The 287,193-nt window shown below is 34.4% G+C and overlaps 22 protein-coding genes and 1 long non-coding RNA gene across 37 annotated transcripts; 12 read left to right on the forward strand and 11 right to left on the reverse strand.

The window, feature by feature from the left end:
• The first annotated feature begins 5,517 nt into the window (after positions 1-5,517).
• On the forward strand, positions 5,518-22,620 carry LOC129804751 (RNA-binding protein spenito). 4 transcript variants are annotated; one of them, XM_055852326.1, is made up of 4 exons: positions 5,518-5,652; positions 10,505-11,124; positions 15,939-17,834; positions 21,044-22,620. In XM_055852326.1, the coding sequence occupies exons 2-3, from the start codon at positions 10,721-10,723 to the stop codon at positions 17,794-17,796; spliced, it is 2,262 nt and encodes a 753-aa protein (XP_055708301.1). In that variant the 5' UTR covers positions 5,518-5,652; positions 10,505-10,720; the 3' UTR covers positions 17,797-17,834; positions 21,044-22,620. The 4 variants fall into 4 exon arrangements, with proteins under 4 accessions (XP_055708301.1, XP_055708302.1, XP_055708304.1 ...); XM_055852327.1 differs by having other exon boundaries at positions 5,523-6,518; XM_055852329.1 differs by having other exon boundaries at positions 5,548-5,607.
• A 1,927-nt stretch (positions 22,621-24,547) lies between these two features.
• On the forward strand, positions 24,548-39,211 carry LOC129804771 (uncharacterized). 2 transcript variants are annotated; one of them, XM_055852368.1, is made up of 6 exons: positions 24,548-25,682; positions 32,238-32,512; positions 34,811-34,939; positions 35,005-35,100; positions 35,164-35,692; positions 38,899-39,211. In XM_055852368.1, exons 2-6 carry the CDS (start codon positions 32,244-32,246, stop codon positions 39,001-39,003), a joined length of 1,128 nt encoding a protein of 375 aa, XP_055708343.1. In that variant the 5' UTR covers positions 24,548-25,682; positions 32,238-32,243; the 3' UTR covers positions 39,004-39,211. The 2 variants fall into 2 exon arrangements, with proteins under 2 accessions (XP_055708343.1, XP_055708342.1); XM_055852367.1 differs by lacking the exon at positions 24,548-25,682 and adding an exon at positions 28,341-28,546.
• A 49-nt stretch (positions 39,212-39,260) lies between these two features.
• Positions 39,261-39,972, reverse strand: LOC129804795 (adrenodoxin-like protein 1, mitochondrial). The gene is made up of 3 exons (XM_055852401.1): positions 39,876-39,972; positions 39,758-39,809; positions 39,261-39,688 (listed from the first exon to the last, which is right to left on the reverse strand). The coding sequence occupies exons 1-3, from the start codon at positions 39,964-39,966 to the stop codon at positions 39,337-39,339; spliced, it is 495 nt and encodes a 164-aa protein (XP_055708376.1). The 5' UTR covers positions 39,967-39,972; the 3' UTR covers positions 39,261-39,336.
• Positions 39,973-41,778: 1,806 nt separating this feature from the next.
• Positions 41,779-51,064, reverse strand: LOC129804804 (uncharacterized). Its single transcript, XR_008752021.1, has 3 exons — positions 50,111-51,064; positions 49,921-50,033; positions 41,779-42,228 (listed from the first exon to the last, which is right to left on the reverse strand). It is a non-coding gene; the product is annotated as an uncharacterized LOC129804804 (long non-coding RNA).
• Positions 51,065-51,461: 397 nt separating this feature from the next.
• Positions 51,462-127,311, forward strand: LOC129804753 (uncharacterized). Of its 5 annotated transcripts, none has more exons than XM_055852337.1 (9): positions 51,462-51,557; positions 70,491-70,681; positions 90,232-91,380; positions 99,674-99,854; positions 104,221-104,350; positions 112,029-112,169; positions 112,345-112,563; positions 116,544-116,739; positions 116,832-117,302. In XM_055852337.1, the coding sequence occupies exons 3-9, from the start codon at positions 90,260-90,262 to the stop codon at positions 116,956-116,958; spliced, it is 2,115 nt and encodes a 704-aa protein (XP_055708312.1). In that variant the 5' UTR covers positions 51,462-51,557; positions 70,491-70,681; positions 90,232-90,259; the 3' UTR covers positions 116,959-117,302. The 5 variants fall into 5 exon arrangements, with proteins under 5 accessions (XP_055708312.1, XP_055708317.1, XP_055708315.1 ...); XM_055852340.1 differs by having other exon boundaries at positions 51,482-51,557; positions 112,348-112,563; XM_055852342.1 differs by lacking the exons at positions 116,544-116,739; positions 116,832-117,302 and adding an exon at positions 127,199-127,311.
• LOC129804749 (microtubule-associated protein futsch-like) lies at positions 51,540-66,372 on the reverse strand. 6 transcript variants are annotated; one of them, XM_055852320.1, is made up of 5 exons: positions 66,169-66,372; positions 59,720-59,836; positions 59,553-59,605; positions 53,897-55,524; positions 51,540-52,434 (listed from the first exon to the last, which is right to left on the reverse strand). In XM_055852320.1, the coding sequence occupies exons 2-5, from the start codon at positions 59,804-59,806 to the stop codon at positions 51,635-51,637; spliced, it is 2,568 nt and encodes an 855-aa protein (XP_055708295.1). In that variant the 5' UTR covers positions 59,807-59,836; positions 66,169-66,372; the 3' UTR covers positions 51,540-51,634. The 6 variants fall into 6 exon arrangements, with proteins under 6 accessions (XP_055708295.1, XP_055708294.1, XP_055708292.1 ...); XM_055852319.1 differs by having other exon boundaries at positions 65,922-66,372; XM_055852317.1 differs by having other exon boundaries at positions 65,917-66,372.
• LOC129804770 (dnaJ homolog subfamily C member 22) lies at positions 117,243-127,355 on the reverse strand. Its single transcript, XM_055852366.1, has 3 exons — positions 127,290-127,355; positions 123,322-123,666; positions 117,243-118,092 (listed from the first exon to the last, which is right to left on the reverse strand). The coding sequence occupies exons 1-3, from the start codon at positions 127,353-127,355 to the stop codon at positions 117,319-117,321; spliced, it is 1,185 nt and encodes a 394-aa protein (XP_055708341.1). The 3' UTR covers positions 117,243-117,318.
• Positions 127,356-130,123: 2,768 nt separating this feature from the next.
• LOC129804768 (uncharacterized) lies at positions 130,124-134,007 on the forward strand. Its single transcript, XM_055852362.1, has 5 exons — positions 130,124-130,259; positions 132,456-132,593; positions 132,655-132,926; positions 132,985-133,144; positions 133,211-134,007. The coding sequence occupies exons 2-5, from the start codon at positions 132,480-132,482 to the stop codon at positions 133,913-133,915; spliced, it is 1,251 nt and encodes a 416-aa protein (XP_055708337.1). The 5' UTR covers positions 130,124-130,259; positions 132,456-132,479; the 3' UTR covers positions 133,916-134,007.
• A 3,362-nt stretch (positions 134,008-137,369) lies between these two features.
• On the reverse strand, positions 137,370-150,854 carry LOC129804788 (ras-related protein Rab-8A). The gene is made up of 5 exons (XM_055852387.1): positions 150,368-150,854; positions 141,364-141,563; positions 141,190-141,282; positions 140,851-140,964; positions 137,370-140,789 (listed from the first exon to the last, which is right to left on the reverse strand). Exons 1-5 carry the CDS (start codon positions 150,489-150,491, stop codon positions 140,676-140,678), a joined length of 645 nt encoding a protein of 214 aa, XP_055708362.1. The 5' UTR covers positions 150,492-150,854; the 3' UTR covers positions 137,370-140,675.
• A 219-nt stretch (positions 150,855-151,073) lies between these two features.
• LOC129804801 (complex III assembly factor LYRM7) lies at positions 151,074-151,581 on the reverse strand. Its single transcript, XM_055852409.1, has 3 exons — positions 151,482-151,581; positions 151,281-151,424; positions 151,074-151,219 (listed from the first exon to the last, which is right to left on the reverse strand). Exons 1-3 carry the CDS (start codon positions 151,500-151,502, stop codon positions 151,148-151,150), a joined length of 237 nt encoding a protein of 78 aa, XP_055708384.1. The 5' UTR covers positions 151,503-151,581; the 3' UTR covers positions 151,074-151,147.
• A 75-nt stretch (positions 151,582-151,656) lies between these two features.
• LOC129804763 (protein Lilipod) lies at positions 151,657-187,573 on the forward strand. 2 transcript variants are annotated; one of them, XM_055852357.1, is made up of 7 exons: positions 151,657-152,083; positions 162,716-162,840; positions 166,447-166,817; positions 171,185-171,253; positions 181,796-182,476; positions 186,602-186,758; positions 187,323-187,573. In XM_055852357.1, exons 1-7 carry the CDS (start codon positions 152,000-152,002, stop codon positions 187,345-187,347), a joined length of 1,512 nt encoding a protein of 503 aa, XP_055708332.1. In that variant the 5' UTR covers positions 151,657-151,999; the 3' UTR covers positions 187,348-187,573. The 2 variants fall into 2 exon arrangements, with proteins under 2 accessions (XP_055708332.1, XP_055708331.1); XM_055852356.1 differs by lacking the exon at positions 187,323-187,573 and having other exon boundaries at positions 151,660-152,083; positions 186,602-187,135.
• LOC129804787 (tetratricopeptide repeat protein 12) lies at positions 171,123-177,895 on the reverse strand. Its single transcript, XM_055852385.1, has 4 exons — positions 177,439-177,895; positions 172,055-172,154; positions 171,737-171,978; positions 171,123-171,506 (listed from the first exon to the last, which is right to left on the reverse strand). Exons 1-4 carry the CDS (start codon positions 177,567-177,569, stop codon positions 171,278-171,280), a joined length of 702 nt encoding a protein of 233 aa, XP_055708360.1. The 5' UTR covers positions 177,570-177,895; the 3' UTR covers positions 171,123-171,277.
• LOC129804741 (E3 ubiquitin-protein ligase listerin) lies at positions 187,105-217,278 on the reverse strand. Its single transcript, XM_055852303.1, has 4 exons — positions 217,099-217,278; positions 213,143-217,010; positions 195,122-195,751; positions 187,105-188,220 (listed from the first exon to the last, which is right to left on the reverse strand). The coding sequence occupies exons 1-4, from the start codon at positions 217,144-217,146 to the stop codon at positions 187,592-187,594; spliced, it is 5,175 nt and encodes a 1,724-aa protein (XP_055708278.1). The 5' UTR covers positions 217,147-217,278; the 3' UTR covers positions 187,105-187,591.
• Positions 203,240-204,376, forward strand: LOC129804779 (chymotrypsin-1-like). The gene is made up of 2 exons (XM_055852378.1): positions 203,240-203,649; positions 203,840-204,376. The coding sequence occupies exons 1-2, from the start codon at positions 203,333-203,335 to the stop codon at positions 204,285-204,287; spliced, it is 765 nt and encodes a 254-aa protein (XP_055708353.1). The 5' UTR covers positions 203,240-203,332; the 3' UTR covers positions 204,288-204,376.
• Positions 205,487-208,740, forward strand: LOC129804780 (chymotrypsin-1-like). The gene is made up of 2 exons (XM_055852379.1): positions 205,487-208,000; positions 208,175-208,740. The coding sequence occupies exons 1-2, from the start codon at positions 207,684-207,686 to the stop codon at positions 208,617-208,619; spliced, it is 762 nt and encodes a 253-aa protein (XP_055708354.1). The 5' UTR covers positions 205,487-207,683; the 3' UTR covers positions 208,620-208,740.
• Positions 217,279-219,617: 2,339 nt separating the features above from the next.
• Positions 219,618-220,796, reverse strand: LOC129804773 (protein NASP homolog). Its single transcript, XM_055852370.1, has one exon. It carries the CDS (start codon positions 220,756-220,758, stop codon positions 219,685-219,687), a length of 1,074 nt encoding a protein of 357 aa, XP_055708345.1. The 5' UTR covers positions 220,759-220,796; the 3' UTR covers positions 219,618-219,684.
• Positions 220,797-226,457: 5,661 nt separating this feature from the next.
• LOC129804800 (death-associated protein 1) lies at positions 226,458-228,952 on the forward strand. The gene is made up of 3 exons (XM_055852408.1): positions 226,458-228,233; positions 228,535-228,626; positions 228,698-228,952. Exons 1-3 carry the CDS (start codon positions 228,188-228,190, stop codon positions 228,854-228,856), a joined length of 297 nt encoding a protein of 98 aa, XP_055708383.1. The 5' UTR covers positions 226,458-228,187; the 3' UTR covers positions 228,857-228,952.
• LOC129804799 (mitochondrial import inner membrane translocase subunit Tim16) lies at positions 228,888-229,476 on the reverse strand. Its single transcript, XM_055852407.1, has 2 exons — positions 229,262-229,476; positions 228,888-229,197 (listed from the first exon to the last, which is right to left on the reverse strand). Exons 1-2 carry the CDS (start codon positions 229,431-229,433, stop codon positions 229,001-229,003), a joined length of 369 nt encoding a protein of 122 aa, XP_055708382.1. The 5' UTR covers positions 229,434-229,476; the 3' UTR covers positions 228,888-229,000.
• A 43-nt stretch (positions 229,477-229,519) lies between these two features.
• On the forward strand, positions 229,520-248,250 carry LOC129804754 (receptor-type tyrosine-protein phosphatase kappa). Its single transcript, XM_055852343.1, has 12 exons — positions 229,520-229,679; positions 230,253-230,330; positions 230,403-230,835; positions 234,201-234,335; positions 234,423-234,560; positions 234,688-234,854; positions 237,341-237,649; positions 237,719-237,795; positions 237,935-238,011; positions 243,196-243,647; positions 247,207-247,342; positions 247,413-248,250. The coding sequence occupies exons 2-12, from the start codon at positions 230,266-230,268 to the stop codon at positions 247,527-247,529; spliced, it is 2,106 nt and encodes a 701-aa protein (XP_055708318.1). The 5' UTR covers positions 229,520-229,679; positions 230,253-230,265; the 3' UTR covers positions 247,530-248,250.
• Positions 248,251-250,430: 2,180 nt separating this feature from the next.
• LOC129804744 (protein patched) lies at positions 250,431-270,963 on the forward strand. The gene is made up of 10 exons (XM_055852310.1): positions 250,431-250,932; positions 251,282-251,563; positions 251,706-251,898; positions 257,850-258,207; positions 258,329-258,536; positions 261,881-262,153; positions 262,221-263,570; positions 266,575-266,785; positions 266,856-267,127; positions 270,035-270,963. Exons 2-10 carry the CDS (start codon positions 251,441-251,443, stop codon positions 270,755-270,757), a joined length of 3,711 nt encoding a protein of 1,236 aa, XP_055708285.1. The 5' UTR covers positions 250,431-250,932; positions 251,282-251,440; the 3' UTR covers positions 270,758-270,963.
• Positions 270,964-278,713: 7,750 nt separating this feature from the next.
• On the forward strand, positions 278,714-279,580 carry LOC129804797 (40S ribosomal protein S16). Its single transcript, XM_055852405.1, has 5 exons — positions 278,714-278,813; positions 278,877-278,918; positions 278,997-279,128; positions 279,193-279,307; positions 279,372-279,580. Exons 1-5 carry the CDS (start codon positions 278,805-278,807, stop codon positions 279,515-279,517), a joined length of 444 nt encoding a protein of 147 aa, XP_055708380.1. The 5' UTR covers positions 278,714-278,804; the 3' UTR covers positions 279,518-279,580.
• On the reverse strand, positions 279,521-281,153 carry LOC129804766 (sulfide:quinone oxidoreductase, mitochondrial). The gene is made up of 3 exons (XM_055852360.1): positions 280,842-281,153; positions 280,147-280,782; positions 279,521-280,090 (listed from the first exon to the last, which is right to left on the reverse strand). The coding sequence occupies exons 1-3, from the start codon at positions 281,049-281,051 to the stop codon at positions 279,584-279,586; spliced, it is 1,353 nt and encodes a 450-aa protein (XP_055708335.1). The 5' UTR covers positions 281,052-281,153; the 3' UTR covers positions 279,521-279,583.
• Positions 281,154-285,495: 4,342 nt separating this feature from the next.
• On the forward strand, positions 285,496-286,669 carry LOC129804775 (leucine carboxyl methyltransferase 1). The gene has a single exon (XM_055852373.1). It carries the CDS (start codon positions 285,642-285,644, stop codon positions 286,623-286,625), a length of 984 nt encoding a protein of 327 aa, XP_055708348.1. The 5' UTR covers positions 285,496-285,641; the 3' UTR covers positions 286,626-286,669.
• Positions 286,670-287,193: the final 524 nt, after the last annotated feature.

The raw sequence follows: 287,193 nt of genomic DNA on the forward strand, positions 1-287,193 counted from the left end.
AAACTATCACTATTAGATGTGGTTCAAATTATGACCCAAAGTTGGTACATCTTTGATATTCACAAATGAACTTTTGTGGATACAATTTGAGAAGGTAAGTTCAGGTAACTGTATTATACTTAGAAGATTTTTTTAACATGTCTATTTTAAGCAATCTATACAGTGTTGTATAATAAGCTCATTTTTTGGCGATTTTTAATGGTATGTGAGTTGATCCTCAAGTGAACAACCCTTAAAGCAGTAGAAAGAGGTCCGAAGGTCTTGCCTTCTTCAGCCGCCGCTCCTCCTCACCAGTTGTTATGGCCAAATCCCCAGCTATGGCACTCGGATGCACCAACAGTCTGTTGAAATATCTCTCGGAATAGTGACTAATTTCTTCTTCAATGGTTGACATCTCCACATCTCGGTATAGAATAAACTCTAGGACGTACCAGGGTGCATCTAGGACAAGTCTAAGCATTTTATTTTGAAACCTTTGAAGCATACTCATGTGACTTTTGGCCGCTGTTCCCCAAATCTGGATTCCATAAGACCAGATAGGCTTTATAATGGTTTTATAGATCAGGAGCTTGTTATATGTTGATAGTCCTGATCCATTGCGGAACATCCAGAAAAGACTTCTAAGTTTCAGGCTCAACTGCTTTCTTTTGGACAATATGTGAGTCCTCCAAGTGAGACGCCTGTCTAGATGAAATCCTAAATATTTGGCAACGTCACTTTGGGGGATCACGGTGCTATTGAGCCGAACTGGAGGACAGTTACCACGTCTTAGTGTGAAGGTAACATGCACAGACTTCGTTTCATTTGCTTTGATCCGCCACATAGAGAACCACTTTTCTAGTTGTGTGATTGCTTCCTGTAGGATTTGTGACGCTATCTCCGCTGTGTCTCCAGCTGACATGAGGACCGTATCGTCCGCACAGATGCCTACGAAGACGGAATCCGGCGTTGGGAGGTCCGCAGTGTATAGCAGATACAACAGTGGCCCCAATATACTGCCCTGTGGAACCCCGGAGGACACAGGAAGCAAATCTGATTGAGCACTACCATGTCTGACGTAGAAAGTTTTATCTTGTATGAAAGATATCAGGATTGAAGCATAGCCTTCTGGAAGTGTTTTTTTTTTCAGTTTGTATGATAGATCTTCAAACCAGACTTTGTCAAAGGCTTGACTAATATCAACAAAGGTCGTGGAGCAGTATTGTCGTCTCTGAAAGCCCTGATGTATTTCATTTACAAGTATGTGCACCTGCTCAATAGTTCCATGTCCCTCACGAAATCCGAATTGATATAGTGGAATCAGATTCCTCTCTAGAACTAGCGGGCGAAGTCTTCGCATTAGGAGCTTCTCAAATACTTTTGAAGGAGTTGGGAGAAGGCTTATTGGTCGATTAGATGTCACCAGCTCAGGATTTTTTCCAGGTTTTGGCACCAGAACAATCTGTGCGACCTTCCACTACACTGGATAGTATCTCAATTTCAACGTTGCATTGAAAATTGATAGGAGGAAGGCACAACATTTGGCGATAATCTCTTTGAGGACTCTGCCTGTTATTAGGTCGTATCTTGGAGCTTTGTTTGGGTTGATTTCTTTCATGATCACATCAACCAACTCTCCGAGCATAAACCGTTTCACCGGTACATCACAAAGTGGTTCCACTGGCGGGAAATCAGTAGGGATATCAGATGGCCAAGGCTGGAAAACCTTCGCTCAGCAAAAAGATTTGCCTTTTCATGATCACTCCTGGCCCAGCTGCCATCATCTTTCCTAATCGGAGTGTGCGTAACCTGTGGTCCACCTATCCTCTTCGTTGCCCTCCACAGACTGTGGTCGGACCCAGACGCAGGCGACAAATTGGAGAGATAGTTCTCCACTGAAGAATTCCTGACCTACTCCAAGAGCGCTTTCAACTCTTTTGCTGCCCTATTGTATTTTCTTTTATCCTCAGGATGCTTAGTAGTTTGCCATCTTTTACGAAGAACTCTCTTTTCACGGACTTTCTCAGAGACACTCCTGCTTGAATGAAATGAGGGATCGTCATGCACAATCATTAGTGTTGACTCCAACGCAGCTTCTTGTATGGCATGAGTTATTTCTTCCACGGCTGCATCAACCTCCTCAGAAGAGGTAATTTTTCGAGGACTCCCCAATTTCTCATCCAGGGCAACCCGGAAGGCATTCCAGTCTGTTTCTGAGTTGTACAATGTACAAGGTCTAGGTATTTTTGTCACCTCTGTGAAAAGATCAATAATCACAGGCGTGTGATCGGAGGTGAGGTCCAAAGAGGACGAGGCTCTACAAAGATTTGTATTAATACAACAGGTCACCCCGAAGTCCAGTAGATCAGGATGCTTCTTGGGATCGGACGGCCAATATGTGGGCTCTCCAGTGGATATATATCCATAAGACTTCACACGCATCAACTCATAGAGCTCCCTGCCTCTGGGATTTACCAGCCGAGAACCCCAAAGCATGTGTTTGGCATTATAATCTCCACAGGCCAAAAATTTGGGACCCAACTTCATAACTGCAAGTGGGATGAGTTTACAAACTTTTGAATGAGGAACTCTTGGAGGAACTTCTATGGTGTGAGGTATGGTGATAATAATGAGAGCACAACTGTGATAAAGATACACTCTATTGCGCATCAATTCTCAACAAAGTACCTGTGATAAAATCAGAACACGCCTGATAAAATCCCTTTCAAGACAATCTGTGATACTACAATGTACCTGCAAATAGATATTAAACCGTGAGCCTTATTCCGTTCGAACGGCGAAAATCCAACGACGATAGGAATGCACAATTCCTCCAGATAATTTTCCATACGGAGAGGTAATTCGATGACCCAACATTGGGCCAGAATTTTCAAGATTAGCGGAACAAAAGTAAAACGCGTCTTTACAGAAGGCAGCTTTAAGCTTTAACTCAAAAGAGCTTTTTCACTACAGGGTTGCCAGAAGGCAGCAAATTCGAACAATTTTATCGCAGTGTTGCCTGAAGGGCAAATTACAAATGGCGGTGTCCCAAAGTGGGACACGACTGGTGAATTCAACTGGTAACTCGAACTTAAACAATACAAATCCAAAATGGCTCTATGGATCTGAGTGAGTCCGACAGCCTAAACGTAAAACAGAAGAAGACAAATCCAAAAGACTTCCCCACGTTATGGAAAGGACTCAAGAAATTGGCAGTGAAAAATCATAGGAGCACCTAATAAACTAAACCGTGTCCCGGATTTAAATTCTAAGTTTTCGACATGAAGTTAGTCACAATAGGAATAAAGTTTTGTTTTGATTTTTTTTTTAAATTTTCAAGAGAATTTCCTCAGCTTTTCATTTCTGAAAAAAAAATATTGAAAAAGGTTGTGTTTTGGCTGAGAAAAGTGATAAAAATGGAGAACCTGCGCAAATTGATCGTGGACACGTACCTAAAGAATCCAAAAGCGTGCTATTCTGAAATCGGAAGGATCACCGGAAAGTGTCCATCCACGGTGCGAAGGGTTATATTACGCTTCAAGAAACTTAAGACTGTTGTTCGAAGGCCAGGATTCAGGGCTTTGAGCTAGAAATCATATATGGGGAGCCAGATATCATGGCCACCATCAGAGCACGCCAAATCAGCTGGATGGGACACATCCACCGAATGCCTGTTGAAAGAATGCCCAGAAAGCTACTAAACAGCGAGCCTGAAGAGACAAAGACAAAAATGAGAGAATGCCCCAGAAAACGATGGAAGGAAGTAAAGGCCAGTGTCATTAAACACTGCGGCTGGGAGTGCTGAGGTGTTGAAAGGAACTGGCGGTTGCATTAAAGGAACGTATAGCCACCTAAGTAAGTGTCTAGTCTAGACAAAAATGTTCTCCATCGCTTGACATGAAGTCAGTCGCATCAGTAGACTTTCGGTTTTATTTTTATTGTCGTTTCAAGAAAATTTAATTAGCTTTCTTTTGGTGGAGTTCATGTAAAAAATATTAATTTTTGACCGAGTAATTGCAAAAGATGGGAAGCATTCGAAGATTAAAATTTGAAACTCATCTCAAGAGTTATGCTGACATCGTTAATTTTGCCGGGAAGCACCACTCTATCAGCTGGAAGATTATTTCGTCTCAAGGAACTCAAAAATATTGCTCAGAAGTCAGAAAGCGGCTAAAAGTCTGGGATTGAAAACAAAAGGATGGAAAACAAAGTGCTAAAGTTTTCAACAAGCAACACAATTTTTCTGTGCGCGATAAAGGCAGAAAGATGGGAATACTTCGGAGCTTGGTCCACAAAATCAAGAAGAGGAATGATGTAGTAACCTGCAAGCTCAGGCTGTCCCCATCGGATCAACTGACAAACAGCCTCAAAGTGCTAAGACAAGGCCGAAGAAACTTAACGATCATCATTTACTTACTTAACCGGCTTATAACTCAATTATGACCGCGGTGTCACATATAAGATTAATATTAAGAAAAGCCGGAGAGAGAGGTATATAGTATGCAAAATTTCAAATGGAATATCACGTGTGTTAGAGAGAGTACACTCTTGTGGAGTAATACGATGAGTAAGATATTACTGTTCATATTAATTGCTTTCTGAATCTTATTACAGGCAATTCGAGGAATTTTCCATGCGTACCAACTGTGATTCGGTCAGTTTTCGACCGAAACACAAGAGAGAGGCAAGATAAAACACTTGCTATCCTTTGTTGGCATTCTCGCAGTTCAAAAAGTATTAATCTTATATGTGATATGGTGGATATGGTCATGAAATGGTTCAATATCTTTGTATATCTTTCAATGTGCAATTTGAAAGATATACAACCCTCCCTGTATCCGGGAAGTATTAGGACGATTGAGAAGTATTAGGAAATTTTGAAGACCAATTTCAGGACTAATGGTTCACCTAGCTATAGACTTGTCGGATATTTCAGAGGAAATGCGAGAAAGCCGTCCGAGACCTGGAGTCGAGCTTGTAAGTCCCTAATGAAGGGATTTAACGAAAAAGGTGCGAGAATTCCGCCAGCAGAAGTCATTGGAATAAAAAAATCAGAAATTCCAATAAAAATATCTTTCTAAAAATATATTTGTTTTTTTAATGTGTAATTCTGTATTTATAGAGAGCTATTTTTCAAATAGGAAATATTTTTATCTACACGTTTTTACTAATTTCTGTGATTTTTTTTTTAAATTAAGAATTGTGCATGAAGCGTTACAATAATTTTGTCGAACACTGTATGTTCAGTGATTCTCCTTAAAATGTCAAAGTTTCTAAGCTAAAAATTAACCTTTTCCTCCTGTTGCTGCGTATGCACACTTACTAACAGATATTCAGGCCATTCTTGTGATGGAATATTTTATTATTATATTATTATCTTTATTGCCAACGGGGCTATTTTATTATTTTGCTATTTTTAACCATGCAAGTATAAATCTCTGGTATGCATTCGCCGCTTAGGCGCACAGCCCGTGCAATTTAATGTGACAGCATGGGGAAAAAACACAGCATTTTATTTTAGTACAGCCACACTGCCGTACCGACTGTCAAGTGACGTCACTCCTTTTCTGGTGAAGTGACACGCATCTGTGCTGTAGTTTTTTTCTGGAGGATTTTTGGACGCCCAAAGTGTGTAAAAATAAGCTAAAAAGACTCATTGAGCTTTGCTAAACGGTGAGAGTTTTGGTTGGTAAAATGAAATATCTGTTGAGTGAAAGTTAAACGGGTGAAAAAGTGCAATTTTCCTTCAATGATTCTCGTGTGGGGGAATCCATCTTGTTTCTTTTGTGCTTCAAGCGTCCTTTTCCCAATCAAAGAGAGAATAAAAACACGCCCCATAATGCCAAGGGTTGTCTTCCGGGAACAAAAGATGGGGGCACATCACAATGGGAATGTCTTCCTATGCAAAAAGTGGCTGTGGGAGTGGTTTTTTGGGGAATTTTCTATCCCTGTTAAAAAGAAAAAATTCCGGGTGTGATTATCTTTATGCCGGTGATTTCACAATGGCGGCTGTTTCGAAGCGCCCCCATTACAAAGAAAAATGTGCTCAAAGTTCTCTTCTGGGTGCAAGTTTATCCATGATTTTTCCAGGGAAATGTGTTTTGTTTATAGTTTTCTGTGCCTTCTACAATTTACCAAAAAAAAAAGAAAGGAAAAAGAAGAGAAGAAAATCCTCCGGAAAAGTTCAAGTGTGTGTTTGTGGGTGATGAATGTTTGGTGCTTTTATTCTATTTCTTGCCATAAATATTTATGTTTTGCGTCTTTTTGGGCAGAAATATCACGCAAAGTGGTGGGAAGATCAATTTGTTCAGGAAAACAATAATTCCAAAGAAAAAAATGTGATAGTAAATATGTTTTAAGTTGTTTTTTTTTATTTAATTTTTCGAGAAGAATTTTCTCAGTATTTTTAATTGATAAGAGTTCAAAAGAAGCATAAAAATGGTGCATGATAATAGTGTGGGTTAAGTATTGTTTTAAGTTTTAGTTTTATGTGGCTACGAACTGGATTTTGGAGCTGCTCTCATGCGTATAAATTTGAAGTATTTTCCTCTATTTAGGGCCCTTTTCCAAGAAAACTCACTCAAAAAAGCTAAAGACAATGGGATGAGAATAAGTACAAGTCGCACGAAGAGGTTTTATCAATTGTAAATAGTCTTAGCCCAAAAGTTTGCTATGAGATCATTTTTTATCTCTGAAGCCTCTTAAGCCATTATCAGAAGAAACAGGTATCTTAAGGTCCAGTAGGGGAATTCTGTAACGATATGACAATGTCATATGACAAAGTTTCACGGTAAATTCGAGAACAGAGTGACACTAAAGAGCTGTGAGCGTTTAATGGTTATTGCAAGGGACTCTATGAAGCTAGTTAGTAACTGACATTAACTGACATCCGAATTAACCATTTAAAAACTTTTAAATTTGTCATATGACATTGTCATTCTGTTACAGAATTCCCCTACAGGACAAATTTTTAGACTTTTCTGGAATTTGCAAAAAAATGCTTTTTTGTTTATTATCAAAGTATGCATCAGACATTTGTAAGGTTTTACTTTCTGAAATTAAAACGTTTCTAATGAATATAATTAGTAGAAAGTTGCATAAAACAAGACATATACCTTTCGAAACGCAAAATATTTTAAATTATTATTTAAAATAATAATTTATTTATTTTATTGATAAAAAATTAAAAAAAAAACAAAATATTTTAAAAAATTATTGTTTTAAAAAGTTTTGGTTCTGAATATTTTTCAAGTTAGCTCCTAATATTTGGTAAAAGTCTCTGTGTCTCAATAATTCTGAGTCCTTAACCTCTCCGAAAATATCGTAATATAACATCATACGCAAATTAGACCATTTACGATTATTCATTTCTGCGCAATTGATATCCGGATTGTTACCGGAAAGCATTTTTAATTACTCTAATCCTCCAATAATCCGAGAAAAATACCCCAAGAGAAGAGATATATTTTGTTTTTTTTTCACGCTTCATAAATTGTTTTTTGACATCGCATCGATTTTGGTAAAATTTTCCTTTAATTTCATTTCTGGTTTGAATTCTGGGTGACAGATTCTTTTCTTAAACAGTTACGCAACATAAATAAATGATGTTTGAAATGAATTAATATATAGAATTTAAAATCAAGGACGGGTGTTTGATAACAATATTCTATCTGAAGTATTTCTATGACTGGGAATATCGCCATTTTGAATTTGGTTAAATTTTGAGTTTTTAGAAAGGTATTGAAATTTCAAACCCGGCTATATCAGTCTCAATTGGTAATAAATTGATCACGAAATTGCAGTTGATTAATTTTTCTCGATTATCTCTTGTTTGAAAATTAGAAAATAGAAACTAAAAAACTCAGTTTTGTGATTAATTTCAATATATTTATTAATATTTAAACTTTCAAAAAATTTTTAAGAAACGCAAAAATTTTTGTAGTTTCGTCTTGGTAATTTTAAAATCATTAAAACTGAACAACTCATTAAAAATGTAACGTCATTAAAGAGTCAATTAACTGGTGGTTAATTTTTTTAAATTATACACTGAGAAAAAAAGAGTGCGATTAACATTTTTTCCTCATAACTTTAACACTTCTCATGTGTAAAAATATATCAACATTTTTTAATGTTAATTTTACACCTTTTTAAGAGTAAAATTAACATGAAAAAGGGTAACTTTAACCCCTAATACACCTAAAAAGGGTAATATTTACACCAATTTCGGATCAATACTGCAGGGTAAAATTAACATTTCCGGAATGTTCTTTTAACTTTTTCGGATTTCTCTCAGTGTAAGAGGAAACCACGCTACCTCCAGACGACTCAAGCTTCGAATAAATCATTTTTTTCAATATGTTTTTAAAGAATTTGACCCATTTTAATATTACTTCCTCCGTTCCGAAAAAAGTCTTAAGGTGTCTACATATTATAAGAAATTTCTATCAAAAATGAGCTTCAAGAAGTGTTCTTCAAGAAAATTGCCTACACATTGGTGAGAATTTTTGACAAAAAGATGGATTTTTGAAGAAAATTTGTGTAATGTGTAGACAAATTTCTTCAAAAATCATATCCAATTGAAGGTAATTTCCATCAAGAATTTTTGAAAGAAATTACCCGCTACACATTGGAATAGAATTCATCAAAGTCATTCTTGACAGAATTCTTGACGGAAACCATCACGATTCAAGATTGTTTTTCACGAAAATTTGTTATTTTCTGCTGGAAAAAGTGAGAAAAACGTTTGGTGAAGTTCCTTGGGATAGTATTTAGTGAATTTCTGAAGAAAATCTTCTAAATATGCAAGGGAATAGTGTTTTTCTGGAGATGTCGTTCCTGGTGGAATCCAACCCAGCCTTTGAAGGAACATTTCCTGTGATTTTCCTCCAGAAATTGCCGGAAGTTAATCCATCTGTGTATTCTTGAGGTGTTCCACAGTACAGTAGCCTCGTACTCCATGGATTGCAAGACGGATGGAAAGGAGAAAATTTACGGGCAGTTTGGAATCTCTATATGCCTTGATTACCAAGGTTTTAAGGATTTTACTTTAGATTTTTTTTTATTTCTCACCACCTTTTCATGCACTACTACTCAAACTGGGAGTCCCACGGAGGAATCGAAGACCTGTGGCTATCCAGTTCTGGTGTTCCCGAAAGGAAGCAATCCCACATAGTTGCTAGTGGTTGAGAAAGTGAATGATATAAAAGATCATTCTGATGTTCTTCTGGGGGTTCAAGTGATGGCTTCTGGTAGCTCCGGACAGTTCTCGTTTGCATTGAGATCTCCTCGGTGTTAGTTCTGGTTAGCTCTTGTTTTAATTGGTAACCAAGGCATATAGAGATTCCAAAGTGCCCGTAAATTTTCTCCTTTCCATCCATCTTGCAATCCATGGAGTACGAGGCTACTGTACTGTGGAACACCTCAAGAATACACAGATGGATTAACTTCCGGCAATTTCTGGAGGAAAATCACAGGAAATGTTCCTTCAAAGGCTGGGTTGGATTCCACCAGGAACGACATTTCCAGAAAAACACTATTCCCTTGCATATTTAGAAGATTTTCTTCAGAAATTCACTAAATACTATCCCAAGGAACTTCACCAAACGCTTTTCTCACTTTTTCCAGCAGTGAAACAACAAATTTTCGTGAAAAACAGTCAGAAGAGCAAGATACTTGGAATCTGTCAAAAAATTTTTTGATGGAAAATAAAAAACCCAGTGTGGAGGCATTTTTCTTCAAAAATTCCTTCAAAAATATGAATTTTTCTTTAACAAATTCTTGAAATAATTCTTGATGAAATCAGCTCCAATGTGTAGACACCTTTACGTTCGCTAGTACATTTTAATAGTTGGTCCAATAATGCCTTAAATTTTCTAAAAAGAGCCATGAGTCAAATCCATTAGGAAGCAAGAAAAAAAATTATTTGTCCGAAGTCCGAAGCTTGAGTCGTACGAAGTCCGAAGCTTGAGTCGTCCAAAGGTAGTGCGTTTTCCCTTACGCATTTTTATTTCTTCTTATTTCCGGTGTTCCGAATTTTACAAAATCATGATTTCTTTAGTAAAATTTACTAACTTAATAAAGAAAAATTAAATTAAAAAGATTAGAAAAATTAAATAATTTTGACATTAAATGTTCTTTCAACTGAATCTTTGTAATCTTGTTTATCTCCGTATTAAGGGGTATAAGAAGCGTCCACAATGATTAATAAATACAATTTATAATGTATTTTTAAAGCATTGAGCAATTGGTAATCAGAACATTTAAAAAAAAATTATTTTTGGTGAAATTTCCGATTTCCTGTGGAAATTATTTTGAAAACAAATCATTGGGCAGATTAAACAATTTTAGAATTACTGTAAACAGTCTCAAGAACATTTGTTTCTTTATTTCTCAAATTTCTTCAATCTTAGAATTTGAAAAATTGCTGATGTTTTCTTGGAAATTGAGCCTTCCAAAATACCTTTTCGTTGAAAAATGTGTTGGTATTTTTGTTGAGCACAATCCTTATTAGCTGTTTTCTCCACAGGGTATTTTATTGCACGTTTCAGTATTCATCAACAAGTAGAGAGTGAACTTAACAAAGTTGATTAGTAGGCAAGTAACTGGCCTTACACACACTTTCCGTTTGTCCTTTGTGGAATTTTATCGGAAAACCCAGAGAAGGAAAAAAGAAATACTGGAATTTGAACTGGAAAAGCGAAAAAGCAAAGAGAGAGACTAATTGGGCAAAAGGCTTACTCTCATGAGTGGCGTAAGACCCAACGATCGAATTACTGTAAAGATTCATAATATGAAACGTAGTGCATCTCGTGATTCGCCACCACGATCAAAGAGACGCACCAGCATGGGACGCTACGATGATAGTTCAGATGAGAGAATGACGCCTGAGCGCGTGAGACGTCGTATGGCACGTTCTCCGAGCCCCAGGCCTCGCTATATCTCTCCGCATCGGGATGAGTACATCAGGACCAGGGAGATACCGCCCGAGAGGTATTCCTACAAGGTGCTCTGCGTGAGTGCCCTGCATCCCAAGGCATCGGATGAATTCATCAAGGAAACCTTGTACAGGGAGTACAAGAAATTTGGGGATTTTTCCATCAGGATTTCGCATGATCTGGAGGAGAGAGTGGCCTACGTCTGTTTCAGGTTAGTACAAGAAAAAAATCCCATTTAACTTGATATTTCAGGAAGGATTTGTCCCCGAGATAAAATTAATTGAAAAAGGTTTTAAAAAGATTTTGGAAAAATTTTCTTCAAACAAAGTTGAACTTCAGTTAAAAATTTTTGACAAAGCGGTATTAAAAATTATTATTTAACTCGACAAACATTGTATTCTCTATTCTAATGTCCACTTTTGGCCACCGGGGCCGTATCTTCGAGATGTGAGAGTTTGATTTTGTGGGAAAAGCCAGCTCTCCGTGTGGAACTCGCCTATTTAGTATCCACGAAATTTTCGATTGGAAATTTTCTCATAAAAAACCGGGGAGAATTCTCGACTGGTATTCCCTGTGAGAGTTTGATTAATTTACATAGAAAATAAGCAAATAAATTAAAATATCGCATTTTTTTAAGTTTTAAATGGTTTTTAAATGATTATATCACTTAGTAAATACAAATTTCGTATATTTATTATAAATTTCAATGAAATTTCTTTCTTAATAAACTGTGCAGGAATTTCGAACTTTATTCTTATTATTTTTCTAATTTTTTGAGTTTGATGCCAATCATTTTCAAAATTGTTTATTATTTTAATATTATTTTCTTTCAACTCTCGTAAATAAGAAAACGGTTGTGGCCATTTAATAATTAGATACTTGATTAACCTATTTATATTTTTAATATATACGAAATTGAACAGATTTTTAGCAGTTTACTAGGCCGTGAACTCTTTAAAACTCTTAATTTTGGTTTTAACTAAAACCGGAGAAAAAAGATCGCATAATTTATCGGGAAAAGGTTCTTTTTTTAGTAAGTTGAAATTGTAAGATCTCAAGAAACAACAAAACAATTATTTTAAGCATAAAAATAATACCACTTATTATAAAATTAATAAATGGATAATAATTGAACAAATATTTAAAAATCGTGTAGTTACGTGTTCTTCCTTAAATTAAAAAAAAAAAAAATAAGTGAGATTTTTGATATTCAATGTAAGAAAAATTGTAACTTCACTATTGAAAAACTATTTACAGTGCTTGAAACGCTTTTCTTTAGATTAATAAAGTTTTTATTTGAGAAAATTCCTTCAAATACTCCACGTCATATAGAAAAGAAAACGGATAATATCTACACTGAGAAAAAAAAGAGGGTGCGATTAACTTTTTTTTCTCGTAACTTTAACACTTTTTAGGTGTAAAAACATACAGTAGAGTCTTCGATATCCGGCTGACTGGGGGACAAAATGACATTTAGGTTTTTTGAATGAACAACGGTTTTTCTATTTTGTGCAGTGTGAATTTATTTTCTGTCTGACAAAGAAAAAGAGAATTTTCTTCATGGTGTGCTTATGTTTCATTTTTTATCACAATTATGTATTAAAAACTTCGATACAATGTTAATAATACTTTAATTTACTCTGGACAAACTTCATGTTTTGTGAAAATAATTTTGAATACATCAACCGCCTGTGTTTGGCAGCTGTCACCCGGATATCGAAGTGCCGGATAACGAAGAGTTGAGTGTATCAACATTTTTTAATGTTAATTTAACACCTTTTTAAGTGTAAAATTACATGAAAAAGGATATCTTTAACCCATAATACACCTAAAAAGCATAATATTTACACCGATTTCGGATCAATAATGCAGGGTAAAATTAACATTTCCGGAATGTTATTTTAACTTTTTCGGATTTCTCTCTCAGTGTAGTATTTTCCCCGAAAAACATATCAATTTTGAATTTTACTCTTGAGTGATTGTATTTATATTAGTATATCTTCTAAATTTAAAATTTTCAGCGATCTTTGTATTTTTGTTAAACTGACTATAGTTTTTTTTATGTGTTCTTATAGAGATAAAACCGTATTCTGAAAGGGAATAAAATTCTATCTATATCTAATTCTGTAATAATCGAAAAATCAAAAAATCCTCAAACTGTCATTAAAATAGTGGAAGTGTTAATTGTTTATCAAGCATTGCGAAAATATCATGAATATTATATTTGTTACGGTTCTCAAGTATTACAAAAACGTTACAAAAATACTTGTCAAATCCGAAAACAATACCAAATTAGCGACTAAGAAAACTTTTTTTGACGAAAACTGGTAACCTCTTAACATTTAATATACCTCGTCGCTTGAAAATTGGTTCGAAAAATCACAGAAAAATACAAGAAAATGTGAAAATATTGAAAAAAATAATAAGAATTGTTGCAGAAGAATATTGCAGAAAAAATAAGGTGAAAATTAACTTTAAAATTATAAAAGAGAATTTTTAAATTTTACAGGAAAATATATATTGATATGAATCCAATATAATCCTTCTCAAATTGCTAAAAAAAGATAAATTTATTGGAAACTTTAGCATTATTTGACAATTTTTAGAAAATTTATATAAAACCACGAGAAAATGAGAAAATCTTTATACTTATAAATACTTATTTATAATTTAAATTGGTACAAATGCAAAGGGTCTTTTTTTAGGTGTTTTACTGTAGTAAAAGAGACAGATAATCCTAACCGGCTTATGTAGGTGAGATTCTTAACGTGAGCTAACTCGGAGTGCATGCAAATTCGATTTAGAGCTGAAATTGTGAGTCGCCATTCAGTTATCTTGAATCAAATTCGTGAAATTATACAAATTTTGTATTTAAACCAAAATATCAAGGATTTGGATGAACTGACAGAAAAGTGATATATGGGTGAAATGTAGACCAGAATGTTCTTTATAATTTTCCCATAGAACATGATCTCATCGATTACTCAGAAGTCAAGATAAGCGAGGTTTTTTGTTTCTTAACTTGTTTTTTCATCCAGAGTGCCCCAAGTAGTCATTTGTTGAACTTCAACTATATCAAAGAATTGTTGTATTTTGTGGGACTTTCCATTTAAAACCCTATTTTAAGTGTCTTGGTGGAGTAGAGGCAGTCAAATTGGCATCTGAGTGATTTCAAAGCGTTATTATTGGAAAAATCAATTTTTTCACACTTAAACGGCAAAATCGGAGTGATAGCGTAGTCTGAGTGGAAAATGATGTATGGACGAAATGTAGAGACAAATGTCCTCTACAATTATGTCGAAGTAATCATCAAAATCGGTTCAGCGACAGTCGAGATAATTGAGGTTATGTGATATTGAAATTGGTTTTTCGACTATGGCGCCCCTGGTGTTGGTCCCACGAAGTTCAAATATTTTAGAAAGTTGTATTATTTGGTGAGATCTTTCGTTTAAGCCCTCATTCATCAAAATAGGTCACATAGAACCGAAGATATGATTTTTTGAATTTTGTGAACTTTGACTCCTCATATCTCCGGTTCTGTTTTAACCACAGCGCACATTTGCACCATTTTGGAAACGTCTTAGACTGGACTACAACATACTAAAATTTCAAAAAAATGGCGGAAGTAGGGGTGGGGGGTGGGGGGTCAATGCACCAAGTTGCAATTTTCACCCGATATATAACCTTTGCCGAAAACCGCAAGTCGATATCTCTTTTAGTTTAGGAGCTATTAAGCTCCAAAGAGCGGCCGGCCGGCCGGGAACGTAAATTAGCCACATATATATTCGTGATCAGGAAGTGGCGAAACACATTTTGGCCAAGTTTGAGGTCGATCGGACGACATGAAATTTTGTTAGGATTATAGTAGGTGAGATTGTTAAGAATCTCACCTAATACAAAAAAGAGAAATTGGGCATGAAATGCCGTTGCAGTCATTTAAGTGTTAAGAGGAGTTGCGATGAATAATGCCCAGCGCACAATAACTTTTGTTTTGTAAACATGTTTTTGATATTTTAATAAGAGCAAATGAAACCGAGATCTAGTTATCTTGCTCTCGCTCATAGGGAATTTTGAAAACATGTTTACAAACAAAAGTTATTGTGCGTTGGGCATAAATCAAACCTTATAACAATGTTATTTATTTATATTCATTCATTGAATTTATAATTACTCCAGTATTCAGTTTTTTTTTGCACCAAAAACAGCGCGAAATGTCGAAAAGCGATTCCATAAACAGTTCCACACGAAAATATCGCCTGATTCTCTCCGATATTCGTGGATACGGAGAGAAGGCATATGGGAAAACTAGGCGAAAATGTCACGGAGAGAAGCTCGCCTAAAATCTTCTCTCACAAAGTGGAGGATACGGGCCCAGGGGGGGAGAATTCTGTAACTCTGTGAAGTGATCATCTGTCAAAATTGGTGAACACTTCAATAAAGTGATAGCAAAAGAGATTCTGTAGCTTTTGCGATAGCTTCTCGTGAAAGGATCACTGTGAGGTTATGTGTTTCACTTGTCATTTTTTTGGTGAAAATGATGCTATCACTCGGTGAAGCCAGTGAAATTTTTTTCCATATTAAGCTTGAAAAACAACACCACATCATTTCTAATATTCAATTCTAGTGTTTTTCACAGTTATTTAGTTCAAATACTCATTATAATCTTAAATTTAATAAAAATTTCAACACACTTCCTCTGTCTGCTTCACGCAAAGTTACAAAATAACTTTTCTAGCAGTCGTAAAGGGAAGCTCGTGAACCTTTCACTGGTGAATCGTTCACTAGTGAAGCGTTTATAGAGTAAGAGAATTCCTAACCAGATGTCACTACAATCGTCAAAGAGTCCTTAATTAAGGACTTAATAAGTACTTACTAAGAGCACGGTCAATGCCATTAATAATAGCAGTGCATTAGTAACAACTTGCTTTGTGTTAGCCGGGGTTTTTTTTATGGAAAATTTTGCATTTTACTCTTAGCAAATGTTTTTGCAAAATTTTTCAAAAATGCCATTTTTGTTCAAAACAGGACTTCTGAGGATGCCCGAGAGGCAAAGCACGCCAAGCCTCGAATCATTCTCTATGACAAAGTGGCCATCGTTGAGCCAGTTTACGAATCGACTCGTCATGAGTATCGTGTCAGACCGCGCAGTATCACTCCCGAATACGATAGACACTACTATTCGCGTTCTCCGGGACCTGAAAGGCGTCGCCCAATTGATCCTTATGAACGCTATGGACCTCCGCCGGTGGTCATGCATCATCCCAGGGAATTTGCTCCCATGGGACATCATGAGTACATGCCCAGAGGGCCCCCAATGCACCATGTACCCATTCATCCGGGACCACCACATCATCCAAGACACTATGTCCCGAGACACATGGTGCCCCGTCCCCATGTTCCCTTTGAGAAGCCGGAAAACAAAAAGGACAAATTCCCGAATTACTTGCATCACATCCAACCGGAAGATGATCCATTGAGTACGAGAACACTATTTGCGGGAAATCTGGAGATTAATATCAGTGATGAGGAATTGAGGAGGATTTTCGGGAAGTATGGGATTGTTGAGGATATTGATATCAAGAGACCTCCTCCGGGTACTGGAAATGCTTTTGCCTTTGTACGATATCAGAATCTCGATATGGCACATTTGGCAAAAGTTGAGCTGTCTGGGCAGTACATTGGGAAGTTCCAGTGCAAAATTGGGTATGGAAAGGCTACACCGACAACGAGGATTTGGGTAGGTGGATTGGGTACGTGGACATCAGTGACGCAACTTGAGAGGGAATTTGATCGATTTGGAGCTATAAAGAAGATTGAGTATCAAAAGGGTGATACATCCGCTTACATTCTGTATGAGTCCATTGAAGCTGCCCAGGCAGCAGTGAAGGAAATGAGGGGTTTCCCATTGGGTGGTCCAGAGAGACGTTTGAGATTGGACTTTGCAGATGTTGCTGGATCAGTTCCGTTCAGGCCAAAACCACCGGGTCCGGGATATGAAGGGGCCGAAGGGACGGATTTCAGGCGTGTACCAACGGAGTATCCGGACATGGGATATGAAGATGGGGCTTCCGGAGGGTATCCGTACAGTGGCAGAGGTGGATATAGGGGTAGAGGGGGGAGTATGTACAGAGGCAGGGGAGGATATCGAGGTGGGTATCACAATGATGGTCACAGAAGTGGCGGAGCTGATGGGGAGGAATGGCGAAGGGCACCAGCTGATCTCGAATATGATTCCCATCGGGCAAGACGTTCAATCTCCCGTGAACCTGGAGTTGATCGGTCAAGATCACGTTCACCACGACGACGGAGTCCAGATTCCGATTCGGATTCATCTTCCCGCAGAGCTGGAATGCTCTGTTCAGCCAGAACACTACCCGAAGTGGCCAGAAAGTGCACGACACTGTGGCAGGGAGCTCTGATTCTCAAATCTTCCCTCTTCCCGGCTAAATTTCACCTGACCGATGGGGATACGGATATTGTGGAGGGTCTGATGAAGGATGAAGATGGAAAGCATCATTTGCGCATAACACAGCGCCTGAGATTGGATCAGCCGAAATTGGAGGATGTTCAGAAGAGAATTTCAACCTCGTCATCTCATGCCATCTTCCTGGGTATGCCGGGATCGACGTCTTCGGTGACAAATGACGATGCTGGAGTTCAGACGAGACCACTGAGGAATCTCGTGTCGTATTTGAAGCAGAAGGAAGCAGCGGGAGTGATTTCGTTGTTGAATAAAGAGACAGAGGCCACAGGGGTTCTCTATGCTTTCCCGCCGTGTGACTTCTCGTCCGAACTCATCAAGCGCACATGCCACAATGTCACGGAGGAGGGACTGAAGGAGGATCATCTGGTTATTGTGGTGGTTCGTGGAGGAACTGCATAAGCACAACAGGCTTCATTGTTTTTTTTTTACTAATCAAGGTAAGTTTTTAAAAAATCTTTATTTATTTTAGATAATTTCCGTACTATTAACCCATTCCTTACCATGGTATTATACATCATACGCAAATTGAGTGATTTTTGATGATTTATTTCTGTACAATCGATATTAGAATTTCTGCCGGGAATGGATTTTTAGTTACTTTAGTCCTCCTTCAATTACTTGGAAAAAATAGCCCAACAGAGATGGAAATACATTTTGTTGTTCTTTTCTCGCTTCGCGAAAAGTCATGCAAAATTTTTGCTCAAAATAGCGGACGGAAAATACATCCCGACGAATTTGTTAAAATTGGCCTTTTACCTCTTTCCTGATTTGAATTCTAGTTGTCAAATTGTTTTCTTGGATAGTTACTCTATCAAAATCAACAGATTTTGTAAAGATTTAATGTACAGAATTTATATTCAGTGACCATTAAGACGTGTGTTTGACAGCGGCTAACCGCGCCCCCGTAGTAGATAAAAAAATTTCTTTTCAGAAAAATCAATATTTATTAATCTGTAGGAAACTAATTCCAAAATATGAACATTATATCTCAAGTATTTCTAGTACATTGACTGAATGGGTGCTGGGGCTGAATTGAGGTGATTTTTGAAGTCTTTGAAAGTTGTACAATTCGAAATTTTCAAAAAGTAAAAAAAAAATCAAAACAAAGTCTAACTATTAATTAGACCTAAAATGTAGTACCCCTTCAGAGTAATAAACGCTTTGCAGCCAATAAAAAGTCAGATCCCCTATTCCTGGAAAACTCGTAAAGTATGAGATGTACGTTGACAGTTTTGAAGATTACTTTCTCTTCGGGGAAGTCATAAATTAGAGCTCGCGCTAAAAGTAATAAAACCTTGACAAGAAATAGGGACAAGGATTGCAAACGATCAAGAAGGTGTACGATCTTCAGCCGTTCTAATTTATGCACAACCTTTCCCAAGGATTTGGAAAGTGTTGTTAATGAAAAAGGGAAAATTTCTAGAAATAGTGAATGTTGGATATTTATATGGGCACTTAACGATCGTCTTCAGACAGTCGTTATCTTGAAGTTCGTCCTGAATTACTAATGAGCAATTCTTGGAATTGGACATTCAAGAGTTTGGTTCAGTCCGTTCAGTCACAGTGTAAATGTATGTAGCTCAGGTCACTGGATAGTGTGCCTTTCTCCAAAAACAGTTTAGTAGTCCAAAAAAGAGTGTATAATTGAGGAAAAAAAAATCATCTGGATCCGGAGACAACTAGAACTAGACAGCCCTATAAGCTGATCAGAGAGCAAGCTGGATACCGATTTGGGAAATCCAGCTATGGTCAAGTACTGAACCTCATTCAAAACATTGAGGATGGGTTTGAGCGAGGAAGGCAAAATCACAGATGTTGCCTTTGTTGAGCTCTCAGCAGCCTATGACACAGTAAACCACAGAATTCTCCTTTCCAAGATTTACAATCTTAGAAATGACTACGGCCTCACAAGGACGATTGGGGTTCTCTTATGCCCTAGACACACTTACGACTTAAGCCGAGAAACGTCTTATACGGGCTTCAGACCTAAGACTTAGCTATATGGCTTAACTTCTCGAATTTCTTCTTAATCATGATTTTTTGGAAATTATTATCACTTAAGATTGGTCAACATGGGCAAATGCTGTATTAAATTTTGAAAAACCAATAAAATTGATTGCTTTTTTGAATTTCGAGACCATCGGGAACTGAGATAAACCTTAGGTCTGAAGTCGGCCTTAGTGAAAAATAATGAAAATGTAGTTTAACCATTATTTCTAATATAATTACATTAAGCCGTCTCTCGGCCAATCCTCAGGTCTATCAAGGCCCTTAGAGAACTACAGATTCCTTGTTGAGTTCTGTGGTCAGAAAAGCAGATGGAAATTGCAAAAAATGGCCTACCGCAATGTAGTGTCTTGGCACCAATTATGTTTAATATCTACACAAATCATCAGCCATTGGCGTCTCCATCCAAGGCATTCTTGTATGCGGATGACTTGACTCTAGCTGTTAAGGCAAACACGTTTCAAGACGTGGAGTCGCAGCTTGAAACTTACCTTGTGGAATTTTCCAAATTCTACGATCAGAACCAACTAAAGACAAATCAAAATTACAAAAATTATTTTACCCTTTTTATAGCTTAAAGAGTTAAACAGAGTAAATATTCAAAAATAAACAAAATATTCATTTTGCACAAATAGGGTAAATTAAGCTAATTCAAAACTTGATTTAAATGGAAATTTTTCGCTACTCCAAATGGAAACGTCACTGTCTTCATGATAAATACAGTACTAAATTACTATATTTATGTATTTTCTATACCTCAGTTTCATTATTTAGTTAATTTTGATCTAAATAAAGCGAAAATCAATTCATATTCAGAAATGTTAATTTGTTAATTTCTCAGAAAATTAAAAGTGTACCTTTCACCATCGAATTTTTCATCGATCGACCATGTTTTCCAATGAAAACACAATAAAGTGACTGTTGTTTATTCGTTTTGTTTAACATTTATGTCATATTTCTGGCTAATTTGAGTTAAATTAAGTGCTAATCTTGATTGGTAATGGTACGTGAAGTTTTCAAATGAAATAATTACTTATTTCGTGAACAAAAAGGGTTTTTCTGAAGTGTCTGCAAATGCTTCAATAGGAAACCCCGGAAATATGATTTTTTTTGGAGATATTTTCTTATTGTTTTAGATGGGAAAGGAGAAAAGACCAGGAATAAGAACAAATCGTGCACTCAGAAGCAACTCAACAAGGTTTTGGAAGCCTTTCGTCGCGGTTTCACTTATACACTGTTTGTCTCCAATTAGAAACTTTCCCTTGTCTCCATTTGGATTAATTTGTTTGAAATAGAAACATTTTACACTCGCGTATTTTTCTTGTATTTAATAAGTTTTCAAATTATATCTGAAGAATTTTCACTAAACAGTCATTCTAGAAGAGTCAAGGAGCAAATTTATGTAATTCTCTTCAGAAAAAATATGAACTTAATGCGTTGAATCATCTGTCAAAGTTAAAGCGTCTGGAAACGGTTTTGAATTAGGACATTTACCCTAAATAAAATAAGAAATTTTGTAAAATGTAAATCATTCAAAAACTTAACGATTTTTTCGGATTTTTAGTTATATTCTTTTCATATTCAAATTATACCGATCCCTTGTTCATGAATTCTTTTTGTGCAAATCCTTTCTTTGCAGATTCCTTTTCAGCACGTGTAGTGGGTGTTTGCAGAGATTTTGCAGTGAAGTGGCGATAAAATTGTTCGCGAATTCCTCAATATTATGATGAATTAAGTTTTGTTCTTATCAATGATAAAGTGTCGCCAATAACATTCGCGTGTATAAGTTTCTATTTTAATCACAAAATATTATTAATCCTGCAAGTAATTTGAAAATTGTAATTTCAAGTTTGAGACGAGAAAAAAGCAAACAAAAATTATGCAATTGTGAATAATTTGAGAAAAAAAAGAAGACAGAAAAAATATCAAAATGAATGGAAAACAGTTTAAGTTCAAATGAGTTTTTAGTTTTAAATTCTGAAATTGTTTAATTTCTACTTTTTTTTTAGTTTTTTTTTTGAAAGAAGTTTCTGACAAAGCAAGTGTCCTAAAGTGGCGTTTTCGAGAGAGGGAAAAAAGAAATAATTGGTGAATTGAGAGTTGAAGTTTATCTTTTTTTTTTTTAGTTTTGTGATGACAAAATTTTTTGAAGTTTAGTTTTCTTTGGGTGCAAAAATAGTTTTTGAACGAGAGATAAACAGTTTCAATGGCAGGAGAAAAGGTTAGATGAATAGAGGGTTTGATAAAAAAAAACATTATCTTGTGCTATTGGTGTGTTTTAGTTTAAGAAAAGTTCTTGAAAAATTAAACACAATTATTGATAATGGCAACACTGAAGTTTATAGTTTATAGTGGATTTAATTGAGTAAAAGTAATATTAGATGTCTTGCTAGATTTTCAAATGATTAAAAAAAGAAAAAAAGTGGAAGGAAAATTTATTTTTTTAATAATTTTCCTTCCAAAATAATTAAACATTTAAATAAAAAAAAATATCCATATACGCATTATGAAAAAGTTCTAGAAGTTTAAAAAAAATCATATAATATCATTCTATGTGGCTATAAAAAAAAGTAAGTTTGTATCCGGGGGACTTGGAAGTTTTTCACTCCAAAAGAGAAGCATTGAAGTTTACACTGAAAAAAATGTGTTGAGAAAAAGCGCAGACAAAGTAAATGATGAAAATGAAGAGTGGCAGGTGATTTGTGTCTTGAGGAAAGTTTTAATTAGCACCTTTTGAAGTTTTTTTTAGTTGGTGTGTGTTCGTAAATTACAAGTTTTTACTGTGCAGCAACAAAAGAACAAAAGTTATTTTTGCAGAGTTTTTAAAAAAATTGAGAAAGTTCTTTTCAAATCTGTGACCGTTTTTGAAGTTTCTGCTTAAACGAAAAAGAAAAATAGAAAAAAATCCTGAACGATATAGAAATATAATGTAGATTTTGCTGAAAATGTCTCACAATGTGGAAAATGTTTTGCAAAATGCTACAGAATATTGAAATATCGTTGTCTAAACACAAATTTACGAACACTCCAAAAATGAAAAAGTTGGTGAATGACTAAGAAAAAATGCAAATTAAAAGTAGATATTGCAAATGTTACTCTAAGTTTGTGTTTAATCTTTCTTTTTTTTTCAAACAAAAATAGTGTAAATTGAATTGTTCAATTGTGCTTTGAGTGATCAATTAAAAGGTTTTTCCTGGACCAAGGATACAAAAATAATACTGTGAGTTTTTTTTCTCTGTGTTTTCTTATTGTCTTCTGACCGAGGGGTAACTCATTGTAGAAGCACAAACCATTTGGTCAAGAAACGTTTCTAGAACCGCGGAAACGCATCCAAGAAGTACTGAAAGGTTCCTGGAATGGCATCAATGCATCTAGAAAACACGAAAACAATTTTAGAATCTCGGAAACGCATACAAGGCACACGGAAACGTTCCTGGATCGCAGAAACTCATATAGAACACACGAAAACTTTTCTAAAATCGTAGAAACATATCCGAAAGAACGACTAAAAGATTCTTGGGGTAGCACAAGCGCATTTCAAAAACACAAACCTGTTTCTACAATAACGAGAACGTTTCCAATAAAAACGAAAACGTTTCTAAAATCGCGAAAACGCATTCAAGAAACATGGAAAATTTCCTAGGATGGCACCAACGCATTTGGTGAATACGAAAACGTTTTTGAATAACAGGAACGTTTCGAAGAAAAAGGGAAACGTTTCTATAATCGCGAGACGCATCTAAGAGACGTAGAAAACGGTCTTGAATTGCAAAAAGCATCTAGAAAGCACGAAAACTTCTTCAAGAATCGCGAGACGCATTTAAGAGACATAGAAAACGTTCCTGTATCGCAGAAAAACGTCTAGAAAGCACGAAAACTTCTCTAAGAATCGCGAGACGCATTTAAGAAACATAGAAAACGGTCTTGAATCGCAAAAAAAGCATTAGAAAGCAAGAAAACTTCTCTAAAAATCGCGAGACGCATTTAAAAGACGTAGAAAACGATCTTGAATCGCAAAAAAAAAAACATCTAGAAAGCACGAAAACTTCTCTAAGAATCACAAGACGCATTCAAAAGACGCAGTAAACGTTCCTGGATCGCAGAAAAGCGTCTAAAGGGCACGAAAACTTTTCTAAGAATCGTGGATACAATTCCAATACACACTAAAAGATTCCTGGGGTAGCACAAACGCATCTAAAAAGTACGAAAAGTTTCTAGAATAATGGGTACGCTTCCAAGAAAAACGGAAACCTTTCTATAATCGCAGAAACGCACTCAAGAAACAAGGAAGACGTTCTAGGATCACAGAAAAGCGTCCAGAAAGCATGAAAATACATCGAAGAAATAATAAACAGTTCTTGAATTGTAGGAACGCATTCGAGGAAAGCGAAAACGTTTCTAGACTCATGGAAATGCTTCCAAAAAATATGGGAAGGTTTCTAGAATCACGATAACGCATCTAAAGAACAATGGGCCGTTTCTAATATCGCGTAAATGCATCCAATAAACACAGAAAGGTTTCACAAGTCGCAAAAACGTATCTAGAAAACATGGAAGCGTTTCTAAAATCGCACAAATGCAACCAAGCTCGGTAGGGCATCCATAAGATACGAAAACGTTTCTGCAAAACACAGAAGGTGGAGTTATAGAAACAGCATCAAGAAAACATGTAAAATTTTTCTAAAATCGCGAAATCGCTTCTAAGAAACACAGAAAGGATCTAGGAGTCGTGGATAAGTATCTAGAATCTAGAAAAAGCGAAAACGTTTCTTAAATCGCGGAAATGCATTCAAGAATCGTGCATGTGAAGCCAAAAACACGTATAAAATACTTGGGATCGCAGAATTGATTCGTTAGAAACGTTCTTAGCATTGTGAAAACGCATTAAAAAAAACATGAAAAGGCACTTGGAGTCTCAAAAAAATGAATACGAAAATATGAATCGTAAAAAAAACGCTTCGAAGAAGGACAAAAAAGTTTCTAGAACCGTCTCCTTGAAATACGGTAAAATTCCCAGAACACAGAAACGCATTTATAAAATACGAAAAGATTATTAGAAGCGTAAAAACAGATCCAATAACATGAAAAAAATCCTAGAGTCTCGGAAACGCATCCAGAATCGTAAAAACTCAGGGACGAAAATGTTCCTAAAATCGCGAAAAACGCTCCGAAGAAACACGGAATGGTTACTAGACATGCTTCCTTGACCACGGAAAATTTTTAGTGTCAGAAACGCATCGATAAAGCACGAAAAGGTTTCTGAAATGGTGGAAATGCACTCAAGAATCACAAAAACATTTTTGGAAAATTGCGTGAATCAAACTAAGAAACGCGGAAACGTATCCAGGGAACACGAAAACGTTTTTAGAGTCGCCAAACCTCAGCCAAGGGAGCATGGAAAGATTCTGGAGATTGATAAACGCATCTTGAATATATGTACGTAAATGATTTTAGTATCTTAAACACGAATCCAAAAGGCACTGAAAGATTTCAGATTCATAAAAACGAAACCAAACACGGAAATGTTTATAGAATTGCAGAAACGTAATTATTAAAAAGTAGAGAAACATTCTAGAATCGTAAAATGGCAATTTTCATCAAATATTAGAATCTAAAATAAAGAGAAAATACCATATTTCCAGGAACGGGTATTAAATGATGTTTTTTTTTCGTTTTATGAGTTACCCCTCAATTCTGATTTTGAATATTTCTCTCGGAAATTCAAAGTCAAAAGCATCGATTTTCGAGAGCAATTTCTGTGGTAATTTGGTGAAGAATATATTCTGGGATTTCTTCGTATGCGCTCTAATTGGCCATTCCCGTTATCATGTTTCGCAGCAGTGATTCTGGAATATGGAAAAGAAGCATCTCCCCAAGATAATTTTTGAGGCGATCAAGTGTGAAGGAGCAACTGTTGAAGAGATGCTGCAGAAAAGGCCAAAGAAAATATAACTTCGATTCCGGGACAATGGTAAAATATCTACGCAATTGAGCTCATAATCTCAATTTTATTGGAAAAACATTGGTGCTTGTGATGATTTTCACTTCTTTGATTAGAAGGTGAACGATATAATTTTTATTCCCGCAAATGAGATTTAGGGAAGGAGCACAGAAGAATTCCAGAGGCTTATTTCTGTACTGAATCGAGTGCGTCTGGCATCGTCTTTGAATCACACAAACCTCCATCGACATTTAATTAGACTCATATATCTCTCTTTCTCGTTGAGGGGCTCTTCATTGAGGAAAATAGAAGACATTGTAGGATGATCCGCTGAGGGGTAAGTTTGAAGCATGCTAAAACTAGAAATTATCCACGTACAAGCATTTCAAGTATTTTAAGGTATAGGTGTTGTATGATTGTGATCAGTTTTTCAGAAAATTACCGTAGCAAAAATAAAATTTTATCAAGTGCCTAAAAGAATGCATTGTTGGTTTTGGTCAAAATCGGAAATGCAAAACACTCTAGTTTTATAAATAAAAAAAACTTAACTTTTCACTTTCCAAAAATATATTCAAAATTTCCGGCAAATCCGAGATTAATACTATTAATAAAAAACATCAAGTTTTCAAATTTTTCAAAGATTCAGGAAAACAAAGAAAATTTCCCTATTCAAAAAAATCTTCATTTCACAATTTTAGGTTTCCTTCATGTCTACGAAACATATATTTTAAACTTTTACAGAGTACTTGAAGTTCAATATGTGAAGATTCTGAAAAACAATATAAAGCGTTCCAAATGTGGAATGTTGAACTATTGACTTTAATGATATGTTCATAAAGAATAAGTTGTGTTTTAATTTAGTTGAAAATTGTTTGAAGATTATAAATTATAAAATGAGAAAAAAATAATTATATAAAATTTGAGCTTTCTGCTTTTATAAAAACTAGAAACATTTTTAAAAAGGTTTTTGAGATATTTCTAATCCTCGAAGTAATTTTGATATGCGCTTTCTAGGATGACTTTGAGCTCTTCCGGCGATGTGTTATCATTTTTTTTTTACAAATTTTTATTAAATATTTTATCATTTTTACGGGCCTTTCAATTCTTGAAACAGGAAATAGTCCCAGAAGGCCAATTTCAGTAAAAACGGTGATGAACAAGGAATAGTATTAACAAGAATATGTGAATAAACTTTTGGAGCAGAATGCGCTGCAATAGATTTTCTGCTCAAAATAACCTAAAATAATTGTACGGCATTAGCAAACCGATAAACCAGATAAACAAATGACGGACAGAATCTTTCTTAATGATTCAACAATTCTTCAGACAGAAATTTTCTGCAATGCTTCAACATTTTCATTGGTTTTTGACGTCCAGTGCGAGACATGTTATAGGATAGGCCTTTTATGAAGAGCCTATACTACTTATAAATATACTTTTTGCTTAAAATACACTCCCTATATACTACAAAACAGGTCGAAACAGGTTTAACATTTGTATCTATGACAGATTAACTAAAATTTCAAGAGGGCTGATCTTGCCAACATTATGCCCTAGACACACTTACGACTTAAGCCGAGAGACGACTTAGTGGAAAATGATGGAAATGCAGTTTAACCATTATTTCTAATGTAATTACGCTAAGCCGTCTCTAGGTTAATCCTCAGGTCTGTCAAGGCCCTTATATTGGGGGCATGTTTACCAAGATATATGATGAAAAGTCAACCTACTTTTTGGGCGCTCTGCGTATAATCAGTTTTTTTTTCAATTTGTCTTTGTTCTGGAGCTTAAACAGTAAAAAATATTGACTTCTGGTCTTCAGTGGTCCCCCCTAAAAAACATCCTCTGAAACCTTTAACTGAAATCACCCCGCAAACTCTCCAATGTTTTTTGGCATATCGTCGGTTGCGTCTACCTCTGTCGTATTTGCATTTTTTTGTGTCAGCATTTTACGCAAGAGGAAACGTCTGTATTGTAGCTTTCACCGAATGCAGATACAAAACAAATGCAGATACGACAGAGGTAGACGCAACCGGCGATATATCTTGGCTTCTAGGACTTGGCATAGTTCACAATTAAGTGCCATTAAGTTTCAATGGTTCAACCAGCAATGGATTATATTCCTGGATGAACGAGAAGTATTTCTGGCTTTCTGGATCCCGTTCAATGCTGAAGTATCAGATCACCCAAAATTTGTTATATCGCTTTTTTCTATCAGGGGACCTTGTCCCAAATCGTTTACAGCTCAGCTAGAGCTAGCCATTTTTAACCTCTTAGAATGCTCCATAGCAGTGCAGTTTCAACAGAGAAGAATATTCTGTTTTTATTTTTGTTCTTTTATTGGGATTTTGTGTATTCAAAAAATTCGAACATGTTCTTACATAACTAGCATAGACAACCTGAGAAAGAGCTTTTCCACCGTTTTGCTCTGGAGGTTGGACACCAACGCTAAGACGGCGATAGACGCTGAAAACTACACGGGATCTCATGTAAACGAAAGTGTACTTCGAAAGCTTTGTTGATGAATAAATTTATCTACTGCTATAAATTTATCTGCTTTTTTCCAAGACAAACTTTTTGAATATCCTACCTTACCGCGGTTTGTCATTTAACCGAAAAACGACCAAAAAGAGTCGGTAGGTTTAGTGTTATTAAGTCTGACCTATCTAAGGCAATATTTTTTAATAGCTAGCCTTTTGTCACACATTTTATGAAAAAATAATAATAATAATAATAATTTTATTACACTTAAGCACACACAATTGATACAAAATCCATAAAGCAATAAGGCATTAATCTTCTTGTTTGGAAATTTCTGAATTCATTTCTAACGCTTTAAAATTCTTTTAAAGTACATATCCATTATCCAAAATATTTATCATTTAATCATCATAAAACGGCCCAAATTAGTCTAATCTCATGGCATATAGAATAAGTAATGAATTAAAATTAATTAAAATGGTATCTATTGCTTCATAATGAGCTACCCCTTCTTGCCCACTCTTGAGCTGGCTTTTCCTCAGCGGGAGCATCGGTCGTCTCATGCGCGAGATTCTTCAGTCTATTGAGAATCGTTGGCCAAGACAGTTCGTTGTGAGCCACCTTGAGTTCTTACTGGTTCACTTCTGTGCATTTAATTGAGATCATTGTGATTAACAGAGTGATTCGTGGGATTTACTAATGGATTTCAGGGTGTTTCTGGTAAGAAATGTCGGTTTAATTTGTGGGGAGAAGATAATTTTCTTGGGTCTAGGGGCTCATGACCTCTGTCAATCCCTTGCCCTTGTTCGTCTTTTGTTGTGTGGGACTTGGAAGTGTACAGAGAGAAGAAAAAGAGACGAAAAGTGGCTGAGAAATGAGGAAATTATTCCAGTGACCCATTAACTGGGTTTCACGCTTCTTCAGCGTATTGGTAATTTTGTATTCTTGCTCCACAGCGCCGGATAAGTAAATTCTCTCTCGCCAGTGGTCCCCGTTAGCTCAAGAGAGTGATATAAGGCATTTGGTGCTATTGAAATCCATCCGCGATCCGTTCTTGGATCGCTTCGAGCACACCAAGAGCTATACTTTGGCGTTCGATTCTTTAACGGGAATCCAACTGGCGATGGATTCTTGGTGGTTCAGTTTGCATACCATGGCGAGTTGTCTAAGCGCGAGATGGTGCATTTTAATTGATTTGACACGGTATTGAGTGGGGAATTGTGCGGTTCGTCGCTTCATGGCGCATTTAAGTCTTTCGTTGGGGAGCAGTAAAAGTTACACACATCAGTTTTCTTCACACTCAATTCATCTCAATTGCATCTCGAGACCGCCTCGAGGAATTTCTCGACACGGAAAGGCGAGGTGGAAAAAAACAGATCACGGTGATGTAACCTTGAACTTGAGTAAACCCCAAAGACTGGGGCAAGAGACCAATGTCCAAAATTCAACGTCTTTCCTCGGGCATTCCTCATGTCATCTTCCCTAATTGATGATTTCCTCATTGTCTCACTTACTGGTTCTCTTCAGAACAATCCACTCAAGAACCAGAAAGTCTTTTTTTTGTTAATTAAAAACTTTTTTTTAAATGAGGTTCTTCTGGTATACGAAAAATTTTTATTACCTTACAACACGTTGCAACAGTTGCCTGACCTAATTTGGTCAATTGTGGAAGGCAGTTTCCAGAATAAATTTGCCACTGTAAAATTAATTAAATTGCCCTGCACTTGATTAATATACAAAACATTTTTTGCTAACAGTTTTTTTTCTTCCTGTACTAATTGTGGAACAAAATTATGAAATTATTTTACATTACTTAGCATCAATAAAGATTATGGAAGAGCATTTCTTCCATTCATAACAAGAGGTTTTTAATTCTCCACGAGAAATTAATTTTCAGCTTGAAATTAATTAAACGTGTTAACTGTCGATTATCATTTGCTTTAAATATTTAATGATCCATTTAATTCAAGATTCAAATTGACTTGAAACACGAAAATACAAACAGATCAAATGTTTATTATATATAGAGTTTATAGGGCTTAATTTTCTTAGATAAGAAGTTTGGTTAGTAATTTTAGGTTATATTGAACATAACCTTCAAATTTCTTATGGAATAAACTGCAAAAATCATGGCAAATATCTACAAAACATATACTGATCTTAGAACGACATCTATTGTATTCTAAGTTATGTTTGCAATAAAATCTTTCATTACTACCCAACCTAATTCGGGAAGAATTAACCTATAAATTTTACCCAACTCTCCAAATTTTGTCCTAGAAGAGATAAGAAAAAATTCCTGGCTCCGCTCAGGCTTGAACTGGAAGCCTTTTGCTGTCTAAGTGAATGTTCTAACCATTGAGCTATGGGGGCACCAGATCTTATTGGCTTTGGCACAGATCTGCACCAATTGCTGTGTGCACTTCGCACTCGTTTGTACTTATTTAGAGTTTAAGGAATGGTATCGTGCGTACAATTCAATCGTCATTCCATATTTTCCATGGAGAATTATTATTATTATTTTTTATTATGAGTGAGTCCCCATAGCTCAGTGGTTAGTGCAGTCACCTAGACAGCGAAAGGCCCCCAGTTCAAGTCTAGATGGAAGCAGGAGTTCTTTTCTGTCTCTAATTGGATGAAATTTGGACAGTTGGGTATAATTCGTTCTGATTGTCGCCTCTCTGTCCAAGAACAGAAGAAAAGCTCTTGGGCTTACGTATCAAGCGAGCAGTAGTCTTTAAAAACTCATAAAAAAATTTTAGGTTAGCTTAGACATAACCTTAAAAATTCACGAAATTTTTATGGTTATCATTAAAATTTTTAAATTTCTGAAAATCTTTAAATAGGCCTTTTGATGAATTATTGATTATTCAGTGATTCGTTAGTAATCTAGAATAGACGCATCTTGGATCAGCAATTGTTGTAACTTCATCGTAACCTATATGAACAATTTTTTTTAATACCGAAATCCTCATATCCCAAGATCTTTGTCAAAATGTTGCCATCTACGACCCTTGTGCCCTATAGCAATTCTCGTATAGTCTCTTCTTGAATAATATTGCTGATGGTGATGATGTTACGACAGTTTCTAATAAAAACTACTCTGAAAATAGTTTTATTAAGCGGACAAATAGACCCCTTGTTAAAAATGTGTCAAGAGGATATTGTTCGCTAAATTGACCAAATTTTTTCTCACATTTTATATGGAGAAACATTCTTTTGACAAACTTTTCTTGTTAATTTGACAAAACTTTTAATTTTAATACGAAACAAATTGTTTCGTATTAAATGTCTTTATGTTGTATTTAACCTAATAAATCAACCAATATTTTGGTATATTAGAGACATTAACTTTTGTGTCTTTAAAGTATTTTTTTGTCAAATTGAGTAGAAGATTGAGACTTTAAACATGACTTTTATTTAAAAACTGTATCAAGTTTAGAAATTTAAATAATTCGAACTCCTGAAAGTTTTTTTAGGTTATTAGGTAATACAGTTTAAAATGCAAGAAGGATTTTGAAATCGCTATTAAAGAAAACTAATGAGCAAAAAGCAAGAACTTTGATTTCTTTGGCATATCATATACAAGTATTTATTTTAGGTTAGGCTCAACATAACCGCAATTTCGACAATATTATGACCAAATGAGATTATCAAGCCCTATATAGTTTTAATTAATCGGAGAGTTACTGATGTAAGTTATTTTGAAAATCTTTGAATATTTTTTTTATATTGCTAAAAAATTTCAAAATTTGAGGTTATGACGGGCATAACCTAAAAATAAATTAGTTTTTTGAGTGGAAAACGACTAAATGACAAAGCAATTTATTATTTTCTTGGACATTTAAGTCCTTTTCTCTGCGTAAAACACACAATACGTTGTTCTTAGAAATATAATCAAGGAAGGAAATTTTAAGGTTATGCACAATAGGTTAGGAAGGATAAAATAGTTTCTCAGTTTTTCGATATCACTACAGTGTTCCTAATTTTTGTGCATTATAAATAATGTTAATACCCTCATAAATATCTGAATATCGTGAAATTCATTCAATCCCACGTACGAAACAATTCATACAAGAAAATATTCTCTTTTCAAACACTAAAAATCAGACCAAAATAGCTGAAGAATAGAAATTTCTCTGACCTTTCCCATCAATGTAAGAAAGCACTTCCTCTTCGCTCCCGCGTGTCTTGTAATTCTCTTGCGATGATGTCACGAAATTGTGTGTTTGCATGCGACAATTTCCAGTAAAACACCAACGAGGCTCTGTGTGCTAAAAAATGTACCGTATTTTCATATTTTTCTGACACCATTTCAACAAAAAAAAACCATCTCTTCCCCACGGCATTCCTTGGGTGTCGTTGACTCCCTTGTTGATTCGCAATGACGAAACTCTTGTTGGGCCACTAGGTCGCCATGTGCTTGCTGGTGGCGCGAAAAGTACTGGCACAGCAGGAGGACAGTGAGGAGCCCCCACCTGAGGGATACTACGCCTTTGTGGAAGCTCCCTCGGCAATTCCACCAAGGGTCAGGCCTCCGCCCTACACCCATGTCAATGTGGACTGCAAGGATTTTGTCAACAGTAAGCCCTACGTCTCCGTCCACAATATCTGTGGTGATCTCAACAAAGGCCAAATACCCAGGAATCCCATGAGACAGAATATTCTCGGAGAACCATATCCATTGTAAGTTAATTCTTTAAGATATTTTTTTTTGGTTTAATAGTCATCCGCAATTATTTATGATTATGACTAATCTTAAAAATTATTTGTTTGTATGTTCTTTATCAAAAGTAGCTTTCACTGAAAGGTGTTTCTGTACAGTGTTTGTTAAAAATTAAAAAAAAATCCTCCGTCGATTTGAGCAAAGTTTTTCTCATTTTTGACAAACTTTTAACAAATATACCATTGGAAATCTCTTAACAAAAGTTATAGGACTATATTTAACTTAATAATGAGAACTTTAGATTTATAAAATGTGTTAAGAAACATTGGAAATAATGCAGATGATTTTTTGAGTTAACATTTTTTGAGGTTATGTTTTTTCTAACCTTACATTTATTTAATATTTCAATATTAGAAAATGAACTTAAATAGTCTAGTCATATATTTTCGAATGATAAATTGTTCAAACAATTGCTTATCTGTGATTAAATTTCAAATGAAAAAAAATTCAGATTGAGTGTAAATACTAGAAAATTAAACAAAGAACTAAATTCATAAATTTCGTTAGTTGCAAGGTTAAGATCAGATATCTTTTAAAATAAAATTATGTAGACTTTAAATTTAAAACATTCAAAATTGCATTTTTACTTATATTCACGGAATTTTTAAGTTTGTTTCATTGTAAATTTGAATAACGTTTGAAGGTTACATTTAGCATAACCTCACCTTTCAATTATCCTTTAGTAGACCTCTAAAATAATGCTTTTTAATAAAATTCAAAAAATATGTTACTTACGTAGTCTTTTGAAATCAGATCTAAAGAATTTTTAAAACTCAAGAAAGTAATGTCTAAAATCGATGGAAAAGTAGAATTTATGTCTCTTTTTTGTTTCACTGTCTCGACGTGTCGGAGAATAATTATAGAGCTTTCAATGTCTTTTCTTGAAATTATAATTAACTTTTAACTTATTTTTTTGGTTGCATAGAAATTTATTATACCTTTAATAGGTTAAAATTGTCTCATAACCACACTTTTAAAAATAACCTTTTGGTAAAACTGAACAATTAATAGAAATATTATTTGAGCATACTTAAAAAATAATCGAAGTGCCTCATTTTCTCAATCGGCTAAAAGATAAATTAATTTGTTTTTCAAAATTCACGAAGCTTTATTGTATAGCAAATTCCCTTAGAACTTACATCCGAATGTAATTTATATAATTAATTTAGTCCAAAAGAAGAGAATACCTAACAAAAAAGTTTTTAAGAGTAAAGATTATTTAAGTTTCGGTGGTTAGGAATAAATTCAAGTGATTTTATAATTCCATTTTAAATTACACTTCTCAGAATTCTCAACGTAGAAAACAGAGAACTTATTGTTTTACCTATTTTTCATATTTTAAAATAAGTAGCAAAATTGTATTTAGACTTTGAAGTAGACTCTATGGATTACATTCTTCTTGTTTGACGAAGAAGTTATTCTAGAATTTGGGGTTATGTACGACCTAACCTTGTAAAAGAAGGAATATCAATTCATAAGATGCATAGGATCTTTTTTTTTATATGTAGCTAAGAAACTATAATTAGTAATATTAGGTTATTCTGCATATAACCTTCAAATTTTGAATTATATTAACCTCAAAGATTCTCCAGACAGTTCATGCGATAATTTCCCGTATAATAGAATGTTTTTACTTACGGATCATTTACGTTTTTGAGGTTAGAATTACGTACAATAAAAATGAAGAGAAATTTTTAGTTTAGTCTTTTTCTTTGTGTCTAAATTATGTCTTAAAAAAATCCATTACACACGTTTTTAAGGTTATACTTAACATAACCTAAATTTCGCTTAACAACACCTGAAACTATTGGAATTAACCTATTGCCCTTACAAGAAAATTAGGCCATGTTCTTGGGTAATTGGATTATAATTTAAAAAAATCGACTTTACATAACTAAAAACGTAATGATTTTTTCATATTTAAATTCGATGATTTTTTATTCAAATCACATTATTTTAATCAATTATATTGAAAATTCATTGAATTATCGTTCAGTTATTCTTTACTATTTAGCTATGCAAATTTCCAAACAATAGTAGAAAAGAATTCCTTTCAAATCTATCTGGGACTAACAGTAGATTATTAAACAATAAAACTATCCAATAATCTTCTATCCTGAACCCAATTCAGTAAAAGAAATGCCCAAAATAGTCAGACAATACTCGCATTTTCAAAATGTAAAATGAGATCGCTTTGTGGATTCTTGGAGAATTGGGTCAAATGATAATTTCTCTGGTATTTTTCTTTTTTTTTTCAGTGAATTGATCCGGAATCAAACACTGAAATTCCTCTCAAAGACACTCCCAGTTCTCAAGGCGGATGACACACTTCCCAAGGTGACTCAAGTATTTCCAGATGAAATTGTCGAGACCATCGATAACAATGCGTGAGTGTCTTGGAATATCTTGATTTCTTTTGCCACAATCTCTAGCTTCTTCTTTTGTGCTCCAGAATTGGTCGTCGAATGGGACGAATGAAGAGAGAAGCCAACACGAAGAAGCCAGAGGATGTACGAGCAGCAAGGAAATTCTGTGACGGTGGCGGAATGTAAGTTCTAGGGATATTGCCGACAAATAGAAAAATAATTGAGTCTTCCTGAAACCTCTACAGCTTCTGCACACTTTACCGCGCCCTCCAAGGAGACCCAATTGTCTCCCAAGTAGCTGAACGTCGAGAGGAGAGTGGAGGCGCTGCAGTGCCTCGCTACGAAGGACCCCCGACTCCCTGCCCTGCTAAAGTGGAATATGCAACGCCTGTCTTTGCTAAGAACTACCAAGGCTCTTGGAGATATGTCGTACAGATCCCCTACGAGGGCTACTTCACCCAAACCGTCGAAGTGACCAGATGCCTTCAAGCACGCTGCCACTATTTGGATGGAGGCTGCCTCTCCTCACCGCGCTGGGTTAGCCTACTCGTGGTTGAAATTTTCTATCCCAACAGCGAGGATTATACAAGCACCACGACTTCCACAACAGCGCCTCCTGTTCAAGACTTCCAGGCCTACCAACAGTATCTGCAGAAGAGAGCGGGACTCTCAACTGCAACTGACGGATCGAACTTTGAGCCAACAGGAGGCTCAGGAAGCGGATCAGGGAAACTTCCACATTGCGATGGACACGATGAGATTGGATGCTTCCAGGTAAAATACCCAGAATATCAAAAATTGCTTCTCTATGACCATTCCTGATCAAAATTTTATCCTGCTCGCTCGCATAGACGAAATTTTTAACAATTATTGGCATAAATTAGGAAATGCTTTCGGAATTTTTTAAGGTTATAATTCGTAAGGCTTTTTTTGGTTAGAATGAAATAACCTTGATGGTTTTTAATCTTTTTTTCAAAGTTTTTATATAAATACCTAAAAATATTTGGCATGGAAATAATTATTTAATTGTTTTTAAGCTCATTCCAAAATCTTTAGGCCTCAGCAAAAATTACTCTGAAGATTTATAGGTTATGTTAGACCTAACCTGCCTTTTCAATATTTAACTCTTCCAACTTTTGAAACAAAAATAAAAAAAAAACTTTTGGGGAAATATGGATGTTTTGAAGAAAATACATTTTGAATTTGGATTATTATGGCTCCGGCACACCTTTTAGATCAGGAAAATTTCATGAAGTCGAAATTGGAATCCCTTTCTTTCTCACATGCTTTGCATATCTACCTCATTTTCTCGCACTCTTCTTCCTTTAAACATTACACCAAATTCTATATTATCTCAATCGAATTTGGTATGCGAAAGAATAAGATAGTCATATGCAAAACATGTGAGAAAGAAAGGGATGCGAATTTCGACTTCATTAAATTTTCCCTATCTAAAAGATGTGCCGGAGCCATTAGGATCGATAAAAATCGATTTTTGTGAATAATTACAAACTACAGGAAGTATAAAATCTAGGATATTTTTTGTAGGAACTCTATTAATTTCTGTATTATTTCTGATAAGATATTTATGATAATAAATCGTGAAATTGGCTTGCAGCAATATGCTGTAGTCCAGCAAGAGTAACCATAAAAAACAGACCTATAAGTTCTTTCAATTTCAAGTGAATTAAACTCTGATTTTAAAAAATGCAAGAGAAGAAATTCTGTAGTACTTGTTAAATTCGGGAAAACAAAATTGAAAGCTTTTGAAGAACCTTAATTTTTATTTTAGAATCCTAACCTAACCTTAACCTAAAAAAAATCAGAAAATATATTGTAAAACAGAAGCGCTTAAGAAACCTATTAGATATTTTTGATAATTTTTGAGAAAAGAATGCGTGTTTCAGAATGATTTGCATTTCAAAACTTTGTTAAAATTTTAAATAAAAAAATATAACCTAAAAAATTTCTTAGGTTATCAACGACCTAATGCAAACGTAAGAAAATATTTGACGTCGCAAACAAAATCAGAAACAGTGGAACTTCTGGCTTAAAATAAGATTCTGCTTGAGTATCTAGACTAGACAATTTGTAGGAAATATTTTAGGTTAGGTCTAAGTCTAACAGTCACATTATCCATAATATATGGAAAATTATCAGCGTCAATTTTAACTTGACGCTTTTCGGACAATCTTCACTTGATCAGTATTAATCAAGTTTAATTTACTTGATTAGTATTAATAAGTATTAGAGTTAGTATTTGCAGGTCAGAATAATTCATAATAAAGAGGATTGATAGTAAATGGTCTAAAAATGTCCAAAATAATCAGGATTCTTTACGTTTGTTGTTTATTTTCAAAGACCCATTGCTCAATCCAATAGGAATATTTCGAGTTTATACAAGTACCTGATTTAAACAAGGTTATTTTAAAATGTAGGGTTATGTTAGGTTTGACACAAAAAAATAAATCATGATATATTTTTGGGCAGCTAAAGCTTCGAAGTTGATATGTTTTTAAAGTAATTTTTGAACAATTGAAAACGAAACCAAAAAGGAAAAAACTAGCCCTGAAAACTAATTAACTCCTTGAAGCTCTAACTTAACCCTTTAAGGACGATAGGAACACCGATGTCCCATAAAGAAAATAATTTGTCCTGACTACCTAAAGTTATTTTTTTCTTACGTCTGTACATAATTGTAAAGTAGAAGGTTGAAGGAATCTGGAATATTTTTTGCAAGTCTCTAGCTATTTTCTATGTAGTAAATATTTAAGCTCAAAAATGGCGAATTTTTAAATACTCAATTTCGTAATTGATTTTATTTATATTTTATACTTCCATTTTTTTTTTAAACAAAACCCTTTTGGCAATAAAAACTGCAATATACTCATACGTAATATTTTTCACTAGAGTGAAAAATATTATTCTTTGGTATTGTAAGAAAAACTACTTAATTTTTTGAGCTATTTTTGTCCCTATCGTCCATAGAAGCACAAAATACACCGAATCAGACTCTATTGGACTTTCCAAGGTTAGATGTAAGACTTATCATTGATTATATTTCTCAGTTTAATTTTTATTGTTGAGTTTCAGTCCGTAAAAAGTGTCTCGTCTTTAAAGGGTTAACCTAGAATACGATATTCTGAGGTTATATTTTGAAAAATTGAAAAAAATGGTAAAACAATCTTCAAGAGTGCATTAAAAATTGTAGAGTACTTCGGGTAACTAGTGAAAAACTTCATTTTATTTATGTTTTAACTGGCATAACCTCAAAACTTTAAAAATCCTAACCTAATTGAGAGAATGAGGTTATTAAAATAAAGTACCATTTTTTTAAGATATCCATACCTCGCCTGAATTGAATCAAGGGGTAACTGATAAGTAATCAGAATGGCTCGAGTTCTCGGTTCCTTGAAAAGATATTGTAGGTTCCCAAAGTTCCCCGTGGGTTCCCTAAAGAAGTTTATGGATGCCCCGGGCTACCTAAAAGATGGATTCCCCATGAGTTCCCTGGCCAGATTGGCTCCCGAAATGAATTATCCATTGAATTGAATGATTTTTTAAAGATTTGGGTTTACGATTAATCCTCTTTATCATGCCTTACTTTATGAAGAACTTAAATACAGTAGACTCTCTCTCAATCAGCTCGTTTTCAATCGACCGCAAAATTTTGTAGACAATTTTCACGTTTAATTATGAAGCTAATTCGCTCAAATTCGCTGTCGTTCCTCTTGTTTTATCGTGATTCTTTATATTTGAGCGCTTTTTGTGGAATTTACAATGACTTTGATGCCCGAATCTCTCGATATTTTGGATGACATTTTGCCCCATATGCCCGATTGAGAGAGAGTCTACTGTACTCTCTATCTACTTGAAGGTATTTAAAGAAAAAAAAAACAAATTTCCGAAATTTCTGGATTGTGTTAAAGAGATTAAAATGAAAAAAATAAATTAATTTATTCATATTTCTCTATTTTCAGGTTCGCTTATACTACGATTGGTTCCTGATTCCAGGATCCTGCAAATGCTGGCGACCTGACTACTTTGCAAAGTACGTCCGGAGGAAACCCACGACGGATCTCTAGACGTTCGTGCGTTTCTCTCTTCGCACTCCCACTAATCGCTAATCCCACTTGAACGTAACAGACTGATTTCCCAAGGAGCCCTCCTGGGGCCCCTCCCACTCGGTGGCGGGCTTTAGAGTAACTTCCGGGGACTAATCTTACTCTATTCTGTAAATATTATCAAAGAATCGTGTAATTTATGATGTGTCTAATAAAAACTTCCGAAGAATCACGTGGCTTTTTAGTGGAATGAGTCAGCGATGCTGAAAATCTTCTGATCTTTCTGGATAATACATTTTATTGGGCTATAAAAATGATCTTAAAACAAACCTGGTGCATCTGGAAGAGGTCTGATCAATGCGGTTTCGGCTTGTGACCATCCACATAGAAATTCCTTGTGGCTTTGGGGAGCTTCAGCTCGATACCCTCGAGATCTTTTGTGAGAACTATTTGACATCCCAAGCGAGAATTTTCTTTGAGAAATGGCGCCATGTCCAACAAATCATCTTCCTTCTCTGTGGATTCTGGGAGGATGGGCAAGTATTCGTCTTTTACGTAGACATGGCACGTTGTGCAGGCCAGAGAAGCCTCACATGCCCCCTCCATTTCAATGCCATACCGGTGAGCCAGGTAGAGAACATTATCACCAACTTTTCCTCGCACAGCCATCCGTTTTCCATCCTTATCGATGTATGTGATATTGACCCTGAAGATTGAGAAGATTTTCCATTAGATATATGTGAATACGGGGGCGCTATTTCATGCTAAAACGTACACTTCGTCTTCTGACTTGGGATCCTGCCACTCAAATTCTCCATGCCGATAAACTGAAAAATATCCAACAATTCTTTAGTATCTCTGTGAATTTTGTATCTTGATAAGTTGAGGATTACCTTGTGATGCGTGAATGTTGCGAGCAATTGCATATTTTATCACATTTTTGAGGGTATTTCTTGTAAAATTTGCGCAACACGCGAGAGGCATCTTTGTTTACACCAAACATGAGCAAGAATTCGTCGTATTTGAACAAAAGTCAAAATGTCATTCTAAGATGGCGGGAGGTACACTGAAAAAAATGTGATGTCATTGCGCGCGAAAGTGACATAACCTCAATAGCGCGTGTTGTGTTTATTTTCATTTTTCCGTGAAAAAAATCAATTTTGTGCAGTTTTAACCAATTATACCTGAATAATATTGATAAGATGAGTGAGAAAACACATAAAATGATAACTGAGGAACCATCTGATGAAGAAAGCAGCAAGAATGATTCCTATGATTGGCAAGTAAACAGAGATGAAGGAGGGCCCAGTATTTGCTGGAATGGAAACTGGTGTCCGGGCAGACTGTCACTTCCTCCATAAATTTGCCCGGCTGTTCGAAGAACATCGGCACATGATGATATGTACCCGTATGATGGAAATTATCAAGAATATATTGAGGAAGTGGAAATATCAACAATTCACACGATCCTGGACCAGAAAATTCTCAATGTGGACAGTGAATTATCTGTACTCTCTGTACTTTGCCCTTAATGGGTACAGTGAGAAGCACACAGCCCAGGGGGAGAGCTCTAGCTTCAGAATCACCTTCCGGAGGATCTGCAATTGTGCGCACTTGTGACATCCGGGAAGAACTCAAGAAAATTCGTTTTCTCACCCTCTCTGCAATTTGCTGTAGGTCCAGTGAGGTTAACTTCCCTTATCCACACAGAAGCATTTGCCATCCTAATGAGCATCTCCAATTCCAATTTTCTCTGCGCAAATGCCTGAAAGGCCTGAAAGCTTCACCAGTTGTGTCTCGCGGATTCAGAATGTTGTGTGTGATGGGTCAGAATCCCCCAATAGGATCATGCCTCGGAATAGTCCAATGGTGGATGAGGTGCACGATGTCAGGAACATGATGGACTCTTAGAGAATTTACTATGTACGTTCAATCAGACAGTAGACAGACAATCCCAATACTAAAGTCCTGTACTGCTCCGTTGGCTCCGTTAATAGATGCATCTCTATTACGGGTGGCTAGATCCCTACTCAAGTCCTGGGCGAGTCCAATATTCACCATCACGGATGTCTCTCCGAGAGGTACTCAAAACTCCTCTATGCCCATCTCCTGGACAGCCGCGGATCCCGGCTCATCTGCAGGTACAATGTTCGCTTCGACAGCATGCTGGAGATCTCTTTCGACCGGCCAGTTTTCACTCACTCAGTGCTACAAACGCAGAAAGTCTGTTTGGGATGGCCTCATATGGGTCATTGTCTTAACTTTCACCAGGGAGGATATATAGGGTAAAGTGGTACAAGTTAGACAATGGTACAATTTGGACAGGGCTTTTTGTGTTGATAAATTTAGTACTTCATTTTTATTTGTATATTTTTAATGCTTTAGTTTTATAATTTGGTTCCTTGTGCTTCAAAACAAATTTTGTACTGTATTTATCAAGAAAAAAGCCATGTCCAACTTGTACTTGCGAATTGTCCAACTTGTAACACTAATTCCAAATTATACACTTTACCCTAGAAGAGATTTTTCCGTCATTACATGAATACTAATTTTTAGAGAAACTTCAAATGCTGGATTTTTGTGTGAAGTGAAATACATAAAAATTGTAGAAATATTACTCAAAATTTTAAATAAATATTTATGAACTTTAGCGAAAATTGTAAAAGTCTGCTCCGTGCGACTTCTTTTTGATAAGAAAGGAGTAAAATAATATTCTCAAAGAAAATTTTACTTAATTGGCGAAAGAATTTTGGAAATGATAATAAATTGTGGTTTTAAATAAAAAAAAAAAATTGGTAGATTTAGTAGTTTTATTATATTTGTACACAGTAGAATAGTATCCATTTTTAGTTGAAAGCAACGATTAAATGTTTTAGTAAATTTAAAAATATATTAAAAATTTTAATAAAACTTTATTCAAAATAATCTGAGAAATCGAATCTATTTTTTTTTTAATTTTCTACTTGAATACAATAGTTTTTTTTGCTATGAAATGAATTTGCATATATTAATTTGTATAATTTTAAAAATAATATTTTTCCATAACAGGACACAATTACTAACATTTATCAAGAAAAATCTTATTTATTTTTTTATTGATTGAATGTTGTTCTATTCGACGTGCGGAAGTTCCAATCGTTGTAACATTTTAATTCGGGATACTAGTATATGTGATGTATTTTGTTCTGCGGGGTGAGTGCAGAGGAATTATACTCAATCCCAAAATCAAAAACTCACAGGAAATACCTAAAAAAACAAAAAAAAATATTTAAAAAAAAATGATTAATCAACGCAGTAAGAAAACATAATGAATGCAAATGCTTGGAAAATAATGTAAAAATCAATTATCTTTTTTTTATTTCCATCTCTATCTTATCTTTCTATACTTACAGTGTGGTGGAAATAAATATAACTCCATTCCATAATTCTAAATGGACCTTAACAAAAAAAAAGGAAGTCAAGACTGAAAAATCAAAATGTCGATTTTTTATATTGGCATGGAGGAACATTTTGAGACTTTTTTGTTAAGTTCATTTAACTCTTTCGTCTCTTTTGGGACTGTAGTACCCAAAGAAGCATATGCATTTTCCATGAAAAACAATGTTTTTAATTATTCAGAACTGATAAAAATCCTATTCTTGTGGATGATTACAAACTATAAGGATGTCCAAATGTAAGATATTTTTTGTAGGACTTCAATTAATTCTTGAGCTTAGATATTTTTGATTAAAAAATGGTAAAATTGTCTTGCAGCATATGCTGCAAGCAGGAATTAACCCTTTAACTCTTTCGTCTCTTTTGGGACTGTAGTACCCAAAGAAGCATATGCATCTTCTATCAAAAACAATGTTTTTTTAATTATTCAGAACTGATAAAAATCCGATTCTTGTGGATGATTACAAACTATAAGGATGTCCAAATGTAAGATATTTTTTGTAGGACCTCAATTAATTCTTGAGCTTAGATATTTTTGATTAAAAATTGTGAAATTGGCTTGCAGCATATGCTGCGGTCCGGAAAGAGTTAAGAGAAAATTAGCGGGTTTTTTTTTTAATACAGTGGTGAAAATAAGTATAATTCCATCCCATAATCCTTAAAAGAACTCAAAAAACTTGAACTCGTGATTTATATGCTATACTAGATCTCGACTCGAGTACTATAATTGTAATTTGAATTTCATGAATTTTTAAATAATATTGTGTACAATACAATATTTTAATACTTAATACTATATTTTTTAATGTTTCTAAAATATTTAAATTTTCTTATTTATTTTAAACTTACTTAATATTTCTAAAGTATTTTTATTTCATTTTTTCTTTTTCATAAATGCTCAAAAAACTAAATTAACGTTAATACTAATTAAAGAAATAAATAATAATAAAAAAACTTTTTCCATGGACACGGTATTGAGAAATTCTCAATTTGCATATACTTGTCAAAAAAATTTCTCTCATTATTGTGAATTTAATAATAATAATAATAATAATATTTGTAAATTAACTTTGCCAAAGATCGTTTTGCTATATCTTGAGTGAAAATATCTTCTTATGTTAGGAAATTTATATTCCCCAAAAAAATCTACTTTGAGTTGTCTTTATATAGGACTCCTATACTAAAACAAATTTAAAGATTTTCACACTTTCTTGTGTGTCATATTTTCCCAACAAAACGCCAATTTCAAAATGAGCGTTAGCAAGCGTTCTAGTATTCATAGCAAAAAATAAATTCTTGAACAAAAATCTTCAAATTGTCATGCACAATTTAAATTTATTTTATAAAATAAATTTGAAAATGCTAAAACAGATTTTATAAGGCATGACCATTTAAAATAAATTTGAATTAAAATGTTAATTTGTTTAAATGCATTTTTTTGTATTATTTTGAAATAAGTATAGTTTATAAACTTATATTTTAATACATAATATAGCGTCTGTCATTTGATTGTTAAAAAAATCTTGGATTGATATAAAGACTCACTAAAATTCATCAAGAATATTATTCGAATTGAATGTAAGATTCTCACAGCTTCAGCATAAAATCCCATCTGACCAGATAAGCGTGAATTATAGCCTGAGTTAACCCCTATCTTTCACACCTTACTTTTAAGAAGCTCCCATACAAAATACCCCTTACTAAATATATGTGAAGGACACTGTTTTGCGTTCATGGTGGCGAGCAGCGGAACTATGAAATTTATGTTGCCGGCCGTGTTGCTCAGTTGACAGTGACAATATGGAATATTTTCTAAATAATTTTATTTGTTTTTAAATTGATTCAAAGTTTCTCAGTGATTTTGCGCGATTTCAGTGATTTTATTAATAATATTAAATATGCGATACTGTGTTTCGTGTAGAGAAAAATGTAGTGATAACATTAAACAAATTAGAACCCTAAAATACGTGTTTTTATTTCTTTTTCGTGAGTATTTTTAGTAGACAATTTTTTATGCAATTATTTTTCCTTTTCTAAAATGTTAAATCGTGACCACCAGTTTAGTCAAACAGATCATTATCCTTATAGCTTTTGTGGTTTGCATAATATTCGGAAGTGAAATCAGGAGGTGCATTTGACAGTTCCATTCACCCGCCATTGATATACGTGGCAAAATCCAGTCCTTAACTCGGGCCTACCACTCAAGATCTATGCGATGAGGCATGAAAAAGTGCCTAAAGCTGGGGTGTGAATTAATGGCTCAACGCTGGGCCCCCTTACCCTGTGTCAGACGGGATAGTTCAAATTGTGTAAAAATAAACCGCATATTCTAAGCCAGAGGAGTGCAAGAACGGTTTGAAACCGAAAAAACGTCAAATGAAACTTGTACGTCAATGGTCAAAACGCTACTTGAACAAACTTATTTTGACGTTTATTCGGTTTCAAACGGTTCTTGCACACCTCTGTTCTAAGCATTAAATGGTTACGTATGTGCATAAAACCCGCACAACTTTATCATAAAGCGGGTAGGATTCTCTTTAACTCACAAACCTCAAGAATAAAACATTCTAAGACAGTACTCCCAAGAAAAAAATAAATAAAACGGTTAATGCGCTTAAAGTCACGCACAGCTGAAACATAAAACGGTCAAGATTGCGCTTAAAATCACGCTCAGCTTAATCATAAAACGATTATTGTGCTTAAAATCACGAACAGCTCAATCACAAAACGGTAAATGAGCTTAAAATTACGCGCAGCTCAATCATAAAACGCTTAATGCGCTTAAAATCACGCACAGCACAATCATAAAACGATTAATGCGCTTAAATTCCGGAGCAGTTCAATCATAAAACGGATAATGCGCTTAAATTCACGCATGGCTTAATCATAAAACGGTTCATGAGCTTAAAATCACGAACAGCTCAATCATAAAACGGTTATTGCGCTCAAAATCACGCATAGCGCGTTTTTCAGCGAAATTTTAACCGCTTTATAATTCAGTTGTGTGTGATTTTAAGTGCATTAAGCCTTTTATGATTAATACGTGCCTGATTTTAAGCGTATTTGCCGTTTTATGATTGAGCTGTTCGTGATTTTAAGCTCATAAACCGTTTTATGATTAAGCCATGCGTGAATTTAAGCGCATTATCCGTTTTATGTTTGAACTGCTCCGGAATTTAAGCGCATTAACCGTTTTATGATTATGCTGTGCGTTATTTTAAGCGCATTAAATGTTTTATGATTGAGCGGCGCGTAATTTTAAGCTCATTAACCGTTTTATGATTGTGCTGTGCGTGTTTTCAGCGCAATCTTGACCGTTTTGTGGTTGAACTTTGCGTGTTTTTTAATCAGAGCTTTGACCGTTTTATTATACAGGTTTTCGATTTTTAAGCTCCGTCTCAACCTCTTGCTAATTGAGCAGCGCGTGATTTCAGCACTATTTTAACCGTTTTATTATGCACAAATTTATCAACAGGTTTAAACACAATTTTAAATTTTAACCGTTTTTGCTGAAGCTGCGTGAGCTGCGTGAGGGTCTTACACCCAATTTAAATAATTTTTTATGATAAATGTTAGCGGGTTTTCTACTTATCCCAAGATATATCTTTTGGCATTTTAAAGTGCCAAACGCTATTAGGTATGTAAATACAAGTTTATGAACTTCATAATTATTTCCAAAAAGTAAAAAAAAAATTTATATTGAAGCTTTTTAATAACTTATAATTCATAATTATTTTTTAATGCTTCTGCGTTGTATAATCTATATTGGGGCCTATCCATCTCAAGATGATCATAAGGGTCCCTTCATGGTGTCAGAAGTTTTTGAATTTTACATATGTTAAAATACGTTATAAAATAATAAACTGATAATAAAATAATAAGTTTTTTTACCCAAAAAAATCCTGACCGGAGATACATGCCGTCAAAGATGACGTCTTGAGCTGTCATTCCTCATTTGCGATTTTTGGTAAATATTTTAAAATGCACTATCTCGGGAACGGGCTGTGATATCTTCTATTCTTTTATTATTTGAAAGATAATTTTACTCTTAAAATAATATACTCGATTTTGACTTATCTGCTCCATTTTTTGTGGCGGTTTCCTGAATCTTTTTTAAAAAGAAATTAAAAATTATTTTTTCCCAAAAACCCCATTCTCAAAATTTTTGATTTTTTTATTATTGACTAGTAACATTGAGTACTACATTCCCTGAAAAAGTGAGGTTCCACTTTTGCATTACTTGGGTAAGTGTGCCAAATTCCGGCCAGCTTGCAATTTCGGCCACATTTTTTGTTCCTCGTATTTCCATGAATTTTTAGTTTTTACATACTCAAGAGATTATACAATGCAAAAGAATAACAGAAAAAGTAAGCTTCGACAAACAAGATGGCATGAAAAAGATATTGGAAGAATTTCCGAAGGGCAAGGAACTATGAGAATGAAGGTGGCCGAAATAGGGCACCAAAGCTATGTCTACATTTTTATTCTTTTTAAAATGTATTAAGAATAATTTTAAAGTAAATAAAGACGATAAACTGTCTACAAGGTTCCAAGCAACACTCCTTAAGTAGAAGGAATGAAAAAAATCAATTTCTATTAAAGATATTATATTTCAAACTTGAGACTTTGGCGTTTGCATGCAACTATGCCGAAATTTGGCACACTTATCCTTGATTTTAGATATATGTTCAATTTTTTTCATATTTAGGATTTGTTTTTTTGAAAAATCAAAAACTTTTTTTTTCTCGAAAAGCCACTCTCAAAATTTTTGTTTTCTTTTACTGTTGATCAGAACATTGGGTACTACATTCCATAAAAAGAAGGGCTTCCACTTTTGTGTTTAACTTGTTTTTTTTTTTAATAAATAAGATTTATTTACAAACATTTATTATACATTTATTTAAACATTTTTAAAATTACATGAAACCAATTAAACTTAAAATTGGAAGTTCAACTTTTCAGGGAATATATTACTCCATAGTACTTACGAACTGTTAAAAAAACAAAATTTTTGGAACTCGCAATTTCGATTGTTTTTTTTTTAATTTTTCAATGAATATAAAAAAAGTTAACCCCCTCCCCTTTTATGGCCTCCCGACTTATCTGTAATGGGTCAAAAATTTAATTTTGAATCAATTGGTGAAATTGGCTTGCAGAATTTTTTAATCAAAAATATCTAAGCTTAGGAATTAATTGAGGTCCTACAAAAAATATCTTACATTTGAACATCCTTATAGTTTGTAATCGTCCAAAAAAATCGAATTTTATCAGTTCTGAATAATTAAAAAAAAGGCTGCGACTTTTTGGTCAGTTAAACATAAAATACTTACTGACCGTAAAATTAAATATAGTCAGTAAAAATCAAATTTTATATTTTTTAGATATCAGTAGCGCCTGTTGAGACAAAGGGAAATTTTTCGTGCTTTGGGAAGTCATTTGTACCGCCTGTTGATGCAAAGGGAAATTTTCTGTGTTTTTAGACTGACTTTTTACTGACCAAATTTAATTTTTTCCGATTTTTTAAAAAGTTTTTTACTGACCATATTTAATTTTTTACTGACCGAATTTGTCTTTGTACCGACCAAATTTAATTTTTTACTGATTTTTTAAAAGTTTTTTACTGACCATATTTTATTTTTTACTAACCGAATTTGATTTTTTACTGACCAATATTTTATTTTTTAATGACCAGTTTGAATTTTTTTACTGACCTAAAAGATTTTAAAACATTGTTTTTCATACAAGATTCATATGCTGCTTTTGGTATTCAGAGACCCAAAAGGGATGAAATATAGACTTTTTATATTGATAGAAAAAGGGCATTATGTTGTTCGTAGTTTTTTTTTTTGAGACTAGGCTTGTTAAGTTCTTTAAAGTATTATGATTATCGGGTGGAATTGTAATTCTTCCCTCCACTGTTTACGTATTCGGTGGCAGTAAGATTATTACCAAAAGAAAACCCTATCTAAAGATAAATTCAGTTGTTTTTTGTTGTAACTCGGAAAATTTGCATTGTTCTTTTTGCCTATAAAAAGTTGTTATCTTACTTTTTAACTCTTTCGTCTCTTTTGGGACTCTGAGTACCCAAAGCAGCATATGAATGTTCTGTGAAAAACAATGTTTTTTTTTTAATTATTCAGTATCAGAACTGATAAAAATCCTATTCCTGTGGATGAATCCAAACTATAAGGATGTCCAAATGTAAGATATTTTTGTAGGGCCTCAATTAACCCTTTAAGGACGATTGGAACACCGGTGTCCCATAAAGAAAATAATTTTTCCTGACTACCTAAAGTTCTTTTTTTCTTATGTTTGTACATAATTGTAAAGTAGAAGGTTGAGGGAATTTGGGATATTTTTTGCAAGTCTCCAGATATTTGCTATACAGTAAAAATTTAAGCTCAAAAATGGCGAATTTTTTAAATTCTCATATTGCAAAATGATTTTAATTCTTTTATACTTCCAATCTTTTTTAAGCAAAATCGTTTTGGAAAAAGAATCTAAAATACTCAAACATAAAATTTTTTAATATAGTGAAAATTATCATTCACTAGTATTGTCATATAGTTGATGTACATTTTTGGACTATTTTTGTCCCTGTCGCTCGTAGAGATAAAATATGCACTGAATCAGAATCTCTTGGACTTTTGAAGGTTAGATGTAACACGTTTCACTGATTTGGTTTATCGGTTAGATTTTTGGTCCGTAAAAAGTGGCTCGTCGTTAACTTTTTCCGGAACGCAGCATATGCTGCAAGACAATTTCACAATTTTTAATCAAAAATATCTAAGCTCAGGAATTAATAGAAGTCCTACAAAAAATATCTTACATTTGGACATCCTTATAGTTTGTAATCATCCACAAGAATCTGATTTTTATCAGTTCTGAATAATTAAAAAACATTGTTTTTGATAGAAGATGCATATGCTTCTTTGGGTACTACAGTCCCAAAAGAGACGAAAGAGTTAAAGGGTTAATTCCTGCTTGCAGCATATGCTGCAAGACAATTTTACCATTTTTTAATCAAAAATATCTAAGCTCAGGAATTAATTGAGGCCCTACAAAAAATATCTTACATTTGGACATCCTTATAATTTGTAATCATCCACAAGAATATGATTTTTATCAGTTCTGAACAATTAAAAAAAAACTTTGTTTTTCACAGAACATTCATATTCTTCTTTGGATACTCAGAGTCCCAAAAGGGACGAAAGAGTTAACTCTTTCCGGACCGCAGCATATGCTGCAAGCCAATTTCACAATTTTTAATCAAAAATATCTAAGCTCAAGAATTAATTGAGGTCCTACAAAAAATATGTCACATTTGGACATCCTTATGGTTTGTAATCATCCACAAAAATAAGATTTTTATCAGTTCTGAATACTTAAAAAACATTGTTTTTCACAGAACATTCATATGCTGCTTTGGGTACTCTCGTCCCAAAAGAGACGAAAGAGTTAAATGCTGAATTCACTTTTAGATTAAATTAGGAAAATACTTACTGCGATCCTTCATTTGTCTGTACAGGCCATTAGATAAGGCAGCAGCCCAACCGGGGAGGCAAACTATGGTATGACCTCAAAGATACTGTTTACCATCTTAGCCAGAATTAATGCTGAGGATTGAAAATATTCATATTCATTGATTAGTAATTTTATGGACTAGGAAGCATAACCTTCATGCAAAACATACCTGATCTAATCAAATCCAAAAGACATTCGTCAAACTTTTATCTTGGAGGTTCTGTTCTACGAGACGTACATCCATGAGAAGTCTCTTCGAGTGAGAAGTCCAACAAGAAATACATCACGTTTGATGACGCTTACGTGATCAAGAGTGGAGGGTACAAATTTTCCAAAATCCTCCAAAAATTGAAGACAATCAGTCGCCTCCTTCTCACCGGAACATCCCTGCAGAATAATTTCCACGAATTCAGACACTTCTGTGCTGAATTTCCTCCTTCCGGACGTCTTCAACGGCGACGATGATTTCGACTCCTGTGGTACTAACGCGACTAAACCAGAGTCACCGTTACTTCTTTCCTGTCTTGTTAATTTAATGGGAACATCTTCTGTGGCCTATCTGAAATTTCCTCCGTCTCTGGCTCTTTATAAAAACTCCTTCCGGAAGCTCATTTCAGTATCAAATTTGAAGCTCTCCGGACTGTATTTGCACTTGGATGAGCATTCAAAATTAACCAACAATATGTCCAGGAGCTTTCAAATAGTATATTTTCACTTAATACTCTTTTTGTTAGTTTCGCGGACGTACTTTATTGATGTATTCTGGTGATTTTTGTCCAAAAACTCTGTCCAGAAATCATCATCAAAACACTTTTACACACATCACAGGGCACTTGATTTCATTCGTTTTTAACTAAATCTTGCCCTGTGATAACTTTTCACCACAAATATTTTAATAAATATCACTAATAATTCTGAAAACGGCTATTTTAGCTGATATTTTTACAACAAAACAATTTCTTGAAATGTAAACAATGAAACATAACCTCACAATGACATGCTTTGTGTCCGGGAGGGAAAAATTGTTCTTTATTTCTCATTTTCACTATTTCACGCACTACTCGTGAAGTTTTTAATTAAAAAACTTAAGAATAATGAATAAATAGTTAAATTTTATCATATTTATACATTTTTTCTGCAAACTTGTGTATTTATTTGTCCCGAACGAATTACAGTGTAAAAACGGTCGTTTCGAATTGGGAAAAAATATCATTTGACGTTTGTTCAAATACGACGAATTCTTGCTCATGTTTGGTTTACACACTGACAGTACTTGTCGAAAATGCCGGAAAACTCGTCGAATTTAAAATGCTCCCAACGACTAAAAACTGAAAAAAATCAGCAATTTCTCAACTGAGAAGAACTTTATGATTTTTACCATTTTTACTACACTTTTAGGATGGGATGAGCATGTAAACTTTCTCATACATGCAGTAAAATTCTCTATTTTCCACAAAATTCATACAACCCCCCGCAGTGAGTCATTCGCTTTCCGGAATTCTTAGTGTGAATCTCAGTGCGCGCCATTACGCCATGTTGAAATTGTTTGTGAAAAAGTGCCGCAGAAAATTGTGAAAAACCACGGAAAAAATGCAGAATTCAAGGATAAAATAAAGGTAATTTTATTATTAAAGCACTGCATCATCTAACAGAAATGGTAAATTTGCTGTACAAGTGGGCAGGGGTTAGAAAACTAGGGTCGATCGTTGGGCACTGAATTTGCCCTTTCGGAATGAGCTGCTTCGCTTTTCAAGAATTTTAGTAGATTCGAGTGATCTTCCTCAGAAGCCTCGACTTTATCCCTTCCTACATTCTCTGCACTCTTTGACAAATGGATCTTCTCGAAGAATTCTTCAGATTCCGATCCATGACGCTTTGTCGGATGGCTTCCAAAGGGGTAGAGAGTTGTGGTGTCGTAGCCGACCGAAAAATCTGATCCTCTGCGTCCCTTCCGGGCTTCCTGAAGGAGGTTCTGGATCTTGGGACTCACAAGAGGTTGATCAATATGGTTTTCAAACCAATTGTTGACATCATCAATACTTTCCCGGCGTCCACGTTCGTTGGCCAAAGCGAGGAGGGTTTTGTTGGTAACATTCTCTTTCGGGGTATCCTTGATCAGATTCGAGTAGTTATCATCACTGATACTTCCGTCAGACGAGGCTGATTCCTTCCTCTCCCGTTCCACGTTGATTTCTGGCACATTCTGGGGTTTCGCTTGAACTTTTTCCTCCTTTGCTGGTTCACTGTTCAGCTTGCCAATCCCAAAATCCTCGAGACTGTCTGCTTCATTCTCCAGAAAGGCCTGGAAGTCCTCCAAGATGGTCTTGTTATTGGCGTAGATATCTTCCAAGACATTTGATATGGCTTTTACATCGAAATCCGGATCCTGAAGGATTTTCTCAATGTTATCTTCAGCTTTCTGACGACTGATTTGGCTGAAGACGCTTTCCTCGGCCGGGGGATGGGTCACATCCTTCTTGGTGGGGCTGGAAACTGTTAAAAGAAAAAATTTTATGGTTTGAGATTTCAATGATTTCTGACAGGCTGTCTATACACTAGGAAAAAATTTCATCAATATTTGCAATCAATATCTAATATGGATGAAAATCGCCTACACATTATGGCCTCTACACACTAGAGAAATTTATGTCCATATTGAAGGGTTTTTAATAGACAGGCGTGGGGAATTTGCTTCAATATGTACATAAATTTCTCTAGTGTGTAGAGGCCATTAGTAAAATATATGGACATAAATTTGGATTATTGAAGGAAATTTGTCTAGTGTGTAGTAGGGTGTTTCAACAAGGAAAATTTTTTTTTGGCACTATTCTCAGGATACTGTATTTGATGAGACAAGAAAGTTTTTCTTCTACGACCATATGATCAGACGCTGTTTAGAGGTGGCTGAACGACCCTCTAGAACAAATTTCTGATTTTACCGGATTTTACACTACAGAGAGGGTCGTTCAGCCACCTCTAAACAGCGTCTGATCATATGGTCGTAGAAGAAAAACTTTCTTATCTCATCAAATACAGCACCGTGAGAATAGTGCCAAAAAATTTTTTCCTAGTTGAAACGCCCTAGTGTGTGGGCAATTTCTTCAATATTCTTTTCAATATGGATGGTTTTTCATCCATATTGTTTTTCAATATTGTTTACCTCTACACACTGAAGCCCTCTACACACTAAAGTAGTTTATGTCCATATTGAAGGGTTTTTACCACACAAACGTAGGTAATTTTCTTCAATATGGACATAAATTTCTCTAGTGTGTAGAAGACATGAGACAAAAATCATCAATATAACTCTCAAGTTCATTAGATATTTTTTTCAATAAATTCATTTTCGCTTTCACACAAATTCGATAATTTTTTGCTGCGGAACATTTGGAAATTACTTTTTGAAGTCTATTGGGATGTATTTAGTGGATTTTGGTGCAAGTTAAAAAAAAATGAGGAGAAAAGGTATACGTTTCAGGAGATGTGGTTTCCTACTGGAATCCAAACTAATTTTGTTTGAAGTTCTTGTTTGGATGTAATTACTCTTAATTTGAGCATCTGGACATGGATTGAGGCTTCTGACCGAAGGCAGATCTCAATCCTAGAATCCAGCTGGAAAAGAGATCAAGGCAGAAGATCTCAAAAGGAAAGGAAAATCTCTAAGAGATTTTCTCAAGCAGACACTGGGAGGCACGATTTCACTATTCCAATGAACTTCAACAAACCCCTTTCCAAACTTTTTCAGGAGCAAAACGATAAATTTTCGCGAAAAAGAATGTCGAGCCGCAAGAAGACTCGAGAAATCAAAGTGTCAATATTGAAACGAATTAGTTCCTGTGTGTAGGCATTTTCTTCAATAATTCTCTTCAATAATTGAAGTTTTTTATCAATAGTATTATTGAAGGGCCACTCATCCATATTTTTCCTAGTGTATAGACAGCTTTAAGGGACTTACCATGTGTCTCAGAGAATGGGGATGCTTCTTTGAATTCCTTGGGTTTTTCTAGATCAGGCTTCTCCACTATGGTCTCAATGGGTTTCTCAGGAAGCATGTCAGAAACACTTTTGTAGAATTCCGGAGATCCTCTGGGTTCCTTGGACATTTCTTTGACTTCCTCTGTGATCTTGACTTCGGTGTTGCCAATTGAGAATTTCGTCCTTGTGGCTTCGTCATCGGGAATGGGATCAAGATCAACTGAACTGGCATTGCTGGTCTTCTTGCTCACGGACACCTTGCGTTTCTCGAGCTTTGATTGTGGTCTCACAAGGTCTGATCCATCGGTCTGATGGCTGTGATCTTCAGGCAAATACTCCTGACTCACCTGAAATTCATACACTCTCCTCTTGATCTCACTCATGAGATCCTCCGGGACAAGAGCTCCAGAACTCTGACACTTTTGCAGTTGCGATCGTTTTGATTCTTTGGCCTTGTCCACTGTGGATAGGACGAGATTATTTGGCATGGAAGGGATCTTCTTCATGGGCTTGGGTTTTGGGGATATTGGAGGAGGTTCGGTACTTTGATAGCCAACTTCGACAATTGTGACATTTTCAGGAGCTTTATCAGGACGAGGTGGCGGACTTGGAAGATTTTCTCTGCTCAAACTCTTCTTCTTTCTGACTGGTTTCTCCACTTCCGTCGTCGTTGATGCTCCCTCGAGATTTTCAACTGATCTGCGGTATCTAGCTAGATCTCTCTCGGGTTTCTTCGGACCCAATTCTCCAGGCAGGGACTTTAAAGTGTCTGATTTCTTTTCCTGGTTCTCCCGATCATCCTGCTTTTCATGCTTATGGAAATGATGATGCATGTGATCATCATCATCACAGATGTGTTTGGTTTGTTTCCGTTTGGGCACAATGATGGGTTCTTCAACTGGAATCCTTCCAGCATACAGAGCTTCATCATCAACATATCCGTCCAGCATTGCCATGAGAAATTCAGCTTTCTTGTCCAGGCTGTTTGTCTTTGTCACCTTTTCCTTTTCTGGAGGTTTTTCCGCCTCTGCTGGAGCAATGTTCTGTTCCACAAACTTCTCAATGGCATCTTTGGGAGGTTCAGGAGGTTCCTTCTTGGTACTCTCAGATTTCTGATCATCACTCACGTACTCATCCGAAAGGCAATCCGAGAGATTCTCTCCGAAGAATTTGTCTGATTTCTTATTCCCAACTCGTGGCAGGATTTTTCTATCCAGGTCATTTGTTGGTGACTGTTCTCGGCTGAAATCAGCAAATCCTACACTGTCGAAATCATAGCTCTGACTCTGCTTCAGCGGCACTTCCACATCCACTCCCAATTCCCTTGGTCGAGCTGCATTGTCCACACTGTCGCAGGAGAATCTTCTGGGTGTGTCACTCCCGAAGACGTCTTTGAAGCCATTTTTCACTTTACGTCCTTCGTGGCTCAGCATTGAGGGACGTTTCTTTCGCGGAGGAGCGACAGGAGGGACTGGATCTATGGGATCCATTTCTGGATTCACGGAAACTTTGTTATTCGGCTGTGGTGTACTATCTTCGAGCTTTAGCGTTGAGTTCCTGAATGCGTCAAATTTTGTTGGCTGTGTCTGATGGGGGCGCGTCTCATATCTGAAAAAATTGAAGTAGTTTGTTTTCTTCATGCTGATTTTCTACTTGACCTTTAACACGATTATCGCGTTCAAAATTTGAATTGAAATGTGCGATAAAAGGCACCAAAATAATTTTTGTATGAATGGCTAAATGGGCTAAATTAATTATCTTATCAGCGTGCATTCAACCTTCATTGCTTCATTAATAAAAATTTTGGAAATAAAATGTTCTAGCATTGTTGAAAATTTCTTGGAGAGAGAATCATAAATTGAGCGGGATTCACATCTCTAAAAATTTAGTATTCTAAGCTCAAATGGTAAAAGAAAAAGTATCAACCAATATTCAAAGCTGTATTATTAGATCGCTTTTTTTTAAGAAAGTTTTTCCAGTTCTAAAAGACGGAAAACAATTAGTTTGTCTTGACTTTGACTATTTCTCCCATTTATTGGAAGATATCTTCCTTCTCTGAGAAAAGTTTTATCAAATTAACAAGAAAATTTTGTCAAAATGATGTTGTCAATACAGAATATGGAAAAGTTTTGTCAAATCGGCGGGCGGCCAATTGGATTTTGTTGAAAGTTTGTCAAAAGGATGTTTTTCCATACAAATTGTAAGAAAAAGTTTTGTCAAATTGGTAAATAACATTTGTCCATACTTTTTTTCAGATTGCTTTAAATTTAATAAATAATAATAAACTGGTAATTTTATAGATATAATAATATTTTCAACGTTTTAGATTAGATGATCATATAAAATTTTGTACTGTTGGAAAGGTCGTACAATTTTCTACTTGTCTATTCATTATTTTTTTTTAAATATATACATAAATATATATTTTAATCATAGAAAAATCGTCGTTCTCGTGTGCTTTTGGCATATTGTTTAAAAAATCGAATTTATAATATATATTTTTCATTTTTTAATTAGAAATATCTAAAATAAAATATAACATTAAAAAAATGTATATACGATAAGGTAGGTGATAACGACGAATGTTAGGAACTCTTAGGGGGAAGTTAGATACCTTTAAATTGGGGCAGCTTTAAAAATGGGCTGTTTTCTCCCATTTTTAAATAAAACTGGTGGACCTAACCGTGATATCATTTGGATTTATAAACCCATTGTGAAGCTAAATCACATTATGATAAGTCTTAATTCCTTTTAAAAATTGAAGAAAAAAAGTTCATTTTCAAAATTGCCCGACTTTCCCTTACGTTTGAAATTGGGTTTTTTTTCTTATTTTTAAATAAAGGACCTTAGCGTAATAAAATTACCTCCATAATAAGCCCATTGCGAAGCTAAATTACGTTATGATAGAGCTTACTTCCTATTAAAACTAGGAGATAAAAGCCCAACTTCAAAGGCACCGCAATTCTAAAGTGCCCCATTCACTCGTAGAGAATTATTTTACCGTAACAGCAAGCTTTTTCTGATCCGATAAATATTTGAAAAGTTTTTGAGATTTTTACATTTTCTTTTAATATTTGAACATTTTAAAACCTACGGATCAATGCTTTATTTACAATAAATACAGATACAAAAGAAATGCATATAGCCCAGTTTCTATATTAAATTTAATTACGAAAACTCCTAAAATTCCTCAAAAATTAATAAGAAATTATGTTTCTTAATATTATGTATATCGTAATAGAAAAGTAAAATAAAAAATACTACGAATATCAGTTTTTTAATATATTTTTGTTATTTATCAAACGTGACATTAGGCCAAAGTTTTAGATTGTGGATTACTTATAAACTGACTTAATGGATATTTTACAATAAGCCGACTTAAAAATTTTCAACTAAAGTTAATTAAAAAAAATATTCTTGATAAACAAAAAATGTGTTCAAATTTGAAATAAAGAAATCTCAAAGACCTGATTTAAATATTTAATATGAAAATTAAAGACCTTAGGGCCTTGACAGACTTAAGGATTAGCCGAAAGACGGCTTAGCGTAATTATATTAGAAATAATGGTTAAACTTCATTTCCATAATTTTCCACTAAGTCGTCTCTCGGCTTAAGTCGTAAATGTGTCTAGGGCAATCTGTATAGGGCATTATTCTGAAAGGCAAACGAGCTTTCATGAATTATAAGATCAGCTTATAATATTTACTATTTAAAAGGTTAAAAGTTTTTCGCGGTTGGCTTCAATATTAAAAAAAAATTAATATTTTACATTTTAACTGCTCGAACTCCGCAGGGAGAGAAATATATAGAAGCCTTCGATTTTTGCACCCTTAAAAAATTTCCACTTTCTACCCCCCGGGGACCACTTTTCTCAAGAAATCTTCGCGTTTCAGGTTGTTATCACGTCTAGAGCCCAAACTCAAACGGTAGCAGATAGAGACTTGGGACTTTCGGGGGACCCCTCCATAAATAGACCTAAGGATCGTTAACATCTCCCTCATTCTCCGCCACCCCTCCCTATCTTCTCCAAAACCATATATATTTGGGATTACACGAAAACGCATTGTGCAATTTTTTCATGTTTGGATGTGTTTTAGAGATTATTCAGGCGGACATTTCGTCCTTATACGAAAACATTGTTGAATCACTCCTAATAACGGTTTTTTAAGGTCATTTAGAGAGCGCATTGTCATGCCATGTTTAGGGCTCGTTGGAAAAATCTTGAAATTTCCGATAAAACTGAATCGGTTTGAATCGGTTCTGAACTGGTTCTTAACCAATAACTATTTTTTTTTCTAAATTCTGTTCCTGAGGCGTATTTTGGGCCACGTTTTGACTGAATTATAAATCTGTTCAAATCGGTTGTAAACCGGTTATGAACTGGTTATGAACCGATAAGTAATTTTCGTTCGAAAATCAATTTTTATACTCTTAAAACCTTGAGGGATCTTTTGAGTGATTTTTGGTATAGACTCAAATCGACTGAGAGCCGGTAAATGGTAAAATACGCATACATACTTTTAAGGTAGCATCTATTTTACGAGTTTGAGGTTTGAGCATTTCGCAATTTTAAACTAAAGTTTTAAAGTTTAATGCTTAAGTTTTGTCTCAAAATCTAAGGGTTGTTTTCGACTAATAAAAGCGATCAGTCAATTGATAAGGATGATTTTAAAATATGATATGCTATTGGTTGATAAGTTTTCTTTTAAAAAAGAATAATAATCAGGAGAGGTTAAGAAAATTTCAAGCAACACTATTTGCAATATTATTTCGCAGTATTAATTTGCGAAAAGCGCAAATTGATATTAGGTTATCTTAGTCCTAGATATTTAATTGATAATCTTACAATAATGTATTTTCAAAACTCATGCATACGTCAAACTGCCCTACCCTCCAATAAACAATTTTGACAAAAAGATAATTACAATTTTGTTTCCTGAACTCATTATGTGTTTGCAAGCCGCTTAGTCAATGTGAAATGATGAATAAATGTTGTTAAAGAAAATAAAGCAAAAGAAGAGTGTTTAAGTTTATATTTCTGTTGGTAAAAAATAGTTTCAAGGTGGGTCAATTGAATGATAAATTAGAAATTCTCTTTTTGGGAAACTTAATAGACTCCTTGGCGCATTAAAATAACATTTGAATAATTTGCACAAAAAAATACGTGGGAGAATTTCTAAATCTCGATTTATCTTAATTTACAATCTGGGTCTTAACCAAAGTACTGTAAATAAATTACTTGATTTGATTGCAAAGCAAAATGCCCAATGTGCAACTTTGTAGCATTTTAATGTGTTCATGGTTTTTACTATACAAAGTAAAGTAACATCTGCTTCTAAATAAGAACATAATTAATTGGTTATTTGCGAATTTCATTAAAATTATATCAACAAAGCTCTTTTTAGCGGTATAACTTTTGAGTTTAAAAGAGAAATAAAATATACCAGAATGTTTATCAATGTTTAGTGAACTTTCTCTCTAATAAACGCTTGCAAAACATTCAAGTAACAACCAATTTGTGAGAATAACCAAGTGGGTAAATTTGGAAAATTGATCAAAAACCGAAAATCAATGAAGTTGTGTTATAATTAGTTGAACGCACCTCGCATGTTGAAAATAATGAGTATGATCTTACATGTGTTTATTCCAGGACTCTCCGTTCTTTCTGTTCATGGCATTTGGACAGAGCTAAAATTAGCAAAGAAGAATCAATTATTTGGAGTGACGTGGGTTTTCATATTGGGGCTTTTTTTTGAGGGGCATCTTACTCTATAAATAGAGGAATAATTTGTAGATATTTACTTGAGCACATCGTCCAATAACTCTGTCAATGGGACTTTTTGAATCGCTCGCTCGATCGACGCGTTCCTTGCAGAGAACATTGCCCATCTTCTGTGCTTTGCGGAGAGATCACTTGATCTGCAAAAGATGGGTGAAAGTTCACTGTGAAGGTGCATTTAAACGAGGATATTTTGGATAGAAATGTTCTTTTTAGAAACCATTACACTTTGTATTTTAGCCGAGACACAAATAGGGAGATTATAACAGACAGCAGAAGATTTTATCTTAGGAATGAACCAATAGGGGAAATTTTTGAAGATTCATAGAATATTTGGCTAGAAATCTTTCTTTGAGAAACCATCACGCTTTCTATTTTAGCCGAGACACAAATAGGGAGATTATAAAAGACAGTAGGAGATTTTTATTGCAGGAACGAACCAGTAGGGGAGTTTTGCCAAGATTCATAGAATAGTTAAAATGGGGCTTGAGGGTTGAATTTCGTGATGAAAAAATTAGGCACGAGAAAATTGAATGACGAGGGGAGGTTTAGGGGGGAAAAAGTGATGAGCAGAACAATCAGAAACAAGCTCTTGGAGCATTAAAATTTTCACCTACAGTCGCGAAGATTTAATTATTATCCATAGTCTAATTTTATTCATCCACTTGTGCTTATTTACTCATCAATTCATCGTCAATATGGAAGGAAAAAAAGTCTTGTTCATATTTTTCTCTAAATGGATTCTCGCAGAAACCAAATTGTAATATTGAAAATAAGAGTCTAGTCGGAATATAATTTTCACAATAGAAATTATTTAGAGAAAAAGAGGCATAAAAGACACATGTTGACTAAAGTTAATATTTCTCAAGAGAGAAGGAAAAAGCAATATTTGATCACACCTTTTTCGTGAATAACATTCGTGACCTTCGCGCATTATTTGATGTGTTTTTAGTGACTTTTTAGCATTTTCCATGTAATACTGTCTGTACAGAGAAGATAATTTTATTTACTTCTATTCTCTTCAGTTCACAAATTGCCTCACTGCACAGGCTTTTTTATTTGTAACTTCGCACTGTGTCACTATATTAGCAATGATATGCTGAAAATTACTCCTGGACTCTGCGGTAATAAAAGAATTATTATTCCTACTTGACTTTGTTGTAATTTGGAATTCGCTTCAAGAATGTCTAATGAACGTGCTTATAAGATAAATATCATATGAGTGCATAATTTATATTTTATCGTTCGGATGGTTTTAGAGATCGTAAACATTTAGAATTCTGGGATTACATTTTATTCTTTGAGCTAGTTAAAATTGTTTAATTGTGAGATGGAACTCTTTTAAAGCAATTCATCAAATAATTCTAATTATTTAAAACTTTATTTTTGTAATGGAACAATAATGCGAACTAAATTGTGAGTAACAGAGATCGATAGCTTTCAAGGATACACCAGACTCCAGATTATTAATACCAACAGAAACTAAGTTTCAGTTGGTAATAATAATTCTGTTATTAATTTCGGTAGCAATTTGAATCAATTTAGAACACTCTTTTAAATCGTGGAGTCTTTAACAAGAAGCTGATTTATTTTTCTTCTTCTTGTGTTATTCCTGAAAATTTATCATCCTCTTTTGCTGCATAGGTTTTTCCTATAGGGAAATTCTGTAGCACGAAGGACGTAAGGCTTAAGCATATGGCTTATTTGATGTTTTTTTTTTCTTAATAGGGTAAGTGTGCCAAATTCCGGCCAGCTTGCAATTTCGGCCACCTTTTTTGTTCCTCGAATTTATATGAATTTTTATTTTTTACATACTCTAAAGATTATAAAATTCAAAAGAATAACAAAAAATGTAGCTTCGACAAAAGAGATGACGTGAAAAAGGCATTGGAAGAATTCCTGAAGGGCAAGGAATCATGAGAATGAAGGTGGCCGAAATAGGGCACGAAAGCTATGTCTACATTTTTATTCATTTTAAAATGTATTAAGAATGATTTTAGAGTAAATAAAGACGATAAACTGTCTACAAGGTTCTAAGCAACACTCCTTAAGTAGAAGGAATAAAAAAATCAATTTCTATTAAAGATATTACATTTCAAACTTGAGACTTTGGCGCTTGCATGCAACTATGCCGAAATTTGGCACACTTACCATATAGGCAATATTTTTGAGGATTTTTTTTTACTTATTATAGAAAGGCTATCAGGCTTCACACTTTCTCTAGCTTCGAACACTGTATTTTTCCCATATTCCTGAAAAAAAGTTCAGATTCTTTAAAAGGAACGTGAAAAAGATATGAAGTGCTTGAAAAAGAGTATGTGCGAAACCTAAAGGCCTTTCCCTATTGGATATTTATGGCATTTAACTAAATATATCTTGAAAAACGACTGCATTTGTTTCTTGTTTAGAAAATCCAGACTTTTGGGAACTGGGTCTAACATCTAGTCTGAAGACCGCTTCAGCTACCGGTTTGCGAAATACAATTCGTATCAATCACTGAGAGGACTGAGAAATACATTAAGGTTAATATTGAATTGAATTTATTGTCATTTCTGTTTTTTGATATACCTCTTCCCCTCCCATGCGGCCATCGCCGTCTTATCGTCAATTTCAACCTCCGGGATAACGAAGAAAAATGCCTTCATTGGTTGTATATTTCAGGACCGTGAAGCTGTGATACTGTGAAATGAATGGTTTTTTATCCTATCACGGAAATCTAGCTCGATTTCGGATTCCTTGATATAGACTTTTATAGACTCCATCTTGACAAGTTTCAGAGATAAAGTGAATTGAACGTAGATTATCCAAAAATATACAATAGAGTCTTAAAATCGTAAATAGCAACCAAAAGTAGTTTTACAGAATTTAATAAATCATTTGCCTTTAATAATTCAATTATAAGTCATAATTTTCCAAAAAAAATTTGAATGACAAGAAATTACAGATGTTAAGCCATATAGCTAAGTCTTAGATCTGAAGTCTGCATAGCCCTATCTTATATGAACACGCAATGAGTCAACTCTCCCCTTGATTATCTTAGATTTTCTAGTATTATAGATACTTGAATTTTATTTAATGAGCTTTACTGCACTTAATTCCAAAAGTCTTGATACTGATAACCCTGTCCCTGTTTAAGAAAAATAATTATATTGAATGTTTAGAAGTGTCTCTTGCGAAAAGAAAACAAAACTTGTTCACTTGGAATGTCTTTTATCTAGTTTTAAATTTTGCCCTTAACTTCCTCAAACATAATTCTCAGCCATATCTCTTATAGTGAACGATCTACTGATATATCAATTTATCAATTTATAGACACTATAGGGGTTGTGTGCAGAATTTCGGACAGTTTGCAATATCGGACACTTATTTTACAAACTTTCCATAATTTTTAGTTTTCTTTCTTCAATTTCTAAAGATTGCAAAATTCCGTACAAACAAAAAATTGTAGGGGGAAGTCGGCAGCTTTGAAATCCGAATTTTTCACTTTTTTTTTTAAATAAAATTGAGCCCTATCATGATATAAATTAGTTGCACAAATAGATTAGGAAGCAAAATTGCATTATGATATGGCTCAGTTCCACCGAAACATTGGAGAAAAATCCCAATTTCAGAGCTGCCCCACTTTCAAAGGTGCCCCACTGCCCCCTAGCATTTATGAACGGGATACTATTAAAAAATAAGCTTTCGTAAAAAGCTTCGAGATGCTTTGTGTCCGATATTTAACACTAACAATATCTATTTTTCTATTCAATTTTAAATGTATTGAGAATAATTTTAGAGAACACAAATGTGCTAAACTTTTAAAAATCAATTTGTATGAAAATATTATTAAATTTGAACTTTGAGATTTATGTGCAAAATGTCCGAAATTTGGCACAGTTGCCTTATCTCTACTGTGGGAACTTTCGGTCTAGACTTTTATATCCTAGATAGATTTACGGCTTAAACCGAGAGACTCTTATCATTGCATTGGAAAATTGATGGGAATGTATAGTTTAATAATTATTTTATTTATAATTATGGTAAGCCGTTTCTCAGCTTAAGACGTAGATGTGTCCACGTCCAGCACATTATTCTGCTAGAAAAGTTTAGTTTCAAAACTAAGGTTTATCTAATAATGCTGGCACAACATTCCATGAAGGAACTAGGCCTTCCCGCAAGGGAATTTCTAGACATACATTTACTATTTTTTTCTTGTACGGGATGAGGTTGTCAGTCCCATACCCCGTGGAATTTAGTGCAGTTAAGCTCACTGAATGAAATCTGAAGATCTTTAACGCCAGAAAAAATCCTGGTGACCTACAGGGAGATTCGAATGCTCCACAACTTGACCCATTAAATGCCCGATTTATATACACTGAGAAAAATAAAAGGGTTCAATTAACCCTTTCGTGATCCTTTTGGGAAGTTAAATAAATATGATCCACCCAATAGAAATGGTTCATTTCAATCTTTCCTTGAAAGATCAAATTGATTTTTTACAAAAGTGTAAAATTTTGATCCATGAAAGGTTGAATTTGAGGAGCCTTTTCAAAAGGATTACCAACTGAAAACTTTCAAAATACATCAAATTTAATAGATTTTTATTAGTATTTTTCAATAGATTTCATTGGAAAACAGCTGGTCTTTTTCTTCCATTTTCCCATTTGACATCCCATTTGATAGTGTTAGAGTAGGCCTTCTTTATTTTGAATTTTATGAGTTAATGTTTCAAATTGGGAGTGTTTTAATTTTTGTGGGCGTGGTTTCTATTCAAATTACTGGGTTGACTTGGTTAAAGGATGTTACTATATTTCTCAGTCCTTCTTGATCTTTTTTGTATACTTAAGATGAAGACCAATAAGTAAAGTTTGTTGAAAGGAACTTCAATATTTAACAAAACAAATATATAAACCAAACCGATAAAATAATTGCACTCATCTGATATTACTTCCCAACACATTTGTAAAGTTCAATTAAACTTAATTGAGTGACTATATGTTCATTGATTGAAAAATAGTTAAATGATTCTTGGTATTTTTATGTGTATTTTCTCAATTTTCTACTTGCAAAATAAAGTAATGTATGTTCATTTACGCGTAATAAAATTCATCATATGCGAAAGATGATGCAGTGAAAAATTTTATCGTAAATTTTTTAGTGTTGGAAAACAATGTGGGTTTGATAATACCTTTTTACAATCACCCGGTTATTTAACCTATTTTCGTATTTCTCACATTTATTTGTATAGAGACTCTCTTGATAGAAGATCTCCCTCGTGCGCATATTTTCTTCCTTTCCAACAGACGAAAAGTCAAGAAAATATATTTATACAGAAGTTTTCTGTTGTGGAAAAATATAAAAGCTTCTTCTGTAAGAAACTTCTCAGTTGGAGAATGAACAATGAGAATACATCAGCGTAAAATATGTAAATACTACAGACGGTTCAAGAATTTTCATCGACAGAGATGACATCACTTTATTTTATTCCTGAGATTTACATTTTCTTTACCGTATATATACGTATTCTCTCAATGGACATAAAATAAAAATATTCTCTTGGCAGAAGCTCTGTTGTTATTTGGATAGAAAAATGCGGATGATTTTTTTTCGGGTGGATTTATCAACAAGTGAAATAAAATAAGAAACAGTTTTACTGAATGGTGTGGAAAGAATTTACAGCTGGGAAGGAGATTGTTGTGCAAATTAATTCAGTATATTAACATTTCTATATAAAAAAAAGTACCCCATGAAGATTGACCTCAGAGAGATCGGAAAAGTTGACCGTCAAATTTAATCAATTAAAGCCGGACTGTTTAATTGTGGATGCTGTCTCTTATATCATGCAATATTATTGTGTCTGTATTTCTTCTCGTCTCGTCAATCACAGACTCTGCAAATAAGATTATGTCATGATGATGATCACATAGAAATTGTGTTTTAACATCAAAATACGATTTTTTCCTTTAATTTATTTATTACGCAGAAAAAAAGCATTCTTTCACGTCACTTGTTAGAAAAATTTTTATTTTATTTTATTTTTTTTTTTGAGTAAAAGGCAGCGTAATTTCACATTTTAAGCACTGTTATTAAAATGAACAATTTCTGCCATGTGATCATCATTCAGTGTTTCATGACAAAATCCATGAAGCGTGATGATGAGACAAAAAGGAAGGGGAGGGGGGGGGAAGAAACAATAATAAATTTTAACAAGCAAAATATACGAGCCACAGAAACTCACTGAACTTGAAAATTAAATAGCAATTCGATGAATGTCCTCGGGTCAAGAATTTTCAATTTGTCACCACAAGCAAATTGGCCCAAACTAATTTTCAAGCATTATACTTTTGCATACAAAAGTTCACTTTGTTTTGCGCATGCACTAACTATCTTTTACGCGCGAAAATGGAAGAAAATTGACTAATCCAGATCGATTTAATTTATGCAAGTTGATTGCACTATAATGAAGATTAGCCTCATTAGAGTTTAATACCTAATGTGCAATTTTGTGCGTTATTTTGCTGTTGGATGTTGAATAAGACGTTAAATAGTTTTTTCTTGTAAAATGTGTGCTCAGAAAATCTTTTTTTTTTTTCACTGAAGTTGAGAGAAAAATCACGAGATATAAGTCTCAACTTCATACGTAGAGCAACTTCACTCGCTGGAGTCACAACAAATACTGGCGATTCCCTCTAGGCTGGAGTCTCAATTGTTTTGGGTGTGTATTGGGGGGAATTCGTGCCTACAGAATATGAGAGATCTCTCATGAGGAATATGGTCGTAACACTGGACTTCTCAATACATTAGCTACCGCTGAATTTATCATACACATCTCCCAGCTGTCAGAGTTGAATATATGTTACGTCATAGATATGAGAACTGAAAGTCATAAACAAGCCAAATTGAGTTTTTTAGAAGATCAAGAAGTTTTCATTGATAATTTCATGCAAAAATAGGTTTTATTGAAGATACTTTTGAGAAGAAAAAACTGGGCTATTATACCATAAGTAAAGCGGTTCATGTTATTATAAAGAACAAAGAGTTTTCATATTAGGGGAAACCGGGGCACCATCAAACACGGGGCAGCACCAAACACTGCGATATTTTAATCAGATAATCGACTTCAAAGGACAAGGCTTATAAAAATTTAAAGAAGCTGTAGGGATACTTGTCCACTGAAGAAATGGTCGGAATAATCCAAGTAGTTTAAGAATAAAAATTAGTGTTTGGTGCTACCCCGTGTTTGGTGGTGCCCCAGTTTCCCCTAACTGAATTTAATACATAGGAAGCGACTAATGTTACTCGAGAATTTATAATCACATTACGATGTCATTTATAGTGTGATAACCTTATACTATATGTAAATGTATATTTAACTTAAGTCAAATACTTTAATTTCCCTCTTAACGAGGAAAATTAGGATAATTCATAAAATAATACGAAATATCTATATTTTAAAATAATAAAATAGTGCTTTGTGTTTGGAAATACACTTGTCTGCTAAGCTAAATTGTTGCATAATGTGACGAATGGTGATCTTAAAAGAGACATTCTAAAATTTGAACATGATAATAAAGCAATTATAAAACAGGCAAAGTCAAAGGGTAGATAACTGTGCCGTTCACAGTTGGCTTGATCTCAGATTTGTCGATCTTCCACAAAGATCGTGTCGATCTACCGATCGTTGACACAAGATCGTCTCTAATTTATCGATCTGATCACCTTTCATTTTAAAAGACGGGGCTATCATCTTATAGATCGTGCAATAATAAAAAAATATCAAGACTTTTATTTTCACGGATTATCTTAATTTTTTTATATGAAAAGTCTATATTGACTTGTTTTAAAAAATCATCCTTTAACTCTTTCCGGACCGCAGCATATGCTGCAAGCCAATTTCACCATTTTTTAATCAAGAATATCTAAGCTCAGGAATTAATTGAGGTCCTACAAAAAATATCTTACATTTGGACATCCTTATAGTTTATAATCATCCACAAGAATAGGATTTTTATCAGTTCTGAATAATTAAAAAACATTGTTTTCACAGAACATTCATATGCTGCTTTGGGTACTCAGAGTCCCAAAAGAGACGAAAGAGTTAATTTGTGCTTAATTTCCTTCACTTTGTCATACACTGAGAAAAAAATGGGGGTGCGATTAACTTTTTTCCTCATAATTTTAACACTTTTTAGGTGCAAAAATATATAAACATTTTTTAATGTTAATTTTACACCTTTTTAAGGGTAAAATTAACATAAAAAAAGGTAACTTTAACCCATAATACACCCAAAAAGCATAATATTTACTTGATTTCGGATCAATACTGCAGGTTAAAAACAACATTTCCGGAATGTTATTTTAACTTTTTCGGATTTCTCTCAGTGTACGAACGTGTCAGTTTTAACGAGGTTATCAAAAATCAGTGCTCAAAGAAAAGTCACAGTAATCTTTAAGTTAGGTGAATTCTCTTCTCACAGAAGTCCCTGAGGTCTCTTACATCCTTGCTCAGAGTAGAGCCCTGATTTCGATCATGTCATGTGACGAAATAGATGGAGATGATTGAGTTAAATAATCCCTCATGCGAAGCTTAAGCGGCGTGATTTACATTTAGCACAGTTCCAAGTCAAACTTGTCTTCTGTAGCCCCGTTAGATCCTCTTTTTCTTTAATCTCCATAGAATTGTCATGACAGGAAACCTGGGATACAGGAGACCTTAGCTACTGTCCTTCGGTTTTGCCCAGGGTTTCTTACGCGTATAGTTTAAGAACAAAGGACGGCTAAATAGATTAAAGATCGTTCTGTCATGTAAAATGTTAAAATTCTTGCAAAAGTGGATGAATAAAAAAAAGTAAGATGTCCAAAAAAAAGTTTCTTCCACAAATTGTACCTTTTGAGTTCCTCTAACAAACCGTCCTTGTGCGAGAAAAGTGGATCACTGCTGGTCCCAGCAGTAGATGGCCAAAAAAGACGTTGCAAAATGTGTCTTCTTCGACATAAATGGTTCTGGATGACCATAGTTTATCCATAGCAGATTAAGTATACCAGATTCTAAAAGCTAATGAACCAAGCTTTCCAACAATAGTTCACTCATCCAATTATATTCATCAGGAGCTGAGATATACCACTCCAAACTTTCAACCTCTTCTACTGACAGAATATATGTGCTCATATAATATTTACACCGATTTCGGATCAATAATGCAGGGTAAAATTAACATTTCCGGAATGTTATTTTAACTTTTTCGGATTTCTCTCAGTGTAGGATGTAGGTATAATTTAACAAGATAATGTCAGGGAAGGAAAAGTATCAGAGATACATTAGCGATTGATTTTGAAAACCATTATAAGAGAGTACCCAGAGCTATTGCTAAATATATTAAAGACTGTGATATTAGAATTTAAGATTTGTTCAAGATTCTGTACCAATGATGTGATCAGGAGATTGTGTGCCGGGGTAATCGGCTTTGAATGCTTGCGTTGGGACTTGGGAGTCTCTCGTCTCTCTTTACCTCCAATATGTAAAATGCGGGCATTCAAAAGACCGAATGGGATATGTCGTGGCGGGATTTGACCTTATGTGCGTAGCCCGTCATCGCGTTGTCGATACTGAAGCTCGGAAGAACACATGTGTTATTGATTGTTATTTATTTATTCACTATTTTTTTTTTTTGTGATTTACTGTCAAGTGCACAATGATTAAAATGTTCCGTTTCTAGATAAGTTCAATGAGCTTGGGACCTGGAGGTGAAGAATCAGGAAAAATCCATGGAATTGCGTAGAACACCCATTACATTTGATCTTAAGAGAATCTATCTCGATCTCTTATTTGTACTCATCTCACTCACCACAATTCATGACTAACAAAGAATACAATTTTATATGAAACAGAAAAACACGAAACCTATACTGTGCATAAACACAGCAGAGGTTTTTTTTCGATGAGCGATCAGACCACATTCAAATCTATTCTTTAAATCTAGTATTTAGTACTCATATATGTGTCTTTAAACCTTTAAAGGCTTATTGGTACTCTGAGAAAAAAATCTTTACTTTTTTTTTAATTCTAAATTTATTTTATTTATTTATTATTTTATCTAAATTTATTATATCTATTTTATTTGAATCTTTTTATAGTAAAAATTCTAAGATGAAATTGTGAATATCGAAACTTTCCAATCCCTAATTTAAAATTATAAGTCTTTAAGTTTGTAGAAAGCCAGAACTACTGATTGGAATTGGTTCGAAACGACAATATCACAGGCAAATGTGTTTCTCGCATAAATTATAACCTAAGGTGTAAAATGTAGCGTTATTTATATTTACAAATGTTTTGAATTATTTCTGCAGAGCTAGTTTTTTAAAATATTTGATTATTAAATGAAACATTTGATTAGTGATATAGTTATTTTTTTAATTTATTAGATAATTTATATGTTTTACGAATTTTTAAGTACATTACAGTTATCAACGTTATTAAAAACTGAATTCTACCATTGCAAAACCTTAACTTCATCTACAAATCGATTTCTAATCGCCCACCTCAGCTCTAACTCTGACAAATAACTTCCCATTCTCACTAGCACAATCTTGTAGTAGAGTAAGAAAAAAATGCCGACGATGTTTCCAATTATCATAAATTTATAAGTTTTAGTATATTTTCAATCGAGATATTGTTTTCATCATTGTGGTTGAAATTTTGAAAGAGAAAAAAAAGTGTGTTTACTCAGACAAACACGCGCAAAAAGTTAATTGTCTATTAACTCTTGATTTCAATAAGTTCATTGTTGCATCTTACATCAATTTTTCTTGCAGATGGCACTTACATTGTTTGTCTGCAACTACGCCAAAGAAAAAAAAATCATGACACCAATTATGGCCAGAGATGATGGTATAGAAGGTGTGAAAAACGCAAGAGATGAAAAGTCTGGAGGCGAAAACTGATGATGAGAGTGACTTGAGCTGGTTTTGTTGGAAATCTTTCAATCTTCCCGAAATGGATTGAGGTGGGTGGTTTTCTCGTTATTTCTTTTATTACAATTGAATCTTCTCTCTCCAAAAAGTTCTTTTTCTTGCACAATAATTTTGCTGAATTTGGGATAAACTCACTTTTTCTTCCTTTCACCTTCAACTCTTTTTGAGACTGTGCAAGAGAGTGAGAAAATTTTTGCTTGGATGAGAGTGTGTCAACAAAGCATTTCAGCCAATTTTTATCTTTCTGTTGTTCTACACGGATTCTCGGGTGAAGAGATAAGACAATGTTGGATATTTTTTGAATGGAAAAGAACAAAAGTGTTATTCGCGATAGAATCTCAATTGTCATCACTGTATAACTTTTTCATATTATACTGGCATATAGAAGGTCATTTGTGAGAAAATCGTGATTTACTCTTCATATCGTAATTGCATTCTTCTTCCTCCCTGCAATTAGGTGATTGTATAAAGCAACCTTTTGCCACTTAACATCTGCTCTATGCAGGTTCCTATTTCTATGAAAATTACTGCATTTAATAGAAACTTCTTTCTTGGAAATGCACATTTTTTTATCAAAAAACAAAAACGATAAAAATGTTATTAAATATATTGAATTTCCCTATTTGACTTCTTTGGAAATTTAAAAAATAAAAGAAAAACATGTTTGCAAATACCTCGTTCAATGATGAATAATCCGACCTTAAAGCTATAAAACTGTTTTTCTTTTGCTGAATGAATCACACATTTACTAGTTCACTTTATTTATTTTTGGTGAAACAGGTATTCTGTAAATATGATAATGTGATTTTGTTTGGGAAGCCTGTGTCTATTTAGTTTTTTTTCAGTTAATCTTTTAATAAAATGCGAAAATTTAATAAATGTGATTTTGTGGTTCAGCACTGAAAGAGTCAGTTCCCTGTATAGATAGAATTCATGAAAATTCATTATTTTTGTTCAACATCCATTGCAGATTTGTTTTTATATAGTTGAAGTGTAATTTTCTTCAATTTGAAGTTCATACAATGGTTTTTAGGCCACGCATTCGAATAGAACCTTTTAATCTACGTTATGAGCTTACGTTATAGTAAAATTTCAGAAATTTCACAGCAGTCGCCACCTACTTTAGGCGGAAATTCATGAAATTTCTTGAAATTTACCAACTCTAGTTAGTTACATGGGTCTCTCAGGTCAAGAAATAGGCCTTTTTTCTGATAATAATTTATTGTGTAGAAAATATTTTGGAAATTCTAACTTTTGGGATACAAAAGAGTAACTTTAGAACAAAATTTAAAAATAAAATTGAAAAATTTTGAAAATTCGACCGTTGTAGCTGATTTTTGGACCCATTCCTCAAAAAACAGACTTTGCGGTAGGCAAGATTTCTCCCAGTAGGTCCATCTGAAATCAAAAAACCAAATATAATCTGTTAGAGGATTAGTTGGACCCCTGGATGAACGAAGGATTTGTGAAAAAAACAAAATTTGGATTTTTATCAAGTATTTGTAAAAAAAAAGTATCAATTTTACCTATTTTTAAACACATTTTGTATTGTAAAAATGATTCTGATTAAAGGAAGAAGTGCAAATCTTTCGTTCAAACAGTAGATAATACTTCTCAAAACAAACAAAATTTGCAAAATTTGCAAAATTTCAGAAAGATCGGTTCAGTAGACTCTAAGTAATCTTGACTACCGCATTGTAAAACGGTGCTTTGAGAAAAACGCGTTTAAAGTCTTACAACAATATACGCGCGCGGGCGGAATGCATAACTAAAACTGCTCTACCTCCGAGAGTTTTACTCCGATTGACTTGAAATTTTCAGAAAATATTTTTTTTGTCTTGAGGGTCTTGAGAGACCCATATAACCCCTTAAATTAATTCTTAAATTATTTATTGGTGTATTATAAAATGAAAGTTGGCTGTTTGTTTACTGATAAGCACTTTGGAAATTACTACAACTCGGATTACATTGAAAAGTAGTTCGAAAAAAAAAATTTTTTTTTGAAGTTTTCTTTGTGAGATCATAAGTTTCTAATATGGCTATCACATAGAACAGGAAGACTTCCAGGCTTCGCACACACTCTGGCTTTGAATACTTCATATTTTAGTGAAATTGACCTATGGCAATAGGGAAAAGCTTCGGACAACTCAATTTCTTTATGTTCCTAATGGATATGACCCATGGCTCTTTTCAAGAAATTTTAAGTATCATACCCTTTTTATCAAAAAAGTCGCACCTTTGGGTAAAAATTGAGAATTGAATCCATGTTCAGTGCTAATATTAATGTGCTGCCGCGATGGTAAGTTGAGGAACAAATTTGTTAAAGTTGTCTTTTTCTGCATTTTCTTTAGAGAGCTCCGGTAGATAGTTAATTATTGAAAATTGAACTGCAATTAACTTTATGGTCTAGGATTTGTTCTAAACTTTTAAGAGTGCAAAAGGGGAAATCAATAGTTAATTCCGTTATGCCATTTTTATTGCCCAAACTTTGCAGAAAAAATAGTTTAACATTGCAAATCCGGTTGAAGAAGTGACATTACGTTGTTGGTGTATATGGACGAAATGTTCATCTGGACAATATCTAAGCCGTATCCAAAAATAAAAGAGATCCTTTAAGCCGTTTTGAATATATACCAAAAAGAATTTGTTTTTAGAAAAGAACTGGAGGAGTGGCTGAAAAATAATGGACTTGTGAATTATCAGAGAGTTTGCACATGTATGGATCCTTCGAACATTACAAGTTGCTATCTTTCATAGTTAAACATTTAAATCATATGGAATATAAAACATGGAAAATGAGAAATTTCTAAAACTTGCCCCTCAATTTACCATCGCGGATGAACCCCAATATTAGCACTGAACGTTGACAATATTTCATACAATAGATATCTTGTAGTATACAAAACATTTACCTTAAGACTGTCCCTAAATCTCAATTCAAATTCATTGAAAATCGGTTCAGCAGAACCGGAGATTCAAATACTTAAGTATCAAAAAACGGCAGAAACCGATTTGCCTAGATTTCAGGCGCAAAAACAAAATAAAATCCACATAATAAATGTTTTCGTAAAACATTTGATATTATCATACTTTTTCTATAATTTGATTAAACAAAAACGATAATTTCTGTCAGTGGAGTAATTTAGTACCTAGCTCCTTTGCATGTGCTTCTGTGATGTGATAGCACTATAATTCACCTAATTAATTAGGTTTTCTACAAAATATTTAGCAAACCGTTGAATAAATTTCCAGGAAAGTTATTTTAAAAACGACAATATGAAGATTTTTATGTGACTTCTTGCAAATAGTAAAATATCAAATGATTTAACATGTGCTAAAAGCATTTCCGGCTTGTATTTGTTTTCTAAAAATGATTTCTTGCATACTGAAGAATTCTAACGTAAGTAATATTACGTTCGATAGACCCAGGAATCTCCACGCAATCACAGAATATTAAAAAAAAAGATGTATAGACAAAAGTGACGCAATCAGAAAAATATGATTTTACCTTCGTATAAAGTTTTTCCACAATTTCCCACTTCCTGCAACGGCAGGCAGTTTTTCCATATCAAATTGTGTGGCAAAAAGTCTCAATGAAGTTTACGCGCGATGTAATGTTACTACAAAAGTTAAAAGACGCGATGAGTTTTGGTAGAGAGGGTGGTTTTTCACCAACATATCAACAATAGCGCAATAATTGATGAATTTCCCATATAGTGGTATGTGGAAAATAGCACATAACATACATAGATAATATGAATTTTCCCACACAATAGGGGCGTGAGGTGAAGGCTGGTGTTATGCTTCTTTCGCACTCTGTGGGAGCTTTTTTATATTTTCCTGACCCCCCTCTTTCCCGGTCGGATTAATTCTATCGTGCTATCGGTGTATGTTCTCACATGGTAGGTTCTTCTCTCTTTTTTTTTGCATTAGAAAAGGAACATAGCATATGAATATCCGCGTGTATAATTTTATGTATTGCTGAAGCGCAAACAACTGAATCAAAGTCACACGCCAAGCACCCAATAAGCTTTTTACCAGAAGCCAGGAGAGAGGAGACTTTTCACTCGCTTGGCTTTTCACATTTCAGTTTTGTGCGGAAAATCAAGAACATCGGTCGGATTTTCGCAATATTTCCAACATACCAAAATCGTTCTTTGCATTTTTTTTCTGAGAGTTAGTGGACATTCTCATTAATATCGGTGTCTTCAAGTGTTTCAATCTATCTCAGAAAAATTCAGTGACTGAGTTTTACAAGAACGAGTGATAATTTGGTGCACGAAAGTACTTCTACAATGACTAGGTACATAAAAAAAAGAATTTAAACCCATTTTTCGGTCATTCAATTCATTCTCGTGATATATTTTTTGTATTCTTCCACGGAAGGTGCTTCAATTTACGGAGTTTCTTTGATGTGCACAGTTATTTTTCATGTGTGCAAATTAAAACATAATAAATAATATTTGATTTGGCAAAATGAGGTTTTCCCGAGCAGTTCAGTAAATATAGGATATTCTCTCTATACTGATAAATATTTAGCACTTTGGTGATATTAACTTAGAATTTCGTGTACATTGAACTTTAGACTTTGAAGATGAACCGTAAAGAAGAACCAAAAAATAAAATCAGTGTTGAGTCATTAATTTATCGATGACGCAAGTTTTATCATTTATCAAGTACCCTATTAGATATAAATAGTTCTTTTTTTTTTGGTTATTTGCTTGGAATTTAAAAATACAATTGATATAGAAAAAAAATGTGCAAAAGAGGCATGAAATGTTCTATCGAATTTTTTCCACTTCCAAACAGAGTATTTCTCCCTCTTTTTTTTGGGCTTTGGAAAATTGGATTGACACGGATGAGAGAAAGGGTTGAAAAGGCGGAAAATTCGATGGATTTGATATAGTAATAATAGCTTACCAATATTCAAAAAGTATATAGAGGTTACAAGGACGTATTCACACGTAAAGTGCAGAGTGTCGATTGATGGATTGATGGTTTTTCAATTTTCCTGAACCAATAAAAGTCAAGACGATTGAAAGGAAAACACCATAAAACTGTGTCGTTCACGCAATAAGTGTGATACATTTTAACCAAAAATATCCATAATAAATTGATCTCTGACGATACTTGACTTTTAAGAATTTATAATATTACCTTCAGCAAAAGCACACGCGCTTTTAGTTTTAGAATAGTTTTGGAGGGCAAAGACGAAGGAATATCGACACAGTAATATAGAGTCTATTATGCAAAAATTATACCCAGAACAAAATCGACAATTTTGCACAAAATCGCGAGACATTGAAACTCTAACTGTTGGACTTTCTTTGGTAAAGGTTTTTTGCCACCCTCGATATTTTACCACTGTCACGTGTCTGGACGGTAGAAGGTGAAATTTGCAAGATAAATGGCTTAGAACATTTTTAAAATAGAGTTGAAATAAACATAGATAAATTTTTGTGTATAATAATACGGTTAAAAGTGCGTCAATTTAATTACGTAAGAAATTAATGAACTTATAAAGCAGTTTGTTTATGTAATAAAATGAAGGAGTTGAGTGAGCGGATGTTTAGAAAATTGGCGAGAGAATTTAAATGAATGCTGACTGATCATAATTTTATATAAAGTGTGATTGGTATAATAAGCAAATGATTTTGTTGAGATAAAGATCATACCATTTTGACAGTATAAATGAGTTATAAACACTTCATTAGTATATATCGGAATATTCTTTGGTAGCTCAGAGTGAATAATTCTAACGATTATGACACGTGCTTTTGATTTTTTATTGATATACTTGTTTTAATGTTCCAGTTCAAAATAAATTTCAATACAAAAATTATTAGATTTGGTTGTCGACCGCTTAAAATGCTTAGAAGGTATTGATCATGTTTTTAAAGCACGGCCAAATGTTAAGGGAACCACACTGAATCATTAAGATTTTATGTATCATAAAAAAATATTCTTACTGAACAGTAATCATAGAATACTGAGCAATCGGACTTTCTTACCTATGAAATCCTATGAGTAATTCAACCGTTCTTACCATTTTTCATAATTCGCGCTTGATTTTTGTAATATTTGGGGCCTGTTTTCCTTTAGAAACCAACGAACACTGAAATTTTGGAATAGATATCAAACAGATATGCGGTTATCAGCGCTCTAAGTCGAAACCCTGAATCTGCCAGTAGCATTTTTCAGATGTATTCGTGCCTCTTCACTATAAATTTTGACGATTTTATGCTGTAAGGATTTTCCATAAAATTTAGAAATTAATGACGTAGGTTCATTCCAGCATTCTCAATACGATATCCTTTTTTTCAATTTTTTGTAGCTTGCCATTTTAACCTAAGTTACAAATTTCCCTAAAATACATTATTTATCATCGCTTTTATATACATGTATTGACCATTGAAAACTTTGGAAATGTGCAAACTGACCATTTGTCTCTCAAATAACATAACTTCATAATATAACTAGTAACAAGATGTTGATTGCGCGTATTTGACCATTTTGAGTCACTTTTTAAAGTAGTCAAAAAACATTTGGCCGATGAAATTAATCAACTTTTACAAAAGAATTATTTTTATATGAAATAAAATTTATTAATATTTTTTAAATACATAAATAACTTCTATGGATTACAAGAAAGTCATTTGTAAAAAGAAAAATTTTAAAAAGTTTTTTTTTCTCTTTTTTTCACTTGATTTTTCTAACATATATTTGTCAAGAAACTTATGGCTGATACTGTACATAGATACTATACCTTAAGAGTACTTTTGCATCATTTACCGTATACCAGTTCACAACCGATATGAACCGATTGATATATCATTGAAAAATCGCCTATATTTTAGGAGTAATGAAATTGATATTCGGACAAAAATTACTTTTCGGTTATGAATAGGTTTATTACGGGCTCATAACCGATTCGTACTAGTTCAGTCTTGTTGAAAATTCCAAGACCTTCTCAACGAGCCAAATCATTACCCCATTTGGTTGATAAATGCACTTTCTAGCTATAGCCTTTTTAACATGTAATAATAACATGATATGATGCACCGCCTTTGCCCAACAACTCCGTGACCATGGAAGAAGCATCCACACCAAGTGAAGGCGCTCCTGGGCGGTCTCTAGCAGATTCTTCCAATACGGGATGTAGGGTAAATGTCCTAATTCAAAATTATTTCCAGACGCTTTAACTTTGACAGATGATTCAACACATTAAGTACATATTTGTTCTGAAGAGAATTACATAAATTTGCTCCTTGACTCTTCTATAATGTTACTGTTTAGGGAAAATTCTTTAGATATAATTTGAAAACTTCTTAAATACAAGAAAAATACGCGAGCGTTAAATGCTTATATTTCAAACAAATTAATCCAAATGGAGACAAGGGAAAGCTTCTAATTGGAGACAAACAGTGTAACTGAAACCGCGACGAAAGGCTTCCAAAACCTTGTTGAGTTGCTCTTGAGTGCAGGATTTGTTCTTATTCCTGGTCTTTTCTTCTTTCCCATATAAACAATAAGAAAATCTCTCCAAAAAAATCATATTTCCGGGGTTTCCTATTGAAGCATTTGCAGACACTTCAGAAAAACCCTTTTTGTTTACGAAATAGGTAATTATTTCATTTGAAATCTTCACGTACCGTTAACAATAAAGATTAGCATTTAATTTAACTAAAATTAGCCAGAAATATGACATAAATGTTAAACAAAACTAATAAACAAAAAACATCTCATTGTGTTTTTCATTGGAAAACATGGTCGATCGATAAAAATTCGATGGTGAAAAGGTACACTTTTAATTTTTCTGAGAAATTAACAAATTAAAATTTGTGAATATGAATGGATTTTCGCTTTATTTGCAACAAAATTAACTAAATAATGAAACTGAGGTATAGAAAATATATAAATATAATAATTTTGTACTGTATTTATCATGAAAACAATGCCGTTTCCATTTGGAGTAGCGAAAAATTTTCATTTGGAGCAGGTTTTGAATTAGCTTAATTTACCCTAAACATTGTAAAAATGATTACCTTATAATACAATATCTCAATGCGATTAATAATAATTAATGGATAAACTTCAAGAACAAATCAGTCATCTCCATATCAAAAATGTATTTGCTATTTACTTAAAATTCGCATTAATTAATCAAAGACAAGATTTTTCTGCTTGACCTTGTGTAATTGAAATTCTAACTAAGAAAATCTTATCTAATCCTTTCAACTCTGATGGAAAAATTGTAACAACTTATTTGTGCTAAAACTGGCTCATTTATTTACATTTCCTTCATTTTCATTCCCGCGTGAGCTTTTTTGAAGATCATGTGCCAAAGAAATTGGGTATTTTTGACGACACTTTTCAAAATTTGTACGCAGTGATTTAGTATAAATAGATTTGACTGTCTATTTTTTGCTACGCACGCTGCAGAAAAATTTACAAGTCACCGGATGAAAGTGAATTGAGCATGTGAAACATGTTTTTGAAGCATTGGAGGCTTAATCGTCTCGAGCAAAAGACACACATTATTAAACAATTAATGGTTGTGACAAAACCAAGAGAAATTCACGACCTACCTCAAGTTAATATTAGGTGAGATTCTTAACAATCTCACCTACTATAATCCTAACAAAATTTCATGTCCTCCGATCGCGCTCAAACTTGGCCAAAATGTGTTTCGCCACTTCCTGATCACGAATACATGGGGGGCTAAGTTACGTTCCCGGCCGGCCGGCCGGCCGTCCGGCCGTCCGGCCGCTCTTTGGAGCTTAATAGCTCCTAAACTAAAAAAGATATCGACTTGCGGTTTTCGGCAAAGGTTAAATATCGTATGAAAATTGCAACATGGTGCATTGACCCCCCACCCCCCACCCCTCCTTCCGCCATTTTGAAGACCCCCCTTTTTTTGTTTTCTCAATAGCTCCGCCCCTATGGCATCGAGCGGGCTCAAATTTTAGTATGTTATAGCTGGGCCTTAGAGCTTTCTATCAGTACCAAACTTAAGGTCCCCTGACCCCCCTGACCCGAGCTATAAGGGTCCAAAAAAAATTCTTAAAATGGCCATAACTCCGGTTCTAATTGTCAGAATTTAAAAAATGAGGGCTTTTTGGAAAGCTCTCGTGAAATGCCACTTCCCCTTCTAACAACGCAAGTTCATAAAACCACCGCTAGGGGCGCTATTATTAAAAAGAAAATTTTTAAATCTTAAAAGTTAAATAACTCAAAAATTCCTTATGCAATCGGGCTGATATTTTAGTATGTTGTAGCCGTTGATTATACCTATCAAACAAAAAAAACCTTAAGTCGATCCATTACCCCGGACCCGAGCTATAAGGGGTCAAAGTTCGAACATTGACCGGCCTCTATCTCCGGTTCTAATTAACATAGCGACCTAAATTTTACCTTTTTGGTTTCGTCTCGATGAGCACTTTCAGATGGAAGTTTAAAAAGTCACCACAGGTGGCGCTGTGATAGCGTCAAAATTCATCGAAATTCAAAGTCACTTTTCTCAAAAACGGCATTGTGCAAGTTAATGAAATTTTAGTATGTTGTAGTCCAGTCTGGGACGTTTCCAAAATGGTGCTTATGCGCGCTGTGGTTTCAATAGAACCGGAGATATGAGGGGTCAAAGTTCACGAAATTCAAAAAATCATATCTCCGGTTCTATGTGACCGATTTTGATGAATAAGGGCTTAAACGAAAGATCTCACCAAATGCTACAACTTTCTAGAATATTTGAACTTCGTGGGACCAACACCAGGGGCGCCACAGTCGAAAAACCAATTTCAATATCACATAACCTCAATTATCTCGACTGTCGCTGAACCGATTTTGATGATTACTTCGACATAATTGTAGAACACATTTGTTTCTACATTTCGTCCATACATCATTTTCCGCTCAGACTACGCTATCACTCCGATTTTGCCGTTTAAGTGTGAAAAAAATGATTTTTCCCATAATAACGCTTTGAAATCACTCAGATGCCAATTTGACTGCCTCTACTCCACCAAGACACTTAAAATAGGGTTTTAAATGGAAAGTCTCACAAAATACAACAATTCTTTGATATAGTTGAAGTTCAACAAATGACTACTTGGGGCACTCTGGATGAAAAAACAAGTTAAGAAACAAAAAACCTCGCTTATCTTGGCTTCTGAGTAATCGATGAGATCATGTTCTATGGGAAAATTATAGAGAACATTCTGGTCTACATTTCACCTATATATCACTTTTCTGCCAGTTCATCCAAATCCTTGATATTTTGGTTTAAATACAAAATTTGCATAATTTCACGAATTTGGTTCAAGATAACTGAATGGCGTCTCCCAACTTCAGCTCTAAATCGAATTTGCATGCACTCCGAGCTATCTCACGTTAAGAATCTCACCTACATAAGCCGGTTAGGATTATCTGTCCCTTTAGCAAGAAAAATAAATTTCTGACAATTCAGTGACCCTGTTAAAAATTCGATTGTGTCTGATGTACTTTTCTTCTCGCAGTCGTGGTAGAATTTTGTGAAGAAAACGGCGAAAAGTGTGATTATAGTGAAAATTAACTCACTCCATTTGCTAAGAGCGTGAGAGAATGCTGATGTAACAGAAAGTTTTCTGTTGTTTGGTATGCCAGAGAGACGACAAAAGTGTTTCGTTTGGGGGTGGTTTTGTCAGGACGGGAGAGGCATTGTGTGTAGCCTATAAACACAGAAACTCATCGCCGGAAATTGCACTCCTCCCTATAGAGCACCTGTATTACTTTTGAAACCCAAACGCTTGAAAAACAGCACATCAAAGAAAATTCTTGGTTCTTGAATGCCGAGTGAAGTGTAGAAGAAAGTTTTCCAGAATTATTCTATTCTCCCACTTTACATTAACACGATTTTCTTACCACCTACAGCTTTCAATTAGGCATTCATGTCATTCCTAAAAATATTTCACTATTTATTCGTATAGCTCAGAAATTTTGTTTTTAATTGGTTTCTTGTGTGTCTTTCAATGTCAAGAAGCTGTTCGAGATTTTTATTTTTTCGGAGAAAAAAAGTATACATGTTTATTTTCTAAAACAAAAAGTGATTTGCAAATACCCAGAAAATAAATTAAAAAATCACCGTTTGATCTGGGAATAGTAAAGTTCACAATAAATTACAAATTATATCGTAAACATCACAATAAATCCTCTGGCTTTATTGTAATTTTGCAAATTGTTTACAAGCTATGTTTGCTCAAAAAAATAATTACTAATATCTACCGTTCTGGAGTTCTGACCTAATTCAAATGTTAATATGTTTGCTGTACCTTGCAAACAGGTTAACATAGAACTCATTCATAAAATAAATCAGTAAATTTATTCATTTTGTCATAGAGCATAGTTTTATAACATAGCATGATTAATTATGAAAACGTGTTAACCAGAACTTTGACTCGACTTAAAAAATCTGGATAATTGATGACCTTCATTCATTCTTTTTTGGGTTTTTTTCAAGGTCAAAAGACAAACCTCAGGTGAATACAATGACTACAACTACACATTTAATACACAAACTAAGAGTATTTGCAATAATCTTTTAAAATATTACAGAAATGCTGTACCACTTTCTTTTAATTGCTTGAACTTTATTGAAAAAGCAACATTATACAAAATATACTCCGAAAATTAGATTCTCAACTTCCAAGGGAGTCAGTAATCCTCCGCAATTTACCGTATAAAATTTGACGGTAAAGGATTAACCTAAACTGATTGCGGAATTTTTGTATCAACCAATTTTTCCTTTCCCGCAGGGCAAACGGTTAGAGATAAAGCCTTATGGTCTCTACACACTACAGAAATTTATGTCCATATTAAAGCAAGTTGCCTATGCTTGTGTAGGAAAAAGTGTAAAACGGACGGAGTGATCAGGATATATTCGTGATCAGGAAGTGACTAAACAGATTCTAGCAAAGTACGGGGCCGATCGGAAGAGATGAGATTTTGTTAGGATTATAGTAGGTGAGATTGTTAAGAATCTCACCTAATATGGACATAGATATCTCTATGTAGAGGCCATTAGGACCTTAGAGGTAGCCCCTCATAAGACAGTCTTCGTATTAACATGACCTACATTTCCCTTTCCTTTTCCTCCCTAGCCAGGATGTTCTGGGAATGCTCGAAAACCCGTTATATGATTTTTCTTTTAAATTTTTGAATATGTTTTAAAGGTTACTTTAGGCGGACTTTACGTTCACATACGAAAATATCGTTAAATAAATCTTGATAACGGATTTTCAAGATCAAAGAATAAAAAGCCTATAGAGGACGTATTTCTTAACCGAATGGGGTCATGTCTGGGTTTGTTGGAAAGGTCTTGGAATTTATGAAAAGTCTGAGTTGGTTCTAATTGGTAATGAACCGGTTATAATCGATAAATAATTTTTATCCGAACATGAATTGTATTACTCCCAAGCTAATTTAGGTGATGTGCACTAAATTAGTCAAGTGATAGAGCACTTGGAGCACTTGCTCTATGATGCAAGTGTCCCGGGTTCGAATCCCCTTTAGGTCACCGGGAATTTTTCTAGCGTTAAAGGTGTTCGAATTGCATCCAGTGAGCTTCACTGCACTTGATTCCAAGGAGCGTGAGACTGCCAACCCCATGCCTAAAGAGCTAAACCTCTAGTCTGAAGACCGCTTTAAACTAATGTCCTGGACACATAAACCGTCTGAAGCTGAGAAACGGATTAGTTAGTGGGAAATTAATAGGAATTTAGTCAAATCATTATTTCTATTATAGGTACGTAAAGCCCTTTCTCAACTTAAGTCGTCAGTGTATCCAGTACATAAGGGGTTTGAGCTAAGTGATCTAACTTGGTTCACTTTAAACCAAACTATTTGATAAGTACTTTTTGTAGTTTAATTTCCAAAAACCCTAATTTATTCAAAAAGGGTTTTAAATGGAGCACGGCACAAAGTGATGCCACTACCCTATTGATTGAATAAATGTGAACATAATTGCATTCAACTCTTTACCTTGTCATCGGTCAATAAAAGAGGGTGGGAATGTTAAGAGAGAATTTAGCACATTTCTCTTCGAATGGCGTGCAATAGTTTTGTATATTTCGAATATTGACTGGATTATAATGTATTAAAATAACACCGTATAACAGATGGATGTTTGATTTGTCTGTTTAACGTATATCATGCAGAGACACGATCAATTTTCTATTTTAATTCACGAAAATGTAATTTTAAACTGAACATACATTGTATTTACACGCAAAATCTGTAGCTAAAATTACTCCCATGGTTTTGAATTGGCTTGTAGAGTGAAAAGTTCAATTATTCTGTTCGTTTGTGCTAGATTAAAAACCCATGTGCGTCTGGTATTTATGTTTTTCTTGTTTTTTTTTTTAATACTGTGCGGTGTCTTCTCCATCTATTTACATATTGTTGTCTTGATGCTAATTTTAAACAGCCACCAAAAAGTGAGAAAGTTCCTTGTAAAGATAGACAAGAAAATGGACGAGAGAGAAATTGAGAATCTGATAATAAGGCTGTCGTGACTGAAACACCTACAACTTCTTGGCAAAACAAAAAAAAGTATGAAAGAAGCAGAACACTCAAAGGAGGATGTCTATATAAAAAGTTATGTGACAAGTTTGTGTCGAAGAGGGGTGCTAAAGAAAATGAGGGTGGTTTGAATTTTGAGAGCGCGAAAAGAAATTCCAACACGTTATTTAATTTGCTAGTTGCATGATATCACGGAAGTGTACAAAATGGGAATTTTGTGATGATTTGTGTCACTTCGATACTCTCATTTTTCTTTCTTTGCAATCTGGCTGGAAAATTGTTTTAGGCACAGACAAGAGTTATTGTGACTGGGTCAAAGGGTACATCGTGAAGAAACGAAAAATTTTGGGGTGAAAAAGAAATGAGGCTTGCACCATCGATTTCTCAAGCAGCTGTTCCACTAAACTTTTCCCACTTGTTGAGGTGACTCTCTTTCTTGTGGGTGACAATTGACCCACTTCCTTTTTTATTGGCGAAACTGCAAGAAGTGGCTTTGTGAATTGCAAATCTCACCACGACACTTCAAATAAGCAATTAGACTCTCAAATCTATCTGACATTGCGGATTTTTTTAATGACTTGGACAAATAATTATTGCGCTAATGCAAAACCATTTTTTCAATTTAAAATTTATAAAGTGTGATGTTTAGAATTGACAGAGTTTAATTAGAAAATCTTAAGTACAATTTAGGGCTCATTTTCGCAATAGGGTCAGAATATCAGTGCAACTAGCTTTACGTGATCTAAATGTTTTTAGGGCTTTAAATCATTCGTTTTAACACCTTAAAAATAAACTAAACTGTTGTGTAAAATAGACAGAAAGGAAATAAATTGGACAAAAATAACTCGTAAGCCACATAATCAAGGATGAGAAGAAAAGTAGATAATTAGGCATTAAATTAGCTTTATGCTCACTTTGACATAATTTCCGATATCATCAAAATAATGTTCATTATTTTTAAGGATAAATTTTCGACCGTGAATGTTAAAGAAGTCTTTGTTCTTGAGACGTGAAAATCAGAAACTTTTTATTAGCTTTAAAGTTTATACTATCACATTTTATTTTACCCAATTGCGAAAAGCCAATTGATTGTACCTTTACATAATATTTGGTTCAAATTTTGAAAATCAGAAGTTTTGAGAAAAATCCAATAATTTATTTTAAAGCCAAAGGAGAAATAAGCTAAAGAAAATAAATAGAAAGTATGAATTTATTTGAAAGGTCTTGGAATTCTGGGGTGGAATGATAAGTTTTCGATACTATCGAATCGACAGTATCGATAAATCTATATCTGTTAGTTTAAGTGAATGTTGACTTTTTACGGATTGTTGAGGTTGGGCCATTCATTGAAACATTCTTAAAAAAATGAAGCTGTTGATAAACATCTTTATTGGATACAGGAAGTGCAACTATCGTTTAAAGTTTTCAGAATCGACAGTCGATAGTATCGAAAATGAGTTATCATGTCATCCCTGGACAGTATATTGTTAACCCAAAATTAATTAATTAATTATATTATCTGTATTCTAAGTGCTTTTCGGGGGAAAATTTTGAATGAAAAGAAACTTCTTTTGCATAAAGAAAAAAAAATAAATTGCCAGCCAAATCAGGAAAGAGGATAAAGGCCAATTTTATCAAATTCGACGGGTTGTCATATTTTCCGTTCGTAATTTTGAGCAAAAACTTTGCATGACTTTCCACGAAGTGAGAAAAGAACAATAAAATATATTTCCATCTCTGTCGGACTATTTTTCCCAAGTAAATTAAAAGACTTAAATAAATAAATTCAAAATTATCTTTTTTTTAAAATTAATTTATAGTAATCTTTAGGTGCAAATGGGTAATGAGCAACCAATTTTTAGAGCTTGTACATTATCAAAGACACAAGTTTGAGTGTTTTACTAAACTAGGATGCCTCTTCACATACTTTTATTGATTATAGTAAGGTGGGGTAACTGAATCGTTCTCCGAAGAGTGCTACTTAAACGCTTGTTTTTGGACTGATGAATTTTTTTTACTTCTTCTAAATCCATAGAATTATTCACTGTTTCATTGAGAAACATCCGGAAACGATCCAGATAGCGAAGCGCCCGGATTAGCACACTTAACTATATGTAAATTTCCAGAAAGTTTTTATTAGGATTTTTATTAAAAAAACATTTTTTAATCCTTCAGAAAAAAAAAATTTTCTGACTTTTAGAGCAAAATACAACTTTAGATGGCCATAGAAAAAAAATTATTTTTGTGTCACCGGTGACTCAGTCATTCTTAAAGGTTTAAATCTGTCCGTGCTTTCGATACCAATTTTACTGGCCAAACGGTTAGAGATAGATATTTGGGACATCCGGAGGACACACCATAAGCCCTCCCCTCCTTTTCAACGGGCGGACATGGCGGATATTTCGTCCATATACAAAAATACCATTTAATTATTCCTAATAATGGGTATAAAGCTCAAAGTTTACAAAGGTTTTAGAGAGCGTATCAATCGAATTGTATCATGTTTGAGCTCGTTGGAAAGGTCTTGCAATTCCTTACGAGTCTAAACCGATTTCAATCGATTATGAAGCGGTTTATAAAAGATAACTAATTTTTATTTGCAATTCAGTTATACTATTCTTAAGATATTTGGACGATCTTTTGCATAATTTATAAATCGGTTCAAATATGTTGTGCCCTGGTACACTTAGGGTAGAATCACAATTAAGGTAAAGTATCCTATGTCGACCACTTAAGGATAGATTTTGTGAAAAATTCTAATAAACAGTTATAATTTGTGTTTTTTGATAGGGTTTTTTTTTACCGAAAACTATAGAATAGATCTTTATCAAGATCTTTATCTATCTAATTGTGAACTTCATTTAGTCATAATATAATTTTAAATTATAAAAGAATTAAAATGTTTCAAAAATGCGAAGTGTTCCTCTACTCGACCACTTCATTATTAGTGTTCTTCTACTCGACCGTATGGGGTTCCTTAACTCGACCACCCATTTTTTCTTAAAATTAATCAAATCAGAAAGCTAAAAATCACGGATTTAACTTTGGCTTGTTTAACACATCATGAATAGCACTTAAAATTTAGTTAGGGGAAGTGCTTATAATTTTGGACAGTCTGCATATAAGCATCGATATCCTAAGTTTGAAGTGCCATATTTTCAATACTAATTGACTTTTCTTGTTAATCTCTTTTCAGAAGGATTGTTTAGAAACTTGGCAAGCTATTTATCATCTCATTTTTACTAAAATTAGTTTTAATACGTTTAAAAATGAATTGATATGTAGAGGTGAATTTGACTCTTATTTTGGACAACTTGGTTATTAATTTTTACAACTTGTCTGTAAATTTGGACAGATAATCCGCCTCAACAGGATGCCCATTGTTCTTCATTTTATGAACCAATCTTACCAAGTCCTCTTCCTGGTCATGTAAGGGAAACGCGGAATGTCACAAGAAGCCCAGAAACTTTCCATATCATTCATTAAAGTGAGTTGACTTCGGTACTCCAAGTACGTGCGGATTCGCTCATTCCCTGCCCTTTCCGGGAGCCTTTCAAGGCATTTCTCACTGCATCTCTTTCGTAGAGATGATGCTCCTTCATTTCTCCAGGCATTTGTTCAACCTAGTCATCACAAAAGCTAAAACTTCACGAAATTTCGTGAGAAAAACACCTGTCCAAAATAAGAATCATCACCTCACTGGTGAATGCCTTAAAAAATTTCCCATTTTTCACACGAAAAATATAATTCACAAGGCAAATCTCACTTCAGGTCAAATGTACAAATCATCAGTAACGTGATTCAACACAATATTCAATGAATATTCAATAATATCACTCAAAAACAGCGAACAAACTTTGTTAATACTTCACCAAAACTAAATAAGACTGAAGTAAGCCACGAAGTTCTGTCATATTTCTCGTAAGCAATTGCTCACACTGAATTTTCAACAAAGCAATTTCAACTCAAATCATATTCAAATTTTAACGTATTTAGTGTTAAAATATTCCAAAAAGAACAAATATTTAGATAGAATTCATTATTCATCAAATATTGGAATAAAAATCCATCATTTTAATCAATTTATTTTTAGTGTCCAATGTTATCCTCAAAGTGTCCAAAATAAGAAACTGGACAAAATTAGAAGCATTTCCCCTAATCATTAAAATAAATAGGGAAACTCACTATTATGAATTCATTCAGAAGTAAAACAACATTCAAGTGAAAAAAGCTTCTCTGCTATAATTCGTCGACCGGTCGAATTGAGGAACAATTTATCTGAAATGCACTTTCAATTTTAATCCATAAAATTAATCTTTAACTTAGTCATGGTACTAAAATTTTTGCACAAGTAATAAAGATTAAGGCCTCAACTTGCGATTAGACGCAAAATTTGAATTCTCAAGTAATCTGTGAGGGTAATAATTGAAATATTTCCTTAAGAAAAAGTCAAGAATATCAAAAAGTAATGCCATAATTTAATGAAAAATTGCGAATTTTTATTTAAGAAATACCTTAACGCTCCGTCTTTTTATGATTTTCAGTGTTTTATGGTCAATTTCTATGATATTTTCACTGATTTGAATTAATTATGAAATAATTGACCCTATTAATGTTAAACCATTTGCTAAATATTATAGTGAATGTAAATAAATTGAATAAATATTTTAACTGATCGACTTGAGGGACCCAGGGTGGTCGACTCAAGACTCCAGAGGCGGTCGGCTCGAGGATACCTTACCTTATTACGCAAATTTTCCATTACCGTATTACCATATCTCACACTCGGTGGCACTATGTGAAAATAATATCAAAAAATTGAAGAAATAAAACGAAAATTCGATAAACGGTGAGCAGAAGAAACTGTAAGAGAAATTAACCGTACAGTTTTTCTTTACTCACCGTTTATCGAATTTTTGTTTTATTTCTTCTATTTTCTTATATTATTTTCACCTAGTGCCACCGAGTATGAGATAAGGTAATACCGTAATAGAAAATTTGCGTAATAATTGCAATGAAAATGCGTAAATTAACGAAATACGGTGAACATTTTACTGTAAATGTGATTCTGCCCTTAAGAAGAAATTGCCCAAATCCTTGAGCTCCTGAGCACTACACTTTTCTTCATGAATTGAACCAATAGAGGACTTTAATATTGTGAGGAGGTGTCGACCTCGAGGCAGACGGACAAGGTGGCTGAATCAAATTCAGAATGTTGCATTCGAGCGCCTTGGGATCGAACCTGAATATCTTCCTGAAGTGGCGGAGGATCGACAAGCGTAAGATGCTAAATTGGATGTCATGGGCCCATAGTATAATGTATTTTTCCCAATTTTTCATCATATTATCTTGTTTCTTTTCAAATATGCCCAATGAATTTGGAACTATATCTTAATTAATATAGGAATATAGAAAAACACGAAAATCTGTGTGCAAAGCGTAAAAGCCTTGGTAAAAGCCTTCCCTTAAAGTAATGCTCTTAAATGCGGTAAAAATAACAAGAGAGAGGAGGGACAAAGAGTAATTAAAAAAGAAAACAAAGAAAACGAAATTATGATCAAATGTACCAATGTACAATAAATTTCCTAAAAAAGTTTTATTGAATGCATTAGGAATAAGTTACTAGTAATTTAATAGTAATTTTTTATGATAAATGTTAATCAGGATCGGACAATTAAATTTTGCTGAAGTCAAAGTGGGAAATTCGGTCTAATTTTTTGTTCTTCAATTTGACTTTGTTTTGCCAACGTTTCGATCCTGGATGGGATCTTCTTCAGGGCCTATTACATACAAATTAAATCCTTTACTAAATTTACTTACTACAATTACTACAATTAAATTTTCGTTCGAAGGGTTAATATGATTTTTACACAAAATTCAATTGGATATAGTCCGCAAAACCACAGATCACAATATTTTTAAAGATCATCAATTCACTTAAAGTTTGTGCACCTTTTAAATTAAGAGACAAATATTTTTCTCTCTTAAGTGTGTACTTTATCGATCCTTCCTGTGTCCCCTTTTGTAGGAGCCCTTTGGAATTTCTCAGATGAATTATGAGCAGCTCTGTGTCCTCCAATAACGGACGAAAAGTGCGCTTTACCCTTCCTGGCCAGGAGTTTGTCTTCGATCCGCCAAAAATTGTCTCACCACGCAACAAAGTTATACACGGTACTCGGCAGTATATCAACGGAACACTCCAATCCACCAAATTTGCCTCTGTTCCAGAACCTCCTGTGAATCCCAAGAGAGAATTACAGCCTCTACCACCACGAGAACCTCTTCCAGAACCACGTCCTATCCAAAGGACAAAGCTAAAGATTGAGCTGCCAACACAGTCCACTGGGAAGAATTGTGCAGATTCTGTGAGGCAAAAATTGGTTGTGGGTTTTGAGAATTTGAAGATTGACTGTGGTGTGGCCAAAAAGACGGATCCTGTGGCTGAGAGATTGGCCAAATTGAGCATCGTGACGCCAAAGTTGGTGGCCAAGGAGCCCGTGAGGCAAACCAGAGAATTTCCGGATATTCATCATAAATTCACGAGTTTGGAAAACTTGGGTCCTGGGAGGGGTAGGGAGTCCCAGGGAGTGTCTGGGAAGTATTCTGGAGGTGGTGAAGAGGTGACAAGATTTCCCAGGAGGCAAACAAATTCTGCTGTGAGATCTGTTAAGATTACTCAGAAAGTTACAAGGCAGAGTGTTATCTCGTCTCAGGCATCTCCCTTGAGGAATCGACAGTCCAGGAGTGCTCTGAAATCTTTTCAGATAATTGATACACGCTTCCCTGGATACGAATTAGAGACTACAAGTTACAATTCAGATTCTCCTGAATTGAGAAGTCGTCCGAGTTTGCCCACGGTGGAAGTTACTGGGATTCCGGCTCATAAGGATTTTGAGGATTCTGCAGGGAGTATCGGAGTAAATGAGGAGAGTAGCAGAAAATTTCTGCGTGTACCTGAACTGAGTGATATCTCGGAGAATATCTACGAGGCATCTGTGGCGGGAAGTGGTTCAAATAGTGGAGAGATTGAACCGTCGGAGAATGTGGCACAATTCTGGGACTTCGTACAGAGATGGCGGAGTATTCGACTAGGTTCGAGCAAGAAGAAGTTTTCCAATTTAAATCGACAATCGTCGGCAGTTTCAGTTCAGCGCTCAATTAAAACGGTCGAAAAGAGGTAATTCTCGATATTACTTTGCTTTTCCAATATATTCAGCACTTTTTTTACTTTACGTACTCCGCTTCCTAAATCGCGTGGAAATCTTGGGTGTACACAGTGAGGGAGTTTTTCACGCGGAGGATGAATACTTGTGAAGACGTGTGAGTTGGTATTTTTAGTGCAAAGATTTTGTGGTGGATTTTCGTGGAAAAAAATTGCCTCATCAAGGAAGGAAAAAGAAAATTCTGTGAGAGATTGTCTGGAAGTTTTTCCGTCAAGAAAAACCCCCATTTTCCGGGCCCGCATGAAAAACATGCATAATTTCTCAAGAGTCTGAGAATTATTTTTGGGAAAATATAACCATGAGATATTACGTGAATTTGTATGAGGTTTATTGTTTGATTGGCAGATAAACAGCTGCATTTATATTGTTTTGCGGACTTAACAGTATGATTTGGTGATATTTAAAAAAAAAAAACAGTGTTAATCTTGTCTTACCTTTCGGTATATGAGATTCTTATTGTCAGTCAAGAAATTGCGTAAAAATTAAGGAATCAGGAAGAGTTTTTAGGGGTTTTAAAAATGTGTTTTCACGACCAAAACATCCTTAGTGATACTCTTTCGAACCTTCAATGCTGCAGAATATTATAATATTTTGTGAGATCTTTCAGTTTCACTCGAAATCGGTCAATTAAAGAATAGGAAATGAAATTTAAACAAAAATGATTGTTTCTTCTCTATAAAAATAAAATTTGTCGTAAAATTGTTCGTAAAATGTTTTCTGATTTACAAAATGCGCTCGTGAATTGTATAACCCACCAAGAAGTTCGTAAAAGTTTGTATTTTTTCACAAATATTCTTCAATCATTTGACGAGTATTTTTTTTTGTTCTTCAAGGAGTTATTCGTAAGTTTTTTTATGAACAAATATTTGAAAAAGAACAAAAATCATGTTACGAACAATGTTTGTAAAAAATACAAACTTTTACAAACTTTTTAGTGGATTACACAACTTATGAAAATTTTGTAAAACATTTACAAACATTTACGAATAATTTTGCGAAATATTTTTTTTTGTGTACAATAGGTAACTAACAGTTCATGCTAGGCGTATCGGTAATAGCCGTTTTGGGTGCTATCAGAAAGAAGAAAATTAACGCCAAAAAACATAAATTTAACAATATTTTTTTAAAATTTTGATTGAAAAAATTATGAAGTATTTTGTTATGGAAAATTTAAAAGAATTTACTATTTCTACTTTTATTCCAAATTTCTTTACAAAATTGTTTTCTTCTGAAGAAAAAATGGAATTTATAGTATTTCAAAATCTTAATAATTATATCGAAAATTTTGAAGTGTCTTTCTTTATCTAAATTTCATTGCACATAGGATTAAAAACTTTACTTAGGATTAAAAAAAATACAGTAGAAAAAGAAGGAAATTAAAGACAATAATTGAAAGTTCAAGAAAATAATTGAAGAACAAAATCATAATTTATTTTTTAATCAGTATTTATTTCTAAACTTAACCCCAGTAGCACTTTTTACCAAATTATATGCCTAACACATACGAAAAATCTAATTTTAACGTTATTTACATTAATTCCTACACAGGTAATTTTACTAACCTAAATATGTTCAAGTTTATGGTGCTATTCCGATGAAAAATTTACATTTTTTGAAACATATACATATCTCAAGTATTTTTACATAATCGACTTTTCTGTGTATTCATTCTTGCCACGAGTCTTTAGTGATTTTAGAACACGATGTCGGCTGGGAAAACAGTCGAGACAGGAACCTAAACAAAAAAAAATGTCGATATTATAGAACCACATGAGAGCAGTAAAGTGCTAAAAAATATACAGGAAAAAGATTTCCAATGTTTTCAAATGTGTTCTTTAGCACTTTACTATTCTCATGTGCTTCAGCATTATCTACTTTTCTTTGTGGTGGTTCTTGTCACGACTGTTTTACACAGTGCTCGTTGTGTTCTATGGCCACAAAACAGTCGTGACATGAACCAACACGAAGAAAAGTCAATTATGTAGAACCACTTGTGAACAGGAAAGTGCTAAAAAATGTTTATTTGTCACTGGAACACGACGAGAACTGGGTAAAACGGTAAAACAGTCGACACAGAAACAACAAAAAATCGATAACGCAGAAGCACATTAGAACAGTCAAGTACTAAAAAAATCTTTAGGAGCAAGATTCCCCCTTTTCATTTTTCATTGGAATAGCACCATTAATCATTATTCCGATTACAAATACGCTAAGCCGTTTATCAACTAATAATCCCATGATCTGTACAGGTTACAGCCAGGGCCTAAATAGACTCAGGTTGATCCTCGAGAATATTTAGCCCGTAAGATTTGACAGTAAAGATTTATCCCAAACTCTCATACATTTAGGGCTTAGGAACATCTATTAGAACCCCTTTGCGTAAATTTTCTTTACCTAATCCTTTATCATCGCATTTTACATGCTAAATATTCTCGAGAATCAGCCTGAGTCTATTTAGGCCCTTATAATATTTTAGAACATTTTTTTTAGTAATTTAAACTATAATTTAATTGACTTAGGGTAAGATGGGGTAATTCGGAATCATGTCTATTTTGGAATTTGTGATTTTCTCGCACTGTTTCAGATAGTCAAAGAGAAAAAGAAAACCACGAGAAGGACAAGACTTTATATTGGAGAGCACTTCTTCGTTGTTTTTCCTTAAACTCTTGGAAGTAATCTAATCTAAAACTCTTAGGAAATCTTGGAGTTTCGATTTAGACATCATTCCAAATTACCTCATCTTACCCAAATAACTTAGATTTTTCAAAAACATTTTTGTTCAAAAATCAAGTTAAATCTTAGCATTTTTTATATTTATTATTTTGAAATAATTAATGTACATTTTTTAAACTGGCCTCACTCTTCGTCTTAAAATTTATATTAGTCAGTCTCAGAAAATGTCTTTTCTAAAAGTCTTTTATGTCAAGGAATTTTCATGAAATTAAAATTTGAATCCCTTTGTCAAATGTTTTACATCCAGTCTTTGTCACTCTTTCGCATTCCAAATTAGATTAGACTGAATTAAATTTGTTCTGACATTTAAAAGAAGAAGAAGAAGACTTCGAGAGAGTGGAATAGCCATATGCAAAACGTTTGAGAAACAAAACGATATAAATTTTGATTTCATAAAATTTTCCTGATTTAAAGGATGTGCCAGAAGGCTATTTAACAAATTTTCTTGTTTAGAAATGTTCCATAATGCTCATGAGCGTATTCGTGATCGAGCTAATCGAAACAGAGTTTTAGTTGCTATTCTTTATTTCTTTTGTAGTAAAATTAAAAAAAAAATATTGGGCAAATTTTTCGAAAATTTTACGAACAGTTTCCTTCACTTCTCTACGTCAATACTAAATAGTTCTGTCATAAGCCTCTGGTTACTGCTTGTGAATTGCTCAATTAAAATGTGAAGTCTTTAATCTTCCAATGCTATCCGCGCCTCTTTTTGATCAGGAAAATTTCATGAAAACGAAATTCACATCTCTTTCCCTCTCAAATACATTGGATATGTCTATCTCATTCTTTTGCACTCTTCTCCTTCTTATGAACGTCAAAACAAATTCAATTAAGTTCACTTCAATTTTGAGTAGCAAAGATTAAATTAAATTTAAAATCCATACTCTAATATTCAAAAAATGGTCCACTTTATAGAATTATCCAAAAACCCAAAGTTGAAATCTTCTACCGTTCTGTCCTCAGAACGATTGTAATTTTTGTCGTTAGAGAAAATTAATACGCGCTACCAAGAAATTTTAACTAATGCAAGGGATTTGACAAAAAGCATATAACAAATTTAGTCATATTGCAAGAATTGAAATGTTACGTTACACAGAAATCATCAATAAATTACATTGGAAAAAATACGTGCTACCCGGGCTACCATCAAATTTGAGGTTTCACCGATGACTTGCATTTCTCATGACGGTCACAATTTGGTTAAATGGGAATGTCACCTACTTAATTTTCTTAATCTTCCTACAATTTAATGGTTTCTTATCCACGCAAACAAATAAATTAAGCGAATAATTTACAACTCAATTAAATCACTAACTCTATTGACTTGTCTAATTGTCAATTAAACTGTTGCTACTTTGTCAATTCGCACATCATACGCCATTTAATTTTGTGAAATACTTTAGAATTGAGTAACAGTGGGAATTGATGGAAAATTGCCATCAATGTTTCTTTCGCAGCAGATTGTTTTTCACAATAATAAAAAAAGAGATGAAAAAAGAAGTTGTTAAAAGAATTGCCAAAGGAATGGGCAGAGCTAGTAAAAATCCAATCATCGTAAAATTTAAACCAAAATGCTGCTCTAAGAAGCATTCCTGATGAAATAATCCGGCAGTGTTTAAAACAAGCTCCCCAGGGAGAATAATGGCATTTAGAATATTGAGAAGTTTTTGTCTCTCGTGGAAATATTTATTTTAAGAAAATCCAATTTTACACATTTTCAATTGCTACAAAATTCTCGTCCGTCACTATCGATGATGTGGATTTTCTAACCCGAAAACCAACCACAGGGAGATTGTGAGGAATTCCTTCTCACTAAATTACACCCAATGTCCATTCCACCCAGCATCAATTCCCAACAAACTCAAACCGACTAACGTGAACAGAGGATAGAGAGTGCAAAAGTAGAGAAAATAGAGTTCTAAAGACGCATTTCAATTGTATGCAAATTGCATTTATAGAAGGTTCAGACACACTTCGAAAAAAAAAGGAGACATAACATTTAAAATCAATTAGTGTTCATTTGCACTAAAGCAATTGTCATATATTTTTTTTCATTCAATTTTACTAAAGAAAAGTGTTATTGAGTATATTTTACGGCCAAAATACGCAAGAGAAGTCTAATGAGCTGAAAAAAAATGAGAAGCAAGGAAAAAAGAAGAAAAAAGGAGAAATATTGGAAGAAAGAAAAATTTAATGTGATTCCAATAAGATAGTGACGTAAAGGCGTAATTATTTTCGTGCCTCTGTGTGTCTCACTAATGTAAACATTATATTGAATATCTTTCTGTACAAAATTTTTGCTTACCAAACACACCAATGAATGCTAAAATGATTTTTTCTCCATCGTGGACTCGATAACCACATATTATTTTCTTTCTTTACCTTCTTTTTGCCATGCTCATGTGAATGGAGAGAAATAAACAGTGAAGAAAAGGAAATTTTTCTCAATTTTCAAAATGAGAGATAAATTATAATCAAATTAAATTTAACAATTACAATATCATTAATGCTCATGCAAAACTTCTCTATTTCTTTTTGTTTAAGAAATATTAAATGAAAATAATTGAGGGAATTAATGCCTATAATTCACCAAAAAGGTGTTAATTTGTGAAATAAAAATTAACTCTTTGTAACCTGATTTTGTGTATCAGTAGGGTAATGTGGTATATTTTGGTCCGACTTTTAGCATTTTCAACTTTCAAACACGTTAGTGACTTCCCAAATTATTTTTTTCCTTGTTGAAATTAATATTTATATTCTTGGTTTTATTCAGAATAAGAATCTTATCGAAAATTATTGGAAAAGGCATATTTTTTATACACAAAATAGCAAAAAATATAAAGAAGTAAAAATGGTACATTTTGGAATGATGTGGGTATTTTCGAACAAAGAAAAATGGGGTATTTTGGAGCAAGACGAATTCGTACACAAGGTATCCAAGACTTGATTTTGAGTTATTGGATGCTACCGATTGTAACAATCTAAGAAGCATTGTACCAGGTCCTTCTCCCCCTCTGTAAAACTGAAGATTTTGTGAAAAGTGGAATGGTACACTGTCAATTTCCGCGCGTATTTTACACTCTAAATTAAATCTAATTTCAGAAAATTTATGTATATCTGGTACGTAGAAAGCTAAATAATTCAAATAAAACTTAAAAATGAAGGGAAAACAAGTATTTATATGATTTTAGGCGATATATTTATGATGCAGATTTATGATGATCAGACAAAAATATTCTCCGAAAATTCCTTCCAGGTATTTTCTAGGTCAGTGGTCAATTTGCTTAGGAGATTAGTTCTTTCGACGGATATGGACAAAATTTTCATTTATATTTCAATTATTTTGAGAGATCTAAAAATTTTGCATTAACTTAAAGCACTTTTATTCAGTTTTAGAATGTTATAGAAAAACTAAAATAGTTTAAAAATACGAAATAAAATAAGAAATAAAAATTTACCTAAAACTATAATTTTGATGTGTAATATTTTATGATTTTTTTCGTATTTCAAGTATAATTTCAGAAAAAAAACTATTGCAAGTTAAAGAGGGATTATCAGGGTTAATGTTTATGTGAAAATCTTTTGCTCGAGGGGGACTGTTTTTGGTCGGGTGGTGAAAAATTTACAAGCTCTACTACCTTTGTATAGCTCGGGAAAATCGAACTTTTGTTGCTTTGGAAAAGGTATCAGTCAAAACTATTGGCCACTGGCTTTGGGGATATCACACTGTTATAAAAATGGAGACTTCATCATATATTTTTATTTTGCTTGTTTTTGAAGCTGCACAGGTACCTTTTAGTTTAATTCTCATACAATCAGTATAATCACTGAGAGATCTCCGGAAGAGTTAAAATAACATTCCGGAAATGTAAATACCCTGCAGTATTGATCCAAAATCGGTGTAAATATTACCCTTTTTAAGTGTATTAGGGGTTAAAGTTACCCTTTTTCATGTTAATTTTACCCTTAAAAAAGGTGTAAAATTAACATTAGAAAATGTTGATATATTTTTACACCTAAAAAGTATTAAAGTTCTGAGGAAAAAAAGTTAATCGCACCCTCTAACCACTTGCCACTTCACCCAGTTATTGTCCTACTCATTTATAAAATAAATTCTATTAGTAAACAACGGTGATACAGCTTGTTTTATATTACAATTTATTAATTAGTAGTTCAAGATAAGCTCCCTTGAAACTTGGTGAAAAAGCAATTAAATTATCCTCAAATTCGTTTGCCCGAAATTACCAAATTCTACCATAATCAACAATAGATTAAAAAAACATTTAAACTTTTGCTTCTAATCACTAAATTATTCATTAGGTGATTAAGTTATGAAAATTATAGGGTTTCGCGTTAACAGAGATTTTAGTCTATAATAATTTAACAAGAAGAAACAATATCTTTTTGGCTAAAATAATATTGATCCATGAAGTGAAAACAGTGTTAAATATCTCACAAAAAGTGTTGAAGAGAGTATCAAGGAATGAGTGCGGAAAAATAAATAAATCCCACCGCGTGTGTGCTCATGAACTTGAAGGTTGGATTTTTGAGTGCAAAAATTTTCTGGTGGTCAAACACCGAAAATTGCCTCATTTATGGGCTTTTTCCTCCTTCCAATGATTTTCAACACTTTACTACTGTGACTAAAAATCTCTGGATTGGCTCACAGAGTAAGAATAATAATAAAAAAAAGAGCACCATTTGTGTGGATGTGTGCTTAAAGTCAAATATTTGGATAGATTTATTTGAAAATGAAGCAACTTTTGAGCGCTACTGAGGAGGAAAAATTGAAAGTAATAGGAAAAACCCATAAATCGCAGCGTAATTATTGAAAACTATTTATAGAGCATTTTCGGGGAAAAATTATTCATTGTTTTTTTGGAAATTATAGAATTTTTTAAGAAAGTGAGGAATATATATTTTATCATAATGATTTAAGGTTGAGAGGGAAAGGTTACAGTGAAAATATTCTGCAGGAAAAATGACCTCACGTGAGGGAAAACGCGGTTCTTTTTTGGGGGCATAAATTGCACGGTGTTTAAATAAAATTGAGCAATTGCAGACTGCAAAGAGATAAAACACAGAGGGGATATAATATAACGTGATAAATACTCATTAATGTTTTTCTGCATTGCACGTGGCATACGAATTTGATGATGGTGTTTTTCATTTCTGGTTTTGTGGTTGGAGTGATTTTAAATGTTACGAATAAATCACATTTTGCGTGAAGAAAGGGGCAAAAAAAAATAAGAGCACATGTCTTCTGGATGTGCTGAAAAGAAAATGATGTTGTAGCATTTTTAAGCTGTCATCCTTTATTTTGTTTTTGGTTTCACTCCCCGCGAAATTTTAACCAGAATCGCCAATTAAATTAATTGACATGCGTCTGATTTGCCTACAATACGAATGACTAATTCACATTTATTAGCTGTTTAATGTGATCATTTGTTTTTTTTCCCTCTTTTTTTTAAATTTAATCTTTCCCGCGTTCTGGCTCTCCTTCTCTGACTCAAGAGCCCAAATAACGTCACGCCTGAGAACGTTGAGGATGAATTTGGAGCAAGTGCCAATGGTGAGCACACTCCTTCGAGCTGCGAGAGATGCTAATGAGCTTCTGCTCAAGGAGGCTCTACGGGATATACTGATAAATGGCATCACCAAGGAGGATCTCAATTCTACTGACAAGAGTGGCAGGGTGAGTGTAAAACATTACTAAATTAGGCGCCTTATAGATGGGATGGTTCGTGGAAGAAAAGAAAGGACTCTTAGAGGGAATGGGAAAGAGAGGAAGGAGAAATGATGACACGCCAGATGATAAAAGTCTCATGAGATTTTCTCTCTCTCCTACCCATTTGCTTTCATCAACAGCGTAATTTGTCAGATGATTCAATATTATTGGAATCCAGAGAATGCTGTTATAAAGTGAAGAAATCTTTAGGGTTCAGTGGATTTTCTTATCGGATTTCTCAAAGGTGAAAAGGGTAATTCAGTTCCAAAAGTGACTTTAAAGTTGGAGAGTTTTTTTTCGATTAATCTATTAAGTAAAATTTCTGAAATTGTTTCATTTTTATCAAATGAGTACGCATTAATAGGTACTGATACCCATAAATATGCAGACTTTACAAGAGTAGAGACTGGAAAAATTCTCCCCTGTGATCAGGCTTTAATCTAGGTACTCACGATTTCACTGCCGGTTTCTAACCAGTTCAGACTTATCAAAGATTCCAAGACCTTTCCAACGAACCCGAACTTGTCGGAATCGGTTGAGAATTACCGTCCATAAAGTCTTTTAAAAATTTGTCCTTGGAAATATCGCCTATACTCTGAAAAATAGCTTTGTCAAATTAACAAGAAAAGTTTGTCAAAAGGGTGTTTTGTCATACCGAATTTGGAAAGGTTTTATCCGTTTTATCATATCAACTTCCCATTGAATTTTGTAAAAGTTTGTGAAAAAGATGTTTTTCGGAATAAAATGTGAGAAAAAGATTTGTCAAATTAAAAAACAACATCTTTTTAACTAAATTTTAACAAGATCTACTCATCTTTTACAGAGCAAATAACTTTCAAAACGTATATGAAAAATTTAACAAAATCAACCTTTTCAAGGGTTTTAGAAACATTCCAAAAACATAGTTTTGAAAAGCAGGAAAGAGGGATGAAGGCCGATTTAATGATATCGAAGATTACTTATATTGGCTCCTCTAAAGACTCCATATCATTATTTCTAACTCTCTGAAAAATTCAAGCCTTTTCAATAATAAATTTTATTATCAAACGGAAAATTTATGACACACAGAAAAAAACAGTAAAAGTTTGGATATTCTCTCTGGGGACTAACAAAACGTTCGTAAATCGTATAACCCAATAAAAAGTTTGTAAAAGTTTGTATTTTTTCACAAACATTGTTCGTAACATGATCGCTTGTCAAGCATTTTTTGTTCTTTCATAAACGTTCGTTCGTTTATTTGTATTTGTCTGACAACACTTTACGAACAAATGACAAAATGTTTCAAATATTTTTCATTGTGTTTACGAACATTTACGAACAAATGCTTGTAATATGCTTGTAATTTGGGAAGAGAAGAAATTTAATTCTGAGCTGATCCTCCATTCATCCAACGATCACCGGATTTGTTCTTTATATTAATATCAACGTCGGTTCCCTACATTCTGAAATGGTTGTAGAAAAACAAAAAATGTTCGTCAAATGGTCATGTTACGACCAATTTTTGTAAAACAAAAAGTTCAAAATCTTACAAAATTTTTAGCGTGTTATACGATTTACGAATATTTCCCTAATCTCCAATAACGGACAATTTTACTAAACATTTTTTCTGTATTATTAAAATTTTTGAAAAAAGGATCGCTTTAAAAATCACGTCAAATTGTAAAAATGCGTTCAAAATAAATGCAAACTGTTCGTTGTTTTTTTACAAACTTTTAGATTAAAGAAGACTCTAAACAAAATTCATTTTTAAATATAATATTAAAACATTTTTAATATAATTAAATATGGTAGAGCAGAGCGAGATAAACAATTTTTGTAAAAAGTTATTTCTAGCACAGTACATTTGAAAACATTATTATTTTATATTTAAAACGTCAGAACAAGAGGGGAATTCTGTAACGCTCTGGCAATGCCATATGACAAATTGGGTTCGAATCTTAGGAGAGTTTTTTCGAAAATGCGATTCTGTAACCGTGACATTGCCATTTCAGATCACGTGGCATTGTCAAAAGTTACATATTTGAGATTTCTGGCAATTCAAACGACAATGAATCTTGTTAAACAAATCAACCAAGACGTACTATATTTTCATTAAATCATCAAGTAAAGGGATTTCATTAAAAATTCAATCAATTGCATTTTCGGCATTTTCGAACTTATATGATATGACAAAAAAAGCTCGAATGGCATTGTCAGGTTTCGAACTCACGCGTGACAATGCCACGAAATTTACAGAATTCCCCTATAGGTCTATGGATTGTTGTATTTTGTACTGTACTGTGCTATTCCAATGAAAAACAAATGGAGAAATCTTTTTCCTGGACATATTTTTTTAGCATTTTACTGTTCCCAAATGCTTCTGCATTATCGGCCTTTGTTTGTGTTGGTTCCGGTCTCGACTGTATTCGTTGGACTGTATTCAAAAACGACCAAATAGTCGTGACAGGAACCCACTTAAAGAACAACCGATTATATTGAAGCACTTGGAAACAGAAAAGTACTAAAAAAAAAATCTGTTCATTTTTTTTCATTGGAATGGCACCATTAATCTGCTAAATTTAATGAACCGTGAAAGAAGAAAATGAAAAGAAAATAATTTCAGAATTGTATACAAAATAAAATAAACAATCATTTTGAATTGAATAAAATTTTTAATGAAAAAGGTCATCCCAATTAGCTTAAAAATGATGACTGTATGCTTATTCAAAAGTTCTGGCTCTTGAATGGTTTTTATCCCCTTGCTACAAATAACGTAATTTCCAAAATTTTTAATTAACTTAATTGTGCTTAACCGTTTAAGGACGATTGGAACACCGGTGTCCCATAAAGAAAATAATTTTTCCTGACTACCCAAAGTTATTTTTTCCTTATGGTTTGTACGTAATTGCAAATCAGAAGGTTGAACGAATCTAGGATATTTCTTGCCAGTCTCCAGCTATTTGCTATATTACTAAATATTTAAGCTTAAAAATGGCGAATTTTTAAATTCTCATATTCAAAAATGATTTTAAGCAAAACCTATTTGGGAATAAAAACTACATTACTCATACGTAATATTTTTCATTAGACAGAAAATTATTATTCATTGGTATTGTCAGAAAAATTACTTAAAGTTTCGAGCTATTTTTGTCCCTATTGCACGTAGAGGTAAAAAATGCACCGAATCAGACTCTGTTGAAGTTTCCAAAAACGTTTAAGAAATTTTGTTTATTGGTTTAAATTTTATTGTTGATTTTCGGTCCGTAAAAAGTGTCTCGTCGTTAAAGGGTTAAAAGTGCCAAGTTCCAGTTGATTTTCTTTTTCGATTTACGCATCCTTTATAAAAGTGTTTTATATTGAGCATAGTAAGATGTCTTCACCTTTTGTTCTAAAAATATTGCATTTTTTATTGCAATAAAAGTATTAGAAGTTTAATAACAATTAAAACATAAAAGTACATGTTCTTCATTTTTTAGTTTGATAGTTTTTCATTCTGAAATTGCAAATCAATGTTTTCAAATCGTTTAGTACAGATCTGTACTAAATGTTTAGTACTGTGTAATACCCAGTGCACAATAACTTAATATTGTAAACACGTTTTCTAAATTTACTATGAGAGTGAATGAAATGTAGATCTAGTCATCTTGCTCTCTCTCATAGAACATTTTGAAAACATGTTTACAAACAAAAGTTATTGTGCGTTGGGCATAATACGCTTAACTAAATTTAAAAATACATATTTCCACGACTGCTTCTAAATTAAAATTCAACTTATATAATAAATTAAATAATTCTTCGGATTATGCTCATATTTCCCATATTTCTTGTTGTTGAATTTCCCTGGCAAAGATTCATAAATCTGTCGTGATTCATTGTAATGAAATTATTAAATTATAATAATTATCTCAATTTGTTGTATTTGTGTTTGAGATTGCAAAGATTGTCTTTCTGGCACGAAATGTGGAATATGTGATTTATTTTTGTGCAGAATTGCAAATTTTTATCAACCCATGTCATTTTCTCAGAGTTAGGTGATTATTCTCATGTTCAATATCATCTGTAAACAATTCCAAATGTGGATGATTTTAGAGGAGCAAAACAGAGAGATAGAGAGTGAATAATTTGTCAAAATCCACTTATTTGATTGCCATTGAAACATTTCAATGGATGTTTGGATATATTGGTGGTGAGGAAACGCATTTATGAGAATCCATTTTATTATTCCAATCGTGCAAAAGACAGTGGCTTTTTTGTCATTGAAATTCAGCAATCAATGTCTCTCAAATTGACATACTGTTGGATTCAATTCAAATGTATAATTCCATCAAATATTTATTTCTCTATTCCATTCTAGACGGCCATTTCTTACATATGCTCAACAAATTTAACACATTTTCTGGACATTTTCCTACAATTGCCGGGGATTGATGTCAATAAGCCGGATAATGAGGGAAATACACCATTACACTTTGCTGCTCAAGCTGGTGAGTTTACCTTTTACTTTTCTCAATTAAATAAGATTTCTAAACAGAATAAATATGGGCATTTGAAATTGATGGATTTACCACGGTTTTAATTTAATCTAATTCTGTATGGGAAGGTAATGTCATACTTCCTTAGCAAACTTCACTTAAATGATTTTAGACCACGCCTTCTAGAAATTGTGACTCTAAAAGTCTAAAAGCTTAAATGTTAAACTCACAATGAATTTAAGTAAAATAATATTAGGACAAGGAAGGTGGCTAAAGTAGATTCAAAATTTAGCTTCAAAACTCATTGGAATCAATTCAAACAACCTTCTGGAAATAGGGGAGGATCACGGGGCGTGGAAAGTGAACGTAGATAACCTAAAATCCTGCTATCTCATTAGCAACATACTTTCGCAAATAAAGGATTTTATAAACAAATTTAGGATATCATAAATCTATTCAAAGAAAATTGGCCTTGGGCGGAGTCAAACATTACAGATCATTAGAAAAATAAACCACGCCCCTCATGAAATTTGTACGCCTAACAAAAAATTGTAACTAATCATAGTGTGATTTTCAAAATTTATAAATTTTCCAGCACATATCCGACAATTTTAAAGAACAAAGTTTGCAAGTTTGAGAGGAAAAAAATAATTGAAGTGGGCGTGGCGTTCGAAAAATTTCTAAATGTAGATTTACATCATATTGTTGTAACTTTAAAGAGGAATTTACTAAAAAAACTTATTCTTGACTTAATTCGAGCCTTGTGAGGAGCGTGGATAAATTGTGTATGAATAGGGTCATTTAAGCTCCTCCCATTGTATCCCATTATTAAGTTTGTGGGTGTAGACTATCACAGTAACACCTTGATTCAAGCGCGTAGCCAGAATTTTAGTAAGAGGTGGACTAAATTTGAAATTATGTCAGTTGGTATTAGGGAAAATATTTTTGGAGATGTTATCTTCCAAAGAAACGTTTTTGGACTCTAAAGAGCAAGATAAATTGCAAGCTTCCGGTTGAAAATTTACCTATAAGGGGAAGACATTTCCATCTAAAATACTCAAAATCACTTTTAAAGAGATGGGCTTTATTTGATGGAAATTCCAATAAAGAAAATATCAAATATTAAAAGAAAATATTAAAATATCAGAATGTAGGGGAGACTGGGGCAAATTTGTTAAAACGAAAATTTCAATATTCACTATTTTCTAAAATAAAACAGACTGAGGCTTGAAATTTTTATTATAGATAGTCTTCATGAACCGTCCTAAACTTACAAAGTTTCAAGGGATTCGAGGAAGGATTATGTAAAATAAAAAATAATGAAAATTTGAGCCCTATTTTTGAAATATTTGGCTTACAGAAAATATCAACACTGATTAGCTCAATTAAAGCACATTTCTCGTCAAGAGAAAGAAAAATTATCTTCGACAAAGTTGTAGAGCAGGCCTGAGCTAAAAGAAAAGCCAAAGTGAATTTGGTGGTGCCTGTTGGCATTCTTCGAAATGCCGCGAAAATTCACGTAGAAAAAATGAGAGGTTTTTTAATGTGAAAATTGTTTAATTCCTTAGAGTTAAGTCATTTTCACAAGAAAATGCTTTTAATAATTTAGTTGAATACAGTTATTTGGGTTGATTGTGAATAATTGTCGATATTACAACAAAAGCATTGGGATGAAATTTTGAGCTGGAAGACACATATTCTTTTGAGCTGTCCCAAAATTCAGTATAGGTTTGAGAAAAAACCTTTTGTACAACACTATTATGGTTAATAAGGAATGCAAAAGTACATATTACAAGAAGGGACACGACCTGCTAATAAGGATAAAATAGAGAAGAAAATATTTTGTCGCTTTTCAGAGATTTTTTGCAACCGCAGCGCCGCCAGACGTTTGTCAAGTGAGTTATTTGTGTCTCTATCTCTCACAGTTGAATTGCGCGCGATTTAAGAACTTTCCATTTGATATTTGCATTTAATTTCTTTGTATTTCTGCAAGATTCAAGTAAAAGGGTGTGTAGTGAACAGCTATCCGTCTTCCGACAAAGCTATTAAGAAGACAATTTCTTTCTATTTGAGTTTTTATGTCTTTTATGTCTTTTTGGCGTAAAAATATTTATTATGGCACCGTGAATGAGCGGGATTAGTTTTACCAGTATGGCTATCTGTAATTTCTATTAAAATTATCAACACAAAATTTCCGATATTACACGAGTTTGACCGAGCACAGGCCTGTTGTAGAGGAATAATTTTTTTATAAAAATATGTCCATTTGATATTTTTAACGTTTGCGAGAGTAAAACGTCACAAGTTATCCGAAGACTGACAAAATTTGCCCCAGCAATTTTGAGAATCTCCACAAAATCGACTTTTAGAAAATGATTCGAAAATCACATTTCTTTCGAGATAGAGGAAAATAGTCTTCTGCAAAGTTGTAGAGCAGTAAATTGCCTATAAAAATATGCTCATTATAAAACGTTTAAGTTTAAGCTCGTGAAAGAAATAAATATGCGTTTTGACAAGTTTTGCCCCAGTCTCCCCTATTGTGCAAATGTGAGAAAGAGCATTTGCAACGTTTGACTCTGGAGGTTGGTCACCAACGTTAAGACGGCAGTGGACGCAAGCATTGCTTTCTGCAAATCTTTATATTTTTATACTTTTTAACCATATTAATTCGCGGATTATATAACTGCATTCTCTTTAAATTCGAGAGTAGGGAGAAGTGGGGCACCTTTGAATTGGGGCTGTTTTGAAATTGGACTTTTTCTCCTATTCTTATATGAACAAGAAATATCACAATGTAATTTTACTTCGCATTTGTTTAGTGAAGCTAAATTATATCGCGATAAGGTCCAGCTTCATTGAAAAATAGGTGAAAAAATCCTATTTTTAAAGGTGCCCCACTTCTCCCTAATAAAATTTATAAGAACCTTTGTAGAAGATTGGATTCAAGCTATCAGAAAAGTGGTAATGAATTAAATCACAAAATAAGTAGTGTGAAATTATTCCGTGGTTTCAACATATTGAGTTTCAATTGGCTGTAACTCTTGAAGAGGGCGTGGCGTAAAATTATTTCTGGGCGGAGTCTATTCAAAAAAGACAATATTTATTACGGTATTGTCAAAGAGTCTCCCTGCGCTTACAAATTCATTTATCTATTTAGTGCCTTTTCTTGTGTGTAACGAGTAATTATTCTGCGTGTAAAGCCGGATCAAAAACAGAATCATTTAATTTAGTCAGTGGGAAATCTGTTAGATAATGACGTGCTAAAGGAGTATTTTTGGTAGACAAAAACTCCTCTGAAATTGCTTTGAAATTTACGATGATGGTTTTTTTAGTATCCAATTTTAATTTGATCTAATATGTCTGCGAATGCTCTCAGTAGAAATTAGTTTTTTTTTCAACAATGACGAAATTGTTGTTTAAAAGCCTGAAAGGAATTTTATAGCATTGTAATAAGTTTATTTTTGAGCTTAAACACCTGGTACTCATATAAAACATCCTTTTATTGGGATGCAAATATTATTATTTGTATTGTCTATTCTTCTAATTAATTGAACACTTGTAGCTATTTATTTGCTGATACAGAGATAAATTACCCCATAATTTACATTCTCAGTAATAATTGTCATGCAAAAAGTGTGAAGAATATCTATAATCAGTGACATGTAATTAATAAATAATATTTTATAGGATTTCCTTGTGCTTTCCTAACAATCTTGATGTTTTATTAAATTGGGTTAGGGGAAATGAATCAGAAATTTCTGTGGGAATTTCTGCGATCAAAAGCAAAAAGTGTCGGTGGTTTTTGATGATTATTTATGACGCGATATTGAGCGAGAGTCAGGAAGAAAATTATGTACAAGTACCAAAAGAAGGGGTACTATGTACGCAAATCGAGAGGAAAAGTCCAATGTGGGATGCTCATGTAGAAATGTTTATGAAAAGTGAATGAGGAAAAACCATAAGGCCCCTGATTGAGCATTAACTTTCATGCGTACGCAGATTTAAATGCTTATAGGAAAACCCACCTCTTTTCTTCCAATTTGCGCTCAAAATCATAAAATTATTTTTAATTGATTTTTTCCTGTCTATTTTAGTCTGATCAATTTTTTGGGCTTTTTCTCCATAGACGTTCATTGACACACACGTTTCCCGGCATAATCGTCATTTTTGGAGCTCAATGCTACAGACGTTTAAGTTTTTGCTAATGAACGCCCCGATACGTGTTTGTATTTTCCAGTGTTTTATGTGGTTTTGAATTGCATTTCTTTGATGAAATACAAATAAGTTTGCATGGCAATAAAATACATTTTTTCTGGGAATTTTGAATAGGAGCGAAAGAGCAAATTTGAAGAAATTAAAGAATATATGGGTCAAATTTTTGTAATGAGAAATTGTTATGCAATCTTTCAGGTAATAATTGCACATTTGCGACAATTTCTTGTTGCCTAATTTACGTTGATCACGATACAAATGTACACCCGGAAAAAGACCAACATATTTTTTTGTAACTTCTGCTTCGTGTGCAGTAATTAGTGGGTTTGCTGGACTCTGAAAAAAAATATTCATCATGAACTTTGATACGATACTAATACTAGGCGTAAAGGGTGTTTCAAAAAGTGAATTCTTCGATAAAGTTATAAGACTTATTACTAGAAAAATATGTATTATATTCTATTGGAAACAAGAACACAAAAAAATATTTTTTTTTAGTAAAAGAAGTGGCAAAGCGTCCCATACTTTGCGGAAAGCTCGAATTCATAACTTCGATTCCATACCCCAAAAGTCTCAAAAGTATTTTATCATTTGCCATTTCTCGGTTCTTAAATGTTTTGAACCGATTAATAAATCACTCAAAAGATTGTTAAAAATTGCTGAGGAGAAAAGGAATTGATTTTCTAACAAAAATTGCATTTCGGTTCATAACCAGTTAATTACCGGTGTCTAACCGAATAGAGCATTTTTTTCTTGTCAGGGATTCTAAAACCTTTCCAAAAAGTCCAAAGATTATTTTACGTTAATGCTATCTAGAACCTTTTTAATTCTTGATTTTGAAAAATTGTTAAAATTATTCAACGGTATTTTCGTGCAGGACAAAATGACTGCCTAGATAACCACTAAAATATATCCAAAAATTAAAAAGTCGTACGACTGTGGGGGAAAATGAAGGACATGTTAATGATCCGGAGGCTGACGTATTGGGGGTCGATCTCCAAAGGTCCCAAGTATCTATCTCTAACCGTTTGATTTGTAAAGATGGTGACGTCCGGACAGATGGACGGACGGACATACAGCGTAACGTAAAACACTCTAAACTTTATATTTCCAAAATTCTGTGTAGTACCAGTAGTAATATATATTTCACAGAAAATCATAAGTAACTTTTGCAGTAGGGTAAACCGCGCTACCTTCGGACGACTTAAGCTTCGGACAAGTCAATTTTTTCTATGTTCTTAATAAATTCGATCTTTTCAGGAAATTTGAGGCACTGAAATAGATATTAAATTATAATATTATAAAGAATCGAATTCATTAAAAACGTGTTGAAAAAATGAGACGTCCGAAACTCGGGTCGTCCGAATGTAACGTTGCTTTCCCCTACTGAAATAAATATTTTCTTGTTACTGATTTTTTTTTTTCAAAATTAGATTTTCTGGCTGATCTGCTCTGTAAGATATAAATCATAAATTTACGTCAAGCCTCCTTCAAGAGTTTTATTCTATTAAAATTAAGATAATGCATACCTATTTTGAATTATGGTATTTTATTAGAATATAAAATACATGCCAAGGAAATAATGTAGATTATATCATGAGAGATCGTTAGATTTTTGTTTTTAAAAAATAGGCCACACCCCCTATTGTGTCGTTCAGGTCGTTCACAAGAAAAGAAGCCTACAGGTAATGCTGATGGCGTTAACCAAAGACTTCTTTTGCTGTGAGAGCATGACCTGTAGCAGGAAAACAAATATTTAGAACTTGAGAAGCAAAAGATAACTGATGGACGCCACGTCTTTTAAGCCACGACCACTTGTGTACATTATCAATTATAAAATTGTCTAGCTCTTATCACCGGTTTTTTAAACCAGTGTATTATTATTTTGCAAAATATTGTAAGAATAGGTAAAACAACTTTTAGAAAAATCATTTATTTTTAGGTTTATTAGGAATAGGCTTGTTTATTGTTTTTTTTATAAATATGATTTTTAACTCCGCCCACAATGGAATATATTGTTTTTGTACAGAGATTCTTTAGTACGCCTATAAAATATAAAGAATTTAATAATATTTTTTACTTTAAAACATTACAAAGGCGTGTAGAGGAAAGTACTCTCCCTTCGAACGTTCATGCCTTCGAATAATGTAAATTTTCTTTTATATTTCCTAAGAGACTTACACATTTCTATTAAATAGTAGTTAGCTTATCATCGATTATTGATAATTACGAGATAATTATGTGTCAGTCTCTTAGGAAAAATAAGAGAAAATTAACATTTTTCGAAGGCATGAACGTTCGAAAGGAGAGTACTTTCCCCTATCAAACTAAAAATTAAAAAAAAATGAATTAATAATAGCTGAGGAAATTTTGAGAGGGTGCTTTCCGGTGTTCGCCAGTGAAAAAAAGGTCACCCTAAGATGAAAACACTTTTTTCGTTTTGGCCAGAGCTTTCGGTTCCGATGTGGACCTTCTTCAGTGGCTAACATAAAAATGCATGCCCTTTTTAGCCACTGAAGAAGGTCCACATCAGAACCGAAAGCTCTGGACAAGACGAAAAAAGTGTTTTCATCTTAGGGTGACCTTTTTTCACTGGCGAACACCGGAAAGTCCCTCTCAAAGTACATTGCGCCAGTCCTTCATCATTTATTATTAGCTAAGGAAAGTTCGCAAAGTGCTTCAATTCCTGAGTAGTAGGAGCTCAAATACGAATTTTAATTTCTATACTGTTGTTTTTATAGTGCAATTATGATTATACCTTAGTCTTTATATAAAAAAAAGTCTGATATGATAATAATTTGCCTCAGAAACTTAGGTGCCCGTCACTTCTGAAAGAGGCGTGGTCTATAATAATTCTTTATTTTCTTTTTCATTCTTTTCTTATTTAAAAAGTAAGAAACTTATTTTATTGGTTGAGCGTTTATGACGTATTTCGAAATTAACCAATAGAAATCAAGTATTTTCAAGATGGCTGAAATTTGGTTGCTTTCTATTGGCTGCTATTTTACTCCCAACAAATTTCTGAGATGAATTAAAATTTTTGTTGAAGATTGAAACACAAATTACAGGTGAATCATAAGAAAATGAATGATTCACCAAGAAAATGAAAGAAAAGATTAGCTTAATACGATATGATAAATTTTAAAGAGATGTTAGTAGAAATCGAGAGAAATCTTTCTGGAAATATTTGCTAAGAGCTTTTTTTTTAAAAACCAAATACAGTTTTGAGGGGGATGGTTATAGGAGTTGGATTTATTGTATGAAGAATGAAGTAGAGCTCATGCACTATTTGCTATGAAATTAGTAAAATTATTCAGCCTCGAGCGTCATTGAATTTATCGCAGTATTATATGTGTTGAATGATAAATATTTGGTTGAAGGCGCGAGGGAGAGTGAGAGAGACTCTTCGGATAAATTCACACATCAATTGAATAATGCTTTTTGTATTTATTGTATTGATTTCTTCATTGCCGTTAAGGTCAAGTCGACGTGGTGAATATGCTGTTGTCAAGAAGTCGTAGCATTGTTGTAGATGCTAAGAACAACCTAGGCTTCACACCACTCATGAAGGCTGCCCTACAGGGTCGTACAAAGTGTGCAAAACTCCTGCTCTTTGCTGGTAAGTGACACTGTCGCCTTCCTCCTCTTATGTGTTCTTGTTTTGCATTTCAAATGAGCAAGGCAACATAGCCACATGCCGGTAAATGTTTACCTAATGTCTACGCTTATATTGTTTTCTCTCTATGCCTTGTCACCTGCGCGATGTTCACTTTTGGGGGTGCGGTTGCAAAAAGGAGCTTCACCTGTTGAGGTAGATTCGGGCAGGGGAATGAGACCGGAGCAATGGGCAAAATTCTGCGGGAGATATTCGTGTGCTGAGATGATTGAGAAATGTGCCAGATCGCGTCTGCTGGAAAAGACAAGTTCCTGTAAGTGGTCTAATGATTCACTAGCTCTGGATAAACCTGCCGTCTCTCGAAGTAGAACTAATCCCAGTCAACAACAAAGTGGTGGTAAGTTTTCTTGCAGATTTATTTGATACTTTTGAAATTTATTATTCCTCGGTGCAAGAAGCTTTTATTTAGGGATTGATTGATATCAATCAATCTTAAAATATTCTTATCACATTTCCAAGTTTTGAGAAATATGTGGTTTGTTCTTATTAGGAAGACTTCATGTATTCAAATTTTATGTACTACATCGCAGAGCGGCGATTTCAATGCCATTTTGAGGATTTTTTCTTTAAATTTTTCTAGGATACAGAATTTTTTGTCTTTTCCAAATTTGGTGCTCAGACATTTTCTTAAATTATAAAATTGTATTCTAATATTTTTGTATTCCTACATTAAAAGGTAAAAGAGATATTTTCAAAAGGATTTTATTGGTTTTCTTTAAAAAAAAAAAAAAACTTTAAATCCTTTATCGTTTATCCTTTAGACAAGAAAGAGACTTCAATTTAAATTGAATTGAATTTAAATAGTGAAAATCATGAAATATTTTTCTGATTTTAATACCTTTTACATTAGGATTTATTGCACAATTTAAAGAGTTTCGTTTAATTTTTTTATAAGGACTTTAAAAACTCGTGTCTGGACCTATTGGCATCTTATTTTGTAATATTTGAGATAAGAAATTTAAAACACCTAGGGTAAGTGTGCTAAATTTCAGCATAGTTCCTTGTAAGCGCCAAGGTCTCAAGTTTGAAATGTAATATTTTTAACAGAAATTGAATTATTTTATTACTTCTTAAGGAGTGTTGCTTGGAACCTTGTAGACAATTTATCGTCTTTATTGCCTTTAAAATCATTCTTAATGCATTATAATATGAATAAAAATGTAGACATAGCTTTGGTGGCCTATTTCGGCCACCTTGGTTCTTATAGTTACGTGTCCTTCCGGAATTCTTGCAAAGTCTTTTTCACATCATTTCGATCGTAGAATGGACATATTTGCAATTATTTTGTATTGTTTATTCTCTAGAGTTTGCAAAAACTAAAAAAATCATGGAATTTTGAGGAACAGAAGATTTGGCCGAAATTGTAAGCTGGCCGAAATTTGGTACACTTACCCTATCCTTATAAGAAAAAAAGGAAAAAGAAAGAAGAAAATTTTATTATGGACTTATGGGTCCCAAGAATCTATCTTTCACCGTTTGGGCTCTAGGCGTAGTAATGGCAGCATGGACAGGTAGATAGACGGACAAACAGTGTGACATTATTTCTCACAGAAACCATCTGAAACGCCAAAATATGTTGAGAAAAGTGGTCCCCGTGGGGTGGAAGGTGCAACTTCGGGGGATTATATAATACTGCTCTCTGATATATATCTGTTTATATATAGCAGGTAATTAATTGGTCTAGCCATTTAGCAAATGGCGGGAACCGTTACATTTGACGTCTAGATTTTTGGTCTCGAGCGTACCCAAAAATAATTATTAGTTATCATACTTTTTGGCTTCGAAAGGCTTTTCCTTATTCTGGTCTAGAAATATGAAAAAAGTCACAATATCTGCAAGAAAGCAGAAAATCGAAAATTCACGATTTTTGACAAAAAAAAAGTCTTAGCTTCAGGAGTTAACTCGGATCCCGCAAAAAATATTCTAGATTTGGACATCCTTATAGTTTGTAAATATCCACAAGAATCGGATTTTTATCGATACTAAATAGTTTAAAAAAATATCTCTTTTCCATGGGTACCCAGGGACCCAAAGAAGACGAAAGATTTAAGGAGAAAGTGAAGCGACCTCAATGTAATCAAGTTTCCTCATTGCATGTGTTTTTTTAATTGTTCTTCATAGTGTAAATAAAATTTAGTGAACAGTTTTTAAGGCCAGGATGACTTTTTTCGCCCGAGAATCCAGTACCAGTAACACTCATTTAACTTAACTTGAGGAAAATTATTTTACATGAAAACTGGCACAGATTTTTTATTCTAACGCCCTTTTCGTAGTATTACTCTAGGGAAAATTCACATGTTCGCAAATTAGTGAGAGCGTAAAGCGGTCTTCAGACTAGAAGTTTTTTCGCAGTTCCCAACGTTCTCAAAATCCTAAATAGCAACCAATTTTATTACTCTTTCAAAATGTTATAGGTCATTTGTCATCCAATACTGAGTCAAATTTTTCCAAAAAATTTTGATTGTTGAAAAATTAGACCAGTTAAGCCATATGGTCTCAGGTCTGAAACCCGTATAATGCTCAGACGCTGTGTCTTTTACGCATGAAATTAAAAGATTTTTTTGGGACTTTGCTAATTAGTCGATCGAAATAAAATTGTCGTGAGGAAAACAAACATATTTTTTATTTCAATTTTGAATAGAAAATAGCGGCACAAGAATAAACAGATTGAGGGGAGGAAAGATCGGATACCAATTTGCCAGCAAATAATTTTATTTTGCTTATAATTGGTGCGAAAATGTTTCATTTAAGCAGATAATTCACTGTATAAAGAGGAACGTTTTTACGTGAATAACAGGTTGCTCAACATTCTTCATTCAGGGAAAACTAGAATAACCCACTGACTGTCTAATTCTACCCCTTTGGACGTTTTGGTAGATGTTACCCCTTAAGTCTGGATTCTTATTATTCCTGTTTCATTCTAATAAGTCTTATTATACAATCTGCTAATTTAAATTAAATGAATTTAATCATTTAATAAAGAAAACATTACCCTTATACGGAAATTATTTAATAAATTACTTTTTATGCGTTAGTGAAAAAAAATAGAATTATATGAGGAATAAGGGAAACTGGGGTACCATTGAACATGGGGTAGCACTGAACAGTGATATTTATTTCTAAGTTACCTGGACTATGATGAACATTTCTTCAGTGGACAAGCATCGTTATAGTATTTATGAATTCATTCAGGTCTACCCTGTGCCTACCCCCCAATTTCCCCTATGTGAATTTTTATAATATTTGCGGGCTACAAAATAATGTAACAGTCCTTTTGTTGCACTAGAAAATTAAAGTAGTAAATTATTTGTTCTAGGGGAAAGTACTCTCCCTTTGAACGTTCATGCCTTCGAATAATGTGAATTTTCTTTTATTTTTTCTAAGAGACTTACACATGATTATCACGTCATTATAAATAATTGATGGTAAGCTAATTAATATTTAATAGAAATGTATAAGTCTCTTTAGAAAAATAAAAGAAAATTCACATTATTCGGATGTATGAACATTCTTAGGGAGAGTACTTTCCTCTACTGAATTAATAGCAAATAAATAATGTATAATTGATTAATATATAAAAGAAAATTCCCAGTTAATTCCTGAGCACACGTTAAATTTTTAAACGTAACCAGTCATAACTGGTTACTGTATAGTTCGTTTGTCGATTTCCTGGCTAATCGGAAATTTAGCCATAACCAAAAACCAATTATCTCGTACAACACTCCATTTTGTATTAATCCGAGACACTTTCTCGTATTAATTTACCTTTTTGTAGTGCATAAAAATTATTCTATAAGAAAATTGAGAAAGTTTTTTGATTCTTAACAAGAAGGAAAATATTTGTTTTCAATAAACGACTATGAAATTATCCTATCAGGTCTGGTTCTGAAATGAAGGAAGTTTGAAGACCCTAGAGAGACTAGGCCTAAAGCCATCCCTTAGTATTATTACAGTTGAAGTCGTCCAATCTGTCCAATCAATACGCTCTTTTTAATTTTAAAAGTTGTGTTTTTAATTTCTCAACATATTTTGATCCTTTTGATCTAATACCAATATCTGTGATGCTTTTAAATCAATTTAAATTCTTCTAGAAAAGCAAAGAAATTTGTCCTTATCAATGGAATAGATATGCCGCCAAAATGATTCTTTATAAGTTAAAAGCAATTCCCGCCTTTGGTATATCTTGCACCGCTTGCACCATTTGGGATTGGGATTCACATTTTTCTCCGGAATTTCACTGATAAAAGAATGGTAATTTATATTTTCTTTTTCTTCTCTATTTCACTTCAAAATCGTCGGACTATTTCTGCTGTCCAGGAATTCGTTCGAAATTCCGTAAAGTCTTTCCATTTACTCTTCCATTTCGTGATAAACAGTATAAGGAGGATCCGGGCACGGAGATTGTGCAGTATTTGTCGGCAGCTGCTCTCTGTGCCAGTGGCCCTGTTGTTCTTCCGGCAAATGGCAACTCCAAGATTATCAAAAGCATCATAAGACCACTAGAAGTGCCAAAGTAAGAAGACATGCTTTTTTTTGTTGCTTTATGCGGGTAGATTTGAAGGCTAATTTGGGGTAATTTTTCTTTGTCTTTTGTGGCCGGATTAGATTGGAAGTGACTTTGGCCAATAATATGTCTCTTATAAGGAAGTATGAAAATTCCAGTTTCTCTGAAGATACGGAATCCGTTGAGAGTTCTCAGCCACCAACGTCGCCATCTCGTGGGAAGAAGTAAAATGTTTGGGTGTGCGTCTCAACTCTTGGTGGAATATGTATATTTTTTGGAGAGATTTCTACTTGCAATTCTTCCTAAAAAAAAAAGAACTCTTTTCTATGGAAAGTTCAGTATTTTTGTTAATTATTCAATCCTTGTGGATCCCTCAAGCCTCAATCGATACGGAGGATTTACAGCAGGAGCCAAGGATATTTTACGAAAATGACAATGTTATGTTCTTCCTATTCCCTTTTTTCTTGTTCTTCCCTTATTTTTTTTTTTACTTTACAAGAAAAAAAAACGTGCTCAATGTAATAGATTTAATAGAAAATTCATTGACTTTCGAGATTATTTTAAATGCAATGGTTTTTTTTTAAACTTCTACAATTCTTCGTTGAACTTTTTATTCTTCTGTCGACGCTTGTTTTTCTTTTTGCTGAGGATTTCATAGGCTTGCTGAATCTCCATGAATTTCTCCTGCACGATCTTCTTCTGTTCCTCATCTTTAGCCTTGTCTGGGTGGTATTCCAACGATAGCTTCTTGTACACAGCTTTAATTTCAGCCTGAGAAGCTGTGGGACTAACTCCCAGGACTTTGTATGCATTCTGCTCCCCATCCATGTCCATTTGCTCCACTATCTGACGCCAAGTCTCCTTCCAGCCATTGTGCTGAGCAAAATGCCACGTATCGCGTATTGTTTGCTTCAAATCTGTCCACCAGGGAGACATAAGGAAGTTCCTAATGGCTTCATGAACTGGCACTTCGTCTCCATCTTCATCCTTGATCTTTCCGTTGAAGTAGAGGTAGCTCATCCAGAGCGAGGAATACACACTGACAGCCATGCAAATGCAGAATGCTCGCTTGAAGAATCCTCGACGCCTCGGACGCTCCAGTCTCCACTGTTTGGACCAGTATTCAAAGGCAGATGCAGAGACAATAATCATGATCAGCATCCAGATATCTTCATCATAGAACCAGTATCTGATGGGATATGAGGCATATGCGGCTAGCAAGCAATGCTTTAGGGGGCCCTTTTCTCTGCCAATATTGCCCACAGTCCAGACTCCAAGCGCAGCGAAGAAAGGAAGTGTCCAGTGGAGGAAGCTGAAGTCAATTCCGCCGAAAACTTCCTCAGGAATGGCTATTTTGGCCACCTGCAACACAAGATTTACATGCATTCTTTACGCAAAAGCTTCTATTTAAGACTTCGTTAAACTTAAATTCAGGTTTTTCAGGTTGGTAAAAAGCTTACTAACTTTTAGCAAATAAGATTTACAGCAATACATCTAATTCTTTTATTTATACTTTATTTACGCATGTTTTAAATCTTATACCTTATCAAAATTGAATCAACACCATATCACTATTTAGGCTACTTATAAAGCTGTTTATTTCAAAATTCCTACTGTTATGCACAGTTGAGTATTAGAAAACTCCCCTGGTGGTTTGTTCCTGAGATAAATTTTCTCCATCCTTTATTATAATTTCCCCAAGTGTGTCCTGACTAAAATAGAATGGCAGATGTTCTATTTTATTTCGATCGCACCAATTTTAATTCAATCGCCTATTCCACTTTAAAAAATTACACTTATTGCCTATTACACTTAAAATGATTATAATTATCTAACCTTATCAATCACCTTGATTAGCGATACCTCATAAAAACTGAAACTGTGTTTTTCAGTTACTTAAGCTCCTTATAAACCAATTTATTTCGAAATGCACCCTACTCTGCTATGCTCTGATGAGTCTCAGAAAACTTTCCTAGTGGAAGATACTTTCCTGAGATAAATTTTCTCCACCCTCTATTATAAATTCTCCAAGTGTGTCCTGACTAAAATAGAGACTCTAAATTTATTTGGAAATGTTTCAAACTTCAGTCAGATGACTTTTTTTTTTCAATAAACAAAAAGGGACAGACAATCCTAACCGGCTTATGTAGGTGAGATTCTTAACGTGAGCTAACTCGGAGTGCATGCAAATTCGATTTAGAGCTGAAGTTGGGAGACGCCATTCAGTTATCTTGAATCAAATTTGTGAAATTATGCAAATTTTGTATTTAAACCAAAATATCAAGGATTTGGATGAACTGACAGAAAAGTGTTATATGGGTGAAATGTAGACCAGAATGTTCTCTATAATTTTCCCATAGAACATGATCTCATCGATTACTCAGAAGCCAAGATAAGCGAGGTTTTTTGTTTCTTAACTCGTTTTTTCATCCAGAGTGCCCCAAGTAGTCATTTGTTGAGCTTCAACTATTTCAAATAATTGTTGTATTTTGCGGGACTTTCCATTTAAAACCATATTTTAAGTGTCTTGGTGGAGTAGAGGCAGTCAAATTGGCATCTGAGTGATTTCAAAGCGTTATTATGGGAAAAATCAATTTTTTCACACTTAAACGGCAAAATCGGAGTGATAGCGTAGTCTGAGCGGAAAATGATGTATGGACGAAATGTAGAGACAAATGTGCTCTACAGTTATGTTGAAGTAATCATCAAAATCGGTTCAGCGACAGTCGAGATAATTGAGGTTATGTGATATTGAAATTGGTTTTTCGACTGTGGCGCCCCTGGTGTAGGTCCCACGAAGTTCAAATATTCTAGAAAGTTGTAGCATTTGGTGAGATCTTTCGTTTAAGCCCTCATTCATCAAAATCGGTCACATAGAACCGGAGATATGATTTTTTGAATTTCGTGAACTTTGACCCCTCATATCTCCGGTTCTGTTTTAACCACAGCGCGCATACGCACCATTTTGGAAACGTCCTAGACTGGACTACAACATACTAAAATTTCATTAACTTGCACAATGCCGTTTTTTGAGAAAAGTGACTTTGAATTTCGATGAATTTTGACGCTATCACAGCGCCACCTGTGGTGACTTTTTGAACTTCAATCTGAAAGTGCTCATCGAGACGAAACCAAAAAGGTAAAATTTAGGGCGCTATGTTAATTAGAACCGGAGATAGAGGCCGGTCAATGTTCGAACTTTGACCCCTTATAGCTCGGGTCAGGGGTTATGGATCGACTTAAGGTTTTTTTTGTTTGATAGGTATAATCAACGGCTACAACATACTAAATTTTCAGCTCGATGCACAATGGAATTTTTGAGTTATTTAACTTTTAAGATTTAAAAATTTTCTTTTTAATAATAGCACCCCTAGCGGTGGTTTTATGAACTTGTGATGTTAGAAGGGGAAGTGGCATTTCACGAGAGCTTTCCAAAAAGCCCTCACTTTTTAAATTCTGACAATTAGAACCGGAGTTATGGACATTTTAAGAAATTTTTTTTGGACCCTTGTAGCTCGGGTCAGGGGGGTCGGGTGACCTTAAGTTTGGTATTGATGGAAAGCTCTAAGGCCCAGCTATAACATACTAAAATTTGAGCCCGCTCGATACCATAGGGGCGGAGCTATTGAGAAAACAAAAAAAGGGGGGTCTTCAAAATGGCGGAAGGAGGGGTGGGGGGTGGGGGGTCTATGCACCAAGTTGCAATTTTCACCCGATATATAACCTTTGCCGAAAACCGCAAGTCGATATCTTTTTTAGTTTAGGAGCTATTAAGCTCCAAAGAGCGGCCGGCCGGCCGGCCGGCCAGGAACGTAAATTAGCCACATATATATTCGGAATCAGGAAGTGGCGAAACACATTTTGGCCAAATTTGAGGTCGATCAGACGACATGAAATTTTGTTAGGATTATAGTAGGTGAGATTGTTAAGAATCTCACCTAATATTCAGGGAGTTCCGATTTGAAAGATTTCTCTGGACCGGAAAAAACCCGTGAATCAACTCGTGACACAGAAAATTTGCATACCCACAGGAGATATCTTTGGAATAAATTAAAGAAACGTCGTGATGTATGCAAGACATTTATGGTGCCAATTTTTCAGCCTATTTTCATCATTAACGTTTCATAAGAAGCCCATTTCAAATTTACCTCGTGAAAAAATTGCAAACATTTGGGAGCATTTCAAAAATTTAAAATGTAAATTTTATTAACTAAAAGTAATAGGGTATCAAAAACAGCCATTATGGCTCAATTTCCCTCAGGTCTCTCTCTTTCTCTCTGGACATATTCAACTCTTTCGGGTGTATTTTCAATCTGGGAAGGAGGGTCATTTAAAACTCGCACATGGAATATAGGCCACTCCTCCAAAAATATTAATATAAGGAATTAATCTAGAATTTATCTCCGTTATTTAAAAAAAAAACCTCAGAAGACACTTACGAATTTCGGCCGATGAAGGAGGTGCTTAGAGCGTCCAATGCTCTAGAAAGGAATGACTTTTTCGCGACTGATTCGTCTGTCATCCGCACTGTCGTCGCTTTGAAATAATTAACTTACATCGGTTACGTGCTTTCCGACGTAATCTTTCATGGTTATTTAGCATTCGAGAATATTAAGTCTATAGTAAAATTGTCTTGCCCTATGATGTCACGCCCCTTTGTTAACAACATATTTTTCATTAAGATTATTTTCACAGAAATTTTATTCTTCCTCAGACATCATAAAATACTGAACAAAGGGAAATTCTAGGGTAAATGTCCTAATTCAAAACCATTTCCAGACGCTTTAACTTTGACAGAAGATTCAACACATATTCACAATTTTTCTGAAGATAATTATATAAATTTTCTCCTTGACTCTTCTAGAATGTTAGTTTAGTGAAAATTGTTTAGATATCATTTGAGAACTTCTTAAATACAAGAAAAATACGCGAGTGTAAAATGCTTCTATTGGAAACAAATTAATCCAAATGGAGACAAGGGAAAGTTTCTAATTGGAGACAAACAGTGTGAGTGAAACCGCGACGAAAGGCTTCCAAAACCTTGTTGAGTTGCTCCTGAGTGCAGGATTTGTTCTTATTCTTGGTTTTTTTTCTCATTTCCCATTTAAAACATTAAGAAAATCTCTCCAAAAAATCATATTTCCGGAGTTTCCTATTGAAGCATTTGCAGACACCAGAAAAATCCTTTTTGTTCACGAAATAGGTAATTATTTCACTTGAAATCTTCACGTACTGTTAACAATAGAGATTAGCATTTAATTTAACTAAAATTAGTCAGAAATATGACATAAATGTTAAACAAAACGAATAAGCAACAGTCACCTCATTGTGTTTTTCATTGGAAAACATGGTCGATCGATGAAAAATTCGATGGTGAAAAGGTACACTTTTAATTTTTCTGAGAAATTAACAAATTAAAATTTGTGAATATGAATGGATTTTCGCTTTATTTGGAGCAAAATTAACTAAATAATGAAACTGTAGTATAGAAAATATATAAATATAATAATTTAGTACTGTATTTATCATGAAAACAATGCCGTTTCCATTTGGAGTAGCGAAAAATTTCCATTTGGAGCAGGTTTTGAATTAGCTTAATTTACCTAGGCTATTTTGTAGTTTCATGTTTTTCATGGTTAGTAAGGGGAGTGTCTTATTATTCATGGGAGGTACTTTTCGAGTCTGAAAGTTTTTCACGCTTGAGACTGTCTCGCTATTAGCGGTTTTTCTTTGAAGAACAATTCAAGAAATCAAAATCATTGAACGAATGATTAAAATTCTTGATATATTTTTAATTGAATAATTTTGCTTGCAACATATTAGGAAATATTTTATAATAAGACACATATTCGACTAAAAAAGCTTATTCCTTTTCTCCTCTTTTACCCAAGGTCTATTTGATTGGGATTTTAGCTAAACCTTTAGCATATTTAATTTTTAGACTTCTTCGCTTGCTTTGCTTATTGATTCTATCTAGATAATTATTTTTCCTTTAATATTTTTATACTTATTTATAAATTATTGAATGCCTTATAATGATTATAATTGATTGAATTCTAATACCTTTTTATCTAAAATATGGCTTTAAAATTACTTTTTGTATAACATCTAAAGGTACATACTAGATTATTAAAACAAAACTCCTATAAAAAAGTGCCTGACGATAAAAAATGTTATAAAAGGTTCTGACAAACATTAAAAATATTCAGTTTTTTTTTAAATTTTGAATGATTTTTATAAAATAAAATATAACAACATTTTAACAAATTGGAACGAGCTTATATCTTGGCTTATTGCCTGGTTTATCCTATATGCACTTAAAAACTTTCTGATAAGCTTTAGTGAGTTCTTTAAAATTGAATAAACGTTGGTATTGCTTTAATATAAATTGATTTGAATTTTCTACTCAGTGTTAGCATTATCCTCAACTGCGACAGCATTAAAAACATTCAATGCAAGGCTCTTTTGAATATGTTTAGTAACCAATAAATTTATAATACTAGAGATAAGAAATTAACCTTCGAATGCCAATAACCGTTCCGATTTATTGTTTCAAAAGAATTGTAATAGTTTTATGTGAATTAAAATCACCTGAGCAAAGAGGTAAGCTGTCGTAAAGGCTCCCATGAAGCGACTTGTGCTGAAAGGTGGTTTCTTGTGTTTCCTCAATTTCTCATTGAATTGCTTCACAAACACTGGGTCATCGTTGGCATCTCTGACAAGTTCAGGAATCTTGAACACCTCACAGATCCATCCGACGCCAAAGTAGCCGCCCAGAGTGCACCACCAGACGAATGCATGGCGATCGCGATGGAGGTAGAGATGGTGAGCCCCAAAGATTCCACCAAGGAGCCAATAAATATAAGCCACGATGACGGATTTGGGCTTAAGTACATCTGTCGGCGCAAGCAGCGGCGTCTCAGCCGAGTCATCATGCTGCGGAGAAAATACTGGATTAATAGACCGTTTCCAGGTGAATCTTCAGTGCGTTTGATCAGCTGTTTTGAGGGAATTTCGCTGCTCCCATGCTAAAGTGCAATTTATCACGTCTTGATCTACTTGTACAACGTTGTAGGTAGAGCGTTGTGACTTACTATCAATTTGTTTTAGAGGAGGAAACACGATTATAAAAATAATTAAGATTATTTCTAATTTTTTTCTTATCTGAAAAAAGACTGGAAGAATTCCGGAACAGCAAGGAACTATGAGAATCAAAGTGGCCGAAATATTATCCAAAGCTTTGTCTATATTTTTATTCATTTTAAAATGTATTAAGAATGATTTTATAGAAAACAAAAACGATAAAAAAAACGAATTCATTTACAAGGTTTCAAGCAACACTCCTTAAAAAGAAGTAACAAAAAAATCAATTTGTATCAAAAATATAATTTCAAACTTAAGATTATGGTGATTACACGCAACTATGTCGTAATTTGGTACAGTTTACCCTAAGCTAATTTAAAAACAAAATTAGAAACCTTCAAAGGATACAGCCTGTTGATAGAACTTGCGGATTGGAGCCGCTGAAATAGGGCTACTATACCCGGAATTAAAACTAATAAAAGCGATCGATAGAGGCAGTCCCCAGGGGGATTTTCGAAAAGATTTCAAAGCATAGTAGGGGATTTTTTTAGGGAAAAAATAATGCAGAAACATCTTAAATAAAATAAGGATAGGGGAGACTGGGGCAAAAAGTCACAAAACGGATATTTTATTTTTTTACAAGCTACCCGTGCACCTCCAAAATTTCTAATTAGCACAGTTTTATAGGAAATTTACCGCTCTACAACTGTGTGAAAGTCATTTTCTTCTATTTTGTAAAGAAATATATTTATCGAGCTGTTTTCTAAAAGGTAATATTGTGATCATTCTCAAAAATTCCGGCATCAGGCAGCAGGCATGCAGTATCAGGCATAAGATACTATCACATTTTGATTCGCTTTATTACGGGATTCCGTAAATTTAAGTAAAATACCGAGATTATATATTTTCATAGGAAATTTATTCTTCTACACCTTTGTAAAACACCGTTTTTTCTATCTGAGCGAGAAAATCGCATTTTAAGCTATTTTACAAAAAAACACACAAAAGACTGCAAATCGTTTGACCAATGCAAACCAATGTTTCTTTTCACCGTGGGACATAAGAAATTGTTTCGGTTTTTGTTACTTTTTGCTCCATAGCTTTTGTTACTTTTTACCCCAAGTGGTCGTTTTTAATAAAAGGATTTCTGGAGAACAAAATCTTTGTAAAATTCTAAAATAGATAGCGGATTTGTATTCAAAGAATATCCAGATAATTTGGGAAATATTCACCAGTGGATCAAATTTAAAATGAGTAGCTAATAATTGATATCTTCTGCACGGAAAATATTTCAAAAAATATGGCTAAAAATTTCGATATTTTTTATTTTCTAAATTCCTTGTTCAAATTCTAAGAAACTTACGACATTGAAGAAGACCTACACAGTAAAAAAATGTGTAAAATTTTACTACTATATTAATGCAAAATCTACCATTTTAGTTATTTAATTTAAAAATGTTTAAAAATTGCACAATAATTTGGTAATTTATTGTCACGTGACTGAAAATTATCACTATTATAATTGAAAAATTTTCAACAACGTTGTTTAATTTGAAAATGTGTAAAATTTTAACACTATAATAGTGTGAAATCGGATAAATTAATTATTTAATTGCGATCTGTGTAAAATTTCTCACTATATTATAGTTACAAAAGATTTTTAACAATGTTTTGTAATTTAAAACTGTTGAAAAATTCTAAAAATTACCACTATTATAGTATGATTATAGTTTTTCACATTGTTATAGTGTGAAAAAATACACAACTTTATGGTATTTTTTGTCACATGATCAAAAATTAACACTATTATAGTTTGATCATAATATTTCACACTATTATAGTGTGCAGCCTTGTGTATTTCAACAAAAGTTGTTAAAATTTTAAACAAAAGTTGTTGAATTTTTAAACAAAAGTTGTATAAAAATTGTTGAATTTCTAATTAAGACTTATACTTCAGTCGAGATGCTTTTCATTGGGCAAAAGTCATATAGAACATCAAATATTTATATGCATAATAAGTATATCGTGAAGATCCAAGCATCAGATGTAATTATCTCGCATTAGGGGGGATCCCAAGTACAGGAAAAAACATTACAAATGTCCAAAAAGGCAAAAAAAAAACTGAAATAAACGAAATGAAATGAAAATCTAACAAGTTTTCAGTTTACACACAAAAATTCAACAATTTTTAAATTCAACAACTCTAAATTCAACAACTTGAAATTCAACAGCTTTAAATTAAACAATTTTAAATTAAATATTTTTTCCAAATTTAACACTATAATAGTGGTGTGAAAGATTACACACTATAATAGTGTTAATTTTTTTTACTGTGGATGGAGTCTCCCCTACTTAACAATGCGGAACATTGTAGAATGCTGATTTTTTTAAACAACTTTTAGGGAAATAAAACAGTTTAAACTTCCTTTTAAAAACTATTTCTACGAAATAATTACAAAAAAAATATTAAAATTTTGATTTTGTTTTTTTTTTTAATTTTTTTTGTTTTATTTTCAGATTTTTATAATATTTCTATGAAAATATGAATATTTTTTTCTCAAAATTTTCCAATTTATTTAATGCTTTTATTTAATGCTTTAATGCTAAGACATTGAAACTTTTTGTTAGGGGTTTAAACCGCTTAAACGTATGAAGAAAACATTAGTACCTAAATTTTTATATAATACACTTTTTTATTTATGAAAAAAGACGTTTTGTACGGCTTTCTTTAGACAAGAAGCGTCTTAATGCAGCAATTTAATTGAGAAAAGAGACAAGATTATGCTTTTTTCGTTCATTGGTCAAAAGAAGTCGCAAACTAAAAAATTATAACGACTTTTTACCTTTATTTTACCGATTTCATCAATAAAAAAAGTAAAGAAAAATATTGTGTTGAAGTAATATAATATTTTCTTCGATAAAAACTGGCACGAATTGCAACTAATGGTTCTTTAATTGCTCTTTCAAGATTATAGCTGGAAAAATTGTTTATGTAAAAAAGAGGTGATAACATGTTCCGGTAAATATTAAACGAATATATAATTTGTAACAGTTTTTATCTCCTATAAATTTCTTTTGGACTTTTAAAAAATGTATTGTAAAAAGTTTAGCATAATTCGATGAATTCTTAGGAAATCAAGAATATCTCTTGCTGTGTTCAGAAGAGCTGACAATTTTCTGTACAAATATAATCAATATTTGCATTGGCAAAAATAAAATAATTATTCTTATAGGACTTGTGGCAGTTTAGTCTGAGATCATCCAATTGGAACAATGATCAACATCTTTTCGCGTGGAAGCATTTTCTGCTTTTCCCTCGAAAATTCACAGCCACATTTAGCCCGTGTTTCATCATCTTGTGTTTTCCTCTATTTTTTTTTCTCAGGTTCCCCGTGGTATTTTTATTTGCTCTCCACGCACACGGTAAACGTCAGAAAAGTCCCGTTACACCTGTTGGAATACAAAGATGTTCTTACCTTCTTCTGTGTCGACGTCTGACTTTTCTTGGAGGTGTTCTTGACACCATTCTGCATTGGAGACATGGTTTAATCACAGATTTTCGTGGATATGATCCTCAACAGTAACTGATGAGTCGTCACTAATTGTTAATTCAGTCACTTTATCAGAATAATTTCAATTTATTCAAATTCAAATGAGTAAAATATTGGAAGACTATCGAGATCACGATCTCACACCAACGAATGCTCGTGGAAGACTGAATACTCTCAAGAGTTCTCACTGGAAATTCACCTTCTGTTGCTGTGCATGGAGAATTGCTTGGAACAGGGATGCTAACCGGCGGACATTGAGGTAAGTTCAGGTAACATTCTCAAATACATTTTTCTCAGTTTACTCGTCACCTAAAAATTAATAAGCAGCTACATAAATCATTCCTTGTAGCATGGATCAGACCCCAAAAATTACTAAGCATTATTACTGATCCTATAGGAGAAGTGCTCATGCTTCGTACGATCCCAAGCTTCGTAATGGCCAATTTTTTCCTGTGTTTCTCAATAAATGTGACTCATTAGACCTATGTAGGGGAAGGTTTTGAACCTTCGTACTAAAAAATGAATCCAAGATTTAAGATTTTTTACTGAATGCCACACAAACCGAATCAATTATATCACTATGTCAAAAAAATCTCTCACTTATCGGGTTCATTTCTCTCTCACAAATTCTTGGAAATCCTTGGATTTTGCTCTACTCTACAGAAAAATGAAAATGTAGCAGCATTTTTTACAAAGGTGCCCTGGTCAACTCAGCTTCGTACAACTTTTTCCCACCTCTGTAGGCCTCATTTTCCCCGAAAACGTTACACCGGACACAAAAATTTGGGCATCACTACTTAGATGGAACTCTCATCTACTTGTTTTCACCATTTGTAGGAGGTATCACGCATTAAAAACCAATTTTAAGCTACAGTAAACTCTCAAATTCGGGCATTTGGGACCGAAATGTCACCCGAATTATAGAGAAATTCGGACGTGAAATTTTTTGAAATGCAACGATTTCTTGTTTACCTGCGTACTCATATTAAATTTACTTGCTCATATTAATTGTAAATTTTATGAGAGCCCCTTAATAATGCGGAATCACATCAAAACTAAGACAAACCATGGCAAATTTGAGCATATTTGCTTTATTCGATAATCACAATCGAACTTCAAAAATGTCAACAAACTCTTTTCAAATTTAACCGCTGCCCGAATTAAAAAGTAGCCCGATATTAACCCTTTAAGGACGATTGGAACACCGGTGTCCCATAAAGAAAATAATTTTTCCTAACTACCTAAAGTTATTTTTTTCTAATTGTAAAGTAGAAGGTTTGAAGGAATCTAGAATTTTTTTGCAAGTCTCTAGCTATTTGCTATGTAGTAAATATTTAAGCTAAAAAATGGCGAATGTTTAAATTCTCAAATTCATAATCAGTTTTATTTATTTTCTATACTTCCATTTTTTTAAGCGAAACCCTTCTGGCAATAAAAACTACAATACTCATACGTAATATTTTTAATTAAAGCGAAAAACATTATTTATTGGTATTTTCAGAAAAATTACTTAAATTTTTGGGCTATTTTTACCCCTATCGTTCACAGAGGCAAAAATACACCAAATCAGACTCTGTTGGACTTTCCAAGGTTAGATGTAAGGCTTATCATTGATTATGTTTCTCAGTTTAATTTTTATTGTTGATTTTCAGTCCGTAAAAAGTGTCTCGTCGTTAAAGGGTTAAAGAAGCCGGATTAGCGAGAGTCTACTGTATTTTTCTAACACATGTTTTTTTCACATTCGGAAAACCATTTTTTCCCTGCATTCTGACAGTCAGTTAAGAGCTTGGTTAGGTATGATTCTCTCATAATTACACCTAATGTAATCCTCAGATTTTCCCTAACACCTCCAATGGGTCTTACACTGAGAGAAATCCGAAATTGTTAAAATTACATTCCGGAAATGTTTCTTTTACCCTGAATTATTGATCGGAAATCAGTGTAAATATTATGCTTTTTAGGTGTATTAAGAGTTAAAGTTACCCCTTTTCATGTTAATTTTACCCTTAAAAAAGGTGTAAAATTAACATTAAAAAATGTTGATATATTTTTACACCTAAAAAGTGTTAAATGTGGTGGGCAGACAGTGAAATCTATGTCTACCGCCGTCTTAGACTTGGTGACAATATCCAATGTAAAATTGAAAATTGTACAAAAAGGGGTGGAAACGATAGCGTTCAGAGCAGCGAGTGCACGAAATCAAGGCGTTTTGAAGAGTTTGAGCATTCCACGAAACTTTCAAATTGCTCTATCCATAATAAAATTCACAAAATTTTACCAAAGGCTAAGGTGATCCTAATGGCTCGGGCACACCTTTTAGATCAAGAAAATTTCATGAAGTCGAATTTCGGATCCCTTTTTTTCTCATATGTTTTGCATAATGTCTATCTCATTCTCTCGCACTCTTCTTCTTCTCTTAAACATCAATCCAAATTCAATTTAGCTCAATCGAATTTGTTATGCGAAAGAATGAGATAGTCATATGTAAAACATGTGAGAAAGAAAGGGTTTCGAATTTCGACTTCATGAAATTTTCCTGATCTAAAAGGTGTGCCGGAGTCATAAGATTTAGCCATAAACACTTTGTAATTTGGATCAGGGGGTGTCGCAACATGTTTCATTAAAGTTTAGGATCGATTGGATGAAGTCGAGTTTCACTTCTAACTACAGTAGCTGCGATTGTAAAGAATCTTATTACCCTCTGTCACAAATTCTTGCTTTCACACACAGATAAGCATTAATAAACAGAAAGAAGACATGTGACAATTCAATCCACTTGATGTATACTGCGAATTTTTAGTTGAATTCTAGCTGTTGTTCGAACAACTTAATTTATAAACAAGTTTCCCATTGATTACTTCTGTTAATTATATTTCCTGGCAGTTCAAAATTCCGGTGAGTATCAATGGGCAGCTTTGAAAATTCTGATTTCCCCAAAACTTATTGACTAAGCACTACGGCGTCAAAGTATACACTTATTTTTATCAATCGGTATAATGGCAATTTTTCGCGTCTACTCACTATTATCACTTTGCCATGTAGTTTGGTGATTCACAGAGCATGAAATTTGAATGCACTGCACTTCAATTGCTGATCACATTACTGCAAAGTGGTACTCAAAGCAAAATTCATCCCAGAGAGAATGTTCTTAAAGCTCTGGCATGATTTTCCTGTGAAAATTCAAGAAACTTTACCTTCGTAGAAGATGTCAAGCTTATACGGGCTTCAGACCTAAGACTTAGCCATATGGCTTAACTGCTCTAATTTTGTATCAATCACGATTTTTTGGAAATATTTAACTTAGGATTGGATTATTAAAGATAAAAGACCTATAGATTCTCAAAAAGCAATAAAATTGCTCGGTATTTAGGATTTTGAGACGTTTGGGAACTGGGCTAAACCTCTAGTCTGAAGATCGCCTTACTGAAATAAGGAGCGTTATTCTGATACACAATTTCAAGCCTGAACCATCTTAGAGTAAGGGCCTTGACAGACCTGAGGATTAGCCGAGAGACGGCTTAGCATAATTATATTAGAAATAATGGTCAAACTACATTTCCGACATTTTTCACTAAGTCGTCTCTCGGCTTAAGTCGTAAGTCTGTCTAGGGCATAATGCCCTAGACACACTTACAACTTAACCCGCGAGACGACTTATAGTGGAAAATGATGGAAATGAAGTTTAACCATTATTTCGAATATAATTACGATAAGCCGTCTCTCGACTAATCCTTAGGTCTGTCAAGGCCCTAATTCCTGATCTTTACTTTTTGCGAAGAAATTTTTTTAACGCTCATTGGGGAGCTCAATCAAAATCGATGCGTAGTCTTTCCGTAGAAGAGTACGCAGTTGAAGTATGGAATGGGAGAGATCCGCGCACACTAAGCAAGTTGACGTCGCTCTGAACGATACCGCCTGTATTGTAATATATTTTCCATTAGAGAGATGTCTAAGGTTCTTTCTGAACCAAAGCATTTTGTCCATGATCACAAAAAAAAACGATAGCAAGGTTGAGGTCTCTCAAGAGCTTATGCCACTCTGTCAAACCGCTTGGAAAATCTTCGGAGAAGACTAGACTCAATCTGTGGCAGGAAATCGTCAGTTGGATCAGCATTTGTCGTAACTTTTTTATCGCCTCATCAGCACTTCTTCTAACATCATGGGAATACACACACTATACAAGAACTGCTGATGAGGTGATGAGGAAGTTACAACAATTGCTGATCCAACTGACGAAATCTTTCCACAAGATTTTATCGAAATAAGGGAGCGCCTTTCTCCTAGTGGTGACAAGACTGAAAAGACAAGGAAGTCTTTTACTTCTTTGAGAAGCGACGTATAGCGCATTCGAGAATATCTCGTTTTCTCGGAATATGGCGTCCCATATGGCTGTGGGGTAATCCAAATCATCTACCACTTGTGTGTTTGTCCACTGTTCCCTGCTTCATGTGGAGTAGGTGATTTGATATCGGCAAATCTACTTGTCATTGACGTGGTCAGTTTTTAGGCAAGGCAAGCTTAATTTTACTTAGGCCTTGGCACGATTAATAACGAGCGCAATAGGCAGGTAAGACTGTAGTGTAGGCTCTTGAGCGAAGAGATCCGAATAGATCGGTCTGACGCGGTACAAAATCTGAATATGTGATTATACGGAATAGAGTACGGAAGAAGCATCGACACTACGGGAAGGCGCTCCTGAGTGGTTTACAATAAACTTAGCAGATTCTTCCAACACTTCAATCACTTTTACAGTAAATTAATTCTCCATGGAAAACACGGGCTGCTGGTTCAATTGTACACATGATACCGTTTATCAAGGCTCGTAGTGAGTCGAGAACGAGTTGAAGTGCACATGGCAATTGGTTGAGATCAGTAGCAAAGACAATCAGAGCCAGTGCCCCCATAACTCAGTTGATAGAGCATTCGCCTAGATAGCCAAAGGCAAGAATACTTCCCACTTTTGTCATAGAGTAAAAGTAAATCTTGGAGTCCAAGCCGTATGTTTTGAGAAAACCAGAATTTTTTAAGCTGCCTCTTTCTCACAATGCGTAGCATTTTTTACTGCTAAAATTACGCATTGGAAAATAATAGAATATTACATATTTTCAGAAAATAATGGCAGAAAGTGAAATACATGCTAGTGAGAGTGAAATTAATCCACCAGATTTTCTCAATAAAGAATTCTTCCATAATGTTCTCAGAAGAACGAAAAACGACGATAATCTTACAGTAGATACTATTTAATTTTTGAAAAATCTTCCTAATCTCATTTAGTAAATGCATTTTTTAGATAACAAACCTTAAATTTGTTCTGGGAACAAAGCCAGGAGATAACTATGCCAGTATTATGTTCAAAGCGATCGTATCTTATACTTCAAAAGGGAAAACCGTGGATTCTAGATCTCTAGTTATCAAGACGTTTCCCGTTGAAAATGAAGTGAACGAGGATATGACCAGTGAAATGCTCATGTTTGAAAGAGAAATTGACATGTACACTAAAGTTCTTCCTGAAATGAAGAGGATTATGGAATTCATTGGAGATAAAGAAGAACTGGCTCCAAAGTAATTGAGTTAAATTATTATTTCGCATCTTTCTAAATATACTTCTATTCTTTCCTAGTTTGGTTTACCATATCATGGGACCACCAACTCTAATTTTTGATGATATTGCAAGCCTTGGCTATGAAATGCACTATAAACTTTTCGACTTTAATAATACAGTTAAGATAATGAAGAAACTGGCTAAATTTCATGCACTGTCCTACTACATATATGACAATGTAAGAATCAAGGAAGAGAACTTATGTTTTGTTCTAGACTTTCTTAAACTCAATTATTAATTGTAGAAGTACAATCATCTAAATGATCTGACAAAGTATACAACCACGATGACTGATGTTCAAATGGACAAATTTAAAGTATTTTTCTGTGGATTTGACTATCTTCGGGAGGAAGTGGAAAAATGGCCTGGATACGAAAGGATTGCAGAAGTTCTCGCGACTCAAAATAAAACTTTTAGGGAAAACCTTTTAGCAGCTTACCAACCAAATCCTGATTCTGAAGCCAATGTACTTTGTCATGGAGATTTTCACATAAAGAATATGATGTTTCTCATGAACGGTGAAGATTTCAACAAGACAATGTTTCTGGACTTTCAATTATCTTACTGGGGATCACCTGCAACTGATTTATTATGCGTTTTCTACGCAATTGGTGGCACAGAGTGCCGAAAACGTCGAGGTGAAATCCTCAGTATTTACCACGAATCCCTCACTGAATATCTCAATCGTTTGGGATGCTTGAGGAAACCCCCAACATTGCTGGATCTCAATATAGAAATGTTGAAAAGAGGACCAATAGAAATTTTATGGGCTGTGTGCTTTTTACCCTTCTTCCATTTGGATTTCACAAAAATTGATCCTGAAGCTGTAGCAGATACCTCTCCTGAGGTCATGTCTAAAGTCAGAAAACTTATGTACACTAATGAAGAAGTTGTAAAAACGCTAAAGGAAACTCTTCCTGAACTTCTATACAAAGGAATATTGGCCTAAAAATTGCTAACGGTTTGTAGTAATTTCAGTTTGTGTACTGCAAATGTATTTTAAAAAAAGTATAAATATAAAGTATTATAAAAAATCAGAAATATCTTTTTAGATTTTGAACTGAAATTCAATGATTAGCTTAGTTATGAGTTATTTTAATTAACTTTTTATAGACTATTAATGTGAACCGGTAGACGGGTGAATAAATTAGCTTTCGCAGTAAATTGTGAGCGACAAATCGACAGGATTGACGCCTATAGTGTCAAGAATAGGAAAATGTAATCTTTACTAAAACTGACAGATTGACACGATCTTTGCAAATGGAATAAGATATCGATATGATTTTTATGAATTCAGGCGATCGGTAGAGTGTATTTAAAATCAGATCGACATGATTTTGAATAACACAATCAAGATCTTACAAAGCGGCATATTTCTTACAAAATAAAGATCACTAAGATCTTGTAAAATATCGACAGATCGATGCGATTTCTGTAAAGATCGACAAATCAATAGGATTTTTGTGGATCAGTAAGATTTTGCCAGAAGATCAGCAAATTTTGATTTGTAGATCGTCAGATCAAAAAGATCTGTTATCCACCCCTTGATGTGAACCAATTCGGTATGCTAACAAATTTTAATTCTGAGCATATTCTTTGGATCTAAGATAAAGACAATCGATTTTTTCAAAAACAACTTCCTTTATTTTGAAATATGTTTTGGCTACGATCCAGGTCGACATTTCGCCTTTGTAGATTACCGGAAAATTCGAGGTTTCTAGGTCTAAGTTTAATCATGCTCCAGTAGAATATGTTTTTCTTAACCGGTTTGGTCAAATTTGGTTGTTTTCTGTTCGAACTAAAATAGAGAAAGGTATATACAATTCGCTTTTTTCCAACTTATCATCGTTCTGGAGCTTAAACGGTAAAAGATATCAACTTCGGGTGTCCGGTGGCTCCCATTAGAAAAATACTACCTCCAAAAGCATGTTTTTTTTTATTTTTCTCAAAAAGGGCCCAAGCTTTTTCTGTGATTAGGAAAATTCGGCATTTTGTATTTTGGAAGGTCAAATTGGTCAAATTAAATCACTCTGGAGGGCTCATTTTTAAACCGATTTGATTAAACTAGGATCTTTTGGAAAGGTCTTGAAATTTTTTCCTCGATTGTACAGATGTACAGGTCTTAGTCTTAGTGAATCTTAGTGAATCGATAAAGTATCCATAATTGATCTTACGGGTTACAGTGTTTGTCAGAGGCAGTTTCTTTTCCTCAAATGAAAGAACTCAATTTTTTCCAAAACTTTCGACCTTAAGGCCTCTGCACACTAGGAGAAATTTCTTTAAATAATGCCTTTTTAAAGAAAATTTCCCCTGTCCTTGTAGGCAGAAACGTCAGAATTTTTTTAAAGTCAATTCTTGACGAAATTTGCTTCTAGTGTGTAGACACAATTAGGTATGGCCCCACTAAGTAAGACCCGTACCGAAGGTATGCTTTTTATTTTTTCGTAAGCGTATTACTAAAATCAAAACCATTTTAACATGATGCTCACTTAACTCTTTCACGTCACCCTTTTATTCAGCAGATGAATTCATGTAAAATTGAGTTTTTCCCAATGCTTTATGATCAAATATAATAGTTCTGAGAGGAAAAAAAATTTCCATTGCGTGAAAACTTGGAAAAACACCGGGTCATATATGACCCTAATGTCGGCAAGGGAAGTATACATACCATTTTCAAAATCTATATCACGGGCTTTCTAAGAGTTTCTTTTTTTGCTTGAAGTTATTAATTTGGCCAAAACCATGGCAAAGTGGATTGTCTTGATGAACACTGTACTCTTGGTGTTCAAGGAATCTTCCTGGTAATCCCTTGAACAGTCTCTGTCACAATATTTTGAGTGGTAGTTGACAAAAATAAACTTAATCTACATAATTATTCACATACAATACAATTGCACAATATGGGACGCTTGCAGAATACTCTAAAATATTGCAAAATATGTTATAATTCATCAGATATAAGATGAAATGTCCAGGGACAAGATTTTTTCCTTCTGGATTTCATAAAAAAAAAACAATGTCCCAACTGTCCCAACTACATTGTTGGCACGAAAACACTTTCATAAACTTTTCCCTTGCCGACAATAGGGTCATATATGACCCGGAAAATTCTACACGCTTTTCTGGAAAATTGAGAGTAGTTTATTATATCAAAATGTGCAATATACAATCTTTGGATATTCTATTTTGTGTTTTTAAAGAACTTTTTGCTGAAAAAAATAAATTAATATAAAAAATTTTGAAAAAGAAAAGTCATTTCACAAAGTTAGAAATTAGTGATTTTTGATATCAAATATTTTCTTTTCCTGAATATCTGGAGTCTTGAGAAAATTAGCCAAGAATCCTTCTATTATGATGTCGTGCACAAACAGCGAGATTTCAATTAATGTAAATTGTAAATAGTCAAAAAAAAATCCCCGGGTCATATATGACCGTAATGACGTGAAAGAGTTAATACACACACATGATGCATAGCAGTAAACCGGTATACACATACACTCAATAATCTTACGCAAAGATAGTTCACGGAGAACCTTATCTCGTGAGTTTAAGAATTTCGTAAAGCTATAACGCTTTGCCATCTCTTTTAATAAAAAAAGAATGGTTTTCCTCTCTGGGCTCATTGATTTGTTTTTCCCGAACAATTCTTTTTTTATTTGCCCAAAATTTTGTTACCGAGATAGAGGTCAAACGATAGGAGATATCGATTTATGGTCTTCGGTGACCCTTATATAAGTGAACATTATTAAAAGACGTTTTGTCGCTTTTATTCTTAATCTTTCTCTGCCAAATCTACCTTCTTATTTCTTGGCTTTATTCTTATTTTATGGCTAATTTAAGATCTGACCAGAAGGGGAATTCTATAATAGTATGACAATGTCATATGACAAATATTCGTGGTAAAATTCTGAAACAGGACAACAAAAAAGCACAGTCAGCATAGAATGGCCGTTGCAAAGAGCTCTATGAAGCTTTTAGTAACTTATATCAGTCATATTTACGATTAATTCTTCCGAATTTACTAGATAAAAAATTTAAATTTCTCATATGAAATTGTCATACTGTTACTGAATTCCCCTCCAGAACACACATCACAGAGTACATTGAGAATCTCACTTACCATAAGTTGTTCTAGGCATATACCTCTCGACTTGTTTTCTCGTCATTGCAACCACAGTAAATTTTTGCGGCTCACACTTCTCTTCCAGTACTTCCAGTCCAATCCAATTCCAAGATCAGAATCCATTTCAAATCCGAATGTAGTGCGCAAGAGAAAACCGTTTGTTGTTTCTTTTACATTCATTTGCATTTTCTTTTTATTTCAACGTAAGTTAACAAGTGGCATCATTTTTTTTAAGCAATCTCCATTAACATCTACTTAAAAATTAAGAATTTTCTCCTACGTACAAAAGACTGCAGTATTTAACATGTTTTTTTTTTGTTTTTCATTCAAGTCTCATTAGGGATTATCTTAAAATTGGAGTATTGAATAATCTCTTCTGTCTCGGAAATTTTCTCGCTGATTTTTTTTTGGTTGGATTTTATGAGACCTTTTCTTAATGTTTCTGGTCCCAAAATAAAAGAAAAACATGTATTCTTTTCAAGATTAAGCTTAGTTTAATGGAAATCCTGCAAGAAGACTCGTTGCGGGAATTTTAAAGATGGAAAAAATTGATGTAAAATTGGTGATATAGAGAGAAGAGAGTGATTTTTCCAATAGCAGGCACAATTTCAGGCGCAGGACAAACTTTATTAGCATTGAAATGTTTTTTTTTTTTTTTAAATTTTAGGACAACTCAAGAATTTACTTGAGCAAATTTTTCGGTGGGTTCGATGATGAGAACAAGAAAATAAGAAAAACTGAATAGAGAAATTAAATTAAATTAGTTTGTCCTTTAAGAATGATGGCATTCAATCTTCTCAAAATTCTTGCGAGTACTTTTTTTTTAATATTTGTGCGCTAAAACTAAAAATCTTATATTTTGTAAACATCTATAAATGACTTTTTGGATGTGTTTAGTTTTTTGGGAAAATGGTTTGAATATCAAAAATGTTAGCCCAGAATTTCAACAATTTGATAGAAGCATGTCACTTTTTATTCTCTTCGATGTGTCCTTTAAGCTTTGCTAATTTTGTTAGCTAGAAAATTTTATTTCTTCCCATGTTGATAAATGATATGAAAGGTAAACAGCTCATCATATTTATTATCTCACTAAAGTAGTTGGATTGGAGTACAAGTTTGCTTCTCTCTGATATCATCATTTAAAATTTATTTGATATGAAGTAAAATAATCAATCGTTTAACTTGATTCATTGTTAAATTAAAAAAATAAATTAATTAAGGATGGGTGAGTTGCTCTATTGAAGAGGTCATTCATTTGACAAAGCGATGTACTTATATCCTATGAATTATTTAAGAATTTGTTATGCCAGTATATATGTTTTACTAAGTTTGATCGAACTATTTAGTCAAGAGGTTATTCTGGAATTTGAGGTTATGTATGCTCTAACCTCAAAAAGAAGGTTGTCTCTTATCAGGATTTTTCCAAGGTCAATATAAAATGCTACTTTCTCCTAATAAATCTAAAATCTACAAGTATTTATATCCGAATTTAAAGAAACACTTCAATAAAGTTTCATATGGCAAGGTCTAATATATTTCTGAGGTTAGAATTTATTACAATTAAAATTTAAACGACCACTGTGATACGATTTTTAGTCATGTTTTTCAATCAAAAATTTCTCTACCCTGTTGATTAAGATAATTTGTCATCCCAAGAAGGAATTCTTGGAATAGAAAGAGGTTACGTTGCGAAGTCAAAATAAAGTTTGGTTAGAAGATAACCTCAAAATAATAGAACGTTTCAGTGAGAAAGTTTAAGGATGAAGAAACTTCCAAAAAGAGGTTTTTCAGTAAAGTTCCTCAAATATGAATATTTTGAGGGTATGGATGACATTTCCCACTCCTCAAATTGGAACAGTATTTTGATAAATGTAACAAAATTCTTGCGAAACGCACTTACTTATTTTATCATTATAATTTGTTGATAAATCAATGGAATTTGTCGAGGAAATTCAGATAATTCGGTGATAATAAGGAAGCACCGGAGAAAATGGTTCTAATTCAAAAAATATTCGGTTCGTTTTAGTTGTGAAATTCTTTTAATTTATTTATCTTAAAACAAGTTTTATCAGTAAAATTTACTTTTTATGAGACAATTAAAGTCATCCTGGTAATTTCGAACGCCTTCCAAGTTTTATAATGCATCATTTTCTATACTATGAAGGTTAGGTTCAACTGTTGAACCTGTGCAAAATAATTATCATTATGCGTTTCAAGGAGATCTTCAACGGCTAAACTCCATAAATGGGAGATAATACCCCTCCCTGTGGACAGCCTCTATGAATAGAGGCATTAACCGTTTGATCTCCAACTGTAACGCTTATTTTCCTGTTAGTTAGAAGGGCATATAACCATCTTCTAACTGTTTCGGGTATACCCTTTCTTTCAGCTGCTTTGTTTATAATATCATGGCCTACTCTGTCGAATATCTAAGGGCCTTGACAGACCTGAGGATTAGCCGAGAGACGACTTAGTGTAATTATATTAGAAATAATGGTAAAACTACATTTCCATCATTTTTCAATATGTCGTCTCTCGGCTTAAGTCGTAAGTGTGTCTAGGGCATAAGAATGCTCCTAATGATAGTTCACCATAGGACAAGGTCTTTTCAATTCAACCTACTACACTATGTAACGCGGTTTCTACGAATCTGCCCGATCTGTACGAGTATTGGCTAGGATGTAGTGGATTAGTTTTTAAAATATTTTCCTTAAGAAATCTCTCACAGATCCTTTCTAAGGTTTTAAGCAGAAAGGACGTGAGACTTATAGGTCTATATGATGTTACTTCACTATAATCAGCTTTGCCAGGCTTGGGAATCAACACAACTTTGGCCTCTTGCCATAGACCAGGGATGTAGCCTAAAGCAAGGCAAGCTGTATAAATATCCCTTAACAGCTCCAGGAAAAGCTTTTTACTGTGCGTGATTCTTTGAAATAAGGCAGGAAAGATGCCATCTATTCCTGCTGATTTAAACGGCTTGAAACTTTTGAAAGCCCAAGCAATTCTGTCCTTAGAAACGATATCTTTAGCAATTTGCCAATTATGATCAGCCGCACTATACTCCTTCACCACATTCTCAGAATTAATAAAAAATGTGCTACCAGTGTTGAACCTAACCTAATATTTGCGGATAAAAATGTGCTTTTATTATGCCATCCGCCATGCTGCTTTAGAGGTTAGGCCAACATAACCTCGCATTTGATATAACCTTTATACTAAATACAACAAGGAGTGAAATCAATTTTAAAGATTTTCTTGGGTTCCTTACGATGAAGTTTAAAATTACTGATTCCATATTGCAGAAATCTAACCTAGACTTTTTTCACTTTTTTTAACACTTTAAAAAATCTCAAATCAACCTTAAGAAAAGTTTCATAGAAAATTTGCAGAGGAAAAACTTGTACTCCAAATGCCTTTTGAATTGCCCCCTATTTTCTCTACACTCTCTCATCTTGGCTGCAATGTCTGTGAAAAAGACCTCCTTTTCTCCTAAAAATCTGTCTTAAATCTCTATATTACAAATGATTATTCTATTTCCATATCATGGGCCACCTAATGTCTCCTCCTTTGGCCAGGATGAAAATTAACATGCACAGCGACCACTTTCTGAATTTTTTCCACCCAGAACGAACGAATTGCTCAATCCATTGGCAGATCCTGAATCTTGTCTCTTGTCATCCTGGTCAAAATTTTCACCCTGCAAAAGTTAGGGATTGCTCGTCAAATTAATAAATAATGGGTTTAATAGCAAGTCTCACCCGGCGGTCTCTCTGATCACGAATTCTCCTGGCCAGTGTGATAAATGACTCCTCAATATTGACGTCCTGTTTGCAGGAAACTTCGAAGAAGGGAATGTCGAAGTTTTCAGCAATCTGAGAAGAGATGAAAGTCATGTTATTGAGAGATTGGTGGCCAAGGGTATTCTTGGGAATCACAAATTTATTGATTCTGGAGGACAAAGGTGTTCTGCTGTATACAAAAATTATTCAGTTCCGTGTGTCGCCTTCATGTCTCGCCATGAGGTGAGCCCTCTAGCCCACCTCTTCAACCACAAAGGAATAAAAGGAAGGTGTGTGGAAGGAGCTGATATATTTTACCTTTTCCCCACGCGCCTTCTCTACCATGCGTTGTGTAGGTGGACATTCACATTTATTCCCCGCTAGGACAGTCACCACATCTGGTGAGGCGTTCTGCAGAAGAGAGGGCAGTAAGTGAGAGAGAAAGAGAGAGTGAAAGAACTGACCGGGTCATTTTGGCGCCGGGTGACTCACCTCATGGATATTTCTAAGCCAGTAGGCTAGATTGTTGAAGGACTCCAAGTTAGTTACATCGTACATTAGCAGAATCCCCATGGCACCTCGATAGTAGGCCGTTGTGAGTGTCCGAAATCTCTCCTGACCCGCAGTATCCCAGATTTGCAGCTTCACCGGAACCCCGTCCAGATTTATCAGTTTCTGTTTGAAGTCAATTCCTGCAAAAAGAAACAAGTTTGAATTTTTAATAATTATTTGATGATGGGCATTCAATGGGTGAAGTGGTAGAGCACTCGCTCTATGATGCAAGTGTCCCGGGTTCGAATCCCCTTTTGGTCACCAGGAATTTTTCTGGCGTTAAATGTGTTCGGATTCGGATTGCATCCAGTGAGCTTCACTGCACTTAATTCCACGGGCATGGGACTGTCAATCTCATCCTGTACAAGAAAAAATAATGATGCAGGTCTAGAAATCCCCTTGCGGGAAGGCCTAGTTCCTTCATGGAATGTTGTGCCAGTGTCATTATTATTATTATTATTATTATTATTTGATGATTTGGTGAAGGTTCTTTAATGAAAACAGTAGGGTAAGTGTGCCAAATTCCGGCCAGTTTGCAATTCCGGCCACCTTTTTTGTTCCTCGAATTTTCATGAATTTTTAGTTTTTACATACTCCAGAGATTATACAATGCAAAAGAATAACAAAAAATGTAGCTTCGACAAACGAGATGACGTGAAAAAGATATTGGAAGAATTACTAAAGGGCAAGGAACTATGAGAATGAAGGTGGCCGAAATAGGGCACCAAAGCTATGTCCATATTTTTATTCATTTTAAAATGTATTAAGAATGATTTTAAAGTAAAGAAAGACGATAAACTGTCTACAAGGTTCTAAGCAACATTCCTTAAGTAGAAGGAATGAAAAAAATCTATTTCTATTAAATATGTTACATTTTAAACTTGAGACTTTGGCGCTTGCATGCAACTATGCCGAAATTTGGCACACTCACCCTATCTGCTTGGATATCATTTTTTCACTTTTTTCACTAAACGTTGTATTATTATAAAACCCGTCTCTTTTTTTTTAGACATATTCGGGATTTTTATAAAGGTATTGGGGAGTTCTACAATTTCTTTTAACATTCTAAGTTTGCAATTTCACCGCACAATCACATTTAGTGAAGTTGATAAAAAAAAATAAAATGTTTCTCTATTTGCATCAAGTTGTCGGCCGAAGTTCATATAGTTTTAGAATAAATAAACTCCAATTTTTTTATAAAATAATAATAAAATTTGAATTTAAGTAAAAGTATTGTTGTTGACCTAACTCTGAAAAATGTTTTGTCAAATTAACAAGAAAATTTGTCAAAAGGATGTTGTTCCATACAGAATTTGGAAAAGTTTTGTTAACTCGGCGACCAACTGTATCTTGTTAAAAGTTTGTCAAAAGAATATTTTTTCTATATAAAATCTGAGACAATTATTTTTTGCAAATTGGTAGAAAAAATATCCTTTTGAAAAAAATTTAACAAGATCCATTTGTCCGTTTTACGAAACTTTTTTTCAGAGTAGCATAAATCATGAATTATGCGCGATTTATGACATAATTATCAGTTCTGGCTAGTCTATACGTTTCGGTTGATTTTTACGATCTGAGCTTAAGAGAGACAAACTTGATTTTGCGCATCTAAGCTTCTCTGAAGCTTGATGTATTAGTTGCATTAGTTGGAACACTACTACCTAAAATAGAATCTCTTGGCTGCTCCTGGAAGGATTTGTCCTTGTATTTGTCAGCCTGGCTTCATTGCGACCTCGCCATTTAGAGGCCATGGTACCTTCGGACGAATTGAGCTTCAAACAACTCAGTTTTTTCAATATCTTTAATGAATTTGGGACATTATAATATCATACATATTTTAATAGCTAGGTGAGCTAAGCCAATGCCTCAAATTTCCCGACAAGAGCTATTAGTCAAAAATTGAGTTGAGTAAATCATCCGAAGGTAGCGCACTTTCTCCTACATCTTCTTGTTAGATAACTTAGACCCGGCTTATTAGCGTTTCGTTTCCGATGAGTGAATGTGAATAATTCTATTAGTTAGGAACGTTAAGGACATAGGGCGCCTCAATGAATCGAGTGTAGTGTCTTTATGACTGTGAGATATCGGGTTTGGGTCTAGGCAGCTGCTGATTTTCAGAGATGCCTGGGTCTGCCAGTAGCATTTTTTAGATGTAATCGTGTCTCATTATCATAAATTTCGATTCTGTATGTATATAATGATTTTCCATAAAATTAAACATTTGTTGACACAGATTCATTCCAGCAGTTATCTCTGGACGATTTCTCTTCTTTTAATTTCTTGTAACTTTCCATTTTAACCTTAATTTTAAATGCATAAATTGACCATTGGAAACTTTACAAATGTGCAATCCCACCATTTGTCTCTCAAATGACTAAATATAACTGGGATAAAAGAATTCTTAAATTAGTTGTACCTTTTTGACCATTTTGACTTACTTTTCCAAATATGTCAATAAACTTTTGGCCAATGAAAAATTATCAATTTTAGGGAAAAATATTATTTTTGATATGAAATAAAATGTATTAAATTTATTTTAAATACTTAATTAACATCCAAGGGGGTTACATTAGCTCTGAAAAATGTAACCGATTTTAGTGTAAATTTTTCCCTGTTTTCGTACAGATTTCACAAGATATCTCCAAAACTACGTAGGTTTCCAATTTGTAGTTTTCGGATGTTCATTCAATATTAGGTTGGCTTTTATTTTGTATTCATATTTTTTGCTAATTCATTCTATACTGACCGAAAACAGCTAATAAACCCAAAGGTTTTTTCGGTACGCTAGAAACATATGGGAAACATAGGAAATGTCATGCCCCTGATAACATCTATGATTTACAAGCAACTCATTCGCAAAAAGAAATATATTGAAAAGTTGTTTTTTCTATCATATTTTTCACTTGATTTCTCGAACATAGATTGGTCCAAAGACTTTTGGCCGACACTGTATTTCAATTGATTTGGTAAATTTAGGTTTTTTTTTAATGATTTAGAAAATACCAACGCGATGGTGTTAATTTTAAAATTTATAAGGTCACGTTCTAAAGTGCGAATTTGGCACACCAATTTTTGAAATATGGTTGTCTAATGATCTATGATCCAGTTTAAATCAGTAATACTACGGTATACTCCTAATAAATACGCATAGGACTCATAGGTACAATTGAGCCCCTTAGAGCAAAACAGGCTATTTCAATAGGAAAATGCATTTATATGATGGACTGTTTTTGTTCGCTTGGAGCAATTTTTCATAAGTATACGAGCATTCCGTTTTTTGTATAACTTTTTTTTAAGTACACTGAGAAAAAAAGAGGGTGCGATTAACATTTTTCCTCAGAACTTTAACATTTTTATGTGTAAAAATATATCAACATTTTTTAATGTTAATTTTAGACCTTTTTAAGGGTAAAATTAACATGAAAAAGGGTACCTTTGACCCCTAATAACCTAAAAAGGGTAATATTTACACCGATTTTGGATCAATACTGTAGGGTAAAATTAACATTTACGGAATGTTATTTTAACTTTTTCGGATTTCTCTCAGTGTACGGGAGGGTGAGGTAATTTTGGAATGGGTAGTGTACTTTTCAAGTAGCCAATACTGAAAAGAAAATTAAGTGGACTTCGTTTGAATATAATTCATAAATATTTGGCAAATGAAATCTTAAAAATAGACAAAATTTCAGCTGCCTGAAACTACCCTACACTGTCCTATGTGCTACATTAATTTAGTAAGGAGAAAGTTCAATTACTGAGCGAATACAGACCTGAGGTTTAAATTCTCGAATTTCATAACAAGCAACATTTTTTGGTCAAATTTTTAAGTCAGTAATAGATTAGATTGTCTCGTAACTGGGTGAACCGGGTCAACAAAATCTTTAGGATACTGAAACTCATTGCATTTATTTGTTGATTTGAAATTTGAAATTTTTGAGAATGGGGTTGATGGGATGGATTCTCCCAGTCTGAAGACCACATCAGATTTTGGAAGAAAGGCATTCAAGCATCCTTACATGCGATCATATTTTCATCATTTCAAATGTTGCACTCTGTAGAAATCCTTAAAATTTCACAAAAGCTCTTTTTCCTTAAAAAAAAGGTAAAATTTGTAAGAAACTTTTTCTATAGTTTATCTCAATTTGCATCCTAATAAAGTTTTCAGTTTGTCGAATTCAAAAGGGTCTGAATAAGTTTTCAGTATTGCCTCAAGGACTTATTGATCCGTATTCTTGCTGATCTATACCAATTATATGATGACTCATTTCTAACACTAATAAAATAAATTGTATTTCCAGCTGGAACTTTAATTCAATTAGCAATTTATTGCTGAAGGAAAAAATCTTTCACTTTACATCTTTCCACATCTCACTGATTATCGTTTTTATTCAACTTTTTCTTCCTTGTAAAAAATCTTGAGCTTTGCCCAGGATAAAAATTCCCACCTCCGCTGTGGGTACTGAAGTTAAGGAATAGCAAGGAAATTCCATTTGAGCTAGGAGTATTAAATATGAGCTTTTATTGCTATGTTTGTCGGACAGGTAATACGTGCTTTGGTGTAAATTGCTGCACCAAGAAAGGATGCTTCAGCATCTACAACCGGCATATATAGTAAAATGTCACAGAGTTGAAGGGAAGAATAAAATTTTTACGATTGGGTTGTCTGTGCAAGAAAAATTGCAATGTCACTGTTGCACTGAAATGCTACTCTTCTCACCTGGTGACCCCTTGGAGGGGCAGGGATTACCGGTGGGTGATTTTTAGGTGTCGAATGGGAGTCAAAAAGGTGAAGGAAAATACTCAGATCCAGAATGCTCTAGCTGCAATTTTTTCTTCGTCATTTCTGTTTTTACTATGTATTTTAGATAAATTAGTTCATAACTATTCAAGAATAACATAAATTCATGAATTTTTGATGAAAATATAACGATCTACTTTCTGATTCTTCACTAATTATAATTGGTTTAGAGTTAAATTTTTCGAAATTCTCAAGATTTTTAAAATGTGATTAATCGACTATGTTTAAAAGTTTAACTTTTGACCTTGAGATTTCCTTCAAGGTTATTGATGAATTATAATCAAGACTTACATACAAAATACATACTTAGAACATTTTGGACAATATTTCATTAGGAATCATCAGAGCTTAACATCAATTTTAAGATTTGGATTATTATTGAAAAAAAAACTAAAAAAATAATTTTTTTTACTATAATCCATAATACTAATAATATTCGTCAAAAATTTCTCCTAAAGTTTGAAAAAACAAATATGTAATTGACATTAGTAAAATATCACTTTAGATTTTGTAATTTATATTTATCTTCTTTTTATATGCAAATGAAAGGTTTTTTGAAGCACAAAAACTCATAGAATATTTACAGATGATTATTTTGTTTTATAACGTTTGTTTTCAGTAAAGCAATTTAAATTTTGAAATCCTTGATTCTCATAAAAATATACTTAAAAACAGATTTTCGGGATTTATATTTTTATATTTTTTTTAAATGTCGTTTTGAGAAATTTCTTTTTAAATTCAATTAATGAAACTTATTCATTGCTTAATTGATTACCTTTCAAAGTTTTCAAAGTATTGAAATTTTCAGGCAACTTTTTAACAAGGAAAGCCGAAGAGACTTTCATTTTGCTAAAAATTATAATTAGAATGATATTTTGTAGATTAGGATTATTACTGACCAAAATTTAATATTTTATAGCTCCTGCATATTTTTTATTCAGGAAAATATCATTTAAACAAAATTCACATGTCTGTCTTTCTCAAATATATTATATACATCTATCCCACTCTTTGGTAGTTAGGCAAAATTGAATTGAACTAAATCGAATTTGTTATGATATTTTTAAAAGAAAAAAATAAGAGTTTGAAAGAGTTTGAGAAAACTCGGAAAATAAATTTTTATTTCATGAAATTTTTAGTTTAATTTCTGGTTAGGGGGAGTTCTGCCAGGGTTCGAGGCCTAAATTTCAAGATGACTGCCTCTATCGGTCACTTTTTGTAAAAGGCGTCATTCTGTTTAATTCTCTCCCGAATGATTTCCGTATTTCTGCGGCTGCTATTCGTAATTTCTATCTTCAGGCTGGATCCTAGAAGCATTTAATTTGTATCTTGAACTTTCTTAATTTTAAATTCTTGTCATTTTCTATTTTTTATGTTCCTCTTTTTCTGATTTTTTTATTATCACAATTATAAAAGGGATGACCCTATTCTTGTGATTAAATAAAGTAATAATAATAATAATAATTTTGTTGATCCAAAAGGTGTGTCAGTGCCAGAGCCATTACTGACCAAATTTAGTGACTCAGACTCTGTGGTATGGATCGATCTTAAATTTTAGTTTGCTATAGCTGAGTCTAAGGTCCTTCACAGACATGAGAATTAGCCGAAAGACGACTTAGCATAATTATATTTGAAATAATGGTTAAACTGCATTTCCATGACTTTACACTAAACCGTCTCTCGTCTTAAGTCTTAAATCTGTGTAGGGCATAAGAGCTTTCGATTAAAACAAACTTAAGCCCACTCGAGCCCCTGACCCAAGCCATAAGATAAGGGGTCAAAAAGGTCCAAAATTTAATTTTAAAATGGTCACAGCTCCGGTTTTAAATAGTCTGAATTTGATCATCTTTTTTCGTTAAATGCTACCTACAACTTTCTGAATAATCCAATTTCATATGATTTAATCGAAGGTCCGGTTAATTGAAAAATCGATTTTCAAAAATTCAATGTCGAATATTTCGAAAACTAGACGATGCATTTTATATAAATGTTGTAGCTCAGATCGAGACCTTTTCCAACAGTGAGTTGCACTCCTTCATCGATATTCGAACTTCGCTGACCTGATGTATACACACAGAAAAATTTTGACTCTAAATTTAAGAATACATAAGATCCTGGAAACTTAAATTGGACATGAATCCCTGAGGCGTTTAAGTTTAGTTGAGCGAAAGAAATGAGCTAGAATTCCTAGCTCTTTCAAGTTAAGAGATCGAGAACTTAAGTTCAGCATTAGCTGAGAAATGAAAAATGTCTACAGATTTGCAAATTGCAACTAAAACTAAATGATCAAGGATTTGTAATTAGGGCATTGGCATTCATTGGATGGGATTTGAAATTAAATTCCTGGGTGTTTCTGTTTAAGAATTTTCCGTTTTTCTGTGTATAATCAAAAATATCTTGACTGAATTGCGTTTTCGGTGTTTATGAAGCGATTTTAATGAAATTTTAGTATATCTGAGATTGAGACCTTTCTAATGATGGGTCGGATCCATCTCAACACTGTATCCCTCCCTACTACTATAACCAAATTGAACAGACTTTGATCTCTAATGTTTATTAACTGATTTTAATGAACTTTTTTCCTTATGTTGACCTTCTCTTCGGTCCCCAAATACAGTTTTCTCAATGCGGATACCTACAAAATTCAACTCAAAATCGAATTTTCACGCATTCCGAGTTGCAAGCACTACGAGGTCCCCTGTAGAGAATTTCTGCTATCATAAGCTTATCTGGTCTTATCTTATATATATATATATATATATATATATATATATATATATATATATATATAAGCTTATCTGGACTTCTTGACCCACGTAACCCCTTAAACAGAGCCATTAATGATTTCTCTTTTGTACGAAGAATTAGTCACTGTGTCACAGTGGTCACAGTGCATAGTATAGTCCAGAACTGTCTGAATAATGAGAATATAAGCCCCTGCTGTGTGTTCCTCTTATTGTTTATTGTACATTTAACTGAATCAATAGAAATTAATTTGTTTTCTAAGGGCCTTGACAGACTTGAGGATTAGGCGAGAGACGGCTTAGCTTAAATATTCGAAATAATGGTTAAACCGCATTTCTCTCATTTTCCACTAAGCCATCTCTCGGATTAAGTTCTAAGATCTAAGTGGTCAAGGATCTCAATTCTTTTCACAAACAACTGCTTGAAAATCGAACCCAGGGACTCTGTGACAGAAAAACAATTTTTATTTTATTTTATTTATTTAAAAAAAAATAAACAAAATGGCTTTTCACACTTTTCAAATTATTGTAATATTTTCTATAATTTGCACATTGTTCATGTTCGGTTAAGAATTAAAATGCATGGAAAATTAGCATATTTCACTAAATTTTTAATTACTTACTAATTGATCCAGTCTGTAAATAGGTACCGTACAACTGGGAAAGCAATGAATATTTAATTAATTTCTCTCCCGAATTTTATGTATATTGTATATGATACAGATAAAACCTTTTTCCGATAAATTTACGTTCTCTACCTCTTTTTACATTTTTTATAGTCTTGGAAATTATTCAGTGGATATTAACACTTTCAATATTTGCAACTATTTTGACTCATTTAAATATTCCTGCACTTAGGGTACTCTTCTCAAGAGGGCAAAAATGCAAATATTGTGCGATAATGTATATTACAGAAGCTAAAGTCCAGGAAATAAGTCATTTAACTGGATTGCATGTTGGAAAAGCTAGTTTTTTTTTTGCTCGGTGTTTCAGTGAAATGAAAATTTAATAATTTTTGCGGAGGAGAGAGATGTCTTATTGCTCTTTTTCTGTGGGTGTAAAAGGGCCATTAAATGAATATAGTTTTCATTTTCTCACAGAGATTTTCCACCAAGATTTCACCTAGTTCGTTTTGGGGATTGTGAGTGCAGCTGGAGAGAGGAAGAGGCGGGAAGAGGTGAGGGATCAGGAAAATTTACGATATCACCAAATGCTCATAGGCATTTTGTATTGCTGGTGCAAAATCGCTGCGAGTACCGCAGAGAGAATGTAATTCACCAAGCGATGTGCTCCCTGGGAGATGTTCAATTGAAATTGGGAGTGGAAAATCGGGCGAAATTTATGGGGCATACGCTCAGTCGGAGTTTTTTTTTGGGAGGGACGGGCATCATCAAATAATTACCAATTGTGGAGATATATGTGTCGTAGTATCTCTCATCGCAGTATCTGTGCACGATGCAAGTTTTGCCGACATTGGAGTCACCCAAGACGAGGATTTTGTATGTTGTGGCAAAGTCTAGAGCCATTGTCCTGGGATGATTCCTGCTTTTTCACCTTTTTTGTTTCAGTCGATTTTTCACACCGTGTGGGTGGTACGTTTCACTCCGGGGGAAGCTACAGACGTACTTTCTGTGAAGCCACAATAAAAAAGTTTCACTAAAGCCCCCACATTTCTAATCAATTGACCAGGAGGTTCTCTATCTCAGCACTGAAATACTTTTTGGGGTATCAATTAATGGCTAAATGGACACTTTTCAGTCAATGGGTACAGAAATTGTTTGGGAGATGGCACAGAGGCAGAGTTGCACAAAGAACTGAGAGGAGGAACTGCCAGAAAATCTCCCTTTTGGTGGTGATTCAACAAACAGAAAAATCGATATTGCCAGAGTGATGGACGCAAGCGTAGAAAGCCACCTGTAGCGAGTGACCCGACGAAGAATCACCATTTGCCGACACACCAAACAACTCACAAGTATTCCCTTGTCCCTGAGAAGCTGGGACAGGACCTCCGGGAAATCTCTATTTACCAGAAAATCTCATCTTCTTACTTTCATTAAATTCCCAACGCCAAATCATCATTTTGCGCAAATAATTCAAAGCAATCCAGATTCTTTGGTAATTTCCACAATTTTCTTTATTTATTCCTCTTATTTCTCTAGAAATATCTCTAATTTCTGCCTAATTATTTGACAATTTTTGCCTGGACAATAGTTGTACGGAGTTCTTCATCGACTTCCTCAGCGAATTTCAGCTTCTGCAAAATCGAAACATGGCGATTTTCTCATCAAAATCACTTCTACTTTGCTGGAATTTACCTTCCCAATCTCTTCTGTATCCTTGCAGTCTATATTTTTCCTAAATTCCTCATTTATTTTCATCCTCGCAGCATTGAGGGCATGGCTGTCATTCCGGAAAACTCCATGGCTGGTTCTGTGGAGTTTTTTGAACATCCGCAACACCTGATTTTCACAGAAATGCTCAGAAAAAGTTCAGTGGATAATTTTCCAAGAACTTACCTCAGATCTGAGGGATGACATTGTGTTTTTGCCCAATTTTCTGGGATATTTACAATTTTTTGCGCAGAGGAAAACCAAAACACAGTGAGAGTTTTCGAGTGGTGACTACGGCGCTGCAATCGCTGTAAAATTCACCACTTGGCTTGCAGCGCCATCACGTGGGATTTTTCACTTCAGTCAAGCTGGGGATTGTCACAAAGAAACAAAACGAACGCTGCGTTGCTGCGGAGTTGATCGTGCAAAAAAATGAAAAATTTTTCGTGAAAAGCCGCATAAAGTGGAAATTTCAGTGTGCTGGAGAACAATAGAAGTACTACAGATTGCAATTGTGGTCATTTTGGTGGAAGAAATCTGTGAAAGTGGTGAAAATCGAGGAAAAAGTGTGTGGATGTCTCCCAGGGAGAAGATTCAATGTAAACAATGCCAATTTGTGCTGTGGAGAGTGCAGAAAAAGAAAGGGCGTGCAAGTGAAAATCTTCAGTTGTAATTCCGTGACATTTCAGCCTCCGTACGGGTGAATGCATCTCCGGGAGGAAGCAATGGATGAGGAGGAGCCAGATATTCGTGAGCAGATTTTCCACAACACCGTACGAGAGCACACGGTAAGAGATTTCTCATGCACAAAATCCCGTTCTGGCTGATAAATCTCTCTAGGCAGCAGAACAAGTTGAGACTGCTCATTACCATTTTTCCGCGAGCGTACTGGCAAGGAAAAAAAAACATCCAACCAGCGATTGAGACGTCACTGGGCGCTCAGAGGAATTTCGCCAATTCCAAGAGTCCACGTCGCTCTTTAAGCTGTCTGAGCCCCTTATCACTCCTGCACTTTTATCATGTTTTCCCGCATCAGGGAATCACCTCCATGGCATCCTCTATTGCCAAGCGACGGTCGGATGTTTCTTATCAAAATGAGAGAGCCCCCATTAAAAAAAAATCCAAAGCCCCAAAAGTGCCACTCTTCCAATTCACTTCTCTGTGACGCCTTTTCTGGCTATTGACACAGTTTCACTGCCTCCTCTCGCATTCCAAAGAGGCGATGTTTTTCTGGTCTCACGCACAAGACCCCAACATTTGACTCTTTTTCTCACTAATTAATTCAATAATGTGTTAATTCAAAGCACTCTAGCTGCTAGAAATTGTCGGTTTCTATTCTCAATGATTATTATGGGAATATTAACCATTATCGATTGCATTTGAAATTAAATATTTATTGTCACTCATGTGGCTTTTTATTTGATGGAATTGCAGAAATAGAATTCCCAACAAAGTCAGGAAGTTCTCTGGTTCAAAAATAATAATAAAAAGAAGAGCAGAAAAATGCCACGGGTTCAGAAACCTCAGGCTCTCCAGAATATAAATATTCTTTCTAATGATAGAATTTGTTATTCTCTCATATGGTAATTTAAGAAGTATTCAAACATCTTCAAAATCACGAAGATTCAGCGAGATTTTTCTTTATACTTCTTTATGCTATTTTAAAAAATGTATTCCAAAAATCCGGTTTAGACGATAAAACATTGTTGCAAAGCCAAGAATTTCTCATCTCCAAAGTGAAGGAAAACATCACTTCTTGAGAACTGATACATTTTTTAATCTCATGAACCGACACAGGAAAACATAGGGGAAAGTACTCTAGGTTGGATCACAAATATGAAGTTCAAACTTGATAATTTTTATATTGGGAAAATCGAAAGTGAATCCCAATTTTTCCTTACACTGAAAAAATCTTTAGTTAATTGAGATCCCATGCTTCTCTCATTTACCATTCAAAATCTCTTAGTTCCTTTTTACGAGGTAGGGGAAGTGCTCATAATTTTGGACAGTCTGCTTATAAGCATCGAAGTTCCAAGTTTGAAGTGCGATATTTTCTATACTAATTGACATTTCTTGTTACTCTCTTTTCAGAAGGGTTGTTTAGAAACTTAGAAAGCTATTTATCGTCTTATTTTTATTAAAATTAGTTTTAATACGTTTAAAAATGAATTGATAAGTAGAGGTGACTTTGGCTCTTATTTTGGACAACTTGTTTATTAATTTGTCCAACTTGACTGTAAATTTGGACAGCTAATCCGCCTCAATAGGATGCCCATTGTTCTTCATTTGATGAACCAATCTTACCAAGTCCTCTTCCTGTTCATGTAAGGGAAACGTAGAATGTCACAGAAGCCCGGAAACTTTCCATATCATTCATTAAAGTGGGTTGACTTCGGTGCTCCATGTACGTGCGGATTCGCTCATTGTGCGGATTGTCACAAAAGCTAAAACTTCACGAAATTTCGTGAGAAAAACACCTGTCCAAAATAAGAATCATCACCTCACTGGTGAATGTCTTAAAAAATTTCCCATTTTTCACACGAAAAATATAATTCACAAGGCAAATCTCACTTCAGGTCAAATGTACAAATCATCAGTAACGTGAATCAACACAATATTCAATAAGTATTCAATAATATCACTCAAAAACAGCGAACAAACTTTGTTAGTACTTCACCAAAACTAAATAAGACTGAAGTAAGCAACGAAGTTCTGTCATATTTCTCGTAAGCAATTGCTCACACTGAATTTTCAACAAAGCAATTTCAACTCAAATCATATTCAAATTTTAACGTATTTAGTGTTAAAATCTTCCAAAAAGAACAAATATTTAGATAGAATTCATTTTTAATCAAATATTGGAATAAAAATCCATCATTTTAATCAATTTATTTTTAGTGTCCAATGTTATCCTCAAAGTGTCCAAAATAAGAAACTGGACAAAATTATGAGCATTTCCCCTAAATACAAATACTACGTCGATTTGGTCCAAGGCATTGTACAATTTTTGCCTTCGAATGTGACGGTATATGCCTTTGAATCTAGAATTTTCTCGGAAAATATTTCTGTCGAAACACTAAACCTAACCGATCTATTATTAATTAGCCTGAGGTCTAATGCACTCACTGAAACTATCACTGTAGTGAAAAACACTAACAAAAAGAATATTTTCCGACTTTCCTGAAATACTGCTTTTCCAATAGGAATAAATTGTTGGAAAAGGCATATATTATTGATATGACAACCCTTAAATACGACTGCAAGAAAAAAGAAGGGTGATATTTCATGCCATTTTGAAGTTAATAAACTGAGGTTATTTTGTTTGCGGAAAGAAATAAAAACAATATATTGGAAATTGTTTCTTAAATGATATCAATCAAATGTTTTGCCTTTGTGTGATCCTGCAAGATCACCATGGTGAGCAATGAAATAACTCTAGCCACGTATCGATTTAAATTTTAAAGACTTAAACATCTTCATCAGACCATCATTTCAAGACTCAGAAAGACAACACATTACACTATCATCATTCCGATTGAGGTGAAATGAAAATAAAGCTGCAAAATTTGCTATTTTTAAGTACTTTATTAAGTACTTAAGTACTTTATTATTAAGTACAGTAGACTCTCTCTCAATCGGGAATATGGGGCAAAATGTCATCCGGTTTAGCGCTGGAATTGAGCGTCAAAGCCTTTGTAAATTCCACAAAAAGCGCTCAATTATAAAGAATCACGATAAAATAGGAAGAACTATAGCGAATTTGAGCGAATTAGCTTCATAATTAAACGTGAAAATTCTCAACAAAATTTGTCGCCCGATTGAGAAAGGGCCGATTGAGTGAGAGTCTACTGTAGTATATCCTACTTTTAAGTAAGTACTATATGATGCATTTAGTCAGCAGCGAAACATACAAAAATATAAGGTTGTGTAATAACATATGACATATTAACCCATTCCTTACCATGGTATTATACATCATACGCAAATTGAGTGATTTTTGGTGATTTATTTCTGGGCAATTTTTATCCGAATTGCTGTTGGGAATGGATTTTTAGTAACGTTACTTATTCAGTTACTTGACAAAAATAGTCCGACAGAGATGAAAATACATTTTGTTATTATTTTTTTGCTTCGCAGAAGATCATGCAAAATTTTTGCTCAAAATGGCGAACGGAAAATACGACATCCCGTCGAATTTGTTAAAATTGGCATTTTTCCTCTTTTCTGATTTGAATTCTAGTTGCCAGTTTGTTTTCTTGGATAGTTACTCTATCTAAAGCAATAGAGTTTGTAATGAATTAATGCACAGAATTTAAATTCAGTGACCGTTAAGACGTGTGTTTGACAGAGGCTCCCCGCGCCTCCATATGAGATAAAAATTTTTTCTTTTCTAAAAATTCATCTACTAATCTGTAGGAAACTAATCCCAAAATATGAACATTCTATCTCAAGTATTTCTGGTACATTGACTGAATGGGTTAAATGGCGGTAGTGTTACTATAGATAAGCATTCGAAGGCATGAAATTCTTAAATTCGAAGGCAAGGTATGGGTGGTTTTGCAAGTTATCCACCACCCACAAAAATGGTATCCTTCTCGAGACAAAATTATGTTGACGATAATCAACCCAAAATTAACCCTTTATCATTCACACTAGACACGTTTTTCCAAAAATCATTTTGAATAAAAAAAAATACATGTAAAATTCAATATTAAAATGAAGCTTTGAGTGCATTTTCAATTTTTCTTATAAAAGCATAAAAACGAATTACTTAGGCCCTCTATTTTTGGAGGAGACTCGTAATTGATAGTAAGCTAACTAATATTTGATAGAAATGTGTAAGTTTTTTTAGAAAAACCAAAAGAAATTCACACTATTCGAAGGCATGAACGTTCGAAGGGGAGAGTACATTCCCCTATTTCCAAAAATTATTTGTAAAGGTTTGTGAATGTGAATTCCTACTGGGCCTACTGGGGACTCACGAAATGCTCCATGAAGAGGTTTGTAAAAGTTTGTACTTATTCACAAATTTGCTCGTAACATGATCACTTGACAAACATCGTATGTTCAGAAACACATAGAAAAATGTTCGTAATTTTTTTTATTTGTTTGTAAAGTTTTGTCAGACATCAAAAAAGTACGAACAAATGTTTGCACAAGAAAAAAAATGCTCATAAAGTGATCATGTTACAAACAAATATGTGTTAAAGAAGTAGGGGAAGGTGGGACAGTTAACGACAAGGCAGTTTCAATTTTTGCATATTCTTCTTATCCCTTTGAAAGAAATGGGATAAAACCTTCATGTTATTGAAGAGATTACTGAGACCCAAGGTGTTTACATTCACACTTCACCTCTCTATAAGGTGAATCACTAAATGCATTTTTTAGGTTATGGGTCAAATTTCTTCCGAAACACATTCCGAAGAATAAGAAGAAGAATGAAAAAATATCATTTGACAATTCCGAATAATTACTGTGATTCTCTTATTTTCACAGCTATTGTAATCGACCGATTTGATCAATTGTCTTTGTTAATAGTGCGGAATATTTCTGATTTCATAAAATTACCTTCATTAAACACAATTCTCAACAAAATCAACATTTTTTAAGCAACTTATACTACGGTGCGACTCTGATACCTTTCTGTATTGTAAAAGTGCTGGATTATTTTTGCTGTAAGTGTGTCGTTTGGTCACAAAATGATTGCACCCAGGATTGTTTTGAGACACTTCGGAAGAAATTTACAGGTAATTAGAGGATTTGCTTCGAATACTGCAACAGAAAAGACTTCCCTGTATGACGGATCAGTGTGTAAAATGATAAAATTGAGGGGATTCCTGCTGTCTGTTCAGTGTGAAGATTTTGGTATTGTTGCATTACGCAAATACTACAGGAGGACACAGGCATCGATCTTCAATGCCTTCTACATGCTTCAGACCTAGGTCAAAGGAACTGCTGCCATTGAGTGTTTGGAATTCATCAGTACAGCAGACATTGCACATTTGCGACATGTTAGTAGGAACGTGCTATTTTTTAATAATAAGAATCATAGAAGTAGAGCTAAAACGGGTTGGATTTCCAAATTTGATCAGCAAATATATAACCAGCAAATAATTCGAGTTGATCAGTAAAAAATAAAAAAAATAATCAGCAAAAAATTAAAAATGGTCAGTAAAAAGAAGATATGGTTAGTAAAAAATTTAAAATGAGCAGCAGAAAAAAATTAAAAATGAGCAGCAGAAAAAAATTAAAAATGAGCAGTAAAAAATTAAAAGTGGTCAGCAAAAAATTAAATATGATCAGTAGAAATATTCGTATTGATCAGTGAAATATTAAAAAGTGGTCAGAAAAAAATAAAAGGGAGCAGTAAAAAATAAAAATTAATCAGCAAAAAATTAAAATCGGTCAGTAAAAAATTAAAAGTGAACAGTAAGAATCTAAAAGTGATCAGTAAAAAATACAAATTGATCAGTAAAAAATTAAAAATGAGCAGTAAAAGATAAAAATTGGTCAGTAAAAAATTAAAAGTGAACAGTAAAAAATTAAATGTGGTCAGTAAAAAATTAAAAGTGGTCAGTAAAACATTAAATGTGGTCAGTAAATAATTAAAAGTGGTCAGTAAAAATTTAAGAGTGAGTGATCAGTAAGAAATTAAAATTGGTCAGTAAAAAAATAAAATCGGTCAGTAAAAATATAAATTGGTCAGCAAAGAATAAAAAGCCAGTGATAATCCTAAATCAGATTATAGAGGTGCATTTCCTTCGAGATCGGAAATCTTCTTTTTCATCCATTTTTTTTACACTTTTGTTTTTCCCAGTTTTTTCTTTGGGATCTTTGTCTTCGGTACCTTTTGTTTTTTGAAAACTTTGTCTTTGGAAATCTTGTCTTTCATACATTTCTCACAATTTTCATAAATTTTGTCTGTAACATTTTGTCTGTGGACAAAATGTTACAGACAAAATTTATGAAAATTGTGAGAAATGTATGAAAGACAAGATTTCCAAAGACAAAGTTTTCAAAAAAAAAAAAAAAAAGGGGCCTCGAGTGGGTCAGTGGATAGAGTAGTAGCTCTATGACTGCGAGGTCTGGGGTTCAAAGCTGAGCAGCAGCAGAAAAAGATTTCTCATGCCATATCGGCTTTGAATTCGTCCAGCGAATGAATGAATAGTAATGTCAATGGTGCATATTGGCAAAAAAGTGAACCGCCTAAACAATAGAGGCTGGTACGAGAACGAGTTTCGACATGAAAGCGGTACTTCAGTCGATACAAATATTCGCTGTCACTGATCCCAAAACACACACCGAGAAGGGATGCTGTGACATAGTAACGGCACTGACTGCTCACAGAGCTGTGATATAGAGCGGCTACCCGTATCGGGGGATAAGATAGAATAGGAGTGGGGAAGCATAAGGGGCCCAATTGGTGGCCTGGATGCATCGGAATATCCGAAATGGAGAACTGACCCCTGGCAAAATCTTATCTTATCTTATCTTTTGTCTGTGGACAAGCATATTTTATAACTTTCCAAAAATTTCCCTTTTGTCAAAAAAATTTCATTTGCCCCAAAGGACGAAACTAAAAATTTCCCAAAACACTGAGAATTTCCCTTTGCCCCAAAATGACGAAACTAAAAATTTCGCAAAACAGAAAATTTCCCTTTGCCCCGACAGACGATACTGATTACTTCCCAAAATACAGAAAATTTCCCTTTGCCCCAAAGGACGAAACTAAAAATTTCCCAAAACACAGAAAATTTCCCTTTGCCCCAAAGGACGAAACTAAAAACCTCCTAAAAAACAGAAAATTTCCCTTTGTCTCGACAGGCGATACTGTTAACTTCCCAAAACACCCTTGTCCCAAAAGACGAAACTAAAAATTTCCCAAAATACAGAAAATTTCCCTTTGCCCCAAAGGACGAAACAAAAATTTTCCAAAACACAGAAAATTTCCCTTTGCCCTGATCACTATTTATTTTCTACTGATTAAATTTTATTTTTTACTGCTCATTTTTAATTTTTTACTGAGCATTTTTAATTTTTTACTGACCACTTTTTATTTTCTATTGATAACATTTTATTTTCTACTGATCAAATTTTCTTTTTTACTGATTATTTTTAGTTTTTTACTCGCCACTTTATTTTTTACTAGGCACATTCTATATTAACTGCTAATTTTTAACTTTTTACTGACTACTTTTTATTTTCCACTGACCACTTTATTTTCTACTGATCACTTTTGATTTTCTACTGATAAAATCTTATTTTTTTATTGCTCAATTTTAATCTTTTTACTGACCACATTTTATTTTTCACTGATGACTTTTAATTTTTTGCTGACCACTTTTTATTTTCTACTGACCACTTTTGATTTTTGCTGATCAAACTACTGCAGACCAACAGGAAGATGATTAACAAAAATATCGAGATGTCTTCAAGTGCAAGTGTATGTAGAGACAACTGATATGTACAATAAATGTAAAGAAGAAAGAAATAAAGTCGTTCATATCTTTAAATTATCTTCTTTTATTTAACTTCGACTTTCGACTCTTTTAAAGTTCAAGGTAATTCTTCCCTCGTCTTCGTACGCGTTCACCCAAATCTCGAAATCCTATTTTCCTAACGACCCCCTTGACCTTCTTCAGATTTTTTTTCTCGCGAAACTTAAAATCATTAAATGTGTTTAATTTTAGACTAGAGTATGTGTGATGCGAATATCTTTCATTTTTTATCTATAAATTTGTACCCAGTTTGTATACAAATCAAAAATGAAGGGACAATCACACCACGCATAAGCTATAGCAACCTTACTCTGAATTTTTATTTGGCGCCATCCGAAATTTCGGATCCCGCCAAACCCGAGTAGCCATTTTGATGACGTAGATAGTCTCACTGTGACGTCGCTGATTTTAGTGATTCACCTTATAGGGAGGTGAAGTGACAATGTAAACATCTTGACTGAGACCCATGTTCATAAAAATAATTAATTTCGTGACGCTTCTCGTTTGAATTCTGTAATTGATTTTATAAAACTGCATCAAAATAAAACTTTTTGTAATGTTTTATTTTCAACAATTTCTGAACTATTCCACTTATCTATCGAAGTAACATAATTGTATTAAATTACCAGTGGTTTTATGATTATTACAAGGTTATTTTAGCGTTGAATGAAATCTAAGACGGTTCTGACAATTTTCATTTGAGTTCCGAAAGTTCGTGAGGGGCAGTTTCATGCAAGCACATGGAGAAGTTTTCAGTGTCTAACAATTTACTTTTTTAATAATAATTAACTTAAAATGATCATTGAATACGTTTTGTAGCTGTTTTTGTCAATAAAGTTCGAAATTATGGAAAGTAGTATTTCCTAAAAGTTCATTTAAAAAAATAATCTTTCAGTATTTTTTAAGTGCTTAAAAATGATGAATTTAATTGTTATAATATATTTTCAGAATGTTTTTAGACAATATCTTGCTATATCTTAGTATTATAAAAATTCAAGACTTTAGAATACTATTATAAAACTGTTATACTAAAAAGGACATGTTGTAAGGCGATACAATGATCCAACAATGTACAGAATTAGATTAGTACTACAAAAAACATTTCTTTCGTATAAAAATTCAAAGAAAATTGCTCAATTAATGAGAAATAGGCTTGGAAATCTTTTATTTTATATTTTATTTTCTCTGTATTATGTATTATGGATTAAAGTTACCCTTTTTCATGTTAATTTTACCCATAAAAAGGTGTAAAATTAACATTAAAAAATGTTGATATATTTTTACACCTGAAAAGTATTAAATTTATGAGGAAAAAAAGTTAATCGCACCCCCGTTTTTTTTTCAGTGTTAGAACTTTTTACTAGACCTTATATTATTCTGCTCGTCCTCCAGATAATATTAGCAAATCTCATGTGTTCTAATGTTAATTCTTTTTAATTTTAAGCTAAGCGTTCTTAGTCTTGTTGAGATTTGGGTTCTCTTTTCTCTTTGCCATCTATAGTTCTAGGAAAAGCTTAGCATTTCGAAGACCAGACCATTTAGCTCAGTCAGTGTAATCTTGTGCTCATTGGCCACCTTCTCAATTAAGAAGTCATTGATACGGCACTTAGAACAGCCACAGAATGGCCAAGGATTTTTAACCCAAAAATTTTGATGATAATGGATCAGCCCAAGGGATTAAAGATTTTTTTGCATAAATTGCCTATGTTAAATCCCTTGTTGTCAAATTTTACGGGCTATAATTGTTTTCAAGGATTAGCCAAAGTCTATTTGGGCCATTACTGTTCTCAAAAATTGGCTTAAATGAAGGCCAGATAGAATCAACAAAATGATAAAACCATTTGTAAGCAATTAAGGTTGAATATCAACCTTATCATTTTGAAATAAAATCCAGATGCCATTTTATTAAGTACGGCCAATTTTTATAATAAAATACTTTTCTTAGCTGATGTTATTTTACAGAAATTAGTGGAAAATTTAATTTTATAGCAATTTTTTTCTCTGAATTTGACTTGTTTTTCTATCATGTTTAATCTTACTTTACGGCTTGTTGAGTCTATCTCGTCTATGGAAATGTAAAAACTAGACTGCACAAAAATGGAATTTTTTTCCCCAATTTGTCCTCCAAAGCCAGAAAAAGGTATTTAATTAAAATTTCGCAAACATTGAATACAGTACATCAAAATGGCAATGCATAATAACAGAAAAAAAACTTTCCATGAAGTTTTCTCACGAGCAATTATGTGAAAATGTCGATAGAAAGTGAAGGCTATTTTTCGCACAATTTTTACTGCCCACTATCTCTATATTACGAATGGTAAGAGCAAAAAAAAGAGCATGTTATCAGTGAGCTCAGAAGCAAAAATGAGTTAAAAATAAATCTATAAGCAATACATCACAGAATGACTGACGAACATATGGGGTCAAGTGCTTGATGCTGGAGCAAACAAAAAAAAAAAAGCTGTGAAGAGAAAACAATTTAACGCTGCTCAACGAAGTTTTGATTGCGATTTCAGCCATCGAGCAAAAAAGAATTAAAAAAGATTGCCTTGTCTGTTTTCCTTTCCTCTCTATATGCGAACAATTAGACTCTGAGCTATGACGGAAGTGTCCGCACCTAAAATTCCATGCCCCAGAGAGGAGGAGATTAAATTAAAATTGATCACTTCTTTTTTTTGTTGCTTGGTGTTTACTCACAAATTTCTCATTTTGTTGCAATGTTGGAAGTTAATGATATTGAAAAAGAGCCCAATTGTGATTGTTTTTCTGCTTCGTTGAACGCCTAAATGCAGTGCAGTGAATCAGAGAAACTGATTTAATTGAGACTCGATCGGATCTCATGCTTCAATGATATCGAGATTTACAAAACTTGCATTTAAATAGTGAGATTGCAGATGGTATTTTTGTTGCTTTTTATTCTAGATTTTCCTTCTGCTCTTCATGCTTCTCTACTTGGGCTCATATGCCCTTATTGGGCGCTTCAGGAGACGCGATAGGGAAGACCTGTTCTCCACAGATGACGATGAACTGACCGTTTATCGAATAAGGTGAGAAATTTTGCTGTTTCAAGAGCCACATTTTTGTCATAAATGAAAGTTTTTTTTTGAGAGTTTTGTGTGGAAAGTTTGTTAGAGAGGAATTTTTGCCAACTGATTGTTAATCAATAAAATGCCTTTTCTATTTGAGCTTAAAAAACAAAAAACATTGTTTAGTGAAAGCGCTCAATCTTCAATTAACTTTATTGTTAGGTATTTTTGGCGGAGGTGAGCATTCAAGTACTTTTGCAGATTTTTTTAATTCGTATGAAATGATATCAAGCAGTTAATGCAATATTTGCGCTACACGAAAAGATATAGAAGTATTTTATAATCACACATAATTTTACACGATTATCATTCTAACCGTTAAAAAAAAGTAATTTTAGTATACTTTTTATGGACTATTACACAAGAGTGTAATGTGTAAAACGTGTAGAGAATTTTCTATTTTTCTAACGATTTACACGTTATCTTTTACACAAAATAATTACACATAATTCATGAAATTTCATGTAAACCGATGTCAAGCTATTAATGAAATTTTAGCGCTATACAGAAATAATAAATATAGATAATTACATAAAGTTTTTTTACACGATTATCGTTGTAAATTTAAACAAACGTGTAATTTATGTGTGTTTTTTTACGGACTATTACACAAGAGTGCAATCTGTAAAAACGTGTACAGAGAAATCATGTAATGAAAATTGCTTATTTTTCTCTCGATTTACACATTAAGCTTTACACAAAATAGTTGCGCCTAATTAAATTTTGTGTAACATGATATCAAGTACTTAATGCTATTTTACCGCTACATAAAAACTAGTGATAAACAAAATTTTTACACAATTATAGTTAGTTAAAGAAACATGTCATTTTTTGTTTATCTTTTGTGTACTATTACACAACAGTATAATGTGTAAAATGTGTACAAAAAATCGTGTACGGGAAAGTACCCATGCTTTACACGGTCCCAAGCTTTACAATAATTAAATATTTCTTATATCTGTCAATAAATGTGATTTATCTCTTCTATATTTTGAAAACTAGGGGAAAGTGTTTAAAGATAAAGTGTTTAAAATATATTGCGGAGTCATATTTATTCAGAAACATAGGAAAAATTTAGTTATTGTAAAGCTTGGGACCATGCAAAGCATGGAGACTTTCCCCTAATATATGAAAATTACGTATTTTTTCTCGATTTACACTTTAGCTTTCCGCAAAATCATTACACCTGATTAAAATATATAGATAATAACATAAAGTTATTTTTACACGATTAACGTTGTGAGGTTAAGCTAACGTGTATTTTTTTAATATTTTTTGTTGCCTATACACAAGAGTATAATGTGATGCGTGTAATGTGTAATTTTTCTCCCGATTTGCACATTAACCTTTACACAAAATAGTTATAATTAATTAAATTTCGTGTAAAATAATATCCAGCAAGTAATGCAAATTTAGCGTTACACAGAAAAAAGACATAAATATCAGATCAAAGTTTTTACACGATTATCGTTGTAAAGTTGGACAAAAGTGTGATTATTCTGTACAATTATCACAACAGTGTAATATGTGAAAAGTGTACAAAGAAATTGTATGAGGTTCCTATTTTACTCACGATTTACACGTTAACTTTTACACAAAAAATTACACATTATTAAATTTTATTACAAAAGTGTTTGAACTGTGCATAGAGTAAAAAAGTCGTTCATAGTATGAAATCTACCTATTTTTCTCAATTTTCACTATGAATTTTACATGATAAATATGATTCCTAGAGCCTCTGATGGTTCTCTAACGGCTTTAGAATTTTCTGAAAAGGTGTTTTACATTCAAGTGCTTTTGTATTTTGTGAAAGACGAACCAAATCAATTTAAAAAAAATCATCAAAAGAGAACATAAAACAATTCTTGAGTTGAATAGAAGAGATCAACTTCAATCAATGTTATTTTGACGTCACTAGTGGTATACAGATAAATTTGTAAAGCCTTGAAAATTATTTAATGAATTAAATTAATTTTCCTTTTTAAAATAAAGGATCAAATCAATTAATCGTCTTCAAACATTATAAACCTAGAATTTATGCGTCAAAAATGAGACATGGATTTATTGAGTTGTAAATGACGCCACAGTTCAGTTGTTCTCAAGAATATTTGGTTATGAATTTAATTTTCATTTCGTGCAAACCGATATCAAAAGAAAAAAAGGGAAGCAATACGACAAAGTCAACGAGTGGCACTTTGTCGCCTCTAGCGGTATTCAGAAGAACTTTTAATGATCTGAAAGATCGTTAAACATAATTTAAATTAAAAGGATAAAGGATTTTTATTAAGTTTAGTTCTTCAATGACGTGAGATAAATAGCCTGACATGTTATGCAATGTTTGTGCATGAAATACAGTAGACTCTCTCTCAAATGGGCATTTGGGGCGAAATGTCATCCGGTTTATCGATAGATTTGGGCGTCAAAGCCTTTGTAAATTCCACAAAAAGCGCTCAATTATAAAGGATCACGATAAAATAGGAAGAACTACAGCGAATTTGAGCAAATTAGCTTCATAATTAAACGTGAAAATTGTCAACAAAATTTTTCGCCCGATTGAAAAGGGCAATTGAGCAAGAGTCTACAGTCTACTGTAATGCAAGGGAAGTTTGACATTGCGTCAATTTTAATAATATTTTCCTTCATTCTCTTTCTTGATTTGAATTCTCAGTGACAAATCCTTGTCTTAGACAGTTACACTATATAAATAAATGTTTCTGTAATGGTTTGTTGTACAGAATTTAAAGTCAGTGACCTTCAAGACGTAGGACATCTAGGAGAGTTAATTCTACTCTAGCGCCACTAGCGGTATACGGTATACAGAACAATTTCAAATGTTCTGAAGAGTTCTTAGACATCAGTTAGGTAATCTTTCCATTTTGTGTAATATAAACAATAATAGAATAAATGATACAATAAATCAAAGTAAAAGATATATACAATATGTATTAAAAATTTTGCTTTTCTGGCGCCTCTAGCGGAGTTTAGGGGTACTTACAGCGTTCTGTAGAGTCATTGAACTTTATAATTATATTTTTTATTTAATGCCAGATACACTAAATCAATCGACAAACACCAGAGATTTTATAAACGATTCTATTTATAAAAAATACACGTCAAGTTCAATAAATGTTATTTTAGGATACCTAGCGGTGTTAAAAGTAATCTCAAACGTTCTGAAGAGTTTTTAAAAATTACTTTAAACGTTTTTAACTCGAAAATAATTATGTAACGGGTCGAAAAATTGATGAGTACAATAAAAAAAAACTATTTTGATGCCTCTTGTGTTGTGGTACTTGGGAGAACGTTTCAAAAGTCTAATATTATTGCATAATTCTTATTTCATTAAAGCAATATTAATAGAAATATATTGATATATAAATATTTGTGATTATAAAAATAGTGCTTCCTGTACCGAATGGTGACCTCTACAATGGTCATTTATTTGCGTTTAATTGCAATCAAATGGTTTTTGAATTGATTTGATGTAAAATTAACCTTAATAATCAAGCTAATAATTTTTTAATAGGAATTTTGTTTAAAAAAGAAGTGAATTAAATTCTTTTTCAGTTTGTGGATGTGCACATTTGCCCTGGCCATTGCCATCGGAGCTGCACTGCTGCTTCCGCTCTCAATTGCAAGCAATGAAGTGCTGATTCTGTATCCCAACAGCTACTACGTCAAGTGGCTCAATAGTTCTCTGATTCAGGGACTGTGGAACCATGTGTTCCTCTTTTCAAATCTCTCCCTCTTTGTCCTGCTGCCATTCTCATATTTGTTTGCCGAATCGGCTGGCTTTGTGGGTCACCGAAAAGGCATCATCTCACGTGCTTATGAGACATTCACCGTTTTCTCATTACTCGCATTTGTTGTGCTGGGGCTCACCTACGTCATTTCGGCGCTGATCGATCCAGAAAAGAGTAGCCTTCAGACGCTTCTCAGTGAGTATCATCTTTCACATTACAAAAAAAAAATTACATAAAACTAGCCACACAAACACATTCTCAAGCATTCGCTTTGATGATTGAGAATGTCGATTGATGTGTAAATATCATATGTATATCAATTGAGGCACAAGCACGAGTATTACAAATATTGATTGTTCTTCTCCGCATGGTTGGAGGCGGAAGAATTCAAAACAGAATAGAAAAAAAAATAGATGAAAACACGTGTATTGTGTTTCATATTCAGACGCAAAGGGTTATTCATGAAAATTTGCAAAAACAGAAATTGCTGCGTAAAATAAAATATACTTTTAAGACACTAAAAAAATGTATTTTTAATGTCTTAATATTTTAATGGGAGCCTGGGGAAAAACTTGTCAAAACGTATATTTTATTTTTTTATAAACTCCTAGATAAACTGGATGATTTCTATTAGGTATATTCTTACAGGAAATTTACCGCTTTACAATTTACAGTTTACTTTTTCCTATCTCGAAGGAAAATTCGCTTTTAGGCCATTTTCTAAATGATGATTTTGTGGAAATTCTCAAGGTTGCTGAGCCGAATTTTCAACTTCAATTCCTTACTCAAAATCCTTAAAACCTTGGACGTTTAAAAAGTTTCATGTAGGCAATTTACCGAAAAATTGAAGCTTCAGTTTCTTTTCTCTTAGAATATATCGAATTTTCAAATTTTCGATTTGACCAGGGGCATGACATTTCCTATGTTTCCCATATGTTTCTAGCGAGCCGAAAAAATTTTTTGAGTTTATTAGCTGTTTTCTGTCATTGTAGAATGAATTAGTAAAAGATACTAATACAAAATAAAAGCCAATTTAATAACGAAGAGGCAACCGAAAACCCTAAATTGGCAATTTACGTAGTTTTGGAGATATCCCGTGAAATGTGTACGAAAACAGGGAAAAAAAATACACTAAAACTGGTCGCATTTTTCAGAGCTAATGTCACTCCCTTGGATTTGACTAATTTTGCCCCAGTTTCTCCTACTTGCACCAAAAATTCAATTTTATTTTATTGATAGCACCATTACGTCGAATATTCTATCCATAATTTTTACAGTGTTTCACTTCATAAACTTAAAAAAAACTGAGAAACAGTAAAAAAAAATCGAAATGACCAGTAAAATATTCGATCTTGATCAGTAAAGATTATATACTGACTGAAATTTTTGTATTACTAACCAATATTGATTTTTTAACGAACACAATTACTTTATTTACTGAACAAGTTCAATTTCTTCTCAAACAATTTTGTGTTTTATCCTCGCCAATTTTAATTTATTTATGACTTCAGCACACCATTTAGATCAGGAAAATTTCATGAAATCAAAATTCACATCCTTTCTTTCTCACAGTTTTTGTATATGTCTATCTCACTCTTTCGCACTTCAATTTCGGTTGAGCCAAATTGGATTTGTTGTGATGTTTAAAAGCAGAAGAAGAATGCGAAAGAATGAGATAGGTATATGTAAAACGTGTGAGAACAAAAGGGATTCCAATTTTGACTTTAAGAAATTTTCCTGACCCAAAAGGTGTGCAGGAGCCTAATGACAAAATTCGATTTTTCGCTGATCAAAAATATTTTTTTTGCAAACCAAATTTTTATTCACTGTCCAAATTCAATTTTTAATTTTCAAAATTGATTTTTTCGTACTGACGAAAATAGATTTTTTTTTACTTTTAGCAAATTTCAGTTATCTACTGACATTCGATGATTTTACTGACCAAAATTGACTTATACTGACCAATTTAAATTTATTTCCTGACCAAATTTGAATTTTTTAATAACCAAAATTGATTCTTTTTACTGACCGAAATTGATTTTTTTCTTGTCTAACTATATTTATTTACAGACCAAGATTGATTTTTTGCTGATCAAATTTGATTTTTTCACTTCTTATAAATAATAATTAAAATTCGAGTTTTGATAATCAAAATTATTTTTTTTACAGTTCAAAATTGAGTTTCACACTGACCAATTTTATTTATTTACTGACCGAATTTCATTTTTTTAATAACCTAAATTGATTCTTTTTACCAAAATTGATCTGACCGAAATTTATTTTTTTCATTGCCCAAAAATGCTTTTTCATTGATCTAATTTAATTTAGGGGAAGTGCTTATAATTTTGGACAGTCTGCATATAAGCATCGATATCCTAAGTTTGAAGTGCCATATTTTCAATACTAATTGACTTTTCTTGTTACTCTCTTTTCAGAAGGATTGTTTAGAAACTTGGCAAGCTATTTATCATCTCATTTTTACTAAAATTAGTTTTAATACGTTTAAAAATGAATTGATATGTAGAGGTGAATTTGACTCTTATTTTGGACAACTTGGTTATTAATTTTTACAACTTGTCTGTAAATTTGGACAGATAATCCGCCTCAACAGGATGCCCATTGTTCTTCATTTTATGAACCAATCTTACCAAGTCCTCTTCCTGTTCATGTAAGGGAAACGTAGAATGTCACAAGAAGCCCAGAAACTTTCCATATCATTCATTAAAGTGAGTTGACTTCGGTACTCCAAGTACGTGCGGATTCGCTCATTCCCTGCCCTTTCCGGGAGCCTTTCAAGGCATTTCTCGCTACATCTCTTTCGTAGAGATGATGCTCCTTCATTTCTCCAGGCATTTGTCCAACCTAGTCATCACAAAAGCTAAAACTTCACGAAATTTCGTGAGAAAAACACCTGTCCAAAATAAGAATCATCACCTCACTGGTGAATGTCTTAAAAAATTTCCCATTTTTCACACGAAAAATATAATTCACAAGGCAAATCTTACTTCAGGTCAAATGTACAAATCATCAGTAACGTGAATCAACACAATATTCAATGAATATTCAATAATATCACTCAAAAACAGCGAACAAACTTTGTTAGTACTTCACCAAAACTAAATAAGACTGAAGTAAGCCTCGAAGTTCTGTCATATTTCTCGTAAGCAATTGCTCACACTGAATTTTCAACAAAGCAATTTCAACTCAAATCATATTCAAATTTTAACGTATTTAGTGTTAAAATCTTCCAAAAAGAACAAATATTTAGATAGAATTCATTATTCATCAAATATTGGAATAAAAATCCATCATTTTAATCAATTTATTTTTAGTGTCCAATGTTATCCTCAAAGTGTCCAAAATAAGAAACTGGACAAAATTAGAAGCATTTCCCCTATTTACTGTCAAAATTCGATTTCCAAATGATCTAAATTTATCTTTTGCTCTCTGTGTTCCGTCATACATTTTTTCATACAAAATATGCTAGCACACATATGACTTCTTTCGGTACGAAGAGAGTACTTGTCCAATTTGATTTATTTGCAAACCAAAATTGATATTTTTTGCTGATCACAATTGATTTTTTTACTGATCTAATTAGAGTTATTTACTTGTATTTGATGATGCTGATCAAAATTGACTTTCATACTGACTATTTTTAATTTAGCCAAAATTAAACCATTTTACTGATTTAAATTGATTTTTTGATTGACCAGAAATTATTTTTTAATAGCTCCAGCACATCTTTTAAATCAGGAAAATTTCATAAAGTAAAAATTCCCATCCCTCTCTTTCTTAAAAGCTTTGTATATGTCTATTGTACTTTGTTGCACTCTTTTTCTTGTTATGAACATCACACCAAATTAAATTTAGTTCAGTTCAATTTTGAGACCGAAAGAATGGGATAGATTTATGCAAATAGTTTGAGGGAGAAAGGGACGCGAATTTTGATTTCATGAAATTATACCGAGCTTAAAAGGTGTGCCGAAGCCATAGTGAGTCCGGCACACCTTTTAGATCAGGAAAATTTCATAAAGTCGAAATTCGGATCTTTCTCACAAGTTTTGCATATGTCTATCTCATTCTCTCGCACTCTTCTTCTTCTCTTAAACATCACTCCAAATTCAATTTAGCTCAATCGAATTTGGTATGGGATATTTTGATATTTTACTTATATACCATTTTATTGACCAAATAATTTTTTCACTCAACCAGAAATCTTTTTTTTTTCAAAATTTATTATTTTTGTTTTAATAATTTACTTAAAAAAATGATTTTTACTGACAATAGTCTGTTGAATCATTTGTTACATCTATTTATTAAAATCATTTTATTTGCAAATTTTCTGAATAATCTCTTTGAAATAAAATCAGTTATTTTTTTTATAGTTAACGCCTGGCGCATGAACAAATTGTATTATGAGGTTTCTAGTTTAATTGCCATTGTGAAGATTACGAAATTGGAGGGGAAGAACAGAATCTGCAAATTGATACACATTGATTTTTGTATTTGAGAAAAAATATTTACATTACTGATTAGATGTTGTTCATTTGTTGTTCCAGATTTAGGAAGCTATCATTTGCCATTTCTGTATTCATGTGTGTCATTCTTGGGTGTCCTGCTGCTGCTCGGTAAGTTTGCTATTGTTTTTTTTTCTAATCTTCTATTTGCTGATTAGCCTCAATATCCTTTACAACATCCTCAATGAATGGAAGATCTTTTGGATTGTTCTTCTTTGCCTCTGAGATGCTTTTCTCGTAATTTCTCGTTTCCCCCAGATGATAGTAGCTTTTTGCACGATAGAGCCATGATCGTAAATTTTTCTCATCCAATTTATTGATGACAAAGTCACAATCAATAATTGCACGTTTGTAGAGACCAACTCTGTGACAATGTAATGGGGTAAAAAAAAATGTAAATTGAGGTGAAATCCGTTTTTATTATCAGAAAATCAGCAAGAAATGTGAAATTATACTATTAATAGGGGAGAGAGAAAAGAGATGTTTGGCATTGAAACAAAAGTGAATTGTTATTCTTCGCAGAGAGATTGTAATTTTTTTTTTACTGTTTGTGTGTTGGCTCAGAATCTAATTATACAATTCCGCATGAATTACCTCATGTAGCACAGAGCACGATTATTGTAGAGAATGGGACTGTCTCTGACCTGGTCAATTGCCTTTGAGTACATGCTTATGGCTTTTTCATATTCCTCCTTCCGGAAGGCTGCATTTCCCAACTTCCTCAAGTTCTGAGCCAGTGATTCTCGTTCCTTTCTCTCAGCATACCTCCGACCGGCATCTTTCTCCATGGAAGCCATAAAAGCATGCTTATCTTGGGCAATTGCCGATGTTTCCTCCTGCAAAAATTAAAAAAAAAAAAAGATTTCGTGCCAAATTATCAAGAATATGCTGCATACCAATGCGAACACTCACATTTGTTGTATTATTTATAACCGTTCGATCTTCCTTGACTTTAACAATGAAATTGTCAATGTTCACGCTATCCAGGTGCTTTTTGTCGTTTCCCAAGTATCTGCCAAGAATTTTGAGGTATACAATAAAACTCTTTGAAAAGCTTTCTTTTTCAATTTGGTTAAACAGATTTATTTGACTTCCACTGAAATATACGACTTTGAAAGTTAAAGCCCAATTTTGAGAATAGCAATGCAATTTATAAAGCAAAATGACTTTGAGAATTTGTATTTTAGCATTGTGAAGAGATAACTGTTTCAACAAAATTGTATTACAAAGCCAAATTCTACTTGTGAATGAAGAGAAATTCACACAAGAAAAATGTTATGCAAATTTTGAATTATACAGACAGAGACTGCATACTAATTAGTAAAAGAAACTTTTGGCACAACAAAAGCTAATCTGTGGGTTGATTTGAGAGCTTATTTGTGAATAAAGTTTGCAAAATTAAATAAATTTACGAAAGACAAAGTAACTGTGGGCGCTTAGAGACTTTATGCACATGTAAAAGTTAATTTGTTGCAATTTAGATGAGAATTGAAATGTTAAGTAATAAAGAGGAGGCTGAAGTTACTTCTTAATACTCCAGAAATCTACTACAAAACTCTATTTAGGGTAATTGTACCAAATTTCGGTCAGCTTACAATTTCGGCCAGCTTACAATTTCGTCCACTTTTTTTTGTTCCTCAAATTTCCATGAATTTTTAGTTTTAGCGTACTATAGAGATTGTACAATGCAAGAAGAGCAAAAAATAGCGCTTCGACTAACGAGACTATGAGAAAAAGACTTTGGAAGAATTCCGGAAGACCAAGGAACTATGAGAAACAAGGTGGCCGAAATATTATCCAAAGCCATGTGTATATTTTTATTCATTTTAAAATGTGATAAGAATGATTTTAGAGAAAACAAAGACGATAAACTATCTACAAGGTTCCAAGCAACACTCCATAAAAAGACTTTGGCCTGCTTTGGCCCTTGCATGCAACTATGCCAAAATTTGGATACATAAAAACAAGTTAAATTTTTATACTACAATAGTGTAAAAACGACCATTTTATTTGTTTAATTTAAAAATGTTTAAAAAATACACAACATTTTGGTAATTTATTATCATGTGATTGAAAATTACCACTATTAATAGTTGAAAAAATTTCAACCAATGTTGTTTAATTTGAAAATGTGTAAAATTTTAACACTATAATAGTGTGAAATCGGATAAATTAATTATTTAATTGCGATCTGTGTAGAATTTCTCACTATTACATAAAGAAAACAGAAGAGATGTTTGTTACAGATATTTATTTTAGCAATATTGGCCTCAATTCTGAGACCAAGATCGAGATCAAGATCGAGAAAATTTCAAGATTTTGGTATTCTGAAATCAAAAAATCAAGATCAAGATGTCAAATCTGTCAAATTTCTTGGAATCTTGAAACCCAAGACACAAACCGTGTGGATATCAAGATTTGCAATTCTGGAACCAATATTTCAAGATTTAAAAACGTCAAATTTCTTGTTTTTTTTTTAAATAATTACAAGAACCTCTTACTTAGAGGTGCTTGGAATTTTCAAGATACAGTAGACTCTCTCAAATTCGGGCATATGGGACCGAAATGTCAGCCGAATTAGAGAGAAATTCGGGCGACAAACTTTTTGAAATGCAACGATTTTTTATTCATCTGCATACACATATTGAGTTTACGTACTCAAATATATTGTGAATATCGTGAAAATCCCTTAATAATGCAAAATCACATGAAAACTAAGTCTAATCATGGCAAATTTAAAATCATAATCAAACTTGAAAAATGTCAACAAACTTTTTTCAAATCTAACTGCTGCCCGAATTAAAAGTAGACCGATCTTAAAAGAGCCGAATTAGCGAGAGTCTACTTTTTTGAAGTCTACAATTTGAAGAGTTTCGTATGGAAATGACTATTGACGAGGAATATTCCTAGGAGAAGGTACAAAAAGATAATTACTTTATAAGATGCTGTATTTGACCTTGTAATTTAATCGAAATGGTATGTATTTCTAGATGTACGTATCGAAGTACACCACCCTAAAGATACCTGCAAAATAATTACATCTTGCATAAGCATTTCTTGGTTTATCACAGGCCACAAGTTTGGTTAACACGTCTTGTACTCCCGTTTATGGCCTCTCATTAAGTCTTTAATACGTCCTATAATTAATTTTCCTAATTTATATGACGAAATTTCAACAAATTCAACAGAGAAATGAAGATATTTGTCAGAAGTGACGTTTTGTTAAGTGTGGAAAATCTTGAAACCTTAGTTCTTAGCTAAGACATTTTAAGTTCCATAAATGCTTCGCGTCAGAATACGAAATCTTGATTTTGATTTTGGTCTCAGAATTGAGGCCATTGTCTTTGAAATCTAGCCTAACAAACATATTTACAAATGAAAAGATATGATCCGAAAATAGACGCTCCGCACCGTCTTACTGTTTCTATCTGAACTTCAAAAGAAACTCATTAAAGATAGCCTATTGACTTATTAAGGTAGAATAGCCTAATTCATATCCTACAACCTGCTTCAAATACGAATTCTGCAAAATTCTGAATAGGAATACAGATTTTTTATTCAATAAACACAGTACTAAATTCTTATCTGTATTATTTAATTATTTGCACTCCTAAATAAATCGAAAATCCATTCATTTTGATAAGTTTTAGGTTTGATTCTGGTATTCGATTGAAGTGCAAAATGCAATTGGTTAAGACAATAGCAAGACCAATAGGCAATAGAATATCAAATTCGAAAATGCAATTCACTGATTTTTTAATGGTAATCTCTTAATTTAGCAATATTTTGCAAATATAGTCTATTTTGATCGATTTGTTTAATAAAATTCATTGTCATTTGAATTGCCAAAAATCCCTAATATGTTACTTTTGACAATGCCACGGTTTTAGAATCAATCCTGACATTCAAGCGAATTTTGTCATAAGGCATTACCAAAAAGTAATAGACCTCCCTCCTCTGCAGGTATTTTGATAATCAATTAGTAGGAGATGAAGTTCTGTTGATTTGAAGTGAATTAACCGAAAATTTCCCACCAATTAATGTAATGAAAAGCAAATCATGCGGGAGGGTAGGGTCATCGATTTTATACTTTATAAAAGTATATAAGAATAAACAACCAAATATATTCTGAGACATTGTTTTTCCAAATTTCATATTTATTTCCATAATTCTTTTATAATATTGTCTCTGGAGAAAGAGACATTCACTACGCATACTACTTGCTAACTCTTTGAATTAAATCAATAAGCTCTGTGAACAGTTTACTGTGCTAATAAGTGTTTTGCAAGGACTAAAAAAACCAAATGCACTAAAATGAAAGAAATCTACTTATAGGGTAACGTGTGGTATTTCTGGACAAGGTGCTTTTCAGGACATTTTTTTCATTTTCAACCGTTTATCCCTATTGGGGTCGCGGGCCCATGACATCCAAATTAGCAGCCCACGCTTGTCGATCCTCCGCCACTTCAGGAAGATGTTCAGGTTCGATCCCAAGGCGTTCCAAGGCAAGATTCTGAATTTGATTCAGCCACCTCGTCCTAGGTCTGCCTCGAGGTCGAGGTCTCCTCACAATGGCTTGCATAGCTTTTCTGGGGAATCTTTCTTCATTCATGCGTTGAACATGTCCATACCATCGAAGTTGTGATCTCTCAACCCGAAGAAGCAGCTCCTCGACTCTTAATCCCTCACGAACGGCTACATTCCTCACTCGATCTCGACGAATGATTCCCTTAACCGCCCGGAGGTACCTCATCTCGGCAGCTTGCACTCGCGATCTTACTCTTTCGGTCATTACCCATATCCCATGACCTTAGGTGAGAATAGAATGAACACAGCTTTGAAAACCGATAATTTAGCCGATCGACTAAGTTCGGCCTTCCTCAGCACGCTTCTGCCAAGCTCCCTCATAACTGCAGAAGCCTGACCGATTCGCGACGAGAGTTCTGCCTCCATTCTACCATCACTCGTGAATAACACCCCGAGATACTTGAACTTCTCCAGCTCCACCTGTGTCAATGAGACTCCACTAACATGCAGAGTGCATTCCACAGATTGTCAGGAAATCACCATTACCTCTGACTTACCTACGTTCACTTTCATACCTGTTTCGGCACAAACATTTACAAATTGGTCACGTTTGCGCTGAAGCTCTTCTTCGGAAGATCCAGAAAGAACCAAATCATCTACGAAGAGGACATGGCTCACCCTGAAATCCCCAATACGAATCGCATTTACCCAATACGAATCGAATCCTATCGGGACATAATATGGGTATTTTGGGGCACATCAAAAATCCTATAAATATTTATTTTCTAATTATTTTTAAGTTCTATATGAAATATTAAGCTCTGTACGTATCAGATAAGCATAAAACTTCTGAAATTTTATTTAATTGTAAGCGTGAAATACGCGTGAATTGTGAGTGTCACATTTCACTTTGCACAAAACCATCAGTGTGATCAATTTTGCAGATGTCAACACAAACAGTGCTTAGTTGTTTTCGATTTAAGTCACTTTAAAAGTGAAATTCAAACAAAATTTTTATGAAAGAGTGAAGTTTAGAACTTCTACTTAAAAGTAAATAATCAGGCTCGGTGAAATTTATTTGCATAATAGCGACTTTTGTCTGACCCGAAATACCCAACTGTCCCAAAATATACCACTCTTACTTCTTTACATTTTTGCTATTTTGTATAAAAAATGATGCATTTTTCAACATTTTTCGATAAGAATTTTATTCTGGATAGCATAAGGAACATAAATATTTGTATCAACAATGAAAAAAAAATTATTTGAGATGTCGTTAAGCTGTTTGAATCTTAAAAGTGCTAAAAAAGTGTCCCGAAATACCACAGGTTACCCTATAATGTTTTTATAAGGTATTGAATAAGAAAAATAGCTCTCGATAAACGATTCCATAAAACTTTATCGTTCAAATATTAAATCGAAAAAATATCATTGATTCGCTACCTGCTTCTTTTTATTCTTAAAGAAGAATAAAAGACATTGACCTCTTTGTTTTTTATCTGTTAAACGTTCATGAAAATTTTTAATTGTGCTTCAATTTAGATTACAAAAAAAAACTATTTGTGCTCTGTGTTTCAATGATTTTTGTAAGATCTACCAGGAAGTTTTCTGTCTATGAAAGTTAGAAAATTACCAGCTAAATAACTCTGAATTTGAACAAGTGCAGTAAAACTTGTGTACAGATGGTGCAATTGACTACAATTAATTCTTAAAGTTTCTCCTGAATAATGATTGTGTGTTTGCCTCTTTTTAAGAACAAAATTACTTACCGATCAGCCATAGATATTCCAACTTGTTGATCCTGGATATCATCACTGGACATAAATTTCAAAATATTCATCACTTCGTCCACTTTGGACTCAAAAGCACCAAATTCTTCATCTTCTTTGGCTTTCGCCATGATTTCTCTTGGGACGCAAGACACAGAGAGACAGTTCTTTTTGCTGATTCACTTCAAACTGTCTTCTGTTGAAAAAGTTGGCTTTCGTGACGATGATGGGAGAGGGGAAAAGCCCCAGAAACTTAGAGTATTGATTAAACCACAAGACGATGGGGTGGAGAATTTTGCGGTGGAGTTTGATTGTGAATATCCTAGAAACAAGGGAAAATTCCTTTCAAGTTGCTATGGATAGAAAGGCGCAAAGGCGTCCTTGTTTTCTTTTTTTTTTACACGGGAAACTTCTAACTTGTGCAGTTGTATTGCATGTCTAAACAGCTTAGAATTTCCTAAAAAGAAGATAGAAATTTACATTATCTGAAATTTAGATGCATGAATTTAATTAAATTGGACTTTTAGGCATATCTGAAGTCAGAAAAACTTTTACAAACTCTTCTTAAGATAAAGCGAAGCTTTCATCGAGATTAACAATTTTATCATCTTCAGCTATCTTGAATTCGAGCCTCCCTTCTCTATTATTGGCAAGGACTAGAAAAGAAGAAAACACATTCAAGAGAAAAGTGTAGGAAAAAAATGATTCTTGATCATGATAAAAAAGCTTTGTAGGCTCAACACTGAGAGAAATCTGAAAAAGTTAAAATAACATTCCGGAAATCTTAATTTTACCCTGCAGTATTGATCCGAAATCGGTGTAAATATTATGCTTTTTAGGTGTATTAGGGGTTAAAGTTACCCTTTTTCATGTTAATTGTATCCTTAAAAAGGTGTAAATTTAGCATTAAAAAATGTTGATATATTTTTATTCCTAAAAAGTGTTAAAGTTATGAGAAAAAAAAAGTTAATCGCACCCCCGTTTTTTCTCAGTGTATTCTTTCATGGTGTTAATCCTCAAATAACTTTAAAAAAATTATATCGCTCATTAGAAATTACACGGGCACAGCTGAAATAACAATTCTAGCCACAAGTGAACTTTATATGAAATATTTTTAAAAATAATTATTCCTTTTTATTGTAAAGAGATTAAGAATGAGAGATTCAAAAATTTAAGCGTATTCCACGCAAAATACACTTATAATTGAAGTTATGCCCCTGTAAAATTAAAAGTTGAAATGTAATGTCGAATAAATTCGCACTTAATCAGTGGGTATGCAAACATTATGCACAAAACAAAAAAAAAATTTCTGATATGGAAATTTATATAACATAAAATAATGGACAATTCAGCTACGTACACTTGCGTCCACCGTCGTCTTAGCATGGTAACCAATCCCCAGAGCAAAACGGTACAAATATTTTTTTCTGTAGGTCGTTCTTGAGTAGTTGTAGGATCGGGGATCTCATGGTACAATTGGTAAGACGGTTGGCTTTTCGGCGGATAGATAATTGACTTAACTCACAAGAGTTCGAGTCCAGCCCGGTGCAATGATCTGTAGAGGAATTCTGTAACAGTATGACAATGGCATATGACAAATTTGAAATTTTTTATATGATAAAGTCAAAATAAAATAATGGAAAATCAGATTTATATAAGTTAAGGTAAATTAAGCTAATTCAAAACCTGCTTCAAATGGAAATTTTTCGCTACTCCAAATGGAAACGTCACTGTTTTCATGATAAATACAGTACTAAATTAATATATTTTCTGTACCACAGTTTCATTATTTAGTTAATTTTGCTCCAATTAAAGCGAAAATCCATTTATATTCACAAATTTTAATTTGTTAACTTCTCATAAAAATTAAAAGTGTATCTTTTCACCATCGAATTTTTCTTCGATCTACCATGTTTTTCAATGAAAAACAATGAGGTGACTCTTGTTTATTCGTTTTGTTTAACATTTATGTCATTTCTGGCTAATTTTAGTTAAATTTAAGTGCTAATCTTTATTGTTAATGGTACGTGAAGTTTTCAAATGAAATAATTACCTATTTCGTGAACAAAAAGGGTTTTTTTCTGAAGTGTCTGCAAATGCTTCAATAGGAAACCCCGGAAATATAATTTTTGGAGAGATTTTCTTATTGTTTTAGATGGGAAAGGAGAAAAGACCAGGAATAAGAACAAATCTTGCACTCAAGAGCAACTCAACAAGGTTTTGAAAGCCTGTCGTCGCGGTTTCACTTATGCCCTAGACACACTTATGACTAAAGTCCAGAGACGACTAAGCTAGTTTATAGCCAAGTCAGTTCCTGACACACTACAAATGAAGCTTAGTATTCACTGGTATCCACAAAACATAACTTTCCTGGGTTTTTATACAGATATTTCTACTGAAATGTACTAATACTCCTCTGAAAATGAAACTATTTGTAATATCATGTCTCAGTACATGATATAATAGTCTCCAATAATTATTGTTAATTAGAATTATTTGTGAGGTGGAAGCTAAATCGCGACTTAAGCCAATTTTGGCTATTCTAGTGAATAATTCTTATTGTTATACGTGAATTGTGAAGTAAATTTAAAAGTAGTTTCATTTTCAAAGGATTACTAGTGCATTTCAGTAGAAATATCTGCATAAAACCTACGAAAGTTATGTTTTGTGAGTGCCAGAAAATGTTAAGGCTTTGTTTGTAGTTTGTCAGAAACTGACTTGGCTATGAACGAGCTCAGTCGTCTCTGGACTTTAGTTGTGTGTCCAGGGGTGACATGATAACTTATTTTCGATACTATCGACTGTCGATTCTGAAAAATTTAAACGATAGCAGGACTTCATGTAACTGAAACAAATATTTATAAACTGTCACATTCTTGTAAGAATGTCACAATGAATGGCCCAACAATGCATAAAAAGTCGACACTCACTTAATCTACGAGATATAGATTTATCGACACTATCGATTCGATAGTGTCGAAAAGTTATCATACCACCCCAGGACATTACATTTGACATCTAGATTTTTGGGACGAGAGTACCCATAAAGTTTGAACAAGTTTTTTTGAAAATTTAACAAAAAAAATTGTTTTTCGAATTTATGTAATCTGTAATTGTTAGTTATCATACTTATTGACCCCGAGAGGTTTTTCCTTATTCTGGTCTAGAAATATCAAAAAAGTCACAATATCTGCAAGGAAGCAGAAAATCGAAAATTCACGATTTTTGACCAAGAATATCTTAGCTCAGGAGTTAATTGGGATCCTGCAAAAAATATCCTAGATTTGGACATCCTTATAGTTTGTAATTATCCAGAAGAATCGGATTTTTATCGATTCTAAATAGTCCAAGAAAAATCTTTTTTCCATGGATATCCAGAGTCCCAAAGGAGACAAAAGAGTTAAGCGTCGCAGGTAAGAGGTAGCTCAGAAGAAGATGATTTTATCAAAGCTTTTCGCTCTGACTCCAAGGCTTCTTTAGTATAGTAAAATCTCAAAATTTTCCAGCTTTCTTAATGCAAAGCACAATAAGGCACTGAAAATAATTCACTTTATTTTTAGTTTTTGGCGGTAGAAAATTCTTTCTAGTCTCCTTCGGTAAGTTTATTCTTGTGAAAACCAAACTCTTCTGGTTTGGACTTGTTTCGGGGTTTACTAGAACCATGTATCTGACTTGTAAGGGTTTAGGAAGACTTATACAAGAATTTAAACTCAACGTTTTTAAAGAGGTCTAATTGAAAAAACAAATCCTTAAAGTTTTAACACTGCAAGAATATTCTGATTCTTAGATATTTAAACCCAATTATACTGGAATTATAATAACGTTTAAAAAATTCCCTAAAAAGTCCTGTTTTACAATAAAAGACTATAAGAGCCTCGACAGACCTGAGGATTAGCCGGGAGATGGCTTAGCGTAATTATATTCGAAATATTTATTAAACTGTATTTCCATCATTTTCCACTAAGTCGTCTATCGGCTTAAGCCGCAAGTGTGTCTAGGCTAGGGCATAACTTTGTGTACTAAATTTATCAGTGAAATAATTTACTTTTAACAAATTCAACACATCAAGCACAAATAGGAATTGTTTCAAAGAGTATTTAGGTCAAAATGGAACAAATATGAAATTCAAATCATATTACGGATAGAATCTTAACAAAAACAATAAATCAGCGAATTTTCTTGGGAAAATAGTTGCATTTCTTATCTCTTTATATTTGCTTTTCTCTCTGTTTGTGTGTGCCAAACAAAGGGAGAATTTATTGCTGATTTTCTCAAATGCGCATCTCATGAGACAAGAAAGATCCTATTGAATGAAGAGATTAAGAGATTTATACCTACCGTCCTTCATCTCTTCCAGTTTGCACTCCCCTGGGATTTGTACGCCTGTTTGGCGTCGTGGGACAAGTGTTGGTGAAGCCTCACTTACTGCGGGACGTCAATGAGGAGTTTCATGCCTTCAATCTGGAAGAGGCAAGCGTGAGACGCAAATTGGCCACGGCCAGTAATCACGTGGAACCACCTCCTGCAACCTATGATCCGCTCAAGGTGCAGTCTGATGGGCTGTACCAGAGGCGAATCAATGGGAATAGCCATGAAGAGCATGAGCTCAATGAAAGACTGAGAGAGTTAGAGTCTGATCGACGAGAGTTGGATAAATTGCGCTCTTCGTCGGCATTCCAGAGGAACTTTGTCTATCCCATTGCCATGATTCTGCTGCTCTTTCTCACCGGTATCACGGTGTTGCTGGTGGTACAGAATACATTGGAGCTGCTGATTGGCATCAAAGCGTTGCCGCTCAGCACGCGACAATTCACATTGGGAATTACGTCGTTGTCGAAGTTAGGGCCACTGGGAGCGGCCCTGGAAGTTTGCATCATCTTCTATTTGGGTGCAACATCTTCAGTGGGATTCTACACGATGCCCTTCATGCGCCACGTGAGGCCACGGAGGAGGAAGACCTCCCTGTCACAGCTCATTGTCAATTGTGCAATGGTGCTCATTCTCAGTTCGGCGCTGCCCCTGCTCTCCCGGATTTTGGGTGAGTCTTCTCAATTTATTCATTATTATTTTTTAATAGAAGTCGTTTTAACTTAAATTACCTAATATTTTTATCAAGTACATAATACGATTGATAAACCGTATTATGTGCGTTTTTACTGAAATTTTGGGAAATTTTAGAAAATCTTTGATTACCTTTCTATACGCAACTAATAATTCTTTGCGAAAAATTATAGTTTTCTTTAACAAATAAAAATTTAATTGACTTCTAAATGTTGTTTCCCAAAACAATTCAGTTTTTTATAGATATTTTTTCGCTTGACAGTCAATTTTTTTTAAAGCCAAGGCTTTTGGTAAGGTTCAGCGTTAACTTTTTCCAGACAGTAACATATTCAGTGAGCCAATTTCACGATTCTTTTAACGAAAAACGTCTGCTCAGGAATTAATCTGGCTTCTGAATTAATAGCCTAGATTTGGGCATTACTTAATCATTTGTAATAATCTACAAGAATTTGATCTTCGTCGGTTATAATCATTCCAAAAAAAATGTTCTTCCTAGAGTATATTCGTTATTTTCTTTAGGTATCGAGAATTCTAAAGGATGCGAAAAAAAAATAATCCAGAAACAGCTAAATAAAAAAGGGTCTTTTAGGTTCTATATTCAACTTGTTGCCTATTTTACATTACATTAATTTTAAGCTCAAAACTTGTCCTAAAAGGTTGTAAAACCAATGATAGTGACGTTCTTAGTAGTATTTCCTAAAACTTTGTGAAAAACAAAATTATATTCAATTCCCCAGAGGTATTAATGGTCCATCTGGATCCCGTATCCACGACGAAGTTTCAAGCCACCTTACGATTTTAATTCTTGAAATTGAATCCCACCTTCTGTGGTCCAATGTGAAGTGAAACCTCGTCAGATTGAGCCGATCGGGCTCAAAAGGAGAATGGTCAAATCTGGTCCCGAAATCGCCACGAACGGGACCTATGTCAAAGTATAGACATTGGTATTGGTAACAACAACTTTTGTTCTAGGACCAATGTTATAAATTATAGAGGAAAAGTTCTAGAGCATAAAAACTATTACTTAGAAGGAAGAATGGTCAAAAGTATATGGGCACTGGTTCTTATCCAGAAATGAGAATATGTGTATTTTGTAGATATTGATATAAAAGACTAAAAAATTACCGGGAGCCAGGACCATGAACGCTGGGAGTCCATAAGAAGCCTTTATCCTTCCGAAAAATTGTTATTTTACCAACAAAAAGAACTGCTAAAGCGATTTTAATGAAATATGGGAGACCGGGGAGGTTTGGGACACTTTTTCATATTTTGACTTTGAGACAGTATTCCAAAAAATCACGATAGCGTATCATAATTTTATGCGGTCTATAGGATACTTATGGGTATTGACTTTATAAAAAGTACTCGATAAAACTTGGAAAACAGCTGAATTTTCTTGGAGAAGATTATACATTTAACTTGACGTTTTGGCCCAAACCTCTCCGATTTGGGGCAGCATGGGACACAAAAGGCGATGTTTGGGACGCATTTTTCCTCGCATAATTTGCAATATTGGAGCACATTAATTAATTTAAAATACTATAGAATAAAAATATTTCTAATCGAAATAAAAATGTTTAATCTCTTATTTTTCATACTTAGAAATTAATTATCAATCTTATTTGTTCAGTAAAGTCATTCATTGTTAATCAATTATTTCTTCTTCTTCAGTGTTTTCTTCTTATTTGCCATCCTATAGCTTTCTTTCCTTTTCTATTCTGAATATTGGAAACATCATTATCAAATTCCTCAAACGAGTAGGTTCTTTTGACACTATTAGTTTTGAAATTATTTAGGGATTAATAATTGATTTTACGACAACAGCATGGTAACTGTTTTTCCTTGTTTATCTAGGTGAACTCTTGTCTCACCTTTTCTGAGGACCTTGTGAGAATTGTAGAGGATATTTCTCAAGAAATTTTTCTTTACAGAATATTTTTTATCGGGATTATACAAAGGTCGAATATCCTCAGGAGAAGAAATTATTGATTCCCAAGACTAATGGCGTCTACACACTCGAGCAATTTATGTCCATATTGAAGCAAATTCCATACGCTTGTGTAGGAAAACTCTTCAATATGGACATAATTTTCTCTAATGTGTAGGGGCCATAAAAGAAAATTCACTAATAGGACAAAAATATGACTAATAGGAAAACTAAAAGAAAATTCACATTATTCGAATGCATGAACATTTGAAGGGAGAGCATTTTCCCCTACAGCTCTGGGATTCCATCCTATGATGTCAAGTCAATATCATCAGCATAGACTAATAGCTGCGTGGATTTATTAAGAATGACCCTGCCCTCTTGCTCACCATAGAGTCACGGATCGCTTTCTCCAATGCCAGGTTGAAGAGAACGCACGAGAGTCCATTCCCCTGTCTGAGCCCATTGTTCACACGGAACTCTCGTGACTATGATTCGTTCGCTTTAATTTTCCTCCTCACATCAGACATAGTCATTGTAGTCAATCTTATCAATTTGTTCGGGACACTTCCGATAAAAAATCCCATTACAAACTATAATAACGCCCAAATCTAGGATATTTTTTTGTAAAACCTCGATAAATTTCTGAGCTAAGATATTTTTAATAAAAGGGGTGGCAAAGCGTCCGAGCCTTTGCGGGCTGCTCGAACTCCCGAAAAGAAGCTCTGTCTTATATTCCTTTTCGCAAATTTTTCTGGTGCATATAAAATTATAGTTGAATTACATTTGTCTATAAATCACCACAATACCAGCTTGAAGATGAAAATTGTTCAAGAAGATGGTTTCAAACAATCATTAACCTTTTAATTAATTAATTGAACAAATCGGGTGAAAATTAGGCCTTTGACCTTAAATAAAATTCAAGATGCCGATTTCTCCGGTGAAAGGTGTTTAAGGATGAAATCGCTTCTTGGAAATTACAAGGGGCCAACTCACTTTTTGGCGATTTTGAGATTTTAATGCACTCAGACGGAGAATTTAATAAAATTTCAGATGATATGAGTCAATAAATTTCGTTATTAGAAAAGTTTTTCAAAATTTTACTCTTTATGATTGCTTGCGCGGTTTTGTTTGAAGTCAAGGGGCACAAAATAGATTTATCGTTCAATTTTTGTGAAACAAGGGACTAACTCAAGCAAGTTGATCCCGTGTCATTCTAATTTCATGAAAATTTGCGCGTCATTTAGAATGACAAAGAGCTAAGTCATAAAAAAAAACATATTTGGAAAGGTAAAAATATGTATGTTGCGATGTTTATAATAATGCTCATACAAATAGAAAAGAATTAAATTGTTTTTATTAATATTACTTAATTGAGATAATTATTCATACAAAGTTGAATCTTTCATGCTGTCTCCTGAAAAATGGCTCAGATTGAGTTGGCCCCTTGTAATTTTCAAGGAGCGAAATGTTCAGCTGGATTAACTACAAAACATATAGAAAAATCATTTAAATCGCTAGGGCCAATTTTTTTTGCAAAGTCAAAAAAACATGTTTTTGGAGGGGATTAAAGGGGTGGGGGGTGATTTGGGTAAGTTAGTTCGCTAAAGAATGCTGACTTGTAGAGGGGTCAGCGAAGACCGGAAGTCAATATCTTTTACCGTTTAGCAGCCAGGATGGTGAGAATTTGAAAAAAAAATTGGATTGTGAAAACTTCTCTCTCTCTCTTGGAGTTTGAGCAGTTAACTCTTTCCGGATCGCAGCATTATGCTGCAAGCCAATTTCACCATTTTTTTTAACTCTTTGGGACTCTGAGTACCCAAAGAAGCATATGAATATTCTATGAAAAACAATGTTTTTTAATTATTCAGAATTTATGAAATTCCGATTCATGTGGATGATTACAAACTATAAGGATGTCCAAATGTAAGATACTTTTTCAAGAACCTCAATTATTCCCTGAGTTTAGATATTTTTGATTAAAAAATGGTGAAATTGGCTTGCAGCATATGCTGCGGTCCGGAAAGAGTTAAAAAACATTGTTTATAATAGAATATTCATATGCTTCTTTGGGTACTACAGTCCCAAAAGAGACGAAAGAGTTAATTGAAATTTTGAATTGATTTGATAAAACTTTATCTAAATAATAAAATTCTCCGTTCTCTTTTGTTGCAGGCATATCAAACTTTGATCTTCTGGGAGACTTTGGTGAGATCGAGTGGCTGGGCAATTTCCAAATTGTCTTCCTGTACAATTTGGTCTTTGGCACAGCCACGACGCTGTGCATCGTCAATAAATTCACCGCCACCGTTCGACGTGAGCTGTGTGCACGGTTAGTGGAAAATTATCTTCTCGTTATCAATTATGTGTCTGTCATTAATTGAAGAGAGAAAACACTAATCGTGTAATTTGTGACTCACGTGTATGGCACCGAAGATGCATTTCTATGTCGTAGTGTAAAACGATAAAAGATTTATTTATTTAACTTCGTGATTTTTTTTTTCATTCTAATTTTTGCAAGACTTTCCCGTGAATGTGAGTGTGAAGATTTTTTTTTTATTTTTGCAAACCCTTTCACGATAATTTCAAGTGAAATAAACTGCTTAAGAATTGGAGCAATGTTTGAGGAAGAAAATGTAGATTTCAATGATTTACATGGCAAAAAAAACACCGTGAAATATACTTAAATGGATTAATTTATTGTGAGAAGATTTTGCTTTTACTTTTTTTTTAATTTTTACTTACACTTTATTTCATTTTTGATAGCACACAGCTTTATCTTTTTGCACTTTTTGGCTACTTCGGCTTCTTGTTGGCTTTTCTGTGTTTGATGGTTTTAGTTTTCTAATCCCAGGGGGTTTATCTCTTCATCTTCTCTCTCTTTCTCTCTCTTTAGATTGAAGTCCCTTTGCGGGCTGTAAAAGGCATCGGCTTCAAGGAGATTTTCTAATCAGCTGCAACGCCATTTTTTAGAAGCAATAAGTGCATTTTCCTGAGGCACAGAATCCTTTCTTCTATTTTTTTTTGTTCATTCTCTTCAAACACTTCTGGCCAGAAGAATATTCTCGAGCCACAAACACCAAAGATTTTTTTTAGTAGATTTTTCAATTTACGTATAAAATACACAGAAATTATTTTGCCACACGATTTTTTGTCGGATCTCATTTAGAAGATATTCCTGCAAATTGGACAAGTCGATTTGTTGCTAGTGCTGAACCATTTGTACAGACAGGGTCCATGGAATTTCTTCCGACACGTCTTGCAGGTGAGTTTGGGCAACTGACAAGTATCCTGATGGATGACACTGTAGCAGACATAGCATTCCTCCACTCCTTCAAATTTCTTGTCCAGATTGCGTTTCCACAGCGAAAGTCCGTCATTTATTGTGCCATTTTGGTGCGTAAGGAAAATTGTCAGTTGCATCACCACGACCCTGGATTGCAATCTACCCCCAATTTGCTTATTTCCATCCACTTTAACCGGGCCCAATGGGTAGTTCTGTGGCAGCGTCACTGTCAGTTCCAGTCGAGCATCGTCTATTGAGTAAGTGGCTATGACTTCGCGGGTGCTCGTGTGTACACTGATCAGCATATTTTCCTGTCGTCTGGCTTCAGAGAGAGCTCGCAGCTCTTCCTGGACCAGAGTCGGGGAGACATAAGCCGTAGTCACTTTGTCCACGAGGAGTTTCTGTCGCGGAGCAAGATCCTGCCACCATTTTCTAGCCAGAACAGGTAAGTAGCGCAGAGTCTGGGCATAAACGTGACACGCTAGACGACTCACAGATACCTGAGGATCTGAGAGAGATAAAAATTCCTGATTAAAATTAACTAATACTAGGGTGGCAGCATTACTTGTGGCCACGTCGAAATTTTTGTTACAAAATAATACCAAAAACCAAAAAAATGTGATGTGCTATTCAAATACATTAAAGGGAGAGATAATCCAAACCGATTTATGTAGGTGAGATTTTTAACGTGACCTCGATTCGATTTAGAGCTGAATTTGGGGAACACCATTCAGTTGTCTTGAATCCAATTCGTGAAATTATACAAATTTTGTATTAAAACCAAAATATCAAAGATTTGGAAGGACTGACAGAAAAGTGATATATGGGTGAAATGTAGACCAGAATGTTCTCTATAATTTTTCCATAAAATAGATCTCATTACAGTAGACTCTCTCTCAATCGGGAATATGGGGCAAAATGTCATCCGGTTTAGCGATAGAATTAAGCGTCAAAGCCTTTGTAAATTCCACAAAAAGCGCTCAATTTTAAAGAATCACAATAAAATAGGAAGAACTACAGCGAATTTGAGCGAATTAGCTTCATAATTAAACGTGAAAATTGTCAACAAAATTTTTCGCCCGATTGAAAAAGAGCCGATTGAGTGAAAGTCTACTGTAATTACTCAGAAGTCGAGATAATCGAGGTTGTTTGTTTCTGAACTCGTTTTTTCGACCAGAGCGCCCCAAGTGTTCATTTGATGAACTTCAACTATATCAAAGAATTGTTGTATTTTGTGAGACTTTCTATTTAAAACCCTATTTTAAGTGTCTTGGTCGAGAAGAAGTAGTCAAATTGGCATCTGAGTGGTTTCAAAGCGTTATTATGGGAAAAGTCAATTTTTCACACTTAACTCTTTCCGGACCGCAGCATATGCTGCAAGCCAATTTCACAATTTCAAAAATTAACATTGCAAAAATTAACATTTAACATTGCCACCAGAGAGTTACCGTTATGATGAAACCAACAAATATTTGGGTTTTAAAGTGGTTATTGCCAAGGAAAATGGGCATGCTAGTGCCTTTGCCATTAACAAATGTTGGCGAGACAAGTACACTCGAAATGAGATAGTCTTGGAGCAATTTGGAAAGAGATGCATCGCCTATTGTGGAAGTGCGAAAATCGCAAATGATTTGACATCAAATGAGCAACTCATCGCTTCCGGATTCATTGCCTACATTCCGCTATACTACGTCGCTACAGCTGCGATTGTCTGGAACGTTGACACTGATAAGACTGAGGAATGGATATTGGACAACATTGAGGTTCCCGGAGACCGCAGAGTCCTGAAAGTCTTCCGATTGAAACGTAAAATAATGACAGACGCTGGAACTCCAGAATGGATTCCTGCAAATCGAATCAAAATCTTCATCGAAGGATGTGGAACTCCCCAGAGAGTCTTCTTTGAAACCATTACCTGCCAAGCCAACCTCTTCGTGAAACGATACACACAGTGTGGAAATTGTTTCAAATTCAATCACACCGCGAAAAAATGCATTCGTGACAAAATCTGCAAAGGATGTGGACGTTTTGCCCATGATGGTTCATGTGACTATATCAAGTGCGCTGGATGCGGAGGAGATAGTCACCCAACAACTTCACCCAACTGCTCGGCCAAAATTCGTCAACGAAACATCAACCATGCGATGGCTACCGAGATGCTCTCCTGGGATGAAGCAAGCCGAAAATTCCCAACAAGTCCACGAAGCAATGTCAACACCACCTACGCCAGTGTTCTAAATGCAAACCCTTTTGCTGCTTTAACGATTGAGGATGACGACTTCCCATCTCTACCTGAAGCAAGGAATAAGCAGAAGAAACACCAAATTTTCTCAACCATGAAGAGGAAGAACACATCATCTGGGTCTCAGCCAAAAATGACCCTCAAGGCAGCTAAGAGAATCCGAAATGAACAACAAGCTGCAAGTCAAATTGAAAGCACATCAATGCAGGGTGTGGAAGATGAATCTTCTTCTCAACACTTTACTTCTGCAGAGCAGCAAGAAGATCTTCAACAGAAGCTACAAGAAATGCGCCAGAGGCTTCAAGATAACAACAACAGTGAATCTGGTGGGTTTACTTCCAGTCAAACACACCAGGAACAATTCTTCCAGAGGAACTTCCAACCAGTAGCCGAACATGGCTACACTCATCCTCCTCCGGGAGGATCCTCCCAAGGGGCTGCCGGTGGCGGCCCTATCTGACTCCCTCATGAGGGAATATCCGACAACTCAACAGTAAGTCAGACCGAACTTAATCAAGATTTTTCTATTTTACAATGGAATATAAATGGCTTTTATCGCCATTTAAGTGATCTAAGAATAATTATAAATAGAACCAACCCAGTTGTAGTCTGTATACAAGAAACTCTTTTAAATAGAAAACGAGATCCAAAATTTAAAGGATATAATATTGAATATGAAAATTATTATGAAAATGAAATAGCCAGTGGAGGAGTATTAATTATGATTAAAGAGGGTTTCTCATATCGAGTCCTAGATTTCAATACTGAATTACAAGTAGTTGGAATAGAAATAGAATATCCATATAAAGTGAATTTAATTTCAATATATTTACCACCAGGCCCCATGAACAAAAATGATATAAAAAACTTAAAAGATAATTTAAATGATCTAATTAATCAAATTCCCACCCCCTTTTTGCTAATGGGAGATTTTAACGCCAAAAATCCTATCTGGGGAGGAAGCAAGTTGGATAAAAGGGGAGAAATTATTGAAAGTATTATAGATCATCATGACTTAATTTGCCTTAATGATGGCTGTGACACTCACTATTCATTAGCTTATAATAGTTTTAGCTCAATTGATTTAGCCTTAGCTTCACCTCAACTAGGAGGAAAAGTTGAATTTTCATGCTTAGGAGAAAATGGTTCTGATCATTTCGTAATATGTAACAAACTCTTGGGTGCAAAAATAAATACTTCTAAGAGAGATAAATTTAATTTAAAAAAAGCAAATTGGAATCATTTTCAGATAAATATGCAAAATAATGAAATAACTGAAATATCTCCAGTAAATAAAATAATTGAATTTCAAAATCAAATAATAGAAAGTGCAAAAATCGCAATTCCTCGCACTGGAAATAAAATTAATAAACCTACTTTGCCTTGGTTTGATAAAGAACTCAAAAATCTAGTTAAGAAACGCAATAAACTCTGTAACAAAGTGCAAAAGAATAAGAGAAAAGGTATCAGTTGTGATAGTATTATAAAGGAATATAAAACTTTGAAAGCAGAAGTACAAAATAAATTGAGAAAGGCCCCACATGAATGTTTTCAGAACTATGTATCTCAAATTAATATTTTCACTACTCCTACTGAAGTATGGGATATGATAGGAAGAATATTGAATAGACGTAAATCAAATACAATAAGATATTTAATAATTGATGGAAATACTATTGATAATCCAAAGGAAATTGCCCAAGTACTTGCTAAACAATTTTATAATAATTCCTCAGATATGAACTTTACAGATTCATTTCTTAAACAAAAAAATCAGAAAGAAAGTCAAAAAATTGAATTTTCATGCGATAACTCTGATCCTTATAATCAAAAATTTGAATTTCATGAGCTGGAATATTCTCTTAGTCAATGTGGAAACACTTCTCCTGGAGAAGATGAAATTTGCTACGATATGCTTAAAAATCTGAGTTTCACAGACAAAGAGAAATTATTAGACATAATAAATGATATTTATTTGAGTAATACTTTTCCTGATGAATGGAGATTGGCCATAATAATTCCTATTTTAAAGCCAGGTAAAAACGCAAGTGATCCTCTGAGCTACCGTCCTATCTCACTAACATCATGTGTTAGTAAGCTTATGGAGAAAATGGTAAACAGAAGGCTTAGTTTCTATCTAGAAGAAAATAATATCATTTATCCATATCAGGCAGGGTTTAGGAAAAAAATGTCAACCATTGACCACGTCGTACGACTCTCATGTGATATTCATGATACTTTTGCAATGAAAGAGCACCTAATAGCCGTATTTATGGATTTACAAAAGGCGTACGACATGGCATGGAAACATGAAATTTTGAATCAAGTTAAAAAAATAGGAATAAAAGGTCACTTAGCCTTTTATATTAAAAATTTCTTAAGTGACAGAGTTTTTAGTGTAGCAGTAGGAGATCAAACATCTGATATATTTCCTTTAAAAAATGGAGTCCCTCAGGGAGCTGTAATTTCAGTTAATTTGTTTCTTATTTATATAAATTCCATAATCCCCTATCTTCCATCAAATATCAAAACAGTTATTTTTGCAGATGATATAACAATTTATAAAAGTTCATCAAATATAGATGACATTCAAAATGATCTTCAGTTAGCCTTAAACAAATTAGAAGAATGGTCAAATGATGTCGGAGCAGTATTTTCTCCCAGCAAAACAGAAGCAGTACATTTTCATAGAAAAAGAAAGTATAGTGAAAATCCTTGTTTAACTATTTACGACAAATCTATTGATTATAAAGAATCGCATAAATTTTTAGGAGTATAACTTTGATAATAAACTAAACTGGAAATCCCATGTAATGTACATTAAATCCAAATGCAGTAAGAATTTAAATATTATAAAGTGCGTTTCAAATCATAAATGGGGAGGAAATAGAAGAACTTTAATAACTTTATATAAGTCGCTAGTTTTATCTCAGCTGGATTATGGTTCCATAGTTATAAGCTCCGCATCCAAGAACATTTTACAAAAACTAGATCCTATACACAACTCCGGTATAAGAATGTCAATAGGAGCATTTAGATCTAGTCCCATAAATAGTATTCTATGTGAATCCGGAGTTTGCTCACTGTATTATAGAAGAAAGTTACTTACTTTACAATATGGAATCAAAATTCTTGGATTAACTGACCATATCAACCATTCTCTATTTGCAGATTTAGATCACACTGTAGCTCAGAGAGGGGTAATTGCTGAATTTAAATCACTATGTCATGAACTAGAAATTCCAATTGAAAAAATATCTAAATCTAAGAGAGTACAATGGAATCCTCAATGGCCAAACTCTATTCAAACGGAAACAAGCCTTTCAAATTTTGACCAAAGTGACAAGTCCAGATATAATTATGAACTAGATAAACTATTTAAAAAGTATAAAGATTGTGATATAATATTTACCGATGGATCTAAGACTGAAATGTATACAGGATTTGGAATTATTTATGAAGAAGACATATCGCAGACCCATCGTATTCCTCAAGAATGTTCGGTTTATTCAGCTGAAGCATATGCTATTAAAACGACTTTAAGTACTATAAAATCATCTGAGTCAAATATTAACAATAATATTGCAATATTTTCTGATTCACTAAGTGTAGTTCAATCTTTATCTTCATTAAATCCTACAAAGTCATCAATAGTCATAGATATAAATCTTCTTGCCCGAGAAATAGATTCAAAAATATTCGCAATTTGGATACCAGGCCATTATGGCATTCACGGAAATGAATTAGCTGATCAAGCAGCGAAACAAGCCTCAAATGAAGAAATTGATGAGACCTTCCTGGTTCCACCAGATGATCTAAAAGCTTTAGCTAAACAGAAAATCATGGAAAAATGGAATCAAGAATGGCTGGCTTCAGCTGTTTATCCGCAAACTGGGTCAGCTAACAAATTGTCGAAAATCAAACAAACAGTTGCCCAGTGGGCGACTTCAGACAGACATGTTAGACGTGAAGAAACAATATTAACCAGGATAAGAATTGGCCATTCTAAAATCACTCATGGTTTTTTAATGGAAAGAAATATTGCTCCGCCGGTCTGCGACACATGTCCAAATAATCCAGTAATTTCTATTCATCATCTAATTTTTGAATGTATAAAGTACGAAACAGAAAGAAATTTACACAAAATAAATCCAAATCCTAAAATAGCACTAGCAGATATTGAAAATGAAGTACAAAAATTACTTAAATTTGTAAATTCAACTAATCTCAAAAATATATTGTAATACATATGTATGAAGTTTACTACGGGAAACCATCCACTGGATGACGTCCCGTTGACAATAAAGATAATAATAATAATAATAAAAATCAAAGCAACCAGTGAAACACTTTTCGGCAATTCCGGACAAAATATGCCTCTTTCAAAATCTTCAAGTGTAGAAAAGATGCAAAATGAAGTGGACAGAGGAACACAAATTCGGCAAGAGCGGAAAGTCACCGACGTCCAACCCATCTATTCCCCCATGAATATCGAACCCTGTGAGGTGATAAAGCTCATTGAGCAGAAAATAGTTACTCCAGAACCACCTCCTCCTCCAGCCTGCAATCACTTCACTGGGGTAGGACTTTTTGCTGCCAGGCAGAGCCTATCGATACCCGGAAGAATTAATATGTTAGCAGCGCCCAAGAAAAGACCCGATCCACCTCCAGTTCCTCCAAGTAGTCCAATTATTGCTGTTACTCGGACAATTCCTCCCTGTTCAATGAGAATTAGCAATCTGGCCAAGCCAATTACCAGAAAAGTCCTTCTCACCTGGGAAATACATCAGGATCATCTCTCAGGTGACAAGAAGAAGAACTTCAAGGAACTGCTTGAGGAGAATAATGTCATGACGATTGACAAAGCTAATAAGATTTTGTATGAGCATAGAGAGTATCAGAAATTTCTGGAGATAAAATTAGCAAGGGAGAAACGTAGGGTATTCCTGTCAAAAAGACGAGAATCCAAGAGAGTAGCTGAAAAGATCATCCATGATGTTGCTGATGAAGTTGTTCTGATAAGCACAGTGGCGGAAGAAATAGAAAGGAAATGGAGACAAATGCGTCGAGATCCGGAAAGGAGGAATTTGTCCCATGAAATAGCCAAAGGGCTAGTCAAATTCTTCCAGGAGAATGATATAAAATAAATTTTTCTAAATGCACTTACTTGCAATTTGCTTCTTCTCCATCACACTGAACATTGTTTCTCCGAGTGGTACTTTGGTATCCCAATTCTTCAGGACATCCAGCGGCATCAGCCGGAAGAGTGTTGGCAGGATCACATGTTCAAATTTGCAATCAACTATCCACTGGGCATACAACGATCTCAATTCTGATGGTGCTCGACGGCAGAAGTTCACAGCAAAGTCCCACAGAAGAAGGTACGAGATGGCCTTGTTCCGAGGAAATTCCGGCAAATCACTCAATTCATTGACCTTGAACGTAAACTCCCTCACATACTCAGCAATTCCCTCATTGTGCTGATCAATGTGCCGCCGGAAGAAAACCCCCAGAACATGCCAGGAATTGTCACTCTTTTGCTGTTCCTGCTCATTTCGCCTATTGAGCACTTCCACATCGCCAGAAATGAGGCTGGGCGTTAATTTGTGCAGGAGACTTGAAGCTGCAATGCGCACAGAATGATTCTCATGAGCCAGGCAGGTAAGGCAAAAATCTGTGAGATCATTCTGAGAGATCTTCCCATCGACTTTCTTTCCCACAATCACATAATTCATATTTAGTTCCTCAACGCACGGACTCAGACTGTCCAGCAGGTAACTCTTCCACTTGCTGTCACCTGAAAGGACATCAAAATAAATTGACTAATGGGGAGAACTTGGAAAGTTCTGGGTAATACAATTAGGATACAATAAGTGTATTTTAAAAATTTGAAACCAGGGTAAATTAAGCTAATTCAAAACCTGCTCTAAATGGAAATTTTTCGCTACTCCAAATGGAAACGTCATTGTTTTCATGATAAATACAGTACTAAATTGCTATATTTATATATTTTCTATACCACAGTTTCATTATTTAGTTAATTTTGCTCCAATTAAAGCGAAAATCCATTTATTTTCACAAATTTTAATTTGTTATGCTCTCAATTCTTCCGGTGTTCGTCAGAAGGGTATTCCTCTTTTCAAATTAAAAGAATCTGTTTTTTCTCCAAAGCTTTCAACCCTTGGTATGGGTCTTCTTCAGTGGGTCAGTTTAGAAACTTTTAAATATTTGAAAAACGTCTAACGTCTGACTAAATTTATGCATCGCCACATTCACTCTAACTTTTTTCCGGGGATTCTCTCTGTTTTATTAATTTTAAACTATTTTATTTGATTTTGCTTTTTTAAAATTTTTCTGGTACTCGCTGTGTTAATCTTTCACTGTCGCTTTGTCTACAAAGCGTACGTGAAAGTAGACAAAGCGACAGTGAAAGATTAACACAGCGAGTACCAGAAAAATTTTAAAAAAGCAAAATCAAATAAAATAGTTTAAAATTAATAAAACAGAGAGAATCCCCGGGAAAAAGTTAGAGTGAATGTGGCGATGCATAAATTTAGTCAGACGTTAGACGTTTTTCAAATATTTAAAAGTTTCTAAACTGACCCACTGAAGAAGACCCATACCAAGGGTTGAAAGCTTTGGAGAAAAAACAGATTCTTTTAATTTGAAAAGAGGAATACCCTTCTGATGAACACCGGAAGAATTGAGAGCATAAAGTTCCCCGTCAGACTCCAAAAGAAAGAAGTTTAATTTGTTAATTTGTCAGAAAAATTAATAGTTTACCTTTTCACTATGAAATTTTTCATCGATCGACCATGTTTTCCAATGAAAAACACAATAAGGTGACTGTTGTTTATTCGTTTTGTTTAACATTTATGTCATATTTCTGGATAATTTTAGTTTAATTAAGTACTAATCTTTATTGCTAACGGTACGCGAAGTTTTCAAATGAAATAGGGTCATTTGCCTAAAGAGAGACAGTTTGGAAAGTTGGACAAAGCAGTGTGGAATGTGAGACACCTCCTTAAAAACTTGATAATAAATCAATTAAATATTTAAATTTTCGATAAAAAGATTATTAAACTTTATTTTATGATTATTTCAGAAGTTAAAAATGCAAAAATCGTTATAAAACAATCAAAGGGTGACTTGTAAGAAGAATTTAAAAAATGTATTGCATGCGTGATATTCATAACCTTGACACGGTAGTTGTCATTTTCTCTGTTTCTTATGGAAGTTGCTAAGAAAATATCAAAGTGTTTAGTTTGATTTTTCGGCATAATTTGTGAAATATTACACTATGCAACACGGTTTTTGTCTCAGAAGTCTCACTCGGTACTTTTGATAGAGTCGAGTCTCCTGATTAAGAATATGGTTTTGGTTTTGCACAATCACGTCACAATTATTTTTATTAATACTTTTATATTTTTTCTGCTTTGCCTTACATTATCCTTTATATCACAGGTTCTAGCGAACAGAATTTAAAAGGTGTGGGTCCATTGGAAAGGTCATTAATTGTGCTTCAATTTTGAACAATACAAAAAACTTTGTAAAACCACTCCTTCAGTGTGTAAAATTGGAGTTTCACTAAGAATTACAGAAAAAATGGTCTTTGAGTGAGGTTGTAAAAAATTGTATAAAATAAACTAAACAAAATAATAAAAATCCATTGACACCAGACGATAGGCACCATTTAGGACTACAATTTTGTTCATAGAAGACATCGCGCTATAATCACTCTAAATGCCTCATTTGTTGGTTTTTGTCATTTTCCAAAAATATGAAATACCTATTTTAGAGCAAATTCCCTAAAGATAACTGAGAAAATATCTTTTAGAACTTACGTGAAACATACCTAAATGTTGATATTCTTCTTTAAATTGATCGGGGGACCATCAACATAATTTTCATTTCTATCCCCAATCAACATTCAGCCGCAAGAAAAATCCCCTAAACTCCTTTTGGGATGCTCTTTTATTATAAGTAGAAAAAGTATCAGCGGACATTTCGCGAACATATTTCAATGACTTTAGATCGTACTTTCACTTAAAATTAACCTCTACTAGAAATAGTATTAGATGGATGGATAGAAATAAACAGAAACAAAATTTCTATTCTTAAAAGGTAAACTGAGAGCTTCGTATTGAGGGTTGATTTGGGATGTAAATGAAAATTATGTTGATGGTCCCCCGATCAATTTAAAGAAGAATCTCAACTTTTAGGTATGTTTCACGTAAGTTTTAAAAGATATTTTCTCAGTTATCTTTAGGGAATTTGCTCTAAAATAGATATTTCATATTTTCGGAAAATGACAAAAACCAACAAATGAGGCATTTAGAGTGATCGGAGCGCGATGTCTCAGATGAACAAAATTGTAGTCCTGAGTGTTGCCTATCGCCTAGTGTCAATGGATTTTTAATATTTTGTTTAGTTTATTTTATACAAATTTTTAAAACCTCACTTTAAGACCATTTTTTCTGTAATTCTTAGAAAAACTCCAATTTTACACACTGAAGGAGTGGTTTTACAAAGTTTTTTGTATTGTTCAAAATTGAAGCACAATTAATGACCTTTCCAACAGACCTACACTTTTTAAATTCTGTTCGCTAGAACCTGTGATATAAAGGATAATGTAAGGCAAAGCAGAAAAAATATAAAAGTATAAAAAAAAAATTGTGACGTGATTGAGCAAAACCAAAACCATATTCTTAATCAGGAGACTCGACTCTATCAAACGTACCATGTGAGACCTCTGAGACAGAAAAAAGTTGTCAATTTGTTGCATAGTGTTATTAAGTCCGTAGTGAAAATCGAAGAAAATACATCTATTTAAAAGGTGAAGAAGGTGAAGAAGGATAAGAACAAATCCTGCACTCAAGCGCAACTCAACAAGGTTTAGGAAGCCTTTCGTCGCGGTTTCACTTTCACTGTTTGTCTCCAATTAGAAAATTTCCGTTGTCTCCATTTGGATTAATTTGTTTCCAATGCCAGCATTTTATTCTCGCGTATTTTTCTTGCATTTAAGAAGTTTTCAAATTATATCTAAAGAATTTTCACTAAACAGTAACATTCTAGAAAAGTCAAGGTGCAAATTTATGTAATTCTCTACAGAAAAAAATTTAACTTAATGTGTTGAATCTTCTGTTAAATTTAAAGCATCTGGAAATGGTTTTGAATTAGGACATTTACCCTATCCTGAAAAATGTACATAACTAAAAAATGTAAAATCGAACCAAGAAATTAGGATGTCAACTCAATCGTAACTTCAGAGATGTGGAAATATTTGTACTTTTTTCCGACTGCTTTCAAAGCGATAATTACACTATGCAACAAATTGACAACTTTTTTTGGCACGCGAATCTCACATGGTACGTTTGGTAGAGTCGAGTCCCTGATCAAGAATCTGTTCTATGTTTTTCTCCTATACGTCACAATTTTCTTTAATTAATTTTTTTTTGTTTTTGCTGTTTTGTCTCATTATCAATTATTCTTCCGGTTCTAGTATACAGAACTTAATAAATGGGCATCCGTTGGAAAGGTAAGTAGTTGTGCTTCAACTTGAAAATGATTTGATATTTTTTCAAAAATTCCTTGGGGGCGGAAAAACAAAATCAAACTGAAATTTCTCAAAAATGACCTAAGAAAGCAACTTTTGAAAAATCATATTTTATCACCAATTTTACTTGTGGTAAAATTTTGAAAATCTGAAGTTTCAAGTTTTCATGCTAATTATCCATCTGTCCGTCCGGATCTCGACAGCCTTATAGCCTCTACACACTAGGAGAAATTTCTTTAAAGAATGCCTTTTTAAAGAAAATTTCCCCTATCTTCTACACTCAGCTCTTCGTTATCCGGGTGACAGCTGCCAAACACTGGCGGTTGATGTATTCAAAATTATTTTTACTAAACATGAAGTTTCTTCAGAGTGAATTAAAGTATTATTATCATTGTATCGAAGTTTTTAATACATAATTGTGATAAAAAATGAAACATAAGCATACCATGAAGAAAATTCTCTTGTTCTTTGTCAGACAGAAAATAAATTCCCACAGCACAAAATAGAAAAACCGTTAATCATTCAAAAAACCTAAATGTCATTTTGTCCCCCAGTCAGCCGGATAACGAAGAGTCGAGTGTATATTGCGGCAGACCAGCCTTGGTTGGATCAGTTGCAGTGAATGTGTATTTGTATCGACAGATCTCTTTATGCCGAACTCGTTTCTGTACCAGCCTCTCTTGTTTAGGCGGTTAATTGTCAATGGATTAGGCATTACTTTTTCATCCATTTTACTGGACTAATTCGATACGGCTGCTGAAAAATCTGCAGCTGCCGAGTTTCGAACCCGAGCTCCCCACAGCTCCATATAAACAAAAAAACACTTCGTCGGGGGCTTAAGGTTCAAATCAAGGTAATTTATATGAGCTCCTCTATAATACCTATTTGTGAAACTAATTCACAAATAATAGGCAAAAAAACTATTTGAAATATTTTAACCACTTTAGGGGAGACAGGGGTAGAATTAGCCAGCAAATGAAGCTTTTTTTTCGCGCATGATTTGTGAAAAAATGATAAAGTTTTTCTAATGTTTTTATGTTTCATAAGTAGCATTAAGATATTGGCTATATGAAACAGTGTAGCCAAAGCTCTAAAATCGTTGAGTTCTTCTAGAGAGGATAATGAAAAAAGTATGACACATTAGCTACACCTACCCCGGCCTGGGTAGATTTAGCCACTTTCGGGGTGCTATTTGCCACCAGTTTTCCAGACGAAATTTTAAAACTGAAAATACCAAGTGTTATTTCACTTGATCCACTGAAGTCCACTGATACTAAATATGTAACTTAAACCTAATGAAAAAGACTTTAGCCGACTTTTTTATGACATTTTTGTAATTGCGGCTAAATTGATGAAAATATCCTGAAAAAATCTATTTCACAAATTTTTCATCCGAATGGCAATATTGCTTGGAATATCAATAGTACTCTTTCATCTAACAATTATCCATGTATTAGTGAAAAATCATTGATAGTTTTATCCGGCCACGGAAGAGTGGCTACAACTGCCCCGAGGGCTGTTTTAGTGTTTTTCATCTTATATAAAAAATTGGATAATTATTATCCAAGTGAAAAATATTTTTTAATTAGGTTTATGAAACCAGAAACGAGGTAAAACTATGAAATCTTGACTACAAACTCAGAAAACCAAATGCTGGTCCAAAAACTGAAACATCAAAACTGCAGTTTTATACCCATTTTATAAAAATGCTTCTAAATTGTAGGATAACAGGATCAGACTTATAAATATTTCTGGGAATATGGGGATGTGTTCTTACTTTCATTAAAAAATACTTTGCTCAAGGTACATTTTAAGGGAACCGAGAAAAATCCACTGTCTACTTCTGCCCCTGGCTAATTGTACCCCGGTCTCCCCTAATAGTCTGAGACGATTGGGTATTTCATTTCAAATGAATAAATCTTGCAGGCCTCCTTATTCTCAGCCAGTTTAGAAAGACATACGGAGTAGATTCCTAGGCAATATCTTTAACTTTATTAGAAGACTTTTCTGGGAAATCTTTTTTAAATTATGAGCATGACAATATCAATGGAGCTGCGATCTCTTAACATGAAAAGTATCTCCTAGTTAACAGCAACAAAGTTCCGAACGTGATATTTGCAACTGAAACTATCTACATCAACTGCTGGGAGGAAGCGCATACCCGTAACTTCTATCCGTGATCTGAGTCTTTCATAACTAATATCATAACCATCACAGAAAACAATATTTCGTAAAAATGTTCGTAAATGTAAGATTTCCCAGAAAAGCTATGCAAGCCATGCAAGCCATTGTGAGAAGGCGTCGACCTCGAGACAGACCTAGGACAAGGTGGCTGAATTAAATTCAGAATCTTGCGTGGGAGCGCTTCGGGATCGAACCCGAACGTCTTCCTGAAGTGGCGGAGGATCGACAAGCGTGGGCTGCTAATTTGGATGTCATGGGCCCGCGACCCCAATAGGGATAAGCGGTTGAAAATGAATGAATGAATGTTCGTAAATGTTTGTAAATTCCTACTGGGGACTTACTAAATGTTCGTAAATTGTAAAACCCACAAACAAGATCGTAAAAGTTACACAATTTACGAGCATTTCGTAAGTCTCCAATAGGAATTCACGCAAATATTTACGAATAATTTTATGAAATCTTCTTTTTCTGTGTAAGTTAGATTAGGAAAGAAACAACGTCTTGAAGACCGCAAAGCTAGCTAACAACTAAGCGCGACTTTCTCCACCACGCTTGTTCCAAATGGAAAACCTTAACATTCATTCTATAACATCCCTCGTGCAAAAGTCGCGCATTCATTACTAAATAATTGTTTTACTATTTCAATAATGCAAATTTGTGTGACGTTATAAAACACAATGAAGAATTCTTAGAATAGCATCATTGATAATATACTCAACAATCGTCATTTTGCCACGAATTTCTTAGAGGAGATTACCCAAAGTACGGCACGCTTTAAGAGCTTTTATAAATTGAAATTTTATTATAAATTTCTTCGAGATCGTAAAAATTTCGTGTGCAACAGAAATATCAAAAATATTCTCATAATGCGAATTGAAATAGTTAAGATTTGCGTGATGGAAATCATTCGAAATATAATATTGGATAGATTGGATAGTTCTGAAATTATTCACAGAAGACTTTTAGGCTCAACGACCACTAATATCTTTTATGAGTTTTCAACGACCCTCCCCGTTCTGAATTTCATGTTAATTTTATTCATAACTTCGTATTTCTGAGCATAATTCGATTTCATCTTTGCGCTGTTGCAATTATGAATTTATTATGCAATTATGCTATAGAACTTGTTTTTTGAAATGGAATACTGAGGCTCAATGATAAAAAAGGCTCCAAATTGATGACTTCAGCTGTATCTTTTTTTGGAGACTGCAGAGAACTATGACAGGAGACAGGACATATGGTGGCGATTCAAAGTAATGGAGCGCAGAACCCGCATTTCCGGGATGTCTCATATCATGGATTATTAGAAGACTAGGAAGATCTGTTGATTTTTTTGAGATATGAGAATTGCAATCCTTGTTTTTCTGTCAGAATCGGGAATTGAAAGAGGCAATGAAACTGTCATGAATTGTAAGCCTTTTTATGTACCTGATTTTTTTATATGCATAATGTATTAATGCCTCTACATAAAATAAATAACAATAATAATAACATTGTCAGTATCACTGATCATACTCAATGAAATTCTGGATAGTATAAATAAGCAAGGAAGGTATTGACAAACCATCAGTTCTTCACAAGCAATCGTGTGAACAAGACAACCTTCCCAAAAAAGAAAATAATACTTCAATTTAAAAAATGTTTCTTCTAAAATCAATCTGTGCCTTGACAGTCATTGCCTTTGTTGCAGCTTCAGTTCTTAATAAACCAAAGAAGGATAGCAGAATTGTGGGTGGAGAAGTGGCAGCCGAAGGATCAGCACCCTACCAAGTATCTATTCAACTAAGCAAGGACCACATCTGTGGAGGAGCTCTAATTGACAAGAGATGGGTCCTTACTGCTGCTCACTGCCTTCACGGATTTAATCCTGATTCCGTGACCATTCTGGTTGGAACTAATGACCTCAATAGCGGAGGAGTGCGATACAGATGTGAGAAGTTCATCATTCACAGCCGGTAAGATTTAATGAAAAGGAGCTAATCCAGAGAACATGGTAACTTCGCCAAACTAGCGTTGGCGGCGTTCGCATCGCAATGTCTCAAACTATTCTAAACGTTTATCAACAAATGTTCCTTAAGTTTAAATAGGCGATCGCTTGCCGAACTTTCTCTATTCTGCAAACTTTATATCAATACTTCCTTTTAGATACAACCGACCAGAATTTGCCAACGATGTTGGTTTAATCAAGCTCAAGACCAACGTTCAACTCGATGATAAAATCAATACCATCGAATATGACTACAGAGCCGTTCCCGATGGAGCTGTCGTGAGACTGACTGGATGGGGTCGCCTTTCTGCCGGAGGTCCAATTCCCAATCTCCTGCAAACTATCAATCTCACCTACGTCAACCATGAAGAGTGCCAAAAATACTACGGACCCAACAGATCTGTAGTAGACATTGGCCACTTGTGCACCTTCCAGGGCAAAGGTCAGGGAGCCTGCAACGGTGACAGTGGAAGTCCCTTGGTCTACAAAAATCGCGTAGTTGCCCTAACCAATTGGGGAATCCCTTGCGCTGTAGGAATGCCTGATGCCCATTGCAGGGTGTCCTACTACCACGACTGGATTCGTACAACCATAAATTCCAACTAAAAAGTAATTGTAAAAACTTTTGGCTTCCACTTATCTCGGTATTTGGAGACCATTTGAAAATGAATAAAAAAAAATTTCTTAACTTTAAATATTTATCTTTTTCTATATCGTTTTTTTTTAGAGGAAATTAAAAAGTTTTGCGTAACAATTAATAAGGCTTTTACATTGAAAAAAATATCAAAATATCTGTAAAAATACACATTACTTTTTAAAAATTTAATAAAAAAAAAAGAAAAATATTTTTCAAGAAAAATATCACAGAAAAAGAAATGAAAATTGTGGACTTCGGCGCTCTCTACTCAAGGTGAGTAATAAAAATAATTATTTGCATAGCCTATTGAAGTCAATAGGTATCGATTACCAAATAACAAATAACTTGACAAAAGCTGAGTTTAATTGGTTTGTTTAAGTCGTTTATTATTTCTTTCAGAATATTCCATGTAGATTCTAGAAAACCTTATAGCTTCAAAAACCCGGCTAACGTTAGGCAAGGTGTTAAAGGGATTGTATCATTTTCATAAATTTTGGAAGTAGAGTAGTTCTACTTCTACAACTTAAGGCATTGTATTAGGTTAAGTACTTAATTAAGCACTTAATATGTACTTAATTAATGTGTTAGCCAGGAAATTTTGCTAACAGTTTATTTCTCAAATCGAAATTTTCTTTTAGCTCCCAATTGAAAAAGAAATTTATTTATTTAAGAAATTTTGTTTTGAACAAATAATTGAGGAGTTCAGAGCAAAAAAAAAACGCTATTTTAATAGGGAAATGCATACTACTTAAAGTTTTTTTGCTCCGAACGCCTCAATTATAAATTTGATGATTGAGTTTTACTAGAATCCGTATTCCCACAATTCGTTCTGAATTTCATATACAGTGGGACCTCGATAGAGTCAACTAATTATTTCCAGACTCCATTGGATTTGAAATTTTGATATTAGGGGGTATTATTTTATGTTTGTACTAGATAATTGATAAATTTAACGCGATAGTAGAATATTTCATTTACTAAACCTATGAATTCAACACCCTCTGGTCTAAAAAGGTCATATGCTTGGGCAAAAGTTAAAGATTAAGGAATGATTTTACAGAATGTTTTTATTATTAGTAAATATCTTAAGTGAAAATTACTATCCATATGATAATATTGAAGTCCATCCACGATGTAGAGATAAGGAAATGGTGTCTTAAAGATTTCTTTTTTAATTTTTTTTTTAGAACAGTTCCGGTAGATATTTAATTGTTGAAAATTTTGATGCAATTAACGTTATTAATTAGAATTTATTTTAAACTTTTATTGTATGAAAGAAGATATTGATTGTTGTTCCTTTCGTTATGACATAACTATGGCTCTAAACTTCACAAAAAGAGCAATAAAACCAATTTTTCTCATTTTTTTATTGTTCTGAAAAATAGGCGCTAAAAGGTTATAGATATCTACTTGGAGTCTTTAGATGTCCCCCTAATAAGTCAACTTGGGGATTTTTATTATGACCCTCATTTCCTCTCTACCCCTCCCGTTTCACCACCAAAATAGTTTTTTTTTTTTGTGATTACAGAAAAACACGTCATACGGGATCATAGGACTTAATCAAAAAATCTCAAGATAAGAGAGAAAAGATAAACGCTTAAAATCACGAAAAAAATTATTTTGTCGGAATTTGATTACACGGTTAATATACGAATTTTATCATAATATTGTTTTTCTTGTGTTAAAAACGTTACATTGATACACCAAAACACTGATTTTAATTTCGAAAAAATCATACAATATTTTTAGTTCAGTAATAATGGAAAAGTTGACTCTATCGGAGTCAATTTGGGTCCAAGTTGACTCTATCGGAGTCCGTAGAGTAAAAAAAATAGCTGTTGCCTCTATTGGAGATTGACTTTATCGGGGGTTGACTCTATCGAGGTCCCACTGTATTATTCTTGGCCCAAAAAAAATCCGTGAAAACAAAATTTCTATGCTCTTTGAGTTATCAATTTTCTTGCTTAAACTAATTCTGCAATGGTTTTTGAAGCCTTTTCGTACTACTTTCTTGTTTAGAAAACATTATCTAGAGCAGATGTGAGCAAGACCCGTTTGAAACCGAACAAACATCAAATGAAAATTGAACGTCAATGGTCAAAACGCTACCTGGACAAACTTATTTTGACGTTTATTGTGTCTCAAACAGTTCCTTGCTCACCCATAATCTAGTAGTTTGACTTAAACAGGAAGCCTGCCCTAGACACACTTACGACTTAAGCCGAGAGACGGCTTAACGTAATTATAATCAAAATAATACTTTGGCTAAATTCCCATCAGTTTCTCTCTAATTAAGTCGTTTCTTCTCATAATGCAAATTGAAATAGCTAAGATTTGCGTGATAGAGTAATTTTTTTCCCAATATATATTGGATTTTTCCAGTCATAGAAGACTTACAGGCTAAACGACCACAAACATCTTTTATGAGTTTTCAACGACCCTCCCCATTCCGAATTTCATGTGAATTTTTCCAGTAACTTCGTATTCCTTTTAAATCTTAAAAAATATCTACAAACAATTCATTTTAAATGAATTAGCGATAAGTTTGTTAATGCGTATACATTCTATAATCGCTAAATTAGATTGGACAAAGAGCTTTTCTTTAAAAATCTACTGACCTCAATTCAGTTCTGCAAACGGGAAATGACGTGAAAGTTTCTCACTTTAAAATCCTCAAGTACCATTACCAAAGTCAATAAAATATTCATTATTCTATTATAGAAATTTAAACGTATAATCACTCAAAACCCTCCAAGATAATCCCAAAGAATAAACAATTCTTAATACACTGAGCATAATTCGATTTCCTCTTTACGCTGTTGCAATTAAGGGGAAAAACTTTAATGCACCCACTTAACTTACTTTAATCTATTCCATTGATATGTCTTAATCAACTTCAAAAATCATTCTTCATGTTGTGAAATGTAAACTGATAAGGAATGAAAGAATTTTGCCTGTTTTGTACATCTTTAAGTGCATCCGATTGACGTCACTTCTTGCAGTTTGGAAGAGAAAACAGGCAATTTCTAACTGCGTACTTTACTGGTCGAGTTTCTTGCTCCCAAGCTTTTTGTCTTCCGGAATTCTGGATTGTGGAAAAGAAAGGTATCTCAAGGGGGTCGATTTTATTTGCATCCTCTGTGCTAGTAGCATACAAACCCCAAAGTGACGTGTTGAAAATGATTCGAGTATTTTAAATGCAAACAAATGATTAAATTCATTTGCGATATCACTGGTCACACTCAATGAAATTCTGGATAGTATAAATAAGCAAGAGAGGTATTGATAAACCATCAGTTCTTCACAAGCAATCGTGTGAACAAGACAACTTTCCTAAAAACGAAAACAATACTTCAATTTAAAAAATGTTTCTTCTAAAATCAATCTGTGCCTTGGCAGTCATTGCCTTTGTTACAGCTTCAGTTCTCAACAAAACAGAGAAGGATACCAGAATTGTGGGTGGAGAAGTAGCAGCCGAAGGATCAGCACCCTACCAAGTATCTATTCAAGGTCGCTTCGGACACAACTGTGGAGGAGCTCTAATTGACAAGAGATGGGTCCTTACTGCTGCTCACTGCATCCAAGGAGCCAATCCTGATTCCGTGACCATTCTGGCTGGAACTAATGACCTCAACAGCGGAGGAGTGCGATACGAATGTGAGAAGTTCATCATTCATAGCCGGTAAGATTTAAAGAAAAGGAAGCAAACCAGATCGCATTGTCTGAAACTATTTTAAACATTTACCAACAAATGTTCGTTAAGTTTAAATAGTTTCGCAAGCGATCTCAACGCCTCTGACGATTGCTTGACGAACCTTCTCTATCCTACAAACTTTATATCAATACTTCCTTTTAGATACAACCGACCAAGCTTTGCCAACGATGTGGGTTTAATCAAGCTCAAGACCAACGTTCAACTCAATGACAAAGTCAAGACCGTCGAATATGACTACAGAGTCGTTCCCGATGGAGCTGTCGTGAGACTGACTGGATGGGGTCGCCTTTCTGCCGGTGGTCCAATTCCCAATCTCCTGCAAACCATCAATCTCACCTACGTCAACCATGAGGAGTGCCAAAAATACTACGGACCCAATAACTCTGTAGACATTGGCCACTTGTGCACCTTCCAGGGCAAAGGTCAGGGAGCCTGCAATGGTGACAGTGGAAGTCCCTTGGTCTACCAAAATCGCGTAGTTGCCCTAACCAATTGGGGAGTCCCTTGCGCAACAGGACTGCCCGATGCGCATTGCAGGGTGTCCTACTACCACGACTGGATTCGTACAACCATGAATTCCAACTAAAAAGTAATTCTAAAGACTTTTGGCTTCCTCTTATACTCGGTATTTGGATAGTTTTAAGTGAAAAAATTGTGATTTATGAGCATTTGAAAATGAATAAAAAAAATATATACTTTTTTAGCTATAAATATTTATCTTTTTCTATATCGCATTTTCAGAGGAAATTAAAAAGTTTTGCGTATCAATTAATAAGGTTTTTACACTGAAAAAAAAAATATCTGTAAAAAAACATTTCTTTCTAAAAATTTAACAGAGCCTATAGAAGTCAATGGGTATCGATTATCAAATAACAAAGAACTTGACAAAAGTTAAGTTTAATTCGCTTTATTATTTCTTTCAAAATATTCCTTGTAGATTCCAGAAAACCTTCTTAAATAACCCGACTAACATGACACAAGGTGTTTAAGGGATTGTATCATTTTCATAAATTTTGTAAGTATTCAGTAGTTCTACAACTTAAGGCATTCCATTAAGATAAGTACTTAATTAAGTACTTATTAATAAGTACTTAATTAAAGTGTTTGCCGGAAAATTTTTCTAAAACAAATTCCTTGTTTCTCAAATCGGAATTTTCCTTGCTCCCAATTAAAAAAAAACTTTTATTTATTTAAGACATTCTGTTTTGAACCTAGTTTTACTAGTTTGAATCTAGTTTTACTAGAATCTGTATTCCCAGAATATATTCTGAATTCCATATATTATTCTTGGCTTATAAAAACTCCGTGAAAACAAAACAAGAAAAATATTTGTTGCAGATAATTATTTAATTTTCATTTCTTACTTTTTTATTTTATTCCTTTCTATGCCCTTTACCAATTTTCTTGCTTAATCTATTTCTTCAGTACTTTTTGAAACCTTTTCGTACTACTTTTTTTATTTAGTAAACATTTCATATGTATGACTTAAACAGGAAGTCTGTTACCCTAAACACACTTACGACTTAAGCCAACAGACGGCTTACTTAACGTAATTATAATCAAAATAAACCTTGACTAAATTCTCATTTGTTTATCATTAACTAAGACGTTTCTCGGCTTAAACCGAGAAGCGATTTAGTCAAGAAACTGATGGAAATCTAATCCATTTTGATTATAGTTACATTAAGCCACCTCTCGGCTTAAATCGTGAGTGTGTCCAGGGCCAGGCCCAAATAGACTAAGGACTCAAATGGATTCAGGCTGATCCTCGAGAATATTTATCCTGTAAAATTTGGCACTAAAGGATTGAGTAAAGGAAACTCATGCAAAAGACCTGTAATCGATGATCCTAAGCCCGCAGGACAGTTTGGGATAAACCTTTATTATTAAATTTTATATGCTAAATATTGTCGAAGATCAGCCCGAGTCTATTAGGGCCCTAAGTCTGACCCTCGAGATTACTTTGCCTAGAAAATTTAGTGGTAAAGGATCGGGTTAAGGAAATTTATACAAAGAACCTCTAATCCCTGACCCCAAACTCTCAGGGTATGATAGTTTAGGCTAATCTTTTACTGCCTAATTTAACAAGCTAAATATTAACTGTCGAAAATCATCCTGAGTCTATTTGAAGCTTAATGATTGAAAGTTGAAAATCACACAAATTTAAACCGTATATTTTTTATATAACAAAACTTACTTTTACTTATCTTTGATAAGTAAAAGTGAGTTTTGAGTTCGAGTTGAGGAATACTCGAACTCATATCTTTAAAATGGATTGCAAAATAAATATTTCGATGAAGATGTTATAAAACCTGAATCATGATCACAAGTTAGGGATTTCCATTAAGTTCCTTTACGTAGAAGCAATTGAATTGAATTTTAGCTTCATAACCGATTAAAACTAGTTCAGACTTGCTTATGTTATCATATACTTCGTGGCTTTAAAAAGATGTTTTCTATTTAGGAAGATCGAAAAATCAGTTATCCTGACTGGAAGCGAAGAGCTTTGTAATTGCATTGAAGAAGTCCCAAGATGCGTAAAAATGTTCACGAATGGACTCCTAAAGGGTCACAAAGTAGGAGCTAGAGCATTTTAGATGGAAGAGAACACTAAAATGTCTCAGATCAGAATTATATCAGATAATTATATCAGATACATTGTCAGCGACTGAAGAGGGCATTGGGACTTCGAATTGGTTCAAGAAGCAAGAGCATATCTTGCTAAACTCTTGTAAACAATATGTTCCTCTTTATCCGGGTTCCTAATCGTTTACTACGTAACACAATATCTAACAGGCTGGTAAAACTAGGAGCAATGCGTAATTTTCTTGACCCAGAACGCCCAGAACCAAGCATTGGCATAGGGGCGAAATCTACGAAAATTATGAAACAGAAATATGCAGAAGAAAGTCATGGAAAATGAGAAACACAAATGGCGCCTGAGCCTAGCTCACAACGCCAATCGTACGGAAAACCTAGCAATCTTATCTTAAGAGAAATTCCAAGAAACTTTAAGCTAATCCATAATTGCTCTGATAGGTTGATAAATACGATTTTTACCTTTTGACATTGAGAAATCACGTAAAAGAATAATTCATAGCTACAATGATGAGCGATACATCAAAGATACCTCATCATTATATCTATAACCGTTTGGTTTCTAGCTCTTGCTTTAAAAAATGCTCCTCTGGTGGGATAGATGACCAATATTTCAAGACTTCAAAATCTCAACTATTAATCAAGGAATTGTGGCTTCACCGTGAAGTTCATTATTGCAGTTGTTATCACTGATAAATTTAATCTTGTTATCTTTACTGCTATTGTTACTTGTAACCGGTTAAAGTCAGAATCTCAAAAGGATCTAAATCCCCTATAAATCCTAACAAAACCTAAAATGTCAAGATAGTTGATAACTTCTTAATTTTCACCTTGTCAGGGTCAGGAATGTATTTCACTTGATTTTCTGATTTACAATTTATGATATCCGTTTTATTTATGTACCATTCGGGATTTTGACTTATCCGTATATTGACCCATATGAGATTTCGGACTTTCGAGATTTTGGTTTCTTTTGGATTTCTGGATACTGACTATTCGGGATTTCGATCTTTTCCGAATTTTGGTTTTTGGGTTTTCAGCCTTTCGGAGTTTTGACTCACCGGAATTATGATCCTTTAAGGATTTTGGCGTTCGGAATATTAGCTTTTCCGGACTTTCATCTTTCCCGGATTTCGGCTCTTTCAGGATATCGAACTATTCGGAATTTCGGTCTTTCAGGATTTGGGCTCATCGGGATTTTGGTCTTTCTGGGATTTTAACTTTTGGGACGTTTGGGATGTTGACTCTTCATGATTTTGATCTGGATATTATAATAAACCGAACACCAAAATCCCCATAGGGCCATAACCTTGAGATTCAAAAATATGAAAGGCTGAAATCCTAAAATCCAGAAAGGATCAAAATCCTAAATAGTCAATATCCCGAACGCTAAACTCCCGAAAGGATCGAATAGCCAAAATCTCGAAAAGTCAAAATCTGGAATGGACCAAAGTTCATGAGCCGAAATCCTGAAAAGCCAAAATCCCGAATGGGTCGATATCCTGAAAAGTTGAAGTCGGTTTCATCCTTTCCGGACTTCGACGTTTCGGGATATCGACTCAATCGGGATTTAAGCTTTTCGAGATATTCGTTCATCAACTTTGGTCCTTTCCAGGTCTCCAGATCTGTCAAAATCTGGAAAGGACCAAACTTGATCAGCCAAAATCCCGAAAATCCGAAATCTCAAATGAGTCAATATCCTGAAAAGTCTAAGTCCGGAAAGGATTTAAATCCTGAATAGATAATTATCTCATTAACTTCGGTCCTTTACAGATTTTGACTTTTCGGGATTTTGGTCCTTTCGGGATTTCGGCGTTCGGGATATTTACTATTTAAGATTTTGATCTATTCTGGCTTTTGGCTTTTGGGATTTCAGCCTTTCAGAATTTTGACTCATCGGGATTATGGTGCTTTAAGGATTTCGGCATTCGGAATCTTGACTATATTCGAGATTTTCAACCTTTCTGGATTTCGGCTTTTTTTTAAATATCGACCCATTCGGGATTTCGGTCTTCAGGATTTTGGCTCATCAATATTGTAGTTCTTTCCGAAGTTTGATCCTTTCCGGATTTTGGCTTTTGGGATTTCAGGATTTTAACTCATAGGGATTATAGACCCTTAAAGATTTTGGCGTTCGGGATATAAACTATTCGGGATTTTAATCCCTTCTGGATTTCGGCTTTTTGGGATTTCAGCCTCATGGGATTTTAGTTTTTCAGGATTTTTTCAGGTATTTTAACTCATCGGAATTTTGATCCTCTCTGAATTTTGGCTTTCCGGAATTTCGACCAATTCGTGATTTAGACTTTCGCGAATTTAGCTCTTTCAAACTAAAGTGTTCTGGATTTTGGCCTTTTAGGGATTTTGGTCTAAAGACCTCTTTGTAAAAAGTCTTTTTCTTCTTTTCAGAGCGTTTAAAAAATTGCAATTTTATTCTTATTCTAGAAACCGTATTTGTAGACCGATTTGAAGGGATTTCTATTGACTAATATTTGCAACTGGTACGCTTACCTTTTGTGTCCTGCACGATGACCATAAAAGCCCGCAGAAGAACGAGGTGAACATCTTTGGCGAAAACTTCTTCCCACTCCTCCACAATCTTCGTGAGGTAACCCGTTGAACTCTTCTTCTTCTCCGTCACCACAAACTTCTCCATGGCCAGGAATAACTTATAAATAGATGCAATAAACACTGCCACTTTGGACTCCCCATAGCCCAGTACACTCTTTGACACACTCAAAACCCAAGAACTCAGTGCAATCCGAACAAAATCCCACTGAACATCTTCAAATTCACTGGAAAAATTCCCAATGAGCTGAGCCAGAAAATTGGCCAGTTCTGAGATAAAGATCACAGTTGAGCTATCAGTTTGTCGGACATCGATATTGTAGAGTGATTGGAGGTCCTTGGATTTGATTCTTGTGGCTGCATCTGAGAGAATCTTCAGGCAATTTCCCATAATTTTGCGATCTTCCATATCATTGAGTGTTCCACTGAAATTGTTGTCAATGAGACAGCGATTGGCTGTGGTCGAAATGAGGAGATTAGTCAAATTCTCAAAGAGATTTGGCACCACTGGCAGACATTTTTGTGGAATTGTGGGCGTTAGGGCTTGCAGGATGTTTATGTACGTAATCAGTGGTTCGGAATCTGAACTGGCTGTTGCTGTGTCTTCATAGAGGAGGACAGGACCATTTTCTCCCTGATACTGCTCACAGTTTCCAAGGACAGTCAGGGCATTTGCCCAGACGCCACCTTCTTGATTTGCCAGCTGGAATAGGCTATCCCTGATTGCCGTTTTCAGTCCATCACGGACATTCCTGAAGAAGAGCACAACAGTTGCTGCCAATTGATAGATTTTCTCCTCAATCTCCCCATTGAGATCTTTAGCATTGAACAGGAGACTCTCTCCGCAAGATAGCGCAAATACACCATCGAGAATTTGATGATTAATCTCATCGGACGTATTTTTGAGAAGATTCGCCTCGAGATCACAATAATCTTCTGTATATTCTTCCTCATCGGCCTCTTCCTCATCCTCTCCCGAAGCCTCCTTCTGACGCTTTATGTTGCAGCAGAGCTTAAAGATCACAGTGATCTTGAACAGAGACACTCGCAGATAGTCATTTAGGGTTGAATCATGCGGGATATTGTGGAATTCCTCTCCTGAACCTATTTCCGGAGAAGTTACTTTGCGATTGAGGGCCTCTAGATAGAGTGCGAGATGCTTGGCAAAAGCCTGATTCTTTCTATATTCTCCCATTTTAGCATTCAGGAGGCAGTGTATTGCTCTGTCCACAAAGTCTGCCTTCTCTTCCTCTGCCGTCAGACTCTCAGCTGAACAGAGAATCAACTTAGCGGCAAATTCTGCAAGATTCCCAATGCAATCTGATGGGATTTCTGGAAGTTTTTCCTGAACTATTTCCGAGCATGCTTCTAGTAAATTCTCAGTTAGTTTTAGATCTCCACTTGATAGGGAATCCTGCCATGATGTCATGATCTCCCAGATACTCTCATCATCCTGACTGGAAATGGCACTCTGCTGGACACTGAAGCGGAAGAGATTGAGGAACATTTGATTTTTGATCGAGGATTTACTCTCATCGGCACAAATCACCGGCATCACTTGAGCCAGAAAACTTCCACAGGTATCAATAACTTCCTTTTCCTCCGTTGTGACCAGAGCTGTGGAAATCTTCTCGACAATCTGCCCACAGGTGTCATTGTCAATGAGAATCTCTCCGGATTCCGTCTGGAAGAAGCATTTGTGGAGAAGATTGAAACTCTCCCGTGAAGTACTCTGAGCAGCTGTGACAGCCTGCTCAATCAGATGCTTCTGGACTCTGTCCTGGGACAGGATCTCCGTAATTCCGGGTTCTGTGCAAAGTGGATGACTGAGAATTCTCGTAATAATCCAATTGCATACATTCCTATTGCGATTTTCCACCAGACGCCTGAGAATCTCCTTTTTCTCTTCCTCCCGAAAGAAGCCATAAATTTTGAGGATCATATCCACGACAGATTCTTGGCGCAACTTCCCATCTGCTAGCATACTCTCAAAACTTCCCAGGAGCTTTGAGAGATCCCCATCTTCAGCCAGTTTCTCGTAGAGCTGAAGATTCCCAAATTCATTGAAGAGATGATGAAGTTTGGGAATAAAAGTTGGATTTCTCAACTCAAGAGCACTCTTGAGGTACAATCTGCAGATTTTAAGCACCAAATCCATGAGGTAGTCATCATAAACTGGCCCTGGTGTTGGACTATCCGGAACTGAAGTAGATTCCTGACCTTCAGTGACAAATTTCACTTTGCTATTCTTCAGGATCCGATGAGTTATTGAATATTTGAGGTTATGGCAGAAATCAATATGACTCTCTGTCTTGCTGTCCAAATCCTTGGGAATTTCCACACTCTTTTGCATCACTGGGAAAATTCCCTCCCAGAATCTCTGCCCTAGAGTCTGATATTCCGGATTTGATGCAGCATTTTGACTCCAACTTGTAAGCAAAGTGGCTGTTTTTGTGAAGATGCATTTCCCACTCTTGAAGCCCTCTGTCATGCACCAGGAAATTGTTCCAAGGACATGGGTATCCAGGAGCTTTTCCCCAAATTCCCGGAAGGTCTCCTTGATGGGAGGATCTCTAAATAGCTGAATAATAACGTACTGGAGACACTCAAAGTAGCAACTTCCAATAGCTGTGATTTCTGACTTACTGAGCGATGCCTGGCGACTTCTGAGTCCCTCAGACACGCTCTCGAAGAAGTTGCTGTAGAACTTGAGCAGTTTCTCCTCCTCACCCAAAATCTCAGCATTTATCTTGGAAATGAATGGAAGCATTTGGGGATAAGTCACGGAAGACCCATTCTTCAGAACCTTCCACAACTTTGGCTGCAGCATCTTCTCCCAATTGACATGCTTATGCCACAGAGGAATATTCACCTGGACCAGCAGAATTGCCGTCCAGAGATGTGGCAAGACAATAGGATCACTCTCATCCAAATTCTGAAAGACAGAATTTACCAACTGTGCTGTATGCTTTTCCAGCAGCTCGGAAATCTTCTGGACAGCCGCCGAAATGGCTTCATACCATGCTGATCGGATATTTGGGGATTTGTGTTTGTGAAAGTTCCAGAACTTCTGATTCTCAATCAAAGTCGTATTTTTGTTTGCAACCTCACTCAGATTCTCCTCAGAGACAGTTTGTAAGTACATGGCATAGCCCTGGAGGCAACATGCCACAGATCTCTGGTACTTTGCCTCACACTCTTCAGGAGTGTAGGATTTGGCATTGCTCAGAGTTGTGGCTGTGTAGAAGGTAAGGATCTTCGTGACATACTCGAGAATCTCACCCTGACAGAACCCAAAGACTTCCTTGAGTTTGTGCGGCGGAAAAGCCCGCTGGAAGGAGGCTGTGGCCAAACTGGCAGCCGGAGCATAGGAATCAAACTGTCCGGCTATCCAAACTGGAGCCATCTGCTTCAAGTATGGTGCTATAAACTTCCCCACCTTACCTGTCAGTGCTCCATGGGCCTGCTGTGCCCCTTCCCGGACCCTATGCTCAACATCCGTGGCCAGATTGATGTAGAGCCGTGGCCAGAAGGGCAAAATCGTCTTCAGCAGATCCACATCCGACGTCACCACGAGTTCTGCAAACTCCTGCAGGGCTTTTTGCTTCGTGATGGGATCCTTCTTGGACATCTTTCGCAAGATCAGTTGATAATTGGCATCCACGTTGGCATCGATCTCATCACTGATAGCCTCACTGGTCACAAAACCCGGCACCACTGGTACAAAGCCACAATTCTCCACTGCAGTGAAACCCACGAAGGTGGGCACAGAAGATCCCAGCAGCTCGGCACTCCGACCACTGCTGGATGGCTGGAAATAGAGAAATCAATCCGTCAAATACGTCACTTGCATTATTTTTTATGGGAGAATAATTTCGCAACCAAAAGAAACACCTTACCCTGACATTATTCTTCGTTCTTTGAGCTTGTTTGGTCTTCCCACCCATTGTGCGCAAATTTTCACGGTCAAACACTTGCTTAGAAAAGGCCAAACTCTAAAAATACCACGGAAAATTAGAGAAAATTTCAGGTGAGACACTGTCACTGTGTTTTCGTGCAGATCACTTCACCATGAAAGTGGTGAATTTCCCAAGGGGGAGATATTAGGGTCGGAAGTGGTGTACAGCTCCAAATGAAGTGCTTGGAAGTCTTTGGAAGTGGGAGTGCTCGGAAATAAAGTCTTTTTTTGGTCGAAAAAGTTTGTTGAGATTTAGCAAGTTCGGTTATGGTAATAAAATAGAGTAAATAATGGTAAAATTTATTATAACTTAATTTTGTGTTGTAATTTCTCCGCCCAGCGAGCACCAAATCGTCAGTTAAATCAGCATTTATCGTAACTTTATTTTTGCGATTTTGAGATATATTCATATTTAGAATCGGCGTAATTTTGTTTATTAAAAGCACTTGAGAAAAAGAAACTTTTATAAGCCCAATAAAAATTATTTTAAACAAAAATTATCGTAAGTGCCCTTAATTAAGAAAAATTTATCAGAATTTGTCGTAACTTCCATTTTTGAGGAACTTACGACAAATTTCCGTACAAAATTTTCAATAATCAGCATTTTGGCTGTAACTTCTTTTGCTCGTTTGCGTGGCTTGTAATTTGCAGCAAAAATGTAATATTTCTCATTAAAACGTTCACAAACTCTTCCAAATATCCAAAGACAGTGCGAATAAAGCAACATTAAATCATTTTAATTCAATATTTGTGAGAAAAGAGGCTTTGCGAGCATGCTTGAACTCCCGAGAAGGAGCTCTGCCTTATATTCCTTTTTGCAAGTTTTTCTGGTGCATATAAAATTATTTTCGAATTAAATTTGTCTATAAATCACCTCAAAACCAGCTTGAAGTTAAAAATTGTTCAAGAAGAGGGATTCAAAAAGTCATTAACCTTTTAATTAATAAATTTACCAAATCGGGTGGAAATTATGCTTTTGAACATAAATAATTCAAGATGGCGATTTTTTAGGTGATATGTGTCTAAGGACGAAATGTTCAGCTGGATTACCTCCGAAACATATCCAAAAATAAACGAAATCGTCAGGGCCAATTTTTTGCAAAATTAGAAAAACCTCATTTTTTACATATTTTTGGGGGATAGGGAACGCATGAAAAAGGAGGGGGGAAAATAAAGAGGTTGGGTTCGAGATACCACACTTGAAACATAAATTCTGGGGTAGATTAAAATAAATTTTTTTTTTCTAGTATCTTCATAGTTAATAAAGTAAACAAAAATAAATGCCTTTTCTTGTTATGTTTTGAATATATAATAAACAAATTGTGCTATCTGCAAAAATTCCATACATTGCAGATAGACTTTTTATCAACGATGTCAGTTAGTACAATTGCATGTTGTGCATTCTTTCAGAAAATGTTTAAATTTTAGTATAACAAATCTACTTTTCACGAATTTCTTTGCAGTAACTGACAGATTATTTATTATTCTTCCAATATTTGTTATATAAAATAATTCATTCGGGGTTTGTTTTTCATTGAAACGTTATTAAAAAGAAAGTATTGCCTCCTGAAAAGTCGTCAAAATGCAGTTAGCACAGTTGCTGAGACAACCGACGATTTCTTCGAGGAAATATTCAGTTGACGGTTATAAATTTATTTACAATATTCATTATTTATGAAAAATGTATCTTTTTCGTTACAATTTAGCTATTGCAGTTGATTTTGAATCAATTAACAAAAAAAAAACCCAAAACGGGAACAATATGTCAGCAAAATTTTTAAAATTCAACTGTCTCACGGATTATTTTATGTCACCCGGAAAAAAGAGTCCACGGATAAGTGAGAGTCTGCTGTATATTGTCTCTAATTCCGAGTATCCTTCAAATAAGTCGATATTACTTGAAGGACTTTTACAAGATAAGGAACGAAAAAGTGCCTTTATAATATTTAATGTTAGACGAATTTTGGAAAGGCCAACATGATTTGGAAAGGCCAACTTCTACAAAAAAAGAATTTTGAGAATTCTTTTATACATATAATAACAAAATATTGTTAATATTCAAGAATATCTGTAGCTAGAAATTTAAAATATAAGCAAAATAATTAAAAAACAAATATACGTAAAAATAAATTTCTTGTGATCTTTTTAAGTTTCCTTAATTAGATTTTTCATAATAATAAATAAATTTTATTGATCCCTAAGTATGTGAAGTGCATGAAGTGTAAGAAGTACTGAAAGTATTGCAGTATTGCACTTCCGAAATGCTGGAAGTGTAAAGGGCCCTTTCATATAAATTGTGGAAGTGTCTGGAAGTGGTGTACACATTTTTACCCTAAAATCTCCCCCTTGGAATTTCCCCTCTAATGACATTCCTGTCCTTTCCAGTGGAATTCAAATTGTAACCGTTGACTCCCTGGATTTCCTGCCAATTGCCACAGGAATCCCGGATAAAAACCTAAATTTTCACGGTTAAAAAGTTTTATTTCAGCGAGATACTTTGAGAAAACAACAATTTTGCAAAAAAGCATCAGTCTACTTTGGGCATTTTGCTGCTGCTTCCGCTTCCTGATGGCGATGAATCGGGTTTCTTTCGCTTGATCAAATGAGAGATGTTTGTGGGCTGCTGGGTGGGGGGAGTTTTGCTAGGCAGGGCATCTGAAGGCTCAGGAGATCCACATGTCTTCCTAATATCCTCCAATACAGCCATCTTTGAAGCTCTAATCTCTTCAATTTTGCAGTAAATATCCTTCTTGCTATCCTCCAATTCGGCTATAAGTTCTGTTATCTCATCCTCAGGAGCACCCTTCTCCTTGTTCTCCGCAATCACCTTATCCAGACACTCGCAGGCACTATTTAGAGCCGAAATGGAGTCATTGAAGGCATTCAGCATCATATGGGAGAGTCCCATTTTGTAATACAACTCCGCCAATTGACGGTGATTAGCTTCCGGAAGAGTAACCAAAAGATCCCGTGCCTTTGTAAAATCTCTCACAGCTTCCTCATAGTTGTTGTTCTCAAAAGAAATTTCCGCCAATTCTGAATGGCACTCAGCCAATTGAGATTTTCCACTTTCTCCGCGTGACGTGAAGATAGTAACAGCCAACTCCAGAATTTCCCAAGCCAACTGCAAATTCGTTATATCTTCCTCTGTAGACTCAGGATTGGTGGTTTGCTCTTCATTTTCCTCCTCTTCATCCTCATCATCATCATCGTCATCCTTCTTTTTCTTGCTGGAAGATGGCTTTTCTGATTTTCCCGCAGCCTCAGAAGATTCTCCTTCATCATCCTTCTTTCCCTTGGCGTCATCCTCTTCATCACAGGACTCAGACTCGGAATCCTCATCGTCCTCACCCTCTGGGATATCAATCAGCTTCACCTCATTCTGAGCCAGGCCTATTAACGCTTTGGCGTACAAGAGATACGGCGCTCCGAGTTCATCGGCCGTAGTTCCATAGACATCTGAATAGAGGGTACACACCTGACTCAAATCCTCAACGGCACGATCGTAGTCCTTCACATAGTAATTTCTTGTGCCAGAACTAAATAATTCCTTAGCACGGTCAATTTCTTCTTGAGACTGCTCCCGACTCGATGATGCCATTGTGAGGCGCCGATTTCCACTGTCACGCAAGCGCTTCCATCCGATAAATTCACCACACTGGAATGTTTAACAGGAGTCACTGGAAAGCAGGGGAATTTTGGAAAAACATACCCAGCTGACCATACACCATCAAGCATATGCAGCATACAGCACGTGGTATTCAAGACCTTTAAATTTTCAATGACAAACAAAACAGATATTTATGACTTATTTTCAAGACATTCTTTAAAATGTTAAACAAAAAAAATTAAAATGCATTACAATATTTGGTTCAAAAAAACAAATTTTAAGTTACTTTTTACTTTTCAAATTTTTAACATTTTCACATAATTTTTGCAATTATTCGATAAATTTTAAAATGTCATTATAATGTAAATTTTTCATACCAAATCCATGTAAAAAAAAGTGGAATTTTACGCCAATTTGGTATTTAACACTCATTTCTTCGTTTTGGCCCATTTTTTGATTCATAAAAAGGTTGTCACAGAAAAGATATTTTTTTCACAAAAAAGAAAGCTAAATTTATTATACATTCATGTTAAATTTTTGGACTTCAAACTTAAAATTAGAGTAAAATAAATACCATTTTGGCCTTTATAGTGTTATAATAAACACTTTTACCTTCAAAAAGAAAAATATTTTAGGATAGATACTTTATAAGAAAAAGATTTGTTGCACATGCACATTAAAGGCCGAAAGGTAGACATTCGTGAGATTAACCCTCTAACAATGTTTTCTTTAATATGCGAAAAAAAAGTTCTAAAACAATGTTTTCTAGGATAATTATGATCCAATAAAGTCGAAAAAACCATTCTTCATTATCTTTTTTAGTTTAGGCGCTAGGTGAGAAAATATAAATTTTTTTAAACTTCTTTTGCTTCTAAAATTCACATTTATAGTTTTTTCAATTTTTTTTAAAAATAAAATATACAAAGTAGAATGACATATCTTTCAGTAAAAAATAAATTTATTTTAGTCAGATAACTTCAAATCGGTATTTTTATGGAAATTGGAAATGAGTTTTTTTGCACAAATATTTTTTGTTCTTTTTTCTCTGACCTGTCACACAAAACTGGGAATAGCAACAAAACGAAGAGTCAAAATGAGTTCAAACTTTCAAGAGATGTTTATAAGACTGTTACCGAGGACCTGTTTTGGCAGTCGTGCGAATCAGACGCGAAACAATGTTCTCTCTGTGAAAAGTGGTGATTTGTCGTGGTTTTTCGCGAGCTTTTGGTGATAGCTGGGTATTAGTGAATTTCCACTATCGCGGCGCACCGATTGTGAGTGATCAGTCTGCCCCGCGGGTGCTTCTTTTGTGAGAAATCGTGAAATTTCTTTCGCCCAAGCAGTGAAGAATGAACAAAAAATGGGTGGTAGAGACATTGTGCCGTTGGTTTGAGAGTGTGTTGGCTGATTTGCTGCCACTGGTGGACACTTTGGCCAGCACCTCTCAGCAATACCTTCTGGCGTTTTTCTCCATCCTAGACACACATGAAATATGAGGCGCGAAACACGATTGAAACATCCATGAAACATCTCGGGGGGCGACCAACTACGGCAATGACGTACACAGTGAGTAGACCAAACAGGATAATTTGTCCTTTTATGACAGAAAATGTTAGCTCCCAGTACTCAGCGCCGCAAGGCAGGGGCGTAAATAATTCTGAGGAACCCACCGTCGGGATAAATGGGGAATATCCTAGCGGTGGTCAAATTAATTCCCCATTTACACCTACTGTGAATGTTGCAGCTGGCACAGTTAGGAATAAAATTAGCTGTATTCAAGCTAATCTGCACCACTGCCGCGCAGCCATGTCTTGTATGGATGAGAAGCTGGCGGTGGTGCAGGCTTGCATCGGACTGTTCCAAGAACCCTGGACGGTTCGAAATAAAGTTAAAGGGGTTGATATTAGACGCGGAAATCTGTATTTCAGTAGCCGTGAAAATAACAAGGTCAGGGCATGCGTTTATGTCTCTAAAGACATCAACGCTATGTTCCTCTCTCAATACTCCACTGGAGACCTAGTGGCAGTGAAGGTAGAGGTAGAGACTGCTCATGGAAGAGGGGAGCTGGTCCTAGCCTCGGCCTACTTGCCATATGACGCAACTGACCCGCCTCCGTCTCGTGAGTTAGCGGATCTGGTTGCGATGTGTGAGAGGAACTCATGGGAGCTTCTCGTAGGGGCTGATGCCAATGCTCACCACATAGCTTGGGGTAGCACTGGCGTCAATGCACGTGGGGAGTCTCTCCTGGGATTTATCTGCACAAACCAACTAGAAATTTTAAATGTTGGTGACAAACCCACCTTTGTCGATAGACGTAGGAGGGAGGTTATTGACATCACACTCGGTACAAGACTCGCGGCTGAGCTAACTACTGGTTGGCACGTGTCGGATTGTCTGACTATGTCTGATCATAGGAGGATTTATTTTGACATTTCGGCCCCGTCCAATAGTCCGAAATCATTCCGCAATCCTCGGAAAACAAACTGGTTATTATTTAATCAGTCCCTTTCTGAGGACTGGCGAGGAGATGGGCAATTGCCAAGGGACGCTGCAAGCATTGAAGACTCGGTTGAAAAACTGAATTCGGCACTGCTCGCGGCGTATGAAAAGGCCTGTCCACTCTCAACACATTTAAATAACAATAAAGGCAAACCTTTGCCTAAGGAACTCTGCCTATTAAAACAGAGAACAAGAAAATCTGTTAACAGAGCCCAAAATACGATGCTGGATCGCGACTGGGAAGAAGCGGCCGCTCGTAAAAGGGAATATAAAAAAGCATTGAGAAAATGGAAAAGGGAGAATTGGAGGGAATTTTGTGGCCAAATCATGGCTGTGAAAGAAGCGGCCAGGATTAAGAAGGTTCTATCCAAGGATCCCTCAGAGCGGCTAGGCGTGTTAAGAGCATCCAGCGGAATCCACACGGATTCTGCGGACCAAATCACGCGCCTGCTGCTTGAAACGCACTTTCCGAACTGTCAGATCGACAGTACGGAACCAGAACCTATACGACCTGAGTTATATTCGGGGAATCAACGTGATTGGGGAAAGGCTTCTGAGATTGTCACATCTGAAAGTGTGACATGGGCTATCAGCAGCTTTTCACCATACAAGACAGCAGGTACGGATGGCATTTTTCCGGCTTTGCTCCAGCAGGCTGCGGAGACCATTACCGTGCCGCTTGTGAACCTTTTTAGGGCGTGTCTTGCCATCGGGTATGTACCGCATACTTGGAGGCGAGCGCGAGTAGTATTTATTCCAAAACCAGGTAAAAGCAATTACGAGGACCCCAAGTCCTTCAGACCTATTAGTCTGACATCGTTCTTGCTAAAAACCCTGGAGAAACTCTGTGATAGGTACATTAGGAGTCGGATTCTTGTGAAGAATCCGTTAAGTCCTATGCAACATGCCTATCAAAGAGGAAAGTCAACAGAATCGGCTCTCCATCAATTGGTAAGCCGTATCGAGAAATCGCTTAGCGACAAAGAAATTGCTCTCGTTGCTTTCCTGGACATTGAGGGAGCCTTCGATAAGGTCAACTCTACGGTTCTGGCTCGAGCGATGAGAGAGTTTAAACTAGGTCATACCCTAGAAAGATTTACCACTAGTTTAGTTGGAAACCGCATTGTGGAAGCGGAGGTACACGGCGCACGACTGTCGGCAGCTGTGAGCAGCGGATGCCCCCAGGGAGGTGTACTGTCTCCCCTCCTATGGTCCATGGTGGTTGATAGCTTGCTGGTGCAACTTAATACAGCAAACTTTTATACACAAGGTTACGCTGATGATGTCTGCATTGTCATACGGGGGAAATTTCTATCTACACTGTGTGATCTTATGCAGAGGGCATTAACCATCGTTGAAGGCTGGTGTTGTTCCCGCGGTCTTAAGGTTAATCCCGAAAAGACCGCCCTCATTGCTTTCACGAAGAGATACAAACTGGAGGGGTACAGGGCACCCAAATTCTTTGGGAAAGAACTTACTCTACAGAAAGAAGTAAAATACCTTGGTATTCTACTTGACCGAAGACTCACATGGAAGAAACATCTGGAAGACCGTATTACATCGGCCACTAGATCGTTCTTCTCATGTCGACGTTTACTCGGTAGATCTTGGGGTCTATCGCCGAAAATTACACTATGGATGTATCAAGCCATAGTCAGACCACTGATCTCATATGGAGCTGTAGTATGGTGGCCAAGAGTCGAATACAAAAATTCGGCTCTGGCGCTACAGCGGCTTCAGAGATTAGCCTGTATTGCAACCACAGGATCCATACGAACAGCACCTACCGCTGCGTTGGAGGTCTTGTTAAGCTTGCCTCCGCTTCCGCTTTATATAAAGGCCGAGGCGGGTAAGGCAGCACTAAGACTGCGTTCAGCAGGAACGTGGAAGGTTGGGTGCCACCCAGTGGGACATGTTAGAATCATGGATTCATTGGCAAGAAGGCACCCTGACCTTCTAATGAGGGATGATTTCCACCTTGAGGAAAGACTGCCTCCAAAGAATGTAAAAGCTATACTACACACGAGAGATGAGTGGAGAGACCGGGGAGGGGACATCACTGAACCCGATACGGTAGCGCTCTTCACCGACGGCTCGCGGGTGGACGGCTCCTCTGGAGCCGGATACCACTGTCCAGAACTCGGACTTGGCGGGTCTGTGCCACTCGGCCGGTATACTACTGTATTCCAGGCTGAGGTTACAGCAATCCTAATTGGGATTCGAAGCCTGACTGAGTCTGATGTTTCTGACAGGAAAATAAACATATTCTCTGACAGCAGAGCTGCTTTACTTTCCATATCAGGAAACAAGTCCCGCTCTTCGCTAGTGCTCGAGTGCCGGAAAATGGTGGAAGCGGTCTCACTTACCCGTGAGATCGACCTACATTGGGTACCTGGGCACTGTGGAATTGCGGGTAATGAAGAGGCTGACCGCCTCGCAGTGGCAGGAGCGAAGACCGAATTCATCGGTCCCGAGCCTGCCGTGGGAGTGTCGCCCCAAATGAAGAAAACCATCATTGGGGAGGATTTACTCGCACAACATCAAGCGGCCTGGGCGGCTACAGGCAACTGTCGCGTGTCCAGACTGTTCATGCCACTTGTGGACAGGAAGAGGACAGAGTACCTGGTGAGCAGTAACCGCTGCAAAGCGCGGCAGTTTGCTGATCTTCTTACCGGACACTGTCTAAACAAACACCTCAACAGATTGGGTGTTGAGTGTAATCCAACCTGTAGAGGTTGTAACAACGCTGAGGAAACGGTCCTACATTATGTATGTGACTGTCCCAGCCTTTACAACACCAGACGAGCGCTACTTGGGAAAGTGGTGCTGGACTGGAATGATCTACCAAAATTGAAGCCGGCTTGTCTAATGGAATTTATCCGAAGGACTGGCTGGCTCAATACACAAAACCCGTAAGGGATAACCTTAAAAGGGGATGCATAAGGGGCCCAAATGGAGGCCTGGATGCAGCGGGCGAGTCGGCGAGGACATCGTGCACAAGGAGGATGAAGCGGCTGAAGCTGAGGCTGGAGCTGAAGGTGTATGGATGGACGCCGCTTGCTGCCCCCAGAATGAATCTATCTAATCTACCGAGGACACTATAGCACTTTTAAATAAATAAAACCTTTATTGTCGCTGTAATGTGATTTTTGTGAAGACCGCTTGGAGGCGGTCTTACCCGTTAGAAATCATCATTTTTTTAAAATTATTTTTAACTTTGTAATCGAAAGTTGCAAAAACTGAAGGTATCCTCTATTATTATTAATAGTATCGGGATTTTTGTTACAATGTAATCATGTTACAAAGTCCATTGTAAACTGTCCAGGAGCACCTTTCCCGCAACGTGGATGCTTCTTCCTTGGTCCCGGAATTTTTGGGCAAAGGCGGTGTATTATATTAAGTTTTTGTTACACGTGAAAATAGTCTAAATCAGACAATAGATTTTTGCACAATTGGACTGAAATTCAAAACTGTGAGTGAAGCTATCCAACCAGTAAATTAGCTGCCTTTGGAACCAATATTCTGAAATGATCTTATATGATTCAAACAAGGAAAATTAACAAATGAAAGTAAAAGCCTCATAAGAAGCGTAATATAATTCCATGAATTCTCTTGAGAAAACGGTAAGAAAATATTTTTTAAGAAAATAAATCCTATAACTCAAATTTTAAAGTCACCTACAAGTTATGCGTGTAGACTTAATGCATTCTTTAGGAAATGTAAAATTTTTAAAGACATTCCAATAGAATTCTTTACTTTCTTTACCAGTAGCGTTTAATAAAGAGCCAATGAAGCTTCTTAATAGTACACCGCTTTTACATATTAGGATCACTACGACTGTTATAAAAGTTATACAAACATTATTTCGAAAACGTGGTTCTATTGTTCTATATTTCGATCGATTATTTCATGTGCTTTTTTCGAGTAATTAGGATACATAGGATTACGAGTAATTAGGCGAGATAGTTCCGAACAAAACCCAGACAATGCGACTTGCCCGTTTATTGTACCCATGCTCTTTACTGGTTGGAATTCGATTCATGTGTTCTTAATTAGAGTAATCAGAGTTCCTGGTTAGGATATTTTAATGAAAATACCTATCAGAATTATTTTCAGTAAGATTTTCATACATTTTTATATGATTTCTAAACAGTTACCCTTCTTCGCTAGACAAAAAAAATCGAACCGCTGCTAGGGTAGTGATATAATTTGGAATTTGTGTTTCAAGTTGGACAATTCGCCGGTATAAGTTGAACATGGCTTTTTTCACAATAAATACACTACGAAATTTGTTTTTAAGCACAAGGAACCAAATTATAAAACTAAAGCATTAAAAATATATAAATAAAAATTAAGTACTAAATTTATCAAGAAAAAAACCCTTTCCAAATTGTACCATCGTCCAACTTGTACGACTTTACCCTATGTCACGAAGTTTTTGCTTTGTCCAGAACTACGCTGCAGCATTTTACTAATTCAGCCTCTTCAGCTGTAAGTTTATTAAGGATCTTTTAAAATGTGATACAAAAAAACATGAAATTATGAATATAAAAAACGTGACTATTTTTGTTTATACATTTTTTATAGCTACACGAAATGTTTTTCATATAAAGAAATTAACTCTTTAATATATTTTTGCATGTCTTCAAATTTTCCTTTAAAAAATTAGGACCTTTGAAATATCTGCTTCAGAAGGCATTCGATTAGCAATCAATATCCATTACACGTCATGAGTTTGAGATGAAATCTTTTTGGAGAGGGGTGGGGCGGGGAGATAATGGAACACCCACTGGAATTCTTCCAAGGTGGCACTTGACAATTGTTTTTGTGATCGACAGCAGGGAAAGAGTACAAAAAACCTTTTTCGTGACTATTTTCGCCAAGTGTGCTAGTAAAATTTCTCAATTGAGTGAACAAAGCGATGGCCGATGAGGAGAATCAGAAGGTGGCAGGTCACAAACCTGCAGGTAATTCCAGCTAAAGTAGAAAATTCTGTTTTATCAATGAGATTGTGCTGAAGGGGGACACGTTGCAGGGCCAATTATCACCATTTTTTATGTCCCCATCATTTGTTAACACTGATAAAGTGATAAGTAAATCGATTTGCAGTTAGGAAAAAATTCAAAACTAATGCTTTGTGAGGCAAATCCGGTTGAGGATGGAAGTGGTCTCTGACCTTGAGATTGTTATTTTTTTTTGTGCCAACGAACCACAATCAAATATCACCTTATTGCGCATTTTCATGCCTTGGTTTTCTCCCTTTTGCAGTGAAAGTTGGTGGGATGAGAGTTGTCCAGCACAGGGCCACTAATGCTGACAAAACATCCGGGGACAGCCCAGAAGACACTACTGGACTGGCTGTAAAAGCCCCTTGAACATTTATTTCCAAAAATTTGGAGGAAACTGAAAAGTACTTCTTTGTCTTCCACAGCCTGCTCCAGCAATTCCTAATTCACAGATTGTGAGCGGTGCCCACACGAGAGGACATTCCGAATTCACGCCAGAAGCTGCACAGGTGGCACATTTGCCAAAACCCCCAAATCCAGTTTCAATTAAACCCCAAGTGAATATACAACAGCCCAGGAAATAGGCTATTTCCCAGTGCAGAAAAATCGCCCAGATACTTCAACTGCAATTTTACTTGGATTTTTGTTACGGAAAAAACAATAAATTACCAGCTATTTGACTTCCGGCTTCTTTTTGTACACTAGACACCATTCCTCTTGAAGATTCTCTATGACTTTTTCTCCTCTTTATCACCCATCTCTTGTTCTATTCTCTCCCGGGCCCGGAAAACTTTCGACTGGATGTAGAATGAGCCACCTTTTGATTTATCATTCACCTCAAAGAGATGCTTATAGCTCTTTTCCAGCTGCTCCTTGTCCAATTTGTCTAGATTGAGGATATTCTGAGCTTCCTCCAGGGTCATTCCTGCCAGAAATTTATTAAAATGAGGCTTGATTGCAATTTCCGGCAAGGATAATGAGGATCTTACCTGTCCGGAGGTTTCTAGCTTCGGTATTTTGACCACCCCTTCCACCACCACTGGCTGCTTGTCGTGCTGCTGCTTGACGCGAGAAGTCCAGCTCCTGCTTCAGGGCTCTCGAAAAGGCCTTTCCTATTGTCTGAGCCCCCAAAACTATTATTTGAGCGAGGTATTTGGCCATTGTTATGAAATTTTTATCACAATATCCCACATAACCTCACATATTCCCCTGACACTTCCACTGGAAATTCCCACACCACGAGGGAATATTCCAGTTTATCTGGCAACCCGTGTAGATTTTTTTCATGTTCCGCGGAGGAAAGTGTATGATGGTGGAAAAATAGCTTTAAAAACGCCTCAAAACAGAAAATTTAGGAAAATGTAAAGGTCCTAGTGTAGTGTCAGTGAAGTGTTCTATCCTCACAAGGTGAGATTTATTGGAAAAATTGAGAATTTTGTGTGAAAAAGTGCCCCCATATTGTACGGAAGCTACGCAATTTGAGTCCTTACCTGTGACGAAGGAAAAAGTGATTTTCCCAAGTTTTCCGAAGAGGATTTACTTATCTGGGATTGAAAATGTCTTCTTTGGCACAAATTTTGTCTCTCCCAGTAGTTTTCAGAGAGGAAAATTTGCGATAAAACTGGAAAATACGCAGCATAAATTCCTTTGGAGGAGAGTCTTGAAAAAAATTTCCATGAATTTTTTCTTCTCACGCATCCCTATTGCGCAAATGTAGTTTTCTCCTGCCTTTTCTGTTTCTGTGGGCATTTTACTCGAGACAATCGTCTTCAGTGTTGTTCAAACAATCCATTGGCACAAAAGAGAATAGAAGACACATAGTGTAATTTGAATAATTCTATTTTTGAATCATGATTGTGTGCCTGGCGGTTTATGAGGAAAAAATCAATTGACTCAGCTTTTCCCTCAAAATTCAATGGATTCTCCCCCAATAAGCTCAAATTGACGTCCCCACAAGTCAAAGATTCACCTGTGTTTCAGTTGTACTCAGCAAATGTCTCGAGCAACGGCCAGCGGAATGTCTCAGGGCAGTTCCGACAAGAAGAAATACAGATCAAGGTGAGGAAGTGTCTCAAGTGAATTTGTGTCAAAAATCGCGCCTGGTGCTCAAATCCCACCTCCTCTGTGCAGGTCAACGTCTCGCTTTGTGGACCTAGACAAGCAGAGGAAAACAAAATGCATTGGAGGTACTCCGAGTCTCTCCTCAATTCCCAATACCATCAAGTTGAGTATGCTCAACAGTGGCCTCCTATCTTTCGATCGGGTCAAACTGGAGGCCAGGGATGAAAATAATTCCCTGTCGCAAACCATCCCAGATCGACAAGTTCCACTCAAGTACTTCTTAAAGCTCTGTGAGCAGCGCAAAAAATTTCCCGTCCTCTTCAAATTGGAGTTCCAGACAGCCATCAAAGTGGAGAACAATTCCATCCGGCATGCTACCCGGAAGAACAATCTGGAGAAGAATCAGAACCAAAAGTGCGTTCCCTATGACTACAATCGCGTCGTACTGAAGAAGATTGATGGTATACCGGATTCAGACTACATTAATGCATCCTACGTTGATGTAAGTTGATTCACTATTCCTTTTTTTACATCCAGAGATTTCTTCGAAAAACAATTTGAATTTGATGGGAAGAATAACAAATTAATTCTCGGGAAATTGAGGGAATCGGAAAGGTGCCTGGTACACTGCCATAAATAAGTATCAGAACACTTCTTAAAAAAATTATTTGAGAATATTTTAAGGATTAAGACTGAGTTTTAATTTAATTTCAAAGATTTTTTTTTTATTTTCATAAAGCTTGCTATTTTGTTAACCCTTTAAGGACGATTGGAACACCGGTGTCCCATAAAGAAAATAATTTTTCCTGACTACCCAAAGTTAATTTTTTCTTATGTCTCTACATAATTGGAAAGTAGAAGGTTAAAGGAATCTAGAATATTTTCTGCAAGTCTCTAGCTATTTGTTATGTAGTAAATATTTAAGCTCAAAAATGGCGATTTTTTAAATTCTCAAATTCATAATTGATTTTATTTATTTTTTATCCTTCCAATTTTTTTTAATCCAAAACCCTTTTGGCAATAAAAACTACAATACTCATACGTAATATTTTTCATTAAAGCGAAAAATATTATTCATTCACTGAGAAAAAAATGGGGGTGCGATTAACTTTTTTTTCCTTATAACTTTAACAATTTTTAGGTGTAAAAATATATCAACATTTTTTAATGTTCATTTTACACCTTTTTAAGGGTAAAATTAACATGAAAAGTGTAACTTTAACCCCTAATACACCTAAAAAGGGTAATATTTACACCGATTTTGGATCAATACTGCAGGGTAAAATAAACATTCCCGGAATGTTATTTTAACTTTTTCGGATTTCTCTCAGTGTAGAGGCCATTAGGCAGTGTTCAATATTTAATGCTAAAAAATTTGTAATTTAAAGGCTAATGACGTTTCATATTACAAAACCCACTAATATTTAAAGACTAGAACGGTTTTCGCAACAAAATTTAAAAAATAAATTTAATTTAAACCTTATAGTGGTCGCACAGATTTTAAATTGAGTCAAATTCAATTGATTGCAATTTTACCTCTTACTTTTGCAAACTGATATTTCACTGAGCTCTCCGATATTCGACTGATATTGGAACCGAAAATGACAGATATAAATCCATTTTATACGTGCGTGAAGGTGGATTTTTTTAACATTATCGTGTGCTTGACGTTTCACCTGGATATTGGAGAACCGAATATCGAAGAGCCCTGTGTAGATTATCTCTTTCAAATAGTAAATATGTAGCTTCGGCACACCGGGCACACCTTTTAGATCAGGAAAATTTTGTGTAATCGAAATTAACATCCCTGTCTTTCTTTAAAGTTTTGCATATGTCTATCATACTCTTTCGCACTCTTCTTCTTTTGAATATCACACCAAATTAAATTTAGTTCAGTCCAATTTTGAGACCAAAAGAGTGGGAGAGACTTATGCAAATCTTTTGAAAAAAAGGGACGCGAATATTAATTTCTTTAAATTTTACCGATCTAAAAGGTGAGTCGAAGGCATAAGAAGTAAAATTTCAATCGATTGAATTTCAGTCAATTGAAATAGTGTGCATGCTCCAAAAATGTAATTGCAATTATATTAATAAAAAAGAAATACTTCTTCTGTTTTCCATATTTTAAAAATACTCCATAAATACTTACGGCTTCTGTAACACCTTTTAAATCAGGAAAATTTCATGAAATCAAAATTCACATTCCATTGTTTCCCAAACGTTTTGCATGTGTCTCACTTTTTCACACTCCAAATTTTAATTTGTTCTGACGTTCAAAATAAATGGAAAAATGTGCAAGATGGGATAGGCATATGCAAAATGTGTAAGAAAGGGATGCCAATTTTGATTTTATCACATTTTCCTGATCTAAAAGCTGCACACAAATTAGTAAGATTTTGAAATTGAAAAATGCCGCTTTAAATTTTTTAGTGTAACTGTATTATCACACTTGCACATTAAAATTTTAATATGATTCACATTAATTGTCGCTGGTGAGAGTCCAAATGCTCCAAATGTGTAATTTGTGTGTTTGAATCATTTTATATTCAAAATTTGATTTATTTGTTGATAAAAATGTAGACTTGGCCCGCAAAATTTGATATAAATTGTATAGCATTAATGCGAAAAATTAATGCGATTTTCTCTTTAATTTTTTAATGTGAAAAATATTTATGCTTTAGGTAAATTTAAACTTATTTTTGCAGGCCAAGTCCACTTCTTTATCAATAAATAGAAAAACCCAAATATTAAGTGACTCAAAGACACAAATAACATATTTGGACGCTCACAAGCTACAATTAATGTGAATCACATTAAAATTTTAATGTGCAAGTGTGATAACGCCGTAAAGTTGTTGACATTTTAACTTAAATTTTGTATTGAGAAGTTTATTGTTTTTTACCCGAAAAGCTCCTCTTTTACACTTCAAAAAAATTTAAGATTTTTATCGCACAATACGAAGCATCATTTAAAGACCGAATTTAATACATAAAATCTTAAAATATTGACTCATTGGGGGAATTCTGTAACAATATGACAATGTCATATGACAAGTTTAAAATTTTTATGTTGTAAATTCGAAAGAACTAATTAAAAATCTTGAAGCTTCACAGAGCTTTTACAATGGCTATTAGATGCTCACTGGGCTTTAATGTTGTCCTGATTCAGAATTTTACCACGAAAATTTGTCATATGACATTGTCATACTATTACAGAATTCCCCTACCGGATAGGAGTATAAATTAATGGTTATGAGACTTTCACGGCCTTATCATTTTATTGCACGAACTTCAAATTTTGTAGACTTTCATTAATGTCTGAAACAAAATAAATTTTAATCTATAAAATGGTAAATATTTCAAGCTGAGTGAATAATTAGGTCAAAATAATAAAAAAAAAGTTACTTGACCTTTTCTTTAATTGGTTTTTGACATGTAATTCAGATGGAATAATAAGTCTTTATAGCTCCATCAAAAGCCCTCCTTTGTTCAATTAAATGTTCCAACTGCTGCAGATTTTATTGGGAAAATTTTAAAGCTCATAATCCATGAGGAAAATGTGTGTTTCGGGAAATTTTCTTCTAAAGAACTCCTTGAATAAATTCTGTTTTATTATTATTTCGGAAGAAGTGTATTGGCTCGGAAAATTTTATTTATAAATATTTACATTAACCATGGAAAGTGTGCTAGTGAGTTTGCAAAATATTCACTTTAGAATTTTTTTATACTTCCTCAAAACATAACACTTCTTTGTTATTCTTAGTGAGAAGTCTCTTAAGCTGCCATGAAATTTTAATGCTATATTTTACCATCGAAATGATTTAATTTGAAATGAAATATCCCTGGCAAAATGTCTCTCCCTCTTCAGAGTCTTCTGAAGCCAAATGCGTATATTGTGACTCAAGGACCAACTGAGGAGACTGTTGTCGATTTCTGGAGGATGATTTGGAGTGAGAATGTGAGTGCTATCATCATGTTGACAAAGACTTTTGACTTCACAAAGGTAATTTTTGTTAAAGAAATCCTTGTTGGGATTGAATTTCAAGAGGCTCCTCTTTTATTTGTGTTTTTTGATGGGGGTGTCCTTCAGGTGATGTGCGTTCAATATTGGCCAGCTTCGAAGGAAAAGGATGAATTCTATGGTGATATCAATATTGATATTGTGAAAGAGGAGCAATTGGCTAACTTTCAAATTCGCACATTTCGTATTTACAATAAAAGTGAAGGGGTGAGTAATAAAGAATTTACTCTCTCTCTCAATCAACAAACTTTCAGTCTCTATTGTCTGGCGATTGTTTGATGAAAATGTTTCTATTACGTTTATTTTTTATTGTTTTTTTTGGGGCTATTTTTAGGGTCCAACAGCATCACGAGATATATTGCAATTTCACTTCACCGAGTGGCATTCACATTCTTGTCCGTTTTCAAATGCTGTCTTGGAATTTCGACGGCGTGTCCGTGCTGTTGTAGGAAATATTATCACGGCCAATAGCGTCATTGGTCCGATGCTCGTTCACTGCAAGTGAGTCAATGCATTTTCACTTTCTATTTTGTCACTTTATTACAATTTTATTTCATCAAATCAGGCGAAGCGCATCTCTCGAAAATGATCACACATTTTTGTGTAGGGGAAGGCTTTGCAGCTTCGCACACACTCTGGCTTAGAACACTTCATATTTTTCCCATATTCCTTTAATGAATCTGCCCTATGGCAATATATTTTAACAGCTAGTTTTAAGTCACTTATTTCCTGAAAAAAAAACAGATTCATTAAAAAATATGGGAAAAATATGAAGCGTTCGAAGCTAAAGTATGTGCGAAGCCTGAAAGCCTTCCCTTATTTTAATTAAGACTTGTTCCGCAAAAAATTATTGCTTTGCAAATTTTCTCTTCGAAATTAAATGAAAATCTTTATAAACACTGAGAAAAAACGAGGCTGCGATTAACTTTTTGTCCTCATAATTTTAACACTTTTTAGGTGTAAAAATATATCAACATTTTTTAATGTTAATTTTACACCTTTTTAAGGGTAAAATTAACATGAAAAAGGGTCACTTTAACCCCGAATACACCTGAAAAGCGTAATAATTACACCGATTTCGGATCAATAATGCAGGATAAAATTAACATTTCCGGAATGTCATTTTAACTTTTTCGGATTTCTCTCAGTGAAGGCTTCTACACATTGAGAGTAATTTTCATCAAAAATTGCATTTTTAACAGAGTTTTGACGTTTCCACTTGCAGATAATCTCCTTCAAAAAAGCAATTTTTGACTAAAATTGCACCCAATGTGTAGGGACCTTAAAGTTGTAGTAGTTTGAATTTCTTCTTATTCCTTATGTTAAAACAAAATTATATAGAATTGTGTATTTTTGCTAATTAATTTTGGCACTGTACAACAGAATAGTAATAATCAAATTTGGATAGTTACTCAATTTATAACTCTAAATGTAGTAAAATTGTCATGCAAATTTCAGCAAAGAGAAAAAAGTTGTTTTCGTTTATTTCATTTTACCGGTGATCATCTTAAATGCTTATTAGAAATTATGTAGACTACAGTGGGGGCGGTTCCTCGCGGAACCGCTGCACCCAGGCCTCATTTTGGGCCCATTATGCATCCATTGGGAGAAATTATGTAAATTTTCATAAAGATTTTTTTTAATTGCTCTAAATTTTTTTTTAATTAGGCAAATTTAATTTTTCGCTTACTGAATTTGGGGTTTTACTGACCAAACTTGTATTCTTAGTGAGCGATATTTAACTGAAGAAATTCAATATTTATCTGACCGAAATTTTTTTATGAAGATATCAAATTTTACTGCACAAATTTAATATTTTAATGACCAAATGTAATTCTCATAATTTTTACAAAAAAAAAATTTGATGGCAAAATTAAATGTTACACCTTTTAGATCAGGATGATTTCGTTAAATCAAAATTCAACTCAATTTCTATCTTAAAAATTCTGCATATGCCTTTCTTGACTTTTTGCACTCTCCTTCTTTTGAACATCACGACAAATTCAATTTAGTTCAGTCCAGATTAGAATGAGAAGAAGTTGCATAGATATATGCAAAACGTTTGAGAAAAATCGAGATGTGAATTGTTATATCGTGAAATTTTCTTGGTCTAAATTGTGTGCCAGAGCCGTAATTAACTAAATTTATGTTGTTATGGCTCCGGCACACCTTTTAGGTCGAAAAATTTCAAGAAATCAACATTCAGATTACTTTCTTTCTCACACGTTTTGCATAGGTCTATCTCATTCTTTCGTACACCAAATTCGATTGAGCTAAATTGAATTTGTTGTGACGTTTAAAAGAAGAAGAAGAAGAGCGCGAAAGAATGAAATAAACATATGTAAAGCATGTAAGAAAAAAAGGGATTCAAAATTCGATATCATGAAATTTTCCTGACCTAAAAGATGTGCCGGAGCCATTACAGATCAAATTGATTATTTTGATAAATACACTTTTTATGAAAATATCATGAAATAAAAATTTGCATTCCTTTCTATCTCAAATATTTTGCATATATCTATCTCATTATTTTGCATTCCAAATTCGATTGAGCTAAATTCGATTTGTTTTGATATTTAAAAGAAGAAGAAGAGTGCGAAAGAATACAAGCAAAGCTTTTAAGAAATAAAGGAATGCAAATTTCGACTTCGTGAAATTTTCCTGATCTAAAAGGTGTGCCAGAGTCATTACTGATGAAATTAAAAATTTTGTGGCTCTGGAATACCTTTTAGATTAGGAAAATTTCATGTAATCGAAATTCATATCCCTTTCTTCCTTAAAAACTTTGCATATGTCTATCTCACTCTTTCGGACTCTTCTTCTTCTTTTGAACATCACACGAAATTCAATTTAGTTTCAAAATATTTGAAAAAGAAAAGGATATTAATTTCGATTTCATGAAATTGTTCTGACATAAAAGGTGTCCCGGAGACTTTGAAATCGAAAATTATTTTTTTTCGAATTTGTCTCTTTTTAATTCAACTCAGCGATGGAGGAGGTCGTTCTGGAGTTTACTTGGCCATTGATGCCAATATGGAATTGGCTGAAGAAGAGGAATGTTTCCATTTATTTGGATATCTGAAGAAGCTCCGTCAGTCGCGAAAAGGTTTAATTGAGAATGTGGATCAGTACAAATTTGTCTATGATACTCTCGAGGAATATCTGTGCTGTGGGAATTCCTGGTTCCCAGTGTCCAAATTGTCGGAGAAATTGAAAGAAAAGAGCCTTAAGAATCCTGCGACTAAAATTAATGAGTACCAAAAGGAGTTTGATCAAATTTGCAAGCAGACTCCCAGGTAAATGTCCCTCAATCAATTCTCAATTTAATTTAATTAACTTCTCAACAATTCTCCCTGCTTAATTAGATTTTCTATTGGTGACTGCGCAGGAGGTCATCGAGCTGACAATAGAGACAAAAATCGGGATGTTCTCTGTGTTCCACGTAAGTTTGAACTCTCTTTTTTTTGCAAGGTCAATTTTGACCTTTGTCCTTTCATTTAATTAGTATAATCTCATTTAGTGATGAAGTGAGAACGAGTGGCCGATAAAACACTGAAAATTTAATCATTTTGTCTTTGTAGCCGATAATTACCGGCCCTATTTGACATCCTTTCAGGGAAATGCTTTTACGGACTATATAAATGCGGTGTTTGTGGATGTAAGAAATTGATTGTCATCCCCTCTTCCAAATGGATGTTTTTTACTCCACATTTTAATCCCAATCACTCCCTTTTGTTATTTAAAATTCTTTAATCGATTAACTTGTTGAACCCTTTGGTATTCTTGTGCTTCTGGCTCACAATATTATTATAAGTTTTGCAAAAAAAAATCCAATGCAGTATGTTTACTTTTTTCGTGTGTATAGTTGCAATAATGGATGATTCAGTAAATTTCTAGTTTGTCCTAATCTAATCGAATTTACTTTGATTTTTTTTCAATTAAAATTATAGAAAAAAATTAACCACTTTCTGTTTTTCGATATTGGTCGAATTTGTAACACTTAAATGTTTTTAATGAAAACAAATTATCAATGCAGTCTCAAATCTTTATTATTTTTTTACAAAGTTTTCTCAGCTTTATTTAAGATGTTTTTACTAAAGTTCTCTAAAATCCCTTAAACATTAACAAAAAATAAATAAAAAAGAAAAATAATTTTGGTTATCACATGAGAGATCAATGCTATTTCTATTAGGGATTTTGGCACTTCGGGATTTTGGCTTTTGGGATTTTCGTTTTGGGATTTCGACTATTCGGGATTTTCATCCTTTCCGGAATTCGGCTTTTCAGGATATCGACAAATTAGGGATTTCAGCATTTCGGGATGTTGGCTCATCGGGATTTTGGTCCTTTCCGGATTTTGGTTTTTCGGGATTTTGATACATTCAGAATTGTGGGTCATTGAGGTTTTGACCTATTCGGCTTTTCGATCATTTGGAATTTAGGTCTTTCTGGGATTTGCCGTTCGGGATATTGTCTATTCAGGATTTTCATTCTTTCCGGAATTCGGCTATTCAGGATATCGACCCATTCGGGATTTCAGCATTTCGGGATGTTGGCTCATCGAGATTTTGGTCCTTTCCGGATTTTGGCTTTTCGGGATTTCGATACATTCAGAATTGTGGATCATTGAGGTTTTGACCTATTCGGCTTTTCGGTCATTTGGAATTTTGGTCTTTCCGAGATTTGCCGTTCGGGATATTGTCTATTCAGAATTTTCATTCTTTCCGGACTTCGGCTATTTAGGATATAGACCCATTCGGGATTTCAACCTTTCAGGATCTTGGCTTTTCGGGATTTGGCTTTTAGGATCTTTGTTTTTCGGAATTTTGGTTTCCGGGATTTCGACCCTGATTTTCCGCAATTTTTTATCACTTAATAGAGGAATAAATTTCCTATAAAAATATGTTTATTTGATATTTATAACGTTTGCGAGAGTAAAACGTCACAAATTATCCGAAGACTGACAGAATTTGTCCCAGCAATTTTGAGAATCTCCACAAAATCGACTTTTAGAAAATTATTTAAAAATCACATTTCTTTCGAGATAGAGGAAAATAGTCTTCTGCAATGTTGTAGAGCAGTAAATTTCCTATAAGAATATGCTCTTTATAAAACGTTTAAGTTTTCTCAGAGCTCGTGAAAGAATTAAATATGCGTTTCAATTTTTTCAATTCAATTTATTCATCTCATTTTCATCAGCGTTTTGACAAGTTTTGCCCCAATCTCCCCTATACGTGTGATTTTTGAGCGCATACCGGTTCAAAAATTCAGAATGGTGAATTTTCTGATCATTGGTGTGTTAGGACGAAATGTTCATTTGGGCTAGCTGCAAAACATATCCGAAAATGAAACAAATCGTTGGAGCCATTTTCGAAGAAACCTAAAATAACATGGTTTTAGAGGATAGCAGGGGGGTCAGGGGGAAATTAGAACAGATTCCTCTCGACAATATAGAGTTAAAAGGGAGGGGGGTCATCGAAAACCTGAAGTCGATATCTTTGACCGCATAGATTTCACACTGAAAAAATATATACGACCAATAAATAAAAATACTTTAACAAAATATATCATTTACGAGTATTTTACCGATTCATTACCGATTGAGGCGGACGCAGCAAAGTTGGAAATTGAAGACATTTTCAAAATATTAAAATTTAAGTAAATCGGTCGAAAAATAGGTTTTCTATCCTGAACTTTAACGTTCAAAAATTCAAAATCGAAAATCGAAAACAGATGCATGCGCGAAATATTATCTCCAAAACGTATCCAGAAATGAACGAAATCGTTAAATCCGTTTTCGGGAAAAAAAGGGAAAAAGCGTCTCTAGATAAGATTTTTTTTTAGAGTGGGTCATTGAAGTCCGGAAGTTGATGTCTCTTATGGTTTGCCCTCTAGTTCGGTAACAAGTTGAGAAAAAAAACTAGGGTGGAGTAACCACTTATCGCCACTTTTAGCAAAAAGTGAAATTAACTTTATTATAAGTTTTGACCCCTTATTATCAGATAACTCAAATTTGACACAAATTTACTTAGATATATTGGCTCTAGATTCGCCAAAATAATAATCCTACAATTTAACGTGGGAGTACCTTAAAAACTGATTTTTATTAAAATTGCAAAAATAACCACTTCGTCGCCACTTTTTACCACTTTTGGCCAGTTCTGTAACCACTTCTCGCCACCCAATTGAAAAGGTTCAAACTCGATTATTTTAGGTAATATTATGTAAAGAATACATTCAGCATTTCTTTTTCTTCATGAACACTTTATTATTAGGGGAGACTGGGGTAAAAAGTCACAAGTCGAAAATTTCATAATTCAATATCTTCCAAGATAAAAGAGATAGCGGCTTCAAATTTTTTCCTTAGATAGCTTCCATGAACCTTTTTCAATGTCGTAAGTTTCTTAGAATTCGAACAGGGGATTTAGAAAATAAAAAATATTGAAATTTTTAGGCCTGTTTTTGAAATATTTTTATTCAAAGAGATATCAATTTTTACCTACTTAATTTCCAAAATTGATGCACTGGCGAATATTTCCTAAATGATTTGGATTCCCTGAGTACGAATCCACTATCCGTTTTAGCTTTTTCCAAATATTCTTCTCTCCAGAAATCTTTTTCTTAAAAATGACCACTTGGGGTAAAAAGTATCAAAAGGTATGGGGCATAAAGTAACAAAAACCGAAGCAATTCCTGATGTCTCACGGCGAAAAGAAACGTCATTCATTGCCATGTGTCGCCGCTTGTTGTTTATTTTGCATGGGTCAAACAATTTGCAGTTTTATTGGAATAATACTCATGAATCACAGAACTGTGATTCGTTACCTCATTCCCCTTAGCCCATCAACCATCGATGTTCTCTGAATTACTCCCCGATTGAGAAGTTTTGCCTGGTTCTCCACTTGATCATCGTGCTCATTTTTTTGTGAGACACAGAAGCAATTGAACACCCCGGATACCCCATGGAACCTAAAAAGATTGCGATGACACGTTGAGAATCTGCATTCCTCCGTTTATAGGCATCAACTATATTATATAGCACTACTGAATGGACACACATAGTTAAATTGAGTGGCATATACTATGAAAAAAACTCTATTTTGCACTAGCACTTCTTCCTTTAATTTGTTTTTATTTTGCACTTAAGTGACGTTTACTCGGCAACTCTTCGGCAGATTTCGTCAAATGCATCTCGCCCAATTCGCCATTTTCGCCTTTTCAGAATGGTTAAATAGAATTTTCTTGCCAAAAAAAGCCTTTGGAAAATAACTTTAAAAATGCTTTTCTCGTTCAGATAGGAAAAACTCTGTTGCACAAAGGTGTAGAGAAATAAACATCCTATGAAAATATGTCATCTAGGCATTTTTTAATGTTATGGGAGCCCGTAATAAAGGGTATCAAAATGTGATAATTTTACCCCATACTATTTGCCCCAGCATTTTTGAGAATGGTCACAAAATCACCTTTTAGAAATCAGCTCAATAAACGTATTTCCTTACAAAATAGAGGAAAAATTACTTCCACAAAGTTGTAGAGCGGTAAATTTCCTATAAAACTGTGCTAATTATAAATTTCTGAAGCGCTCGAGTAGCTTGTAAAAAAATAAAATATCCGTTTTGTGACTTTTTACCCCAGTCTCCCCTACTCACTGATTTTTCTTCGCTTTTATTTGAAAAAAAAATTAGACTAGGGTAAACTGGTACAAGTTAGACAATGGTACAATTTGGACGGGGTTTTTTTTCTTGATAAATTTAGTACTTCACTTTTATTTGTATATGTTTAATGCTTTAGTTTTATAATTTGGTTCCTTATTGTGCTTAAAAACAAATTTTGTATTGTATTTATCAAGAAAAAAAGCCATGTCCAACTTGTATCACTTTACCCTATTGCAAAAAATAAACAAAGAAGATTTGAAAACTGGGAATCTATGAAGTGAAGTTAGCATCGCCTATTGAAAAGCAATGGCGACAGGTGGTAAAGCAATTTTAGAACATTACCACTTTCCGCCATGGTTCATTTTCACATAAAAATAATATAAAATGAAACATTAGCTAACTAAATACAAATTTCACGTATTCGCCGAATATATTTAAATGTTTAATAGGCAAATTATTTATTCAAAATCGTAAATTTTGTTCGATAAGAGTTTCATGACATTTACTATATTTGGTAAGAAATATTTGATTCGATGCACTTACTTAAAATATTCCTCTAAAAAATGCTCAAACATTTAAATTCAAAACAGAAAATTAGTGTATTTCATCTCTATAAGTAACAGTAGTAGAAATACAAATAATTTTACGGCTAATTTATTTTACAAATAAATGGAAAAATTGCGATTTCAAATTGCGATAAGTGGCGAACAGTGGGGCACTGGCGAGAGGTGGTGAATCCACCCTAATTATAAGAAACCGATCTCTCTTTGTATTCGAGCAGTAAAATAAGGAAATGCATTGTCTCTCGTGGGATAGTATAAAATCATTATCTTTTTTATAAATTTTTTATACAATAAAAGCAATATTTATGAAAATAATAATGGTTTCGTGTATTGGAATGTATTTATTATGCTTATTGAATCATCCTTTATGAATAAAAAATATTTTAATGCTTTAATAGCAGTATTTAGTGCGAAAGAAAATTACAAAACCCGGATGAAATTAAAATATTTTACATGATTAATGTTACATAAATTTCTTTTAAAAATATTTCTGCCAAAAAATACTGCTAAATACTGCTGCTATTTTATTAAAATTAAGTGGCAAATTTCTGGCTGTTGAGTGTCTATTAATTCTAAGGATGAAGTTTATTCGTAACCAAGACACTCCTTCCCTTTGTCTTTCAGGGCTATACAAAGCCAAGAGAGTATATTGTGACTGAATGGCCAGTTATAAAGACTCTGGGAGAATTTTGGTCTCTGGTTTATGATCATGAGTGTGCGGCGGTGGTTGTAACATGCAGTCCTCCGCCGAATTCACAACAGTATCCGGCTTTTTGGCCGGATAAGAGGAAGTCATCGGTGAAGTATGGGCCAGTGTTTACAATTACGTGCAAGGCCAGCAAGCACTTTAGTAACATCAAGACATGGGAATATGTGATTAACAAGAAGATTGTTTCACTTACGGAACTGATGGCTGGAGTTAAAGCACCAGCGAAAAGCTGCAAACTCTTTCAGCTGACTTGCTGGCCAATGGGACACAAAGTGCCAACATCTACCAATTCCTTGGTGGAGTTGATGAATATGGTGGAACAGTGGAGGGCTAAGATGGACTATGGACCTGTCTGCGTTGTCTCACCGTAAGTTTTTTTCTTAATTTCTTATTAAAAATATCCTAAAAATTTATCTATAAGAAAAATCCGATTTAAAAGAAAAAGAAACCGAAAATATTAATTAGAAAAAATCAGAAGGAGTTAAATGAAAAATATCAAATCTAAAGTTTAATATATTAATTGTAAATGTTTAAAAATATTCAATTAGATCAGGTAAAGAAAATTATGAATAAAATTTGGATTTGGTTGGAAATCCCTAAGTTGCAATAATGAGATAAATAGATGAATATTTCATTTCGTCAATAATTACTTAATTGACGTTTGACTTTTTACGTCCATCGTCGTCTTAACATTGATTGGGTCTGAATTCCGAATAAGGGGATATACGAGGTTTTATTGACGTATAGGATTTCAAGTTGGAAGACTTTTCTTGGAGGAAATTGCGATCAGGTTTCTGAATAATCACCCTAAAAAGAATTCTTATTAGACCAAAAAAAACTTAAGACTTTACTTGTAACATCGACGTAAATCCGATTTTAATTATTTAAGTAGTTTATATAGCTGAAAGAAGACCAAACGTAGATTCAATTTTGCTTTAAATTTTTATGATCTTAAAAAGATAGCAAAGCGTCCCAACTTTGCGGAGTACTCGAACTCATGAGAAATGCTGCACCTTTTTATCTTTTCGCATGCTTTTAGGGTCCTTTACTGCCGATTTAATTGTTTCATAAATAAAAAAAACATTCCAGAACAAAAAAATTGCATAAGAAAAATACATTTTAGACTTTTAGAAAGAATATTTTAGCATCAGTAAAAAGCATACGAATAAATAAAGAAGTAAATCCGAGAAAGTTATATCGTTTACTGGTACATTACCGACTAAGTCCGATGCAACCGGGTTGGAAATTTTCAAGATCTTTCAAAAAAAATCAAATTTGAGAAAATCTGTTGAAAAATGGACCATTGAAAGTGGTTGAACTTTGATCTTCGAAAGTATTTTTCGAACATTGATGTCTAAGGACGAATTATACCCTTTGACTACCTCCAAACATATTCGAAAATGCAAAAAAAATCTAGGAGCCGTTTTCAATATAAACCAAACATGGTCCTAATAATGTTGATTTATGGGGGGTCGTCGAAGATCGAAAGTCGATACCTCTTACCGTTTGGCTTCTAGCCGTGTCACAAATTGAAAAAGAAAGTGGGTTTATGTATCTGCTCCCTCTTTGAGTTCGAGCAGTAAAATAAATGCAGAAAATATGTTAGAAATATTTTTACTCAAAATTTTCACATTCCACCCCCCGCCGGAGACCACTTTTGTCAAACAAATCTTCACGTTTCAGACGATTTCTAAGAAATGTCGTCAAGCTGTTTGTCCGTCTGTCCATCCGGCTGTTGCCAGCACTAGAAGCCAAACGGTAAGGGATAGCGACTTGGGGCCTTCGGGGGACCTCCTATTAGTCGACACAAGGATCGTTAACATGCATATCATTTTCCCCCACCCCTCCCCTTCCCCTCCAAACCATGTTTTTTGGGATTGTTCGAAAACGCGTCGTAGGGTCAAAGGAACACCTCTTCGACAGGGAACTTCTATTGACATTTTTGTCAAATTGTTGTAATTTATTTAATGCATCCAGTAATAATCTAGGGTAAATTAAACTAATTCAAAACCTGCTCCAAATGGAAATTATTCGCTACTCCAAACGGAAACGTCATTCTTTTCATGATAAATACAGTACTAAGTTATTATATTTATATATTTTCTATTACCACAGTTTCATTATTTAGTTAATTTTGCTCCAAATAAAGCAAAAATCCATTCATATTGACAAATTTTAATTTGTTAATTTCTCAGAAAAATTAAAAGTGTACTTTTCACCATCGAATTTTTCATCGATCGACCATATTTTCCAATGAAAAACACAATAAGGTGATTGTTGTTTACTCGTTTTGTTTAACATTTATGTCATATTTCTGGCTAATTTTAGTTAAATTAAGTGCTAATCTTTATTGTTAACGGTACGTGAAATTTTCAAATTAAATAATTACCTATTTCGTGAGCAAAAAGGTTTTTTTTTTAAGTGTCTGCAAATGCTTCAATAGGAAACCCCGGAAATATGATTTTTTTGGAGAGATTTTCTTATTGTTTTAGATGGGGAAAGAGAAAAAACCAGGAATAAGAACATATCGTGCACTCAGGAGCAACTCAACAAGGTTTTGGAAGCCTTTGCCGCGGTTTCACTTACACTGTTTGTCTCCAATTAGAAAATTTCCGTTGCTTCCATTTGGATTAATTTGTTTCCAATAGAAGAATTTTACACTCGCGTATTTTTCTTGTATTTAAGGAGTTTTCAAATTATATCTAAAGAATTTTCACTAAACAGTAACATTCTAGAAGAGTCAAGGAGCAAATTTATATAATTATCTTCAGAAAAAAAAGTTGAACTTAAAGTGTTGAATTTTCTGTCAAAGTTAAAGCGTCTGGAAATGGTTTTGAATTAGGATATTTACCCTAAGTAATATAACGTTTTTTCATTAATCTGCGTTTTTCGATAAGAATAAGTGTTCGAATTTCGTATTCCAAATACAGTAGACTCTCGCTCAGTTGGCTCTTTTTCAATCGGGCGAAAAATTTTGTTGACAATTTTCACGTTTAATTATGAAGCTAATTTGCTCAAATTCGCTGTAGTTCTTTCTATTTTATCGTTATTCTTTATAATTGAGTGCTGTTTGTCGAATTTACAAAGGCTTTGATGTCCAAATCTATCGATAAACCGGATGACATTTTTCCCCAAATGCCCAATTGAGAGAGAGTCTACTGTAGTACAGAGTAGAGTGTCAATTGGTCCTGAGACGAGTTCTTAAAGTGTCAATAGGTGTTCCTTTCACCCAACGATTTTTTTTCATTTTTGGTTATGTTTTAGATATTACCCAGGCGGACATTTGACCATGTGTGAAAATACCGTTGAATCACTCCTAATAACGGTTTTTCAAGCTCAAAGGTTAAAAAGACACCGGAGAGCGGATTTATTAAGCGAATGCGGTCATGTTTGGGCTAGTTGGAAAGGTCTTGGAATTTCCTATAAAACTGAACCGGTTCCAATCGGTTGTGAACCGGTAATGAACCGGTTGATAGCCGATAACTAATTTTTTCTGAAAATCAATTCCTTTACTTTTAAAACAAATTTGGAGGATCTATTGAATGATTTATGAATCGGTTCAAATCGGTTGAGAACCGGTAAATGGTAAATGATGCGAAAGTACTTTTGCGGTATAGCATCTAAGTCACGAGTTCGAGCATTTCGCAAAGACTGGGACGCTTTGCTACCCCTTTTTTCAAAACTCTTAAATTTTTTCGTATAGTTGCGAAAAGAAATAAAATTGCGCATTAAAAAACTTGCAATATCTCCTGAATTTCATGTTGTTATCTGAGAAGTTTCTTACCATGAAAGTTACAATATCTTTGTCTTTGTGCTTTGGTGAAAGCATGTACGGAAAGTTAGACATCTCAACTTGATGCATTAAAGCATCTGAAGCATTTTAATGAGAATGGACAAGTTCCAATGAAATTTCTGTATTTTCGAAGGGACGGAAGGAGTCGAGCTGGAGTTTATTGTGCTGCAAATGCTTGCATTGAGCAAGTTATTCAGCATGGGGAAGTGGATATTTTTCAAGCAGTCAAAACCGTCAGAAGGAATCGTCCACAACTTGTTGAGAATATTGTGAGTTATTCTTGTTTAATTTTTGCGTTAATGGAGAAACTTTAAATTTATTCTGATAAATTTAATGCAGACGGAATACAAATATGGCTATGATTTGGTGCTTCACTATGTGCTCCACTATTTGGAGAAGGATCTAAAGGACAAGGATAAGGATAAGGAAAAAGAAAAGAATACAGGACAAAATTAAAAGCCTCTACTATTGTATTTGATGTTGGTAAATATTTCCTGTTTTTATTTTCTATATATTATATAGAGAGAAAAAAAAACAATATTTGAGGGAATTGTAAAATATTTCTATTCATGTTGCAAAGAGAAAAAAAATATTTGTCGTCCATGATATTTGTTGTATACCAAATTTTATTGAAGAGATAGAAGGAAGAACCTATGTTTGATATAAGGATATATTTATATAGATGAATGATGTAGATTTTTTTGAATCAGTGATGGGCATTTTGGTGAATTTTGCACAAGTTCTCTCCCAAGTCTTCGCAAAGTGTACTGAATTATGCTAAGCAATAACATAAAATCATGAGACTCTTAACTATTTATTTTATAAACCAACTGAATAAATTTCTATTTAAATGATTTAGTAAACTGTGCCATTGTTAATCATTTAAATAATAAATAGGCTGATCAGGAACTGTGTCAAATTTAGTATTTGCTAGGAAAGACTGTATTAATAGGAAATGATAATTTTTAATTTGGATAAATCTTTCACAATTTATACTCCAAGAATCTCCTGCCAAAATGTGCAAAAGCCGAAAATGCCCATCAACGATGATGATTCTGTTGAAGATGTTTAAAAGACGGGTAGAAGTATTTTCCTTAGTGAAGTGGCTAAACCTCTGTACCCGGAGAAAAAAAAACCAAACCAAAAGCACAAAATAAATGTTAACGGAATATTTAAATATGCGCTTTATTCATTTGAAATTTTGAAAACCAATCAAATGCGCGGTGAAGCAACTGGTGACGCAATTGATGGGTTTCGCATCCCATTGAAATTTTGGGTGCACCTGCTTATTTTGGAGAAAGTGCCTTGGAGGTTCCTACGACAAATCCTAGGAAAAAGATCAAAGTTGAATTTAACCCTTTTAGGTCGGATCATCAACTTCGTACTCATATTCTCTATTAGGTTTTTTTGTTATTATGGAGAAAATCCAAATGAATAAAAGTTAATGGTACAGTAGACTCTTGCTCAATCGGCTCTTTTTCAATCGGGCGAAAAATTTTGTTGATAATTTTCACGTTTAATTATGAAGCTAATTTGCTCAAATTTGCTGTAGTTCTTCCTATTTTCTCGTGATTCTTTATAATTGAGCGCTTTTTGTGGAATTTACAAAGGCTTTGACGCCCAAATGTATCGATAAACCGGATGACATTTCACCCCAAATGTCCATTTGAGAGAGAGTCTACTGTACAAACATTTTTATTGTCAATAAATTAGCGATATGTCAGCATAAAAAAAAAATTACCTAATACTAAATAATTCGAAATAATCAGCAAAAAATCCTCTTTTTAACCAGTAATAAACTAAAAAAAAATATTAAAAAATTCCTTTAAGTCAAACGAACTTTTGTCAAAAATATTTAATTTATGGCTTCCCTTAGCAATATCACATTTCAATTGATTTTTTGAAATCACAAATAATGTCATTCCCTATGTTATAAGTCAAAATGAAAAGGAAAAAAATATTACTACGGAGTACCTCGAGCGGTTATTATTACATCAATATATAAAAAAGATTAAAGACATAGGACCGGGATAAAATGGGGAAATTTGGAACTCTCCAATTTGAAATTTTAGGGTTTCACTTACTGTTTTAGATCTGCAAAAGAAAAGAAAAAATACGAAGTAAAGCTGTGCCTTTACTTCTAACTCGTCTTTTTTTCATTCCAAATAGTTCCAAATAACCTAATTTTACCCTATACAATCTTTCTATTGCCATGCCGATTAATTCAGCACAATCCAATATAGCTTAAAACGCACAATATCAAGTCTTCATCTTTAACGGATGAAAAAATAATCTACCGAGCTTTCAGAGTCATTTTTTAACCAGATAGACAACATAGATTTATGGAAGATTGTAGATGAAATTTCCAGCGAATGAGGCAGTTTAATGTTTTAGTTTGCCCTAGAAGGAATATTGAGCAAAGTACTATTTATTCAAAGTAAACACCTCCCTCCCTATTCATTGAAATATTTATCGGTCTGATTCAAACACTTTTTCACAAATTATATGCAAGGAAAAATCTCTTTTGCTGGCTAATTGTGTTCCGGTATCCCGTGACGTTTGTCATATCTAAGGAAAACCGTACTAAAACTAAAAATTGAGATCCATCTTTAAAAAGATATTTCTATTAATCGTGTCGAGGCATAAAATATGCAAATATCTTGCCCAATAACGGGCTATCCGCTACGTGAATGGCAAACGGGGTTGCCGACATCAAGTTTCCTACTCCACATGAAACAGAAGACAAGGGACAAACGCACAAGTGTGGGGTAGTTTGAATTATCCCACAGTCACAAAGGACGTCACATTCCGAGAAGCACCATCGCCATCTTTTGTCTTTCGAGCGCGCTAGATGTCCGCTTCGTAATCCGGATGGATTTTTTGAATTTGTTCAACATCTCGAAAATATAATACAAGATTTTTTTATGGAATTAGAATAACAGTTTTGAAGAAGACTAAAAAGACATAATTAGAGAATTCTATGCTATTATCTTTCATTTATTAAACAAAAACATCACAAGATAATTCATTTACATTGGTGAAGACCGTGAAGACACATGCATACATGAACTCAAAATTATTTTAAATGTAATCGTCGATAACTCGTCCGGATTACGCCGATCCGGATTAGAGAGCGGGCACTGTATTTCAAAACCCTCCATTTATGCAAAAAAAATAATAAAATAAAATACCAAGTCTCAATGATAAAACGAAAATGAGTATAAAACACTCTTCAGAATTTTTGTTTACAAACACCCTGAACTTCTTGTAAGAATTATCCCGTGGCATTCCAATGGAATGGTCCAATGGCATTGGCTATAGGGCCCGGTTAGTGAATGTGGCAACACTGTATCTTCAGTTCTTCGATAGAGAAGTTTGAGAGAAGTTGCGAGTGTTTGCTCCGTGTTGTTTTCTTCAAAATTTCAGGCCAAAAATTGTGAACCGTATCGGTGAAATAATTGTGTTTTATAATGAACTCTATGTCCATTTTGCATGAGCATTGGGGACAGTGTTGAGAAAAATTCAAGTGCTTGTGTGGTGAGACGTGTTGGGTAGAAAATGTATAGTAAACCTTAGGTTGAGCTGAGAGAAAAACACGCTGGGTGGTCTTTTCCTATACCTATATACATCAGCTCTGTAGCTATATACCGAGCTCACATATGTATTGCATTCATCTCATTTCTTATGCTTATGCCGAATGAAAGAAAAAAAAATTAGATAACCACACGTGGGAGTGCTTATAGTGGAAATTTCAAGTGAATTTTTAGTGTTTTTTTTTTGGGGGGAAAGATCTTCAAAAAAAATAAATAAATTGCGGGAGAGCAGAGGGTGGACAAGGATAAGAAGTCGTTAGGATCAGGTAAGAAAAATTTTGAAATTTTGAATTTTTTTTCCCATGGGGATGGTTTTTTTCTTGGGATGCTGGGGCAAAGAGGAGAAATTTTTCGGGGAAGAGCGTGGAGGGGGGGGGGGAGGGAATTAGTAAATTAATTGAATAATTATAATAAAAGAGAGTGATGTGTGGGGGATATTGAGATGGAGCGAAGAGGAGGGAAAGAGGAAAGAGCGAGAGGGCAAATGTAAAGCATCCGCTCCAGAGTTTGTAGATGTGAGAATGTGTGTGTGAGAGGGAAAAAATAACAACAAAATTCCCTTCTTTTCATCATCGCATCTCTCTTTTTTTCTCTCCCTCCTTCCTATTCTTCCAGGTATTCCACCCATGTGTTATATTGTAATAATGGTGTTAGACGACTGAGAAAAAAGAGGTGGGAGAAAGAGAGAGAGAGAGAGAGAGAGAGAGCGAGTGAGATTATCAAATAGAGACATATTAGCCTGGGAGAGGAGACACACGCACAGAGGGAGAAGAGATGCATGAACTTCCTCGTGTTCCGGACTCCCATGGGGATCACATCGACGAGAAGCTCTTCTCAGATCTCTACGTGAGGACGAGCTGGGTGGATGCAGCCACGGCATTTCAGCAGATCGAGAGCGTAAGACACATTGCCAACAAACAGGGCCACCCACGAAGGCGGCCCCCGAGGCCACCAACACTCACCCGGGCATTATTTTTTTTTTCTTCTATCTTCCTCTTCGTTTTCGGGACTTTTGTTCTGGGTTGGTTGTGTGATGCAGGGTAAAGCAAGAGGACGTCGTCTGGCTGTGTACATTAGATCTGTACTCCAGGTGCACCTCTATTCACTGGGATGCTATCTCCAGAAGCACGCCGGGAAGGTCATCTTCGTGGCCATCCTCGTGCTCAGCTCCTTCTGCGTGGGGCTCAAGAGTGCAACGATTCATTCCAAAGTGCAGCAATTGTGGATTCAAGGTAAGAAAATCCCATTAACTTTCTAACTCTTCCAAGTATTTCTTTTTTTTTTCTCAATTCAAAAGATTTTTTTTTCTCAACTTCAAAATTAAATGTTATTCAATGAATTAATTCAAGAAGCAACATGGTTAAAAAAAATCAAGACCGGTAGCTGCGGTAGCTAATGAATTAATCCAACAAGTTGTTTCGTGTCACCAAAAATTGCTCTATTCTATTTTTAAAGGTAATGCCAAAACAACAAATTATTTAAAAAAAAAATTATTTAATCGTTTTCTTTAAATATTTTTGCTTAATTAAAGGAAGGCTTTCAGGCTTTGCACATACTCTGGCTTTGAACACTTTATATTTTTCCCATGATCCTTCAATGAATCTGAACTAATTTCCTTAGGAAATATTAATTAAAGGAATATGGGAAAAATATAAAGTGTTCGAATTCAGACTGTGCGAAGCCTGAAAGCCTTCTCCTACCTAATTTCAAATTTATTAAAATTTTATTTTACCGTATTTTAAGGCATTGCAAATCCGAATATTATATATTAGACCCACTAGTTCCTTTCATTTCTTATTTTCATAATAAAAAAAGAACTATAAATTTTAGAGTTTTAGGGTCGATTCACCCTTTTCCGCTACTTTTTACTAAAATATTAGATTTAAAAATAGCTGTAATTACAACGTTCTATAAATACAAAATCAATAATTTCACTAGTATAGCAAGGGATTTCGGCCAACAGGGCGGGAATCGTAGGGTAGAGTCAGCCCTTTTGGCCATGTAAGCACTTTTGGCCACCTAAAGTAAAATCACATTGTAAGGCAATTATGAGTTTATTTAGAACAGGAAAATGGGTCTTATTTCGTGACCTCTAATCTAACGAATCAGAAAACCATATTTGGTTTTGTATCGACTTGATTATTTCTAAGTTATTGAAAGAAATTCTCGTCAAGGTAAACAATCACTAAAAAAACATGGGATTCTTAAGAAACTTGTTAATGTTAAGAGAAATTGTTTTGAATTATTTCAAATTTTTGAGGAAAGTATTTGATGTTAATCAATGAAAGTCCATTTCTTAATTAACTAAATTTCATTGTGACATCATCCTTAATAAGATTTTCTAACAAATTAAATGAAAATCGGATGTGGCTAAAAGAGCTTACTTTTTCGGCTGTGTAACTACTTCTGGCCATTCATTTTCCCATACATTTTACATGTGGCGCACCTCGCGGATTTCAGTAAAAACAATCGTGACTTTTGACTAATTTTTACATCAAAATTTTTACATCAAATAGAAATCTCATAAAATTGGTGTTAAAATAAGAATAGGTCTTGTGCTGTGTATTTGTGAAAGTTTTCGAAAGTTATTTCTTCTGTTATTTTATTAAAATTCTATTGGAAACAAGTAGCCAAAAGTGCTTACAAAGTGGCCAAAAGTACTGAAACATGCATAGTTGAATAAAATGAATTTTTCACTAAAATATCCAAAAAAAATTGGGAATTTTCTTGGATTATTAGGAAGAAACGGCTTTAAGGTATCTCTGTACAAAATTTCATTTTATTTAAATAAAGATTATAAAAATTACAAGCACATGAAACCTTAAACTGGCCAAAAGTACTTACTCCACCCTATTCAGCGTTCCTTCTCCCCGCATTTACTGAATTTTAAAAATTTATATTTTTTCGTCCTTAAAAAAATTTATACGAACAATATGTTCATTTGGTAATGAAATTATACTAAGACAAATCGCATATCGTTCTCTAAATACACAAATCCTCTCATTAGAGGAGGGTGGGACAGTTTAATGCAACTGAAATTTGCGTGAAAACTATTAACTGAAAACTATCTGAAAATATTCATGATAATTGCTAAATACTTAATTACTTTTCACCTTAAAAATGTTTATTTTCAAATGTAATGCATGGGTGAAACTACCGCATTCTCCCCTATTTATCTTTTGTAATTTTCCTATAAAGATAATCATATAGCCAAGTTTAATTTAAATTCCATTCAGCCAACTCAGCATCAAAAATGAAAAGCTAAAATTAAAAGTGCAATAGTGGAAACCGGGACAGAATTAGCCAGGGACAGAGTTAGATTAGTAACATTATTATAGTTTTCCGTAGAAAGAATATTGAGCAAACGACTCAGAGGAACAGAGAAAAACAAGAACAGAGGAAAAACAGAGGGCAATATTCACAATGAGCACACTGAATTAAAGGATGACTCATAATCAATTTAGGCAAAGGCTCCCAATAAAGTTTTATAAAACAATATTGAATTGAATTTTCAAATATAGCAAAATTCAACATATCTTGATTTTGTGCAGATTGTTGATTATAATAATTCTCTATCCTTCACTGAGAAAAAAAAGAGGGTGTGATTAACTTTTTTTCCTCACAATTTTAACACTTTTTAGATGTGAAAATATATCAACATTTTTTAATGTTAATTTTACACCTTTTTGAGGGACGAGGAAAAAAAGTTAATCGCATCCTCTTTTTTCTCAGTGAACTCAAATTCAAATTGAATTTATTGTGATATTCACTAGAAGAAGAAGAGTACGAAAGACTGGGATAGGCAAATACAATGCGGTTTAGAAAGAAAGAGTTGGGAATTTTGAATTCAGATAATTCTCCCGATTTCAAAATTGCGCAGCAGGTCAATCTATTTTTTTTAAGTTGAATAAAATTACACAGCCTTTTAAAAGTGGCAGAAAGTGGTTAATCTATCCTAATGCAATAAATTAGATTTGTGACTTCAAAACATGGAACTAGCCGTTTACGGCGACTTTCACTCAGTCAATTATGCTTTAGTTTAGAGTTACAGATCAATTATCATAAATGAAGTCAAATAGGCCCCAAACTTGAATATATTGTCGTGTTCGAATGCATTTAAATTTGCACTAGACCTCCTTAACTTGTCTAGGTCGTTTGTATATTTCTTTTTCATCTGTTTAAATTTGTGACAAGGGGGAGATATTAAGGGTAAATAGGGTAAGTGTGCCAAATTCCGGCCAGCTTGCAATTCCGGCCACATTTTTTGTTCCTCGAATTTTCATGAATTTTTGGTTTTTACATACTCTAGAGATTATACAATGCAAAAGAATAGCAAAAAATGTAGTTTTGACAAACAAGATGACGTGAAAAAGATATTGGAAGAATTTCCGAAGGGCAAAGAACTATGAGAATGAAGGTGGCCGAAATAAGGCACTAAAGCTATGTCAACATTTTTATTTATTTTAAAATGTATTAAGAATGATATTAGAGTAAATAAAGACGATAAACTATCTACAAGGTTCCAAGCAACACTCCTTAAGAAGAAGTAATAAAAATATTCAATTTGTATTAATAATATTGCAATTAAAACTTGAGACCTTGGCGCTTGCATGCAAGTATGCCGAAATTTGGCACACTTACCCTATGTGTACATCCATCTCTTCTATAAAAGACTTCTTCAGCACTTCCACAATTTTGAAAAAAAGACCTTATAAATCTATACAAAATTTCCATCACTAATGTCTTTCCTGTGATTTTTCATATGTTTTAAATTACACATTTTCTCATTTTATAGTTAATTGTGTAAGTCTACTCGCCGACAAACGATTTAGCTTTATTACAATCGAATAACAAAATAAGGATCTATTCTAAACATTTTACTGCTTGAACTCCACGAAGAGATCAGTAAGATCCCTCGATTTTTTTACCCTCAGAAATTTCCACCTTTCACTCGTCTGTGCGTCTAATCGTCTGGCCGTTACCGTTCTAAAGCCCAAATGGTTAGAGATAGAGACTTGGGATCTTTTGGGGACCTCCCATTAGTCAACCCTGGAACCATTAAAATACCTTTCCTTTTCCTCCCACCTCTCCCCTTCCCGTCCAAAACCATGCTTTTTCGAATTGCTGGAAAAGGCGCCGTGAGATTTTTTTTTTTCATTTTTGGATGTTTTATAGATCATCCAGGAATATATTTCGTCCTTATACGAAAATACCGCTGAATCTTTCCTATAATAACGTTGTGAGTGTTTTTGAAAAGATTTCTGCTCGCTTGGTACGTGAGCTCAAGAATATTGACAAGCTCAAGAGAGACGACAATTAAAACGAGTGATACCCAACTCCCCAAATTTTATCCAAGTAGAGACAATAAAAAAATCTTGCATCCACCCAAACTTGAAATGAGGGCCTTTCGCTATCTAGACGAATGCTCTATAACCACTAAGCTATGAGGGCACTGGTTCTGATTGCCTTTGCAACTGATCTTAACCAATTGCCGTGTGTACTTCAACTCGTTTTGACCCATTTCGTGTCTGAGAAACGGCATTATGCGAACAATTGAATCAACAACCCATGTTTTCCATGGAGAATTAATTTTTATTATGAGTGTTTTTTTTAACGGTTTTTGAAGGTCATAAGTTAATAGGGCTCTAGATAGCGTATTTTTCAACTTAATGATATCATGTTTTTGGCTCTTTAGAAATGCCTTGGAATTTCTGACAAGTTTGAACCGGTTCCAATCGGTTATGAACTGATAAGTCATTTTTGTCTGAAATTTAATTCTGTTACCTAATTAATTTGGAGTATCTTGTGCGACTTATGAATCTGTTCAAATCGGTTAAGAATTGATCAACGGTAAATGATGTAAAATTTCTTATGAGGAATAGCACCTAAGTTACGATTTCGAATATTCCGCAAAGCAAGGGACACTTATCTGTTCTTTTTTTCTTATCATTTTGTAAATGTTGTAAATTCTAAAACCTAATCCGATATTAAAATTTAAAAAAAATATTCACGCTTTTTTTTAAATTTAGCAACTTCTAATATAGGAGAAAGCGCGCTATTTTCGGACGACTAAAGCTTCGAACAATTCACTTTTTCCAATGTGTTTTAAATGAATTTGACCCATTAAAATATTGTATTTTAATATCTAGTCCGATGCCTCAAATTTCCTAGAAAGATCCATGGATTAAATCCATGAAGAACATAGAAAAAAATTGCGTTGTCCGAAGCTTGAGTCGTCCAAAGGTAGCGCGCTTTTCCCTACCTAAACTTTTGTCAATTGCAAAATAAACTAGTCAATTTTAAACTTATTTTATTACAAGTCAGAAGCTTTGCAAATCATTTAATACTGCCCCCAGTCTTATTATCCAGTGTCCTAAATAATAACAGGAAAGTACCTGTACTATTACATGCTCTTGGCAAATGGGAACGACAAAATATTTTTCTAATTAACATCAGACAATTTAAAATCGAAAAATCTTCCGACTTTGAACTAAAATGTCTTGTATTAACAACTTCTTTAACTTTTATAATTTCTTTATTTACTTTTCTGTTTGTATGACAAGTAAGATCGTACAATTATGTACCTATAACCAATTTTATTTGCTATTTTATGAAATATAAATTTTACAAGACGACTTTCTTTTACAAGCATACCCTCGAGAGAAATTTAAAAGGTAACAAGCTCGCTGCAAATAACTTATTAGTTTTAAATGCTTAATTACGGCAACTGGTCGTTTTATGTTCAGATTTTCATTAATATTTTTTATGAAAATTAAACAAATTAAATTTGAGATTGTCTTGTATGTTTTCTTGTTGCCATACAAAAGAAATTAAATCTTTTAAGTTATTTAACAGAACCATTCACTCCTTGGGTTGCACTGAAAGTGGGACAGTCTGTAATGAAATTTAATGAATATTTTCATAAAATAGCCTTCTCAAACTTGGAATTAAGCAGCAAAACTGTTGATTTTAATCATTGTGTTTTGGGAAAAATTACAGTAATTAAGGTTAAACTAGTAATTTAAACTTAAAGCTCTCATAAAAACGCATTTATAAAATTTTCATTGAGCGAAATCTTATTAATATATTATTCATTTAACGATATTCGGAAAAAGTATTTAAAAAAAAATACTCGAGCATCATTATACCGATTATCTTCTTGAAATTAAAAAAAAAAACACAGATGGAGGACGATTGGAGGAAGAACTAAAGTACACAATGAAATCACTGGGAGAGACGGGCTCGGCGACACATCAGCTGGTGATTCAGGTCTCCAAAGAGCCCAATGTATCGATTCTGCATACGCACGCATTAATGGTACATTTGGAGGTACTTCGGAGGGCTACTGCAGTAACAGTGCACATGTTCGACACGACTTGGGGCCTCAAGGATATGTGCTACTCAATGAACGCCCCCAACTTTGACGTTCACCTCATCGAGCAGATCTTCGACAATATCATCCCGTGTGCCATAATTACGCCACTGGATTGCTTCTGGGAGGGTAGCAAGCTTCTTGGTCCGGAATTTCCTGTTCACATACCGTAAGTAACCTTTCCTTCTTTAAAATGCGTTCCCTCAATCTTGAAAGAGAACCCCCCGTTAAGAGAGACTTGAACGTGCGATCAGAAGAGATAACAGTGATAAGAAAATTGTGTTTTTCAGGGGTTTGGCTAAAAAACTCCAATGGAGTTCTCTGAATCCTCAGCATTTGCTCAAGAATATGGAAGCACTCAACTATCATTTTCCCTCCAAGACGATTGAGAAGTATCTGAAGGGAGCAGGAATAACTACGGGTTATACGGAGAAGCCTTGCCTAGATTTACGGGATCCACAATGCCCAGAAACAGCTCGCAACAAGAATTCAACTCAGGTGAGTTTTCATTTCAATTTTGATGAACAATCACAAAAATTTGATTCAAAGACTAAACGGTATGAGATAGCAAATTAAGCTTTTTTTAGAATGTCCATGATTTTATCTAAACTTACCGAATAATAGAATTTAATAGCAGATGTGAAAGAAAGTGTTTTTCAGCTTAAATCAATAAAGATCCGAAAGTGAGTAGGGTAAAATTTGGAATTCCGAATAACGCCGAATTCCGGAATTCCAATTAAGACCTCGTATAATTCTCTGTTAACTTGGTAAAATGGGTAAAATACTAATTAAATAATAATAAATACTGATTAATTACTAAATTCTTATTAGATTATATCAAAGTCCGAACTTAAAAATTTGTTTGTCCGAAAATACTAATTTTCCTGAACCAAAAATTAGATCTTGAAATACCTAAGGTAAAGTGACCTCAAGTCGACCGGTTCCCCAATTCGACCGGTAGAGTTTATTCAATTTATTTATACTTGCATTAATATTTGGCGTATGATTGAACATTAATAGGTCACTTATTTCATAAATAAATACGAATCAGTGAAAATTTTATAGAAATTCACCATCAAACATTCAAATATTGACCCACCGGTCGAGTCGAGGAACCGGTCGACTCGAAGGCACTTTACCTTATTATATACTTAATTTATTACCTTCACTTAATTCATATAGATGTTAATGGGGAAACATTAACTTTATAGACCGATCGTTTTACTTTTGAAGTAATTTTAAGTTAATTTTTGAATCGTTTCTAACCCGGTAGAAAAGAACTAGACCAGAGATCTTGTTGCGAAGTTCTTTTAAAATTATGTAATTGTTGCTGCAGCAGAATGAGCAGTATTTCCCTGGAAAATTCCCTAGCTATTCCTAGAGCATTCCTCCAAATTTTCCGAGGAAAAGTCTCTGAATTTTACAGACCATTCTCGAGGATTTCCCAGGTAATTAGAGAATACAATTCCTTCCAGAGATACATGAAAGTTCCGTAGCGAGTTCAGGGGAAATCCTGGGATAAATTCTGTAAAAGTTAAGCTTATACTTCGGGCGAGATTGTTTTCTGGTTGCAAAGTTCATAGAACATCGAATATTTTATAAATGAATAGGGGAATTCAAGCAGTCGTGTAAGGGAGCACCATACGACTCATCAATGTGAGTAACAAAAAGGAAAAGGTTAAAAAGGAAAAAAAAGAAATAAAAAAATGTGGCAATGTGAATAAAAGAAACAAAACGTTAATATGTAATGGCCCCGACCGCCCCGACACACCTTTTAGATCAGGAAAATTTCATGAAGTCGAAAATTGAATCTCTTTCTTTCTCACACGGTTTACATCACGGTAAAAACTTTTAGACACTGACTGACCAAAATATTGGAATAAGTTTTTCTTGGAACAATATTTTTTAGAATCAATTTGTACCTAGAGTAGATATTTGTTTGTTCCAAAATGTTTTCTTTACAGTTTCGTTACAAAATACAGTTACAATTTTGTTAGAGTTTTCTTTTGGAACCGTTTTGATACAGTGGAATATCTACAAATTTGAGTAGATTTCATTTTATACAAATTTGTTCCTGAAAGTTGGAATAGAATTTGTTGCACTCGGCTGTTTTATTCCCATTGTCAGGAACAAATTGGTACATTTTCTTTATTACAATATTATTCATACATCTGTAAAATATTTGTTCAAAAATTTTCGCTGTCCGTGGACGAGGTAATTTTTGGAACCAAATTGTTGTTTATATGGAGAATCTTTTTGTTCCCATTGTCGGGAACAAATTCGTGTAAAAGATTTCGTCTTACTGTGTTATCACACCTGCACATTAAAATTTTAATGTGATTCACATTAATTGTCGCTAATGAGAGTCCAAATGTGTAATTTGTGTGTTTGAATCATTTTATATTCAAAATTTGATCTATTTGTTGATAAAAAGGTAGACTTGGTCCGCAAAATTTGACATAAATTGATTTATAGCATTAATGCGAAAAATTAATGCGATTTTCTCTTTAATTTTTTAATGTGAAAAATATTTATGCTTTATGTAAATTTAAACTTATTTTTGCGGGCCAAGTCCACTTCTTTATCAATAAATAGAAAAATCCCAAATATTAAGTGACTCAAAGACACAAATGACATATTTGGATGCTCACAAGCGACAATTAATGTGAATCACATTAAAATTTTAATGTGCAAGTGTGATAATGACGTTACAGTTAAGGCCTATACTTCAGTCGAGATGGATTTCGGTGGCGAAAGTTCATAAGGAACATCAAATTAGAATCAACTTAAGAGTGTTTTATAAAGACGCATGTATGACGAAATCATATGCTAATGCTGCTAGCAGGAAGGGAAGGGAATCTCGAATTAAAAAAAACGAAACCATGTGGCACGAAAATTGCCACTATTGCATACAAATTTATACTAGACGAGCTATTTTTTTTTTTGGAACAAATTTGTTACTAATATTAGGTATCTTTTTGTTTCTCCTATAAGATACAAATTTATTCAAAAAATTTTTGGTGTCCGTGGACGAGCTAATTTTTGGAACAAATTCATTACTAATATTGATTATCTTTTTGAGTCTCGCAAAATGAACAATATTGTGCCAAAAATTATGGTGTCCGTGGACGAGCTAATTTTTGGAACAAATATGTACCGAAATTTTTTACAGTGTACGTTTGTCTCATTCTTCCGCACTCTTCTTTTTTTTAAAACATCGATACAAATTCAATTTAGCTCAATAGATTTTGGTGTGCGATGCGAAAGAATGAGATAGAAATATGCAAACCGTGTGAGAAAAAAGAGATTCGAATTTCGACTTTATGAAATTTTCCTGATTTAAAAAGTATGCCGAAGCCATACCATTTCGATTTCCGCTTTTCAGAACGGTTCCAAAAGAAAATTCTAACAAATTTGTTACTATATTTCGTATCAAAACAGTGAAGAAGAAAAATTGGGACAAATAAATATCTCCTCTAGGTACAATTTTGTTTCAATTAAATTTGTTCCAAACAAAAATTTATTCCAATATTTTCCTCAGTCTCCGAAAATTTTTACCATGAAGATAAGTTTTTAATTTAAAGAATTTTAAAACATTTGTGGTTAAATTCCGAAAGACAACCAGTTTATTTTAAATTGTTTTAGTTGCTGTCTATTCGGCGATTTTTTAATTAAAACGGAAAAATTAACCTTACACACTGTCAATATCTCGTACAACACACCATTTCCTTTTAACCCTAGACACTTTTCACTTTTTTTTAAATGAAGGAAAATGAATGCGATATTAGAACTTTCACTTTGAAGGAAGTCTCCTTCGTTAATTAATCACTAAATTCTCCCAGGCTCTGGATATTGGGGCTGAATTGACTGGAGGATGCTATGGCTATGCCACAAAGTACATGCACTGGCCAGAGACTCTGATCACAGGAGGGGCATTTCGTAATAAGACTGGACACTTGAAAAAAGTTACAGCACTACAGTCAGTAGTTCAACTGATGGGAGAGCGTGAGATGTACGAGTACTGGAACAATCACTACAAGGTTCATCATTTGAGTTGGAGTCCTGAAAAAGCCACTGCAGTCCTCACAGAATGGCAAAAGAAATTCTCAATAGAGGTAAGTGTCCTACGCCTTGGGAGATTAGAGTCTTGAAAAAAAAAATTCATGTTCCGGGAATTTTTAGGTGAGCAAAATCGTAAAAATGGACGAACTGACGACTTCCTACAACATCTTTGCCTTCTCATCGGCTGCTCTCGATGAGATTCTCGAGAAGTACTCCAATCCCAGTCCCATGGGATTGGCCATTGGTGTTGTGACAATTGTGGTGTATGCTGGAATTGTCTTGTCAAACTTCCAGAATCCAGTCCGAAGTCAAATGGGCTTGGGTATTGCTGGGGTTCTCCTTGTAGGTGTTTCCACAGCAGCTGGTTTGGGTTTCTGTGCTCTCCTTGGGATTCCCTTCAATGCCGCTACAACTCAAGTTGTTCCCTTCCTTGCCCTGGGATTGGGAGTTGATCATTTGTTTTTGCTATCCCATGAGTATTCCAAGCAGACCAATGAAGAACAAACGGCTGGAATTCTCAAAAAAGTGGGATTGAGTGTTTTTGTGAGTGCTGCATGTACAACAGGATCCTTCCTTGCGGCTGTCTTGATTCCCGTTCCGGCACTCCGTCTGTTTTGCCTTCAGGCAGCTATTCTGCTGACTTTCAATCTGGCAGCTGTGGTCATTGTCTTTCCTGCTTTGATATCCCTGGACCAGAGACGAAGACGTGCCAATAAGATTGATTTACTGTGTTGTTGCTTGCCACCGATGCCAGAGAAAACCATCAAACAACACAATAAAGCCGCAGCTTTCCATTCGGACATCCTGACAGAATGCTCTTTTGGGAACTTCCTGAGATTCTCCCTCGTGGAATTCGTAGAGAAGTGCTATGTTCCATTCATCATGAAGAGAATTGTGAAAAGTGCTGGAATGACATTGTTTGCCATTGCCCTGGCTTTTGGTCTCTATGGAACCCTCAAGCTCCAGGATGGACTTGAACTGACAGATTTGGTTCCCAAAAACTCCGAAGAGCACAAATTCCTCCATGCACAAGAGAAACTCTTTGGCTTCTACTCGATGTTTGCCGTAACTCAGGGTGACTTTGAGTATCCAATGAATCAGAAGCTTCTTCATGAATACCACGAAGCTTTCGTTAGGGTTTCACATGTCCGGAAGAATGACAACGGAGGTCTGCCGGATTTCTGGTTGGGACTCTTCCGAGATTGGTTGTTGGACTTACAGAAAGCTTTCGACAGAGATTTCGCTCAGGGCAGAATTACGCAAGAGAGATGGTTTGCCAATGCTTCAGATGACGCTATTTTGGCCTATAAGCTATTGGTGCAGACTGGACATGTGGACAATCCCATCGATAAGAGCCTAGCTACGCAGAATCGTTTAGTGGATCATGAAGGCATTATCAATCCCAAAGCTTTCTACAATTATCTTTCAGCGTGGGCATCCAATGATATTCTGGCCTATGGAGCATCTCAGGTAAATTTTTGTTATAGATCTCAATTTTTTGTGCAATTTAGTACTGACTCCTCCAAACCAGAGTCTACCAAAAATACTACTGGGACCAGGGGCATGACATTTCCTATGTTTCCCATATGTTTCTATCTAGCGAGCCGAAAAAACTTTGGAGTTTATTCGGTGTTTTTTGTCATTGTAGAATGAATTAGCAAAAAATATAAATACAAAATAAAAGCCAATTTAATATGGAATGGGCAACCGAAAATCCCAAATTGGCAACCTACGTAGTTTCGGAGATATGTCGTGAAATGTGTACGAAAACAGGGAAAAATTCACACTAAAACTGGTCACATTTTTCAACTGGGACACTTGCATCAAAAAGCAAGCGCTCTAGTAATGGGTAACTCATAAGAAATCAGAGTGGTACGAGTTACCGGTCCTCTGAAGTAAATCATTGATTCCAAGAGTTCCCTGAAAAATTTATCAGTTCCCCGAAATACACGGCTTCCCTGAAAAATATATGGGTTCCCTGTGAGTCTCTAGAACAAGTGCACAGCTTCCCGGGAGCCTTGAAAAATGTATGGACTCCAAAGATTCCCCGAGGGTTCTCAGAAAAAGTGTATAGGTTTCCTAGGTTCCCATGACTTTCTAAAAAAAAGTGCATAGGTTCCCAAGGATCCCTGAAAGAAGTATGGACTCCCCGGGTTCCCTAAAAATTCTCAGAAAGTGTCTGGGATACCCTGAGGATTCCCATGAATTTGTAGAAAAAGTGAATGGTTTCCCCGGGATCCCTGAAAAAATGTGTGGTCCCCTATTCGTAGAGAAAGTGTATGGGTTTCCTGAGGGTTCCCAGTGAGTTTCTAGAAAAAGTGCTTGTACAGTCAAGTGTGCTAATCCGGGCGCTTCGCTATCTGGATCGTCATGACTAATGGCAAAATCTTTTTGGTCAGTAAAAAATTCAAATTCGGTCAGTAAAAATTGAATATGGCCAGAAAAAAACTTTAAAAAAAACGGAAAAACTTAAATTTGGTCAGTAAAAAATAAAATTTGGTTGGTGAAAAGTAAAATTTGATCAGTAAAAAATCAAATTTGGTCAGTAAAAAATAAAATTTGGTCAGTAATAAATAAAGTTTGGTCAGTATAAAATAAAAATATGGTCATTAAAAAAGCAAATTCGGTCGGAGAAAAGTCAAATTTGGCCAGTAAACTTTTTTTAAATCAGTGAAATGTGACATTTAATCAGTGGAAAATTAAATATGATCAGTGAATAATAATTTAAATTGAGTCAATAAAAAACTAAAAGAAAATCAATAAAAGTTAAAACTTTGCAAATCCGGATAAAAAGTATTGCACATTTCGTATTGCGGAAACTTCGTATTTTAGTACATTTCGTATTTTACCATTTCATATTTCGTCTTTCCTAAATTTTGTACAAAAATTAAACAGGTGCTACTGATAACTTTCCAAAGCACACAAAATTTCCCTTTGCCTCAACAGGCGGTACAGATAACTTCCCGAATCACAGAAAATTGATTTTTTACTGACCAGGTTCTTTATTTTTAACTGATAATTTTTTTATATTTTACCGATCAAATTTCATTTTTTACTGATCAATTTTGATTTTTCACTGACCAAATTTTATTTTTTACTGACCAAATTTGACTTTTTACCGACCAAGTTTGACTTTTCTCCGACCGAATTTGATTTTTTACTGACCAAAATTGAGTTTTTACTGACCAAAATATACGCCGATAAAATTTGATTTTTTACTGTTCAGATTCTTTATTTTTACTGACCATATTTTACTTTTTACTGACCGTATTTTATTTTTTAGTGACCTATTTGATTTTTTACTAACCAAATTTGACTTTTTACTGACCAAATTAAATTTTTTACCGATTTTTTTAAAAGTTTTTTACTGACCATATTTAATATGTCACTGACCATATTTTATTTTTAACAGACGACATTTGATTTTTTACTGACCATATTTTATTTTTTACTGACCAAAAAGTCGCAGCCTTGACCAATCCACTTAAAATAATATTTTTACTTTTATTTCCGTAATATAGTCACTACAGCAGAGGCGTGCAAGAACCGTTGAAACCGAATAAACGTCAAATAAAACATCTTCGTCAATGGACAAAACGCTACTATAACAAACTTATTTTGACGTTAATTCGGTTTCAACGGTTTTTGCACACCTCTGCACTACAGTAACATAATATAACTATTCGAGTTTGAGAAAAAGCAAAAGTAATATTTTTATCTTACTATACGTGTTTATTTTGTTTTTAAGAGAAGTGTTTTGTGAAATGCTCGAATTCACAAGATAAACCTCCCCATAAATTATTTCTTCGCAATGGTTTTAGGTTCCTGCCGGTATTATTACGATAAAGGGAGTAATATCTGAAATATCCGAAAAGAAAATACTCTAGGATTCGATTCCGAAATAAACCAATAAACTAAAGAGGGTATTAACTGTGAGAAGAGAGGACAAAAGACTATCCTAGATAATATCAACTTATTCGGGGGAGAGTCATCGAAAACCGGAAATCGATATCTCTTATCGGTTGAACTCTAGCCCTGTTTCAAGCTTTCAGACAAATAAAAAGGTTTTTAATAAATCAAAAAAAAGATTAAAAAAGAGAATCAATTCCAAAAATTTTCAAAATTAAAAATTTCAAGGCCTTTCACAAAATTGCAAATTTACATAAATCGGGTGTTTATTGACGAAATATTCACCACAACTATAGAAAACTTTTGGTTTTGGAACGAAAGGGAGAAAAAACTTCTCAACTGGAGGGGTCATCGAAGACCGAATGTCCATATCTCGATACGTTTGAACTCCAGTTTGAGTTCGACTAGTCGTAGACCTCTCAAAGAGTTTTCAGTTACTTATGCCGAATCATTTAGAAAATAGAGGGCTGTAGCTTTTTAACTGGTCAGCATCGCCAAATATTGAATGTGAAAAGCACTTCTCCATGTGAAACTCGTTAGTACACCGTAAAATTTTGATTTACAGGGAAATTTGAGACCAGAACCTCGTGAATGGAATCATCAGTCTCCCAGGGACTTTGAACTGAAGATCCCTAAAAGCGCTCCCCTAACATACACCCAGCTCCCCTTTTTCCTCCATGGACTTCACGATACCACAGAAATCAAGGCAACAATCACGCAAATCCGGGAGATTTGTGAAAAATTTGAAGCTCGTGGTCTCCCAAATTATCCCTCAGGTAAGTTTGCAGCAAAGTCTTCAGTAAATTTCAGGCAGTTTTCCAACAACGAAATCTTTAATTTTTGCAGGAATCCCTTTTACATTTTGGGAGCAATACATGAACTTGCGCGAGAATTTGACTTTGGCTCTGGGAGCTGCCTTAGGTATGGCCTTCATTCTCGTTGCAATTGCACTTCTGTCCCTTTGGGGGGCTTTTCTTATCATCTTCTGTGTCGTGGCGACTCTGGTTCAGCTTCTCGGTCTCATGACACTGCTGGACATCAAACTTTCCGCCATTCCTGCCATCATTCTTGTGCTCAGCATTGGCCTCAGTGTCTGTTTTACGATCCACATATCTCTGGTAAGATAAACTTTTACGATTTTTTTTTGTTCCTCATTTCCCATTCTAATTTCACGGACTGATTTCTCCAAATTTCACATGCGCATTTGACTTATCGTTCTGTCTCACTAAACGGTCTCAGAATTATTATTCTTCAGTGGAATTTATGTCCCAATATCTTTTTTTTTACAATTTTATGTGGAAAAACGTAATTTTTTTCTTGAGAGAAATTAAGTAAATCTATGCTCACTATAAGGAGAAGGCATTCAGGCTTTGCACACACTTCATTTTTCTCATATTCCATTCTAATCTTAAATCACACTTCCCGAAAATCTGGGTGACATTCATCAAAGAAATATGATAAAAATCATAAGTGTTCGAAGCCAGAGTGTATGCAAAGCCTGAAAGCCTTCTCTTAGTTGTTTCATTCCTTGTTCTTTTTTATTATTAGTTCAATTATTTTGCATTATTAATCCAACTAATACAATAAAAAATGGACAGGTATTTTTTAGTACAGACTTCAAATTTAGAACATGTAAGAGAAAGTCTGTAACTTAGTACTGTGACTATGGTGCACTTTGAAGTCCCATAAAAGCACAAAGAAATAATTATACTACAATTATTCTAGTCAAACTTTTGATTTTTTACCATTTTCACTATACAGGGAAAAGTAATGTCATATAAAAAGTGATTTAGTACATTTTTGTGCTAAAACCACGCATAAATAAATGAAGATTATTTTAATTCCTAAAAAACAAATTTATTATGAAGGATAAAATTTAGCACATGTCTGTACTAAAAAAAATAGTTCGGCTAATGATCTATAACTCAAGCTCCAGTATTGCAAAAGCCTAAACGAACCTTAAATTCGATTAAATAAATCCTAAACTTGCAAACTATCCATCAACCGTATAAAGTATTTGTTTATTAGCTTTGAACCTGGCACAACGTTAAACGATTAAATTAGAATGTACAGCAAATTTTAAGCAGAAAACTATTTGTATCTGTACTAAAAATACGATATAAGGTAAAGTATCCTCACTCGACCGGATTCCTCGACTCGACCGGTGGATCAAGTTTTGAATGTTTCATGGTCAATTTCTATGAATTTGTTACTGGTTTGTATTATTCATGGAATAATTGACCTATTAATGTTAGATCACACGCAAAATATTATAGCAAATATAAATAAATTGTATAAATAAATCTATCGGTCGAGACGAGGAACCGGTCGAGCGAGGTCATTTTACCTTATGAATATTTTATTGTTCTGCAAATTTTTAAACATTGAAAAAGCAGCAAGAAAGTCAATGTGTAACAAAGAACATGTCCTTAAATACGTTCAAAATCTAGATCCTTTAAGAAATACTTCTTCAATTTGAAGTCAAAATCTTGTTATGGCATAACTAAATGAAAGTAACTAGATATTCAGTAGTGAGCTGCACTAATGGTGCTATACCAGTAAAAAATGGAAAAACGAAATCTTCTGAACATTTTTTTAGTACATGACTATTCTCATGTGCTTCTGCAAAATCGACTTTTCTTTCTGTTGGTTGTTGTCACGACTGTTATCTTTACTCCTCTTCATATTCCAAAACCACCAAACATTCATGAAAGGAACCGATACAAAGAAAAGTTGCCTATATAGAAGCACTTTAAGCAGTCATGTACTAAAAAAAATGTTCAGGAGAAAGTTTGCCAATTTTCTTTTTAATTGTAATAGCGTCATTCGCGTAATTAGTGCAGCTCACTATTAAGTATCTAGTTGCTTTTATCTAGTTACGTTACAAGAATACTTAGTTTTGTACTAAAAATTGAAGTATGTTCCAGGCTAATTTAGCCCAATTTCCGTTAGTATAACTCACAAATGATGCAAAATATTTGAAGTAATGTCAATAAATAAGAAAGAATGCAAAAAATCAAATAATAAAATGTAGGACAAATGTCCTAATTCAAAATCATTTCCAGACGCTTTAACTTTGACAGAAGATTCAACACTTTAAGTTCATTTTTTTTTTTTCTGAAGAGAATTACATAAATTTGCTCCTTGACTCTTCTAGAATGTTACTGTTTAGTGAAAATTTTTTAGATATAATTTGAAAACTTCTTAAATACAAGAAAAATACACGAGTTTAAAATGCTGCTATTGGAAACAAATTAATCCAAATGGAGACAAGGGAAAAGTTTCTAATTGGAGACGAAACTGTGTAAGTGAAACCGCGACGAAAGGATTCCAAAACCTTGTTGAGTTGCTCTTGAGGGTAGGATTTGTTCTTATTCCTTGTCTTTTCTCCTTTATCATCTAAAACAATAAGAAAATCTCTCCAAAAAAATCATATTCCGGGGTTTCCTATTGAAACATTTGCAGACACTTCAGAAAAACCCTTTTTGTTCACGAAATAGGTGATTATTTCATTTGAAAACTTCACGGACCTTTAACAATAAATATTAATACTTAATTTAACTAAAATTAGCCAGAAATAAGACATAAATGTTAAACAAAACGAATAAACAACAGTCACTTTATTGTGTTTTTCATTGGAAAACATGGTCGATCGATGAAAACTTCGATTGTGAAAAGGTAAACTGTTAATTTTTCTAAGAAATTAACAAATTAAAATTTGCGAATATGACTGCATTTTCGCTTTATTTGGAGCAAAATTAACTAATTATTGAAACTGTGGTATAGAAAATATATAAATATAATAATTTAGTACTGTATTTATCATGAAAACAGTGACGTTTCCATTTGGAGTAGCGAAAAATTTCCATTTGGAGCAAGTTTTGAATTAGCTTAATTTACAATAGTAAAAGTTCAGCCATATTAAAAATGATCGTTTCTTAATGGCTAATTTTTTATTTTTACTTTTATCTTTCTGAAGAAGGCTAAAGAATTGCTTTTCAATCATTCCTTGTCTCGTGCCACAGGCCTTCATCACAGCTGTCGGAGCGAAGGATCGTCGCATCCGAATGGCTCTTGAATATGCCGTAACTCCTGTAATCCATGGAATTGCAACAACAACTTTGGCCATTGTGATGCTCTCCACATCTCCCATCGAATTCATCGTGCGTCACTTTTTCTTGCTCCTGTTGTCGGCCGTCTTTGTTGGAGCCATCAACAGCCTCTTCTTCTTCCCCATTGTTCTGAGCCTCGTGGGTCCGACATCAGAAATCATCCCCTTGGCCAATCCCGATCGCATTTCCACACCATCACCACGGCCATGTAGGCGCTCCCGGAAGAGCCACAAAGTGGTCACGGTGAAGGACAGAAGTTTCAAGGATGGCCTAAGTCAGTCCAGAGGACACCACAGAGGTCCAGCGGCCATGGAGAAAGAACCCTCCCTGACCACCATCACGGAGGAGCCGCAATCATGGCAATCGTCAGCATCGTCGATGCACGAAATGCCAACGGGAGTGCGGAACAACATCACCCTCCAACCCGAAGTTACCGTTCAGCAGGAGGGGCAGGAGGGCAAAGTACAAACTGTGACGATACGATCATCGCTCAAGTCGCAGAGTCTCGACCTCGAGACCATCCAGCTGATTTCCCTGACTGACAAAGCCGAGAGCAAGAAGCTCACGCAACCGTCCATCGTCAAGACGGAGGTGGAGCTCGTGACACCCGGATGCTGTTCGGGCAACAGCAGTTAGCGTTCTAAGTGCTTCTATACAGAGCAACCGTAACATTAATGGAATTTAATATTAATTGAACCGATTGAGAGAGAGAGAAAGAGAATTCTATATACGATTGTGTTGCCGGGAACACAGCTATATCTTCAGTGCTTGCAGGCACTACAACCCTTTTTTTATTTATATTTATACACTTTTGTAATAAAGTCTTATAGGTTGAAGATAAACTTTTTGTGTCTTTTTTTTTCTTCATTTGGTAAAGGATCGAAAAATATTCTGAAAGGTTTGGATGAGTAGAGAATTCTAGTGCTCTCCGTAAAACAATTCCTGTGCCATCAGATGACTAAATTATGTATAATAAATTTTGAAAAGATTGTTTGCTTCTGGGACACGTATTGCGAGTCTGTCGTATGCAGTCTTGTTGTAAGAAATGCAGTGACGTTCACAAATCCCAAAATTGTTCACCTTAAGAAATGAGTAATTATCAATATTGTAAGAGGCTCTACTTTAGAATAGTGGTACCTGAATCAGTAAGTCAAGCTCCTTTAAACGACCCAACAGATCAGCAGATTTTTCAAGAATCAACAGGTCGACACGACAATTGAAGGGAATGATAGACAGATCGGAACAATCTTTTGCAACAATCGATAAATCATGATGGCTTTTAAGAAAAATCCACACAATGTTTGCATAAACTTATCGAGAGGTCAACCTGATCATTTGCAAAAATCTTAACGTTCGACACGATCTTTACAGAAATCAAACGATAAATCGAAATTATTTATTTTTCATTTTTTCATTTATTTCAAATACTGCTTTTGAGCTAGAGCTCTTGAAAGCAAAAATCTAGACAGAGATATAGGTGTACTAAGACTTCAATGTTTGTGTGATAGCGGCCACCGCCGTCTTAGCGTTGGTAACCAACCTCCAGAGTAAAACGGTGGAAAACTCGTTCTTTGCAAAATGCGACAAATCGACACGACTTCTGCAAAAGAGCGACAAATCGACACAATCTTCGTAGAAATTGATCGACAGATCGACATAATGATTTACAAAAGTTCGTCGTTCGACATGATATTAGCAAAAATCAATCAATAAATCGGTGTGATCCTTGCAAATATCGGTAAATCGACACGTGTTTTGCAAAAGATCAACACATCTGCACAAACTTTGCAGATAGATCGGCATAATCATTTGCAAAAGTTTACATTCGCCACGATATTTGCAGAGATCAATCGATAGCTCAGAATGATATATGCAAAGATCAACAAATCAACACGGATTTTGCAAAAGATCAACAGACCGGCACAATTTGCGTAGAAGTCGATCAACACATCGATTTGATCATTTTCAAAATTATATCGTTCGACACGATATTTGCAGAAACCAATCGATAAATCAGAATGGTCTTTGCAAAGATCAACAAATCAATACGACTTTTGCAAAAGATCGACAAAAATTGAGTAGAAATCGATGAGGCACAAAATTTGAGTAGAAATCGATCATCACATCGACTTGATCGTTTTTGGATGGGGCGGTGTGGGAATTGCAATTAGAAATCAGTTTGATGCAAATGCATGCATACAAAACTCATTTCAATATAATGCCATCGAAGTTGTAGAAGTTAAACTAAGAACGAAAGATAAAACCTACAATGTAATATCTTGTTACATCCCACCTGATTCAAATAACGAAATAGTTAAACAAGACTTTCAAAAATTAATAGATACATATAACAATAAAGAAAATGTCATTATAGGTGGAGACTTAAATGGTCACCATGAAATGTGGGAAGACAATTCAAAGAATGATAGTAGAGGAATAATTTTAGCAGATATTATTACTGAATCAAATCTTATTTGTTTGAACAATGGATCTCACACTTACGTTAATATACATAAAAATTATAGTTCAGCAATTGATATAACATGCGTTTCCCAAGATCTAATCACTAATACGAGTTGGTTAGTCGATAATTCACATTTAATTTCTGATCATTATGCGATTTCTATAGATATTCACAGTAATGACACCACTTATCACAATAGTATCAAACAGAAAATAAATCATAAAGGTATTGAAAGTCAGTTACAAGAAATTAATTTTGAACATAATCCCAATTTACAAGAAATAGAGAATTGCCTTAAAACTATTATCCAGCAAAATACAGTAAATATTAATATACAAAACAACAAATATATCCCGAAAATCTGGTGGAATGAATACCTCACAAATCTTTGGAAAATCAAAAGAGCCAAATTAAGGATATATAGAAGAACAAAAAATCTCTTCACGCTGATTGAACTCAAAAAAATAACATGTAAATTAAAAATAGAAATAAGAAAAGCTAAAAAGAAAGCCTGGATAGAATTTCTAAACAGTATAAATCCAAATCATGATATAAAAACTATCTGGAATAAAGTAAATAAGTTCAATACCAAAAAATATAAGGGGAATAATAGTATCTTAAATAATGAAGAAATGGGTAAAAAATTCTTATCGAATAATTATGTAGACGAAGATGAACTTATTTTTCCCATCGAAAAAGTAGAGATTAATTATGACTTCTGCCAACTGCAAGAAATAGACCTCATAATAAAAAATAGCAATAAATCAGCTCCAGGTATAAACAAAATTTCCAATAATATTTTAAAAATGCTACCTCCAAATCTTTTAAGAAATCTCGTTAACAGTTTTAATGAAGTATGGAAAAGACAAGCACTCCCAAAAGACTGGAAAGAAATAAAAATCATAGGCATCCCGAAACCCAACAAAGACCCATCTAATATAGAAAACTATAGACTAATCTCATTAATAAATAACATTGCTAAATTGTTTCACACTATTCTAAAACAAAAATTAGAGAAAATATTAGAAGAGAATAATTTAATTCATAAGAATGTTTACGGTTTCCGTAAAAATAAAAACATAACAGATTACATAATTAAACTAATTGAAATAGTACAATATCGTCAGTTAAATCAGCATTTATCGTAACTTCATTTTTGCGATTTTGAGATATATTCATATTTGGAATCAGCGTAATTTTGTTTATTAAACGCACTTGTGAAAAAGAAACTTTTATAAGCCCAATAAAAATTATTTTAAACAAAAATTATCGTAAGCGCCCTTAATTAAGAAAAATTTATCAGAATTTGTCGTAACTTCCATTTTTGGGGAAGTTACGACAAATTTCCATACAGATTTTCAATAATCAGCATTTGCCGTAACTTTTTTTGCTCACTTGCGTGACTTGTAATTTGCAGCAAAATTGCAATATTTCTCAATAAAACGTTTACAAACTCTTCCAAATATCCAAAGACAGTGCGAATAGTGTAACATTAAATCATTTTAATTCAATATTTGTGAGAAAAAAGTGAGAAAAAATCCCTACCTATCTGTCATTCATTCAAAACAAAACAAGCGACGTGGAGCACAAAATTTATTCAATAAAACTTATGAAATAAAACTTTTTAGGGACAGGGATAAGAGTTTAATTGATTAATTTATTCAAATAAAGGCGCTTATTATCACTAGAATAATTCAAATTGATATAATGCATTTTAGAAAATTGTCGTAACTTCCAGAATCTCCATATATTGGAAGTTACGGCTTTATAAACGGTGGAAGTTACGATAAAATATTATTGTGTTTCTTCTAACATATTTCTCAATATTGCAGCTTTTAAATAATTTTATAAAGATCTTCTCGAGTTAACTTACAGTTTATTAGTGCCACTTTTATTATTTTGACTCAAAAGTATCGCATTCGGGGCTCATTTTTAAGAAAAATAATATTGAACTGAAAATTTCGTCTCCTGAAAAGTTATCAAAAGGAAGTTACGACAAATGCTGATTTAACTGACGATATAACAAAAGGAATAATAAAAAAACCATGATTATTATAACAGATCTAAACAAAGCATTTGACAGAGTAAACGTCTTCATCCTAATTGAAATATTGAAGGACATGAATATTCCTATTGAAATAAGAGAGTGGATCAAACAATTTTTAGTTAACAGAAAAGTCACTTTAGAATCAAATGATTACAGTTTAACAGTTAATACAAGTGCAGGCCTCCCCCAAGGGTCAAAACTAAGCCCAACTCTTTTCAATATTTATACATCAAATTTACACAAATTAAATGGAGAGCATTGTGAGATCATGCAATTTGCAGATGACATTAGCTTAATTATCTCAGGAAATACGTCACAAGAACTATTTTTTAATGCCAATACAATTCTTAGTAAATTTAATGAAGCCATTAACAGATTAAGACTGAAATTAAATCCTGAAAAATGTTCCTTTATGATATTTGATAATAGCCGTAAACATGATAATCAAAATGTAGTTTTAAATTATGTAAGTTTAGAAAGAGTTAAAAAGCAAAAAATTTTAGGAATAATAGTTGATGATAGAATAAGGTTTACTGCACATATAAGACAAGTGAAAGAAAACTGTAAAACTTATATAAATATGTTAAAAATCTTCTGTAAATACCATGGAGGAGCTCATCCTAAAACTCTACTCAACGTTTATAACGCCCTAGTTAAATCTAGAATTTTATTTGGAGTACCAGCATTTTTCAACAAGGACCAAGACTGGATAAAAAATCCTTTTCAAGTGATCGCCAACCAAGCACTGAGAGGAATTATGGGATACACCAAATCAACTCCAATCAACGCTATTTTAGCAGATTCAGGCGAATTACCAATCCAAATGGAAATGGAATCAACAACTGCCAAGTACATCGCAAAAAAGATGTCCTTGGGACAAAGAATACCCAACTTACCGCAAATTAAACAAATTAAAAACGTACATAATTATCTCGAAGACATTGCTATAGTAACAAAAGAACAAAATATGCCAGTTAACCTTAAAATCAACAAAAGTTTAATAAGAGGCTGTGCTAATAAAAGACAATTAAATAATGTAATATTAAAACAAAGTGCACTAGAAACTATCAACCATTTTAAAGACTATGAAAGCATTTATACGGACGGTTCTCTAGCCAATGGCAAAAGAGGCCTAAGTATATTCTTTAAAAATAGTGGAGAGATATATAAAGCAAAAATTAATCAAAAAGTGTCAATTAAAGAAGTCGAATTAGTGGCAATTTATTTAGCAATAAAATTCAGTGTAACTATGAAAAAATCCAAAATAATAATATACAGTGACTCTAAAAGCGCGTGTGAAAGCTTAATAAACAAAAGTAATAAATTTTACGAAAATAAAATAAAAAATCTTGTAAGTGAAAATAATATCTATGTGATTATACAATGGCTGCCAGGCCATATAGGAATAGAAGGAAATGAAATAGCAGATAGAGAAGCAAAAAAAGCGTTAGACGAAGGAGAAGAAACAAACATTAAAATAACGTTTAAAGAAAGTCATAAAATAAGAAAAGATACAATGTGGGACATATGGAAAGAAAAATGGACAGCAATAAGGGAAATTAAAGGAAAATTTAACTATGAAGTGAGAAAAGGTTTGCTAGAACCAAAACCGTGGTTTAGTGAAATAAACTTATCAACAAAAGAAATTAAAACTTTATCAAGAATCCGAACTGGACATTGCTTTGACAAAAAATTCCTCAACCTAATGAAAATAGAACAAACGAATTTATGCGAAAATTGCAATGAAGTAGAAGATATAAACCATTTAATAATCAAATGTGAAAAATATAAAATGATAAGAGATAACTATATCTCAATTAAAAAAGAAAAAGAAGACATCAAAAAAATACTAAATCCTATTAACCATAAAACCTATAAAGACATTTGTGCGTTTGTAACAAGTATCAAAGCTTCCATATAAACCAGTAAATAGTTGAACAGTTGAACAGTTAATATTCATGTGAATTCAAATGTTACCAAAAAGATCCTGATAAACTCACAAGGGTTGCTTATTTCGACTTATCCTTAGGTCTGTAGCAACCCTGTAGAAAAAGATTTACAATGATCTTTAATCCATTGGCAACACACAGAAAACATTGATTAAAAAATATATATATAAAATTGATATCATGATCATCAACATCAACATTATAGCAGCGAAGACACACTGAAGAATTCAACACACATCAACAATTCAACGAACTCAAGTGGCTATATGGACCTTTGCTGAGTCTGACAGCCGTACAAATTAAAAGAAGAAGAAGAAGACTTGATCGTTTTCAAAAGTCTAATGTTTGGCACGATCTTTACAGAAATCAATCTATAAATCGAAATTATCTTTGCAAAATGCGACAAACCGACACGATTTTTGCAAAAGAGCGACAAATCGACACAATCTTCGTAGAAATTGATCGACAGATCGACATAATGATTTACAAAAGTTCTCGTTAGACATGATATTAGCAAAAATCAATCAATAAATCGGTATGATCCTTGAAAAAATCGATAAATCGACACGTGTTTTGCGAAATTTCAACACATCTACGCAAACTGCGGAAATTGATCGATAGATCGGCATAATCATTTGCAAAAGTTTACATTCGCCACGATATTTGCAGAAATTAATCGATAGGTTAGATTGATATATGCAAAGATCAACAAATCAACACGGCTTTTGCAAAAGATCAACAGACTGACACAATTTGTGTAGAAGTCGATCAACACATCGACTTGATCATTTGCAAAACTCTAATGTTCGGCACGATCTTTACAGAAATCAATCTATAAATCGAAATTATCTTTGCAAAATGCGACAAACCGACACGATTTTTGCAAAAGAGCGACGAGTCGACACAATCTTCGTAGAAATTGGTCGACAGATCGACATAATGATTTACAAAAGTTCGTCGTTCGACACGATATTAGCAAAAATCAATCGACAAAGCGGTTATATGATCTTTGCAAATATCGATAAATCGACACGTGTTTTGCAAAAGATCAACACATCGACACAAACTCTGCGAAAATTGAGCGGTAGATCGGCATAAACTTTTGCAAAATTTTACGTTCGCCACGATGTTTGCAGAAATCAATCGATAGATCAGAATGATATATACAAAGATCAACAAATCAGCACAAATTTTGCAAAAGATCGACAGACCGGCACAATTTGCGTAGAAATTGATCGACACATCGACTTGATCATTTGCAAGTCTCATTTTCGACACGATCTTCACAGAAATCAATCGATAAATCGAAATTCTCTTTGAAAAGGTCGATAACCGACACGACTTTTGCAAAAGATCGGCACAATTTGCGTAGAAAATGATCGACAGATCGACATAATCATTTCCAAAAATCTGTTGTTCGACACGATATTTGCAGAAATTAATCGATATATCAGATTGATATTAACAAAGATCAATAAATAAACTCTATTTTAGCAAAAAATCAACAGACCGACACAATTTGCATAGAAGTCGATCAACACATCGACTTGATCATTTGCAAAAGCCTAATGTTCGACACGATCTTCACAGAAATCAATCGATAAATCGAAATTATCTTTGAAAAGATCGACAAACCGACACGACTGCAACAGACCGGCGCAATTTGCGTAGAAATTGATCGACATGATCATTTACAAAAATCTATTGTTCGACAATCCGCGATTATCAGCGATAGATTGTCTCAATAAATTGTAGGAGACAAATTAGAATCAAATCTAATTTAACTTTATTAAAGGAAAAATTTAGCAAAGTTAGAAAGAACAAAAATCAACTCTAAATTAAACTTTGCGAAATATTTGTCTCACCAATATATTTTCAAAATCTATCTATTTTTTAACTTACATGTGACTAGTGATTATATTGAATTCAAAATGAAATTTAAGGAAATATTGTTCGACACTCAATTAATTTCCTATTTCTTGAAATTAATTAACTCAAAATTATTTAAAAGAATTCTATAAAATAATTCGTTATGTGTTCTATTTTTAAATATTCAAAACTGTTCCCAATAATGCCTAAAATCCCCATAAAAGTCCAACATGGCGTCCCAACTGTCACAAACTTGTCAAAACCACCGACGCCATCTTTCTTTTTCACATCTCCCTTGTTTCAGACGAGTTCGTCGCCAAATTTATTTCTCGATTTATTGAGTAATTCCGCAAAATGCAGAAAGTAAGACAGTGTGGAAAGTATCCCTGGGAATGCAGTTAACAAAATTATTGTGTGTATTTTCAGAAAAGGGAGCCAATACAGGCAGTGCAGGTGTTTGGACGCAAAGTGAGTAGCTGAACCTCAAAAAGTGAACACGTGTTGTTGCAATGAAGCTTCCAATTTATGGAAATCTCTGTTTTGCAGAAAACCGCGACAGCCGTTGCTTACTGCAAGCGCGGACGAGGACTGCTGAAGGTCAATGGAAGGCCCCTAGACACAATTGAACCCAAGGTGCTGCAGTACAAATTGCAGGAGCCGCTGTTGCTTCTTGGCAAGGTATGATTGGGAATTGGAGAGGATTCTTGGAAAACAGATAAGGTAATGCAATGGTTCTTTGTAGGAAAAGTTTGCTGGAGTTGATATCCGCGTGAGGGTTAAGGGAGGTGGTCATGTAGCCCAGATCTATGCCATCCGTCAGGCAATTTCCAAGGCACTCGTTGCTTTTTATCAGAAATGTAAGTAAAACACCCGGAAAAGGTGTCCGGAGGCAAGTGTAAATTGTTTTTGTGTGTTTTGCAGATGTCGATGAGGCCTCCAAGAAGGAACTGAAAGATATTCTCATCCAGTATGACAGAACTCTCCTGGTAGCTGATCCACGTCGCTGCGAACCTAAGAAATTCGGTGGTCCAGGAGCTCGTGCTCGCTACCAGAAATCCTACCGTTAATCCTTTGCGGAAGCACGTCATTTTGTATTTCATTTTATGCAAATACAAAGAATCTACACAGAATTTTTACAGTGTTTTCTTCTCCTTCCGGAGAGGTTCAAGCAATTTTCTCACAATTGCTGGACCATTCCACATTCCATTGAGCATTAGCTCCCAGTAGAGGAATGGCATGAAGTGCTTTTTGAGCAGAAACATGCTCCAGCGTTCCTTATTTTGGGGCAATGGGAATGTCTCCAACGGTTGGAGATTGTAATCAAATTCAGCGAGAATGCAGGAATTGTAGCCCGTTACGAGGGGGCAGGAGGCATAACCATTGTACGAGGCACTTGGGGACTTACCTTCCATCACGGCCATCATATTCCGGTAGACAACGGGAGCCTGGGCAGCTGCAGAAGCCGCTGTTTTAGAATTGGGAGTCGATGAGCAATCCCCGATGGCGAAGATATTGGGAAACTTTACATGTTGCAGGGTGTCCTTGTTCACATCCACAAATCCAGCGGCATTTGCTAATCCTGGGCAGGTTGAGAGGACTTCGGGAGCAGCCATTGGAGGGGTTACATGGAGCAAGGAATACTAAAAGTCCATAAAAATTAGAATTTTTCGCTGAAAAAAAGCTTTCTTATAATCACCTCAATTGTATGCTCTCCTCCAGGTTTATCCAAGTTCTCAAAGACCGCTTGATTCCTCTCCGGAATTACCTGCTTGAGATTTGTCCGGAGATTCACTTCAATGTCCCGGTGTTCAACAACCTTCCACAGAACATCAGCATAGTGTTTCACGCCAAATATTACCGGTAGAGCTGTATTGTAGATAATCTTAGCTTCCCGGCGTTTTCTGTTTTTCCTCAAATAGTGTTCAGAAATGTAAACTACTTTCTGCGGTGCTCCTGGACATTTAACCGGGCTATTTGGAAAAGTGAACACTGCATTGCCCTGGTGGAATTTCTGTAGTGCCTCCATTGTCCGATTGACATACTTGGGGGAATAGTTGGAGCAAACATTCCCTCCTGGAATTGCTAGAGCCTCCAAAAGTCCCGGAATTCGATCATATCGAAGTTCTAGGCCAACTGCAATTACCATTTGTTCGTACTCAATTCTCTCGCCATTGCTCGTGACAACGGCATTAGCTGCCGGCTCAAACTGTGCCACACTATCCCTGACCCAGGTGGCCAAGGAGGGTAGTGTCTCCTTCATGGAACAGACAGAATCCTCCAGTTTCTTCATCCCCCCACCAACCAAAGTAAACATTGGCTGGTAGTAGTGATTCTGAAACAATCCCACCCTTGTCAGCCATGGAAACAATAAAACAATGAAGTTGGACTTACGTCTGCTGGATCCAGAACCACCACCTTGCCTGGCCCTAGACGCGAAGAGAGTTTTGCCGCAACAGAACATCCTCCAGACCCGCCTCCAACAACGAGAATTTTGCACTGACGATTGCTTGCACTTACATGGCTCACTGAGAGGAATCTCACGGATTGCTGGATAGCACCACAAATCACAGATGGTTTCGCATTCCTGCAGAGATGCAACATCTTGGAATTTATGCAGGGAGTCAAGTTCAATGATTCCCGATTAAATTTACGCGATCATGGGATTATTAGCACGAAAACCCAATAACCAAGGTCGTACACAAAAACATAGGAACTTTCCGATTTTTAACGAAAAGCTTCAGATACTTACCGTGAAAAGCGCTGATTATTTTGGCGCGTTTTTAACACTTCGTAGAACCCTAACTAAAAGTGTCACGGAAGGACCAAGTGGCAGCCGCTGCCACTTATCGAATTTTACATAATATTTTGATATTTTTAACACAGAATATCGCTCCTTTGGAAAGTACAAGGGGCCAACTAACTTTTTGGTGATTTTGAGGTTTTAACTTTTTCGCGTCATTAGGGTCATATATATGACCCGGGGAAAAAACAATTTTTTTTGACTATTTACTTTACATTAACTCTTTCGTCTCTTTTGGGACTCTGAGTACCCAAAGCAGCATATGAATATTCAGTGAAAAACAATGTTTTTTAATTATTCAGAACTGATAAAAATCCGATTCTTCTGGATGATTACAAACTATAAGGATGTCCAAATGTAAGATATTTTTTGTAGGACCTCAATTAATTCCTGAGCTTAGATATTTTTGATTAAAAAATTGTGAAATTGGCTTGCAGCATATGCTGCGGTCCGGAAAGAGTTAACTCTTTCCGGACCGCAGCATATGCTGCAAGCCAATTTCACAATTTTTTAATCAAAAATAACGAAAGAGTCCGGAAAGAGTTAACTCTTTCCGGACCGCAGCATATGCTGCAAGCCAATTTCACAATTTTTTAATCAAAAATATCTAAGCTCAGGAATTAATTGAGGTCCTACAAAAAATATCTTACATTTGGACATCCTTATAGTTTGTAATCATCCAGAAGAATCGGATTTTTATCAGTTCTGAATAATTAAAAAACATTGTTTTTCACTGAATATTCATATGCTGCTTTGGGTACTCAGAGTCCCAAAAGAGACGAAAGAGTTAATTGAAATCTATCGGTTTGTGCACGACATCATAATAGAAGGATGCAAGATTCTTGGCTAATTTTCTCAAGACTCCAGATATGTATTCAGGAAAAGAAAATATTTGAGATCAAAAATCACGAATTTCGAACTTTGTGAAATGACTTTTCTTTTTCAAAATTTTTTATATTAATTTTTTTTCAGCAATAAGGTCTTTAGAAACACAAAATAGAATATCCAAAGATTGTATATTGCATATCTTGATATAATAAACTACTCTCAATTTTCCAGAAAAGCGTGTAGAATTTTCCGGGTCATATATGACCCTATGGTCCCCAAGGATAACAGTGTTTTCGTCCCAAACCTATAGCGAAATGTAGTTGGGACATTGTTATTCTTTGTAAAATGCAGGTGGGACATCTTGCTCCTGGACATTTTATCTTATATCTGATGAATTATAAACATATTTTGCAATATTTTAGAGTATTCTGCAAGCGTCCCATATTGTGCAATTGTATTGTGTGTGAATAAATATGTAGATAAGTTTATTTTTGCCAAATACCACTTAAAATATTGTGATAGTGACTGTTCAAGGGATTACCAGGAAGATTCCTTGAACACCAGGAGTACAGTGTTCATCAAGACAATCCAGTTTGCCATGGTTTTGGCCAAATTAATAACTTCAAGCAAAAAAAAACTCTTAAAAAGCCCGTGATATCGATTTTGAAAATGGTATGTACACTTCCCTTGAGGACAATAGGCTCATATATGACCCGGAGTTTTTCCGAGTTTTCACGCAATGGAATTTTTTTCTCTCAGAACTATTATATTTGATCATAAAGCATTAGGAAAAACTCAACTTTACATGAATTTATCTGCTGAATAAAAGTGTGACGCGAAAGAGTTAATGCACTCAAACAGAGAATTTAATAAAATTTCAGATGATATGATTCATTAAATTTCGTAATTACAAAAGTTTATCAAAATTTTACCCTTTATGATTGCTTGCGCGGTTTTGTTTGAAGTCAAGGGGCACAAAATAGATTTATTGTTCAAATTCTTGTGAAACAAGGGACTAACTCAAGCAAGTTGATCCCGTGTCATTCTCTAATTTCATGAAAATTTCCGCATCATTTAGAATGACAAAGAGCTAACTCATAAAAAAACATATTTTGAAAGGTAAAAATATATATGTTTTGATGTTTATAATAATGCTCCAATGCTCATACAAATAGAAAAGAATTAAATTGTTTTTATTAACATACTTAATTGAGATAATTATTTATACAAATGTTAATTGATGCTGTCTCCTGAAAAATGGCTCAGATTGAGTTGGCCCCTTGTAATTTCCAAGAAGCGACATACTTCGTGTTGTTCGTGTTTAGTTTTAATGGATAGACCCTTAAAGTTGGCATCAAAAAAAAATTTAGACCTATTGCAGGCCTGAGGTAAAATAAAAGCCGAATTAAATTTGGTAGTGCCTGTTGAGCTTCTTCGAAGTGCCGCGAAAATTCACGTAGAGAAATGAGAGGTTTTTTAATGCTAAAATTGTTTAATTCCTTAGAGTAGAAAATCCTTTTTATAATTTAGTTGAATACAGCTATTTGGTTTAATTGTAAATACTTGTCGATATTACAACAAAAACATTGGGATGAAATTTTGAGCTGTCTCAAAATTCAGGATAGGTTTGAGAAAAACCCTTTTGCACAACACTTAATATAATGCTTAATAAGGAATGCATAAGTTCATATTACAAGAAGGTACACGACCTACTCTACTAATAAGCATAAATTAGAGAAGAAAATATTTTGTCGCATTTTAGAGATTTTTAGCAAACGCAGCGCAGCCAGACGTTTGTAAAATGAATTGTTTGTTTCACTATCTCTCTCTCACAGTTGAATTGCGCGCGATTTAAGAACTTTCCATGTGAAAGTGATATTTGCATTTAATTTCTTTATATTTCTGCAAGATTCAAGTAAAAGGGTGTGTAGTGAAGAGCTTCCCGTCTTCTGAGAAAGATATCAAAAAGACAATTTCTTTTTATGTGAGTTTTTCTTTCTATTATGTCTTTTTACCAGCACAGCTATCAGCAATTTCCATTAGAATTATCAACACAAAATTTCCGATATTACACGACTTTTAACTAGCACAGGTTTGCTTGTGCAAAACTTTAAACTCGAATATCTCCTGAACTAGAAAAGATGACCCCATAAAGTTGGCATCAACATAAAATTTTTTTAGGACTATATTGTATCCAAATCTTTAAACGCGAATTTCTCCTAAACTAGAAGAGATAGACTCCCTAAAGTTAGCATCAAAAAATATTTTTTTAGCCCTATATTGTGTGCAAATATTTAAACGCGAATATCTCCTAAACTAGAAGAAATAGACCCCCTAAAGTTGGCTTAAAAATTAATTGTTTTAGGCCTATAAGGGAAGCGCACCCCAGATCGGAATGTTAAGACACATTCTCGATATTTAGTTGAAAATTATTAAGTCTCAAAATACTATATGGTATTTTTGTGCATGTTAATTAGTATATTAGTGATCCTAACTATATCTGTGCATTTGAATAATTAATTGTTGTAATAAATTATAAAAAAAGGTGTATTTGCAACTATGTACTCTGTACCTCGGATCGTCATGAATTTGATCAGATGTTTCACGGAAAATTGGTTTTATAAATTAAATCTGAACTAATGCATTGCATTCTTATGAGAGTTAAATGGTAAAAAATATCTAATTATTAAAAAAAAAAAATCAATTGAATTGGTGCAACAATATGGTAATTTTCTGACGATCCGAGGAACACTGCTGATCGCTGGTGCTTTTTCCTTATTGTATGCAAATCTTTAAACACGAATATTTCCTAAACTGGAGATAAACCAGTCATTTTAGTCAGATCAATATAGCTTAAGAATTAAAAAAAAAACATTTTATCCATACATTAAGCCGGTCACTCTTTTACTGACAAAGTGCAATCCGCAATAAACTTAAATAATGACCGGAAGAGCTTAAATTTCCCGCCTTATAGCAATAAATGCTCTGCTGAGAGGCAACCCTAAATATTCGAGACGCAATGTCTCCTTTCTGGGCCAGCAAGCACCTCTGGTGATGGTGGAGACGACTGTAGTAGTTTAGTCGATCGTACGATATCAGTGAGTACGGACGTGAGTCCGTCTTGAGTCGTACAAGGGATAGGACATAGTGCGGACAGCTCGCGACAGTCTGGAGCCCACACCAGTCGATTGCATAAACAGGTCACCTCCTAAGTATTTTAGATTTAAGAATATTGCTTGCCCCCTATAAATATAACATAACAATATGAGATTTCTATGTTATGCTTATGCTATGCCTGTGCTGATCTGTACTGATAATGTGAACTGTGTTTCGACGGTTTTAACTTTAAATAAGAAGATAGGGCGACTGGGCGAAATACTGTAGACAATGTCTACAGATTTCTTCGCAATATCCACGGACATTTGTTATTGGGAGTGACAAGGTGAGAAGTGCAGAGAAAAAACGGGGAGTGTAGAAATAGTCGCAAAAAGTTAAAAAATTTCGCAGCAAAACTGGACGAATTGGCTACATTTCCGGGAAATTCGCAGCGTCGCGGGTCTGCGATGTGCTCGCACCCCTGCGACGAGGCAGTCATCGCCACCAATGACGACGCCAGCGAATGCAAGAGAAGTGCTGTGCGTCTGGGCTACTGGCAGGATGATTATCTGGGCTACTTCGTAAAGTCCCCAGCTGAACGGAAGGCACCCGAGATAAATAGGGGCTACTTTGCTCGGGTGCGTGGAGTTGAGATCTGTATTGAGAAGTTCCTGCACAGAACGGCTGGAAATCCCTGTCAGATCATCAATCTGGGCTGTGGCTTCGACACACTGTACTGGCGCCTGAGGGAAGCTGGTCATGCCATTGCAAATTTCATTGAGTTGGACTTTCCCACGGTCACGGCCAGGAAGTGCTACGCCATTAAGAGGAACAAACGTCTGCTGGACAAAATTCATGTGGCTGAAGATGGGGAAGTACGCCTAAGTCCGACAGATCTCCATGCCAGCAACTATCACATCATGGGCGTGGATCTGCGAAATATCGATGAGTTGCACAATAAGCTCAATCAGGCTGAGATTGATTACACAATTCCCACAATCTTCCTGGCCGAATGCGTTCTAGTCTACATTGAAACCCAGAATTGCCACAATCTCCTCAAGTGGCTGGCCGGGCACTTCCCCACGTCTGTCTTCGTCAACTACGAGCAAGTGAACATGAATGATCGCTTTGGGGAAGTGATGCTGGGCAACCTGAGGGCCAGAGGATGCAATCTGGCTGGAGTAGATGCGTGCACATCGTTAGAGACGCAGGTGTCACGCTTCCTGGACTGCGGATGGCATGGAGCAAGGGCATGGGATATGGTACAAGTGTACCAGAGCCTTCCAAATGGCGAGAGGCAGAGGATAGAGAGGCTGGAGATGCTGGATGAGGGGGAATTGCTGGTGCAGCTGTTCCAGCACTATGCCATCACAATCGCCTGGGTCGGTGAACTTTTCCAAGACATTGAGATCACGGTGGAGAGGAGGATGTCATCACTCAATATCGACTAAAACTAAAAGCTCTAAGCTAAAATGAATAAAATTTGTGTGAACAATTTCCCAATTTTTCTCTTAAACTCCATTGGCTGGGATTCCTTCCTCTGTAATCTTCTTCCGGGTCCTATTTTTATTCCGCAAATTTTTGTCTTACTTCCACCTTAAAATACAAAGTCTGAAGTTTAGAACTTTTTTTTATTTAAAATAAAATAAAATATTTTAAATTGAAAAGCGAATTTTTACTTTATTTTTTGTAAAGCAAAAAATTAAAGATTGAGAGAAAATTTCCAAAATTTTTTTAAGATGAGAAAAAAATTTAAAACATTATAAATTGTCCAAATATTGCAACACGCTTTACAAATTTCTTATTAATTTCATTTAACATAAAAAATTGTGATTGCTATTTTATTTATTTTTTATAGAAATGAATTTAATTAAATCAATTAAATAAATATTTTCAATATTCCAAATCAAAATCAAAATTAACAACAAATCTGGGAAATGTGTCTATTTCTTTAAAAAAAAAGACTAAGCACTATAGTTTGCAGAGGTAAAAATAAAAATCATTCATTCAGTCAATTAA

Source organism: Phlebotomus papatasi, chromosome 2 (genome assembly GCF_024763615.1).
Source record: "Phlebotomus papatasi isolate M1 chromosome 2, Ppap_2.1, whole genome shotgun sequence".
Taxonomy (NCBI): domain Eukaryota; kingdom Metazoa; phylum Arthropoda; class Insecta; order Diptera; family Psychodidae; genus Phlebotomus; species Phlebotomus papatasi.

What these genes read in the sequence shown, in the direction of transcription:
- LOC129804799 (XM_055852407.1), bottom strand. Translation starts at nt 229,433, where the DNA reads ATGGCCAAATACCTCGCTCAAATAATAGTTTTGGGGGCTCAGACAATA. An exon ending in AGCTAGAAACCTCCGGACAG is followed by an intron (nt 229,198 to 229,261) that starts GTAAGATCCTCA and finishes AATTTCTGGCAG; the next exon opens with GAATGACCCTGGAGGAAGCT.
- LOC129804801 (XM_055852409.1), bottom strand. Translation starts at nt 151,502, where the DNA reads ATGTCATCCCTCAGATCTGAG. An exon ending in TGTCATCCCTCAGATCTGAG is followed by an intron (nt 151,425 to 151,481) that starts GTAAGTTCTTGG and finishes TGTGAAAATCAG; the next exon opens with GTGTTGCGGATGTTCAAAAA. An exon ending in ATACAGAAGAGATTGGGAAG is followed by an intron (nt 151,220 to 151,280) that starts GTAAATTCCAGC and finishes TCGATTTTGCAG; the next exon opens with AAGCTGAAATTCGCTGAGGA.
- LOC129804749 (XM_055852320.1), bottom strand. Translation starts at nt 59,806, where the DNA reads ATGGGCAATGTTCTCTGCAAGGAACGCGTCGATCGAGCGAGCGATTCA. An exon ending in GAGTCCTGGAATAAACACAT is followed by an intron (nt 55,525 to 59,552) that starts GTAAGATCATAC and finishes CAATTTTTTCAG; the next exon opens with ATATGAGACGCGCCCCCATC. An exon ending in CCCATTCTCTGAGACACATG is followed by an intron (nt 52,435 to 53,896) that starts GTAAGTCCCTTA and finishes TTCTTTTAACAG; the next exon opens with TTTCCAGCCCCACCAAGAAG.
- LOC129804787 (XM_055852385.1), bottom strand. Translation starts at nt 177,569, where the DNA reads ATGGCGAAAGCCAAAGAAGATGAAGAATTTGGTGCTTTTGAGTCCAAA. An exon ending in GGAATATCTATGGCTGATCG is followed by an intron (nt 172,155 to 177,438) that starts GTAAGTAATTTT and finishes AATTCTTGGCAG; the next exon opens with ATACTTGGGAAACGACAAAA. An exon ending in CGTGCTCTGTGCTACATGAG is followed by an intron (nt 171,507 to 171,736) that starts GTAATTCATGCG and finishes ACATTGTCACAG; the next exon opens with AGTTGGTCTCTACAAACGTG.
- LOC129804779 (XM_055852378.1), top strand. Translation starts at nt 203,333, where the DNA reads ATGTTTCTTCTAAAATCAATCTGTGCCTTGACAGTCATTGCCTTTGTT. An exon ending in AAGTTCATCATTCACAGCCG is followed by an intron (nt 203,650 to 203,839) that starts GTAAGATTTAAT and finishes ACTTCCTTTTAG; the next exon opens with ATACAACCGACCAGAATTTG.
- LOC129804797 (XM_055852405.1), top strand. An exon ending in TGCAGGTGTTTGGACGCAAA is followed by an intron (nt 278,919 to 278,996) that starts GTGAGTAGCTGA and finishes TCTGTTTTGCAG; the next exon opens with AAAACCGCGACAGCCGTTGC. An exon ending in CGTTGCTTTTTATCAGAAAT is followed by an intron (nt 279,308 to 279,371) that starts GTAAGTAAAACA and finishes TGTGTTTTGCAG; the next exon opens with ATGTCGATGAGGCCTCCAAG.
- LOC129804753 (XM_055852337.1), top strand. Translation starts at nt 90,260, where the DNA reads ATGAGCAGCTCTGTGTCCTCCAATAACGGACGAAAAGTGCGCTTTACC. An exon ending in ACACTTTGCTGCTCAAGCTG is followed by an intron (nt 104,351 to 112,028) that starts GTGAGTTTACCT and finishes ATTGCCGTTAAG; the next exon opens with GTCAAGTCGACGTGGTGAAT. An exon ending in AAAACTCCTGCTCTTTGCTG is followed by an intron (nt 112,170 to 112,344) that starts GTAAGTGACACT and finishes GGTTGCAAAAAG; the next exon opens with GAGCTTCACCTGTTGAGGTA.
- LOC129804795 (XM_055852401.1), bottom strand. Translation starts at nt 39,966, where the DNA reads ATGCCTCTCGCGTGTTGCGCAAATTTTACAAGAAATACCCTCAAAAAT. An exon ending in CAACATTCACGCATCACAAG is followed by an intron (nt 39,810 to 39,875) that starts GTAATCCTCAAC and finishes GATATTTTTCAG; the next exon opens with TTTATCGGCATGGAGAATTT. An exon ending in CCCAAGTCAGAAGACGAAGT is followed by an intron (nt 39,689 to 39,757) that starts GTACGTTTTAGC and finishes CTCAATCTTCAG; the next exon opens with GGTCAATATCACATACATCG.
- LOC129804768 (XM_055852362.1), top strand. Translation starts at nt 132,480, where the DNA reads ATGGCAGAAAGTGAAATACATGCTAGTGAGAGTGAAATTAATCCACCA. An exon ending in AAAGAAGAACTGGCTCCAAA is followed by an intron (nt 132,927 to 132,984) that starts GTAATTGAGTTA and finishes ATTCTTTCCTAG; the next exon opens with TTTGGTTTACCATATCATGG. An exon ending in CCTACTACATATATGACAAT is followed by an intron (nt 133,145 to 133,210) that starts GTAAGAATCAAG and finishes TATTAATTGTAG; the next exon opens with AAGTACAATCATCTAAATGA.
- LOC129804800 (XM_055852408.1), top strand. Translation starts at nt 228,188, where the DNA reads ATGGCCGATGAGGAGAATCAGAAGGTGGCAGGTCACAAACCTGCAG. An exon ending in GGCAGGTCACAAACCTGCAG is followed by an intron (nt 228,234 to 228,534) that starts GTAATTCCAGCT and finishes TCCCTTTTGCAG; the next exon opens with TGAAAGTTGGTGGGATGAGA. An exon ending in AAGACACTACTGGACTGGCT is followed by an intron (nt 228,627 to 228,697) that starts GTAAAAGCCCCT and finishes TGTCTTCCACAG; the next exon opens with CCTGCTCCAGCAATTCCTAA.
- LOC129804775 (XM_055852373.1), top strand. Translation starts at nt 285,642, where the DNA reads ATGTGCTCGCACCCCTGCGACGAGGCAGTCATCGCCACCAATGACGAC.
- LOC129804780 (XM_055852379.1), top strand. Translation starts at nt 207,684, where the DNA reads ATGTTTCTTCTAAAATCAATCTGTGCCTTGGCAGTCATTGCCTTTGTT. An exon ending in AAGTTCATCATTCATAGCCG is followed by an intron (nt 208,001 to 208,174) that starts GTAAGATTTAAA and finishes ACTTCCTTTTAG; the next exon opens with ATACAACCGACCAAGCTTTG.
- LOC129804763 (XM_055852356.1), top strand. Translation starts at nt 152,000, where the DNA reads ATGCATCTCCGGGAGGAAGCAATGGATGAGGAGGAGCCAGATATTCGT. An exon ending in ACACCGTACGAGAGCACACG is followed by an intron (nt 152,084 to 162,715) that starts GTAAGAGATTTC and finishes TTTTTATTCTAG; the next exon opens with ATTTTCCTTCTGCTCTTCAT. An exon ending in CCTGCTCTCCCGGATTTTGG is followed by an intron (nt 182,477 to 186,601) that starts GTGAGTCTTCTC and finishes CTTTTGTTGCAG; the next exon opens with GCATATCAAACTTTGATCTT.
- LOC129804773 (XM_055852370.1), bottom strand. Translation starts at nt 220,758, where the DNA reads ATGGCATCATCGAGTCGGGAGCAGTCTCAAGAAGAAATTGACCGTGCT.
- LOC129804770 (XM_055852366.1), bottom strand. Translation starts at nt 127,355, where the DNA reads ATGTCTCCAATGCAGAATGGTGTCAAGAACACCTCCAAGAAAAGTCAG. An exon ending in AGACGTCGACACAGAAGAAG is followed by an intron (nt 123,667 to 127,289) that starts GTAAGAACATCT and finishes TTTTCTCCGCAG; the next exon opens with CATGATGACTCGGCTGAGAC. An exon ending in CAGCTTACCTCTTTGCTCAG is followed by an intron (nt 118,093 to 123,321) that starts GTGATTTTAATT and finishes CTTGTGTTGCAG; the next exon opens with GTGGCCAAAATAGCCATTCC.
- LOC129804744 (XM_055852310.1), top strand. Translation starts at nt 251,441, where the DNA reads ATGCATGAACTTCCTCGTGTTCCGGACTCCCATGGGGATCACATCGAC. An exon ending in GCAGCAATTGTGGATTCAAG is followed by an intron (nt 251,899 to 257,849) that starts GTAAGAAAATCC and finishes AAAAAAACACAG; the next exon opens with ATGGAGGACGATTGGAGGAA. An exon ending in TCTCCCAAATTATCCCTCAG is followed by an intron (nt 266,786 to 266,855) that starts GTAAGTTTGCAG and finishes TAATTTTTGCAG; the next exon opens with GAATCCCTTTTACATTTTGG.
- LOC129804788 (XM_055852387.1), bottom strand. Translation starts at nt 150,491, where the DNA reads ATGGCTCTAGACTTTGCCACAACATACAAAATCCTCGTCTTGGGTGAC. An exon ending in GGCTTAGAAATATCCATGAG is followed by an intron (nt 141,283 to 141,363) that starts GTGAGTCACCCG and finishes TCTCTTCTGCAG; the next exon opens with AACGCCTCACCAGATGTGGT. An exon ending in AGAAGGCGCGTGGGGAAAAG is followed by an intron (nt 140,965 to 141,189) that starts GTAAAATATATC and finishes ATCTCTTCTCAG; the next exon opens with ATTGCTGAAAACTTCGACAT.
- LOC129804766 (XM_055852360.1), bottom strand. Translation starts at nt 281,051, where the DNA reads ATGTTGCATCTCTGCAGGAATGCGAAACCATCTGTGATTTGTGGTGCT. An exon ending in TGGTTCTGGATCCAGCAGAC is followed by an intron (nt 280,783 to 280,841) that starts GTAAGTCCAACT and finishes GGATTGTTTCAG; the next exon opens with AATCACTACTACCAGCCAAT. An exon ending in GAGGAGAGCATACAATTGAG is followed by an intron (nt 280,091 to 280,146) that starts GTGATTATAAGA and finishes ATGGACTTTTAG; the next exon opens with TATTCCTTGCTCCATGTAAC.
- LOC129804751 (XM_055852326.1), top strand. Translation starts at nt 10,721, where the DNA reads ATGAGTGGCGTAAGACCCAACGATCGAATTACTGTAAAGATTCATAAT. An exon ending in GTGGCCTACGTCTGTTTCAG is followed by an intron (nt 11,125 to 15,938) that starts GTTAGTACAAGA and finishes TGTTCAAAACAG; the next exon opens with GACTTCTGAGGATGCCCGAG.
- LOC129804754 (XM_055852343.1), top strand. Translation starts at nt 230,266, where the DNA reads ATGTCTCGAGCAACGGCCAGCGGAATGTCTCAGGGCAGTTCCGACAAG. An exon ending in TTAATGCATCCTACGTTGAT is followed by an intron (nt 230,836 to 234,200) that starts GTAAGTTGATTC and finishes CTCCCTCTTCAG; the next exon opens with AGTCTTCTGAAGCCAAATGC. An exon ending in CCTGTCTGCGTTGTCTCACC is followed by an intron (nt 243,648 to 247,206) that starts GTAAGTTTTTTT and finishes GTATTTTCGAAG; the next exon opens with GGACGGAAGGAGTCGAGCTG.
- LOC129804771 (XM_055852367.1), top strand. Translation starts at nt 28,526, where the DNA reads ATGGATTTCAGGGTGTTTCTG. An exon ending in TGGATTTCAGGGTGTTTCTG is followed by an intron (nt 28,547 to 32,237) that starts GTAAGAAATGTC and finishes TTGGGCCACTAG; the next exon opens with GTCGCCATGTGCTTGCTGGT. An exon ending in CTCGGAGAACCATATCCATT is followed by an intron (nt 32,513 to 34,810) that starts GTAAGTTAATTC and finishes TTTTTTTTTCAG; the next exon opens with TGAATTGATCCGGAATCAAA.
- LOC129804741 (XM_055852303.1), bottom strand. Translation starts at nt 217,146, where the DNA reads ATGGGTGGGAAGACCAAACAAGCTCAAAGAACGAAGAATAATGTCAGG. An exon ending in CATCGTGCAGGACACAAAAG is followed by an intron (nt 195,752 to 213,142) that starts GTAAGCGTACCA and finishes ATGTCCTTTCAG; the next exon opens with GTGACAGCAAGTGGAAGAGT. An exon ending in GGAGAAGAAGCAAATTGCAA is followed by an intron (nt 188,221 to 195,121) that starts GTAAGTGCATTT and finishes TATCTCTCTCAG; the next exon opens with ATCCTCAGGTATCTGTGAGT.